The sequence below is a fragment of the Girardinichthys multiradiatus genome, chromosome 10 (assembly GCF_021462225.1).
Source record: "Girardinichthys multiradiatus isolate DD_20200921_A chromosome 10, DD_fGirMul_XY1, whole genome shotgun sequence".
Classification (NCBI taxonomy): Eukaryota; Metazoa; Chordata; class Actinopteri; order Cyprinodontiformes; family Goodeidae; genus Girardinichthys; species Girardinichthys multiradiatus.
The window spans coordinates 2,431,220-2,653,917 of NC_061803.1; the positions used below are offsets into that span (position 1 = coordinate 2,431,220).

The 222,698-nt window shown below is 41.2% G+C and overlaps 13 protein-coding genes and 3 long non-coding RNA genes across 26 annotated transcripts; 8 read left to right on the plus strand and 8 right to left on the minus strand.

The window, feature by feature from the left end:
- Window positions 1-16,936: 16,936 nt before the first annotated feature.
- Window positions 16,937-18,599, minus strand: LOC124875391. The gene is made up of 6 exons (XR_007040025.1): window positions 18,558-18,599; window positions 18,364-18,441; window positions 18,163-18,225; window positions 17,982-18,035; window positions 17,683-17,777; window positions 16,937-17,312 (listed from the first exon to the last, which is right to left on the minus strand). It is a non-coding gene; the product is annotated as an uncharacterized LOC124875391 (long non-coding RNA).
- A 200-nt stretch (window positions 18,600-18,799) lies between these two features.
- On the minus strand, window positions 18,800-22,205 carry LOC124875392. Its single transcript, XR_007040026.1, has 3 exons — window positions 20,622-22,205; window positions 19,404-19,683; window positions 18,800-18,978 (listed from the first exon to the last, which is right to left on the minus strand). It is a non-coding gene; the product is annotated as an uncharacterized LOC124875392 (long non-coding RNA).
- Window positions 22,206-32,340: 10,135 nt separating this feature from the next.
- LOC124875390 (gastrula zinc finger protein XlCGF57.1-like) lies at window positions 32,341-45,557 on the minus strand. The gene is made up of 2 exons (XM_047377527.1): window positions 45,285-45,557; window positions 32,341-34,736 (listed from the first exon to the last, which is right to left on the minus strand). Exons 1-2 carry the CDS (start codon window positions 45,424-45,426, stop codon window positions 33,454-33,456), a joined length of 1,425 nt encoding a protein of 474 aa, XP_047233483.1. The 5' UTR covers window positions 45,427-45,557; the 3' UTR covers window positions 32,341-33,453.
- A 16,063-nt stretch (window positions 45,558-61,620) lies between these two features.
- On the minus strand, window positions 61,621-95,189 carry LOC124874998. Of its 3 annotated transcripts, none has more exons than XR_007039933.1 (3): window positions 94,444-95,189; window positions 86,590-86,679; window positions 61,621-62,008 (listed from the first exon to the last, which is right to left on the minus strand). It is a non-coding gene; the product is annotated as an uncharacterized LOC124874998 (long non-coding RNA). The 3 variants fall into 3 exon arrangements; XR_007039934.1 differs by lacking the exon at window positions 61,621-62,008 and adding an exon at window positions 76,062-76,352; XR_007039935.1 differs by lacking the exon at window positions 61,621-62,008 and adding an exon at window positions 81,692-82,125.
- On the plus strand, window positions 64,640-74,506 carry LOC124874993 (gastrula zinc finger protein XlCGF57.1-like). Its single transcript, XM_047376720.1, has 2 exons — window positions 64,640-64,918; window positions 71,629-74,506. Exons 1-2 carry the CDS (start codon window positions 64,777-64,779, stop codon window positions 73,161-73,163), a joined length of 1,677 nt encoding a protein of 558 aa, XP_047232676.1. The 5' UTR covers window positions 64,640-64,776; the 3' UTR covers window positions 73,164-74,506.
- Window positions 93,716-109,428, plus strand: LOC124874992 (gastrula zinc finger protein XlCGF57.1-like). 3 transcript variants are annotated; one of them, XM_047376718.1, is made up of 2 exons: window positions 93,716-94,344; window positions 105,471-109,428. In XM_047376718.1, exons 1-2 carry the CDS (start codon window positions 94,203-94,205, stop codon window positions 107,165-107,167), a joined length of 1,839 nt encoding a protein of 612 aa, XP_047232674.1. In that variant the 5' UTR covers window positions 93,716-94,202; the 3' UTR covers window positions 107,168-109,428. The 3 variants fall into 3 exon arrangements, 2 of the variants coding, with proteins under 2 accessions (XP_047232674.1, XP_047232675.1); XR_007039932.1 differs by lacking the exon at window positions 105,471-109,428 and adding an exon at window positions 95,199-95,668 and having other exon boundaries at window positions 94,208-94,344; XM_047376719.1 differs by lacking the exon at window positions 93,716-94,344 and adding an exon at window positions 98,567-99,507.
- A 319-nt stretch (window positions 109,429-109,747) lies between these two features.
- Window positions 109,748-123,627, minus strand: LOC124874997 (uncharacterized protein C7orf50 homolog). The gene is made up of 6 exons (XM_047376723.1): window positions 123,485-123,627; window positions 123,258-123,380; window positions 121,858-121,962; window positions 111,998-112,221; window positions 110,430-110,511; window positions 109,748-110,128 (listed from the first exon to the last, which is right to left on the minus strand). The coding sequence occupies exons 2-6, from the start codon at window positions 123,375-123,377 to the stop codon at window positions 109,949-109,951; spliced, it is 711 nt and encodes a 236-aa protein (XP_047232679.1). The 5' UTR covers window positions 123,378-123,380; window positions 123,485-123,627; the 3' UTR covers window positions 109,748-109,948.
- Window positions 113,932-116,802, plus strand: LOC124874996. Its single transcript, XM_047376722.1, has 2 exons — window positions 113,932-114,719; window positions 115,021-116,802. Exons 1-2 carry the CDS (start codon window positions 114,717-114,719, stop codon window positions 116,080-116,082), a joined length of 1,065 nt encoding a protein of 354 aa, XP_047232678.1. The 5' UTR covers window positions 113,932-114,716; the 3' UTR covers window positions 116,083-116,802.
- Window positions 120,232-121,815, plus strand: LOC124874995 (G-protein coupled estrogen receptor 1-like). The gene has a single exon (XM_047376721.1). It carries the CDS (start codon window positions 120,503-120,505, stop codon window positions 121,787-121,789), a length of 1,287 nt encoding a protein of 428 aa, XP_047232677.1. The 5' UTR covers window positions 120,232-120,502; the 3' UTR covers window positions 121,790-121,815.
- Window positions 123,628-124,539: 912 nt separating the features above from the next.
- Window positions 124,540-125,967, plus strand: c10h16orf91 (chromosome 10 C16orf91 homolog). Its single transcript, XM_047377290.1, has 2 exons — window positions 124,540-124,741; window positions 125,504-125,967. The coding sequence occupies exons 1-2, from the start codon at window positions 124,650-124,652 to the stop codon at window positions 125,811-125,813; spliced, it is 402 nt and encodes a 133-aa protein (XP_047233246.1). The 5' UTR covers window positions 124,540-124,649; the 3' UTR covers window positions 125,814-125,967.
- A 536-nt stretch (window positions 125,968-126,503) lies between these two features.
- Window positions 126,504-128,465, minus strand: h3f3d (H3 histone, family 3D). Its single transcript, XM_047377289.1, has 4 exons — window positions 128,311-128,465; window positions 127,472-127,609; window positions 127,021-127,174; window positions 126,504-126,941 (listed from the first exon to the last, which is right to left on the minus strand). The coding sequence occupies exons 2-4, from the start codon at window positions 127,597-127,599 to the stop codon at window positions 126,813-126,815; spliced, it is 411 nt and encodes a 136-aa protein (XP_047233245.1). The 5' UTR covers window positions 127,600-127,609; window positions 128,311-128,465; the 3' UTR covers window positions 126,504-126,812.
- An 826-nt stretch (window positions 128,466-129,291) lies between these two features.
- c10h8orf33 (chromosome 10 C8orf33 homolog) lies at window positions 129,292-134,072 on the plus strand. The gene is made up of 5 exons (XM_047376622.1): window positions 129,292-129,487; window positions 131,518-131,966; window positions 132,426-132,516; window positions 133,484-133,630; window positions 133,706-134,072. The coding sequence occupies exons 1-5, from the start codon at window positions 129,460-129,462 to the stop codon at window positions 133,900-133,902; spliced, it is 912 nt and encodes a 303-aa protein (XP_047232578.1). The 5' UTR covers window positions 129,292-129,459; the 3' UTR covers window positions 133,903-134,072.
- Window positions 134,073-136,120: 2,048 nt separating this feature from the next.
- Window positions 136,121-142,715, plus strand: anks3 (ankyrin repeat and sterile alpha motif domain containing 3). The gene is made up of 16 exons (XM_047376621.1): window positions 136,121-136,227; window positions 136,483-136,664; window positions 136,737-136,935; window positions 137,343-137,464; window positions 137,549-137,630; window positions 137,732-137,849; window positions 137,954-138,103; window positions 139,232-139,357; window positions 139,431-139,546; window positions 139,622-139,786; window positions 139,872-139,996; window positions 140,078-140,219; window positions 141,397-141,646; window positions 141,734-141,799; window positions 141,886-141,982; window positions 142,069-142,715. The coding sequence occupies exons 2-15, from the start codon at window positions 136,498-136,500 to the stop codon at window positions 141,966-141,968; spliced, it is 1,911 nt and encodes a 636-aa protein (XP_047232577.1). The 5' UTR covers window positions 136,121-136,227; window positions 136,483-136,497; the 3' UTR covers window positions 141,969-141,982; window positions 142,069-142,715.
- A 523-nt stretch (window positions 142,716-143,238) lies between these two features.
- Window positions 143,239-152,792, minus strand: wdr24 (WD repeat domain 24). Of its 3 annotated transcripts, none has more exons than XM_047376620.1 (11): window positions 152,656-152,792; window positions 149,779-149,854; window positions 149,109-149,593; window positions 148,001-148,178; window positions 147,142-147,814; window positions 146,813-146,913; window positions 146,620-146,729; window positions 146,399-146,503; window positions 145,278-145,621; window positions 144,958-145,142; window positions 143,239-143,804 (listed from the first exon to the last, which is right to left on the minus strand). In XM_047376620.1, the coding sequence occupies exons 3-11, from the start codon at window positions 149,587-149,589 to the stop codon at window positions 143,636-143,638; spliced, it is 2,346 nt and encodes a 781-aa protein (XP_047232576.1). In that variant the 5' UTR covers window positions 149,590-149,593; window positions 149,779-149,854; window positions 152,656-152,792; the 3' UTR covers window positions 143,239-143,635. The 3 variants fall into 3 exon arrangements, with proteins under 3 accessions (XP_047232576.1, XP_047232574.1, XP_047232575.1); XM_047376618.1 differs by having other exon boundaries at window positions 146,620-146,735; XM_047376619.1 differs by having other exon boundaries at window positions 146,620-146,735; window positions 149,694-149,854.
- On the plus strand, window positions 152,659-155,727 carry zgc:112496 (uncharacterized protein LOC541336 homolog). Of its 3 annotated transcripts, none has more exons than XM_047376625.1 (6): window positions 152,659-152,793; window positions 153,308-153,451; window positions 154,591-154,684; window positions 154,799-154,958; window positions 155,191-155,343; window positions 155,459-155,727. In XM_047376625.1, the coding sequence occupies exons 2-6, from the start codon at window positions 153,330-153,332 to the stop codon at window positions 155,638-155,640; spliced, it is 711 nt and encodes a 236-aa protein (XP_047232581.1). In that variant the 5' UTR covers window positions 152,659-152,793; window positions 153,308-153,329; the 3' UTR covers window positions 155,641-155,727. The 3 variants fall into 3 exon arrangements, with proteins under 3 accessions (XP_047232581.1, XP_047232582.1, XP_047232579.1); XM_047376626.1 differs by having other exon boundaries at window positions 152,704-152,832; XM_047376623.1 differs by lacking the exon at window positions 152,659-152,793 and adding an exon at window positions 153,048-153,187.
- A 3,430-nt stretch (window positions 155,728-159,157) lies between these two features.
- Window positions 159,158-217,023, minus strand: rhbdl1 (rhomboid, veinlet-like 1 (Drosophila)). Of its 3 annotated transcripts, XM_047377886.1 has the most exons (9): window positions 216,546-217,023; window positions 216,412-216,475; window positions 205,260-205,418; window positions 191,981-192,205; window positions 190,999-191,147; window positions 190,788-190,900; window positions 168,873-168,973; window positions 166,620-166,680; window positions 159,158-165,271 (listed from the first exon to the last, which is right to left on the minus strand). In XM_047377886.1, exons 2-9 carry the CDS (start codon window positions 216,415-216,417, stop codon window positions 165,000-165,002), a joined length of 1,086 nt encoding a protein of 361 aa, XP_047233842.1. In that variant the 5' UTR covers window positions 216,418-216,475; window positions 216,546-217,023; the 3' UTR covers window positions 159,158-164,999. The 3 variants fall into 3 exon arrangements, with proteins under 3 accessions (XP_047233842.1, XP_047233841.1, XP_047233843.1); XM_047377885.1 differs by lacking the exon at window positions 216,412-216,475 and having other exon boundaries at window positions 216,546-217,022; XM_047377887.1 differs by lacking the exons at window positions 205,260-205,418; window positions 216,412-216,475; window positions 216,546-217,023 and adding an exon at window positions 196,726-196,834.
- Between the last annotated feature and the right edge of the window lie 5,675 nt (window positions 217,024-222,698).

Sequence of the window (222,698 nt, forward strand, 5' to 3'; positions counted from 1 at the left end):
TCGCTCCTGGTACAAGGCGGAATAAATCCCAGATCCCCTTTGTCCCCAGTAGAAAACTGTTACTTTTAACCTTTTAGTTAAAATATAAGAAGTCATTATTATTTAGCCTTTTATTTTCTCTATTGTTGCAATTTAATTTATAGGCCTTTGGTTATAATTTGTTTTGTTTTCTAATATAACCTAATAATAATAATTATTAATTGTGCTGATTCAAGATCTCACCATCTCTGGGGAAAAAATCAGGTTCTTTCTGGATTCCAGTGCTGAGTCTCCCAGGAACCTCGACGCAGAAGTCCTCTGTCCCTGTAACACTAAGCGGGGTAAAGGCAAGGAATCTCTTCCAAGGCTGGCGCCTGGCACTTCTTCGTCGATGTCCCCGGAGTAAATCAGTCAAGGAATCCTGTTCGTGACGCCAAATTGTTGTAGAACAATTCACATCCAGAGACCGATGATTGTCACTCAGAATCAGCTTTATTTTAATCTTGCAAGAGAGAAGGATTTTACAGCATTGGAGATACGCTCAGTAGTGCTGCCAAATCGTTCTGACCAGACAAAGTTCTCAAAAGTTCTCCTATAAGCTACAACAGTTTTCAAGGTGACTCTCATGAGACCTGTTGTCCTAGACATAATCTTAACAGTGTGGCGTACATATTATCTCACACAGCTGCAAGCAGAAGGCTGAGAAACCATTACTCTAAGACTACAGAAAGAAGAATGGAACAACATAGAGGGGTTCTAATACTTTTGTCAGTTCCTGTAGAGTAACAAGGAGCAAATCAACCAAGGCACTAAAATTTCCATAACAGCATGGACGGCGCGTTATGACCGATCTTTTGTGTTTAAAATTACCCTTTAAATAAAGTTTGGCTAAACTTTAAAAACAAAACACAAAACTGAGCAGATAATCTGCTAGCACTAAGATAGCTGAGTTTTCAACACAAATAAAACCAAACTTCATAAAATGAAACATGTTTAGATTATTTCACTCTAAACTACTTCTCTCTGCCGTAACACAACCTATGACGTGAACCGTGCTGAGGAAAAGTTGTCCGGGGCGACAAAGTTGAGGAAAGCATCAACAGTGAACAAAGGGTTAACTGCAGCTAACCTCCGTAGCTGTGGGGTGGAGTGGCTTGTCCTGCTGGCCGGCTGAACTGCACGTCACTGCTGTAACCATGGTGATGCGGTCCCGTTGTCCTTCCTTCAGACCGGTAAAACTGCTCGACTCGGCATCATAGAGACAGGATCTCTGCTGGGAACTCTCTAGAACAGTTTGCTTCTGTCGACCTCAGAGAGAAAAGTCAAGTAACGCTTGTACCTTAATTACGACCGTTGATGAATGAATACCGGATACACAAACAGCAATTAATTCCTACTTAACTTAGTGCCTATGATCACGTGATCGTATGACACTCTTGGATCAAGTTTAAAGAGTTATGTCTGTTTACCCGCAGAGACATTAGTGCGCCGTTTCCCTCCGTCCAGTTCTTTTGGGAACCTGCGTGAAAGAGGTCAGTCCGTTGCAAAGCGGAGTTTTTATTTGAACAGCAACGTCACGGGAAGTCCGCTGTCATTCCTGTTCCTGGCTGTGCTGGAAGTATGTTAATGCGACTTATTTTTAAAGTTCCAGAAAAGTTCTTACTAGCCTTTCGTTTTTTAACCCATGGCTGTGGTCCCAACAGTGGCATCTTATATTTTTATTTGTGAATGCTCATGATACAGAATCAAATCACATAAACCAGAATTACAATCTGTTGGGGATTAAACCCTGGTGTCCTGTGTGACAGATAGGGACATGCACCACTCTGCTAAGGAGGACAACTTGACTTCAATGACTGTTTGCAGTCGACAACATGGGCACCTCTGCTGTACAGTAACATTCCTGAGAGCACGACAAACAGTTGCCTTAGAAGGATTATCTGCGTCACTTGTTATACAAAAAGCTGTTGTTGACCAAAAAAATTATGTGCAGTGGTTGTGTCATAGAAGTGATCCGTGGGTTCAGAATATCACTGAGATTAATTATTGACCGTGACAAAAAACAGCAACGCTCCAAAATGTATTCATTTGGAAAATTACATCTAATTGCAGTCTGATCACCCTCTCCTGACAGATTTCTGGGGAGTATTTGAGCTCCAAAATCTCCAAACACCTCCACAAATGGACACTATTTCTGACACTTTGCTTGTTCCGGGTCTCAGCTAAGCAGTTGAACAAACCCAGGGTTAGTTCAAAAACCTTGCTACCAAGCAGGGTTGTTTCACAGATTGAGGGCACTGGTGTCATTTTCACTGTTTTTGACCACTCTTCTAGGTAGAATTGGAGTTGATCTAAATTCACTGGTTTCATGTGACAGACCCAACCTCCACAAACTTTTAGATCAGGGATCTGAGAAGGCCATTTCACACTCTTAGTCTTAGCCCGTTTTGTCTATTAATGAGAAAGATTACATAGGGTTCTCCTCATTTCAAACATCTGGCCCAAACTCTCACCTTCAAGTGAAATTAAACTGGAACACCAGTATAACTGCCTTCAGTGAAGAGAGCTAAAAAAAAAAACATCAATTCTGTAAGCTAAAATATTTTAAAACTAAAACATAAAAATTAACCATTAGAAAAATGCTAAAACTAACAAATGAAAACTGTTGTTCTTAATGAAAGAGCAAGGACATTTACAGCCAACTGTAGCTGGCCAGTTTGAGCATTCAGACCTCAGTTATTTTCCCTCCAGTGTGGATTTTCATGTGTCTGTTTAAATGTTGTTTTCGGCTAAATCTTTGTCCACATAGATCACAACAGAAAGGTTTCTGTCCAGTGTGGATTATCATGTGTCTGTTTAAACTTCGTTCTTCAGTAAACCTTTTTCCACAAAGACCACAACAGAAAGCTTTCTGTCCAGTGTGGATTATCATATGTCTGTTTAAACTTCCTTTTAAAGTAAATCTTTTTCCACAAAGATCACAACAGAAAGCTTTCTGTCCAGTGTGGATTATCATGTGTCTGTTTAAACTTCCTTTTAAAGTAAATCTTTTTCCACATAGATCACAACAGAAAGGTTTCTGTCCAGTGTGGATTGTCATGTGTCTGTTTAAACTTCGTTCTTCAGTACATCTTTTCCCACACACCTCACAAAAGAAAGGTTTCTGTCCAGTGTGGATTATCATGTGTTTGTTTAAAGTTCCTTTACCAGTGAATCTTTTTCCACACAGACCACAACAGAAAGGTTTTTGCCCAGTGTGGATCGTCATGTGTCTGTTTAAAGTGCCTTTTTCAGTAAATCTTTTCCCACACAGATCACAACAGAAAGGTTTCTGCCCAGTGTGGATTCTAGTGTGGGCATTTAAATCTCCTTTTCCAGTAAATCTTTTTCCACACACATCACAACTGAAAGGTTTCTGTCCAGAGTGGATTGTCATGTGTCTGTTTAAAGTGCCTTTTTCAGTAAATCTTTTTCCACATAGATCACAAAAGAAAGGTTTCTGTCCAGTGTGGATTCTAGTGTGGGCATTTAAATCTCCTTTTTCAGTAAATCTTTTTCCACACACACCACAACAGAAAGGCTTCAGCCCAGTATGGATTCTAGTGTGTGCATTTAAATTTCCTTTTCTAGTAAATCTTTTTTCACACAGATCACAACAGAAAGGTTTCTGTCCAGTGTGGGTTCTCATGTGATCTTTTAAATGTGCTTTTTGGGTGAATCTTTGTCCACATAGATCACAACAGAAAGGTTTCTGCCCAGTGTGAATTATTTTGTGTGTGTTTAAACTTTGTTTTCTAGCAAATGTTTTACCACAGTCTTCACAGGTAAAATTCACTCCTGTCTGGACTTTCCTTGGTGATTTCACATTTTTCTCATCTACGACACATTTCTCACTATACTGCGAGCCTAAAGACCCTGTTTCTGAATTAATCATTTCTTTTTGAAGAAAGCAACCATGAACAAACTTTTCTGCAAACTCAGACGAGCTAAAAGGTTTGTTGATGTTTCCATCTGATTCAGGATCTCTGCTCTCCTTCCAATGTTTCAGCTCTGAGACAGGGTGCTCTACATCAACGTCATCTTCATCCTTCTTAGTCTCTAAGGAAATGGAACCATGTCTGTGATCTTGTATCATGATGGATTCTTCTCTGTCCATCTCTTCTGGAAGCTCTTCACCTTTAATTTTGTCTTGATAAAGCTGTGAGAGCAGAGGAGACTGTTTATCATCCTCACTCTTTATGGGAGTAGCATTGGCTGAAAACCTGATGGCATCAATCTCCTCCTTCCCATTGAGCTGCCCTCCACCCAGACTGATGTAGACTTCCTCCTGTTCCTTCTTTATGTGGTAGGGCTTTAGGTCATGTAGGTCAGCACAAGGTCTGTGGTTTACAGGAGCTTCTTCTTTAACCATCAGCATCTGCTGAACATCTGCAGGAAACATTGTAGAACGTTAGAAAATTAGAAAGTTTTTTTTTTTTTAAAACCTGAAATGGTACAGAGAATAAGCATTTAAACCAGGAAGAAACAGATGTCTAAAAGTGCATAAAAAGACACACAAACATATAAAATCTGTCAGCATTTGCTCAAAATGTTCTAGTGCTCTTACGAAAAGGGGCTGATTAAGACAAGTATGTCTTGACTTTCGTTCTGAGGCCCACAGAAGCAACCAGAAAGCCCCAGCAGAGACCCTGAAGCGGTTCTCTCCACGACCTGAAGGAAAGGTATCAGAACCGCAGTTCGGCCAAGCTGGCTAAACAGACGACCCCCCAAAGTTACTGAGAGTAGCTGCAATGCAAGTCCCTTTGTTTGCAAAGTGGTCCCAGTCGACCACTTTGCTTCCCAAAACAAGCACTCTTTGGAACCCCTTCTTCCAACAGGATGAAATAATCTAAATAATGTTTATTCCCTGAAGTCTGCTTTGTGTTAAGGAAACCTGGGCATTTAATGTCTACCAAACTAGCTGCTCAGCTTATTTGAACAGGCCTCTCAGCATCGAGGTCAATAATCATATGTTCTGTGTTATGTTTTAAATTTAAGAGAACTTTATTTAAAGGGTGATTTTAAACACAGACCGGCCATAATGCGCCGTCAACGCTTATGCATTTTGATCCTTGTATTAATAGTATTTTAAAGGTACACATTTGACTTTTGAGAAGTTATAGACTTTCCCTTGTTAGCTCAAACTGCTAATGGCTAGCGCTAGTCAAGTCGGGGTTACATGTGACTCGCCGCCACCTTATGAGTCCATAGGTCTCCTCGTCACCAGGTAAGGGCTAGCTAAGAATCATTTATCAAGAAAGATTGTTAGTTTCCAATCTAGGAAATATTTCCTAGATCCCATTCCACATAATATTTCCTTGAATATTATTGTACTAAAAAAAAGACAGTTAAACACCATCTAGAATTAGTAAGAAGGTAGCTTTTATTCAGCAAATCACTCTTTAAAATATTATTTTAATAAATTATAATTTATCTGATCTTGCATTATGATCGGTGGTTTGAAGGAATACCAAGTATTGTTGTCTAAGTTAGTTCAAAGACTAACCTAACCTCATTTCTTTAATTCCCTTGTCCATATTTTATATAGTTCATTGGTATTTCCTATTGTCTCATGTTGCTTGGTAGTTTTAATTGAGTTCTAGTACAGTAAAGCGTTTGTTAACTGAAATATGTTTGACTTTGAGTTGAATTATTTTTGTTAATACATTTTTCCATTTTAAGAAATTGTGTGAATTTATAACATGTGTGCAGAGTTTTGCTGTTCAGTAATGCCAGAGATTGATTCACCCTTTTCTCTATTGTCCTAATACCACCACCTTATTGGGCTGGTAATCACAGGACACCACTTAATCTTTTTAAATCTATGACTTAATTATTAAGCATAATCCTTCATGTTATATTTTTTACCGGAAACATGGTTATAAGAAAGTAATGAGACCCCTCCATTGATGGAAAATTGTAATTGGGAGGTGTTCACTCTAAGTGAGAGCAGGGAGCATAGGAGACGAGGGCAGGTGGCCACTTTGTTTCATGATTTACTAAAGTGTAAAAAGGTGTTCCTGGGGAAATTTGACTCTTGAATATCTGGCTGTCCAGGTAAAGGGCCTTGCTTGAGCTATGTTTATGAATGTTTACAGGCCTTCGAAATCCAAAGCAAATGTCATACACTTTTTTGGTTTGGCTCAACATGTTAAACAGCCAAAAAACAGAAAAAGACATATTTTGGACTTAGTAATCAGTAAGGACATTTCCAAGGTCTTTGTAATCGATGTTGCCCTATTTGACCACTTCTCTGTTACCTTAGAGCGCTAATTCACAACACATGTCTCAAGGGACTTCACAATAGATTTGGAATGGTGCAGGGTTGTTGGGGAGGTTAGATTAAACTGCTGAGTGTTAGAGTTTGACCATTTTAGAATGGGCTATGTGTAAGGATACTAAGTAAAATAATAAACTGACACAGTTTGTCCATCTAGAGCGCACTGGTGGCCACTGTTGTTCTAAAAACCACAAGGATTGGGATACCTCTCTCTGTCAGACTGATTATAACTATTGGAAAAGAGAATGGGTCACACAGGTAGCAGAAATGGAGGGTGTGTTTGCACCTCAACCATAACTGAGCCGGTTTGGGCTAAACCTGACTTGCCCTTACTCCATCCAACAAGGAGGGAGGAAGGCGGACGTAAAAATAATTGGCGAGTGTTGTTTCCTGTTGCATTGTGTGTAAGGTGGGTAACTTTAAAATGAGCTAATTCAATTTAATTTAATCATACAGACTTCAAGTCAGGTACATACATTCCAATTAATCCTAACTATCGAACAGTGCAGTCAGATTCGGTTATTTATTCAAACTGGTTAAAAGGTTTTCCTATCAAAGGAAACCCAGCAGATTGCATCCAGTCAGTGATTTGTAGCAGTCACTCCTAATGGATGAGCATGTAGAGACAGTGGACAGTCGCTGGCGTTGACTTTGCAGCAATCCCTCATACCAGTTGCGGAAGCTGGTCTTTCAAGGAGGGGAAGCTCAATTTCAAGATCACTGATTCGCTCATTTCGCTGTCAATCAAAAAGGGATTCAGCCTCAGACAGATCATCCAATCATCGTGCAAAAGCTGAGCGTCTGGGCCAGCCGAGACCAGCCCACTGCCCCATAGACCCTCAGAGACGCTGAGCATCCGATAGGCGGGACAAAGCCCAGCATTTTTGCTTCGTTATTGAACTCACTGTTTAAAGCACTGTGAAGCTGCGGGAATGAGTGAGAGGAAAGCCGCGTCGTTACCAGAGATAAGAAGCTGATTCTGAACGACAGTTGTGCACGTTGTAGCGCATATTTAGTCAATGACATGTAAACACAACAGTATATATTTGATCACTTATTTTTAGACATTTTAGGGGAAGCTGAGCTTCCCTTGCAGTCTTAGAGCAATCGCCACTTCCTCATACTGAGCATGCATGTAGCGACAGCGGAGAGAAAAACATCCTTTTGACAGGAAGAAACCTCCAGCAGAACCAGAACCAGGCTCAGTGTGAGCGGCCATCTGGCACGGCCGACTAGGGATTTGAGAGAACAGAGTTGAGACACAAAAAGAACAAAGAAGCACTGATCTAGGAGTACTTTCTGTGGGAAGGATAAGTAAGTGTTAATAGATGTAGCTCCTTTAGTGATTTCATCTAGGAAGAAAAAACAGATAAACTCTTGAGCCAGTTTTCAGGGCTAGAGTCTGAAAGAGAGCACATAGAGTTAGTTACAGTAGAAGCTCAGTCAGTAACCATGTCTAGGAGAGAGAAAGGGTTAAACACTAAAAGACAGGGCCATGTGGATCATCGGTAGAAGATGAGCATTAAGTTGTTGCCAGCAGAAGCTTGGATCATCCCCCTTCCATGAAGGTGTCACAGGTAGATACAGAGACAGGCCAAGTGTAGCTTCTAGGAGGAGAAAAGACAGAGAGCATAAAGTTTAAAGCTGAAATAACAGCAAATAATGTAAAATTGGAGAGTAGTAGGAGAATGTAGCAGAGAGTGAAAATGGTCATTATGTCCTCCAGTAGCCCAAGGCTATAGCAGCATGACTACAGAGATAGCTCAGGATAACCTAAGGCACTCTAACTATAAGCTTTATCAAAAAGGAAAGTTTTAAGCCTAGCCTTAAAAGTAGACAGGGTGTCTGCCTCACGGACTAAAACTGGGAGCTGGTTCCACAGGAGAGGAGCCTGATAACTAAAGGATCTGCCTCCCATTCTACTTCTAGAGACTCTAGGAACCACCAGTAAACCTGCAGTCTGAGAACAAAGTGCTCTGTTAGGAACATATGGACCAATCAGATCTCTGATGTATGATGGAGCTAGATCATTAAGGGCTTTATATGTGAGGAGGATAATTTAAAATTATATTCTGGATTTAACAGGGAGCCAATGAAGGGAAGCTAAAATAGGAGAAATATGATCTCTCTTTTTAATTTTCATCAGAACTCTTGCTGCAGCATTTTGAATCAGCTGAAGGCTTTTAACTGCATTTTGTGGACATCCTGATAGTGAAGAATTACAATAGTCCAGCCTTGAAGTAACAAATGCATGGACTAGTTTTTCAGCATCACTCCTGGACAGGATATTTCTAATTTTGGCAATGTTCCGGAGATGAAAGAAGGAAATCCTAGAAACCTGTTTAATATGGGATTTAAATGACATGTCCTGGTCAAAAATAACACCAAGGTTTTTTACTTTATTACCGGAGGTCAATTTAATGCCATCCAGGTTAAGTGATTGACTAAGCAGTTTCTTTTTCAAAGACTCCGGTCCAAAGACGACAACTTCTGTCTTGTCTGAATTTAGAAGCAGAAAATTTAAAGTCATCCAAGTGTTTATATCTTCAAGACATGCTTGTAGTCTATCTAACTGGTTGAGCTCATCAGAATTCATGGATAAGTAAAGCTGAGTATCATCAGCGTAACAGTGAAAATTCTGATAGAGTCGACGCCACCGAACTACAATTTTCGTTGTGAGAGCAGACAGCAAAGAAAAGGTGGAGGGGTGGCCACTTTGTTTAAAGATTCACTAAAGTGTAAAAAAGTATTTCTGGGCAAATTTGACTCTTTTGAATATTTGGCTCTCCAGGTAAGGAGCCCGGTCCAAACCATGTTCTTGAATATTTACAGGCCTCCTATGTCCAAAACAAACATTTTCAGTGATATTAATGAGGTTTTATCTGTGATATGTGTTGATTATGACTGTTTAATTATTGTGGGAGACTTCAACGTTCACATGGACAATCCTGAAGACAGAAGTCCAATAGATCTATGCGACACTCTTAGAAATGTTGGTTTGACTCAACATGTTAAAGAGTAAACGCACAAACAGGGACATAGGTGTCTGTAACTGATGTTGCTCTATCTGACCACTTTTCTGTTATTTTTGAAAGCATCATCTGCAATGACTCAGTTTGCCAAAGAGACATGATAAGAAAACACATCTTTAAGGACGGTGCTGCTGAAACCTTTAACCAGATTTACTCTTCTACCTCCACTTTGCCCTGTAACACTGTAGATGAGCTGATAGATAAATTTCATTCTAAAATCTCAGACATCATTGATTCAATTGATACAATTAGAGTAAAAGTCATTTCTGGGAAGAAAATGTCTCCATGGAGAAGTGCTCCACCAGTCAGAAGTGAAATAAAGGAGTGTCGAAAAGCTGAACGCAGATGGAGAAAGACTGGAATCCAGGTTCACTATATTATCTATAAAGAGAGACTATACAGATATAACCTACAACTGAAAAATGCAAGGGAATCTTTCTTTTCTGAGATCATCAGTAAAAACATTAACAATGCTGGTGCATTATTTGCCACGATCGACAGGTTAACAAACCCTCCTGTAACTATAGCATCTGAACTCCACTCTACCAGGACCTGCAATGAATTTGCTAAATTCTTTACTAAAAAAACCCAAAAGATCAGAGGGGCAGTCAGCACATCTGCATCAAACCTCCCCTTCATCAGTAAGATTATTGAAAAAGCTGTGTTTCAACAGTTAAACAACTTCCTAACAACGACCAACCGCTTCGATGTCTTCCAGTCAGGCTTCCTGCTCACCACAGTACAGAGACTGCTCTTGTCAAGGTGTTCAGTGACATCCGTATAAATGCAGACTGTGAAAGAACCACAGTACTGGTATTATTGGACCTCAGTGCAGCATTCGACACTGTTGATCACTCCATTTTATTAGAGCGCCTGGAAAACTGGGTCGGCCTTTCTGGTACAGCACTCAATTGGTTTAAATCCTACTTGAAGGACAGGGACTTTTTTGTGTCAGTAGGTAACTTTACATCAGAGACACAAAAATCACATGTGGCGTTCCCCAGGGGTCCATCTTAGGGCCCCTCCTATTCAATATCTACATGCTCCCCCTAACTCAGATTTTAATAAACAACAATGTAAGTTATCATAACTATGCAGACGACACACAGCTATACGTTACGATGTCACCAGGTGACCATGAACCCATTCAAGCGCTGGGTAAATGCTTAGAAGAAATCAATGCATGGATGGGCCAAAATTTTCTTCAGCTGAATCGAAACAAAACTGAAGTAATAATCTTTGGACCAAAGGAAGAGCGTTTAAAAGTTAGCACACAGCTTCAGTTAATACAGCTAGAAACCACCAGTCAGGCTGGAAACCTGGGTGTAGTGATGGACTCAGACCTGAACCTTCAGAGGAACATAAAGACAGTAACAAGGTCGTCCTTCTATCACCTAAAGAACATCTCCAGTATTAAAGGACTAATGTCTCAGCAGGACCTTGAAAAACTAATTCATGCGTTCATCTTTAGTAGAATTGATTACTGCAACGGTGTCTTCACAGGTCTGCCTAAAAAGTGGATCAGACAGCTGCAGTTGATCCAGAACGCTGCTGCCCGCATCCTCACTAGAACTAAGAAAGTGGACCACATCGGCCCGGTTCTAAAGTCCCTACACTGGCTCCCTGTAGCTCAGAGAATAGAGTTTAAAATACTTCTGTTAGTCTATAAATCACTGAATGGCTTAGCACCAAAATACATTACAGACTTGTTGTCAGTGTATCAACCACCCAGACCTCTCAGGTCTTCTGGTTCTGCATACCCAGAACCAGAACCAAACATGGAGAAGCAGCTTTTATTTCTTATGCTCCACTAATCTGGAATAAACTTCCAGAAAACTGTAAAAGCGCCAAAATCCTGAGTTGCTTTAAATCCAGATTAAAAACGTATTTGTTTAGAGCGGCCTTTGACTGGGCCATCTAAACATTATTAGTAAAGTTTTCAGTCCAATTTTCCTTTCCATCATTCTATTCTCTTTTTTTAAATTACCTCTGTTTTTTGATTTTCTGCATCATTGTAATGTTTTTCCTTAAGTACAGCGCCTTGAGTGCCTTGTTAATGAAAAGCATTATATAAATAAACATGACTTATCCCATGCTGCCTGATGAATTTATCTATTAGAAGCATATATAAAGAGAATTGGCCCAAGTACTGAACCCTGTGGTACTCCACAATTAACCCTGGAGTTTAAAGATGATTTATCATTTAAATGAACAAACTGGAATCTGTCAGACAGATAAGATTTAAACCAGCCTAGCGCTGTTCCCCTGATCCCTACAGCATATTCCAGCCTTTCTAAGAGAATATTATGGTCGACTGGATCAAATGCATCACTGAGATCTAACAGAACCAGAACAGACACAAGTCCATTATCTGAGGCCATAAGAATATCATTAGTGACATTCAGCAGAGCTGTTTCAGTGCTATGATGAGCTCTGAAACCTGACTGAAACTCTTCAAACAGGTCATTGCTGTATAAATGCTCACACATTTGATTAGCAACTATCAATTTTATTTAAAAAGAATCCCATAAGACAAAATGTGGGTAGGTTTGCTAATGTTTTGATCAAAGCCAATTGAGTCTAATATAGCATTAAACGCTTTATTTAAACTATCACTTTCAGTGTCAACATGAATGTTAACATCCCCCACTATAATAACTTTATCTGTATTTAACACTAAATCAGATAAAAGGTCTGAAAACTGATCTAAAAATTGAGAGTAAGGACCTGGTGGACGGTACAAAACAACAAACAGAAGAGATTTTAGTGCTTTGCAATTTGGATGAGGAAAACTAAGGATTAAATATTCAAAAGAGTTGTAGCTATTGATTGGTCTGGGACTAATCAATAAATTGGACTGAAAGATGGTTGTTACTCCTCCTCCTCGCCCGGTATTTCGAGGAATGTGAAAATTTAAATAATTAGTAGGAGTTGATTCATTTATAGTAACATAATCCTCTTGCTGCAGCCAGGTTTCTGTGAGGCAAAATAAATCAATCTGATTGTCACAAATCAAGTCACTAACTAGCAAAGACTTTGAAGAGAGAGATCTTATGTTCAGTAAGCCACATTTAATTGTTTTCTTTTTCTTTTTTAAGTCTGAGTTTATTTTATGAGAGTTTCATGATTTCCTCGTTTTACATTATGTTTTAATCAACTGAATTTTGGCCGTGGGCGAGGCACTGTCTTAATAGGGTAATGGGTGGGTAGCAGTACAGAAGCTGCAGAGAGGAGTGTTAAACTATGATCCTGCTTCCTGGTCTGAACCCTGGGTTGTCAGAGGTTTGGAGAACTAATAAATTCGGCCAGATTCCTAGAAAGAAGAGCAGCTCCATTCAAAGTGGGATGGATGCCGTCTCTCTAGATCAGACCAGGTTTTCCCCAAAATGTTCGGCAGTTATCAATGTAGCCCACGTTGTTTTCTGGACACCATCTAGACAGCCAGCGGTTGAATGACAGCATGCAGCTAAACATGTCGTCACTGGTCAGATCAGGGAGGGGACCAGAGAAAATGACGGAGTCCGACATTGTTTGGGCAAACTTACACACCGAAGCAACACTAACTTTGGTGACCTCCGATTGACGTAACCGGGTGTCATTACCGCCAGCGTGAATAACTTTCTTACTGTATTTATGCAATTCCGACACCCTCGCCTCCAAAACTACAAAAATACTACATTTATTACACGTACCATTATCATTAAAGGAGGCAGAGGAGTAACTGAACATCTGACACAGAGAGCAGGAGAGAGGAGGAGACTCAGAGAGAGAAACAGCAGAACGGGTAGCCATGACGGAGCTAACGCTAAGCTAACAACCCCTTACCACTACAAGAGAAATCGTGTAAAACACGGAGAGTCCCCAAACGTTAAATGCAACAACAGAGAACATGCGTTTTAACGTCAATCAAGAGAGCCTTCACAGACCAAACAATCCACCGGGTGCAACAATGAAAACAGGAAGTGACGAATACGCCTAGCTAAAGAGATATTTCAAGAAAACACTTTTTTAAGGACAGTGCAACTGAGACCTTTAACCAGGCTTACTCTTCCATTTTTATTTTGTCCTGTAACTCAGTAAATGAGCTGGTAGATAACTCCTATTCTAAGGTGTCAGACATCAGTGATTCCATTGCTCCCATTAAGGAGAAGTTAAAAAAAAGAGTGGCAAAAGACTGGTTCACCCCAGGTTCACTATGAGATTTATAAAGAGATATTTTACAGATATAACTTTAAAAATGCAATTTCTTTTCTGAAATCATCAACAAAAACATTAATAATGCTCGTGCCTTGTTTGCTACAATCGACAGTTAAACAAACCCTCCTGTGTCTCTAGCATCTGAACTCCATTCCAACAAGACCTGTAATGAATTTGCTATCTTCTTTAATGAGAAAATTCAGAATATTAGTGGAGGACTCTATACATTAATATCAAGTCCAGCACCAATGCTGTGTCCAACCAAATCAAATTTTGACAAAATGATACAATTCTACCAAATCAACAACAAAAACTTAAAAGAAATTGTACATCAACTAAGTTGCTCCTCCTGCTGTCTCGATATTTTACCCACAGCTTACTTTAGGAATGTCTTGCCTGTCATGGCGTCTGATTTGATTCAAATAATAAACTCATCCATGTTGTTTCCCCAGCCCATAAAATGGCAACTATATGCCCACTGTTAAAAAAAAAGAATAATCTGGACAAGTTGCTAATGCAAAATTACAGCCCCATCTCAAATCTCCTGTTTATCAATAGGATTGTTGCAAAAGTTGTGTTTCAACATTTAAATACCTTCTTAACAATGACCACTTTGACTTCATTTTATATATATATATATATATATATATACACATACACACTGCTCAAAAAAACTCAAATAACATCCTAGATCTGAATGAATGAAATATTCTCATTGAATACTTTGTTCTGTACAAAGTTGAATCTGCTGACAACAAAATTACACAAAAATAATCAATGGAAATCAAATTTATTAACCAATGAAGGCCTGGATTTGGAGTCACACACAACATTAAAGTGGAAAAACTCACTGCAGGCTGATCCAACTTTGATGTAATGTCCTTAAAACAAGTCAAAATGAGGCTCAGTATTGTGTGTGACCTCCACGTGCCTGTATGACCTCCCTACAACGCCTGGACATGCTCCTGATGAGACGGTGGATGGTCTCCTGAGGGATCTCCTCCCAGACCTGGACTAAAGCATCCGCCAACTCCTGGACAGTCTGTGGAGCAACGTGACGTTGGTGGATGGAGCGAGACATGATGTTCCAGATGTGCTCAATCAGATTCAGGTTTAGGGAACGGGCGGGCCAGTCCATAGCTTCAATGTCTTCATCTTGCAGGAACTGCTGACACACTCCAGCCACATGAGGTCTAGCATTGTCCTGCATTAGGAGGAACCCAGGGCCAACTGGACCAGCATATGGTCTCACAAGGGGTCTGTGGATCTCATCTCGGTACCTAATGGCAGTCAGGCTACCTCTGGTGAGCACATGGAGGACCGTGCAGCCCTCCAAAGAAATGCCACCCCATACCATTACTGACCCACTGCCAAACCGGTCATGCTGAAGGATGTTGCAGGCAGCAGATCTCTCTCCACGGTGTCTCCAGACTCTGTCACGTCTGTCACATGTGCTCAGTGTGAACCTGCTTTCATCTGTGAAGAGCACAGGGCACCAGTGGCGAATTCGCCAATCCTGATGTTCTCTAGCAAATGCCAAGCGTCCTGCACGGTGTTGGGCTGTGAGCACAACCCCCATTTGTGGACGTCGGGCCCTCATACCATCCTCATGGAGTCGGTTTCTAACCGTTTGTGCAGACACATGCACATTTGTGGCCTGCTGGAGGTCATTTTGCAGGGCTCTGGCAGTGCTCCTCCTGTTCCTCCTTGCACAAAGGTGGAGGTAGCGGTCCTGCTGCTGGGTTGTTGCCCTCCTACGGCCTCCTCCACGTCTCCTGGTGTACTGGCCTGTCTCCTGGTAGCACCTCCAGCCTCTGGACACTACGCTGACAGACACAGCAAACCTTCTTGCCACAGCTGGCATTGATGTGCCATCCTGGATGAGCTGCACTACCTGAGCCACTTGTGTGGGTGGTAGAGTCCGTCTCATGCTACCACGAGTGTGAAAGCACCACCAACATTCAAAAGTGACCAAAACATCAGCCAGAAAGCATCGGTACTGAGAAGTGGTCTGTGGTCCCCACCTGCAGAACCACTCCTTTATTGAGTGTCTTGCTAAACACCAAAGATTTCCCCCTGTTGTCTTTTCCATTTGGACAACAGCTATGAAATTAATTGTCAATCAGTGTTGCTTCCTAAGTGGACAGTTTGATTTCACTGAAGTTTGATTCACTTGGAGTTATATTGTGTTGTTCAAGTGTTCCCTTTATTTTTTTGAGCAGTGTATATATAATTAATTAGCATTTTATTGCATGACATAGGCATTTGATCCCCTACCAACCAGTAAGAATCCCGGCTCTCTCAGGTCTGTTAGTTCTTCTCTAAGAAGCCCTCCTGTTCTCCACTCATTACCTGTGTTAACTGCACCTGTTTGAACTTGTTATCTGTATAAAGACACCTGTCCTCACACTCAAACTTCAACCTCTCTACGATGGCCAACACCAGAGAGCTGTGTAAGGACATCAGGGATAAAATAGCAGATCTGCACAAGGCTGGGATGGGCTACAGGAAAATAGCCAAGCAGCTTGCTGAGAAGGCAACAACTGCTGGTGAAATTATAAGAAAGTGGAAGAAGTTAAAGATGACAATCAATCTCCTCAGTCTGGGGCTCCATGGAAGATCTCACCTCGTGGAGCATCAATGATCATGAAGAAGGTGAGGATCAGCCCAGAACTACACAGCAGGATCCCCACAGACCAAAATCCTAGAGGAAACGCTGAAGCATATTTAATATTTTCCCCTTCAAGAAATGTTTTTGGACAAAAATGGCATTAAAATAAAGAAACGATTTTTAAGTCTATATCTATAGATAGGTTTGAAGTTGTTGAAAGCAGTGAAAAGAATGAATTAATGAATACATCAGTATTTAATTGAATGGCTCAGAAATCAAACGATGACGTCACATTATTTATACATTGAGTGACAGCACTTTAGTCCAATGGTGACACGGAGTAAATTAGTAGGCAGTATTGCAAGCTAAAAGGAAACGAGGCAGATTAACTGAAAGTAGCAGGAACGTTATGTTTGAGCTTTCTTATAAGGAATGCGAAGAGACGTCGAAACGACGTAACTTCCAAGTCATTTTTGCACCTCTAATTTGGGTCCCCTGAAGGTGCAGACTGTGACACCAGACGACTAGTTTTTGACGTCCTCAGCACCGCCAATTGTAGTGCAAATGTGGTCGCTGTATACGTCTTTTCTACGTAAAATTTGAACTTATTTCAGGCTGTGCGATGCTGCTTCTATGCTGTTCCTAATCACATTCCACTCATAGCTTTATTTAATTATCCCATCGGCAGATAACTGGAAACACTTACTAAAGGTGTAATGCGTTTCCAGTTCCAACCTGCTGCCGAGCCAAATAAAGCTAGGAAAATAGTACCCGTTTGGTTTACAAATAAATCACTCATTTAAAGTTATAATCTTTATCTTTATTTTTGTAATTGATATAACAGGTAGCTTACTGGCTGCAAAACAAAAATATTTACACACGCACGGGTCTGTACCACACATCAAATAAAAAAAATTAAAAATTAAATAAACACATCCCTTTGCAACTTTTTTTTGATCGGATTCACAGATTAACAAGTTGCATATTAACACCGTTTTTACTACATAAAAAACATACAAATAAAAATATAAAATTCCACAGCCCTACAGCTCTAATCAGTCCTGAGTGATGGCTTTGTGTCCTCCACTTCTTTGTGGTGCATGTTTCAGATGCTCTGCAGCATGTGTCCTTATGAAGTCTTCTGTGGCTACTTCATCACCATTCATGATTCCATCTGCATTTGTAGAAATATTAATTAGTAATATGCAAAAAAGGAATCTGGAAAATGCACAAAAATGTTGCTGTTGCCTCCCCTAGCAATACTGGATAAATACAAAACCATCTCTGCAAATGTTGAGATGACAGTTGAGACAATTGAGAAGACGCTTACAAAATTTAAAGACACATATTAAATAACAAAAACACACTTAGAAAAACTAAATCCCTTCTGAAGGTAAACATTAGCACATTTGAGTAATTTAAAATACTTGTAAAATTTGAACCACTTTTCACACCTTCAGTTTAAAAACACATAAAATTAACCCCTGCACAATTCAAACACTTGCAAAATGTTCACAATTGTCTTTGCAAACACATCAGCTTACCTTTTATTGCTCTATAAAACTTTGACTTCTTCAAAGATCTCTTGCCGTGTTTCCCCTTCATATTGAATTTTGCCATCATTGCATAGGTGAAGAGCCTGAAGAACAATAAATTATAATAATAAATCAGTATGAATATATAAAGGATAGTTTTATACATGCCAGAAAAGTTTTACTACTTTGATGGGAGAAATGGGACTAAAGTGCACAAAATGCTTGCTAATGGTTAGTCGGTCAGAGGGAATTGTGAGGATTGTATGTATGTGGGTAAAAGGTGAGCATTAGTTGTGACAGATACTTACTGGGAGTCGACATTTGAGATCCCTTAGAGCTGGTGAAGGCTTCCAAAAGGTTAACTGAGGTTTGATTTACAGAGCCAAAAACACATGAGACACCATGTAATTATTTTATTGTGGTTCCTTCTTGCCTGAATGGAGTAACGTTAAGTGGGATGGGTGGTGCAAGGAAACTGCAAATACTTACGAAATGTGGATGTCTCTTTGGCCTGAGTACCGTCAGCAACAGACATGGTTTCATCTTCAGAATCTGAAACAAGGACATAAGGTTATTTTATGTTCACATGCATAGCGATCCTGTGTAAAGTGCAGTGAAATTGCATGGAAAATTATGAATCTACAACTATCATGTTGTGCTCTTTTCAGGCCATGTCTCATAAGTACTCACAAACATTGTTTAATATGTCGGTGTTGTGAATGGATTGGAGTTTCTTTGGTGCTGCGGGGTAGTTGGGCAGCTTGATGACTGTACAAAGGTAATTTAAAGTAAAAATAAGCATTTGTATTGTCAAAAATAGAGATCATATAAAGAATCTGATTACTTTTCAAACTGGAACTGTGAAATTGTTGAAAACCTATTACCTCTGATGCTCTCTTCTTCATCCAAAGATGTTAATTCTGCAAAAGAGACAACAAAAGTTCACAAACATTGATGTCTAAGATTTGTCCTGGTCCTCCTCACCGTCCTCCACCTGACCGGTCAGGTTGTAGCTCTCGCATCCATGCTTAGCTGAAATTTTAGATGATTCAGTTTTAAAAACAACATTCCATCAATGTTTTGACTTGGATATCAATTTCATTTTTAAAATAAAACTTGCCTGAAGTCATTTTTATCTTGATCAATGGGAACGTTATCCAGTCATCTTTGGTCTCTTTTGGTTTTTGTGATGCTCATGCTCTGTGGCCACCTAACAGTTCTCTTGCTTCTGTTGATCCAGTCATCAGGAAGTACACCCTCCTCCTCTTGTTCACCCTCCTTCCAAACAGCCCTTGTTTACATGATCTGTAAAGGACAGCTCTTACATGTTTCTTTATGACAACTGCTTAAACAGAAAGTTATATACCTATGGGCAATTGTATAAAAAATGACAAACCATTTATCCTCGCCGTCAGAATAATGAAGAAGTAGACACTTGATCATGCTCCTACAATGTACTTTATGTTTTTTGCAAAGAACTTCGGTTTGTCCTGTTGCTGGAATGTGCTATATAAATAAACTTGCCTTGCCGCGTACTGAAAAAAGCTGTTATCTGCCTTATTAACATTCATCTACCACTATAGATGCAAGAAAATAGAAGAGATGACGTAAACAGACGTTTTAGCTAACGTTAACTGAAGAGGTGCAAGCTAATACAGCCAGCAAGGTTTGGTAGTTTAAGACAACAAAGCTAAAACCTCAAACAGTTAACTAAGCAGAATCACACTTACCTTCAACTTTTGAGTGGATTGTAGTGAGTTGAGCGCAGCCAGTTTCTTCAGCTCCAGCAGATATGAACACCAAATAGCAGAAGTTAGGTTTTAAATGAAGCGTGCTACTTTTTCTTCCTTTGTTTTGCTGGTGGTGAAGCCGAGCTCCTCAGCAAAGCCACCCTTTATAGGTTGGGTCATAATCACGTGCTGCCTGAGCCAATCAGAGTGGCGTTTACTGGTCCAAATCAGAACGCTGTTGCTCCAAAGCTCGCGAATTGAATGCAATTCTTCTTCTTTCCTTTATGGCAGAAAGCAAACAACTTCATCGGTACATATCGCCACCTACTGTACATGAGTGTATAACCGCAGTCAGCCACGGTAAAACGTAGAAATTGATAAATAATGACTGTATCAATTGAATAACAATAAAACAGTTAAGGAAATGCATTACAATGTCATATAAAAATAACAGTCGATAACCAAATAACACCAGCAGCTGCAGCATTGGACGTAGTTCATTCTCGGTGCTTCGTAAGGATTTTTTACGGTAAGTTGATGAAAATACAACATTATATTGATATTGTGAGGCTTTAGTTGACTGTTCTGTATCGCAGTTTAGCAATAATATTTTATATCGCCAGGTTTAGTTAATTAAGCATGTTAACTTGCTTGTTGTATTATAACTGCAGCTCATTGCAAACACGGCGGGTTTAGACGGGTTTATCTCATTGTGTCTGATTCAGCATTTTAAAATGTCCATTACAGCTTACATTTTTAGCGTTGATAATTTTCACATTTTTATTGTAATTCCAACTACTGAACTAGCACCATCTTGACATGGTTAATTTAGTTAAAGTTATAGATTGTTTGTCAACGACGGCCACATTAATGGGGACATTATCATTAAACGTGATTGTGAAGATGAGTCATTTTTTATTATTCTTTTCCAGGTAAACCACACGAGAATGGCTTAAGTGAACTGCTGAACAATGTTGCATACAAAGCACCACAAAGATTTCTTAAAAATAATAAGATTTCTTAAAAATAATAAGAGCTGAATCAAGATGTCTGAACAAAATGATTTTAAGATTTTAAGACTTTCACAAAGTTGGTATTTACAGTCATGGATGAAGTTGAAGTAGATATTAGAATCTATCTCAAGACAGAAAAAGAAATTAAGAATTATTATTGGAACATATCAGCATCAATACACAGTAGAACGGTAACAAAAAATACCTTTAAACAATCAAAGGTCCGTGGTAACAGTCAACGTGTTTGCTTAGTGCTTGTTTGTTGGGGTGCAAGAAAAGGTTTGACGTTGTTTTTTCTTCGTGTTTTTCGCCTGGCTTTTATTTCAAAGATGTCCAGCGGTGGCCAGAATTTTTTTTTCTTTCATTAAAGATGTTTTGCTGCTATTCTTAGTCTCAGCCTGATGAATCTGGTGGTTATTTGTCTTTGCACTTCGTGACATGAAGGAAGCATGCTTTCTAATAGATTTGCTTCTCTCTCTAGAGTATCCATGACATTTGGGAGCTCCATGACAGATTGACTGGACCTCGTTCTGAAAAGTTTTTCAACTTTCTGGACCAGACTGAAGGCTGTAAAGTTCTCCTTCTATTGTTCTTATGTGAATTTTTTTGGTTTTCTAATTCCTCCCTCAGCTTTTTCACCTCAGTTTCCTGATTGTATTCCCTGTTGATGCATACTTCTTGCCCTGTTGACCCTGGCTCATCAGTTCCTGGCATGTCCCTGTCCTCTGAGGCTACAATTTCATCTTCTTTTTCCCCTTCACTTTCCCTCATCTCTGAAATTATAATGGCACTGTTAGCATAAAGATTAGGTAAAAAATTTGAAACATATTATTTAACACAGTTCGTACCAAAGTTTACTTTAGAACTATATGTGTGATCACTGGTCAGTACATATTTTCCTCAATCATTAAAAAATTATTAATTTTTTTAATAAAATTTTAATTCTGCTCATTTTCCATCTGTAATGTTTGGATATTTTTTTGAAATACATAGACAACAGATCTTTCCACGTAGTATAGGACATAGATCCGAAGGTAAGTTTGATCAGAGCTCTTAACTGCTGGCACAGAATACAGTTATAGCATCCCTGCTAGCATGTGCTAGCATGCGGAGATCAGAAAGAGCATTTATATTAGGTATTGTTACTTCTGTTTGGATTTTCAAATTATGATTTAGTAGCCAGTAATCAGTTCATTATTATTTAATTACCAAAAGTCACAGGAAAGAGTGAAAAAAGTCGCTTTTTGCGTTATGTCGCGCCTGAAGCCGTTCAACCTGACTGACACCGCTGACATGTTTGGAACTATTGAGAGCTACATGAACCACGTGACCTAACATGAACCACGTGACCGCCTATCGGTGAGTTCAGAGAGTGTCGTAACTCTCTTTCTATGGCGCTGGTCTGTATGACCTCTAAAAGTCCGACGTTCAAACATTGAACTGCCTATTGACGTACAAGAGGAGTCATCGTTAGACGGCCTTGTCTGCACGTCATGGAGACGTCCAGAATTGGTCTTGGCCCGACGGACTTCATATCCAGTGTTTAGTGGATAACTTCCTTAGTTCTTGTGCTACGCGAGCAACAACTTATTTTTGCAGCCTCTTTCATTAACACAATTAAGCTTAATTAGTTTCTAAGTAAACTTCGATTTATGTCGAAGCTCAACTTACCATTAACAAGATGGCGGACGCGGGTCGTTTCTACCGAGTAACGACGTGTTTACTGTTTTACGTCTACATTACGGGTACATTTGGGCTTTAAGAAGCTAAACCATTAATCACCTAATAATGTTCTGAAGCCATAACTGACCAGAAAACGTACAAACCTAATCTGTGCAGCAGAACTTTGGGGTTAAAATCAGCCTCTAGGATGTTGTTCCGCAGCTGATCTTCTTTGTCCTCTTCAGCCGTTTGGGAAATCTCTCCCACTGCTGCACTCTGCCACCGTTTGAGCTGCTGTCTCCTCATCTTTGTTGTTGTTCTCTTTAAATGATCCTTTAACAGTTACTGAGCGGTTAGAGATCAGCTTCGATCCAAACCCAGCGAAGAATTTCTTCTTCTTCTGGTGTTTTTTTTGGCGGTTGGCAAATAACTTTGAGGTGTGCATTACCGCCACCGCCTGGTATGGAGTGTGGTTCTTCATGGTTTTAAATCTTATTTACTATTACAATAATCAAATTCTATTTATTAATTTAGTTTTTTTTTAAATCTAACTATAATTGAATATGTCTGCTACCTAAACTTATTTGCGATGTATCTATCAAATAAAAAAATTATTTAATACCTACAAATTCCTTAAAATTGTTCTTTCTTGTTCATATTTCTGACACTTCAATATTACATGTTCTATTGTTTCCTCCTTTCCACAATAGTCACATTTTGCTGTATTATGTTTCTTTATCTTAAACAATGTAGAATTAAGTCCTTTATGTCCAAATCTTAATCTTGTAATTAATCTTTCCTCTTTTCTGCTCCTTCTTCCAGTTCTTACTTCTCCTACTATCTTGTTGATTCTATAAAACCATCTTCCTTTCCTTTCTTCATCCCTCCTTTTTGCCACTCTTTCTTGATTTTCTGTGTAATGATATTTCTCGCCTCTGACCTACTAATATTAATTATAAAGCTAATCTGGTTCTTGGTTACCTATTTTGTCATCCTGTCTGCCATCTCAATCCCTCCAACTCCTACATGTGCTGGTACCCATAAAAATACTGATATTAATCCCATTCTTTGTATTCTGATTAAAATATGTTTTATTTTCAATAAAATGTCTGGTCTACCATCTGAATGATTATGTTTTAAACTTAATAATGCTGAGGTTGAGTCTGAACAAATTATTGTTTTTAATGGTTTTATATCCTCCACCCACTGCACTGGTAACAATGTTTCTAATAATTCTCCTGAATATACGGATAATCCATTTGTAATTCTTTTTCCTACTTTTATTTTAAATTCTGGTATCACAAATGCTACTCCTATTTTTTCATCTGTTTTTGATGCGTCTGTGTAAATCTGAACTTATTTCTATATGAAGTATTTGAAATTCTTCTGCTATGTTATTGATAATTCAACCAAAATTCTTGGTTTGTTTTTTGTTCTTTTTCCCAGCATGTTTTTTAAAATATCACGTGTGGGATGATCCAGATTATTGCCTTGTAAGTTTATCCAGTAATTTATTGCTAACTGTTTCCTTCGTAGATCTAATGGCATCTCTCCCATCTCTACCTGAAGTGCTGCTATTGGACTGGTTCTGATTGCTCCTGTACTAATTCTTAAAGCTTGATGTTGTATATTGTTTAATTTTATAAGATGTGTGTTTGCTGCTGATCCATAAATTATTCTTCCATAATCAATATTTGATCTAATTAATCCTGTATAAATTCTTTTTAATGCTGTTCGATCTGCTCCCCAATCAATATATTTAATAATGTTTAATATTTTTTTGCATTTATATGATTTGTTTCTATATGTACTTTCCATATAATTTTTTCATCAAACCATATACCTAAAAAATTTTATATTTTTTACTTGTTCTAAAACTTAATTGTGTAATTTTAGTTTTATAGTTTCTCTTTTCCATTTCTGTGTAAACACTATCACTTTAGGTTTTTCCACTGAGAATTTAAATCCCCATTGATTTGCCCATTGTTCTATTCTAATAATCTCATCTTGTATTTTCTTTTCAAAAAGTTTTCCATATAGCTCAATCTTCTGCAAATAGTGAGCAACCAACTTCTTTACCAATATTTTTAAATACATAATTTATCATTATGGAAAACAATAATGGACTTATAATACTTTCTTCAGGAGTACCATTTTCTATTATATATTTATCTGACAATTCTTGACCAATTCTTACTTGTATTGTTCTATTTGATAATTTTTTTTTTAATCCATTTAAACATTTTTACATTAATACCTATTTTACCTAATTTAATTAATAATCCTTCAAACAACATCATGTCATATGCGTTTTCTATATCAAAAAATACAGGTATTACTTTTTCTTGGTTTATTTATGCTCTCCTTATTTCACGTTCTAAACATTATGCCGCCCCAATGCATGCTGTAGGTCTTGGCTAGAGGGGGCCAGCAGGACCACGTCATCAACAAAATGTTATGGACTAGGAATCCTGTCCATAAAAGTTATGAACAGGACCGGTGACAAAGGGCAGCCCTGCCAAAGTCCAACATGCACCGGGAACAGGTCCGACTTAGTGCCGGCAATGCGGACCAAACTCCTGCTCCGCTTGTACAGAGGCCGGATAGCCCATAATAAAGGGCCCTTGATTCCAGGTCCACAAAACACATGTGGACCGGTTGGGCAAACTCCCATGAACCCTCGAGTACCCTGTAGAGGGTATAGAGCTGGTCCAGTGTTCCACGGCCGGGACGAAAACCACACTGCTCCTCCTGAAGCCGAGGTTCGACGATCAGCCAGACTCTCCTCTCCAATACCCTGGCGTAGGCCTTAGCAGGGAGGCTGAGGAGTGTGATCCCCCTGTAGTTGGAACACACCCTCCTGTCACCCTTCTTATGTAGGGGGACCACCACCCCAGTCTGCCAATCCAGAGGCACTGTCCCCGACCGCCACGCAATGTTGAAGAGGTGTGTCAACCATGACAGCCCAACAACATCCAGAGACTTGAGGTATTCAGGGTGGGTCTCATCCACCCCCAAAGCCTTGCCACCACGGAGCTTTTTAACCACCTCAGTGACTTCAGCCTGGTGATGAAAGAGTCCAGCCCCGAGTCCCCAGCCTCTGTTTCCACCTGGGAATGCGTGATGGCAGGATTGAGGAGATCCTCGAAGTACTCCTTCCACAGCCCGATAATGTCCCCAGTCAAGGTAAGCAGCTGTAAACAGTTTTGGGGAAGCAGTGCTTCCCCCTCCTCAGGCGCCGAACAGTTTGCCAGAATTGCTTTGAGGCCAACCGGTAGTCCTTATCCATGGCCTCACCGAACTCCTCCCAGGCCCGAGTTTTTGCCTCTGCCACAGCCCGGGCCACGGCACGCTTGGCCTCACGGTACCCGTCAGCCGCCTCAGGAGTCCCACAAGCCAGCCACACCCGATAGGACTCCTTCTTCAGCTTGACAGCATCCCTTACTGCCGGTGTCCACCACAGGTTCTGGGATTGCCCCTGCGACAGGCACCGCAGACCTTACTGCCGCAGCTATGGGCACCCGCATCGACAATAGATGTGGAGAACATTGTCCACTCGAACGCTATGTCTCCAACCTCCCCCGGAATCTGGTCAAAGCTCTCCCGGAGGTGGGAGTTGAATACATCCCTGGCTGAGGGCTCCGCCAGACGTTCCCAGCAGACCCTCACAATGCACTTGGGCCTGCCAAGTCTGTCCGGTTTTCTCCTCTTCCAGCGGATCCAACTCAACACCAGGTGAGCCCCTCTCTTCACCCGAGTGTCCAAAACATGTGGCCGAAGGTCTGATGATACGACAACAAAGTCAATCATTGACCTCCTGCCTAGGCTGTCCTGGTGCCAAGTGCACTGATGGACACCCTTATGTTTGAACATGGTGTTCATTATGGACAACACGTGACTAGGTCTAATGATAATCACTGAGGGAGGGAACATCCATTGCATTGGAGTGCCAGATATAAAATCTATATGTAACCTTCTATCGAGGCTCTTCATCATACTTACACAGACGGCGACGATCCGAGACAGGAGCCTCAGCGCTGATCTCTGTAAACATTCCTCTGCCTTAATTTAGATTAAAGAAGCTAAAAGTTAGAAACTGTTTGAGATTCATACGTTTTTAAGAGTCTTTAGATAGAGTGTGTGATTGCTTCATGGGGACCAAGTACTGGAGGAGCTCTGAGGCATCTGACCGCCAACAGGGTGCGGTAGCTCAGACACATTGATGTTTCCGCCCCCGCCCTGGAAGCAAAAACCCCTTTTGGATAGGATAGGGTTGCCACAGAAGGACAATACATCACAGCAGCGGCTGCAAACTAAAAGGTAAGGAGATTCCTATTAAAAATCTCCAGTGTTTTTTCAGTAAAAACACTCTGGCTGTGTTGTTAGTTCTGAGTGAGCTGTTTTTGTAATTCTTGGAGGTGGAGAAATGGTTCAGAATAATTGTTGCGTACGCATTAATAAGTGATAAGACGTGTTAATAAGCAGTGCAATTTTAACGGTGACAGCCCGGGAAGAACGGTCCACTCTTCCAAACTTAGGCTAAAATCTAAGGGTGTTGGTTTGGAGTTCTTTATTGTATGCAAGGGAAGATCGGTTTCCCTCGCACACAATATAAAAGCGACTCCCTGAATGAGGCACGCAAACTCGGTTAGCGTCTGTCGGGTCCAGACCGTTCCATAAGAACGGTCAAAAGATACCACCGAGGGGAAGTATTAGGTTTCGATAGCTCCTTGGACTTCTTAAAGGTCCTTAAAGCGGCTTACTTCCTTGTGAGTAAAACACGCAGAGATAGATGCGCATCCTCGGCATGGTTTAAAGGTCTTGCGGTTCTCTTAAAGAACCCAAAAATGCCGCCGAGAGGGGGTCTTGAATTTAAATAGCGTTCTAATTTTTCCATAAGAAAAATTTAAAAGCGGCTGGCTCCTTTTTCAATAAACAGCTGCATAAATATAAAAATGTAAGATCAAACGGCCAGTATGAGTGTGTGTGAGTCTATAACAGTGAGCAAAAGGAAGTGACGGGGGACATATTACACTAACGGAGTTTGACTGGTACATGCTAAGCTAACAGACCCTAGCTCACTGAATAAACTCTGCTGTGAATAAACTTTGGTGTCTGAGAGATAACGGAATAAGCTCTCATGTGGACCAGGAAACGGTGCTGTACCGCCTGGTTGGCCAGAGTGTGTGAACGAGTGTGAAGTGAGAGAATGACTGAGAGAATCACTAGAAAATGAGCTCCATGCTTGTTCTGGAGGAGCAATGCTTAGAGACAGGGAGGAGAAATATATCAGCAAGTTTCAACCACAGAGACGTTTTAACAAGTTAAAACAACAGTTTTATGGAGCTTGTTTGGGTCCCGGAAATAATTGTCGACTCACCAGAAAATGGTAAGAAATTTTTTTTACCCATTAAGTGACAGAGTGGTTCCACTCTAAAATTTGGTATTTACAGGGTAATCGAACTTTTATGTGGCCAATGTCTGTCCATTTTGTCTTTCTGTTTTTGAGAAATGAATGTCTGTTTCATGTTATATAAAAATAAGTGTATATGTGGCAGGATACATTTAATTGAAATTGTTTTCTGATATGAAACTGGTTGGAATTGTGAGTTATTAAGTCTCGAGAAGCAGTCCTGGCCATGGACCGCCTGCTTGAAAGGTAAAAACATTTTAAACTATCTAATGCTCTGATCCTCAGCAGTAACATAATAATATTAGGTCAGTTTTAAATGTTAACAGAAAAGGAAGCGCCAGAAAGGGACAATCTCTCCCCTCAAAACAGAATTTTAACAGATGGTTTGACTTTTTCCAGTCAGGTTCAGAATGATCAAATTAGACTCAAATTTAACACAAGATGAAATGCACCTTAACAGAATTACTGGACTGGACTAAATGGAGAAAACTTTAGCTAAATGAAACAAACTTTAGTTACATGAAATAAATACAAAGTGTAATTTATAGCTGACTGAAACTGTACGGTTTGTTTAAAAAACTGGGCAAGACAAACTAAGATTATAAGACATAACATGCTCTTCATTTTTGTGTTCATCAATTTCATTAAGCCTTCTAAATGGATGAGGAGTGAGTTTTTTCCACAGACTCAGTTACAGTTAAATGTAATTGAACCAGATTTTAAAAAATGGTATCTATGGTTCACATTTAATACTTACATTAACAATTAAATGAATACAATACTCTGACCCTTTTTGATGCCTACACTACACATAAAAAGAGACCAATCAAGGTATGGAAAGAGATTAAAATAAGCACTAGAACTAATGAAATTAGCACTTCGCATTATTAGAATAATAGCAATTGATAAAAACTAGTGACCCCATTCTTAAATATAATAAGGACTTACTGCATTAGAAAATATAGATAAATCTAAATAAACCTGGATTAGAATAGAACTTTCAGAGCTGTTATAATCTTGCTGATGAATACCACAAACATTGTTATGGAACCAGATGATTACAAGAGAGCAGCTTTATCAGGGCCAAACAGAAATATTTGTAGGGAAGATCCAATGTCCTTCGACCGAATTATGACTTTATTCAACCCTATCATGGCACATATTATGTATGGAAAGAAATAAAAGGTATAATTGGCAGCACTGACAGCTGATTATTTCCAGGGTGACCCCTTGAGATGCACCATCTCATTTTTGACAGGGTCCTTGCAGAACAGAAGATAAACAACAGTAATAAGTACCAAACAAATGTGAAAAAATCACACAGAAATATCCACAACATTCTTAAAAACCCACAAACACACACTCTCACAACCACCAGCATAGCAACTGCATGGCACATAGACTTAACATCAAGACACAAAATAAGACAACACATACAGATGCAGAGTTCATGTGAATATCTCTGTGAGGATTAAGTCCAGAATAAATGAAGCTTTGTTCTTACTGAAAGCAAGAGCAAGATATTTTACAATAAAGTAAGTAAAAGTTTGAGGGGATGAAGATTAGTTTCTGTGGCATGGCCATAAATAACATCTGCGTGTTCTAGGATTGGCAGCACCAGTTGTGTGAAAACTCTTTTATGAGCTGGAAGGAAAAACATTCTCAGAACAATAATGTGACAATTTTAAGGCAACAGGCTTTCAAACAATATTAAATTTAGGATTTTAGCTCGACCAGTTAGACTCAGATTTTATCTGACTCCAAACGATGATTTTTCGAAAACTTTATAACAAATAATTGCAGTGATTAAACTTGGAAAAACTTTCACTCATTTAAGACTTATAGCAGGAGGAAAAATGCTGTTAACTTTATATAATTTGAAAAGAATAAACCTACGATTGCCTTCTGACAAGATTAAAATTAACATCCTATACTAAAACTTGGTTTTCACCAAATGTGGTAGTTGCATTAAATGATAGAGTTGATTTAATTAAAAACAATAAAATCCCTGGCGGATTATACATACCGATATATGTCAAGTCAAATTTATTTATATAGCGCTTTTCAGCAACAAGGCACTCATGACGCTGTGCATAAGAAGGGGCGTTGCAGTGATACAAAATCAAACAACAGAGGTAAGAATAGAAGGATGCATAAGAAAATTAAAGAAAAGTTGGACTGAAAACTTAACTAATAATGTTTAGATGGCACATTCATTATTTATGCATGAATAGGTTTATTGTGGTTGGCAGAAGTACAAATTAATTTCTCAACTTTCACTACTTGATGCTGCAAAAAGGGTGACAAGAGGCCAAGTATCCATAGTTTTTGTGCCAGACCACCAGGTGCTACAAAGGTAGGCTATACTTTCCTTTTTCTGAACGAAATGATTCTGTTTATAACTAATCTATTTGCCTTTTTATCTTCTTTTACTCCTTAATAAGCTGGTACACAGCAAGACTGTAATGTTGTTTATTTTTGTCTTCTCTGTATATAATAATAATGGAAATAACAATGTACAAATATGATTATGTGTTGTGTAATGAAGATGACGAAAGAAAGAAAAATGCTAATTTCACTACCCAAGTTTGTGATTTCTTGTTTGTGTTAAATTGTTGTACTGGGATGGCTGTATGATCAAACAGTTTATTTTCAGGCATTGCCGGTCACAATACTCATGATTTCTCTGGAAAGGTTGATGAAGAGTCGTCCCACTATATTGCCTGATGATGTGAGCGATAACCCTAAACATTTATTTTTCTCCTAGGTGAAGAAGGCCTGAAAAGGTGGCTGAGACCAGCCTGACAAATGGGTCCATTGACACATTATTACTTAGAACATGAGATCTCTGGGGTTCAGGAACAACGGGAATCCAAAGATTGTGTTTGAGGGTTGAGAAGGTGTGACAGGAATGAATGAAGGCCCAAGGTATGAATGATGAATGATGTGGGCCACATGAGTGAAAGGTTCATGGATCAAATGATATGTTTTAGTTTCTGTGAGCTCATTTTTTGTTTTGGGTTTTGATTCATAGTTGTGTTCAGACAACTAATGAATGTTTTAGAGTGCACCAAGTTTTGTTTTTCATTAGTTTTGATGGTAAAAGATTTGGCAGCAAACGTCTTTAAAAGGGGAGGCTGAAGCCGGCATGTGTTGTGTGTCTTGAGTGTTTGTCTAAATTTCTGTTTCAATGTTTGTCTCAAATGTTTGTCTGACTAACCTTTAGACTTCAGAGAAAACAAAAAGAAATAATAATAATAATCATAGGATGAAAACATTGGAAATAGATATATCGGGGGAAAAAATGACTGTTAATAGTGATCACATATTTAACAGGAATGTTGGGATTATGAATCTGAGAATATTATTTAATATTTAGTATTAATAATTTAATATTTAATCAAATAATATTTGGGTCTGTTAAGTGTTGTCCTGTGAATACCAGCCCAGTAAGGCGATGGTATTAGGACAGAATAGAAAGGTGTGAGACGAGCTCTGACATTATTGAACAGCATAAACTCTGTACATACATGGAATAAATTCACACAATTTCTTAAAATACAAGAATTTATTAACAAAAATAAGTCAACTCAAAGTCAAACATATTTCAATCAATAAACTCTTTACTTTGTTAAAACAATCCAACTAAACTACCAAGCAGAATGAAAGAATAATGAAGACTAATGGACTATGTACAATATAAACAAGTTGATTAAAGATGATTAGAAATTATGACCAAAAGAGTGATGCAACATTACCATGAAATGTTAATGTTTGAGAACCAAGGATTATCTTGAAGAATCTGGAAATGAAGTTAAGTTAGTCTTGGAACCAACTTAGACAATAATCAGCAAACGTTTAGACAACCGTTCACAATGCAAGATCAGATAAAATATTATTTTAATAAAATAATGTTTTAAAGAATGATCTGCTGAATAAAACCAATCTTCTGGATGACTAATTCTCAACAGTGTCTAATTAGCTGCCTTCATTTATTAAAATAATATTTGAAGAAATATTATTAAAGGAATATTTTGAAAAGAGCCAAATCTTTCCGGAGAAATGGGGCTTAATGGTGTTTACTTAGTTATCAAATTTAGTAAAATGATGTTAGGGACACATTATTTACTGGATTGAAAACTAAACCTTTCTGGGTAAATATTATTTAGCAGCAGCACGTGTTCTTAGCTGTTAGCAGTTAAGCTAACAAAGAAGCTGCTAGCTTAGCACCAGATTCAAACACACACCTTTAAAAATACCATTAATAAAAGGGTTAAAATGCATAAGCTCATAAGAGGCATGTTATGGCTGATCTTCTGTGTTTAAAATCACCTTTTAAATAAAGTTTCTCTTCACTTTAAAAACAAAACACAAACACAGAACACAAAACTGAGCAGATAATCTGCTAGCACTAAGATAGCTGAGTTTTCAACACAAACAAAACCAAACGTCATAAAATGAAAAATGTTTAATTATTTCACTCTAAACTACTTCTCTCTGCCGTAACACAACCTATGACGTGAACCGTGCTGAGGAAAGGTTGTCCGGGGCGACAAAGTTGAGGAAAGCATCAACAGTGAACAAAGGGTTAACTGCAGCTAACCTCCGTAGCTGTGGGGTGGAGCGGCTTGTCCTGCTGAACTGCACGTCACTGCTGTAACCATGGTGATGCGGTCCCGTTGTCCTTCCTTCAGACCGGTAAAACTGCTCGACTCGGCATCATAGAGACAGGATCTCTGCTGGGAACTCTCTAGAACAGTTTGCTTCTGTCGACCTCAGAGAGAAAAGTCAAGTAACGCTTGTACCTTAATTACGACCGTTGATGAATGAATACCGGATACAAAAACAGCAATTAATTCCTACTTAACTTAGTGCCTATGATCACGTGATCGTATGACACTCTTGGATCGAGTTTAAAGAGTTATGTCTGTTTACCCGCAGAGACATTAGTGCGCCGTTTCCCTCCGTCCAGTTCTTTTGGGAACCTGCTTGAAAGAGGTCAGTCCGTTGCAAAGCGGAGTTTTTATTTGAACAGCAACGTCACGGGAAGTCCGCTGTCATTCCTGTTCCTGGCTGTGCTGGAAGTATGTTAATGCGACTTATTTTTAAAGTTCCAGAAAAGTTCCTTTCGTTTTTTAACCCATGGCTGTGGTTCCAACAGTGGCATCTTATATTTTTATTTGTGAACGCTCATGATACAGAATCAAATCACATAAACCAGAATTACAATCTGTTGGGGATTAAACCCTGGTGTCCTGTGTGACAGATAGGGACAATTATTGACAGTGACAAAAAAACAGCAACGCTCCAAAATGTATTCATTTGGAAAATTACATCTAATTGCAGTCTGATCACCCTCTCCTGACAGATTTCTGGGGAGTATTTGAGCTCCAAAATCTCCAAACACCTCCACAAATGGACACTATTTCTGACACTTTGCTTGTTCCGGGTCTCAGCTAAGCAGTTGAACAAACCCAGGGTTAGTTCAAAAACCTTGCTACCAAGCAGGGTTGTTTCACAGATTGAGGGCACTGGTGTCATTTTCACTGTTTTTGACCACTCTTCTAGGTGGAATTGGTGGAGTTGATCTAAATTCACTGGTTTCATGTGACAGACCCAACCTCCACAAACTTTTAGATCAGGGATCTGAGAAGGCCATTTCACACTCTTAGTCTTAGCCCGTTTTATCTATTAATGAGAAAGATTACATAGGGTTCTCCTCATTTCAAACATCTGGCCCAAACTCTCACCTTCAAGGGAAATTAAACTGGAACACCAGTATAACTGCCTTCAGTGAAGAGAGCTAAAAAAAAAAACATCAATTCTGTAAGCTAAAATATTTTAAAACTAAAACATAAAAATTAACCATTAGAAAAATGCTAAAACTAACAAATGAAAACTGTTGTTCTTAATGAAAGAGCAAGGACATTTACAGCCAACTGTAGCTGGCCAGTTTGAGCATTCAGACCTCAGTTATTTTCCCTCCAGTGTGGATTTTCATGTGTCTGTTTAAATGTTGTTTTCGGCTAAATCTTTGTCCACATAGATCACAACAGAAAGGTTTCTGTCCAGTGTGGATTATCATGTGTCTGTTTAAACTTCGTTCTTCAGTAAACCTTTTTCCACAAAGACCACAACAGAAAGGTTTCTGTCCAGTGTGGATTATCATATGTCTGTTTAAACTTCCTTTTAAAGTAAATCTTTTCCCACACACCTCACAAAAGAAAGGTTTCTGTCCAGTGTGGATTATCATGTGGCTTTTTAAAGTTCCTTTTAAAGTAAATCTTTGTCCACATAGATCACAACAGAAAAGTTTCTGTCCAGTGTGGATTGTCATGTGTCTTTTTAAAGTTGCTTTTAAAGTAAATCTTTGTCCACATAGATCACAACTGAAAGGTTTCTGTCCAGTGTGGATTATCGTGTGTCTTTTTAAACGTCCTTTTAAAGTAAATCTTTTTCCACATAGATCACAACTGAAAGGTTTCTGTCCAGTGTGGATTATCATGTGTCTTTTTAAACGTCCTTTTAAAGTAAATCTTTTTCCACATAGATCACAACAGAAAGGTTTCTGCCCAGTGTGAATTATTTTGTGTGTGTTTAAACTTTGTTTTCTAGCAAATGTTTTACCACAGTCTTCACAGGTAAAATTCACTCCTGTCTGGACTTTCCTTGGTGATTTCACATTTTTCTCATCTACGACACATTTCTCACTATACTGCGAGCCTAAAGACCCTGTTTCTGAATTAATCATTTCTTTTTGAAGAAAGCAACCATGAACAAACTTTTCTGCAAACTCAGACGAGCTAAAAGGTTTGTTGATGTTTCCATCTGATTCAGGATCTCTGCTCTCCTTCCAATGTTTCAGCTCTGAGACAGGGTGCTCTACATCAACGTCATCTTCATCCTTCTTAGTCTCTAAGGAAATGGAACCATGTCTGTGATCTTGTATCCTGATGGATTCTTCTCTGTCCATCTCTTCTGGAAGCTCTTCACCTTTAATTTTGTCTTGATAAAGCTGTGAGAGCAGAGGAGACTGTTTATCATCCTCACTCTTTATGGGAGTAGCATTGGCTGAAAACCTGATGGCATCAATCTCCTCCTTCCCATTGAGCTGCCCTCCACCCAGACTGATGTAGACTTCCTCCTGTTCCTCCTTTATGTGGTAGGGCTTTAGGTCATGTAGGTCAGCACAAGGTCTGTGGTTTACAGGAGCTTCTTCTTTAACCATCGGCATCTGCTGAACATCTGCAGGAAACATTGTAGAACGTTAGATAATTAGAAAGCTTTTTTTCTTAAAAACCTGAAATGGTACAGAGAATAAGCATTTTTAAACCATGAATAAACGGATGTCTGTTGGACCCAGCCATGGATTTCAACATTCAACTCCGGTACGAACTCTTCTGGAACTTTTCAAAATAAAGTGCATTAACCTTCTTCCAGCACAGCCAGAAAACGGGATAACTGCGGACTTCCTGTGATGCCACTACCCAAATAAAAGCACAGCTGTTGCTACATCCGCCCTCTTCCACACGGCCTTCGAAAGGGACTGCATAGGGGAGACAAGCGCGTTGATGTCTCTTTGCTGGCAAACAAGATATAAACTCTTCAACTGGCGAGTGGTGCAGCTGGTGCATGTATCCCTCTTGTGGACTGGTGGGCTGGGGCTGCTGGCGCTGTCTGGGGGGGTTGGGTGGGCTTGGCGGTGTGCTGCTCTGCTGGCTGTCGTGTCTGCGGGGGGGGATCGAGGCGTTGGGTTGGGGGATGGCGTGGTTCAATCTAAAATCTCGGACATCATTGATTCAATTGCTCCAATTAAAGTGAAAGTCGTTTCTGGGAAGAAAATGTCTCCATGGAGAAGTGCTCCACCAGTCAGAAGAGAAAAAAAGAAGTGGCAAAAAACTGAACGCAGATGGAGAAAGACTGGACTCCAGGTTCACTATATTATCTATAAAGAGAGACTATACAGATATAACCTACAACTGAAAAATGCAAGGAAATCTTTCTTTTCTGAGATCATCAGCAAAAACATTACCAATGCTGGTGCATTATTTGCCACGATCGACAGGTTAACAAACCCTCCTGTAACCGTAGCATCTGAACTCCACTCTACCAGGACCTGAAATGAATTTGTTAACTTCTTTACTGAAAAAACCCAAAAGATCAGAGAGGCAGTCAGAAGATCCACATCAACTCCAGGACCAAAGTTGTCTCCAACTAGAACTGATTTTGACAAAATTTCCCAATTTCACTACAAAATAAACTACAAAATCTTAGAAGAAATCGTACAGCAACTAAGTTCTTCTTCCTGCTGTCTCGATGTTTTACCCACAGCTTTCCTTCAGAAAGCTTTGCCTGTAATAACATCTGATTTAACACAAATAATAAACACGTCCCTTTTGTCTGGTGTTTTCCTCCAAGCCCTAAAAACAGCAATTATCAAACCTCTATTGAAAAAGAGCAACTTGGACAAGCTGCTACTACAGAACTACAGGCCTATATCAAACCTCCTCTTCATCAGTAAGATTATTGAAAAAGCTGTGTTTCAACAGTTAAACAACTTCCTAACAACGACCAACCGCTTCAATGTCTTCCAGTCAGGCTTCCTGTTCAACACAGTACAGAGACGGCTCTTGTCAAGGTGTTAAATGACATCCGTATAAATGCAGACTGTGGAAGAACCACAGTGCTGGTATTATTGGACCTTAGTGCAGCATTCGACACTGTTGATCACTCCATTTTATTAGAATGCCTGGAAAACTGGGTCGGCCTTTCTGGTACAGCACTCAACTGGTTTAAATCCTACTTGAAGGACAGGGACTTTTTTGTGTCAGTAGGTAACTTTACATCAGAGACACAAAAATCACATGTGGCATTCCCCAAGGGTCCATCTTAGGGCCCCTCCTATTCAATATCTACATGCTCCCCATAACTCAGATTTTAATAAACAACAATGTAAGTTATCATAACTATGCAGACGACACACAGCTATACGTTACGATGTCACCAGGTGACCATGAACCCATTCAAGCGCTGGGAAATGCTTAGAAGAAATCAATGCATGGATGGGCCTAAATTTTCTTCAGCTGAATCAAAACAAAACTGAAGTAATAATCTTTGGACCAAAGGAAGAGCGTTTAAAAGTTAGCACACAGCTTCAGTTAATACAGCTAGAAACCACCAGTCAGGCTGGAAACTTGGGAGTAGTGATGGACTCAGACCTGAACCTTCAGAGGAACATAAAGACAGTAACAAGGTCGACCTTCTATCACCTAAAGAACATCTCCAGTATTAAAGGACTAATGTCTCAGCAGGACCTTGAAAAACTAATTCATGCGTTCATCTTTAGTAGAATTGATTACTGCAACGGTGTCTTCACAGGTCTGCCTAAAAAGTGGATTAGACAGCTGCAGTTGATCCAGAACGCTGCTGCCCACATTCTCACTAGAACTAAGTGTTGGGACCACAGAGCCATGGGTTTTCAACACTAAAACTCTGGTACATACTTTCCTGGAACCTTTCAAAATAAAGTGCATTAACCTTCTTCCAGCACAGCCAGGAAAGGGGGTAACTGCGGACTTCCTGTGGCGCCAATACCCAAATAAAAGCCCCACCTTTCCACAAGTCTTTCTCTTCCATACGGCCTGCCAGAGGGACCGGTCAGGAGGGAACACAGCGCGCTGAATGTCTTTTGTTCGCAAAAAGACATAAATTCAACTGGATCCAAGGACCGATCACCGATCATTTGCAAAAGTTAAGTAGAATGAAATACTGTCTGTGTATCCGGTATTTTCATTCATGAACGGAAAAATTAAGGTATAAGAGTTGCTTACATTTTCTCTTCGAGGCCCCACAGAAGCAAACGGTGTTCCGAGAGAAGCCGGTGGAGAAGCTGTTTCGACAAGCCAAGTCTGGAGGAAAGACGACGGCCGCAACCGTGTTTACGGTAACGAACAGCTGGTCACCTTCTGATCGGGAGAAACTGAGGAAGTTAGCGGGAAGCTAACCTTTGTTCACAGAACAAACGCACCTTCGGATCGGAAGAAACTGAAGAAGTTAGCGGGAAGCTAACTCTTTGTTCACAGAACAAACGCACCTTCGGATCGGAAGAAACTGAAGAAGTTAGCGGGAAGCTAACTCTTTGTTCACGACGGATATCTTCTTCAAACTTCGCCTTGGGACAACATTCCCTCAACAGGTTCAGAGGTTCGGTTTTGGGCAGATTAACAGATTGGTTTAGGATGAAATGATCTAAACGTTTTCATGTTATGAAGTTTGTTTTGTGGAACTCAGCTATCTTGGTGCTAGCATGCTACCTGTAGCACACAGGCCGGTTCGTGTTCTTTGTATGTTTTGAAGCTAAGATAAACTTTATTAAAAGGGTGGTTTTAACCAGAACATTGCTCATAACGCGCCGTCAGCGCTTATGCATTTTAACCCTGGTATTTTAAAGGTATGTGTTGATTCTGGCGCTAAGCTATCTCTAGCTTAGCACTTTAGCTAGCTTCTTTGTTAGCCCAACGGCCAGCCGGTAAGAACACGTGTGCTAGCATTAAGGCTAGTCAACAGAAAGGTTGTTAGTTTTCAAGCTAGTGAATAATAGTCCCCGAACATCATTTGCTAGAGTTGATAACTAAGTAAACACCATTAAGCCCCATTTCTCCAGAAAGATTTGGCTCTTTTCCAAAATACTCAATAATATTTCTTCAAATATTATTTTAATAAATGAAGGCAGTTAATTAGACACCGTTGAGAATTAGTCATCCAGGAGGTTGGTTTTATTCAGCAGATCATTATTTAAAACATTATTTTATTAAAATAATATTTAATCTGATCTTGCATTGTGAACGGTTGTCTAAACGGTTGCTGATAATTTTCTAAGTTAGTTCCAAAACTAACTTAACTTCACTTCCAGATTCTTCAAGATAATCCTTGGTTCTCAAACATAAACATTGCATGGTAATGTTGCATCACTCTTTTTGGTCATGATTTCTAATCATCTTTAATCAACTTGTTTATATTGTACATAGTCCATTAGTCTTCATTATTCTTTAATTCTGCTTGGTAGTTTAGTTGGATTGTTTTAGCAAAGTAAAGAGTTTGTTGATTGAAATATGTTTGACTTTGAGTTGACTTATTTTTGTTAATAAATTCTTGAATTTTAAGAAATAGTGTGAATTCATTCCATGTGTGCAGAGTTTATGCTGTTCAATAATGCCAGAGCGCGTCTCACACCTTTCTATTCTGTCCTAATACCATCGCCTTACTGGGCTGGTATTCACAGGACAATCCTTAACAGACCGGAATATTATTTAGTAAAATATTAATAATAAAATATTAATATTAAATATTAAATAATATTCTCAGATTCATATTTACAACATAAGAAAGTGGAGCACATCGGCCCGGTTTTAAAGTCCCTACACTGGCTCCCTGTAGCTCAGAGAATAGAGTTTAAAATACTTCTGTTGGTCTATAAATCACTGAATGGCTTAGCACCAAAATACATTACAGACTTGTTGTCAGTGTATCAACCACCCAGACCTCTCAGGTCTTCTGGCTCAAATCTACTCTGCATACCCAGAACCAGAACCAGAACCAAACATGGAGAAGCAGCTTTTATTTCTTATGCTCCACTAATCTGGAATAAACTTCCAGAAAACTGTAAAAGCGCCGAAACCCTAAGTTGCTTTAAATCAAGATTAAAAACGTATTTGTATAGAGCGGCCTTTGACTGGGCCATCTAAACATTATTAGTAAAGTTTTCAGTCCAATTTTCCTTTCCATCATTCTATTCTCTTTTTTTTAATTACCTCTGTTTTTTGATTTTCTGCATCATTGTAATGTTTTTCCTTAAGTACAGCGCCTTGAGTGCCTTGTTAATGAAAAGCACTATATAAATAAACATGACTTATCTCATGCCGCCTGATGAATTTATCTATTAGAAGCATATATATAGTAAAGAGAATTGGCCCAAGTACTGAACCCTGTGGTACTCCACAATTAACCCTGGAGTTTACAGATGATTTATCATTTACATGAACAAACTGGAATCTGTCAGACAGATAAGATTTAAACCAGCCTAGCGCTGTTCCCCTGATCCCTACAGCATATTCCAGCCTTTCTAAGAGAATATTATGGTCGACTGGATCAAATGCATCACTGAGATCTAACAGAACCAGAACAGACACAAGTCCATTATCTGAAGCCATAAGAATATCATTAGTGACATTCAGCAGAGCTGTTTCAGTGCTATGATGAGCTCTGAAACCTGACTGAAACTCTTCAAACAGGTCATTGCTGTATAAATGCTCACACATTTGATTAGCAACTATCAATTTTATTTAAAAAGAATCCCATAAGACAAAATGTGGGTAGGTTTGCTAATGTTTTGATCAAAGCCAATTGAGTCTAAGATAGCATTAAACGCTTTATTTAAACTATCACTTTCAGTGTCAACATGAATGTTAAAATCCCCCACTATAATAACTTTATCTGTATTTAACACTAAATCAGATAAAAGGTCTGAAAACTGATCTAAAAATTGAGAGTAAGGACCTGGTGGACGGTACAAAACAACAAACAGAAGTGGTTTTAGTGCTTTGCAATTTGGATGAGGAAAACTAAGGATTAAATATTCAAAAGAGTTGTAGCTATTGATTGGTCTGGGACTAATCAATAAATTGGACTGAAAGATGGTTGCTACTCCTCCTCCTCGCCCAGTATTTCGAGGAATGTGAAAATTTAAATAATTAGTTGGAGTTGACTCATTTATAGTAACATAATCCTCTTGCTGCAGCCAGGTTTCTGTGAGGCAAAATAAATCAATCTGATTGTCACAAATCAGGTCACTAACTAGCAATGTCTTTGAAGAGAGAGATCTTATGTTCAGTAAGCCACATTTAATTGTTTTATTTTTCTTTTTAGTCTGAGTTGTCTTTATTTTTATGAGATCTTTTAGATTATTTTTTTATTTATTTAATTTTGGCCGTGGGCGAGACACTGTCTTAATAGGGTAATGGGTGGGTAGCAGTACAGAAGCTGCAGAGAGGAGTGTTAAACTACGACCCTGTTCCTGGTCTGAACCCTGGGTTGTCAGAGGTTTGGAGAACTAATAAATTCGGTCAGATTCCTAGAAAGAAGAGCAGCTCCATCCAAAGTGGGATGGATGCCGTCTCTCCGGATCAGACCAAGTTTTCTCCAAAATGTTCGCCAGTTATCAATGTAACCCACATTGTTTTCTGGACACCACCTAGACAGCCAGCGGTTGAATGACAGCATGCAGCTAAACATGTCGTCACTGGTCAGATCAGGAAGGGGACCAGAGAAAATTATGGAGTCCGACATTGTTTTAGCAAACTTACACACCGAAGCAACACTAACTATGGTGACCTCCGATTGACGTAACCGGGTGTCATTACCGCCAGCGTGAATAACAATCTTACTGTATTTAAGCTGATCCTTAGCCAGCAGTTTCAGGTATGATTTGATGTCGCCCGTTCTGGCCCCTGGCAGACATATGACTATGGTCGCTGGTGTCTCTAGGGCCACGTTTCTGACTATGGAGCTGCTAATTACCAGAGTTGGCTTCTCAGCGGGTGTGTTGCTGAGCGGGGAAAATCTGTTAGAAACGCAGACGGGTTGGTGGTGACCTGTGGGCTGGGATCTAGGACTATACTTTCTACGTACCGTCACCCAGCCGGCCTGAGGTGCCAGCTGTGCGGGCTCTGGTGGAGGACTGCTACGGGGAGCTACCCTCGATGTCTCAGCGCTGGCTAAGGGGCCTCGGCTATCTGCTGGTTTTTCAACAACGCGGAGCCGGGCCTCCAATTCCGACACCCTCGCTTCCAAAACTACAAAAATACTACATTTATTACACGTACCATTATCACTAAAGGAGGCAGAGGAGTAACTGAACATCTGACACAGAGAGCAGGAGAGAGGAGGAGACTCAGAGAGAGAAACAGCAGAACGGGTAGCCATGACGGAGCTAACGCTAAGCTAACAACCCCTTACCACTACAAGAGAAATCGTGTAAAACACGGAGAGTCCCCAAACGTTAAATGCAACAACAGAGAACATGCGTTTTAACGTCAATCAAGAGAGCCTTCACAGACCAAACAATCCACCGGGTGCAACAATGAAAACAGGAAGTGACGAATACGCCTAGCTAAAGAGATATTTCAAGAAAACACTTTTTTAAGGACAGTGCAACTGAGACCTTTAACCAGGCTTACTCTTCCATTTTTATTTTGTCCTGTAACTCAGTAAATGAGCTGGTAGATAACTCCTATTCTAAGGTGTCAGACATCAGTGATTCCATTGCTCCCATTAAGGAGAAGTTAAAAAAAAGAGTGGCAAAAGACTGGTTCACCCCAGGTTCACTATGAGATTTATAAAGAGATATTTTACAGATATAACTTTAAAAATGCAATTTCTTTTCTGAAATCATCAACAAAAACATTAATAATGCTCGTGCCTTGTTTGCTACAATCGACAGTTAAACAAACCCTCCTGTGTCTCTAGCATCTGAACTCCATTCCAACAAGACCTGTAATGAATTTGCTATCTTCTTTAATGAGAAAATTCAGAATATTAGTGGAGGACTCTATACATTAATATCAAGTCCAGCACCAATGCTGTGTCCAACCAAATCAAATTTTGACAAAATGATACAATTCTACCAAATCAACAACAAAAACTTAAAAGAAATTGTACATCAACTAAGTTGCTCCTCCTGCTGTCTCGATATTTTACCCACAGCTTACTTTAGGAATGTCTTGCCTGTCATGGAGTCTGATTTGATTCAAATAATAAACTCATCCATGTTGTTTCCCCAGCCCATAAAATGGCAACTATATGCCCACTGTTAAAAAAAGAAGAAGAATCTGGACAAGTTGCTAATGCAAAATTACAGCCCCATCTCAAATCTCCTGTTTATCAATAGGATTGTTGCAAAAGTTGTGTTTCAACATTTAAATACCTTCTTAACAATGACCACTTTGACTTCATTTTATATATATATATATATATATATATATATATATATATATATACACATACACACTGCTCAAAAAAATAAAGGGAACCCTCAAATAACACATCCTAGATCTGAATGAATGAAATATTCTCATTAAATACTTTGTTCTGTACAAAGTTGAATCTGCTGACAACAAAATTACACAAAAACCATCAATGGAAATCAAATTTATTAACCAATGAAGGCCTGGATTTGGAGTCACACACAACATTAAAGTGGAAAAACTCACTGCAGGCTGATCCAACTTTGATATAATGTCCTTAAAACAAGTCAAAATGAGGCTCAGTATTGTGTGTGGCCTCCACGTGTCTGTATGACCTCCCTACAACACCTGGACATGCTCCTGATGATACGGTGGATGGTCTCCTGAGGGATCTCCTCCCAGACCTGGACTAAAGCATCCACCAACTCCTGGACAGTCTGTGGTGCAACATGACGTTGGTGGATGGAGCGAGACATGATGTTCCAGATGTGCTTAATCAGATTCAGGTCTGGGGAACGGGCGGGCCAGTCCATAACTTCAATGTCTTCATCTTGCAGGAACTGCTGACACACTCCAGCCACATGAGGTCTAGCATTGTCCTGCATTAGGAGGAACCCAGGGCCAACCGGACCAGCATATGGTCTCACAAGGGGTCTGAGGATCTCATCTCGGTAACTAATGGCAGTCAGGCTACCTCTAGTGAGCACATGGAGGACCGTGCAGCCCTCCAAAGAAATGCCACCCCACACCATTACTGACCCACTGCCAAACCGGTCATGCTGAAGGATGTTGCAGGCAGCAGATCTCTCTCCACGGTGTCTCCAGACTCTGTCACGTCTGTCACATGTGCTCAGTGTGAACCTGCTTTCATCTGTGAAGAGCACAGGGCGCCAGTGGCGAATTTACCAATCCTGGTGTTCTCTGGCAAATGCCAAGCGTCCTGCACGGTCTTGGGCTGTGAGCACAACCCCCATTTGTGGACGTCGGGCCCTCATACCATCCTCATGGAGTCGGTTTCTAACCGTTTGTGCAGACACATGCACATTTGTGGCCTGCTGGAGGTCATTGTGCAGGACTCTGGCAGTGCTCCTCCTGTTCCTCCTTGCACAAAGACGGAGGTAGTGGTCCTGCTGCTGGGTTGTTGTCCTCCTACGGCCTCCTCCACGTCTCCTGGTGTACTGGCCTGTCTCCTGGTAGCGCCTCCAGGTTCTGGACACTACGCTGACAGACACAGCAAACCTTCTTGCCACAGCTGGCATTGATGTGCCATCCTGGATGAGCTGCACTACCTGAGCCACTTGTGTGGGTGGTAGAGTCCGTCTCATGCTACCACGAGTGTGAAAGCACCACCAACATTCAAAAGTGACCAAAACATCAGCCAGAAAGCATCGGTACTGAGAAGTGGTCTGTGGTCCCCACCTGCAGAACCACTCCTTTATTGAGTGTCTTGCTAAACACCAAAGATTTCCCCCTGTTGTCTTTTCCATTTGGACAACAGCTATGAAATTAATTGTCAATCAGTGTTGCTTCCTAAGTGGACAGTTTGATTTCACTGAAGTTTGATTCACTTGGAGTTATATTGTGTTGTTCAAGTGTTCCCTTTATTTTTTTGAGCAGTGTATATATAATTAATTAGCATTTTATTGCATGACATAGGCATTTGATCCCCTACCAACCAGTAAGAATCCCGGCTTTCACAGGTCTGTTAGTTCTTCTCTAAGAAGCCCTCCTGTTCTCCACTCATTACCTGTGTTAACTGCACCTGTTTGAACATGTTATCTGTATAAAGACACCTGTCCTCACACTCAAACTTCAACCTCTCCATGATGGCCAACACCAGAGAGCTGTGTAAGGACATCAGGGATAAAATAGCAGATCTGCACAAGGCTGGGATGGGCTACAGGAAAATAGCCAAGCAGCTTGCTGAGAAGGCAACAACTGCTGGTGAAATTATAAGAAAGTGGAAGAAGTTAAAGATGACAATCAATCTCCTCAGTCTGGGGCTCCATGGAAGATCTCACCTCGTGGAGCATCAATGATCATGAAGAAGGTGAGGATCAGCCCTTGAACTACACAGCAGGACCCCACAGACCAAAATCCTAGGGGAAACGCTGAAGCATATTTAATATTTTCCCCTTCAAGAAATGTTTTTGGACAAAAATGGCATTAAAATAAAGAAACGATTTTTAAGTCTATATCTATAGATAGGTTTGAAGTTGTTGAAAGCAGTGAAAAGAATGAATTAATGAATACATCAGTATTTAATTGAATGGCTCAGAAATCAAACGATGACGTCACATTATTTATACATTGAGTGACAGCACTTTAGTCCAATGGTGACACGGAGTAAATTAGTAGGCAGTATTGCAAGCTAAAAGGAAACGAGGCAGATTAACTGAAAGTAGCAGGAACGTTATGTTTGAGCTTTCTCAGCTTCCTTAGTTCTTGTGCTGCGCAAGCGCAGAACTACAGAAACAGATATAGTCAAAGACCCAATATGTCTAAACCCCTCATTCTCGTATGAAAACGAGCAACAACTTATTTTTGCAGCCTCTTTCATTAACACAATTAAGCTTAATTAGTTTCTAAGCAAACTTCGATTTATGTCGAAGCTCAACTTACCATTAACAAAATGGCGGACGCGGGTCGTTTCTACCGAGTAACGACGTGTTTACTGTTTTACGTCTATAGGGTACATTTGGGCTTTAAGAAGCTAAACCATTAATCACCTAATAATGTTCTGAAGCCATAACTGACCAGAAAACGTACAAACCTAATCTGTGCAGCAGAACTTTGGGGTTAAAATCAGCCTCCAGGATGTTGTTCCGCAGCTGATCTTCTTTGTCCTCTTCAGCCGTTTGGGAAATCTCTCCCACTGCTGCACTCTGCCACCGTTTGAGCTGCTGTCTCCTCATCTTTGTTGTTGTTCTCTTTAAATGATCCTTTAACAGTTACTGAGCGGTTAGAGATCAGCTTCGATCCAAACCCAGCGAAGAATTTCTTCTTCTTCTCCTTCTTCGCTGTTGGCAAACACCAATTTGGTGCATTACTGCGACCAACCGGTGAGGAGTGTGAATCAGGACGCTTCAAAAGAAATATGACCTGATCAACTCTGGGATGCATATGTGCACTGTCTGTTACTGAATTATAAATGAACGTTTTATCTCTGTGTTTTCTCTCTAATGAAGTTAAATCAACAACAGCATCAGGTAAAATCCAGGGTGGTATTATCATTAGTGGCACTGATATCTAAATTATTTATTTCTAACGCCTTTGCTTTCTGTACGATTGTCCAACCAAATATTTTTTAACTGTTCTTTTTTTCTCCCTGTATGTTTGTAAAGTTGCCTGCATGGGGTGGTTTTAACTTTGGCCCTGCAGATTAAACCAGTAGTTTGACAGCTGATTCTTTCTCCCTTATAAAGGCATTTCACCCATCGGTATGGAGGACCAACTCTGACATATTTAAAAATATATACAGAAAGAAATAAATGCTCAATATTATAAATAAGCATACAATTAAATGCACGAAAAATACATTTAATAAATAAATGTAGGCAGTAATTAAATTATACTCTTTATATTACCCTTTATAATAATTACCTTATTTATTATCCATTATAACTGTCAACTTTATTTATTAATTACGTGTTTTCTATGTATTTATGTGTATGTTTTAATATTTTCTGTCTGTTTATTTCTTTGTATTTTTTTTACTTTATTTCTGCCTCTCAATTTTACATTTCTGAATGCATTTCTCCCTCATTGTGCAAATGAGGAGGAGCTGTGTCTTCAGGGGTCAACCTCTGCCTATTGGTTGGTTACCATTAGCCATCAGTCTGATCATCCTTCTGCTTGAAGCCTGTGATCTTCTTCATCCCTGTCCACACATCTCTGATATTGTTTTTGCTGGAGCTTGCTCTCCAGCTTCTTCTTCTACACCTCCTTGCTGTCTCTTATCTTGACTTTAAGTTGCTTCTGTAAACTCCTCAATAATTCTCTGTCTCCCTCTCTGAAGGCTCTTTTTTTCTTGTTAAGCAGGTCCTTCAGGTCACTGGTGATCCAAGGTTTGTTATTGGGGAAACATCTCACGGTTCTGGTGGGGATGATGTTATCCACACAGAAGTTTATATAGTCGGTTACACACTCAGTCATGGCATTGATGTCCTCTCCATGTGGCTGGCACAGTGCGTCCCAGTCTGTAGCCTCAAAGCAACCTTGCAGAGCTTCTTCAGCTTCCTGTGACCATGTTCTCACAGTCTTCTTTATTACAGGTTGCCTCTGAACAAGGGGCTTATATGTCGAGCAGAGAAAAACAAGATTGTGATCTGATTTGCCTAGAGGAGGACTTGCTGTAGAGATGTATGAGTCCTTGACATTTGCATAAAACAAATCCAATGTTTTGTTTTCTCTGGTAGAGCAGCTGACAAACTGTTGAAACGTTGGAAGTGTAGCAGAGAGTGAAGCATGGTTAAAATCACCAGAAATTGCCACAAAAACATTGGGGTTTTTTGTTTGTAGCTCAGCAACAACTGAGCTGATGGCATCAAATGCAGTGTCAGTAACAGCGGAAGGTGGAACGTAAACTGTTGCCAAACACTGGTGAACTCTCTGGGTAAATAATACGGACAAAAACTTACTGCCAACAGTTCAATATCTGGACTGCAGAGATGACACTTTACAGTTACATGTCCTGGATTACACCATCTGTTGTTCACAAGTACTGCCAGTCCACCTCCTTTACATTTGCCGCTCCTCTTTAAGTCTCTGTCTGCTCGTATGGTTAAAAAGCCCGGCAGAGAGACGCTGGAGTCGGGGATATGATCCTGCAGCCATGTCTCAGTAAAACACATGATACTGCATGCCCGGTACTCTGTCTGGGTCCTTTGTAGGACTTGGAGTTCATCCAACTTGTTTCCCAACGATCTCACATTGCCCATCAAAACCGACGGAAGAGATGGTTTGAACTTCCTCCTTCTCTCTCTTCTCTTAGCTCCTGCTCTGCATCTACGGCGTCTCCTTTTCAACTCATCAGGGATTTGGGGTTGTAGCTGAAGTATTATTTGAGCTTTTGAGATATTAATCAGCTGCTCCCGGTTGTAAGAAACAACCCCGTTGCCATGGCAATGCATCATAATAAATGTCCAAAAATAGAAAGTATTAAGAAAAATCCTCCAAGATGCACAGCATCCGACACTGGAGTGGACAGTCGTCCAAAAAGAATAGTTCCCAAAAAAGAATAAATCAGAATCAAAAGTAACAGAGCTACTCCAACCTGCTGCCACCTTGAGTGGCGCAATTCTAGTAATGTAATGTAAGGGACTCTGAAAAAGACAGACAACATCCACTCCTCTCATTTTACAAACAGGAACAGGAATGTTCACTACATTGTACTCTTGGAGGCTAAAAAATATATACTCATCGGCCATTTTATTAGGTACACCTGTCCAACTGCTCGTTAAAACAAATTTCTAATCAGCCAATCACATGGCAGCAACTCAATGCATTTAGGCATGTAGACATGGTCAAGATGATCTGCTGCAGTTCAAACCGAGCATCAGAATGGGGAAGAAAGGTGATTTAAGTGAATTTGAACGTGGCATGGTTGTTGGTGCCAGACGGGCTGGTCTGAGTATTTCAGAAACTGCTGATCTTCTGGGATTTTCATGCACTACCATCTCTAGGGTTTACAGAGAATGATCCGAAAAAGAGAAAATATCCAGTGAGCGGCAGTTCTGTGGGCCCAAATGCCTTGTTGATGCCAGAGGTCAGAGGAGAATGGCCAGACTGGTTTGAGCTGATAGAAGGGCAACAGTAACTCAAATAACCACTCGTTACAACCAAGGCATGCAGAAGAGCATCTCTGAACACACAACACGTTGAACCTTGAGGCAGATGGGCTACAGCAGCAGAAGACCACACCGGGTGCCATTCCTGTCTGCTAAGAACAGGAAACTTAGGCTACAATTCACACAGACTCACCAAAATTGGACAAGAGAAGACTGGAAAATCGTTGCCTGGTCTGATGAGTCTCGATTTCTGCTGCAACATTCGGATGGTAGGGTCAGAATATGGTGTCAACAACATGAAAGCATGGATCCATCCTGCCTTGTATCAACGGTTCGGGCTGTTGGTGGTGGTGTAAGGGTGTGGGGGATATTTTCTTGGCACACTTTGGGCCCCTTGGTACCAAATGAGCATTGTGTCAACACCACAGCCTACCTGAGTATTGTTGCTGACCATGTCCATCCCTTTATGACCACAGTGGACCCATCTTCTGATGGTTACTTCCAGCAGGATAACGCGCCATGTCATAAAGCACGAATCATCTCAGACTGGTTTCTTGAACATGACAATGAGTTCACTGGACTCACATGGTCTCCACAGTCACCAGATCTCAATCCAATAGAGCACCTTTGGGATGTGGTGGAACGGGAGATTCACATCATGGATGCCGCCGACAAATCTGTATCACATAGATGCTGCAGTTCAGATGTGAAAATGTTTCTATGTTTTGTTTTGTTATTTCTTCATTTCAGGTGATGCTGCTGTTGGTGATGGAGTCATGTGATATTTTATGACAACAATAATGGCCAAACCCCAGTTTGGGTTCAGTCTAGATCTAGGTAAGCCTGTTGTCACTTTAAATGTTATCTGACAAAACCTTTAAGTATATTTAAGAGTGTAATTAACTAACTTTAATCTCTGCTTTGTTGGTACTTTCAGGCGGAACAGGCAAGATTCGGCTGTTTGAGGGTGAACCTGACCACCTTGTTCCAGCAGCATCAGAGGCATTTGTTGAGAGTGACCTCTTCTGGATCGCAGGGAGGATGTTCGCTCCATCCGCAGGATTAAGTCGTGCAATAATTCGTGCACTGCTCAATGGAGACCCTTAAATGGCAACAGTGTCATCAAAATGGTTTGCAACAATTAATGTGAAAAGGTTTTGTAGGCAAACTAATAACTTTTTACTATTCTGGTTGAAGCTTCAACTTGAACTCTCACGAGAACAGCGCTACACTGTCTCAGAGCTTTCCCTGTCTTGGTATCTCCCAGCAGTCACAAAAATAAATAAGAAATGGCTCCAAAACAAGCTTCTAGTTCATGCGGTAAGTTCCTGCTGGCTTCAGTAACTGAGGAAAAAAGTGTGTTTGTTGAGATTCCTAAATGGACAGTGTTGTGTACCCTGGTTTATGCAAAAAAGGTTTCTCAATTCAAAGCTAGTGAATGAGAAGTTCTGAGCTTTTAAGCTGTTTAGGACATGCGATTCTACACATCTAGTCACATTAAGATTAGACTACCCCAACAATTGGTAGTGTCGTTACAGTTAATCTGGATTCTTTGGATTTACCATGGCCTGGATGACAGACTCTTCCCCAGCATGTACCCTGGTGGTTTGTTTTAAAACTGGCAGATAGAAGCAGTCACATTTTAGTGGTTGACAGAATTGCTATAAAACTTGAAATGCAGGAAGAATGTATGGTAGAGTTGTTAACCTGACTGATATCATAATATTCATTAAACACCCCTTCACCTCTTAATTCAAACTTACTTTCTGTCACACAAACTCTAAAAGAAAGTATTTATTATGCTATTAGTTTTATCATCATCATGCTTAATTAGTTTTAATTTAAGAAAAAAAATATTTTTTCCATTTTTGTTTTAAATTGCTATTTAGTAAACATTGCTTTTTTTGGACAAATCTGTATAATGTTTTATTTCTAAAGTCAAATTTTATTATTCAAGACACTGCTAATGTGGGGAAGTATTTTATATCAAGATAATTTACTTGTATTGCCAAGAAAGTATCACATATGTGCAGAAAGAAGCTCTGAATGCAATTAACTAAAAATATATCTGACAGTAAGAACATGTAAGCATCATAAACCAAGCAGGTAATTTCAACTTCAATTTGAACAAGCCCCCAATTTGTTATGGTCTGACTGTAAGACCACAACAAAAAAAGGTAATTAATGCATGAGATAACTTAACTTAACTGCAGCCTGTGGGGTGGAGGGATTGTATCCACTTCTGGGATGTGGGGTCGCCGGCGTTTGGATCGACTGGGCGTGATGGTGGAGATGAGCTGGATAGTGTTTCTCCCTGGGCGGTCGTTGCAGTGGCGGGGATGTAGTGTTTTTTTTTTTTTTTTTGTGGCCGACGGGGTCATTGTGGGGTCATGGTGGGGGACACTGGCCCCGGGTACCGGGTGGGTGAGTTTGTCCCGTCATGCTGCGGGGTCGGGGGTCCTGTTGTGGGTGCGGTGCTTAGTGGGGTCTGCCCTGTAGCGCCGGTGGGCGGGGGTGGTGTTGCGCGAGGCCCTTGCCTTGCTGTTGCGGTGCGCTGTGTGGTGGGGGAGCGGGGTGCGGCAGGGGGGTGCTTAGAGCGGGGCTGAGTGTGGAGCTTGCACTGGGTGGGTGTGGCTTCATCGGCCTCTCCGCTATGGAGTTCACCTGTGGGGGTGTTCCCCTGTGGGGGAGGGGATTCGTGGCGTTTGGGTTCGCTGGCATGTGTTCGATATCGGTGTCCTTGTTGGGGGTGGCCCTGTGGGGAGGTTCATGTTGGGGTTCACTGGGAGTGGGAGGCTCATGGGGTTGGGATCAGAGCTCATTGGGGGGTCGGGACTGCTCCGTCCTGGGGCGGCTCTGGTTGGCGGGCTGGTTTGGGCCATGTGGACCCCTCTTTTGTACATAGCTCCGGAGGTGGATGGGGGTTGTTGGGGACTGAGTTTGGGGCAGGGGCCGGGACGGGGCCGCCCGGGTCTGGGCGGTGCCGGCGATGTCTGCCTGTCTCTGCCCCAGGAGGGAAGGGGACCACCTCCTTGGTCCGAGGGCTGGTTGCCCCTAGGGGGTACCGGCGCCTGGACCTGGGAGTATAGAGTATGCATGGGGAGTGTGAGTGAGTGTATGACGTCCATTGTTGTTTGTCTTCAAGTTGGGTGCGAGTGATTTTGTGTGTATGCATGAGGGTGGGTGATTGTGACTGTGAGTGCCTGTTTTTTTTTTTGTGACAGGTTGGGTCTTGGACTGCTACCTCAGCTTAGGACCCCCATCTTATGGGGGGCCTATTTCCTCCCCACCATGCTACCTGCCGGTGGTTTGAGTCTCTGCCTGCTGGTGTACTTGTGGTTCTCGGTGTCCGGGGCTGGGTGCTTTGGTGTGTGCTAGCTCACGCCCGGTGGCGGCTTGCCGGGGCCTGGCCCCCTGGGTTCTGTCGGGCCTGTGCTTGGGGGGTGGTGTGTCCCAGGGTCTTGGGTCTCTGGGTCCACGGCTGGATTTGCTCGGGCATGGACGGCGGCCAGCGGGGCCTGTGGGCTCGTCGCTGCGGCTCCCTGGGGCTTCTGCATTGTCGCTGCTGGGTGGCTCCCCTGGGACTCTCCACTGCTCTTCTCTGGGGGGGTTGCGGTAGTCCCGGCGGTGGTTCTCCTGGGGTTCCTGTGCTTTGGGGGGCCTTTGGATGTCTGTGGCTCAGATATCCTCAGTGTCCGTCTGGAGACCACGGGGCAGGTCGGTGGGTCCTCACACTCCCTATTGCATATTTTTGTGGAGAAACCTTGTATACAAAGCGCTCATACTCACACTCATACTCACAGGTGTTAAGCTTCAGGTGTTGACAGATACACAGATGTTCTATATTGGGCTGCACCTCTCAATAAGTACATTTTACATCCATAAATACCGTGTACTATTTTGTTAAAAAAAAAAAAACAGCTGCAGGTGTATAAGCAAGCACGGTGTAATCTTTTATTCTCTTCATCCTTCTTTCTCTCCTCCACTCTATCCTTCTTTTCTCCCCTTTTTCCCCATTTCTCTCTTTTTCAAGCTTCTGTTTTCCTTTTCATTTCAGTCTCCGTGTCCGTAACAATTGAAATATTCCCAAAGAAGTTTATAATAAAGTTTCTTTTATAAATATCAAGCAGAGCTTTAAAGCATTAGCTGTGATGCTCTGCTTGTGAAAGTTAATCTGTTGGGCAATTTCTTGGCACTCAAACAACAATTCTGAACGATACTCTGCCGGACAGGACACGGTAAAAAAAAAAAAAAAGAAGAAGTCAGAAAAGTGTGTTGTGGATTTACATTCTGCTGAACTGAACCAATAATTTGTAGAACCGCCTTTTGCTGCAAAAAAAAAACCTTAATCACCGTTTAATCCTACGTATCCATGGATACTGTTCTACCTTGGATATTGACAATGTCGGCAAAATAAAACCATCTTAACTGCATCTTGGATTGCGTTTTTATAAACTGGCGCGTCAACAAGGATTCCCCTATTCAGCTGCTCAGCGACTTTGTTTGACAGTTGCTAACAATACTTTCAGGTGTACTTTTTCATCCTCAATCGAAACAAAGAGTCTAGTTTGGATATGAATCCCTTATGATTCTTGAAAAAACTTGCACCATTTCCAAATATGAGTTGATTGCTGCAGCTAAAGAAATTCCTGAAACAGGCAAAATGGCAACTTCTTCATCTGAGAGCTGACGGGGCAGCTGAATATCTGGGTTGACACTGTTGCTCCATGATGAGTGTGAGGACTGTTCCAGTCAATCCCAGTCTTCATGAACCTACATTAAAGAAAAACATAATTAGTCATGTTGTTAAAGTTGATTAAACACCATTGCTTAAGCTAAAAATCAACATTTCTACCAGAAAATGCTGAGACAAGTGAAAAATGGTTTAAAGACTGGATCTTTAACCTCAGCAGGATCCACCCTGGTGCCTTGCTTTGTATCTAGTCCAGAGTTGCAACAGCGACTGATTCCTTTCAGTTCTAAAGATGGTTGAATTCCAACCATCTTTTAAAAGAGTTGAAATGTTGCTGGATTTGTGAGAAAAAGCTGTGCTGTAGAGCAAAGGTGGACTTCACTATCGAGTGTTTTCTGATTTTCCAAAGTGAAAACCTGACAAAGATCTAAGGCATCTCTCCACATCCTTGCTATTCAGTGATAAAGATTATAAGTTCAGTCCATTTACCATTTACCATTTACCATTACCTTGATGACATTAATTCATGGTATGTATATCCTATAGATTTGAAAACTTGTCCAGTAGGATTTAAACTTATCACTGGTTATGAAAACCGCTGCCAGTGATGTGTTCCTTCAAGCTCCTCTGTTCATGATCAAAATTCTGCTACCTTTAAGTTGTCCCCTCCCTTATCAGACCATACCTTACATGGTAGTCCATACTGTTCAATGGCTGCATCAGCATCCAACCTTGGTAATATTAACAATATAAAATCAAATTAATTCAGCATATTACACTCAAAAAAGATTAGGTACATTTAAAAAAAAGGCATGGTAAGGCGTATTCGTCACTTCCACTTCCTGTTTTCACTGTTGCACTCGGTGGATTTTTTGGTGTGTGAAGCTCTCTCGTTTGATCTGATTTCTCTCTACTGTGATATCTATTACTTGTTGTAATACATAAGCACATTGAAACACATACTTTCTGTTACTGCATTTAACGTTTGGGGACTCTCTGTGTCCTACGCGATTTTTTTAGTAGTGGTAAGGGGTTGCTAGCTTAGCATTAGCTTTAGCTCCACCATGGCTACCCGTTCTGCTGTTCCTCTCTCTGAGTCTCCTCCTCTCCCTGTCAGATGTTCAGTTACTCCTCTGCCTCCTTTAGTGATAATGGGACGTGTAATAAATGTAGTATTTTTGTAGCCTTAGAGGCGAGGGAGACACCAGCGACCATAGTCAAATGTCTGCCAGGGGCCAGAACGGGCGACATCACATCCTACCTGAAACTACTGGCTAAGGATCAGCGTAAATACAGTAAGATTGTTATTCACGCTGGCGGTAATGACACCCAGTTACGCCAATCGGAGGTCACCAAAGTTAGGGTTGCTTCGGTGTGTAAGTTTGCCAGAACAATGTCAGACTCCGTAATTTTCTCTGATCCCCTCCCCGATCTGACCAGTGACGACAAGTTTAGCCGCATGCTGACATTCAACCGCTGGCTGTCTAGATGGTGTCCAGAAAACAATGTGTGTTACATTGATAACTGGCGAACATTTTGGGGAAAACCTGGTCTGATCCGGAGAGACGGCATCCATTCCACTTTGGATGGAGCAGCTCTTCTTTCTAGGAATCTGGCCAAATTTATTAGTTCTCCAAACCTCTGACAACCCAGGGTTCAGACCAGGAAGCAGGGTTGTAGTTTAACACTCCTCTCTGCAGCTTCTGTACTGTACTGAAGGTAAAGCTCTGAACAGTTTATGTGCAGGGTGTGTGGGGTCTGCAGAGATTTTAGCAGCTCTTTTCCTGACCCTAGACCTGTATAAGTCCTGGATGGAGGGAAGGTCAGCCCTGATTATTCTCTCTGCATTCCTGATTATTCGTTGCAGTCTGGACCTGTCCTGTTTTGTGGATGAACCAAACCACACTGAGACGGATGAAGACAAGACAGATTGAATGATGGCAGTGTAGAAGATGACCAACAGCTCCTGTGGAAGGTTGAACTTCTTGAGTTGCCTCAGGAAGTGCAGTCTCTGCTGGACCTTCTTTCGAACAGTGTCTATGTGTGAAGACCATCTCAGGTCCTCAGAGATGGCGGTTCCTAAGAACCTGAAGTGGTCCACGGCCGATACAGTGTTGGTGAGGGGGTGTATGGGGGTGGTGTTCTCCGAAAGTCCACCACCATTTCCACAGTCTTGAGTGGGTTCAGTTCAAGGTAGTTCTGACTACACCAGCGTACCAGCCGATCCACCTGCTGTCTGTATGCAGACTCATCACCATCCTGGATCAGTCCAATGACAGTGGTGTCATCTGCAAACTTCAGGAGTTTCACGGACGAGTCCAATGAGGTGCAGTCATTTGTGTTGAAGGCTGAGCTGAAGTCTACAAACAGGATCCTGGCGTACGTACTTGGGTGGTCGGGGTGTTGCAGTGATTTGTTGAAGATCCTTGTGAGGATCGGAACGAGTTGATTTGCACAGGCTTCCAGGCATGATGGGGAGACGTTATCAGGTCCTCCAGCTTTCTTTGTTTTCATGCACTGAAAGAGCCTGTTTACAACTTCCTCGGAGATCTTTAGTGCAGGCAGAGGATCTGAAGGTAGGGGGTTGGTAGCTTTGTGGGAAGAACTTGTTCCTGAATGGGATGTGGAGGAGATGATTTGAGGTGTGAATGGCTTCTTGTCATGTCTGCAATAGAAGCCATTCAGACGGTTGGCCAGGAGACGACTCTGTTCAGGATGAGTGGGGGGGCTCTTGTAGGCAGTCAGGTTTCTCAGACAAGTCCATACAGCTGAAGTATCACCAGTAGAAAGGTTGTTCTTAAGCATCTCACTGTAGCTTCTCTTAGCTGCTTTGATCTCCTTTGTTAGTTTGTTCCTGGCCTGCCTGTACCGCGCCTAATCTCCACTGCTGTGAGCTTCTACCTTTTCCCTGCGCAGATTCCTGAGGTGTGGAGTAAACCATGGCTTATTGTTCCCAAAGGTGCAGAAGGTCTTGGTCTGCACACACATGTCCTCACAGAAACTGATGTATGATGTCACCACATCAGTTAGTTGGTTTAGGTCAGTTGCTGAAGTTTCAAAAACAGTCCAGTGTGTGCATTCAAAGCAAGCCTGTAGCATCTGCTTTGATTCCTCAGTCCACTTCTTAACAGTGTGAACCTTGGGTTTGGAAGCTCTTAGTTTCTGTCTGTAGGTTGGGATGAGGTGGATAAGAGAATGATCTGAAAAACCCAGAGCAGCCCTGGTAACAGCATGATATGAGTCCTTTAAAGCTGTGTAACAATGGTCCAGTGTGTTTTTGTCTCTGGTGGGACAGTTAATATGCTGTCTGTATTTGGGGGGTTCATTGGAGAGGTTTGCTCTGTTAAAATCTCCCAGTATTATGATGAAAGAGTCCGTGTATTTTTTCTCCACGTCTCTAACTCAGCGAGATGTTTTTCCGCGGCAGAAGTACAGCCATGCGATGGAAAATATGAGCCGATTATTATAAACGAGGAAAACTCTCTTGGTGAATAAAACGGTTTACAGATTATGGAAAATGACTCCAGATCCGGACTACATGTTTTTCCCAGCACTTTTACGTCTCTGCACCAACCTTCATTTATATAAAAGCAGATTCCGCCTCCTCGCTTCTTCCCTGATAGCTCCGCGCTGCGATCCGCTCTGAGCAGCTGAAAGCCCGGCATCAGCAAGAGGATTATGTTACTATAAATAAGTCAACTCCTACTAATTATTTAAAATTTCACATTCCTCGAAATATTAGGCGAGGAGGAGGAGGAGTAGCAACCATCTTTCAGTCCGATTTATTGACTAGTCCCAGACCAATCAATAGCTACAACTCTTTTGAATATTTAATCCTTAGTTTCCCTCATCCAAATTGCAAAGCATTAAAACAACTTCTGTTTGTTGTTTTGTACCGTCCACCAGGTCCTTACTCTCAATTTTTAGATCAGGTTTCAGACCTTTTATCTGATTTAGTGATAAATACAGATAAAGTTATTATAGTGGGGGATTTTAACATTCATGTTGACACTGAAAGTGATAGCCTAAATATAGCCTTTAATGGTATCTTAGACTCAATTGGCTCAAAACATTAACAAACCTACCCACCTTTGTCTTCATTCTCTGGACCTTGTGCTGACATATGGTATTGAGTGTAAAGACATAACCATATTTTCTCATAACCCTGTACTGTCTGACCATTTCTTAATAACCTTTGAGTTTAATTCAATCGGTACTCCGATTGAATTAAACTCAATTATAGTAGATCATTATCAGACAATGCTGTAACAACCTTTAAAGAATCTGTTCCACTTTTAATTTCCTTATCACAGAAAAGCACAGTGGAGGGCAATAATTTTGTTTCTTTCCCTTTACAAATTGATTCTTTTATTCATAGTGTTACCTCATCATTGCGTGATGCATTAGACAATGCAGCCCCCATGAAAAAGAAGGTAATCATTCATAGGAGGCTAGCTCCCTGGTTTAATTCAGAGCTGCGTACTTTAAAGCACAATGTTAGAAAATTGGAGAGAAAATGGCGCTCTACACACCTAGAGGATTCCTACTTAATCTGGAAAAATAGTCTACTGTTGTATAAAAAGACACTTTGCCAAGCCAGAACAGCTTATTTCTCATCATTAATAGAAGAGAACAAGAATAATCCTAGGTTTCTCTTTAGTTGCTAAACTTACACAGAGTCATAGCTCTGTTGAGCCATCCATTCCCTTAGCTCTTAGCAGCCATGACTTTATGGGATTCTTCTTAAATAAAATTGATTCTATTAAAAATAAAATCTTTGACATACTCCTGAAGATGATTACTTCATCCTCAGCAAGTGAGGCAACACTGGAAGTAACTGTAGAACCTGATCTGTGTTTGGACTGTTTTGATCCTGTGGAGCTTCCTGAGTTATCAGAAATATTAGCTTCATCTAAACCTTCAACTTGTATGTTAGACCCAATCTCAACCAAATTATTTAAGAAAGTGTTCCCTCTGATTACCAGCCCCATTTTAGATATGATTAATCTATCCTTAGTAAATGGATCAGAACCACAAGCTTTTAAGGTAGCTGTAATTAAACCTTTACTTAAGAAACCTTCGCTTGATCGAGATGACTTGAAAAATTACAGACCTATATCCAATCTTCCATTCTTATCTAAAATTCTTGAGAAAATAGTTGCTAATCAAATGTGTGAGCATTTACACAGCAATGACCTGTTTGAAGAGTTTCAGTCAGGTTTCAGAGCTCATCATAGCACTGAAACAGCTCTGCTGAAAGTCACTAATGATATTCTTATGGCCTCAGATAATGGACTTGTGTCTGTTCTGGTTCTGTTAGATCTCAGTGCTGCATTTGATCCAGTCGACCATAAAATTCTCTTAAAAAGGCTGGAATATGCTGTAGGGATCAGGGGAACAGCGCTAGGTTCATGTAAATGATAAATCATCTGTAAACTCCAGGGTTAATTGTGGAGTACCACAGGGTTCAGTACTTGGGTCAATTTTCTTTACTATATGACTTTTGTGATTTTTTGCTTCTAAATTCAGACAAGACAGAAGTTGTCGTCTTTGGACCGGAGTCTTTAAAAAAGAAACTGCTTAGTCAATCACTTAACCTGGATGACATTAAATTGACCTCCGATAATAAAGTAAAAAACCGTGGTGTTATTTTTGACCAGAACATGTCATTTAAATCCCATATTAAACAGGTTTCTAGGATTTCCTTCTTTCACCTCCGGACCATTTCCAAAATTAGAAATATCCTGTCCAGGAGTGTGGAGGTTCCTCCAGCTATTTCACAGTGTTAGTATTTTAATGTTTCTTCTACACATTATATTTGTATGATGACACTTTCTTGTAGTATTTTGGATGTTTGCTAAGCTGGGTGCACACAGTTAGTAAACAGCCTATGTTTGTGCAGATTATTAATTGTTTGTTTCTTTTGCTGAGGTGGAAGGAACTAGCTGGTGGGAGCAAATGTGACGTGACACCAGGAAGTGGAGGAAGCCATCAGGCTGGTGAAAAAGGGGGACTTAACTCTGGAGAAGCTGTCAAACTCTAAAAGCTCCATTGTTTAAAAACTGGTGTTAGAATGTCGTAGTTTTTATATTTGTGTTGTAGTTATGATTTGTAAGGGTGAATTAGTTGTTTAGGTTTATTTATTGTTTGTCTTAGTTGTCTTGTCCCTCCCTTCGTTGTTTCATGTAGGCTAGCCTGTATGTTTAAATTCCCTTGTGTTTGGTGTAAGAAGTCAGTCCTGGTTTGTCAGTTTAGGTTAGGTGTTGGTTGATTCTTTCCTATGGGCCCATTTTTCTAGATTTTTTTGTGTGCTTTTGATGGATTTTTGTCAACTTTCATGGAAGAATAAATGGAGGATATTTCTTGTATACTTTTGTCCTTTGTCTAACTGTTTGTTCCCTGACAAGGAGTGATGCTGAAAAACTAGTCCATGCATTTGTTACTTCAAGGCTGGACTATTGTAATTCTTTACTATCAGGATGTCCAAAAAATGCAGTTAAAAGCCTTCAGCTGATTCAAAATGCTGCAGCAAGAGTTCTGATGAAAATTTAAAAGAGAGATCATATTTCTCCTATTTTAGCTTCCCTTCATTGGCTCCCTGTTAAATCCAGAATAGAATTTAAAATTCTCCTCCTCACATATAAAGCCCTTAATGATCTAGCTCCATCATACATCAGAGATCTGATTGGTCCATATGTTCCTAACAGAGCACTTTGTTCTCAGACTGCAGGTTTACTGGTGGTTCCTAGAGTCTCTAGAAGTAGAATGGGAGGCAGATCCTTTAGTTATCAGGCTCCTCTCCTGTGGAACCAGCTCCCAGTTTTAGTCCGTGAGGCAGACACCCTGTCTACTTTTAAGGCTAGGCTTAAAACTTTCCTTTTAGATAAAGCTTATAGTTAGAGTGGCTTAGTTTATCCTGAGCTATCTCAGTAGTTATGCTGTTAATGGCTTAGGCTGCTGGAGGACATGATCACTTTCACTCTCTCTGCTACATTCTCATACTACTCTCCAATTTTGCATTATTTGCTGTTATTTCAGCTTTAAACTTGATGTTCTCTCTCTTTTCTCTTCCTGGAAGCTACACCTGGCCTGACTCTGTGTCTACCTGTGACACCTTTCTGGAGAGAGGCATCGTCCAAGCTTCTGCTGGCAACAACTTAATGCTCACCTTCTACAGATGATCCACATGGCCCTGTCTTTCAGTGTTTAACCCTTTCTCTCTCCTAGACATAACTACTGACTGAGCTTCTACTGTGACTGACTCTATGTGCTTTCTTTCAGACTCTAACCTTCAAAACTGGCTCAGAGTTTATCTGTTCTTTCTTTCTAGATGAAACGACTAAAGGAGCTACATCCATTAACATTTACTTTTCCTTCCCATAGAAAGTACTCCTGGATCAGTGCTTCTGTGTTCTTTTTGTGTCTCTGCTCTGTTCTCTCAAACCCCCAGTTGGTCATGGCAGATGGCCGCTCACACTGAACCTGGTTCTGCTGGAGGTTTCTTCCTGTTAAAAGGGAGTTTTTCCTCTCCACTGTCGCTACATGCATGCTCAGTATGAGGGATTGCTGCAAAGTCAACGCCAGTGACTGTCCACTGTCTCTACATGCTCATCCGGGAGGAGGGAATGCTACAAGTCACTGACTGGATGCAATCTGCTGGGTTTCCTTAGATAGAAAATCCTTTTCTCCAATTTGAATAAATAACTGAGTCTGACTGCACTGTTCAATGATTAGGATTAATTGGAATGTATATACCTGACTTTTGTGAAGTGCCTTGAGATATGTGTTGTGAATTGGCGAATATATAAATAAACTGAATTGAATTGAAAATGTAATGTGAGAAAATTCTACTTAAGTTATAGTGCAGTGAAAACATTCTGGCTAAATGTTGGGAGGACAGTCTTTAGATTTGCTTAGCTGAAATATCCATCACAATGTGAACTCAGCTGTTTGCAATGATGGTTAGCTGAAGGCCAGTAGCTGCTACCGGTGGTAAACACAGCAGTATTTCGGCATATTGAAAAGACCGAGAATGTATCAGGATCTCCAGAGAGTAGTGTTTATCTATGACATTTACGTTTCTGCACCATTTATTGAATTTATTAAATTAGCTTAAACTTATCTTTTAAATAATGCTCAAACCATTTTGTATTAGCTAATGTGGGATTCAGACTGAACGCGATTTAAGCGTCAGCTGCGTCTGGTTTTCATGCAAAGTCTATGGTGGACGCGCGTCTCGGGGCGTCGAGAGGTCCTGCAGCGTGCTTCACGCGTCTGGCGCGGTGCGTTATGATGCGTTTTGTGCATCAAGCGCTGTGTGTTTTCAGATTTCAAGCGTCTGAAGCATGTTTCGAGCTTCCAAAGCGGCAGACGCTAGAGTTCGGAAATCTGAACTTTTGGAGGTTGACGCAGCACGTCAACCAATCAGAGAAGCTCAGTTTTGTGACGTGTGACATATTTTATCATGAGAGGGAAGGGCCACTTTACTATTTAAATATCATAAACCACATCTGAAGGCTGAAATAAAAGAAAAAGGACAAATCAGCTTTCTGAGTTACACAGCGCTGCATTTAATAACATCCTAACCCAGCTGATCACACATAAAATCAGCTGTTCGGACGCACAAAACACACAAAACAACACCACCGTGACCATGAAACAGCGTGTTTGGTTCTGACATTTATTGACGGTCCTTAACCGCACACCAGCGCCTGCTGGAGGAGGGAGCAGGCAGAGAGCAGCTGCCCGTAATCAGACTGTCTGCCTTGAATCAAACAGGAGGAAGTCCGCGGAGCATGAATATCCAACCTAAAACTAACTTTACAGCAGTCAAAAGTCAGCAGTTTTGCGCTTTAAAGTCTGTATCCTTATTATTGCCATGGCTGAGACAAATATGTCCTCATAAAATTGGAACTTCTTCAGGCAATCTCTGGAGCTTCACCAGCCCAAACTGCAGCATCTCTCCTTGCTGCTTCTCCTGCCACCCCCCATCTGAGTGGAGCGGAGCCGCAGCGCCTAAAACCAGTGGAAAAAGGGGCATTATTGTCGCGGTTTGAGCCAGTCCTGTCATTATTTAGCAGATAAAGCCATTTGCCATTGTACACAAGAGATGGCAAAACAAATCACCAATGGTAGCTCCTCTCAACGCTCATCTGTCCACACTTTGCTCAGACGCGCCTCTGGAGCGTTTTTGACGCGTGTCTAGAGCATCTGACTTCAATTATCAGTATATCTGACTGTTTGCAATTAGTTTTTAGTGGGGAAAAGCCATGTACATTGGAGATAGGCAGCTAATTGTAACCAATCAATAGGGAGAGGTTGACCCCTGAAGACACAGCTCCTCCTCATTTGCACAATGAGGGACAAATAGAGTAAAAAAAATACAAAGAAATAAACAGACAGAAAATATTAAATTATACACATAAATAAATACATAAAAAACAAGTAGTTAATAAATAAAGTTTAAATTTATAGTGGATAATAAATAAATAAGGTAATTATAAAGGGGAATAAATAAAGAAGCTAATTAAGAGATATAAATGTATGTCTCATAGTATAATTTAATTACTGCCTACATTTATTTATTAAATGTATTTTTCGTGCATTTAATTGTATGCTTATTTATAATATTGAGCATTTATTTCTTTCTGTATATATTTTTAAATATGTCAGAGTTGGTCCTCCATACCGATGGGTGAAATGCCTTTATAAGGGAGAAAGAATCAGCTGTCAAACTACTGGTTTAATCTGCAGGGCCAAAGTTAAAACCACCCCATGCAGGCAACTTTACAAACATACAGGGAGAAAAAAAGAACAGTTAAAAAATATTTGGTTGGACAATCGTACAGAAAGCAAAGGCGTTAGAAATAAATAATTTAGATATCAGTGCCACTAATGATAATACCACCCTGGATTTTACCTGATGCTGTTGTTGATTTAACTTCATTAGAGAGAAAACACAGAGATAAAACGTTCATTTATAATTCAGTAACAGACAGTGCACATACAGGTCCTTCTCAAAATATTAGCATATTGTGATAAAGTTCATTATTTTCCATAATGTCATGATGAAAATTTAACATTCATATATTTTAGATTCATTGCACACTAACTGAAATATTTCAGGTCTTTTATTGTCTTAATACGGATGATTCTGGCATACAGCTCATGAAAACCCAAAATTCCCATCTCACAAAATTAGCATATCATTAAAAGGGTCTCTAAACGAGCTATGAACCTAATCATCTGAATCAACGAGTTAACTCTAAACACCTGCAAAAGATTCCTGAGGCCTTTAAAACTCCCAGCCTGGTTCATCACTCAAAACCCCAATCATGGGTAAGACTGCCGACCTGACTGCTGTCCAGAAGGCCACTATTGACACCCTCAAGCAAGAGGGTAAGACACAGAAAGAAATTTCTGAACGAATAGGCTGTTCCCAGAGTGCTGTATCAAGGCACCTCAGTGGGAAGTCTGTGGGAAGGAAAAAGTGTGGCAGAAAACGCAGCACAACGAGAAGAGGTGACCGGACCCTGAGGAAGATTGTGGAGAAGGGCCGATTCCAGACCTTGGGGGACCTGCGGAAGCAGTGGACTGAGTCTGGAGTAGAAACATCCAGAGCCACCGTGCACAGGCGTGTGCAGGAAATGGGCTACAGGTGCCACATTCCCCAGACCTGGGCTACAGAGAAGCAGCACTGGACTGTTGCTCAGTGGTCCAAAGTACTTTTTTCGGATGAAAGCAAATTCTGCATGTCATTCGGAAATCAAGGTGCCAGAGTCTGGAGGAAGACTGGGGAGAAGGAAATGCCAAAATGCCAGAAGTCCAGTGTCAAGTACCCACAGTCAGTGATGGTCCGGGGTGCCGTGTCAGCTGCTGGTGTTGGTCCACTGTGTTTTATCAAGGGCAGGGTCAATGCAGCTAGCTATCAGGAGATTTTGGAGCACTTCATGCTTCCATCTGCTGAAAAGCTTTTTGGAGATGACGATTTCATTTTTCAGCACGACCTGGCACCTGCTCACAGTGCCAAAACCACTGGTAAATGGTTTACTGACCATGGTATCACTGTGCTCAATTGGCCTGCCAACTCTCCTGACCTGAACCCCATAGAGAATCTGTGGGATATTGTGAAGAGAACGTTGAGAGACTCAAGACCCAACACTCTGGATGAGCTAAAGGCCACTATCGAAGCATCCTGGGCCTCCATAAGACCTCAGCAGTGCCACAGGCTGATTGCCTCCATGCCACGCCGCATCGAAGCAGTCATTTCTGCAAAAGGATTCCCGACCAAGTATTGAGTGCATAACTGTACATGATTATTTGAAGGTTGACATTTTTTGTATTAAAAACACTTTTCTTTTATTGGTCGGATGAAATATGCTAATTTTGTGAGATAGGAATTTTGGGTTTTCATGAGCTGTATGCCAAAATCATCCGTATTAAGACAATAAAAGACCTGAAATATTTCAGTTAGTGTGCAATGAATCTAAAATATATGAATGTTAAATTTTCATCATGACATTATGGAAAATAATGAACTTTATCACAATATGCTAATATTTTGAGAAGGACCTGTATGCATCTCAGAGTTGATCAGGTCATATTTCTTTTGTAGCGTCCTGATTCACACTCCTCACCGGTTGGTCGCAGTAATGCACCAAATTGGTGTTTGCCAACAGCGAAGAAGGAGAAGAAGAAGAAATTCTTCGCTGGGTTTGGATCGAAGCTGATCTCTAACCGCTCAGTAACTGTTAAAGGATCATTTAAAGAGAACAACAACAAAGATGAGGAGACAGCAGCTCAAACGGTGGCAGAGTGCAGCAGTGGGAGAGATTTCCCAAACGGCTGAAGAGGACAAAGAAGATCAGCTGCGGAACAACATCCTGGAGGCTGATTTTAACCCCAAAGTTCTGCTGCACAGATTAGGTTTGTACGTTTTCTGGTCAGTTATGGCTTCAGAACATTATTAGGTGATTAATGGTTTAGCTTCTTAAAGCCCAAATGTACCCTATAGACGTAAAACAGTAAACACGTCGTTACTCGGTAGAAACGACCCGCGTCCGCCATCTTGTTAATGGTAAGTTGAGCTTCGACATAAATCGAAGTTTGCTTAGAAACTAATTAAGCTTAATTGTGTTAATGAAAGAGGCTGCAAAAATAAGTTGTTGCTCGTTTTCATACGAGAATGAGGGGTTTAGACATATTGGGTCTTTGACTATATCTGTTTCTGTAGTTCTGCGCTTGCGCAGCACAAGAACTAAGGAAGCTGAGAAAGCTCAAACATAACGTTCCTGCTACTTTCAGTTAATCTGCCTCGTTTCCTTTTAGCTTGCAATACTGCCTACTAATTTACTCCGTGTCACCATTGGACTAAAGTGCTGTCACTCAATGTATAAATAATGTGACGTCATCGTTTGATTTCTGAGCCATTCAATTAAATACTGATGTATTCATTAATTCATTCTTTTCACTGCTTTCAACAACTTCAAACCTATCTATAGATATAGACTTAAAAATCGTTTCTTTATTTTAATGCAATTTTTGTCCAAAAACATTTCTTGAAGGGGAAAATATTAAATATGCTTCAGCGTTTCCTCTAGGATTTTGGTCTGTGGGGGTCCTGCTGTGTAGTTCTGGGCTGATCCTCACCTTCTTCATGATCATTGATGCTCCACGAGGTGAGATCTTCCATGGAGCCCCAGACTGAGGAGATTGATTGTCATCTTTAACTTCTTCCACTTTCTTATAATTTCACCAGCAGTTGTTGCCTTCTCAGCAAGCTGCTTGGCTATTTTCCTGTAGCCCATCCCAGCCTTGTGCAGATCTGCTATTTTATCCCTGATGTCCTTACACAGCTCTCTGGTGTTGGCCATCGTGGAGAGGTTGAAGTTTGAGTGTGAGGACAGGTGTCTTTATACAGATAACATGTTCAAACAGGTGCAGTTAACACAGGTAATGAGTGGAGAACAGGAGGGCTTCTTAGAGAAGAACTAACAGACCTGTGAAAGCCGGGATTCTTACTGGTTGGTAGGGGATCAAATGCCTATGTCATGCAATAAAATGCTAATTAATTATATATATTATTTGATGATTTCAGAAAATAAAGATTTCCTTGCATTTTTAAAGTTATATCTGTAAAGTATCTCTTTATAAATCTCGTAGTGAACCTGGGGTGAACCAGTCTTTTGCCACCTCCGTTCGGCTTTTCGGCACTACTTAATGGGAGCAATGGAATCACTGATGTCTGACACCTTAGAATAGGAGTTATCTACCAGCTCATTTACTGAGTTACAGGACAAAATGAAAATGGAAGAGTAAGCCTGGTTAAAGGTCTCAGTTGCACTGTCCTTAAATAAGTGTTTTCTTAAAATATCTCTTTAGCTAATTGAGTCAATAGAGATTACGCTTTAAAAGAAGAGGTGTGGTAAGGTGTATTCGTCACTTCCTGTTTTCACTGTTGCACTTGGTGGATTGTTTGGTCTGTGAAAGCTCTCTTGATTGATCTAATTTCTCTTTACTGTGATATCTGTGACTTGTTCTAATACATAAGCACATTAAAACATATATTCTCTGTTGCTGCATTTAACGTTTGGGGACTCTCCGTGTTTTACACGGTTTTTCTAGTAGTGGTAAGGGGTTGTTAGCTTAGCGTTAGCTTTACCTCCACCATGGCTACCTGTTCTGCTGTTTCTCTCTCTGAGTCTCCTCCTCTCTCCTGCTCTCTGTGTCAGATGTTCAGTTACTCCTCTACCTCCTTTAGTGATAATGGGACGTGTAATAAATGTAGCATTTTTGTAGCTTTGGAGGCGAGGGTGTCTGAATTGGAGGCCCGGCTCCGCGCTGTTGAAAAACCAGCAGATAGTCGAGGCCCCTTAGCCAGCACGGAGCCACCGAGGGTAGCTCACCGTAGCAGTCCTCCAGCAGAGCCCGCACAGCTGGCGCCTCAGGCCGGCTGGGTGACGGTACGTAGAAAGCATAGTCCTAGATCCCAGCCCACAGGTCACCACCAACCCGTCTGCGTTTCTAACAGATTTTCCCCGCTCAGCGACACACCCGCTGAGAAGCCAACTCTGGTAATTGGCAGCTCCATAGTCAGAAACGTGGCCCTAGAGACACCAGCGACCATAGTCAAATGTCTGCCAGGGGCCAGAACGGGCGACATCAAATCATACCTGAAACTGCTGGCTAAGGATCAGCTTAAATACAGTAAGATTGTTATTCACGCTGGCAGTAATGACACCTAGTTACGTCAATCGGAGGTCACCAAAGTTAGTGTTGCTTCGGTGTGTAAGTTTGCTAAAACAATGTCGGACTCCGTAATTTTCTCTGCTCCCCTCCCCGATCTGACCAGCGACAACATGTTTAGCGGCATTACCCTATTACGACACAGTGTCCAAACTGAAGGGATTAAAAAATAATCTAAGAGGAGAAAATCAATAAAATCTCATAAAAATAAAGAACAATCAGATTGATTTATTTTTCCTCACAGAAACCTGGCTGCAGCAAGAGGATTATGTTACTATAAATGAGTTAACTCCTACTAATTATTTAAATATTCACATTCCTCGAAATACCGGGCGAGGAGGAGGAGTAGCAACCATCTTTCAGTCCGATTTATTGATTAGTCCCAGACCAATCAATAGCTACAACTCTTTTGAATATTTAATCCTTAGTTTTCCTCATCCAAATTGCAAAGCATTAAAACCACTTCTGTTTGTTGTTTTGTACCGTCCACCAGGCCCTTACTCTCAATTTATAGATCAGTTTTCAGACCTTTTATCTGATTTAGTGTTAAAAACAGATAAAGTTATTATAGTGGGGGATTTTAACATTCATGTTGACACTGAAAGTGATAGTTTAAATATAGCGTTTAATGCTATCTTAGACTCAATTGGCTTTGATCAAAACATTAGCAAACCTACCCACATTTTGTCTTATGGGATTCTTTTTAAATAAAATTGATAGTTGCTAATCAAATGTGTGAACATTTATACAGCAATGACCTGTTTGAAGAGTTTCAGTCAGGTTTCAGAGCTCATCATAGCACTGAAACAGCTCTGCTGAATGTCACTAATGATATTCTTATGGCCTCAGATAATGGACTTGTGTCTGTTCTGGTTCTGTTAGATCTCAGTGCTGCATTTGATCCAGTCGACCATAATATTCTCTTAGAAAGGCTGGAATATGCTGTAGGGATCAGGGGAACAGCGCTAGGCTGGTTTAAATCTTATCTGTCTGACAGATTCCAGTTTGTTCATGTAAATAATAAATCGTGGAGTACCACAGGGTTCAGTACTTGGGCCAATTCTCTTTACTATACAGGTCCTTCTCAAAATATTAGCATATTGTGATAAAGCTCATTATTTTCCATAATGTCATGATGAAAATTTAACATTCATATATTTTAGATTCATTGCACACTAACTGAAATATTTCAGGTCTTTTATTGTCTTAATACAGATGATTTTGGCATACAGCTCATGAAAACCCAAAATTCCTATCTCACAAAATTAGCATATCATTAAAAGGGTCTCTAAACGAGCTATGAACCTAATCATCTGAATCAACAAGTTAACTCTAAACACCTGCAAAAGATTCCTGAGGCCTTTAAAACTCCCAGCCTGGTTCATCACTCAAAACACCAATCATGGGTAAGACTGCCGACCTGACTGCTGTCCAGAAGGCCACTATTGACACCCTCAAGCAAGAGGGTAAGACACAGAAAGACATTTCTGAACGAATAGGCTGTTCCCAGAGTGCTGTATCAAGGCACCTCAGTGGGAAGTCTGTGGGAAGGAAAAAGTGTGGCAGAAAACGCTGCACAACGAGAAGAGGTGACCGGACCCTGAGGAAGATTGTGGAGAAGGGCCGATTCCAGACCTTGGGGGACCTGCGGAAGCAGTGGACTGAGTCTGGAGTAGAAACATCCAGAGCCACCGTGCACAGGCGTGTGCAGGAAATGGGCTACAGGTGCCGCATTCCCCAGGTCAAGCCACTTTTGAACCAGAAACAGCGGCAGAAGCGCCTGACCTGGGCTACAGAGAAGCAGCACTGGACTGTTGCTCAGTGGTCCAAAGTACTTTTTTCGGATGAAAGCAAATTCTGCATGTCATTCGGAAATCAAGGTGCCAGAGTCTGGAGGAAGACTGGGGAGAAGGAAATGCCAAAATGCCAGAAGTCCAGTGTCAAGTACCCACAGTCAGTGATGGTCTGGGGTGCCGTGTCAGCTGCTGGTGTTGGTCCACTGTGTTTTATCAAGGGCAGGGTCAATGCAGCTAGCTATCAGGAGATTTTGGAGCACTTCATGCTTCCATCCGCTGAAAAGCTTTATGGAGATGAAGATTTCATTTTTCAGCACGACCTGGCACCTGCTCACAGTGCCAAAACCACTGGTAAATGGTTTACTGACCATGGTATCACTGTGCTCAATTGGCCTGCCAACTCTCCTGACCTGAACCCCATAGAGAATCTGTGGGATATTGTGAAGAGAACGTTGAGAGACTCAAGACCCAACACTCTGGATGAGCTAAAGGCCGCTATCGAAGCATCCTGGGCCTCCATAAGACCTCAGCAGTGCCACAGGCTGATTGCCTCCATGCCACGCCGCATTGAAGCAGTTATTTCTGCAAAAGGATTCCCGACCAAGTATTGAGTGCATAACTGTACATGATTATTTGAAGGTTGATGTTTTTTGTATTAAAAACACTTTTCTTTTATTGGTCGGATGAAATATGCTAATTTTGTGAGATAGGAATTTTGGGTTTTTATGAGCTGTATGCCAAAATCATCCGTATTAAGACAATAAAAGACCTGAAATATTTCAGTTAGTGTGCAATGAATCTAAAATATATGAATGTTAAATTTTCATCATGACATTATGGAAAATAATGAACTTTATCACAATATGCTAATTTTTTTAGAAGGACCTGTAGTCATTTTGCCCTGTTGTCTAGAGGGTTGTCAACATGGATACAGACAGAAGAGCATTAGTCAAATTTCCCCAGGAACACCTTTTTACACTTTAGTAAATCATGAAACAAAGTGGCCACCTGCCCTCGTCTCCTATGCTCCCTGCTCTCACTTAGAGTGAACACCTCCCAATTACAATTTTCCATCAGTGGAGGGGTCTCATTACTTTCTTATAACCATGTTTGTGGTAAAAAAAAATATAACATGAAGGATTATGCTTAATAATTAAGTCATAGATTTAAAAAGATTAAGTGGTGTCCTGTGATTACCAGCCCAATAAGGTGGTGGTATTAGGACAATAGAGAAAAGGGTGAATCAATCTCTGGCATTACTGAACAGCAAAACTGCACACATGTTATAAATTCACACAATTTCTTAAAATGGAAAAATGTATTAACAAAAATAATTCAACTCAAAGTCAAACATATTTCAGTTAACAAACGCTTTACTGTACTAGAACTCAATTAAAACTACCAAGCAACATGAGACAATAGGAAATACCAATGAACTATATAAAATATGGACAAGGGAATTAAAGAAATGAGGTTAGGTTAGTCTTTGAACTAACTTAGACAACAATACTTGGTATTCCTTCAAACCACCGATCATAATGCAAGATCAGATAAATTATAATTTATTAAAATAATATTTTAAAGAGCGATTTGCTGAATAAAAGCTACCTTCTTACTAATTCTAAATGGTGTTTAACTGTCTTTTTTTTAGTACAATAATATTCAAGGAAATATTATGTGGAATGGGATCTAGGAAATATTTCCTAGATTGGAAACTAACAATCTTTCTTGATAAATGATTCTTAGCTAGCCCTTACCTGGTGACGAGGAGACCTATGGACTCATAAGGTGGCGGCGAGTCACATGTAACCCCGACTTGACTAGCGCTAGCCATTAGCAGTTTGAGCTAACAAGGGAAAGTCTATAACTTCTCAAAAGTCAAATGTGTACCTTTAAAATACTATTAATACAAGGATCAAAATGCATAAGCGTTGACGGCGCATTATGGCCGGTCTGTGTTTAAAATCACCCTTTAAATAAAGTTCTCTTAAATTTAAAACATAACACAGAACATATGATTATTGACCTCGATGCTGAGAGGCCTGTTCAAATAAGCTGAGCAGCTAGTTTGGTAGACATTAAATGCCCAGGTTTCCTTAACACAAAGCAGACTTCAGGGAATAAACATTATTTAGATTATTTCATCCTGTTGGAAGAAGGGGTTCCAAAGAGTGCTTGTTTTGGGAAGCAAAGTGGTCGACTGGGACCACTTTGCAAACAAAGGGACTTGCATTGCAGCTACTCTCAGTAACTTTGGGGGGTCGTCTGTTTAGCCAGCTTGGCCGAACTGCGGTTCTGATACCTTTCCTTCAGGTCGTGGAGAGAACCGCTTCAGGGTCTCTGCTGGGGCTTTCTGGTTGCTTCTGTGGGCCTCAGAACGAAAGTCAAGACATACTTGTCTTAATCAGCCCCTTTTCGTAAGAGCACTAGAACATTTTGAGCAAATGCTGACAGATTTTATATGTTTGTGTGTCTTTTTATGCACTTTTAGACATCTGTTTCTTCCTGGTTTAAATGCTTATTCTCTGTACCATTTCAGGTTTTAAAAAAAAAAAAACTTTCTAATTTTCTAAGTTTCTACAATGTTTTCTGCAGATGTTCAGCAGATGCTGATGGTTAAAGAAGAAGCTCCTGTAAACCACAGACCTTGTGCTGACCTACATGACCTAAAGCCCTACCACATAAAGAAGGAACAGGAGGAAGTCTACATCAGTCTGGGTGGAGGGCAGCTCAATGGGAAGGAGGAGATTGATGCCATCAGGTTTTCAGCCAATGCTACTCCCATAAAGAGTGAGGATGATAAACAGTCTCCTCTGCTCTCACAGCTTTATCAAGACAAAATTAAAGGTGAAGAGCTTCCAGAAGAGATGGACAGAGAAGAATCCATCATGATACAAGATCACAGACATGGTTCCATTTCCTTAGAGACTAAGAAGGATGAAGATGACGTTGATGTAGAGCACCCTGTCTCAGAGCTGAAACATTGGAAGGAGAGCAGAGATCCTGAATCAGATGGAAACATCAACAAACCTTTTAGCTCGTCTGAGTTTGCAGAAAAGTTTGTTCATGGTCGCTTTCTTCAAAAAGAAATGATTAATTCAGAAAAGGGGTCTTTAGGCTCGCAGTATAGTGAGAAATGTGTCGTAGATGAGAAAAATGTGAAATCACCAAGGAAAGTCCAGACAGGAGTGAATTTTACCTGTGAAGACTGTGGTAAAACATTTGCTAGAAAACAAAGTTTAAACACACATAAAGTAATCCACACTGGACAGAAACCTTTCTGTTGTGATCTATGTGGACAAAGATTCACCCAAAAAGCACATTTAAAAGATCACATGAGAACCCACACTGGACAGAAACCTTTCTGTTGTGATCTGTGTGAAAAAAGATTTACTAGAAAAGGAAATTTAAACTCTCATATGAAAATCCACACTGGGCAGAAACCTTTCTGTTGTAATCTGTGTGGAAATAGATTTACTGGAAAAGGAAATTTAAACTCTCATATGAGAATCCACACTGGACAGAAACCTTTCTGTTGTGATCTATGTGGGAAAAGATTTAGTGTCAAAGAAAGTTTAAACAAACATGTGATAATACACACTGGACAGAAACCTTTCAGTTGTGATCTGTGTGGACAAAGATTTACCCAAAAAGCACATTTAAAAGGTCACATGACAATCCACACTGGGCTGAAACCTTTCTGTTGTGATCTGTGTGGAAAAAGATTTAATGGAAAAGGAAATTTAAAGTCACATATTAGAATCCACACTGGTCTGAAACCTTTCTGTTGTGATCTGTGTGGGAAAAGATTTACTGTAAAAGGAAGTTTAAACAAACATATGATAATCCACACTGGTCAGAAACCTTTCTGTTGTGATCTATGTGGAAAAAGATTTTCTTTTAAAGGAGATTTAAATGCGCACGCTAGAATCCACACTGGGCTAAAACCTTTCTGCTGTGATCTATGTGGAAAATGTTTTACTGAAAAAAGAGGTTTTAACAGACACATGACAATCCACACTGGACAGAAACCTTTCTGTGGTGATCTATGTGGACAAAGATTTAGCCGAAAACAACATTTAAACAGACACATGAAAACCCACACTGGAGGGAAAATAACTGAGGTCTGAATGCTCAAACTGGCCAGCTACAGTTGGCTGTAAATTTCCTTGCTCTTTCATTAAGAACAACAGTTTTCATTTGTCAGTTTTAGCATTTTTCTAAAGGTTAATTTTTATATTTTAGTTTTAAAATATTTTAGCTTACAGAATTGATGTTTTTTATAGCTTTCTTCACTGAAGACCGGTGTTCCAGTTTCATTTCACTTGAAGGTGACAGTTGTTTGTATAATAGGTGACGCAGAAAATCCTTCTAAGGCAACTGTTTGTCGTGCTCTCAGGAATGTTACTGTACAGCAGAGGTGCCCATGTTGTCGACTGCAAACAGTCATTGAAGTCAAGTTGTCCTCCTTAGCAGAGTGGTGCATGTCCCTATCTGTCACACAGGACACCAGGGTTTAATCCCCAACAGATTGTAATTCTGGTTTATGTTATTAGGCATAAATAACTTTGGTTTTGTTAAAATTTACCTGAGCTTTTAAGACAGGTGCTACCAGCTCTCCCAAAGCCCCTCCACCGTTGGACGTTAGTTCTTTGTGACTTGGACATTTATAAGTAAATTTGCAATCAGCAAAGCAGTGGGAACTCTGTACAGTTTTGTGGTGTTCTCTAGTCACAGACCCACAAGACCAATAAAAGAACTATTCCATAGAATTTCAGGTTTCAGTGAAAGCAGTAATTAAGTTCTGACATTTTGCGACTTCAAGCATCATCTATTCATATATTTCTGGGTTTCCTGAAATCGTTGGCAGTTACTTTCACTGCTCCTTTACTAAATAATGGAGATTATGTTTTATTTGTTTTATATTGCATGGCACAGTTTATCATCTGCTCAAAAAGCTTTTATATTGATGCTGTCACCAATGTCACCTGATGATGTCGCACCTCTAATTTAATTAAGCGGTATATGCCTTTTATTCTCCTTTACTATACAGCATCTTTAAACTTTTTGTGACTCCTGTTTTTTCCTGATAAGTTCTTTATAGTGTTTATTCTGGTAATTTTCAATGGTTTTAGTGATGTATGAAGCTGGATGCTTTCATTGCCTTCTGCTTTTTCTGACACACCCCAAGTTTCCCTATTGTGGGACTATAAAGGATTTTCTATCCTATTCTGTATTAAATACATTTATTTAATACCAATGTAGTTGACATACTGTAGCAGCCAATTGCAGTTTTGTACTGTAAAGCGAATATATGTTATAATAATTTCTGATTTACCAATCGCTTATCTAACTAAAGACTATTGTCGTTTTATTTCATTAAGTCATCTTTATTGCCTGCAAGTTAAAATACAGTAGTTTTTGTTCAAATAAATAAAATCATCCATCTCTGTGGGCCCCTCACTCACATTAACTGATGTGTTGTGTTTCAATTTATGTTTTCTGCATCTGCAGTTTTAGGTATGATTCCACATGTTTTTACGTGTTCTTGTAAGTATACCTTGTACAGGTGTTTCACAGGGAACTTTCGGGTCAGAAAAATATCAATTTCAGTTGCATGTTTATTCTTTTTCTTATGAATTCATGAGCCAATCTTTAACTCCTTACACATTAATTGGTATTTAATATAACTTTAATATTTTGAATTTTTCAAAGTTTTATGCAGACAACTCTGCAGGAGAGACCATAGTACCAGGTTTGGATGCAGTCTCCCAGAAGCTCATGTCTTGCCATCCTTTGCTCCACTGTCTAACCAGCTTCTTTTTTAGATAAATATTTTGTTATAATTGTACAGTCAAGATATCCATTCCCTGTAATTCTGGACTGATTATCAGTTTTTTATTCTAATAAATAATTTTTTTTAACTAAAAACATGTTCTGTAGGTATCTGATATGAGATTACCTGATGATGATGATAATAAAAGAAAAATAAGTGTGTTAGTCTGTGTTTAGTAGTTCTTTTGAATTAATCATGCAGCTATACAGCAGCAACTCTGGCCAGATGCAGGTTGATAAAAAGATTTAATGTAAAATAATGATTTAAGTTTTTTCCTGCTTATGGATCCAATGCAATGTAAGGAATAATGGAGGGAATTAATCTTCTGTACAACTCTAAAGCTGCTCATCATCTGTTAATTATCAGTTGAAACAAAAAATAATTTGCTTTTATGCAGAGTAAAGGAGTAATGCCATCTGCTGGAATGAAAGTGTTTTGCAATATTCTTCATAACTTCCGCCATTGCCATTGCCCCCATGGAAAAAGAAAGTACGAGATTCCCTGGGAATCCTACTACCTAAGTAAATCAAATCCTGGGGGTTTAAATGCTGGTAGTTTTTTCAGTAAATTGTAGTAGGACTAACTAGTGTCGTAGGTGTCATGGTTTGTTATTGGCCATGTAGCTCAGCACAATTATCTGATCATTTTGCCACAGCGTTCCAGTAGTTTTCATGATTAACTTATCGTGTATGACCTAGTTGCCAATGCTAAACCCTTGTTGGACCAAGCCTTCCCTGTTTGCTCTTTGATCCTGAACCATAGCCTGCCTTCTCATTCCCCCTTGTCTTGCCTTACGTCTTCTAGTAAGCTTATTGTTCTCAGTCTATGACCCTAGTCTGAAGACCATTGCAGTTGAAAACGTTATACAAATTGGGAAAAAGTGTACCTGCTATTTCAAAGTAGTAGAAATAAGAAATGTTTATATAGACCATCAATTAAGAGAGTTCTTGCCTCAAGTGGAGGATATTAAGAATCTCTGGGTCTTGTTTACAAGTGAGGGGAGAATGAAGCAAGAGATGGGCAAACAGATCGGTGCGGCTGCCACAGTAATCCGGATGCCGTGCCGATCTGTTGTGGCAGAGCTAAGCCCAAAAGTGAAGCTCACAATTTACAAGTCACTCTACGTTCCTTACCTCACCGACGGTCATGAATTCTGGGTCATGACCGAAAGAAGGAAATCCCGGATACAAGTAGCTGAAATGAGCTTCCTGTGCAGGGCGGCCGGACACTCCCTTAGCGATAGGGTGAGAAGGTCAGCCATCCGGGAGGAGCTCAGAGCAGATGCTTCTCCACATCAAGAGAAGTCAGTTGAAGTGGCTTGGGCATTTGTTTCAAATGCCCCCTAGATGCAGGCTCGGCCCACTGGAAGACGCCCAGTTGATGACCCTGGACACATTGGAGGGACTATGTCTCCCTGCTGGGTTGAGATGTCTGCAGAAAGGGAAGTCTGGGTGTTTCTGCTGAGACTGCTCCCACCGCGACCCTGTCCCAATAACCAGAAGACGACAAGTACGAGTACTTTTTTGAGAAGTTATTTCCATTGATTTCTTTTTATTTGAGGATTATTTGATAGTTACCAACATCTGGTGTGAATTTTATTTACGCATTTTTATAAGAAATATTTAAACGGAGAAAATGTTCATTGCTTATTTTACCTGCTTTAAAGCCTAATTATTCAACATAGAAACTGGTTACAGATAAGAATTATGTGGCACAATGGAAACAATCGTATACAAGTGAGATGGAGACAAAAATTGTTTCAGTATATTGCTGTTGAGAAAAGGTGAATAGATCATGACATAAACCAACACATAAAAACAGCAATGCAAAATAAAAGGATAAGAAAAAATAATTAAAACAAATAATTTAATGTAACCAAAGCATCTACATACATCTTTATTAAGAAGTGACTCAGCCAAGGCTGAAGTCAAAATACTTTCTAATATACATGATGTGCTTCAATGTTTCCTGCAGATGTTAAGCAGATGGTTAAAGAAGAAGCTCCTGTAAACCACAGACCTTGTGCTGACCTACATGACCCAAAGCCCCACCACATAAAGGAGGAACAGAAGGGAGTCTGCATCAGTCTGGGAGGAGAGCGGTTCAATGGGAAAAGGAGGGGATTAATGCCCCCAGGTTTGCGGTCACTGTTAGTCCCATAAAGAGTGTGGATAATAAACAATCCCCTCTGCTCTCACAGCTTTATCAAGACCAGATTAAAGGCAGTGAGCTTCCAGTAGAGATCAATGGTGAAGACAAATCCATAAGGATACAAGATCATGGAGATGGTTCCATTTCCTTACAGACTGAGAAGGTTGTACAGGACAATGATGTAAAGCAGAAAAATGTGGAACCACCAAGGAAAGTCCAGACAGGAGTAAAGTTTAGCTGTGAAGACTGTGGTAAAACACTTATTAGGAAACACACTTTAAACATGCATAAAAGAATCCACACTGGGCAGAAACCTTTCAGTTGTGATCTATGTAGACAGAGATTTAGCCAAAAGCACCTTTAAACACACACATGAGAATCCACACTGGAGAGAAACCTTTCTGTTGTGATCTATGTGGACAGAGATTTACAGAAAAATCAACTTTAAACAGACACAGGAATATCCACACTGGACAGAAACCTTTCTGTTGTGATCTGTGTGGATGAAGATATACATAAAATGTTTTTTTAAACAAACATAAAAATCCACTCTGGACAGAAGCCTTTCTGTTGTGATCAATGTGGACAAAGATTTACAGGAAAATCTAATTTAAACACACACAAGAATCCACACTGGAGAGAAACGTTTCTGTTGTGATGTGTGTGGACAAAGATTTAACCAAAAAGGAAATTTAAACACACACATGACAATCCACACTGGAGAGAAACCTTTCTGTTGTGGTCTGTGTGAACAAAGATTTACAGAAGAATCAACTTTAAACAGACACAGGAATATCCACACTGGACAGAAACCTTTCTGTTGTGATCTGTGTGGACAAAGATTTAACCAAAAAGGAAATTTAAACACACACATGACAATCCACACTGGAGAGAAACCTTTCTGTTGTGGTCTGTGTGAACAAAGATTTACAGAAGAATCAACTTTAAACAGACACATGAGAATCCACGCTGGACAAAAACCTTCCTGTTGTGATCTGTGTGGAAAAAGATTTACAGGAAAATCTAATTTAAACACACACAAGAATCCACACTGGAGAGAAACGTTTCTGTTGTGATCAATGTGGACAAAGATTTAGCCAAAAAGAACATTTAAACAGATACATGAGAATCCACAATGAAGGAAAAACTGCTAAGCTATACATACTTACTCAAACTGGACATCTACATTTGGCAACATTCTTTACTCTGTTTCAGTATTTTCCTAGTGGTTAATTTTTGTATTTTAGTCTTAAAACATTTTAAGCCACAGGTTTGATGCTTTTTTTAATCTCGCCTCTACGTAGTCGGTTGCGCTGGTGTTCTCTTTCATGTAAAGGGTCAGATGGTTGAAATGAGGACTCTTGCATTGTGAATGGTTGTTCAAAGATACCAATTATTCTCTAAGTTGATTCCAAGACTAACTTCATTTACAGATTCTTCAAAATAATCCTTGGTTCTCAAACTTAAATAACATTAAATGGTAATGTTGCATCACTTGGTCATGGTTTTAACCATCTTTGATTCACTTGTTCATATTGTACATTGTTGGTCTTCTTTATTCTTCCGTTTTGCTTGGTAGTTTATATGGGTTGTTCTAGTATAGTAAAGAGTTTGTTGAATGAAATATGTTTGACTTTGAGTTGACTTATTTTTGTTAATAAATTCTTGTATTTTATTTGTCCTTTGTGTGTGTTCAGAGTTTTGCTGTTCAGTAATGTCAGAGTTTGGCTCACCCCTTTCACCATTGTCCTAATATCACCGCCTTATTAGGCTGTTATTCACCAGACAACACTTAACAAACCGAATTATTATTTATTAAAATATTAAATAATATATTCATAATAATAATTAAAACAGCTTTCATGACCATAGACATCAGAGCAACAGCCCTGTAGTCATTTAAACTTGTGATGGTGTGTTTCTTAGGGACCAGGATGATGGGGGAGCGTTTAAAGCAGGAGGAAACCACACAGCTCCAGACACTTGGTAAAGATATGAGTAAAGATGGGGGTTAGTTGGTCAGTGCAGATTTTCAGGTAGAGAGGACGACACTATCAGGACCCGGAGCGTTCTTCCTACTCAGACACTGTCAGGCAGGGTGTGAGAGGAGGGCGTTATAGAGTCATTAGACTCTAGAGTCACTGTTACACAGCTTTAAAGGACTCATATCATGCTGTTACCAGGGCTGCTCTGGGTTTTTCGGATCATTATCTAATCCACCTCATCCCAACCTACAGACAGAGACTAAGAGCTTCCAAACCCAAGGTTCACACTGTTAAGAAGTGGACTGAGGAATCAAAGCAGATGCTACAGGCCTGCTTTGAATACACAGACTGGACTGTTTTTGAAACTTCAGCCACTGACCTAAACCAACTAACTGATGTGGTGACATCATACATCAGTTTCTGTGAGGACATGTGTGCAGACCAAGACCTTCTGCACCTTTGGGAACAACAAGCCATGGTTTACTCCACATCTCAGGACTCTGCGAAGAGATAAGGAAGAAGTTCACAGCAGTGGAGATTGGGTGCGGTACAGGCAGGCCAGGAACAAACTAACAAAGGAGATCAAAGCATCTAAGAGAAGCTACAATGAGAAGCTGAAGAACAGCCTTTCTACTGGTGATACTTCAGCTGTATGGACCGGTCTGAGAAACCTGACTGCCTATAGGAGCCCCTCCACCCATCCTGAACAGAGTCGTCTCCTGGCCAACCGTCTGAATGGCTTCTACTGCAGACATGACAAGAAGCCATTCACACCTCAAATCATCCCCTCTACATCCCATTCAGGAACAAATTCTTCCCAGAAAGCAACCAACCCCCTGCCTTCAGATCCTCTGCCTGCACTAAAGATCTCTGAGGAAGATGTAAACAGGCTCTTTCAGTGCATGAAAACAAAGAAAGCTGGAGGACCTGATAACGTCTCCCCATCATGCCTGAAAGCCTGTGCTAATCAACTCGCTCCGATCTTCACCCAGATCTTCAACAAATCACTGGAAAAGTGTGAGGTCCCCTCCTGCCTCAAACAATCCACCATCATCCCGGTTCCCAAGAAACCCACCATCCTAGGATTAAATGACTACAGGCCTGTAGCCCTGACGTCTGTGATCATGAAATCTTTTGAGCGGCTGGTGTTGAAGCACCTGAAAGACATCACAGGCCCCTGATGGACCCCCTGCAGTTTGCTCACCGAGCAAACAGGTCGGCAGATGATGCTGTCAACTTAGGTCTACACTTCATCCTGCAACACCTCGACCACCCAGGGACGTACGCCAGGATCTTGTTTGTAGACTTCAGCTCAGCCTTCAACACCATCATACCAGACATCCTCCACCAGAAGCTCACCCAGCTCAACGTCCCAGCCTCCACCTGTCAGTGGATCAACAGCTTCCTGATGGACCGACAGCAGCAGGTGAGACTGGGGAGCATCTTCTCCCGATCCAGATCAATAAGTACTGGTGCCCCCCAGGGTTGTGTTCTATCCCCACTCCTCTTCTCTCTGTACACAAATGACTGCACCTCATCGGACTCGTCCGTGAAACTCCTGAAGTTTGCAGATGACACCACTGTGATTGGACTGATCCAGGACAGTGATGAGTCTGCATACAGACCGCAGGTGGATCGGCTGGTACACTGGTGTGGTCAGAACTACCTTGAACTCAAACCACTCAAGACCGTGGAAATGGTGGTGGATTTCGGAGAACACCACCCCCATACACCCCCCTCAACAACACTGTATTGGCCGTGGACCACTTCAGGTTTTTAGGAACCACCATCTCTGAGGACCTGAGATGGTCTTCACACATAGACACTGTTCGGAAGAAGGCCCAGCAGAGACTGTACTTCCTGAGGCAACTCAAGAAGTTCAACCTTCCACAGGAGCTGTTGGTCATCTTCTACACTGCCATCATTCAATCTGTCCTGTCTTCATCCATCTCAGTGTGGTTTGGTTCATCCACCAAACAGGACAGGTCCAGACTGCAACGAATAATCAGGACTGCAGAGAGAATCATCAGGGCTGACCTTCCCTCCATCCAGGACTTATACAGGTCTAGGGTCTGCAGACCCCACACACCCTGCACATAAACTGTTTAGAGTTTTACCTTCAGGCTGCCGCTACAGAGCACTGTTCACTAAAACCAGCCGCCACAGAGACAGTTTCTTCCCCCAGGCTGTTTCTCTGCTGTACATTCAGTCAGTCATTTTCTACCGCTTATTCCATAGTGGGTCGCGGGGGAACTGGTACACCCTGGACAAGTCGCCAGTCCATCGCAGGACAACACACAAACAATCAAGCACACACTCATTCATACACCTAAGGGTAATTTAGAGAGACCAATTAACCTAACAGGCATGTCTTTGGACTATGGGAGGAAGCCAGAGTACCCGGTGAGAACCCACGCATACACAGGGAGAACATGCAAACTCCATGCAGAAAGACCCCCGGCCGGGAATCGAACCCAGGACCTTCTTGCTGCAAGGCAACAGTGCTACCAACTGCGCCACCATGCAGCCCTGCTGAACATTCAATAGAGTACAAAACGACAGCATACAGATGTTGCAAATGCACCTTTTTATTATATATGTGTATATTGTACATTGTAAATATGTATATTCTGTTATACAAAAACAAAACCAAAGAGCAAAATGTACCGGAGTCAAATTCCTCGTTTGTATGTACGAACTTGGCAATAAAGCTGATTCTCATTCTGATTAGTGGGAAATGCTGGTCGACCCTTTGTGTGAAGGTGAGGTATGAAAGGCTGATAATCAAACCTACAAAAGACATGGTTCAGATCCTCTGCCAGGTGGGGTGTCATTACAGCATGGGGGTACGACTCCCATAGTTAGTAATAGTCTGCAAACTCCTCCACACAGAGGTGCTGTCGTTAGCTGGGAAGCTGTTTTGTAATTTTTTCTTTGTTACTTCCTCCCACGAAGGCAGTTTGAAGCCTGTTCTGGTTCCTGAAAATGATTTTGAACCGGTAACGCATGTATCCATCAACGAACAGAGTTTCCAGGGCACGAACTCTGGTTCAACTTGGGCACCACAGAATACCTGATTTTTCTACACGAACTGCAAAATCACACGTGGGCTGGTTGAAGCTGCAGACAACAGAAGCAACAAGTACGATTGGGAAGACGAAGAACACAGATGCTGAACATATACAAATGAAAATATTGTACATACCACTGTTCTTGCACAGTCTCCTTTTCTGTATTAACTACTTTATGGATGCTCTCTTTTGCATTACAAGCTCTGCTGTCTCACTACCAAGCTTTCCCTCTTGCATTGTGTAACGCCCACTGTTGTTGATTAATACTTGGTTCCCAAAACTGGTGGAAACATGTCGTTTCATTGCTGTTCCATTGTATAAACTTGTTTCAGTCTGTGTAACCATTGGAGTTGGGGTGAGGGTTTCTTTCAGTTCACAGTTATAGTTTTCCCTGCAATTAACAAATGAATTTGAAATATATACTTCTGGTCTGTGTAAGTTATACTTTCAGGAGGTGTTCCTAGAACAAATACTACAGGGTCCATTGGGATGTCAACGCACAACATTTTTTCTGACTCAGTTTTCATGTCTTCCCAGTATTTCTGCAGAAAAGGGCAGTCCCAAAAAATATGTGAGTGGTCTGCTCTCATACCATAATTTCTCCAGCATAGTGATGATATAGAGACTACCAAAGGGGTCATAAAATATTTTAATTTTGTCTTCCAATCAAATTTCTTCCATTGATTAATGTTAATACCTTTATGGCACGATGCCCATATATCCTTCTATATCTCATCTTTAATAATTACATTTAGCTCAAGTTCCCTTTTTTCTATAACGTCACATGTATTTTCTCCTAGATCTCCCAACATCTTATATATAATAGAAATATGGTTCTTGGTCGGGAGGTGGTTTTCCATTACTGTTCTAAAATATTGCTCAATTCCCGTAGGTTCTGCTTTAAGTTTGCCCCAATCAGTATTACTGTGTAGATGGTGTATTATTTGCAAGTACAGAAAAAAAGTATTTTGAGGCAATGAAAACAGATTTTGTAGCTGAGAGAAAGATTTTAGATTACACCCCTCAAAGAGCTGGTTAATCGAACACAAACCAATTTTCATCCATCTTTTGAATCCACTGTCCCACACAGATGGCCAAAAGTCTACATTAGCAGCAATGGGCAACGTTCCGCCCAGTCTTTTCCTTAGTAAAGCCCAGACCCGCAGCGTGTTCTTTAATTTTAGTCTTTTCCACAGTTTAACAATTCAGAAAAGGTAAGACCGATAAACTAACTATAAACCTGTTTATTATGGGGTTTAAATGACATGTCCTGGTCAAAATTAACACCATGTTTTTTTACTTTATTACCAGAGGTCAGTTTAATGCTGTCCACATTAATTGATTGACTAATCAGTTGCTTTCTCAAAGACTCTGGTCCTAAGACGACAACTTCTGTCTTGTCTGAATATAGAAGCAGAAAATTCTTCTTCTGTAGATATTTTTGGCAGTGTACAATCTCAGTGTATTACCACCATCTGCCAGATTGAGGTATAATCCACTAACTATTAATTCTTCTTTCTAACTTACTAAATATATTCTTTCAGAAAATCGTGTGTCCTTGGAAATACTAGTGCTTTAACTATAGGATGTGACTCAAGCTTGCTTAATACATTGATCATAGTTATTGCTCATTTCCTCCCTTTCTCTTGTGTATTTTCTACATTCTACCAAAACATGCTCAACACTTTCTATTTCTCCACTATAAGTGCAGGCACCTGATACATGTTTCCCTATCATTTTTAACCCACTATTTAGACTTGTGTGCCCAATCCTCAATTATGTTACTCATACCTCCTCTCTCCTCTTCAACACCCCGCCTCTTCTTGCAGCTACCTCCTTTTTAGTTTATATAGATGTCCTACTGTCTCCTCTGTATTGCATCTTTCCTGCCATATTTTATTGTGTTGGGGCCATCCATTTGGTCGCACATTTTGACGCACAGCTCAACAGACGTCGCAGCTCTGACGTCACTGGAAGTATAAACCGGCTGAGATGCAGAGTTTCGGGGCCATTTCCGCCTGTCGCAGGACAGCGAATAGGAGGCGCATTTCTGGAGAGACAAGAGCTCGCAGGCGAACTTTTGCTCCACAAGGCCATTCCTGGAAGAGCTTGAAAGCTGGAAATCTGTCTGATACGAGAAGATCAGAGGATTTATTTGCCGATTGAAGACCGTGCCACAACCGGCGCAGGTTAAAAAAAACCTACAGAGGTTCTGTGTCCAAGGAGATGAGTTTCCTCCTTGTGTATGCAGTCGACTAAAGGTTCTTCGTCTTTTCCCCTCCTGGACGGATGAGAAGTTACCGTTTTTCTTTAATTCGTCTGGTCAGAATGAGGCAGTTAAGGTGATGTAGGATCACCAGTAGTTAATCTAAGGTATAAACTTGTTGCTATACTGATTGAATTATGTTTTGCTGAGCGGTGTTTTGATTTGCTGCTGCATGGTTCATGTTTGTCCAGCTGATCCCAAATCAGCCAGGAGTTAGAAGTTGGACTTTTAAAAGTTTTCATTCAAGGCAACTGTGCGGTCTGGGCCTCACCGACCACTCTTTTTTTTTTCCAGTTTTATTGCTGGAAATTTTCCACTGGGTTCCCGCCTCAAGAGTTTATGACCCTTTGGGGCGTTCAGCTGATAGTGGCTAAAGGGGTGTGGCCCCACCGTTTCATCAGCTGATTGCTGCGATCGAGACATCAACACGACAGGAGGATTTCTTCCCATTTAACCCAAATTACACATTTTGTCCATAAACTGCTGGTTTGATCTTCATAGACACTAAATGCCTATATATTTTTCTTTTATTATTATTGTTAGGTAGTCATTGTTATTCCCTTTGTGTAGAATAGTGCTTGTTAGTTAGGTGAAGGTTTTTGGACCAGAATAATGGTATATCAGGATTATTTGGCTTCAATAAATCTTCATATATATAATTAAGAGAACCGTTTGTGTTTATTTCGTGCAAGAGTGATTTATCTGTCAAAACAAGGTCGAAGTTCCCCCACCTTCGGTGAAGCAGTTGAATAAACAGTGACAGTTGTTTTGGTTAATAATTTGTAATTATTAATGAGCTTTGAACCCATAATCACAACACCAGAGGATATCTTGCCCTGCGATGGACTGGCGACTTGTCCAGGGCGTACCCTGCCTCTCGCCCATAGACTGCTGGAGATAGGCACCAGCTCCCCCGCGACCCACTATGGAATAAGCGGTAGAAAATGACTGACTGACTGACTGACAGACAGAGGATATCTCTGATTTCTATTCGTAAGTGATCATTTTTGGTTAAGAAATAAATATTTTTCAAATTATTATTTTAAATGATGATTCTTGATGAATATTAATTAATCAATAATCATATTCCCTACATTTATTTTCTTTAACAATTACATTAACCACTGTTTTACTTAATCTATCCACCTTTAGATTACTCTCGACCCCTTTATGTGCTGGAACTCATGTAAATTGAATATCTAAGTTATACTTTCTATTAGGTAATTAACTTAATCTCAAAAGGTCTTTGGGACTAGCTAATTTCTTGCTTTGATGCTGGTTAGACAAGACATTGAGTCAGAACAAATAACTACTTTACTACCCACTGCGCCAAGAGACATTGAAACAACGTCCTTTCCAAGTCATTTTGTCTTATTTTGTTCCCCCAAAGGTGCAGACTGTGACGCCATCTTTTTTCCGACGTCTACCAAACGTCTAGTTTTGACGTCCGCAGGATTGCTAATTGTAGTGCAAGTATAGTGCAAATGTGGTCGATGTAGACGTTTTTCTACATTAGCTACGTTTACCTGATTTTAGGCAGTGCGATGCGGTTTCTATGTTGTGCATAACTGCAATCCCATTTCAGAAGGTGCATAGGGTTCCAGGTAATTACTACTAAAGGTGTAATGTGTTTCCAGTTCAAACCTGCTGCTGAGCCATACAAAGAAAAATAGTACCCATTTGGTCATTGTGAAAAATTGTCATCCACCCTCTAGAAACACATGGACTTAAAAGTTTTACAAATAAATCCCCACTTTTTTTCTCTTAATGTTTGTTATTGGTATAACAGTAGCTTAACACTGGCAACAAAACAAAAATATATACAAAATAAATCACACACCTTGAGTCTATACCTCACATCAAATATACAAAAAAATGAACATGCCTTTTCAACTTTGTTTTTTACAGCTGAACAGGTAGCTTTTCAACACTGGTGGTAAAACAAAAAATATATACCAAAAATATATCAAATTACACAGCCCTCATCAGTCCTGAGTGATGGCTTTGTGTCCTCCACCTCTTTGGGGTGCATATTTCAGAAGCAATCTGGAAAATGCACAAAAATATGTTGCTGTGGCCTCCAATAGCAAAACTGGATTATTACAGAACCATCCCTGCAAATGTTAAGATGACTGTTGGCTTTGAATTTTAGTTTTTGCCAATCATTTTCACACTTTTCTCAATACAATGTCTACTATGTGAAAACTCTTCATTTGCTTTAACAACACATCTGATCACACTGCTTACCTTTTATTGCTCATTAAAACTTCTCCAAAGATCTCTTGCCTTCTTTCCTCTTCATATTCAAATTTGGCCATCAATGCATTGGTGAAGAGCCTGAAGAACAAAAAATTTAAATTATAAATCAATATACAGGTCCTTCTCAAAATATTAGCATATTGTGATAAAGTTCATTATTTTCCATAATGTCATGATGAAAATTTAACATTCATATATTTTAGATTCATTGCACACTAACTGAAATATTTCAGGTCTTTTATTGTCTTAATACGGATGATTTTGGCATACAGCTCATGAAAACCCAAAATTCCTATCTCACAAAATTAGCATATCATTAAAAGGGTCTCTAAACGAGCTATGAACCTAATCATCTGAATCAACGAGTTAACTCTAAACACCTGCAAAAGATTCCTGAGGCCTTTAAAACTCCCAGCCTGGTTCATCACTCAAAACCCCAATCATGGGTAAGACTGCCGACCTGACTGCTGTCCAGAAGGCCACTATTGACACCCTCAAGCAAGAGGGTAAGACACAGAAAGAAATTTCTGAACGAATAGGCTGTTCCCAGAGTGCTGTATGAAGGCACCTCAGTGGGAAGTCTGTGGGAAGGAAAAAGTGTGGCAGAAAACGCTGCACAACGAGAAGAGGTGACCGGACCCTGAGGAAGATTGTGGAGAAGGGCCGATTCCAGACCTTGGGGGACCTGCGGAAGCAGTGGACTGAGTCTGGAGTAGAAACATCCAGAGCCACCGTGCACAGGCGTGTGCAGGAAATGAGCTACAGGTGACGCATTCCCCAGGTCAAGCCACTTTTGAACCAGAAACAGCGGCAGAAGCGCCTGACCTGGGCTATAGAGAAGCAGCACTGGACTGTTGCTCAGTGGTCCAAAGTACTTTTTTCGGATGAAAGCAAATTCTGCATGTCATTCGGAAATCAAGGTGCCAGAGTCTGGAGGAAGACTGGGGAGAAGGAAATGCCAAAATGCCAGAAGTCCAGTGTCAAGTACCCACACTCAGTGATGGTCTGGGGTGCCGTGTCAGCTGCTGGTGTTGGTCCACTGTGTTTTATCAAGGGCAGGGTCAATGCAGCTAGCTATCAGGAGATGTTGGAGCACTTCATGCTTCCATCTGCTGAAAAGCTTTATGGAGATGAAGATTTCATTTTTCAGCACGACCTGGCACCTGCTCACAGTGCCAAAACCACTGGTAAATGGCTTACTGACCATGGTATCACTGTGCTCAATTGGCCTGCCAACTCTCCTGACCTGAACCCCATAGAGAATCTGTGGGATATTGTGAAGAGAACGTTGAGAGACTCAAGACCCAACACTCTGGATGAGCTAAAGGCCGCTATCGAAGCATCCTGGGCCTCCATAAGACCTCAGCAGTGCCACAGGCTGATTGCCTCCATGCCACGCCGCATTGAAGCAGTCATTTCTGCAAAAGGATTCCTGACCAAGTATTGAGTGCATAACTGTACATGATTATTTGAAGGTTGACGTTTTTTGTATTAAAAACACTTTTTTTTTATTGGTTGGATGAAATATGCTAATTTTGTGAGATAGGAATTTTGGGTTTTCATGAGCTGTATGCCAAAATCATCCGTATTAAGACAATAAAAGACCTGAAATATTTCAGTTAGTGTGCAATGAATCTAAAATATATGAATGTTAAATTTTCATCATGACATTATGGAAAATAATGAACTTTATCACAATATGCTAATATTTTGAGAAGGAATCCTTTTGCAGAAATGACTGCTTCAATGCGGCGTGGCATGGAGGCAATCAGCCTGTGGCACTGCTGAGGTCTTATGGAGGCCCAGGATGCTTCGATAGCGGCCTTTAGCTCATCCAGAGTGTTGGGTCTTGAGTCTCTCAACGTTCTCTTCACAATATCCCACAGATTCTCTATGGGGTTCAGGTCAGGAGAGTTGGCAGGCCAATTGAGCACAGTGATACCATGGTCAGTAAACCATTTACCAGTGGTTTTGGCACTGTGAGCAGGTGCCAGGTCGTGCTGAAAAATGAAATCTTCATCTCCATAAAGCTTTTCAGCAGATGGAAGCATGAAGTGCTCCAAAATCTCCTGATAGCTAGCTGCATTGACCCTGCCCTTGATAAAACACAGTGGACCAACACCAGCAGCTGACACGGCACCCCAGACCATCACTGACTGTGGGTACTTGACACTGGACTTCTGGCATTTTGGCATTTCCTTCTCCCCAGTCTTCCTCCAGACTCTGGCACCTTGATTTCCGAATGACATGCAGAATTTGCTTTCATCCGAAAAAAGTACTTTGGACCACTGAGCAACAGTCCAGTGCTGCTTCTCTGTAGCCCAGGTCTGGGGAATGCGGCACCTGTAGCCCATTTCCTGCACACGCCTGTGCACGGTGGCTCTGGATGTTTCTACTCCCGACTCAGTCCACTGCTTCTGCAGGTCCCCCAAGGTCTGGAATCGGCCCTTCTCCACAATCTTCCTCAGGGTCCGGTCACCTCTTCTTGTTGTGCAGCGTTTTCTGCCACACTTTTTCCTTCCCACAGACTTCCCACTGAGGTGCCTTGATACAGCACTCTGGGAACAGCCTATTCGTTCAGAAATTTCTTTCTGTGTCTTACCCTCTTGCTTGAGGGTGTCAATAGTGGCCTTCTGGACAGCAGTCAGGTCGGCAGTCTTACCCATGATTGGGGTTTTGAGTGATGAACCAGGCTGGGAGTTTTAAAGGCCTCAGGAATCTTTTGCAGGTGTTTAGAGTTAACTCGTTGATTCAGATGATTAGGTTCATAGCTCGTTTAGAGACCCTTTTAATGATATGCTAATTTTGTGAGATAGGAATTTTGGGTTTTCATGAGCTGTATGCCAAAATCATCCGTATTAAGACAATAAAACACCTGAAATATTTCAGTTAGTGTGCAATGAATCTAAAATATATGAATGTTAAATTTTCATCGTGACATTATGGAAAATAATGAACTTTATCACAATATGCTAATTTTTTGAGAAGGACCTGTATATGTGATTGGTTTTGAAAGATAACTGACTGGAGCAGAGGAGAGGTTTGTCCGAGCTACCGTACCCTGTTGGCGGTCAGACCTCTTGGAGTTTCTCCAGTACTTGGTCCCCAGAAGCAATCACACTATCTAACACTGACTCTTAAAGGAACGACTCTCAAACAGTTTCTAACTTTCAGCTCCTTTAATCTAAATTAAGGCAGAGGAATAATTACAGAGATCAGCGCCGAGGCTCCCGTCTCGGACCGTCGCGTCTGTGAAAGGATGATGAAGAGCCTCGATAGAAGGTCACATGTAGTTTTATATCTGGTACTCCGATGCAATGGATGTTCCCTCCCTCAGTGTTTATCAGTAGACTATGTGTCACCATTGTGGTGTCTATCTGGTAGGTTGTGTAGTAGCGGGTGTCCATCCTTAATCTAATTGTGCTGCTGCTTTCTAATCAAACCAGTTACAGCCTGCTCCACCATCAAACCCAGTGCCCCAGCCACAGGTCATTCATGACAAACCTTGGGCCATTTATCCTTGTAATGTGTGTGGATAAGCATTCTTGTCCTATTCTAACAAAAAGGAAACATTAGAACTTATGCTTTATTTCACTATAGTATAAATGGGAAAAACAGCTATGAGTCAAATAAATAAAGGTTATCCTCAACAGGTTGATATGGCAGTTTAGAGCACAATGGTCCAGAAAAATATCAGCGCCCCAGAAACTGTCGCCTCTTCCATACTTGATGTCGCGCTCGCCCTGCGTCTGTGAAAGGCGGTTATTAAAAACTAAACATTCACAAAATAAGAAATGCCTAAGCCAGCGGTCCACCAGGGATTTCCACGGTTGCCCCGTATGCCAGTTTGCCCCTGGCTGTGAGTCACTTCACTAAATGGAGACCAAACACATTTTAATCAAAAATGCACCAGAAACCGAAACCCGAGTCCAGTCCATGTGAAAACAAGTCCAGACTTAATTATGCAAGGATATTCGGAAAATACCGGCTCGTTTTGCATCTGGTTTCATTCCCGCCGCTTAGTCTGGCGGTTCTTTTGCTTGATGTTGAGAGCATGGGAAATCTCCAACATGGACTTAAAATGCTGTGTAAATCTGTCAAGATCATATTTTCTCCTCTGAGATGTGCGTAGTGTTTTCATGTAAGCTGCTTCTATCTGCCTTCTTCTAAGGCATAACTGTTTATTAAGAGATCTTTCGCTGCCAGATGGTACTCTGCAAACTTAAAAAAAAAAAAAGGCTTATGGCAGTTTTGGACATTTCATCTTAAATCATTATTTTCTCATATGGATCTGGCAAAAATGTTGCTCTATGTGCAATTTCTTTGTTTCATTTGTAAGTAAAGTATTGTGATTTAGATTATGTTCTTCTCCTTAATGCTGTACCCCTGACTTCCATGTGGATATGTTTACACTTTGTTCAACTTGATTTTAAATTATTCTTTATTGCAAATTAAGCTTTCTGAAACACAGAACCGGCGTTGTGAAATCATTTTACACGGTTTCAGAAATGATTGCTTTGTGATGAAATGTGTGGAGAACGCCTGATTGGTCTTCCACAATGGAAATATAGCAATGAGCAAACACCTTGTAGCGTACTTAAAAGTTCAAAGAATAATTCATTTCTATCCTGCATTGTTCTATTTGCCTTGATAGCATTAGTCATGCACAATAAACACAAGAGACGATGTAGACCGAAGTTTTAACTAATATTAGCTGAAGAGCTGCAAGTCAGTAGAACCAGCAGGGTTTGGTAGTTTAAGACAACAAAGCTAAAACATCTGACACATAAAATTAAGTAAACAGAATCGAACTTAGCTTCAACTTTTGAGTGTATTGCAGTGAGTTGAGCACAGCTATATTACTTATATTACATATATTACTTCATTATGGAGAACCCTGAGCATCCTCTTCATGAGACTGTCCTACAACAACAGAGTGTCTTCAATCAGAGGCTTCTTCAGATCTGCTGTAAGACGGAGCGCTACAGGAGATCCTTCCTGCCCACAGCCATCAGCATCTACAACGGATCTTTGAAGAAACCTTCATAATATGAGCTATAACAACATTTAATTTACCTTTGGGATTAATAAAGTATTTTTTAAATTGAATTGAATTGAATCTGCAGGAGAAACGAACTTCTTCTTCTTTTGGTGCTTATTGGCGGTTTGCAAACACCTTGAGGTGTGCATTACCGCCACCACCTGGTAGGGAGTGTAGTTCGTGATGGATGACATCTTTGTAAATAATAAATGCATTTTATTAAACAAATTAGTTCTTTATCAAAAAAATATATAATTCACAATTTGTATATTTTTGCTTCCTAATTTCCTTTGTAATATATCTAATATATTAAACATTTCTTTAATTCTCTCAAATTCTCTCCTAATAAATCTTCTTTCCCTAACTGCATTTCCATCCGAGCCATTCACATACCATTTTATGCCAACGGCCTTTCCGCCACCACCATAGCAGGGCAGCACCAGTCACTTTCCTGTCTAGACCACCACAAACTTCGCTTCGTGCTCAGTATACTGTATTTTCAGGAGAAATGGCAGCAGTTTTATTAGCAGTACACTGGGTGGAGGACATTCGGCCATTAAAAACAACAATTTGTTCAGATGCAAGCTCCGTATTAATGAGTCTAAAACATAATCATTCAGATAGCAGGCCAGATATTTTATTAAAAGTTCAACTTACATTATTCAGAATACAAAGGATTGGTTTAACAAAAGCATTTATATGGATACCAGCATATATTGGATTAAAAGGACATGAAATGGCAGATAGTATGGCTAAGAAGGCAACTAATAACCATATAAATTTCACAGTTCATATTAGTAAATTAGAGGCAAGGAGCATTATCAAACAAAAATGAAAAAAAGAATGCCAGAAAAAGTGGGATAGGGAAAGTAAAGAAGATGGGTTTTATAGGATCAAAAAGTCAGTTGGAGAAATAAGAACTGGAAGAAGGAGCAGAAAGGAGGTAAGTGTAATAACAAGATTAAGATTTGGACATACAGGACTGAACAGTACAATTTTTAATATACAAAAGCGTAATACAGGAAAATGTGACCATTGTGGGGAAATTAAACAGTAGAACACATTATATTCAATTCAATTCAATTCAAAAATACTTTATTAATCCCAAAGGGAAATTAAATGTTGTTATAGCTCATATTATGTAGGTTTCCTCAAAGAGCCGTTGTAGATGCTGATGGCTGTGGGCAGGAAGGATCTCCTGTAGGTCCGTCTTACAGCAGATCTGAAGAAGCCTCTGACTGAAGACACTCTGTTGTTGTAGGACAGTCTCATGAAGAGGATGCTCAGGGTTCTCCATAATGTTCTTCATTTTATGAAGAATCCGTCTTTCCACAATGATCTCCAGAGGTTCCAGAGGAGTCCCCAGAACAGAACCAGCCTTTTTTATCAGCTTGTTGAGCTTTTTTAAGTCTCTGGTTCTGATGCTGCTTCCCCAGCAGATGATGGCAGAAGATAACACACTCTCCACAACAGACTTATAGAAGATCTGCAGCATCTTGCTGCAAACACCAAAGGACCTAAGCTTCCTCAAGAAGTACAGTCTGCTCTGTCCCTTCTTGTAGATGGCTTCAGAGTTGCATCTCCACTCTAGTCTGTTGTCCAGGTGAACATTGAGGTATTTATACTCCTCCACCACCTCCACTTCTTCTCCCATGATAGAAATAGTTTTTGACTTATTCCTGTTTCTCTTGAAATCTACAATCATCTCCTTTGTTTTAGTCACGTTCAAAATGATATGATTGTTTCCACACCATGCCACAAAGCGGTCCACCACCTTCCTGTACTCAGCTTTTTGTCCATCTCTGATCCACCCCACGACTGCAGAATCATCCGAGTATTTCTGCAGATGACAGGAGTCTGTCTTGTACTGGAGGTCTGAGGTGTACAGAGTGAAAAGGAATGGTGAGAGTACCGTCCCCTGTGGTGCTCCTGTGCTGCTGACTACCTGGTTAGACTCACAACCCTTCAGTCTCACAAACTGTGGTCTGTTTGTCAGGTAGTCTTTGATCCAGGAGATTGTTGAGGCCTCCACCTGAGTCTTCTGGAGTTTCTGACAAAGCAAATCAGGTTGGATTGTATTAAATGCACTGGAGAAATCAAAGAACATGATCCTCACAGTGCTGCTGGCTTTGTCCAGATGACAGTGGGTTTGTTGAAGCAGGTGATTATATTAGATTGTCAGAAATATGAAATAGAAAGAAGATTTATGAGGAGAGAATTTGAGAAAATTAAAGAAACGTTTAATTAAAACAGATACAAATTATTATAGTTTTTTTTTAAAAGACCTAAACTATTTAACAGAATTTGATTATATATTATGTAATACAGATATTAATCACAGGAACACACTCCATACCAGTTGGTGGCGGTAATGCGCACCAAGTTTTTTGCCAACCGCCAATAGACACCAGAAGAAGAAGACGAACAAGGAAAGAGACAGAATAAAGAAGAAACTCCGCCGTCTGACGTGTAATGAAGTATTGAGAAGAATTTAGATCGAAGCTGATCTCTAACCGCTCAGTAACTGTTAAAGGATCATTTAAAGAGAACAACAACAAAGATGAGGAGACAGCAGCTCAAACGGTGGCAGAGTGCAGCAGTGGGAGAGATTTCCCAAACGACTGAAGAGGACAAAGAAGATCAGCTGCGGAACAACATCCTGGAGGCTGATTTTAACCCCAAAGTTCTGCCGCACAGATTAGGTTTGTACGTTTTCTGGTCAGTTACAGTTTAGGAACATTTAGGTGATTAATTATTTAGAAAAGTAAAGCCCAAATGTAGAACAGTAAATACTTCGTTACCTGGCAGAAATGACTCAAGTCCGCCATTTTGCTAATGGACAGAGTAAGAGGCTGAAGTTGGCTTCCGATTGTAGGTTCCGATTCGGGAAACAGCTGAAGAGCCGTTCCACCTCATTTGCATCAATTAAAGCATCTTTAATCTGCTCCAACTTCAAAGGTACAATATTTAGACTCTTCAAACCTGGACTAGATTGTTCTACACTAATAGCAGAATCTTTCAAACCCAGTCTGGGATTTGTGAAAGCCTTTTTCCAGGTTATGATCTATCCATCTTATTCCTATCCCCCATGATGCCTTGCGCGATTTATGGGTACGACTTCCGCCGCCAACCGGAACCGGCTTTTGTTTTCATGCTAACAATAGGCACTAATCTTCCTTTTTCGAGCATTTGGGGCAAAAATATGTGGGAACATCAGCTGACACAGCTCAAATGTGGCAGTACTGTTATACTGCTACCTACAGCTATCGAGGGATGGGAGGACGATCTGAAAAAGTGGCCGCAGATAACCTACACTAGCATATTTAGTTACGTCATTAACGCGGTGGCTTCAGATGGCAAAGCGATGAGTAATCTAAAAAGCTCAGAAGCGTATCAGTATCTCCATGGTAATAAAGTTGGTCGCGTTTTGTTAAAAGAGGTGGGACACAATCTTCTTTACCTTAATTAGCAGACATATTACCTTTGATCAATGATCTCATATAATAAGTTACTTGTGAATCTTCATTAAAAGAAACCATGGTATTAATTCTTCCAGGTCCAGCTTACAATGATGTGCCTCAGGCTGGAGAGCTGCAAGCTGGTCATCTGGTCATCAACTGAGCACCTGGAGTTTGACATTTCATTTGACAAAGATTTTACAGATGCACAAATGAAGCATCTTGAAAATTTCTACTTTTCACACATGCTTCCAACATTAGTCGATGAATTTGCTGCAAAGAAAATTCAGCTCTGCCCAAAATACCTCGATCTCTTGAAAATACACTAGGCAAATAACTGGTTTTATGGGTAGTACACTCCCAAAATGCTCCAAACACTAGAACATTAAAAAATAAACAGAAAAATCCTCCAGACATATTAGGACATACAATGTGATTAGACAAAAGTACTTTATTAATCTCCAATTGGAATATTGTATATTACAACAGAGAAAAAAATATTTCTTATATCTATATGTATTTCTTATAAAAATGTAATGTTCAATAAAAGAAGTACATCTAAGTGCAATATTACATTTCTTTTAACTTTTCACTTGAAATAAGCTCAGCTCTTAAATTCACTAAGCCTGCACAAATCCTGAGCATTTTGTCAATTTTAGGCACCAAGTTAATTGGCACCGTTTGAGACAGAATCTTGTACACCTTGAGACGCCTTATTGCTCGTTCAACGTGAATTTGGGCGTGTGCAATGCGGCGTGTGCGAGTGACTTCCTCGTTGGTCAGCTGGCATCCTTTGCGTGTGAATGCTGGAATGATAAGATTCACATCACGCTCCTCCAGCAAGTCCCTAACTGTGAAACCACGGTCACCCATTACCTCATCTCCAGCACATAAATAGTCCAGAAACCCTGAGTTCTGTGTAATGTACCTGTCACTGCATTTGCCACCATAAGCATCTGAAATAAACATGATAAGCCCAGAGGGAGAAACAGCCACTAAATATTTCACTGTGTTGTTGGCATAGTAGTGACTGTATGATTCACTTCTGGAGTCCAGATTTTTAGCTTTCTGCAAAACTGTCTCTGTGCAGTCAATTACACAGGTTGTGTTAGCGAAGTGCTCCCTAAAAGCTTTTGGCAATGTTGCTTTGATAGTTTCACGGGGCAACCAGATAACGAGGTCCTTGGTGTGCTCAGACATTATGTCTATCCAGATTCCAATAGTTTTACTGACCTGACCCTGTGACAGTTTAAACCGCCGCGCTAAATCTGCCATGACAAAGTTTTGTCTTAGCTTCATCAAAGTAATTAGAATTTGGTCCACAACAGGCACTGATGAGGAAGCTGGAGCAAATGGCTGAAGGCAGGACACAAGTGTGAGAAACTCAATGAGTGGAATCCCTGTATATAGGAGAGAGTCCTCATCAGTCGGCAAAACACTTTATGAAACAGAGTTAGGCAATGCTGGGGATGGTGCACTCATTACACATGAGATTGTGGGCCCCTGAGAGTAGCTGTGGTCCTCCATCCCAGGGCATGACTATTGTGTTTGGGCATCACAGGATGGCTTCAGTGTTGTACACAGCTACTCACTCTTGTCAAGCTGATCTGATGATAAAAATACAGCGAAAGATATTGAAGATGTGTCAAATTAGGGTTTTCCCTATTATCTCTCATATATATATATATATATATATACACACACACACACACAAACATTTTAGTTACCGCATTTATGCCTAACCCTGACAGTCTAGTAAACATACCAGAAAATGTCCTAAATAGATAACAAGTACACACATACACACGCGCCTATATACACATTTACACAGCAAATAGTCATATTAAACGACATCATTGCCGGTAAAATGCTACAATCCGTCTCCTTACACAAGAAATCATACCTGATCTCATGTCGCTGCTGTCAATCCTTCTAAGGATCCGGCGTCGCTTCTCCGGTGGTCTGTCGTAGCCCAGCCATAAACTAGGATGCAGGTTTTCCTCCGTTGGCTTTTTGTCCATAAAATGAAACGAGCATACATACAGCGTTTTGGGTGGTCTCTTCAAATTCAGATTTTTCAGCCACATTCTTTTTTTCCCCCTCATCGGTGAGTAGATGATGAAAACTGTACCGCTTTTCACAAGAACACTGACTTTTAGTATTAGGCGCATGTTCAACGCACTGTTGTTGAAGCCACAAATTAAGCTTGGTCTGGTTATTAGTACAGCCACGAACAGCGCAACACGTACCAGAGTTCCGCAAAGACAATTTAGAAAACAAAACTTTTGCTCCTCAGCCTCCCTGGTAAGGCCTACGCCAGGGTATTGGAGAGGAGAGTCCGACCGATAGTCGAACCTCGACTTCAGGAGGACCAGTGTGGTTTTCGTCCCAGCCATGGAACACTGGACCAGCTCTATACCCTCTACAGGGTGCTCGAGGGTTCATGGGAGTTTGCCCAACCGGTTCACATGTGTTTTGTGGACCTGGAGAAGGCATTCGACTGTGTCCCTCGTGATGCCCTGTGGGGGGTGCTCCAGGAGTATGGAATCGGGGGCCCTTTATTAGGGGCCATCCGGTCCCTGTACGAGCGGAGCAGGAGTTTGGTCCGCATTGCCGGCACTAAGTCGGACCTGTTCCCAGTGCATGTTGGACTCCGGCAGGGCTGCCCTTTGTCGCCGGTCCTGTTCATAACTTTTATGGACAGGATTTCTAGACGCAGCCAAGGGCCGGAGGGGGTCTGGTTTGGGGACCAGTGGATTTCGTCTCTTCTTTTTGCGGATGACATGGTCCTGCTGGCCCCCTCTAGCCAAGACCTACAACATGCACTGTGGCGGTTCGCAGCCGAGTGTGAAGCGGCTGGAATGGGGATCAGCTCCTCCAAGTCCGAGGCCATGGTACTCGACCGGAAAAGGGTGGCTTGTCCTCTTCAGGTTGGAGGGGAGTTCCTGCCTCAAGTGGAGGAGTTTAAGTATCTCGGGGTCTTGTTCACGAGTGAGGGAAGAATGGAGCGGGAGATCGACAGACGGATCGGTGCAGCTGCCACAGTAATGGGGGCGCTGTGCCGGTCCGTTGTGGTGAAGAGAGAGCTGAGCCGAAAAGCAAAGCTCTCAATTTACTGGTCGGTCTTCCTACCCTCACCTATGGCCGTGAACTTTGGGTCATGACCGAAAGAACGAGATCACGGATACAAGCGGCTGAAATGAGCTTCCTCCGTAGGGTGGCCGGGCACTCCCTTAGAGATAGGGTGAGGAGCTCGGCCATCCGGGAGGAGCTCGGAGTAGAGCCGCTGCTCCTCCACATTGAGAGGAGCCAGTTGAGGTGGCTCGGGCATCTATACCGGATGCCTCCTGGACGCCTTCCTCGGGAGGTGTTCCAGGCACGTCCCACCGGGAGGAGGCCCAGGGGACGGCCCAGGACACGCTGGAGGGACTATGTCTCTCGGCTGGCCTGGGAACGCCTTGGGCTCCCCCTGGAGGAGCTGGAGGAGGTGTCTGGAGAGAGGGACTTCTGGGCGTCTCTGCTGAGTCTGCTGCCCCCGCGACCCGGTCCTGGATAAGCGGAAGACGACGAACGAACGAATGAACTTTTGCTTGATATCCTCTACAAACCGCAACTGTAACTTTTAAACTATAAGCAGATTAGCAACGAACCACAAGCAACAGCAGTAAGACTAACTTAAAACTACTTCCGGTGTTTCGCCGGAAGTTCTACCCATAATCGCAACTACATAGGCCCTCCCAAGAATAAGGTGGATAACTTTGTGCTTTTAGGACCAGTTTTATTAAGGCATGATATTCGCTTTTCACCACAGCGGTTTATAGCCGTAATGTTTTCCGGTCGAGAACCATGGCCTTGGACTTGGAGGAGCTGATCTTCATCCCAGCCGCTTCACACTCGGCTGCGAACTGCCCCAGTCCATGCTGTAGGTCTTGGTTAGAGGGGGCCTGCATAACCACGTCATCAGCAAAACGAAGAGATGAAATTCACTGGTCCCCAAACCAGACCCCCTCCGGCCCTTGGCTGCGTCTAGAAATCCTGTCCATAAAAGTTATGAACAGGACCGGTGACAAAGGGCGGCCCTGCCGGAGTCCAACATGCACCGGGAAAATGTCAGACTTGGTGCCGGCAATGCGAACCAAACTCCTGCTCTGGTTGTACAGATAAAGGACCCCCCAACTCCGCACTCCTGGAGCAGCCCCTATAGGGCACCACCAGCTGCTCTGTTCTGCATATTTCTGCCATTTTTTTAAGGGGAAATATTTCTGTGAGAGCCAAGAGCAGCGCATTCTACACAGATTTTGCGGCGTTATATGTATACTTTTGGAACGGCGTCGATGAATGTGTGCTACAAGCAAGAGACGGCGTTCTCTCCCAGAACGTGTTGTTAAGCAACACCCAGCTGAACAGGTATGTTTTTATAACTTTATTCACCTTTGATACCAGCAACAATGGCTTGTTAAGTTCGAAGAGACGTTTTGTTCTGTTTAAAGCGGACCAAAAGTAGCAGGAGTGAATCCACCTGCATCTTTATGAACATGCCTTTAGTCAAGCTGCGGCACTTTGTTGTCCCATCGTCTGAGAAAAACACGGTCCCAGTCTTCATTTGCCGTCCTCAGCACAAAACTCAGACGTTATTTGGTCCAATGTTTCATCCACGGTTTAAAACTTTTTTTGGGAAGCCATTGCGCTTAAAAAACCAAATAATTCAACACGAGAAATTATTTTTTTTTAAAACACATACACGCTCAGCTGCATAATCAGTTCTGCCCTGTTTGCCCTGTGGATTTTTCAAGTAAGCTCCGTTACGAATGTCCATTACTAGAGTTTGGATGGGCCGAATTCCACAAATGACCCCTCCTTTTCATCCTTAGAGCCAGTAGAATAAAGTTATCTCCAGGTCATTCACGTCAATCCCACCAATCAGGAAGCAGAGCCCGAGACTTCTGGTTTAATTATTTCTTGGCGGCCCAGTACCAATTGATCCACGGGCCCGTACCGGTCCGCGGTCCGGGGAATGGGGACCACTGCTGTAATGAAACCCAACTCTGATTCAGATCGGGGAGGTGATTCCTCCCAATCATGCCTCTCCAGGTGTTACTGTCGTTTCCCACTTGGGTGTTGAAGTCCCCCAGCAGAATAACTGAGTCTCTGGGAGAGGCAGTATGCAGCACCCCCAACAGGGACGCCATGAATGCCAGGTACTCCACACTCTGCACATGACCCCACTGGGGTAAATCCTAACACGAGACGGCTGAGCAACAAGCAAACCCACCCCAGCTCGCCCCCTCTCCCCACGGGCCACTTCAGAGTATAAGAGACTCCGGCCTCTCTCGAGAACTTGGGCTCCGGACCCCACGGTGTGTGTGGAGGTGAGCCCGACTATTTCTAGTTGATATCTCTCGACCTACCGCACGAGCTAAGGCTCCTTCCCCCCCAGCGAGAAGACATTCCACGCCCATAGAGCCAGCCTAAGCATCCGGAGATCGGGCTGATTTACAGATTTACTGGTCCTCATGATGCCGTCTTGAACTGCTTTTTGTCTGACTCGTCACCCACAGCCTGTTTGCCATGGGAGACCCTACCAGTGGCATTTGGGCCCCAGACAACATACCCTCTTGGGTCTTTCGAGCACTCAAACCCTTCCACCACATTAGGTTGGCGGTTCAAGGAGGGGTTAATTAATATTTAAAGTATTTTTACATTTGCATTTAAACATGTATGGTATGCATACATTGAATATTGTATTTCCTTTACATATAGGCTGTTTAAGACAGATGGTTATTTTATTTTCAATGAAAATTCTGAATGTGTATTTCTGGCCTTTAGGTCTGGGTTTTTGTTTGAACAGGAATCATCCCATGGATCCACAGATGGGGAGCTAAATGAACTAAAATCATGGACTCTGACTGAATTTTTGAAATGAAAATTTTGTCATTTGTGATAAATTATTCTGTTTTTGTTTTGTTTTTTTTGTGCGACCAATATAATATATACACTTAACCTGAAACCGCTGCATCCCGTTTCTACATTCACACCTCAGGCTCCTTTAAAGGAGACTCCTCTGTTACCACTTTTGTAGCTGCAGTCAACCACTTAGCCTATATGCGTTACATAGAGGTTCTGAGGACTTTGAGGAGTTTTGGTTTTAAAAGCTTCTCCTGGTGAATCTTCCTCAGGAAAACAAAACTTGTCATAATCATATGGGTCGGTTTTCTCTGTAAAGTCAGACCTTTGTGATGTTTTTAAGGGTTTGGATTAAATGAATACATCATGTGAAAACAGCACAAAAATAGGTCCTTTTCTAACAGCGCTTATGAGTCCTAGTTCTGTATTACACTCCCCTTTGTTGCATTTAATTGATTGTTCTTTTGTTCTCTTGTTTTAATCCCGCTTATAAATCTGTTTGTTAATTTTCCTCCATGATAAGTGTGGAAATATATGCATAGAAGTTCTGGCTCTACAAAGTATTTGCGCTCAGGGCATCCAAATGGCTAGCACCACCCTGCACAGGTGTATTATCCTTTCATCTGTCCCTCCCTCCAGTTTCTAAGGAACACTATCTCCATCATGTTGGACTTTCAGTAGGATGTTCCAAAAGTCCTGAGGATAACCAGGATGTGTTTTGATCAATTGGAGATGACCCTTGGTGTCCTTTTTGTACAGCAGGATTCTCGCCTTGGAACTTTCCCATTGATGCCATTTCAAACCAGGGACTTTCTTATTGTTCAGTTGTGAACATTGACCTTGAATAGGGAAAGTGAGGCCTGCAGTGGTTTAGATGTTGTCCTGGGATTTTTTGTTACCTCTTAGGTGAGTTTTCTTGGAGTCATTTTGGTAGGCAGGTCACTCCTGGGAAGGTTCATTGTTGTTCCACATCGTCACTTTTTGAAGGAGAATGGCTCTCGCTGTGGTTATCTGGACTCCCAAATCTTTACAAATGTCTTTGTAACCCTTTCCAGGCAGATGGATTTCAATGACTTTCTTATGGACCAGGATCAGCATGGTATTCATATTCCAGGAGTATGTTCTGTTTTCACAGCATTCCATGGGAAACTTATTCTACCACAAGTATAAAGCAGTAGCACAAACATAGCACAGTTTGTACCTCGGGAAGAACAGATAGCTTGAGGGAGTCAGCAGCCAGACCAGAAAGGCAGCCGTTGCTTGTTTTGGTTCTTTCCCGAGCAACAAGTAATGAAGTGCATCGTTTCACAGACGTTGTTGCTTTTTCAAAATCAGAATCAGCTTTATTGCCAAGTTCGTACATACAAACAAGGAATATGACTCCAGTACACTTTGCTCTTTGGGTTTTTTTGTTTTGTTTTTTTGTTTAATGCGTTATAAGATACATTTATGCATATATCTTTATGTCCTTAAATATACATATATACAAAGGTGCATTTGCAACATCTGTATGCTGTTGTTTTGTTCTCTATTAAATGTTCAACAGAGAAACAGCCTGGAGGAAGAAACTGTCTCTGTGGCGGCTGGTTTTAGTGAACAGTGCTCTGTAGCGCCACCTGAAGGTAAAACTCTGAACAGTTTATGTGCAGGGTGTGTGGGGTCTGCAGAGATTTTAGCAGCTCTTTTCTTGACCCTAGACCTGTATAAGTCCTGGATGGAGGGAAGGTCAGCCCTGATTATTCTCTCTGCAGTCCTGATTATTCGTTGCAGTCTGGACCTGTCCTGTTTGGTGGATGATCCAAACCACACTGAGATGGATGAAGACAAGACAGACTGAATGATGGCAGTGTAGAAGATGACCAGCAGCTCCTGTGGAAGGTTGAACTTCTTGAGTTGCCTCAGGAAGTACAGTCTCTGCTGGACCTTCTTCCGAACAGTGTCTATGTGTGAAGACCATCTCAGGTCCTCAGAGATGGTGGTTCCTAAGAACCTGAAGTGGTCCACGGCCGATACAGTGTTGTTGAGGATGGTGAGGGGGGTGTATGGGGGTGGTGTTCTCCGAAAGTCCACCACCATTTCCACAGTCTTGAGTGGGTTCAGTTCAAGGTAGTTCTGACCGCACCAGTGTACCAGCCGATCCACCTGCTGTCTGTATGCAGACTCATCACCATCCTGGATCAGTCCAATGACAGTGGTGTCATCTGCAAACTTAAGGAGTTTCACGGACGAGTCCGATGAGGTGCAGTCATTTGTGTACAGAGAGAAGAGGAGTGGAGATAGAACACATCCCTGGGGGGAACCAGTACTTATTGATCTGGATCGGGAGAAGATGCTCCCCAGTGTCATCTGCTGCTGTTGGTCTGTCAGGAAGCTGTTGATCCACTGACAGGTGGAGGCTGGGACGTTGAGCTGGGTGAGCTTCTGGTGGAGGATGTCTGGTATGATGGTGTTGAAGGTGGAGCTGAAGTCTACAAACAGGATCCTGGCGTACGTCCCTGGGTGGTCGAGGTGTTGCAGGATGAAGTGTAGACCTAAGTTAACGGCATCATCTGCCGACCTGTTTGCTCAGTAAGCAAACTGCAGGAGGTCCAGCAGGGGGCCTGTGATGTCTTTCAGGTGCTTCAACACCAGCTGCTCAAAGGATTTCATGACCACAGACGTCAGGACTACAGGCCTGTAGTCATTTAATCCTAGGATGGTGGGTTTCTTGGGAACCGGGATGATGGTGGATCGTTTGAGGCAGGAGGGGACCTCACATTTCTCCGGTGACTTGTTGAAGATCCTTGTGAAGATCGGAGCGAGTTGATTTGATCAGGCTTTCAGACATGATGGGGAGACGTTATCAGGTCCTCCAGCTTTCTTTGTTTTCATGCGCTGAAAGAGCCTGTTTACATCTTCCTCGGAGATCTTTAGTGCAGGTAGAGGATCTGAAGGCAGGGGGTTGGTTGCTTTCTGGGAAGAACTTGTTCCTGAATGGGATGTGGAGGAGATGATTTGAGGTGTGAATGGCTTCTTGTCATGTCTGCAGTAGAAGCCATTCAGACGGTTGGCCAGGAGACGACTCTGTTCAGGATGGGTGGAGGGGCTCCTATAGGCAGTCAGGTTTCTCAGACCAGTCCATACAGCTGAAGTGTCACCAGTAGAAAGGATGTTCTTCAGCTTCTCACTATAGCTTCTCTTAGCTGCTTTGATCTCCTTAGTTAGTTTGTTCCTGGCCTGCCTGTACCGCGCCCAATCTCCACTGCTGTGAACTTCTTCCTTATCCCTGCGCAGATTCCTGAGGTGTGGAGTAAACCATGGCTTGTTGTTCCCAAAGGTGCAGAAGGTCTTGGTCTGCACACATGTCCTCACAGAAACGGATGTATGATGTCACCACATCAGTTAGTTGGTTTAAGTGTTTTATTTTTTTATTGTTAAAATGAAACATCTGACATCCAAAGGTTTCATTATTAAATTAAAACAATTAGCGTTATGTTTTCACAAAACCGTAGTAGGACTTAATGTCATGGTATGCTCTTTGATCCTGACCCATTGCCTGGCTTCTCGTAGCTCGTCTTGCCTCATGTCTTCTAGTACGCTCGTTCTCTTCCTTCTCCGTGTATGACCCTAGCCTGAAGACCATTACAGTTGAAAACATTACAAATTGGGAAAAAGTACTTGATATTTCTAGGGCTTTCTAAAGCTCTCTTTGAGTGCAACTTAACTCTTGGACAAGTTGTTTGACTTTTCTTTGGACTCCTCTGTCAGAAGTCTTTCTACGGACACCTGACTTTGACGATTCTATGGTGGAATTATGTTCTTTCCAGTTCAGGATTATGGTTCCAGCGACGCTCACTGGAACATTCAGAAGCTCACAAATGCAGCTGTAACCATTGTTTGTATGCTTTGCGATAGTGAGACCTTTTTGTGAAGATGTCTTTGCTTTGACCACTCTGTGCATTCTTTAGTAATAAGAAACATTTATATAGGCCATTAATTAAGAGAATTGAGGTGTCTGGGTGAAACTGCTGCCCCAGCGACCTGGTCCCGGATAAGCAGATGACAACAAGTACGAATACTTTTTTGAATAATTATTTCTTTTGATTTGAGGTGTAAATTGTATTACAGTGCTTTTATAAGAAATGTTTAAACAGAGAAAAGGTTGACGTGTTCATTAATTATTTTACCTGCTTTAAAACCCGATTATTCCACATAGAAACTGGTTACAGATATGTAGTATGAAAAAAGATGCTAGACGGGAAGACTAAAGTAGATTCAATATATGGTTGTTGGAAATAAGCGAATAGATCATGGCATAAATCAACAGATATAAAAAAAAAGCAAAATAAAAGGATAAGAAAACATTATACGTAAATAATTGAATGTAACCAAAGCACCTAAATATATGTTTATTAAAAAATGACCCAGTGCAACCTTAGGTCAAAATACTTTCTAATATACATGATGTGCTTCAATGTTTCCTGCAGATGTTAAGCAGATGGTTAAAGAAGAAGCTCCTGTAAACCACAGACCTTGTGCTGACCTACATGACCCAAAGCCCCACCACATAAAGGAGGAACAGAAGGGAGTCTGCATCAGTCTGGGAGGAGAGCGGTTCAATGGGAAGGAGGAGATTAATGCCCCCGGGTTTGCGGTCACTGTTAGTCCCATAAAGAGTGTGGATAATAAACTATCCCCTCTGCTCTCACAGCTTTATCAAGACCAGATTAAAGCAAGAGAGCTTCCAGAAGACATCAGTGGAGGAAAAGAATCCGTCAGGATACAAGATCATGGAGATGGTTCCATTTCCTTACAGACTGAGAAGGATGAAGAGGATGATGATGTAAAGCACACCGTCTCTGAGCTGAAACACTTGTCAGACTCTGGACTGAAAACTAAGGACATGAACAATGACTGGAAGGAGAGCAGAGCACATAGATTTTTGACAGAGAAGAGAAATGTGGAACGACCAAGAGAAGTCCAGACAGGAGTAAAGTTTAGCTGTGAAGACTGTGGTAAAACACTTATTGGAAAACGCACTTTAAACATGCATAAAAGAATCCACACAGGACAGAAACCTTTCTGTTGTGATCTATGTGGACAACTATTTAGCTGTAAATCATCTTTAAACAGACACATGAGAATCCACACTGGAGAGAAACCTTTCTGTTGTGATCTATGTGGACAACGATTTAGTTGTAAATCATCTTTAAACACACACATGAGAATCCACACTGGAGAGAAACCTTTCAGTTGTGATCTATGTGGACAAAGATTTAACCAAAAAGCACATTTAAACACACACATGAGAATCCACACAGGACAGAAACCTTTCAGTTGTGATCTATGTGGACAACTATTTAGTTGTAAATCATCTTTAAACAGACACATGAGAATCCACACAGGACAGGAACCTTTCTGTTGTGATATGTGTGGACAGAGATTTAGCCGAAAAACACATTTAAACAATCACATGAGAATTCACACTGGAGAGAAGCCTTTTTGTTGTGATCTATGTGGACAAAGATTTAGTTGTAAATCATCTTTAAACACACACATGAGAATCCACACTGGAGAGAAACCTTTCAGTTGTGATCTATGTGGACAAAGATTTAGCCGAAAAACACATTTAAATGATCACATGAGAATCCACACTAGAGAGAAGCCTTTTTGTTGTGATCTATGTGGACAAAGATTTAACTATAAATCATATTTAAATAGACATATGAGAATCCACACTGGACAGAAACCTTTCAGTTGTGATCTATGTGGACAAAGATTTAACCAAAAAGCACCTTTAAACAGACATAGGAGAATCCACACTGGACAGAAGCCTTTCTGTTGTGATGTGTGTGGAGAGAGATTTACCCAAAAAGCAAGTTTAAACACACACATGAGAATCCACATTGGACAGAAACCTTTCTGTTGTGATCTATGTGGACAGAGATTTAACCAAAAAGCACATTTAAACAGACACGTGAGAATTCACACTGGACAGAAACCTTTCTGTTGTGATGTGTGTGGACAAAGATTTAGCCAAAAAGAAAATTTAAACACACACATGAGAATCCACACTGGACAGAAACCTTTCTGTTGTGATGTGTGTGGACAGAGATTTACCCATAAAGCAAGTTTAAACAGACACATGAGAATCCACACTGAAAGGAAAATGGCTAAGCTCTGAATATTCACTCAAACTGGAGAGCTGCTGTCGGGTGTTTCTCTGCGATGTCATTAAAGGCAACAGTCTTCAATTAGTTTTACCTTTTTTTCTAGTGGTTATTTTTTGTTATTTATTTTACTCTTAAAACATTTTAATTTACAGATTTGATGTTTTTGTTTTTTAAGCTCTCTTTACTGTAGATGGATGAAGTGAGGAAAACCATAGCTCCCCCATACTATAGGGAAATTTACTGGCAAAAATCAAGAGCACATATTTTCAATTTGAGAGCAGGATTTCATTCTGCTTGCACTCGAAACTTCTGCTTTCTTTCAAATATACTCTGTTCTCTCTCAAATCTTTGTTTCTGCAGTCTGATTTAATGCTTCTTGCATAGATAATTTTTCCTCCTGCTTGCTTCATCCTCCATGCGCACAAACTTGCTCTCTGCTCGAATCAATACTGCGATCTGAAGTTTCTAACCTGCTCGCAAATTCTTTTTGCTCTCTCTGAGATTAAAGTCTTATCTCCTAGCAACAATATCAGCCAATAGAATGACAGTGTGCAACTGCTAGGTCACAGGCTTAGTTGGGTATCCGCTTGTTTCCTTCTACTGACTGCCTGTGTTGCTACAATTGATGATTGAGAACATATTGCATTTGGCTCAGAAACTGCTCCAGAATTTGATGCCTCAGCAGAGTCTGTAACAATGGTAGAAAGTAGAACATTATAGTTATTTTATTGTAAATTATGGAAGGTGAAGAATAAGCATTTATTTATAAAATGTATGATTCAGATATCATAGCTACCCCAATAAGTAAAAAGAAACTGTTTAATTTAACCCAACAAGGACCAAACCCTTAAAATGTAAGGTTAGCTTCATCACCGTTTTACTGAAAATATTGTTATACAGTGATTTTGTAAGTCATTAACTTCATCTTTGATGTACTAGATGAATTAGCAAATTTACAAAGCAATTTTTAAATTTGTCTTCCACTGAAAAGATGTTTGCTTGTCATATTTTAATGTTTATGTTAATAGAAACAGACATACATATTAAACTATTGAATGTTTAAAATCATTACAGGATAGTTTGAATTATCCATTGTCGTTATACTTTGCTGAGTTGAGTTATCCATTGAAGTTGATTGACCTATTTCACAAAATTGCGATGTGCACCAAATACATAGAAACACTTACTCCCAGATTTTGCTCCGTATGACCTGTCAGGGAAGTAGCAACACAGGTACGCTCAGTAGAAGGAAACGAGCGCACCCCAACTAAGCCTGTGACCTAGCAGTTGCACACTGTCATTCTATTGGCTGGTATTGTTGCTAGGAGATAAGACTCTAATCTCAGAGAGAGCAAAAAGAATTTGCAAGCAGGTTAGAAACTTCAGATTGCAGTTTTGATTCGAGCAGGAGGAAAAACTATCTATGCAAGAAGCATTAAATCAGAGTGCAGAAACAAAGATTTGAGAGAGAACAGAGTATATTCGAAAGAAAGCAGAAGTTTTGAGTGCAAGCAGAATGAAATCCTGCTCTCAAATTGAATTTATGTGCTCTTGATTTTTGCCAGTAAGTTTTCCCCATAGATAATCCTTTTTTTCAATGGATGAAAAAGGCTTAAACTAAGTCTTAAATGGGCTTTCCAAATTCCTGATTCCCGGTCCTTTAGGGACTTAATCACTTTATGTATATTACATATACTTGTACGTACGTATATTCGTATTGATACTCGTAAGAGGGATGTGTCGAAGCATTTTACTTCATTCTGTTCTTGACATAAGAGAATAAGTTCCTGCCCAAAGATTAAGTTTTGTTTTGTCCAGCACTGCAAGTAAGCTGTCCAAGAATGACTCGGACATGGCAGACATGGGAAGATTAATAAAGTTATTGTAAAACGGTCACGTAGGCTGGTTCTGATCTCCTACAGATGTGATATTACATTATTTCAGGAATCTGCTGAGAATCTGTTGTTATGGTTGCCAGTGGATTTGTGCATTAAGCTTCTAAAATAGACAAGAGCTCAACCCTGTTAAAAATTTATGAACAGTGCTCAAAGCTATGGTATACAAAAACTACTAGAAAAGAAACTACAACCTTCTAAATATTAGGTGTGGTTTGTAAATACGCTTCAGTCTGTATGTATAGTTCTGAACCTATGTGGATAAGAGAAAAATTTCAATCAATTCACACTTGATTAAAAAACAAACGTAAAATAAACCAGCAAAGTTGGTGTCCTGGCAAAAAAAAACTAACTAATAAAGCATTAAAAACCCCAAATAATTGTGGTATTCCTGCCCATGATGAGTGTATGTAAACCTCTGACCTGAACTGTAGATCTGCAGCATATACCAGAGGAGACCCCATACCCAGCAGGATGAGAAGTACATAATCATGTATGCTAATGGTTTGGGTTGCATTCATGTGAGTTAATATAACACAGCATGTTTTCCAGTGTCATCGTGTCGGTTTGACTCAACTGGTTGACTTGGACCAACATCTCAACCATAAGCTTTCCTGACAACTTCTCCCTCCACTGTTTTCTGAGCTAATCCTCCTCCTGATGATCATAAAGATATTCAACATGGGAAAACTGTAATCATCTGTTGGGAAAATTATTTATTTGAGATTCGGGATGTGGTAAACATGAGGAAGTGTACTCTATGTGGATTCTAGTAGTAAAGAGAAACATGTGGGCCTTTAAAGAAATTAATCACAGGCAACAGTTCCAAGAAAGAGATGAGGTTTTTCGTTCAGTCTCTTCCTGTATTATTTTATCAAGTCCAGTAGTTCCCATGGGTCAGGAGAAGAGCTGGATCACTTCTCTGGCCCTCTGCGCCCTCTGCTGGACAGCTATGTCCTTTGGTGCCTTTCCAGACTCTTCTACCAGCATTAAGGCCTTTAGGACTGATGTTTCCTTTGCTTTTCCCCACAGCCCCTCCAGATACTGAAGCAGCACCACAAATGTTTCATCTGGGATCTATAGAAAAAGAACAACTTTCCTTTATCTTACTGTCTTGGTTAGTTTACATGCACTTATAATTGATAAAAGTGTTACTTGGCTAAAATATAGAAACATTTTCCAACACTTGGATTAATTATTTTTTTAAAGTTGCATAATCTCTTAATATATAAATTATTCAAATGTTTTCAAGGGGAATTTAGGAATGAGTTCATTTCCTGAGCCAAGCAGGATGCTGAGGTAGACACCTTTGTTAGTCCAAACCTCAGCTGAGAAACTCCAGAGATGATCAACTGAGGATGCAGGTTTATTTGTTTACCTTTTCAGAGTCATACATGTTCTGCAATAACCACGTCTGCCTGCTCTTCTGGAACTTCCATGCTGACCGCTTCTCTGCCCAGCTGCAATGAAAAAAAACAGAGCGGGTTTCTCAGGTTTTTTTCAAGACCGATTTCTGATATTCTAACATATTGTTTATTTATATCGATATATACATGGGCATAACACTGCTCAAAAAAATAAAGGGAACCCTCAAATAACACATCCTAGATCTGAATGAATGAAATATTCTCATTGAATACTTTGTTCTGTACAAAGTTGAATGTACTGACAACAAAATCAGACAAAAATCATCAATGGAAATCAAATTTATGAACCAATGGAGGCCTGGATTTGGAGTCACACACAAAATTAAAGTTGAAAAACACACTAGAGGCTGATCCAACTTTGATGTAATGTCCTTAAAACAAGTCAAAATGAGGCTCAGTTTTGTGTGTGACCTCCATGTGTCTGTATGACCTCCCTACAACACCTGGAGATGCTCCTGATGAGACGGTGGATGGTCTCCTGAGGGATCTCCTCCCGGACCTGGACTAAAGCATCCACCAACTCCTGGACAGTCTGTGGTGCAACGTGACGTTGGTGGATGGAGCGAGACATGATGTCCCAGATGTGCTCAATCGGATTCAGGTCTGGGGAACGGGCGGGCCAGTCCATAGCTTCAATGTCTTCATCTTGCAGGAACTGCTGACACACTCCAGCCACATGAGGTCTAGCATTGTCCTGCATTAGGAGGAACCCAGAGCCAACCGCACCAGCATATGGTCTCACAAGGGGTCTGAGGATCTCATCTCGGTACCTAATGGCAGTCAGGCTACCTCTGATGAGCACGGGCTCGGCAGGGCTCTGGCAGTGCTCCTCCTGTTCCTCCTTGCACAAAGGTGGAGGTAGCGGTCCTGCTGCTGGGTTGTTGCCCTCCTACGGCCTCCTCCACGTCTCCTGGTATACTGGTCTGTCTCCTGGTAGCGCCTCCAGGTTCTGGACACTACGCTGACAGACACAGCAAACCTTCTTGCCACAGCTGGCATTGATGTGCCATCCTGGATGAGCTGCACTACCTGAGCCACTTGTGTGGGTTGTAGAGTCCGTCTCATGCTACCACGAGTCTGAAAGCACCACCAACATTCAAAAGTGACCAAAACATCAGCCAGAAAGCATCGGTACTGAGAAGTGGTCTGAGGTCCCCACCTGCAGAACTACTCCTTTATTGAGTGTCTTGATAATCACCAAAGATTTCCTCCTGTTGTCTTTTCCATTTGAACAACAAGATGTGAAATTGATTGTCAATCAGTGTTGCTTCCTAAGTGGACAGTTTGATTTCACAGAAGTTTGATTTACTTGGAGTTATATTGTGTTGTTTAAGTCTTCCCTTTATTTTTTTGAGCAGAGTATATATATATATATATATATATATATATATATACATTCACATACATACATGCACACACACAAAACTCATCCTAAACAATTCAATTTCATACATATCGACATAATGCATTTGAAGTGTTTTCTTCTGATATCCTTCAGCATTGACTAACATGTCTTTACCAAGTAAGGTACTCCAAGGCCTGATTAGGTGCGCTTGGTCCAGATTCTTGAGTTTTCAGCTTGGTCCGTCCTTCTGTTTTCAGCTGCTTCTTTTTCTCCTTGTTCAGTATCTTCTTCAGCTTCCTTTCCAGGACCCGTTTCTCTTCAGGGGTCAAGGCACTGTCTTGGTCTCCTTCTCCCTCTGGCTTCTGTGTCCCCTCAGGACAGCTGGCTGGATGTGGAAGCTGCCATGGAAGTTATAAATGTGATCCAATGTTAATCATTCTGAGACCTTATATGTTTTACTAATTTCTTTTAAACAATTCAGAATCGTAAAGTTTATAGGGAAATTTGAAACACCTTAACTGTGGATTACCAGTCAGCTGGGTGAAAGATGACAAATAAACTTATGTCACTCACAGAAAAACAAACACGGATCTTTGGAAATATTTTTGGTTGTTAAAAACACAGACAATTATGGTTTGAAATCTAAATTAATCACTCATACTGAGGTAAAACCAAAGTTAGGGCAATATATGGGCAACATGTTTGTAATCCAAGCAGCTTCAGGCTCCACCTGAGCAGGTAGCTCCACTAATTAAGCTACCAATAGCACATTGTTATAGTTGTGTTACATGTTAAGGAGCAGATGGCAAGAAGGTGTCACATTCTGTGCAAAACGACTGAGAAACTATAACATTTTGCTTGAGTCTATGTTTTAAAGTAAAGACAATAGATAAATATTAGATATATAGTACAGACCAAAAGTTTGGACACACCTTCTCATTCAAAGAGTTTTCTTTATTTTCATGACTATGAATATTGTAGCTTCACACTGAAGGCATCAAAACTATGAATGAACACATGTGGAATTATATACTGAACAAAAAAGTGTGAAACAACTGAAAATATGTCTTATATTCTAGGTTCTTCAAAGTAGCCACCTTTTGCTTTGATTACTGCTCCACACACTCTTGGTATTCTGTTGATGAGCTTCAAGAGGTAGTCACCTGAAATGGTTTTCACTTCACAGGTGTGCCCTGTCAGGTTTAATAAGTGGGATTTCAAGTCTTATAAATGGGGTTGTGACCATCAGTTGTGTTATGAAGGAGGTGGATACAGTACACAGCTGATAGTCCTACTGAATAGACTGTTAGAATTTGTATTATGGCAAGAAAATAGCAGCTAAGTTAAGAAAAACAAGTGGCCATCATTACTTTAAGAAATTAAGGTCAGTCAGTCCGAACAATTGGGAAAACTTTGAAAGTGTCCCCAAGTGCAGTCGCAAAAACCATCGAGCGTTACAAAGAAACTGGCTCACATGAAGACCGCCCCAGGAAAGGAAGACCAAGAGTCACCTCTGCTGCGGACAATAAGTTCATCCGAGTCACCAGCCTCAGAAATCGCAGGTTATCAGCAGCTCAGATTAGAGAACAGGTCAATGCCACACAGAGTTCTAGCAGCAGACACATCTCTAGAACAACTGTTAAGAGGAGACTTTAGGTTATATAAAACAAATCAAAACACAAATCTTGTATTAAAGCCCGTTCGAACAAAACTGACCAACAAATATCATCAAGAAGAGAAATTTGGCTTCAGCTTTAACTGATGCCAGTCGGGAGTCCAGGTTTAGTTCTGCAGGAAGGGAGCTCCATGTCCTCTGCCCTTGAACAGTCCCAAAGGTCCAATAGAAACATACATAAATGAACCATTACTAGATGCTCCATGAGTTAATGAACCTGTATACGTAAAATGGGCCAAAACACCACTCAAGTTGACATTTAAAAATAAAGATTAAAAGATGTTATAAAATTTACAAAATTCCTCAAATTCAACTTTTTGAGAACATGGCAGTGATGGGATCTAGCAGGCTGTCCAAGATCTTAATCGCTTGGTTAGAAATCATCTTGATTATAGATGTTGTGGTTGCTTGTGATTAACAGTAATTTAAAACTGTAAAACATTATATCTAAATGCATAAAAAACATATGCATTTATTCAAATATTCATGCTTTTTATTTTTAGAATTTCTCCTGAACATGTTTCTGCTTCCTATTAGGACACTTACTACACAAAAAGGTTGAAATAATGTAATTTAGCCACAGATGAACTATTCACACTGCGGCTGTGAAAACTTTGCATGCTCTGTAACTCACATGGACTCACAAAACTGACAAGTTTCCTAGTTTTCTTTTTTTTCACCCTGGCAAAAATAAATAAATAAAAACTGACATTTTGTCATTCCAAAGCAGAATGGCAAACAACCCTTTCAGGTCTGAATCATTTCCTGTTGTGCTGTAGCTCAGAGGGTTGTTTCCTGCCTGCTGCTCCACAACCTTTAGCACAGCATCTAAACACTTGCTAAAAATAGCCACCCGCTGAACAAAACTTTTTGCACATAAAATCAAACTGCAGGAAACCTGATTCTCTGCAGAAGACTTACTGAAAGCAAAGACTGTTCTGTATCTGAGGGAAAGTTGGACAAGGGAGGCAGTATACTCTCTGATTTTACAGCTTTCCGCTGTGATGATGAAAAAGCAGAAGGGAGGGGGATAATTTTGATCACATGGCCACGGAGTCATTCTAAAAGTATGCTAGCGTGGTACTGCCCACAGAAGTCTAAAAACTGCTCACCAGAAGCTGCTGCTTCCATGACACCATCATTTTCAGAGCCACGAGTTAAACAGGCTTTTCTAGCTACTGGAGACACCAAACGGACGAGAAGACGCGGAGAGCAAACATGGTGAGAGGAAACATGTTGCGGATCAGATAATTCCTGAAAGGGAAGGGGTCAGGGAGGATTCAGTTTGGTTCGAAGTAAGACTCTCATCCAGACAGCAGAATCTGGCTTATAATTTTTAGCAGAATTTTGGAGGTAAATGTGTGGTGAAAGTGTTCCTGTAGAACATTTCTACCATGTCTGATGAATCATGGGCCTAATGATACATTACAGCTTACTTTGTTTTTTTTCCTCTGTACGGTAGGAGGAAGCTCTTGTCAAACAGTAGAAGTTCATGCTAATTTCTGACTTTGTTCACTTCTAGTCTGATTCAACCACAAACTCCTCCCAGACCAGCACGGCTTTTCAATCTCTCTCCAGTCCCACCTTCAGCCCAACCACTGCCCTCACATCTGGCTCAGGAACTTCCTCAAACTTTGTCTTTGACATCACAGCAGCCAATGACTTAACCTCCAGAGCAAACTACGTCTATAGTTTCTTTGCTGCCCTGGGCTTCGGCGCCGGCTGCTTTGTCTTCTACAGCTTCATCCAGACCTACAGAGCTCAGAGACGCCTGGCCTGGCTTGACTGCCTCCTCTGGGTCTTCTGTGGCTTCCAGCTTCTGCTCCTGCTTCTGTCTCTCCATATTGTGGTCTACAGACCTAATTATATGCCGGGCGCGGATTTGGGCTGCGCAGCCCTCTCCTTCACAGTCAATGTGGCCTCTCTGTGCGGCTTGCTGATCCTAGTACTCATGGCATTCGTCCTCACTCTGGATCCGCCATCAAACGCCCCACTAAGGAAGTCGACGGTATGTGCGGCGCTGGTGATTTTGACATCTGCTCTAATATCCCTGCTGCTGGCCGGACTTCGAGGTCAGCAGGAGGAGGAGAAGAACTGTGTTATGGACCCAGTCCAAGCTGGTGTTTCATATGCAGCTGCAAAGATGTCTTTGGCTTTTCTGGGTCCCTACATGCTCCAACTCGGACTTCTGATAAGTGGCTGTGTTCGGCAGTGGAAATCTAAAGGACGCTTCCTGTCCGGCTCTGAGGAAGGCCCCGTCTTTCTGACCGTTACAGTGTTTATGTTTGTCTGCCAGCTGTTCTACAGCGTGGTGTTGGTGAGAGGAACTCTGCTCGACCCAGACAGGAAGGAGAACCGTATGGAACGAGCCTTTCTGACTGTGGCCGAGTGCGTGCTGTTCTCCGGCAGCAGCTTCAGTCTGATGCTCGTGCTCCTGCTGCACAGGCCGAGTCGAGAGAGTCTCCATGGGGTGATGAGGCAGCTGAGGGACTGCTGTCGGAGGCCCAGGCGTGCACAGCCAAACAGAAACATCATATCTCCACACATCGAGATCACAGACACTCTGCAGGACATAGAGTCATAAATGGAAATGTCCTCGGTTCGAGACGACAGAACAAAGCATGGTCCGGCATGAGGTCTGGTCTCTCAGTGTGATATCTGAGTAAAAACACCAGTTTCACTCTACTTACAATAAAATAAAAAAAATAAAAAAAGTAAAGCAACAATTACACCTCCTGCTGCTAAAATACTCAACATATAGATTGTTACATTTGCAATTATTTATTGCTATTTTGATTTTGATATTAAGTTTAGATTTAACAGCCATTAAACTCAGGAGTTTATTACCCCTTTTACCTGCTCTGCTCTAAGGAACAAGCTGATATTAGCTGGTTGATTAGTTGGGCTATCCGCTCCGGTAGCCAGCCTGCAGTCTGCTAGCTTAAGAGATGCAGCTTTACCACAATCAGACTGTTAGGTGGCTTCTGTTTCCAAACAGCTGAATTCATCTCTGTGTAAGCAAAACCAAGGCCTTCTTTCAGCCAGCTGAGTGGCAATGTGCAGTAACATGTGGGGGAGGGGGCAGCCTCTCATTAAAGACTGTGTGTTGTAGGAACGGTGTGACAGAAACCATTTTCTTTAATCCTTAGTAGACCTTGATTCTGCTAACTGGTCCAAGTTGTATATAATATTTCTAAATGTGTATTTCCCCTTTCCATTTAATGGACGTTAAGAAAGCTGTATACAAAGATATTTTTGCTATATAATTTTTATTGAAGTAAATAAATTATGCATTTCCAGGTTATGTTGCTTTGACTCTTGTAATTTTTGTTTTTTAGAGAACAGATAAGTTGGGAGCCTAAATTAAAAGCAGAAGGGAATAGAAGTGACTAGAACTTAGTATCTAAACCTGCTTTAACTTTCTCCACAATGTTCTCCCTGACCTGTCTGTTGTGTTCCTTGGTCTTCCTAGTACTGTTTGTTCTCTGATGTTCTCTAAGAAACCTCTGAGGGCAGAAACAGAACAGCTGAATTTAGACTCGGATTCAATTACATCTGAAGATAACTGGTTGCACTAGATTTAATTTAAGTGTTTTAGATTAAAGGGGTTGGATACAAATGCATGCCACACTTTTCAGATTTTAATTTATGAAATAACCTTAAAACCATTTATCAACTTTTCAAGTATGCACTACTGGTTCATCACATAAAATCTCCCAAAACACATTAAAGATTGTGGTTGTTATTTGACAAAATGTGAAAGAGTTGACGGGTATGAATACTTTACTTATTATCTGATGATTTAAGACTTGCTGTAACCAAAAGATACGGGACGCCTGCAGAAAGGAAAAGTGCGTTACGGACACCGCCATGTAGGGGACAACAGAAGACAACACTTAAATAAGAAGCCTTTGAAAAGTGTTCATTTCTGAGAAACTGGCTCCGTTTGCCAGGAAGAATCTCTGCAGCTCTCCGCCACCTTGGAAACATTTAGTCATTTTGAGTTAAAGGCCGGCAGCCTCAGCGACCATGCTAAGTCCTTATACCTGTTTCTTTTCCAGATCATTTGCAAGCCGCCTGTTTTAGGAATAACTGCCAAGCATGGATGACATATTACCACTATGGTGACAGACTAGTGTAAACTGGAGACCAGTAAAAAGGCTAAAAGCAGACCGGTGATATAAGATGCTGGTAGCACATTGAATAATCATACCTGGACCTAATTTCTGTATCAACAGCTGACTTCAGGGCTTTATCTGGATAAGATATTCTAAAGAAAACATAAAATGTGATGAATTACAGGTTTAATGTAGCACTGGACTCAAAAAAGCAGAAATAACCCACTATGTTAAAAAAAATATGAGGTGAGAGGATCCTCATGTCCTTCATCTTGTTTTCCGTAAATATGCCTCCAGCAGGTCTTTGCTAAAACCCAAACTCCCGTATTTACATTTTCTGACATCCTACAACATTTAAAAGGAAGTTTCACTTCAGAGTGCCACCAGAGAGTTGTCAAACGTCCCAACTGGACACAATATTAGCGAGTTATTAGTAACCACCGACTTGGAGAGACATTTTAGTTTCACGTCGTCTGAAATCATGTGACTGATGTGGTGCCTGCATCGCATGTTGGAGGGTGGCACGTCGACATTTGACTTCATTTTCTCAAACTTCAACTTATACTGTCACCACAACGTGACAGAGATCATCATCATCAGGACCGACTCAAAGGTAGGTTTGGCCTGATTTTTTAAACGCTGATTACTTTCTGTAGCAAAGTCGCATTATATGTGTTAAAAAAAAATATAAAAACCCAGGAAGAAACCGGGATTAGCCGCTGGAAGAATCACAAGTTGGACTCAGGTCATGTAATCTGGAGTTACTGATTTGTCTTTAAAATTCTGGACCATTAGACTCTGTTATACACATGAGATATCTGCCGATCCTTCCAGACGGATCAACATGTAGACATAATCTGTTCGACCCAACGGTGGGAATTGCAGTGCACTTTTCCCACATTTAGTTATGTTACATCCTTATTTCAAATGGTATCATATGAATCTATTTTCTCCATGCAATACCCCATCGTGACAATGTGACAGAAGTTTGTTTGAGATTGAGTATTCACAGCCTTCGCGTGTGTTGAACTAAATACTGTTTCCACTGATCATTCTTGAGATGTTTCTACAGCTTAATTGGAGTCCACATGAGGTCATTTTAGCTAATTGGACAGGATTAGGAAAGGACCCAGCAGTCTATAGAAGATCCCACAGCTGATCCCAGAGCGCAAACACCAAGTCAAAGGAATTGTCTGTAGACCTCCAAGACAGGATTGTCTTCAGGCACAAATCTGGGGAAGGATACAGAAACATTTGTGCTGCTTTGAAGGTCCCGATGAGAACAGTGGCCTCCATTTTTCATACATTGAACAGGTTTGGAACCAGGACTCTTCCTAGAGCTGGCCAACTGTCTAAACCGAGTGATCAGTGGAGAAGGGTGACCAAGAACCCCGTAGTCACTGTGAGAGCTCCAGCGTTCCTCTGTGGAGAAAGGAGAACCTTCCAGAAGGACAACCTTTTCTGCTGCAATCCACCAATCAGGCCTGTATGGTAGAGTAACCAGATGAAAGCCACTTCTTAATAAAAGGCTCATGGCAGCCCGTCTGGAGTTTACCAAAAGGCGCCTGAAGGTCTCTCAGACCATGAGATCAAAGTTCTCTGGTCTGACGAGAAGAACATTGAACTTGTTGGTGTGAATGCCAGGCGTCATTGTTTGGAGGAGCCCAGGGACTACTGTGTGTAGAAGTTTGTGGAATGAGATTAATTGGATTTCATTTGGAATAAAGCTGGAACATAACTAAATGTGGAAAATGTGCAGTGGTGGGAATCGTTCCGGATGCAATGTAGTTTTTCTCATACCGTGCTTTAAAAAAAGCATTCAAACCACAAGAACTTTTCCATATGGAGTCTCCTTACAACAACAAACTCAGCATCTTTGGACCAACACAAAGTAGAACTTAACTGCGAGTAGAAGAAAAAGTAGAGTGGCGTCTGTTTGCATTCTTCTGACAAACAGCTCAGGCTCAGTTGCATTGGATCAGAAGCATCTGTGAACATTAAATGTCCAAGTCTTGCCAAAGATTCAGAACAGGGTTTAAGGCTGGACTTGGACTAGGCCAGGTGAACATGCTTTGATCTAAACCATCCCATTTTATCTGTTGTTGACAGGTTTTTTCAGTATGTTTCTACCAGCTTTGTACAACTAATGGCTGCAATTTATTCGTATTCTTCTTTACAAAATTGTTCAAGCTGAGTCAGTTTGGATGTAGGGCCTCTGTGAACATCTGCATTCAAGCGTCAAAACAGATTCTCAATTAGATTTAGGTCTGGACTTTAACTAGGCCATTTTAACACATGAATCTGCTTAGATCTAAACCATCCCCATTGTATGTCTGGCTGTACGTTTAGGTGTCACGGTTCTCTTGGAAGGAGAACCTCCACCCTAGTCTGGATCTTCTGCTGTCTCTAACATCTTCCCTTCAACTCTGCTGAAGAAAAAAACATCCCCACAGTATGATGCTGCCTCCACCATGTCAGGGAATTTGCCTGATCAGGGTGATGTGCAATGTTAGCCTTCTGTCACACATATAGTTTTTAAACAGCGCATCTGAGCAGAACATCTTCTTCCATGCTGCTGTGTCTCCTTCTTGCCACTCTTCCATAAAGGCCCGATTAGAGGAATGCAGGACTAATACAAAATACATCATAGTTTGTGTTGTAATGTGACAACATGTGGAAATGTTAAATGGGTTTGAATACTTATTCAATGCACTGTATGAATCCTTGTCAAGGTATTAAAGTCCTTCTCCTCTGTTCCACAGCTAAAACCACAATCAGCTGCTCAGACGGGGAGACGGAGCCCCCCTCACACCTCAACATCAATTTAAAACTAAATGAAATGCAAAGGTAGCAGGAAGGTTCTGAAGCTGAAAAGGAAAGTGTGATATGGACACAACCATGTTCAGGGACCAAAGAACCACAGCTGGACAAAACCTCGCAGTGAACTCAAATGACACCCAGGTGACCACCGATGTTCTGCAGACCTCCTCAGAGCTTTATCTTAACATATTCCTCTCTGGATTTTACACCATAGTCCTGTTTCCTGTTGGTCTCCTTGGGAACATCCTGATCATCGTGGTCAACCTGGACCACAAGGGCCGCCTGACGGCCCCAGACCTTTACTTTGTGAACCTGGCAGTTGCGGACCTGATTCTGGTGGCCGACTCTTTGATTGAGGTGTTTAACCTGAAGAAGGGCTACTATGACAACGCCAGCCTCTGCACCTTCATGAACCTTTTCCAGCAGGTCAACCTGTACAGCAGCGTCTTCTTCTTGACCTGGATGAGCTTTGACCGATTCATCGCGCTGACCCGCATCACCGGCACTAGCTTGGTCCACGCACGCCTCAGCTGCTGCCTCATCTGGGTGTTTTCATCCTTGCTCACCCTGCTACCTTTCGCTGTGACTCAAGTGCAGCATTCAGGTGAGCTCAATTTCTGCTTCGCCAACGTGAGCCAGATTCAGTGGCTTGAGGTGATGCTGGGCTTCCTGGTGCCTTTCTGCATCCTGGGTGTGTGTTACTGGAGGATAGCGCAGGTGCTCCGGCGCAGCCAGAGGGAGCAATGCACCCCGCAGCAAAAGCCTCGCAGGCAGAGAGCCCTGCGCATGATATCTGCCGCCGTGTTGGTCTTCTTCATCTGCTGGCTCCCGGTGAACGTTTTTATAAGCGTTCACCTGCTGAGGGCAGACGCAGAGAGTGGCACGCTGTGGGAGATTTACCCTCTGACGGGCCACGCTGTCCGGCTCGCAGCTTTCTCCAACAGCTGCCTGAACCCGCTCATCTACGGCTTTCTTGGGGAGACTTTCCGTAAAAAGCTCAGGCTTTTCCTCCAGGAGAGAAGCCGCAGTTCCAAGCAGCTCAGGTCAGCTTCAGAAAGAGGCATTTATGTACCAGCCGCACCAACATGTCACCATGCAACATGTGACGCATCAAGCCAAGCCACTAATTCAAGCTCAAACAGCCTCCCACAAACTGTCCTGACACAGATCACACAAGAAAACAGCTTGTGCCATGACATTAAGGACACTTTAATGGACAATAGGGCAGCAAGGAGCTTAACTGCTGTAAAAACTATTTGTCTTTTACATGAAACTCAGTTTCCAGGTAAAAATCAGATCACAACAGTTGATGGCATCTTATTGTGTTCTGAACTCACTGAAACCTCCCAGTGATTGAAAATAAACACAAAACATCAAGGAAGCATGTTAAAAAGAACAGTTTTAGCAATTTATGTCCTCACCTCTAAGCAGACTTCTTTTGTCGCCTTGTTCTTTTTGGGCTTCTTGCCCTTTTTACTTGTTTCCTCATCTGGGTTTGTAACACAGGGAATCTGTACTGGGGCTTCCTGAAGAAAATCCATAAACAGAAGAGCTTATACCGAGACCAATATGTATTTGCAAAGGTTTTCATATTCTTTCCACATTTGATCATGTTTCAGCTACAAACAGTAATGTATTTGTCAGGGATTTTACATGAGACCAACAACCAGCATGATGCTGCCACCACCGTGTCTCACTCTGGGGATGTATGGCAAGCAGGGTTAATTTTCCACCCGCACGGGGTTTTGCATGCCGGACAAAATCTGACCAGAGCACGTTCTTCTCGGTGTCCCCTTACAAGGCTTGTGTCAACTACAACCTGTCTTTCAACACGTTTTCCTTTTTGTTGCCTTTTGTTCTTCTATAGAAGCCAGATTTTTAGCTAATAGTTGACCTGCTAACAGTTTCTCCCACCTGAGCTGTGGATTTCTGCAGCTCCTTCAGAGTTACCATGGGGCTGCTTCACTTTGCCTGGGATGTCAGTTTGTCTGCCCCGAGGGCCTAAATCGCCATGTGCAAAGTACTCTGGCGGCAGAATAGTTTTTACAATAAAAGCACTCAATAATCTTATTGTGAATCTTTTCTTTTTACTCTCTCAAGAAATTAAACATGCGATATCTTAATGAAACACAGCAGAAAGGAAAAATTGCAGTAGGTTTGGGGAAGGGTCTGAGCCGTTGGCCTTAATAAAAGAGTTTCCTAGCTGTTTGGGTTGAATGTTTTCTATTTTGTCAGTTTCCAGCAACAAAGACGAGAAGTTCATCCGAAACGCCCCTCTAATGGGTTTGTTTTGAGTAAAAACTAGCTGGATGTTTGACTTTACTTACTATGATATTAAAATGATGACAAAAACATGATTGATAAAATATGCTCTCTCCATTTAAGAAGATATACATTTGTCAGTGAAAAGCTCACCCGTCTGCATCTGCGAAATTTGCTGGAGAGCCAAATTTCTTGACCTGCGGTTGGGGCCTAAACAAAAATTATTCCAAGGGCCGCCATTTGGACACCTCTGGTCTTGCTAAGTTTGCAGTTGTGCTCTTTCCATTTTTGGATAAAGGATTGAACTCTATTTAATAATTAGGTAATTTCAGAAGGCAACCGTTTGCGCTGGATTTTATCTTTAGGTATCAATGTAAAGGGGACTAAACACAAACGAACGCCACAACTGATTTGGGAAAACCTGTTATCATTTGTCGTTTTCAGAGTTTGCACCACTTTGTGTTGATCCATCACAGAAAAATCCCAATAAAACACATTAACGTCTGTGGTTGAAATGTGAAAAAAAGTGGAAACATTTAAGGAATTTACTTCTACCCACCTCTACTTCCACGTGTTTCCTTTTCTTTTTGATTTTAGTTTCCAGGGGTTCTTCTGCTACATTAGCGCTGGATTTCTTCCCCTTGGGGTGATTTGGTTTCAAAGACTTGTCCTTTGCCATCAGCTGATTCGTGCAAACAAAGACTGAATGTTAGCAAACCGACGAACAGGAATTAAAATCTCATGTTTAACTTTTTAAAACACATAACAGAGAAAACTACATTTTACCTCTTTTAATGTAAATGTTACCGCGTTATTAATGGAAGGAAATTAAAGAGCAGCGAGCAGAAAACGTGCGCTCCTAAACCAGGAAGTATTCCTGGGGAGCTTGAGCGTAATAGGGCAAACGTCTCTACGTGCATTGTGATTGGTTGAGGGCTTCAGACAGTGAAACGAAAACATATATATATTTTTAATGCGATATTAAAACCAAAAAATTCGTATCAGTGAAATGTGATTAGGTGCGATTTAATTGAAAAATATATTACTTTATTTTAAAATATATGAATAATAAATAAATAACAAACAACCATGAAAAATGTTAAAATATTATAATAAATATATATATATGAAATGGTCTGTGACCTAAAATGATCCCTTAACCCTTTACTTTGTTTGTTAGTTTGGTAGAGTGGATGGGGAAGATAAACATATCACTAACGGTTAGCATTAGGTGGTGAGGTCCTTTAGTTCTTTTCTGGTCAGGCATTTTCGCCGCCCACCCATATTCAGTGATATCATGTCCTGTTGCTAACTCTCTGCTTTACAAAATAAGTGACAGATTAGATCAAATCTGAAGTCCTTTCCTGACATATTGTGCGAATCTTCAACTCTGTGATGTGTCTGCTGCGCTATAATCTGATCGGTTCCGTACAGGATCGATTCATTTAAAGTTCTTCACAACAGAAACACAGTGGTACTTATCCAGGACCACCTTTACAACAAGTTTATTTTGGTCTATTTTAAAACCCCTGAAAATGACCAATTATAATTTAGACAACAACGCATTTCTTATTACAATTATTTTTTGTTGTTATCACTATTATTTCATTGTTTTATTCTTGTGTTATTGATATCTCTTTCACCTGAAGGTTGTTATATATGGTGTTTTGTTGCATAATTGAAAACAAAAAGCAAGAAAAATGGATGGTGTCTTGGGAGACTCATTACACCTTCAGTAAAGCAAAATCAGTTCAATCAAATTAAATTATTATCTTAAGTTCTTCAAAAATAAAAACCTTTTTCAGAAAAGACGACGTCTACCGGAACGTTTCGAAGCACAGGTCAATGTGCGGCACCGGAAGGGTTTCAGTGCTGCACAAGGCATTGTTACATGACCTAACACAGGTTGTTGGAGAAGCTGGTGGAGTAATAAGATGACCATTAGTCCGAGATGTCTCCATCAGCAGGACGAGCTCTCAGTGGTTTCACCCGAAGGATCCTCAGCAGTGGGGTGTTGATTAAACACGCGTCATCCACCGTGGGGTGAGTGGAAATCTGGCACCGCTGCTCATTTACTTCAATGACACTGAGACTACTGATGTTTAACATTTTGGAAAGAAATTCACAGAATAAATGTTAATAGTAGAAAAAAAAACTACTGATTTTGTTATCAGAGTTTGATCAGATTTGAGCTTTAGGTAACTACATCATTGGGTTCTGTCTCTGCTGGTTCCCCTGCTCCTTCTTTGAGTCTTAGCCATACTCCATGTATGATTTTCATTTCACTTGGCACAAAATTTGTGTTTGGTTAATTTTTTTCTTAGTTGTATTAAAGCTTCTTGGCAATCAAGCCTGTTTATTCCTGCTTAAATGGTTCCCACATAATCAACCCATGAATACATTTTCCTCAAATTGTGGCGCCATTTAGGAAATAAAGAGGCCCACCGAAACACAGGTGAGATGCTTCAGGGGTTTTTCTCTGGTTCAGCTCAACACAAGGAATGCTACAGTTGTAGCTCATGGTCTGGATACTTCTGTGTGTGGTGGATCTCGAAGCTGTGGCCCCAGTGTGTGTTTTGAAACTGTTGAATTGAATTACTGAAATTAATGGACATCAATATTTTTCAAGTTAATATGATCAGATAAAAAGTGTATTGCAGAAAAATGTTTCTAAATTTCAATACTATGTACATGTACCTAAGCTGATGTAATTCTTGGTTTCATGTTTAAAAGGCAAAGTAATTTCTGAAGATGCACTGTAACATTAATGTGATGGGAACTAATACACTTTCTTTCCCTAAACAGTGCCAGGTCTCTAGCACTGACCTCATGGGTATCCTCAAGGTCAAACCCCCCCAAAGAAGATAAAGTGGTCAACAGTGAACCCATCAAGTTTTCCACCAGTAAGGCCAGTCACCGGACCTGGAAAGTGGACCGCTCCATGGGCAGCCAGCACCAGCGGCCTTGGTGGAAAGTGCTTCCCATCAGCCTGACCTTCACCGCGTTTCTGTTGTGGTGCGCTATGAGGAAGGAGACGGACGTTGATGCAAAACTTTCCAAACGTTTACCCAGCTTGGTTTCAGATGAAGACTCAGAACAAGCTGAAGATAACTGAGGTTCAACCAGGGTTTCCAACTCTAGGATATACTTTTATGTCAATTTTTGGACTGATTTTAAGTTTAATGGGCCCATGAAAAGAGAATTATGTTATGAAAGACTATTGGGCCCGTGTTCTTTTTCTGGTAACAAATTAAAATGAATTTGCTTCACTTTTCTGCAATGTGAGCTTTTTCCAGTTTCCCATACTTCTATACAGCCATGACTCAAGCAATTAAAGTTAAAGCCAGTATAAATTTGATTAAACAGATCGATAATTCTAATTCCCAGAAACTGGGCTAGGGACCCATCCCATCGGCTTGGAGCTATGAACTAGTATTTCTGCAGCTTAAACCATGTGATAAATCAAGTTTCTTTAAAGACAAATCATCCCATTAGAAAAATCAAATCTCACCCCTCCTTAGTTAAGCCTGAAAAAGCAGATCTACATTTAAAGACTGCATAAGAGCTAATGGATGTGGCAGCTTGTAATGTAGTTTTAACAGTTCCTGAAGGTAATCGCATTGTCAAATTTACCTCACAAATGGTCAGGTGCATTTCTGCATTCGAGATTAATTTTCTGAAGTATTCCAAGGTAATTTATCAAAAAATAATCCACCCAATGTGAAAAAGCTACTCGCTTCTCATGCAACCGCCAGCCAATCCTGCAACACCAAATATATGGGTGTAGATAGACCAACAGCTTAAATATGAGGTAGCAGAAAGTTTATTTACAGCACAAGAAATCCTATGACATGCACACAGGATTGAAGTACAGACTAATGTTTGCAAACAGAAGAAAAGAATGGAACATCGAGCATTTTACAGAGAAGCGGTGGTCTATATTGAATGAGACTGAAAAGTGAAAAGACAAGTACAAAAACATGCCTAGAACTACAAATAAACCACATGCTGTTAACAGTTTGAAATTTACAAAACATCCCCAATCAAATACCCTGACCTAAACCCCCCTGTACCATCCCTCCTCACAACACCCCACTAAAAGGTTAAAACAGATTTATGCACGCTCTCCTCTAATTCGCCTGGCCAGCTGGATGTCCTTGGGCATGATTGTGACTCTTTTTGCATGGATGGCACACAGGTTGGTGTCCTCAAACAGCCCAACCAAGTAAGCTTCACTGGCCTCCTACAAGGAAAAACAATCAGTTGTTATTCAGCACCACAAAACCCTTTTAATTAGTTTTATTTGAAGAAAAAAGTCCTACCTGCAGGGCACCAATGGCTGCACTCTGAAAACGCAAGTCCGTCTTGAAATCTTGAGCAATTTCCCTGACAAGACGCTGGAAAGGCAGTTTCCTGATGAGCAGCTCAGTTGACTTCTGGTACCGACGGATCTCACGCAGAGCAACAGTGCCTGGCCTACAAGACAGAAAAAAACATGAAGGTTCAATTCCCATTAGCCCAGTTACATGTGTAGCCATGCACCAATCAGCTTGCCATATCTTAATAACGGGCCATTTTTAGAAACGTTGCATCACAATACATTTGTTCTATAAAATTCAACCAGTGCAAACTTTAATGTTTTGGGTAAAATATAATAAAAAAGGCAGTTAGGAGCACAAATTGTGATTGGTTGTAATTAAAACTAATTCGACGTGAGACTCAAAACACGTAAAACTTGCAAGCTTGTGCAACTCAGGGATAAAGCATTTATACCTGTATCTGTGGGGCTTCTTCACGCCACCGGTAGATGGCGCGCTTTTCCTCGCTGCTTTGGTTGCCAGCTGCTTTCTGGGAGCTTTTCCTCCAGTGGATTTACGAGCAGTCTGCTTGGTACGAGCCATTTCTCACAACCTACAGATCGATACGGAAAAAGGACAATGGTTGATAAAACTAAGAAATATCCTGATCTACTTTTTGTCCAAATACAACAACTCAAGATGGGCCACATCAACGGCACCACATACGTGTGACCTCAGAAAAGGTGATAACAGCTGCTGCAACGTTCCCACATATTAAGGAAAGAAGCTCCATAATACAAATAAACAACGCTTCTGATACTGAGGAATTGATGATCCCAGTAAGCGGGGGAAAAAAAAAAATGGCGCCGAATGTTCAAAACTGCACATTTCTGTAAATGTAGTGTAAAAATCTCAGCGCAGCCACCATTAAGCTACAGAGGACTCACACGTTTCTTTGCTCTACAGTCCAATTTAGAAGCTGGCAGAGACGGTGATAAAATGGCGCCAGCTAGCTACCATAGAAGCTAGTAAAATATAAAAACAATATTCTCACCAAACCTTCTTATAATGCAAAAATATTTAAAATTACTACATCTATATTTAGAGTTTCATTGTGTATTGCGCGTTTTAAGAGGGTCTAATCCGCATCACAGTTCAGTTAACTGATCATGGCGCGCGTCGGTTTATTGTTAAAGGCTTCAACGTATATCAACGTCCGGAAACCACATTAAAGGTAGCTAATACCACACGTATGATGAACGTTAACACTTTAGAGTGAAAAGAACAAAACCCAAAGAATATTCAGTCACTTACGGTTCTATTTTGTTCCCCTTGTTTTAAATTTTCGTCGAAGTGGAGACACTTCCCTCCGTATCGTTCGTCTTCTATGCGAGTGGAAGCAGCGAGACGCTGCTTTTATAAGCTAACCGGAGCGAATGTCTAGGTCCCTCCCCCGATTCAACTGGATTGGTCTAAACATTGCTGACAGCCTGATGTCTAGTAAGCGAGCCAATGAGGATCACCGTAGTATTCGCATGAAAGACAGAAGACAGGGAGTCACTTTAATTCAAGCATCGGAAGAGGGATTTTTCATAAAATCAGCCAAAGGAAACGGCTTTTCCTGCTATCCGTAGTTCGCAATTCACCACAGATTAAAGTTTATCAGAAGGCTTCTTTGTTTTTGCTGCATCAAATAAAAAAGAGATCAACGTCGTTCTTATAAACAGTATCCCATATTCTAAATAGTCTTGGATGACTTTTCATAACTAAAATGCTTATGTCTAGACAGGGAAGGTGAAAAGGCAGTGTTTTTACATTCAGTCAGACCCTAAATGTGGTTGGAAAGATCGACAGGATTTCCTTAAATAAAAACTCAGCGCATATGTTCTGGATCCTTTGTGGTTGTGTTGAAAGAGGAGGGAAATGGATGGAGAGCAGCCCGCCACTTTTTCAAATCCTCCGTCAAAGTTACACCCTCTTCTGCATGGAGATTAGTACTTAAACATGTTTTCATAAAAAAAACACATCAACCTAATGTCACACATGTAGTCATAATGATTCAATATCACCATATTTATCTGAAAAGGAAAAACAGAAATATGTTACTGAGTGATTTTTCTCCTTTTCTAAATATTACTTTACTCTCGTAACACAATATTGACAGTTAAACTGTGTGTCATTTTAACTAAAACGGATTAAACAGTTTAAAACAGATCACATGAAGGCGGAACAACCTGACGTTGGGGATTAGTACCAGACGGGCATATTACCGAGTGACACTCGCAGTAGGTTTGTAGATATATTTCTGGAACATTTGATGTTTTAAAGAAGATTACGTAACTGGATTAAGGTGTTTGTGGAAATGTCTTTTTCTGCGGATGTGTGAACCCTGGTTGTTTTGGGGGAAATAAATGCAGAAACGGACTTTCTTGAGCTGAAAACCAACGGGTTCTGGGGGAGAGCATGACCGAGGAAAGGCTGCTGTTCTTAGGTACATTATGGTGCTTCTGCTTTATGCATCTCTGGCTTCTGGTTTAGATTAACGTAGATACTGTGGAAATATAAATGCCTTATCATTAGTAAATTATGTTGAGTTTTTACAAAGTTTTATTTTTTTATCCGTTTGTATTCATACCCGTTGAACTTTTTTTTACGTACTCGTCGTTTTCCGCGTTATCCGGGACCGGGTCGCGGGGGCAGCAGACTCAGCAGAGACGCCCAGACGTCCCTCTCTCCAGACACCTCCTCCAGTTCCTCCAGGGGGAGCCCAAGGCGTTCCCAGACCAGCCGAGAGACATAGTCCCTCCAGCGTGTCCTGGGCCGTCCCCTGGACCTCCTCCCGGTGGGACGTGCCTGGAACACCTCCCAAGGAAGGCGTCCAGGAGGCATCTGGTATAGATGCCCGAGCCACCTCAACTGGCTCCTCTCGATGTGGAGGAGCAGCAGCTCTACTCCGAGCTCCTCACCCTATCTCTAAGGGAGTGCCACCCTACGGAGGAAGCTCATTTCAGCCTCTTGTATCTGGGATCTCGTTCTTTCGGTCATGACCCAAAGTTCATGGCCATAGGTGAGGGTAGGAACGTAGACCGACTGGTAAATCTCCTCTCAACGGACCGGCACAGCGTCCCCATTACTGCGGCAGCCGCACCGATCCGTCTGTCAGTCTCCATTCTTCCTTCACTCGTGAACAAGACCCAGAGATAACTTGAACCTCAAATGTCCATGTGTTTTATTGGGATTTTATGCAACACCACATAACTGTAAAGTGGAGGGAAAGTGATGCATGGTTTTAATTTTTTATTTTACAAAAACAAATGTGAAAAGTTTAGAACCACTTACTGCTGCAATCACAGCCTGTGTTTCTGGGTACCTCTCTACCAGCTACGGAAGGACATTTCTGCAGTTTCTTCCTTACAAATAGCTCTGTCAGTTGGGACGGGTCCATCATTAAACATTCATTTTCAACTCTTTGCACAGATTATGATTTGGACTTAGGTTTAGACTTTAATTAGGCCATTCTAACATATGAATCTGCGTTGATCTAAACCATATCATTGTATCCCTGGCTGTATGTTCAGGGTGGTTGTCCTGCTAAAAATTGAATCTCCACCTCCAGTCTCAGGTCTTGACAAGGTTCAGTCAGATTGGGTGGTGGAGTGCCTGTAAACATCTCCAAACCACCCATTGTATCTCTGGCTGGATGTTCAAGGTGGTTCTCCTGCTGGAAGATGAATTTTCACCCCAGTCTCAGGTCTGCAGCTTCTGGCAGGTTTTCTTCCAGGTTTGTCCTGGATTTAGCTCCATCCATCTTCCCATCAACTCTGACCAGCTTTCATGTCCCTGCTGAAGAAAAGCATTCCCACAGCATGATGCTGCCACCACCATGTTTCACTGTAGGGATGGTGTGTTCAGGGTCATTTGCAATGTCAGACTGCTTTCACACATCATCTTTTCACACATCATCGTTTTTCTCCACACATAGCATTTTGCACATAAGCCAAAATGATCAGTTTTGGTCTCGTCTGACCAGAACACCTTCTTTCATATGTCTATGTGGCCTTTATGGCTTGTGGAAAGCTGAGAACAGGACATTTCCTCCGTAACGGCTAGATGTTTGGATTGCAAAGCTGTTTTGGTGGTCCATCCTCTCTGTTCAGATGATGGATTGATCAGAGCTCTGTGAGAAGTTCAAAGCTCGGGATGTTGTTGTAGAACCTAACCTGCTTTAAACTTCTTCAGAATCTTCTCTCTGACCTGTCTGCTGTGGTCCGTGGTCTTCATGATGCAGTTTGTTCTCTAACAAATCTTTGACACCAGAAACAGAACATGTCCAAATGGACTCGGATGAAATTACTCGCAGTTTAACTTAAGTATATCACAGTTAAAGATGACTGAAAACAAATAGATTCCACACTATTCATATTTGGAAAAGGTTTAAAGAGTATGAATACTTTTGGAAGGCACTGTCGGCTCAAATGAAAGTAAACCCTCACCTTCTCCTTCCATGTGTTTATTCAACAGATATTAGAGAATCAAAGATCTCCACACCTGCTGAAGGAGAGAGAAACAAGCCTTTCTGGGCTGGCAGTGACAACTCCTTCAGGTTTAACTTTTTCACAGACGGCGTCCCTCCATCTCACGAGAAAACATCTCCAGCAGACCGCATCCCATCCCCCACCCCAGCATTATCTTTGACAGGGCAGGGCTCTGCTTTTGCTTTTAACTTTCAAATCCCTCCTGACCCACCTGCCGAAGACATGGACACAACGGAGACTGCACACTTCTCATCTCCAAGCAACCAACAGTGTGACCCGGAGGAAGAGCGTTCCCATTCCCAGGGGGGTGCGTCTGAATGTGAAGCATCAGAGCAGTCCAAAACAAAAAAGAAGAAGAAAACTGGAAAGAAGAAACTGTCTGACACCGAGACACAGCAAAAGCTGACAGAAGGGAGTCAGAAAGAGGAAGAGCTGGTTAGTATATAAAGCTTCACTCAGAAGTTTACATACACTCTTTATAAGCATGCAATTTCCCCCCAGTAATATTTGATTAAATGTCCCATAGCATGTTGCAGAGAAGCCACACAACAAGCTTCTGGTCCTCAGAGCAACTATCCTGTGGCTTCTGGATGCAGGATAGTTGCTCTCCTGGACTGGAAACTCCTAAATTAGCTGTTAATTTTAAGGTGAAGTTGTAAAATCTGGAATTAGTTAACTTCCTTCATTATTCCAATGCACACCCCTGTCAGTAAAACAGACCCCCAGCATGGTGGTACCTCCACCATGCTTGACAATTAGTATGGTGTTCTTAAAAGCCTGAGATTTTTATGCCGTTAATGACCAGGAGAGCTGCATGAAAACTTGTGACTAGAACTAACTATCATCTTATGTTGTTAAATGTTTATTTCATGTCTGAATGGGACTTTCTTTCAGAGCCCAGAGGAGCAGCTGAACAGGCAGCTGGACTGGTGTATCGAACAGCTGGAGCTGGGAATAAGGTCCCAGAAAGGAACTCCAAAACAGAGTTAGTGTTGTTATTTTCGCCTACACATCACCACACTCATTTACAGTCATACATTTTATCCCAGAAATATAATCCTCGGTTCATGAAACAAATTAATTTACTCTGACTTTCACCTGAAACGACCAAGTCAGGATGAAACAGCAAAGAGACGTATGCTGAGAAGAAGAAACTGGACAGGAAGATATAAAAACGACTGCAGACAGGTGTAGAGAGGCCACAAGGTGAGACAAAAACAGGAAACACAGAATAACTGCAGGATAATACAAACCACCAACTAGCACCAGAGAAAGGAACAAAGTTAGCAAATATATGGCAAAAAACTGGAAAAATGCAAAACTGCTGTGAAGACATACAAAATATCTGTCATCAAAGTAGGAAGAATGAGATATTTAAATTATGAATTAATTAATGTGTTCAATTCCAAAATACTTTATCAATCCCAAAGAGAAATTAAATGTTGTTGTAGCCTGTTTAAACTGCATGTTTTTAAAGCCTGTTGTTTTTTTCATATATTTTTTCGGCCTTAATTTTTTATTTTTTCAACAGCAGGTAGACAGGAAAGAGGGGCAGAGAGAGGGGGAGACATTCGCCGGGTCCAGGACTCGAACCCGTGTCGAGGACTATAGCCTCTATGTATGGTTGCTGAACCTCTACACCACCAGCGCCACTCATCTAAAGCCTGTTTTACACCGACATCTCTCACACGCATCTTAAAAAACAGAAAATAATGACCTCACAGCAGGAAGGGTTTTCATATTTTCTTGTTATTGACAAGAATCAAAATTCGATAAAACTAGTTTTGGCAGGAAAAGGTTTTAGAAGAATTGGAGACAGGAAATGGGCCACATCAGCCTGATCGGTACCCCCCTGTTTGGATCCTTGTCGGATAACGAAGGGGGCCGTTTGGTGTCGATGTTCGAGCATTAAAGTTTTGATTTTATGGTCCGTTGTGTTTTCTTCCTCGTAGAAGAGGAGGCCTCTCGAGCCTTGAAGACGCTGCGCAGCTCCAAAGCTCCTCTGGTCAAGAAGCGGCAGGTGATGAGAGCCATGACTGGAGATTACAGGAAGCAAATGGAGGAAGAGAAGAAGAAGCAGTTCAAGCTCATTCAAAGTGGTGAGTGAACTGTTTCAGTCAACAGTGTGTTCTGTTGAATCTTTGTTAATCGACAGGCTCCTCTGCTCCTGATAGAAACTGCATCAGCTCAGGTCAAAGTGGCGTCATATTCCCCAAAGAAGTCTGTTTTCCACCGCAGAGCTGAGGTGAGAACCCATCCAGCAGCTTCAGATGACCAGCAGCAGCAGGCTGGACCCTGGGGGCCTCAGGAGGAGACGACAGCCTTCGCTTTTGTTCCATCAAAAAAAGAGTTTCTCTTCAATTTCTTCTGATATTTCTGTGCTGAAAGATGAAGATCTCTCCATGAACTGAACTGGAAATAAGTGTTACTTACTCTGAACACGTAACGGTTGTTTAAATATTCAAAACACACAAGAAATGTTGCGTCTGAAGATTTGTTGTGAAAAATGATCATAAAAAGGCTGTGATTGCATACACCATCCCCAAATATAATGTGTTTTTCTTGACAGTTTCTAGAATTTAACCAGACATTAAACTGTATCAGACAAACTGTTATTGACTTAATGTTCAGCTACTAAACTGTTTTAATTAACACACTTTAACATGGAAAATAACACAGATTTACAGTTAATCTAATATGTTTTCAGGACCAACTGATTCATTTTGTTTTGGAATATATTATTATTACTGGAAGCTTTTTTATTACAAAAAATGCATGAAAACCTACAAAGAATAACTAAAAAACATACAGAGTTGTTAAAATGTCCTTTTTTTGTTTTTATTTGACACTTAAATATTTCAGACTAATAAACAAGTTTTTTGATCAAATAAAACCAGAATAAATAAAAAAAAGCTGATTTTTAAATAAAGATTTAAAAACAGGATTCAAACCAACCTGGGCCTTTTTATAAAAGTAATCATACCTCCTGTTAGAGCAGAGGTCAGCTGAGAGAGGTCACACCCAGACCTGATTACTGCCTGATCTGTAAATAGAATCTGTCTGGCAACATGAAGTAGGCAGCTGCCAAATCCTACTGAACTGAATGTATCATGAGTTATTTAATTGTTCAGTAGGAGTTTCCACTTAAAAAGATTTCAGATCAAGTCATTTAAAGCTTCAGACTAGTTTTAAATATTTATTAAACTTGGAACCTTCCCAGCTGCCTTTATAAATGCTAGTGTTCCACAGTGGAGAAAAATGTGTTTTAGGAACTGTAATTGTTCTCATTGTGCAACATACAGAATCTGTGGTCTTCAACAGACTATTATATTAGCTGCTCCACTTTTAATGTTTGTTGGAATTTTCATTTTTAAAACGTTTAATAAGTCAAAGTAAAGTTACCATTTAGAACAGACATTCCCAAACGCTTCAGCTTCCACCCCACAAAATAATAGTGGCAGAGAATTCCCAGCAGACTTTAACATTACCAGAATGGTTCTCTTAACCTAGAACATTCTCTAAAGGTTCTAGATAATGTAACCATTAGGAAAAGTTCATGAAGGCTAGTTTTAACACAAGCACTGGGACCTTTTGGGAATGTGTCCTGAACATTAACCATTCTCAATGTAAAAAATACAGAACTGTCATGGGACATTCCTGAGGGTTCACTACAGATGTAACCAATTTAACCTTTACAGAACCTCCAGTTCATCTGAAGGTGAAGTATAACTTTCATAAGGTAACATTTAAAGAACCATCAGAAAACCTTCATGGAACATTCCCTAAAAGTACCTTGAAGGTCAAGTGCCGCTTTTATAATGGATCCTTAGGAATGTATACAACTCCCTAAAGTTTCCCTGAAAGTGAATTGTAAACGTCACAAAGTGACGTTTAGAGAACCTTCATATAACCTTTAGGCAGTGTTTCCTTAAGGACATTTTATAGCCTTAAAAGACCCTCCTAAACTAAAACCTTCCCAGAACCTCTTTAAAGGTTCCATACATGTAAACTATAATCTGAAAAATTTTACCTTTGAAAAAACCTTCGCATATAATTCCATAAAGATTCCCTACAATTTCCACAATGTAACCTAAGGGTTCCATGAAGGTTCAGAACAACCTTACCAGTCAGGTATATGCAACACTTCAACGTAAAAAAGAAAAACCCTGTAGACAGTAAAGGTCTGTGTAAAAATGAACTGTGATCCTGAACATAGCTAAAGTATTCAAATATAACAAAATCTAAATAAAAGCATAATGACAAAATCCCCAAATATGACAATATTTTCAATTATATTATTCATTTAGGACAATTTTTTTTTTTTTTACCTCTTGTGACAAGTATGGCATAAACATGCTATTAATAATAATTTTACATCAAATTTGATTTGTAAATATACCCCCTTCCCACTACAACCCTAAAGCTGGAGGTAAAGACAAATCTTTAATATGAAACTGTACACAGCTAAGGACTCTCCAAACTAATGAGGCGTCTTTATTTAAGTTTGTTACATTTTTTTTCAAGAATGACAGAAAAAAAACACGCATGGGATAATATTAAGCAGATTTGTCTTTGTTAAAAACGTTTCTGTTTCGGAAACCGGAAGAGGCGGGTTGTGTTTCTACACGAGCACAGTTGAGTGAAGCAGACATTAAACAAAGTTTGAGCTGCTGTTGAAATAAATCGCCTGCTGGCTGTAAGTTTGAAGCTTTTATATTTAAACGTCGTTAAATCCTGCCTCACATGTGTGGCTCGTCGGGGGAACCACAGGTGTAGTTTTACGGCGTAGAGATGACGGTTTCCTCCGCTAAGCTAAGCTCGCTAAGAAACTGAGCAGCAGCTTGTTTGGTTCCTCCTGTCCTACAACCTGACTGATTCTGAATCCAGAACTGGTTCTGAGTCCAGAACTGTGTCGTTTCAAGCCTTTTTCTGGCGGTTTGTTTGCTTTCAGGAGCGCGGAGGGGAAATGTCCGAACTAAGTGATGAGGCCAGTGAGTCGGAGCAGCTGGGGGCCAGCCTCTCCCTCTGGCTGGGGGAGTCCCTGCTGCGACCCGAGGAACTGGACGTCCCTCTGGACCTCCACACAGCCTGCTCCATCGGCCAGTATGACGTGGTTGCAGAGAACATTAAAAAGTAAGCATCTTTTGACTAGTAAAACACGATTACCCTGATGCTCCTCCACAGCTGACTAGAATGTGTTTTCAGGCGTGAGGTGGACCTGGATGGGAAGAACATCGGAGGATGGACCCCGCTTATGTATGCCGCTTACATTGGTCATGACAACATTGCAAATCTGCTGCTGGAGGCTGGAGTGAATGTGAATGCAACCACACCCAAAGGTCTCACCCCGCTGATGCTGGCAGCAAGCTGTGGAAATGAAAGTATAGCCTACTTCCTGCTGCAGGTACAACATCTACTCTCTAATGAGGTATAAGAAACTATGAAATATGATCCAAGTACTTTCAAGGTACAAATAGGTATTTCCAGACTCGGTTTTGTCTAAAAGTTGCTTCAATCCATCAATTGAAACACCTGCCATAATTTCATGTTGAGGTTAAACAAGTGTTTAGGAAATATGATTGTAGAAAACTGGAACTTTAAAATGAAAACCATGCAGGAATCCCATGTTCTGTAGTTGTGAGTAAAGGTGCAGCAGGTAGTGGTGTTGGCCACAGCAACATGATGAGTTGCTCCTGGTGTAAAATGGATTTGAAGCAGTTGGAGGCCTTGGTTAAGGGTTTGCATGGTTGTTTTGTTTGATTATAACTATTAAACCGGTTCTCGCGCTGAATGTTTCTTTTTTTACTCAAGCAAGGAGCAGAGCTGGAGCTTAGGGATTCTAGAGGCTGGACCGCTCTGTTTCACTGCACCAGCACAGGCCATCAACAGATGGTTAGGTTCCTGCTTGATAACAACGCCGATGCTAACGTCAGGTTAGTGTGTTTAACATATCTGCATAACCACATCTGCAATAATCTGCCTGAGATATTTTTAAACTTTTTTCCCTCATCTTGCAGGGAGCCTGGGTCCGGTTTCACTCCTCTGATGGAGGCTGCTGCTTCTGGACATGAAATCATTGTTCAGTACCTGCTTGATCATGTGAGTGGTGACCATGAACAAGCTCCTTGCTGCTGTGCTTCAGGTGGGTGAAGTAATTTAAACACTGATGGAAAGATCTTTTCTCCTTGACTCATTTACAGAAGGTAAAGGTCAGCGAGCGCGATGCTAAAGGAGAGACGGCTCGCGCCCTCGCCATGATGTACGGCTACATGAAGATCGTCAGCCTCATTGACGCACGTTCTCCACAAATAAAACCAGGTGTTTACTTACATGCTGTTAGATTTCTTTATCTTAAAGAACTTGTAGATTTTAAGTTTTTTTTGTGTCCTAATTTCTTTATTTTCTGTGTTTGAACTCGTCAGGACACTATGAAGACCTGAGCTCCTCGGAGGACTCGGACAGCTCGCCACCGAGGATCCGGCCCAGTCGAAGCCGAGTTAAAGGCGTCAGCATCCACGATGGGCCTCAGGCCATTGCCAAGTTCCGAGTTGGAGGCAAAAGCAAACAGTGTGGTGGGTCACTGAAACATTTCCACATCTTGTCCTTTAACAACCAGAGACCTGTTTTTATTTGGATTTTATGTGGAGGACCAACACTAAGTAGTGCATCTTTATGGAGAGGAAGGAACACGATGAATGGCTTTCTCTTAGTGTCTACAACAATATCCCAAGCTTTGAACATCTCCCAGGGTCTGTTCAGTCCAACATCTGAACATGGAGAGAGGATGGACCAGCCGCTGACCTACCAAGACATGGAAGTTCGCCTAAATGTACAGCAGGCTGAGTGAGAACGTTAATCAGGTAACCCTGAGCTGCAGGGATCCACGGCTCAGGGGGGAGAATTTGTTGACCTATGTGGACTTTTATGGGATAATGACAAGAAGAAAGCCTGTTGGAGACACAGCAAACATGTGGTCAGATGAGACTGAAGTGAAACATTTTGGCCGCAGGTGAGGGAAAACGAACACTGCACTTCATCCTGAATCGCTACCATAGTGGTGGCAGCATCAGGCTGTGGGAATGCTTTTCTTCAGCAGGGACATGAAAGCTGGTCAGAGTTGATGGGAGGATGGATGGAGCCAAATCCAGGACAATCCTGGAAGAAAACCTGCCAGAGGCTGCAGAAGACCTGAGACTGGGGTGAAAATTCATCTTCCAGCAGGAGAACCACCTTGAACATCCAGCCAGAGATACAATGGGTGGTTTGGAGATGTTTACAGGCACTCCACCACCCAATCTGACTGAACCTTGTCAGTCTGTAGTTGTGCAAAGCATGTAGAGAAATACCCCGAAAGACCTGCACCTCCAACTGAACAAGGTGGTTCCACAAAATGTTTCCTCAGAGGAGCTGAATACTGTGCAGCTCCAGGAACCACTGTTTGAGTGAATCGTGTCCGTTTTCTTCCCCTCCACTATAATCCAATGCTTCCTGCTGGTTTATAAAGCGAATACGTTTGCAAGTTAGTGTATCTGCTCCGCCAACTGTTAGATGGCTCAAGTTTTCAAGTGATCTCGTTGGCACCATTTAATTCCCTAAACGCTGCAGTTCTTCACTCCTGACCGACATCATGTTAGAAAGCGATAAAACTTTGATCAGAGACCATCTTTGTTTCCATCAGCTGTGTTCCTCTGTCCTTGCAGAGTCTCCTGCTGTGCTGCCAGGATACACAACGTATCCTGATGCTGGTGAGCAGAGTGAGAACATCTGCTACCGGGACGTGACGTCACCAATCAACGAGCTGGACGGTCAGAGCCACAGCAGCAGAGGTGAGGAAAGAACTCACTTTCTGGGGATCTTTGATTGGTCTGTTGATGAATTGCTTGTGTGATGTTTTTGAAGATGACAGCCCGTTCTTTGAGAGCGACATGCCCACCATGAGGAGCAGCAGTAGCAGCAGCGAAGGCCTTCCTCATGTGATCGGACTCAACTGGGAAGGATCTGTGGAGAGCAACGAGGTGAACTCATCTTGGTTTGCTTCGACTTGGGTTTACTTTATCTTCTTATGTGCTGATGCACCTTTTCTCCACCAGGACTCCGACCAGTGCCAGAAGAGCAGCTCTCGTCGGCTGAATAAGGGTCATCACTCTAAAGGCAAGACGCGGCATGGAAACAACGAAGCAGCTCTCTCCAGCAGGAAGGGAAACTGTGGCAAACACACACACGGTGGTCCTCCACCTTCATACACGGGTCCAAAGGTCTGGTTTTGGGTTATGCTTCATTTTACAGTTTGAGTCGGGTCAGGTTTTAGTGCCTCGGCCCTCAAGCCTGTTTTCCCAGCAGGATCTGGCAGAATTCCTGGAGCAAATTGGTTTCTCTAAATACCTCCCGTTACTGGAAGAACAAGACATCGACTTGCGGATATTTCTCACACTGACAGAGAATGATCTGAAGGAAATAGGTATCAGGTGAGGACCTTTATCATTCCGATCCCAGTGCCTGCTTTGTCTGCGCCATCAGGCGGTTCTGAACGGCTTCATGTCTTCCAGCTTGTTTGGTCCCAAACGTAAGATGACCTCAGCTATTGCAAGATGGCACAGCAGCGCTCTGCCACCCAGCAATGCTCTGGAACAAGCCTACGCCGACCAGCTGGAAGCTGAGATGCAGGAAATGGCCATCCAGCTCCACAAGGTGCTTGAAGCAGATCCCTGTACTGGTTCAGGTTATATTTATTTCATGGTTCTGGGCCTTCAATTAACCATTTTAACCAGTGTTTTTCACAGTGGAATTATAATAACACACAAATCTTTAATGAATTGTAAAAAAACAAGAACAGTTTTGAAGTATTCTTGGCTTTTCTCTAATCCAGAGTCAGAATTATACATACAAACTTAAATAAATACATACATCCCTACTTAAAGGTGAAACCACATGCTTTTTGTAGCCATCAACAAGCTTCTGGTATAATTTTGGCTGAACATCTGACAGCTTTCAGCAGAACAGGTACAGCTCATGTAATCAGTTTCCTTGCATGAACCCGAGTTATAGTCCTTATATTTCTGAAGTAATTGTGGTGAGAGTTTTCAAAGATCAGTGTTGGTTTCCTGTATTCTTCCTAAAACCCTGTTTGGGATCATTGACCTGCAGGAACAAGTAGTTCTGTCCAGGTGTGAACAATCTAGCTGTTTGCTTGAGATGAAGTTGGAAGGATTTGAAAGTGTTCCTTCTTTATTTTTCCGTCTGCTTTGGGCAGTATATAAGGACCAGATGAGGGGTGCTCCTGGAATCGCAGGATGATGCTGCCACCACCATGCTTGACAGTTGGTACAGTGGTCTTAGGTCTGAAAGCCTCACCTTGACTTTTGGCTATTCTAAAACCAAGCGGAGGTGATGATTCATTCATGCGTCCAACTTTCTCTGACCTTCAGGATCTTTGCCACCATCGTCTGTGTGAGGTGTGGGAATGCAGCAAGACTCCATCCCACCAGACGACAATCCCAAACTCACATCAGAACTGGTTTTGGATCAAACAAAGCGGGCTAACTTTAAACTTCTGGGAAGCCCTGGCCTTAACTGTACCAAACATTTGTGAGCTATGCTTAAAAAGTGGGTTCAGATGAATTCTGCCGAGCAGATCTGTCAAAGATCCAGAATCATTTTGACCCTGTGTGGATGAAAGAAAATCCACAATAAATTCAAACTCTTGTTTAATAAAATAAATTATTTGTTGTGTAATTATTTCTCCCAGAAAGAGCAGCTCCAATAAATCATGAACAGCTTTAAAAACGCGGTGGGATGTAAACCTCTGACCTTCATCTCTGATTCAGCTGAGCTTCTTCTTCATGTCTGTCCAACTCAACCCGTGTAGCGCTGCGAGGAAATAGAGAGCCTGGAGAGTCAGGTGTCTCAGGAGAAGGAGCTGAGGACGGTGATGGAGGGATGCCTGATGGAGGACAAAATGGCTTGGAAGAAGGTCCACTCTGAGCTGGTTGAGAACCACAGGCTGGCCCAGGACATGAGCGCCACACTGACGAAGGAGAGGGGCTGTCGGGCCGAACTGTTGTCCTGCTTCATGACAGATGGGAAAAGCGGTTCTTACCCAGGCCTGGGAGATAAAGGTAAAAAATGATTCTGGTGATAAAGGTGAGTTTTGATGTAGTTTCATTAAAGGGAAGTGACTGTTCTTCTTTTTCTTGTAACTCTAGAGGGGTTCAGATGTTCCACTATGGTGGAGCTTATGAAGAAGCTGGAGTCCTATCAAGATAAAATGGGTACACTAAGTTGAAAGCACAGATTTAAATGTTTTTGATTCCCTCTGACATCTTAATTCAGACGTTTGATTGATCTGTCATCACAGCAGAGACTCTGGAAACCCTGCTTCAGAGTCTGAGGCGGCTGAGTGCTCCTGAAAAAGTCTCAGACAGCTGGGAAAACCCCTAGCCTTTCCTTCAATGGTAAGAACCACTCCTTTGGCATACAGATCTCCTCCCCTTCACCCTAAATTAACTGAACCAAGTTTTTCTCTGCTGTATTTCTCCAGAGGTTACTGCAAATATTTGACGGAGGGTGATCCAACCACCCTGAACAATCTCTCTGAAGCAAGAAGGCCAGAAGGAAAGGTCAGCCCTGCTGGAGGAAAGCGCCACAGCGACTTGAGCAGACTTGTTGCTCTCCTGTGATTGGCTGAAGGACCTGAGCTCGCCAGGTGTGGGCAGGAGCAACACCGCTGCTGCAGAGATGACGAGCAGACATGAAGGGTTCATGACCCTCACACAATGTGTTGGTGTGTGTTGAACTCCTGTGGTTACGAAGAAGAAAAGGAGGAGGACGGGGGAGAGATGATGGGTCAAGGGCTGTAATATTGGGACGTAATCCTACCGGTGTCCTCAGATGGAAACGGAGAACGGAAAATGCGTCCTGGAGAGCTACTCCTAAAATGCAATTTCAAGTGTCTTCATAGTTTGAATGAATTTCCTGCTGATGCTAAATGAATTTTTCAATTAATGTTTATCAAATTAACGCAATTTGAGTTTTTTTCTTTACCTAAAACTCAAATTTCTGATCAGATTCCCAGTGGCGCCCCCTTGTGGTTTGTGAATATTTTAATGTGAACCGTTTCTAGGTTTTTTAAAATGCCGCTCTGCATGTTTATAATTGAAATTAAATCTTTTTCAGTTGAAGCTTCAATGTTCTCACATTTTCCTGTTTTAAATTGATAGAGGATGTTACGTTGTACCCCAGGGCCAAATGTCCCTTAGACTGTCTTTTCATTTCACCATTTTAATGTATTTTATGGATCCACTGTGAAACTTGGTGGTACCATCATGCTACGGGGTGTTCTTCAGCTGGGACAGGGAATATGGATGGAGCTCAATACAATCCTGGAAGGAAACCCGAATCGGGGGTCAGTGGTGGTTCTTGCATCAACGGGGCCCTGGATGAGCCCCTCCTTTTGAACTGGAGATGAATCATAATGAATCAAAGCATGATCATTAATGGAATGGCCTAGTCAAAGGCAGTCTCCATCCAAGCTGACAGAGTGTTTCTATGTGCAAAGCATGAAGATTCTCTTGGTTCTGCGGAGACAGTTGGACCAGACGTTCTGGCAGCTGAGATGTGAAAGGTGGTTTTCCTTGAACTAATACATGGAGTTCGCTTGTAGCAGCATGGAGGTGAAGCTTGTAGGGAACAAACAGGCTTTTGGACCAGAACAACTTAAGTGTTTTAATGCATTGCTCAAACGGAGAGGAGAGCCACATTTCTCGTTTTAATTGAACGTTACATTATCTATCAGAAGTGTTAATACGTAAAATGTTTGTAATTCACTCAGGATAAAACCTTTTATAGAAGGGTTTAAAACCATGGCTGGTTTACATTCTGCTTATATGAAACCACCAGAGTCACATTGAAAATCGAAAGTCATGTGGGATTTAAACCTGGTCCTACATGCTGGTCCAGGACAGAAACCTCTGTAGAACCATGGTCTGATTTGACGTCAGGGTTTGAGGCCACAGAAGGTTGAGGAGATCCTGAGTGTCTGTGAGCGCTCTGAGGCACCAGGATTTTGCCCCTCCTGTGGAGGACTGGATCCGTGATCTGACCTCAGCTCACGTGTACTCGCACAGGTGACCACATCCAGCAGGGCAGTGAGAGTTGTTCTTAAGCCAGGTCATGATGTGCTCCAGGTGTCCACCATGGCTACAGCCTTGACACCACACAAAGAGCCCCTTCACCACATGGTGGCACACTGCACAAGCACTGGCACACTGGCGACACCTGGAGGAGAGAAATGTGTTGCAGGTCAGAGCTCCTTTCACTAGACCAGACCAGGGGTCTGCAACCTTTACATGCAAACAGTCTTTTCTGCCCTCAGGCCAGGTAAATGGTAAATAAAACTCGTTTAGAGCTGCTAATGTTACTTGATTTCTGATAAATATCTGCTGTAGGAAATTTGTTAACATTTTTAAAGAACCAGCAATTTATTTCTAGTTTTAGGGTTAAAGAAAAACTTAAAATATATGAAGTACAAATCTGCAGCATCTTCCCTTCAAGTGGTCGACTGGCTTTAATCCAAATGATTTTATCCAGCATTCCCTTTAAATGTCCTGGTCAACATCCCATAATTTTCCCATACCTGAGTACAAAAAAAATGTACCTAGTTGGGTTTTATTATTGGTATGTTCAATAAATCATGAAATGGTAAATGGACTGAACTTATATGGCGCCTTTCCAGTCATACAGACCAAAGCGATTTACATTCACCCAATCGCACTCACTAACGTTCACACATTCATACACCGATACGCAGATCGGTAGGCAAAATAATTACCAGGATATCGTCGAGCCTGTAAAACCAAACTGATCAGGAAGTTTGACAGAAATACAAGCTTAGATGTTTCAATTTGAAGATTAATGATGTATGAATCAATTTAAGAGGAACTTTTTTCTTAAAGGATTCAGATTATGGGGCGATGGATGGTGTCGAGTTGGAGCAGACACCCATTAGGCAGAAGCTGGTCCTCGATGAAGCCATCCAGGGTTGATGCATGTCTTCCCCCTTCTTTCTCACGCCCAAGTCCTGTATGACTGCTTTGATTCAGACGACTAGCGGCACAAAATGTTAAAGAAGTTCAGATTTTTGGTTACTTGGTATCTCAGCACAGGATTGTGGGTAGTTTAACTGAAGCAGAGAAGCAACGTCAGTGGTGTGGTTGGTGTTTTTTCACCGTCTGATTGCATGTTCTATTTAGTGTATCTGACATCTGTGGCTTCAAATAGTGGAAATAACTTCTCATGAGATGCAAAACAGAAGTGAGTAGTTTAGGAAAAGCAAAACACTTTACGAGGGAAGAAATGAAATTTAACCTGCAGGAGATGAAAATATGCACGTGTTGCTCTGCAACACCAAACGGTGAGTCAGCTTTTGTACCTGTCACAGATCCATCCCTTGTTGCTCATTGGCCGCTTGCAGTTGCTGCAGTTGATGTGCAGAGTTGTGGAGGTCTGGTTTAGGCAGGTGATGGCGGCGCAGGTACTCAGCTTGATGACCTCGTTGGACACGTTCCACAGCTCGAATCGTTGCAGCAGGTCTATGTAGGACATGTACCAGTGCTCCTGTGTTCAAATTTACAGTGACATTTTTTTATTCTTTGATAAAGGACAAAGATTTATTACCAATACAATAAATCACAATTCACTTCACAAAATGTCTCAAATATAAATGCTGCAGATGTCAGAATGTTCTCTGACCTGACTGAGGTCGTCGATCTCCTTGCGAATCCTCTCTCCCAACACGATGAGCACGGACACGGCCATCTGCACATCCCCCTGCTCGGCGTAGTGGTTCAGCATCTCCCGCACGATGGGGCAGAAGAAGCTGCCGTGTAAATGTGGGCTGTACAGCGGCTGAGAGATGGAGATAAGCGAGAACGACTCGATGGGCGTCAAGCAGGTGACCTCCGCCTCGTTGCCGCTGACGTGCGGAGAGTCGGCCTTGTCCTGCTGAAGATGCTCCGGGGCAGACGGGTTGTCTATGATCTCGTGGCGCAGCTGGAAGGCCTCCGGGGGCAGTGTGTACACCTGCTCCTCTGCAACTGTAGAAGAAGCAGACAAGATTACAACCTGAAGTGGCTAAACTGCTGGGCCCTGTCTCAATACTCAGACTTCCACCCTTGTGTCCCTGAATTGCGCGTTCCCGTTGATGGGTTCGAGTGCGTAGTGTGACCCAATTCTCCAGAGTGGTCCTTAGCCCCGCCCTCTTTGCACCCTCAATCCACACTTTGGCGAAGCCCACATCTAAATGGACTTTGCCGAAGTATATTACCCACAATTCACTGCTGCAGATGACGTTCTGAGCAAAAACCAATCACAACAGTCAATGTAATCAACCATCAAATCAGAATAATAAGAACTGCGTAAACTTTAGACAGCAAGCCGACAAATATATATTTTTTACTGGTTTTCCAGACTCAACATTGTTAGATACCAGTGGGTTCAGAGTGAGTCTGGGCAGTCAGTATAACACTGAAGTTACCTTTCAAACAAACACTGGCGCAGCGAGAGTCTGGTGTATAAGCCTCCTTCGCTTCCTGCACTTTCTTCTCCTCATAACAATTTGCTTATTGCAGTTTTAAATAGTTTTTTTTAGCAGCATGACTGTGAAAACAGCGCTGGTTCCCGCCCTTTTTGATGTTGCAGTTACGGTGCAGAGGTGCAAGTTGATGACGTAACTCATACTGTCCCAATTCTCCAATTTTACAGCTTATAACCTGCGCACTTCAACCCCTACATGCACTTGTACAAAGTACATACTTCATAGATGGGTGTAGTGTGGGTATTTGGACAGAACCATTGTTTCCTTGTTGACTGACCGGTTTGGTTGTCATGCTCCATCGTGTAGAGGTCATCGTCATCCAACTCAGCATCACCAAACATGTACTCCGTGGCACCATCACTGCCCTCCGTCTCCTCATTTTCTGGAAATGAAGTGGGATCAAATGAAACGGATTCAAATCAAGACTGGCTGAAGAAAACAAAGACAGAAAGACTGTTTGAATCCCTGGATCGGCCTTTAGAAGTTAGAAACAAGGACCTTCGTTATTATTGCTGATGTGTGAATTCCCCGGCTCCAGGTGGATGTTTTCTTGCCGGCTTTCGCCTTTGCAGCGCTCCAGTCTGCCTTCTGGACCCATTTCTTTCATGCTGAAACTGAAGGCAGATAACACTTAATCATTCAGGTTTACTTTTGAAATGACTTAAAGCGTCGTGATTGGTCACTCGATCACCTGTTCATTAGCGGCAAGCTGCCAAGTTTACTGAGGTTATGGTTTGGACCGGTTGCTGGGTCAGAAAACATGATCCTCAGCATGGTCCATGTTGTAGAAACCTTTCAAGTAAACAAAGTTTCATTTTTCTAAAGGAACTTAAAGTCTTTGGTCAATAAGCAGAAAAAGAAGCATTGTATTTGACCCAAAATGTATTTTTTTACATAAATGTTTATACAATAAACAGAACTGAACCTGAACAGAAACAGCAGGTTTAACTGGATAAAAATAGAGGAAGGGGAAACATGCCCCACTGCATACTTAGGTCAGCTGGTACTGATCCGTCTTACCTGGGGTCTTTTGAGCTCCCGGGCCACCTTGGCATTATGATCACACAGCTCTGTAAACGGCTTTCCACTGAGGAGGTAGAGTTGTGCTGTCTTTACAAACCAGTCCATGCGATTACTGTCCAAGTCCGTCTCAAAGACACTCAGAGCGCTGGACACATGGGCAAACTGCTCTGTCGGGTTGGGCTTCTTAAAGGAAAAGAAGGGGTAGCGGCGGTCCCCTCCAGGGTAGGGCTTCCTGCTGGCGTCGCTGCTGATCAGACTCTCATTGACCGCGAAGGCCAAGTCGCCCATCAGTCCGAAGCACAGACCCTCTGGGTTGGCCTTGTCCACGGGACGTGTGGCGTCTTTAAACATGTGCTGGTAGAGGGTGCTGTCTTTGGAGCCAGAGAGCAGATAGTGAGGGTCATGCTGGTGGCGCCACACAATCCCAGTGGTCACATCTTTGTGTTCCTCAAAGGTGGCAAAGGGGATGAAAGGTCTGCGGATATCCCACACGTAGATGTTGTGGTCCACCATCATGGAGCAGGTGGCCAGGTGAAACTTCCTCTCTGGGCGCCATTTAACGCGAGCCACCGATGCGATGGTCTGGACGCAGTACACCTCCTTGGCTCTGTTTGTGGTCATGTCCCACACCTTCACCATCTTGTCTCTACCTCCTGTGGCCAGCCAACCCCTGAGACGCAAACAAGAAGATACAATGAATGGTTTCCATAACATACAAAAAAAATATTAAAAATCAACAGTAAAAACATAATCCCCCACAATAAAACATGGTGGTGGCAGCATCATGCTGTGGAGTCATGCAGACACAGAGAAACTGGTTCAGGAGGTCTGAATACCCAACGCTGGCTTGTTTTACCTGTCGTCAGGGTGCCAGTCACAGCAGAACACTGGACCAGTATGAGCTGTGAACATCCTCTCGTACCGATCCGGTCGTCTGATGTCCCACAGCTGGACGTTTCCATTTTCAAAGGAAGCAGCAAATGTAAAATAATCCTTCATGCTGAACTGGACGTCCCGAACGCTCTCTGACTGACCTACATGAGAAGGAAATAAAATAAGGAACAGGCTGGTTCAGTGGGTTGAATTTCACAGCTTTGATTTTGTTGCCACTAAAAGTTTTCTCTGAAAACTTCATCTATCGCCGTGGACTTCAAAAGACTGGTTCTGTTCTGGGGACTGCTCTGGAGCCTTTAGCCATGATGATGCAAAGATGGATTCTCCCATAAACTGGAGAACATGATGGAAGCCTCCTCTTCCTCAGACTGTCATTCAACAACAGAACGTCTTCAGATCTGCTACTAACGGCTACAGGAGATCCTTTGTGTCCTCAGCATCACCATCTACAACAACTCTTTGATGAAACATGGATCATTTTAGACAGAACATTTATTTTCCTTTTTTTATTATTTAATTGAACTTAATTTATATTGGAGCACAAAAAATAAATGGATGTTCTTGAGAAAAAGATGGATATTACAGTTTTCTTCGAGACTATTTCCAGTTTCCAGAGCTTAAATTGAAGAAAGATCCGTTATGAGTAGAGATGCACCAATAAATTGGCCAATTTTCTCTTGATCGGCAGAACATTCATTTGTTCATTAAATGCATCAAAACTATAAACCAACAGCATGAATCTTGAGCCACTTTTTAGAGTTTAATTAACCAACAGATTAAGTTTACTGTAAGGGACAGTTAGGCCCAAAATTATTCATAACTCCTGGCAGATTTGGACTGAAAATAATTTCTATTCAAATAAAAAGTATGTTTCTGATAGGAAATGAGACCTAAAATAAAATAAAACTAATTTTTTTACATTATATTTAAAAAATTGCTTGTTAAAAATGTATACCCTTCTCAGTAATTAATAAAAAAATCTTTATTGGTATATTCAACCCTTATTCTACTGTTCCTACTTCGTAATGTAAATATATATATACTGTATATCAATATTCTGATTAGATTACCTGAGAAAGTATTAACAGACTCCTTTTTGCGCAGATCAAAGCACTTCATGAAACCATCCTGTGATCCACTCAGCAGCATGTAGACCTCTGTGGGGTGGAAGCACACTTTATTGACGGTGCGCTTGTGCTCAGTGAACAGCTGGTCCTGCTTGTTGCGCGAAGGCTTGCCCAGATTCCAGGTGACCACGGCCCCATTGGTGGCGGCTGTGGCCAGCAGGTTCTCCTCCATCTGGTGCCACATGACATCGGCGCAGCTGAAGTTTAGGGATGGTTTGCGGCCAACGCGCAGATTCAGCTTCTCCACAAACTGCTCCTCCTCGACGGCGTATATCTTGAAGATGTTGCGTCCAGCAACGACCACCTGCGTGGCGTCCCGACACACGCTGATGGCGTTGGCCGGAGCATCCAGGTGGCAGAACATTGTCCGGCCGGTGATGCTGTTGCTGCCGAGAGCTGTGGTAACCCGTGACATTTTCTCCATGTTCCTATTTCATATTACAGTGTACAAAGAAGGGTTACAGAGGAGAGTAACATATTCCACCCACAGGTGGCGCTTATGATAAGTAATCAACATAAGAGCCTTACCCTTAGGTTGGAGAGGGCAAACAGAAGGGCAGAATGTAACAAAACACTGAATAAACATATCAAGTATATCCACTGGAGTACTGACTTTGTGAAGAACTGATGGCCTCATCAATCGCTGCAGCTGGACAATGTCCTCCTCATGTGCTCCCATGAGAGGCAACCTGTGAATGATGACACCACCTAAGATTCTGGGGCTTTTTCTGTGTTCTAATAAATAAAATAAAGAAGCTCCTAGGAAACAACTGTGGACACTAATGCAGCAAAGTTTAAAAAGACTTCTCTAATTACATATACAGGTCCTTCTCAAAATATTAGCATATTGTGATAAAGTTCATTATTTTCCATAATGTCATGATGAAAATGTAACATTCATATATTTTAGATTCATTGCACACTAACTGAAATATTTCAGGTCTTTTATTGTCTTAATACGGATGATTTTGGCATACAGCTCATGAAAACCCAAAATTCCTATCTCACAAAATTAGCATATCATTAAAAGGGTCTCTAAACGAGCTATGAACCTAATCATCTGAATCAACAAGTTAACTCTAAACACCTGCAAAAGATTCCTGAGGCCTTTAAAACTCCCAGCCTGGTTCATCACTCAAAACCCCAATCATGGGTAAGACTGCCGACCTGACTGCTGTCCAGAAGGCCACTATTGACACCCTCAAGCAAGAGGGTAAGACACAGAAAGACATTTCTGAACGAATAGGCTGTTCCCAGAGTGCTGTATCAAGGCACCTCAGTGGGAAGTCTGTGGGAAGGAAAAAGTGTGGCAGAAAACGCTGCAGAATGAGAAGAGGTGACCAGACACTGAGGAAGATTGTGGAGAAGGGCCGATTCCAGACCTTGGGGGACCTGCGGAAGCAGTGGACTGAGTCTGGAGTAGAAACATCCAGAGCCACCGTGCACAGGCGTGTGCAGGAAATGGTCTACAGGTGCCGCATTCCCCAGGTCAAGCCACTTTTGAACCAGAAACAGCGGCAGAAGCGCCTGACCTGGGCTACAGAGAAGCAGCACTGGACTGTTGCTCAGTGGTCCAAAGTACTTTTTTCGGATGAAAGCAAATTCTGCATGTCATTCGGAAATCAAGGTGCCAGAGTCTGGAGGAAGACTGGGGAGAAGGAAATGCCAAAATGCCAGAAGTCCAGTGTCAAGTACCCACAGTCAGTGATGGTCTGGGGTGCCGTGTCAGCTGCTGGTGTTGGTCCACTGTGTTTTATCAAGGGCAGGGTCAATGCAGCTAGCTATCAGGAGATTTTGGAGCACTTCATGCTTCCATCTGCTGAAAAGCTTTATGGAGATGAAGATTTCATTTTTCAGCACGACCTGGCACCTGCTCACAGTGCCAAAACCACTGGTAAATGGTTTACTGACCATGGTATCACTGTGCTCAATTGGCCTGCCAACTCTCCTGACCTGAACCCCATAGAGAATCTGTGGGATATTGTGAAGAGAACGTTGAGAGACTCAAGACCCAACACTCTGGATGAGCTAAAGGCCGCTATCGAAGCATCCTGGGCCTCCATAAGACCTCAGCAGTGCCACAGGCTGATTGCCTCCATGCCACGCCGCATTGAAGCAGTCATTTCTGCAAAAGGATTCCCGACCAAGTATTGAGTGCATAACTGTACATGATTATTTGAAGGTTGACGTTTTTTGTATTAAAAACACTTTTCTTTTATTGGTCGGATGAAATATGCTAATTTTGTGAGATAGGAATTTTGGGTTTTCATGAGCTGTATGCCAAAATCATCCGTATTAAGACAATAAAAGACCTGAAATATTTCAGTTAGTGTGCAATGAATCTAAAATATATGAATGTTAAATTTTCATCATGACATTATGGAAAATAATGAACTTTATCACAATATGCTAATATTTTGAGAAGGACCTGTATAACATAATGAGACACTAGCCTTTACAGTCCATCAGATACAATCATGAAATTAGACAATTGTCCTAAAGATTTAGATTTGAGTTCATGTCTGAATACTTTAAGTTGAACTTAGAGATCTAACTGTAAATATACGGCTCTTTATGCAAGAAAATGTTTTAGTACATTGCCAAAGGTGAACCATAGACTGACTAGACACAGAATATCACCTTTGACCTTCTGGGAGACCTTTTAGGGATTCTTGAATACAAGAAAACCGCATCCATTTTTAATTAATTGCTGAGCTGTAAATAACTAAACTTTGTATACCTTGCTTTATATTGTTTATATTACTGATTTAAAATGTATTTAAAATTTTTTTTACAAGGTCCAACCATAGACTGGGTTTGCAAATTAGCATGTGGCTAGAAAAACGATTACATTGTTTTATCATGTAACATAACACTGTCTTATGTGCACTCCTTGATTAAATAAACCTAACAACTACTACAAGTTACTGTGCTCACTTTGTCAAAATCTGACTTTAAAGGATCATGTTTCCTCTTCTTTCAAAATGCTCGCAGCACAGCGAGTTCCTGAAAACATTGTATTATATATGGCTTTGAGTTCAAAAAATATTTGTAGAGCAAATATAATCTGTAAAGTTACAACTAGCTCATTTCACATGCCTTCAATACACAAAAATCTGGTGAAAAACTGGACATTTTGATTTGATTCACAATGGATGAATTATTATAAATACAGTTTCGTGTTTTTATATTTTATGATGCAATGATACCTTGAAACCATGATGTTTTTACTCAGTTAATACAAAGTGAGAATCTCATACCAGTCCATAAAGATGCTGTTTCCTTTTGTCTTACACAAATCAATATTATTACAAATAATGTTTAAAAAAAAGCTTGTGGAGTTTCTTGCAATTGTTCAAATTCAAGCAAAATTAACCAAAATGTAAAAGTATAATCCTCACCATGGGTGTGAGGACTGTTATTGGCGCATATTTTACATTAGAAACAGTTTTAAACCCAGCAGGTCAGTGTTCGAACATGTTGCAATCACCTGGTTGATCAGCAGCCTCTCGGTGCTCAGGTGAAGATCATCCCTAGAGCAACATGTGCAAGAAGAAGAACATCCGGGCCGCCAAGCGTCCGTCTCCTAATAAGGTTTTCCTGATCCTCCGCTCCTAAATGTGTGAAGGTAAACCCGTCTGGTTCTTCCCAGCTCCTCGTTCTGCTGGTGAGCTGGAGAGAAAACAGCTCAACTCACTTCCACCATAAACAAGCCCGCAATGGGATGCTAACATTAGCCGGTTAACCCAGAACATTTTCACACGGGAAACACGGAGGGCGGGACGAGACTTTAAGCGTTAACTATCAGACAACTGCGATTAAAAACACACAAAAAGTGCATCAGTAATAAGTAACAGTAAAAAATTATACGATTTCAAACCTTATGTTGTGAAGCTGTTGCTAATTGCTTGCAACACCGGAAGTAGTATTTTGCTATGATCTCGCGGGAATTCCGCAGAGAGGCGCCCTTCCCTGCACCTTCTCGAGAAGACGAGGATAGTTGAAAACCTGCAGAAAATAAAGTAAACATGGTGCTTTCTGCGCTGCTTTGAGATGATTTCAGTTGAAAGACATCACTACATTATTTTTATTGTGTTTTATGTGCAAGTGTGAGCAAATAGCATTTCTCCTGTGCTCTTTAGTTGGTGCTGGGACCTCTCTGCCATGACTGCTCTGTTTGGCTGTGAGGAAGCAGCCGCATGGAGGAGAGTGTATGAGAAGTACTGGGATGTGGTGGAGGTCATGGTCAAAGGCAAGAAACCTAAGCTTCTACATCTGGACAAATGGTAATTTGTGTTGTTTTTGCTCCCTCCACACATGAAGGCCTCACTGTCTGAAAATACATTTTTACAGTACTTCGCAAAAGTATTCACACCCCTTAACTTTTTTTCACATTTTGTCACGTTAGAACCAATAATTTATTGGGTTTTCTTGTAAACTATATTTGAACCATTTTGCTGCAGTTACAACTGCAAGTCTTTTTGGGAATGTCTCTACAAGCTTTCCACATGTAGGGACTGATAGGTCTGGTTCAGTCAGACAGGATCAGTTTTCCAGTCCTGCCACAGATTCCCATTTGGATGTAAGTCGGGGCTTACACTGGGCCGTTTTAAGACGTGAATATTCTTTGGTCCAAACCATTTCCATATATGTAGCTGTTCTGCTAGAAGGCAGAACAGCTACACATATGCCTGCCAGTCTCCTGCAGCCTTTAAGAGGTTTTCTTCCAGGGTTTCCCTTTTTTTTTAAAGCAACAACCGTCCATACATCCGCCCTGACCAGCATCCATGTCCCTGCTCTAAAAAACATCCCCCACAGCATGATGCCGCCACCACCATGTTTCACGGTGTTACTTTTCTGTTGCATAGCGTTTTGTCCTACTGGAGCATCTTCTCTCACGTGTCTCCTTCATGGCTTGTGGCAAGCAGGACTTTTCACAACTTTTTCCCCAACAAAGACCTTTGGATTCTCCCACTTGAGCTGTGGATCTCTGCAGCTCCTCCAGAGTTACTATGGACCTCTTGGCTGCTTCTCTGACTAATGCTCGTTTTGTCCAACCTGTCAGTTTAGGTGGAGGTCCAGGTCTTTGTTGGTCTGCAGTGGGCCAGTCCTCTCTCCATGTTCAGATGATGAATTGAAAGGAGTTCTGGGAGATGTTCAAAGCTTAGGATATTGTTTTAGGACCTAACCAAGCCACTGTACTTGCTGTTCAAGACAGTCACATTTAATTTGGTTATTCTTTGCTACGATGTAGGTATTGTTTTGCTTGTTTCTGGGGCAACTTTGTTGCGTTTCACCAGTTTTAAGTCCCCTCCAGGGCACCTGATTGTTGGTCTTCATGCCTTTATGTGTGTTTTTGAGTTAATGTTGTCTTTAATGTACGAGTTAAACCAGCTGACCCTGAAGTGTACGTGTCTGTGATCAGGTACCAGGAGGAGCTACCTGCGCTGATTTCAAGTCGACCCGACAAACACCTCACCCTGTCAGAGCTGGTGAAACTGATGGAGTGGAAGCTCACTGTAAGGGCTCCCCTGGTGTCTTCTGCAAATGGCAACTCCTACAATAATCACTCTGTTGAGTAGTCCACATATAATCTGTCTTTTAACGGTTCTTTTTTGGGCTTGTCTCTCCAGAGAGGGAAGTTCAGGCCAAGGCTGCAGCAGCTGGTGGCCTCCAACAGTGAGGACACGGTTCAGAAATGCTGCATAAAGGCGTTTAGCCTCCTCCCTGACGTACAGGCTGCCATTGCAGAGCTCAGCAACCTGAAAGGAGTCGGCCCTGCCACAGCCTCAGGTCTCTATTTTTTTTTCTGTGCATGAATATAGCAGCGGTAAATCACATGGTCAAGCTCAATATTTCACAGTGATACCGGGGAGTCTCGTAGAAGACTGATTGATTTTTTAATAATTCACAAAATCTTGCTGAAAAGTCAGACAGCTTTAGCAGGCTTTCTTCTAAACTAGTTTGTATTCTCTTCATGCCGGCATACAGCTTGGTTTGAGGCTGACTGTCCATTTTGTTCCAGCTGTGTTGGCAGCAGGAGCTCCAGAACTGACTGCATTCATGTCTGATGAAGCAATGGAGAGTATACCAGGGCTTAAGCCCATTCAGTACACAGCTAAGCACTATGCTCAGTACCTGGAGAAAATGGCTGCACAGTCTGCAAAACTAAACAAAGGTAAGGTGACGACACCTTCTCATGTGGATCATCAGGCTCCTGAACGTATCTTATCTGAGGGTTTCCTGATCTGTTGGACCAAATGAAGAGCTGTGGCTGTGCCTTTTGTTCTCAGTGGATCCACAGCAGGACTGGACGCCCCACAGGCTGGAGTTGTGTTTGTGGGCGATGAGCACAGCCACTAAGCAACAGCTTCCTCTCCTGAAGAATCTTAGCCTAAAGGGCAGCGGCACACAGCAGCAGACCTCTGACCCCAACTCTGACCAGAGACCTGCCAAGAAGCTTAAAGCTTCCTGAAAACCAAAAAACTTTGACTACCTAAGGTTTCTCATGTTTGTATTTTTTATTTTTACAGGAATAATAAAGTTTTCTTATGAAAAAAAATCTGAATCCTCAAAAAGAATTTGTATCCATATAATCTATTTTTGCTAAAAACAGTCAAATCCTTCATTTGAGCGTTCAGTTACAGTGCCTATCAGAACTTTACATCCACTCCTCATGAATATGTCATTAATTTAGATCTTATAATGATTTACTGACAAATTACATACTTTTTATAGCTTCCCACAAGCTTCCAGTTGGATCTCTGACTTCCATTCTTGGCAGATTTGAAGCATTTATTTAAATTGGTTGATTTGTTCTGTTAAAACATTCAACTGTGTCCCAAACATCAACCCTATGACCCAAAACGTCCCCCCTGAGATGAGAGGAAACAGATCAGGAACAAACCAGGAACCTACGAGGCTCAAGTCTCATTAGTAAATAAGCACATACTTTACTCTAAAATCAATTTACCTTTAAGCACAGACATTTGCAGCTTCCGACATGGGACGAATCAAAACCTGGAGAAATATTTCATGGTCAGAGAAGAAAGAGGTTCAGCTGTTTGGCCACAATGAGAAGAAAAATGTTTGGACAGGTCAAGGTGAAGCTTTCAAAGCTAAGAATTCTTTACCTGCTGTCAAACATGATGGTGGCGGTGGCATGCTGTGGGACTGCCACTACCAGAGGTACTAATTCACACACAAAGTAGGTGGAATAATGAAAACGGAGGACAACCTTTTTAAACTTCACCTCAAACCATCAGATGGTTGTTTCAACAGGATGATCCAAGACATGTGTAACAACTGGTTCTGAACTGGATAAAGCAGACCAACATTAAGGTTCTGGAATGGCCGTCCCAAAGATCCGGCCTCAGTCCGATCAAAAATGAGTTAAATGCCTTAAAGCTTGTCTCAGTAAAAAAACAACAGTGAATTTAAGGACTGCTTGTACACAATACCTGGTAGGATATTATACTTGATGTCATATCGATAATAAATCTCAGCAGTTGGATGGACTCTAACTGGCCTCAATGCCCTCACCTGGGCCCGTATTCACAAAGAATCCTAAGACTAAAAGTAGCTGACATCTAATCCTCATTATACAAGAGGGAGATCATAGTAAAATGCTGAATTTTTAAAAATGTATTTTTGAAAGAATTTTACAGTCTGTAAATATTTATTTTTCTTAGAATGACGCCACTGGGAGCTACTTTTATTCTTAGGATTCTTTGTGAATATGGGCTCTGACCTTCCATGGCTGTGATGTTATAATCAGGACCCGTATTAACAAAGATTGTCAAAGCTCCTAACGTAGCCTAAAAATTCATGGCAAGGACTTCAGAATGATTCAGTTCACTACTGAGAGCGACTCTGAAGACAAAGATTCCTATCTTAGTGAGGAGGTGTGCTTGGTGAGACGCTGTCATCTAAGAGCTGATTGGTTGTCAAAAAAAAAACAAATGTGCTCCCAGTAATCAGTGGAGAGAAATGAACCGATGATAGAGTTTAGACTAGATTCAGAAATGTTTAAATCATTATGATAAAACTTTGCTTTCAGCACCAGCCTGGAATGTGTGCAGCTCTGGTTCCTGCTGCATTCAGAAGCTAGAGAGGAGATAGCAGCACCAGAGAACTTCTCCACAGACGGGGAGCGTTGGAGATGACCATTTAGGCTGAGGCTGCTGACATCATCATGAACAATACAGCAAATACTGGTTCACCTCATTTACAGGGGTTGGACAATGAAACTGAAACACCTGGTTTTAGACCACAATAATTTATTAGTATGGTGTAGGGCCTCCTTTTGCGGCCAATACAGCATCAATTCGTCTTGGGAATGACATATACAAGTCCTGCACAGTGGTCAGAGGGATTTTAAGCCATTCTTCTTGCAGGATAGTGGCCAGGTCACTACGTGATACTGGTGGAGGAAAACGTTTCCTGACTCGCTCCTCCAAAACACCCCAAAGTGGCTCAATAATATTTAGATCTGGTGACTGTGCAGGCCATAGGAGATGTTCAACTTCACTTTCATGTTCATCAAACCAATCTTTCACCAGTCTTGCTGTGTGTATTGGTGCATTGTCATCCTGATACACGGCACCGCCTTCAGGATACAATGTTTGAAACATTGGATCCACATGGTCCTCAAGAATGGTTCGGTAGTCCTTGGCAGTGACGTGCCCATCTAGCACAAGTACTGGGCCATGGGAATGCCATGATATGGCAGCCCAAACCATCACTGATCCACCCCCATGCTTCACTCTGGGCATGCAACAGTCTGGGTGGTACGCTTCTTTGGGGCTTCTCCACACCGTAACTCTCCTGGATGTGGGGAAAACAGTAAAGGTGGACTCATCAGAGAACAATACACGTTTCACATTGTCCACAGCCCAAGATTTGCGCTCCTTGCTCCATTGAAACCAACGTTTGGCATTGGTATGAGTGACCAAAGGTTTGGCTATAGTAGCCCGGCCGTGTATATTGACCCTGTGGAGCTCCTGACGGACAGTTCTGGTGGAAACAGGAGAGTTGAGGTGCACATTTAATTCTGCCGTGATTTGGGCAGTCGTGGTTTTATGTTTTTTGGATACAATCCGGGTTAGCACCCGAACATCCCTTTCAGACAGCTTCCTCTTGCATCCACAGTTAATCCTGTTGGATGTGGTTCGTCCTTCTTGGTGGTATGCTGACATTACCCTGGATACCGTGGCTCTTGATACATCACAAAGACTTGCTGTCTTGGTCACAGATGCGCCAGCAAGACGTGCACCAACAATTTGTCCTCTTTTGAACTCTGGTATGTCACCCATAATGTTGTGTGCATTTCAATATTTTGAGCAAAACTGTGCTCTTACCCTGCTAATTGAACCTTCACACTCTGCTCTTACTGGTGCAATGTGCAATCAATGAAGACTGGTTACCAGACTGGTCCAATTTAGCCATGAAACCTCCCACACTAAAATGACAGGTGTTTCAGTTTCATTGTCCAACCCCTGTACATCTTCCTGCTGTGGATATAGTGCTCAGATTATTGGACTGTTGGATAGAGTTTCTATTTGTATGCATAGATATGTATTTTTCTAGTTTTTCAAATATTCACAGCATTTAGTCTGTAAATACATTAATATTTCTGTACTATATTGTTTGTAATTTTGTTCACTTTTAATTCATGGCTATTTATTATTGTTAAATAATAAAATTCACATCAGTGTTTCTACATACTTTAGCTTCTATAAAACAATTTTGATCAAAAAAATCAACAATTTAAAATTGTGCACCAACTTCTTGTTTTTAAGTCCTTGAAGATCTTTGTTAAATTATCAGTCCACAGTCCACACACAGAAAAGAAGGGTAAAATAAAGAATTAAAAGCCCAAATTTAATGAAAATTCATGCTGATGAGGAGTGTATATGTGTTTCTGACAAGAACTTAATGTTTAAGGTTTGTTTGGTAAAAGCTGTGAAGAAATCCAACGCAGCAGCACGATGTGGCCACAGTATTATTCTTTATTTATATTGTTTCTAAAGTAAAGCAAAAGTACATTGAACAGTACAAAATAAAACAAAATATATTCATATATATACAATATAAAATGGTTCCATTCAGAACATTTAAAAAGTACAATAGTTTGTGAAGTAATTCTTGAGGACCTGGATATAAATTATCCACATGTAAATTTAGTTTTCTGGTACTTTTATCTTGACCCAGAGAAAAATAACTTCTTCTTCTTCTGCTTCTTTTTTTTTTTTGTGTAAACGCTGTTTTGGCACAATCTCTTCTCTGGTCTGAGAGATTGAGCCTCGTAAGCTTGGCACCATTTTATCAATACAAGAAAGCAGCTCATGAAAAACTACCACAGCAGCACTGCCTGTCTAATCTCATTTTAAGAAATCACCTGCAAGGTTTTCTACATGGCCAAGAGTTGCTCAGTTGTTGTGAACGCATGAATAATCTGCAGCAAAGCCAGAAACTGGAAAAAGAAGATGTTGCAAAGCAGAAAACCTTTTCTGATGAACAAGATTTGCTTGTTTTACACTGAAACTGAGTTTAAGATCCAGAATATATCTAAATGAGATTCTGTGGTACATATTTTGGTAATATTATCCAGACCAGAGGTCTCCAACTCCAGTCATCAAGAGCTACAGCCTTGCAACCAGCTCCAACACAGCTGAATCCAATGATGGAATTACCTCTTCGGCATGTAATCAAGGCCTGGTAACGAGAAACTCATTTGATTCAGATGTGCTGTAGTGGGCATGCATCTCAAAGCTGCAGGATAGTACCTCTGGAGGACTGTGGCTGGAGATCCCTGATCCAGACAAATGTGGGAAACGAAGCTAAAATTCAGCATATTTTGGTGCCCTTTGAAAAAAATGTCTCTTGTTTACAAATGCATTTGATTTTAGGAGCTACAGTCCTGCACTGAGAGTTACCTAAATCTAAGAACGAAACACTGAGAAAAGGCAACCTGGCTGAGCTTGTTGGCACAGAGCAGCTACAGATGTTAGCACTACGGCTTGTTCTGTACAGGACCACAGAGAACGTATCACACAGCAAACCACAAAGCAGTCTTGGACTCTGCTTAGTCCTGGGCTTTTATACAACAAGGCATTAGACACATTAGGACAGTGGCTTGGCATCTGGAAATAAAATACAGATATTAACTGTTTACAAACAGCAACAAAAAGTCTGCTTCTAACAATGTAAATCTAGAACAGCCAAGAAATAAAGGTCATGCTGTTAGGTTATTATGCATTCTGAAAGCAGCACAAATGTTTCAGAGTTTTTACAAAACAGTTTAAAAAGATAACAAAAATAGGACAGATCTGCTGAATAACTGTCTATGAACTAATGACTCAGCCCCTTTCACTGTACTTTAGGTAAATATGCCTCCAAACAACAACTAACATGATAACATTTGTCATTAAAGGAACGGTTTCGATGTGTGGACTATTAGCTTCCCTGCAGTAGACCGCAGTCAGTTTGCAGAATCAGGAAATTTTCATCAGTGCGGCAACCACTTAAAGCAAGGTCATTTCTGCCATCTAAAAACCTGAACTTCTATAGTGCATGGTTTGTACATGAGCCAGCGATGAGTCACGAGCGAATCATGTGATCAGTGGGTTGTCCTGTTCCTTTGTCTCAGGACTGCTAAGCTAAAGCAGACAGAAAGGACACAAAGCGTCCTTAGAACGTTTAGCATGAACTGACACCTGTATTTAGCAGTTAGCATCAGATCTGAACCTGGTCAAAGTTCACATTAAATGCTTGTCTACTGCAGGTAGAATACTGACTACAAGTAAGTGCCCCACACAACCCCACTGATACTTAAAACAGAATCTTAACATTTTTGTCTGCTGTTTCAAGCATCTCTCTGTCACAGATCTGTCTCCAATCAGGTTCTCATTTATCCATCTGCAGCTGAAACTCAAGCAGTTCTTAATTTCCAATTTTAAGGGCAACAACTACTAAAAGGCCTTTATTCCAGGAGGGGTTGAATTCACAGTTAATGTGCTCCACCAAAGCAAATCCATTTACTAGCCCTTTTACTGCCCCAAACCTTCTAATTTCCTATGAATCTTAAATTAAAGAGACACATTAACCTCTCTGAGGCCTCCTCTTTCATCTTCATTACAGGCTAACAGGGTATGTATGCATTATTCACCAGCAGACCTGACTATGCTAAGCATTAGTGTAATATTTCCTGATATGCACAAGTTTCCATCAAATATACATGACTGCCAAATATTGGCAGATATCTTCTTGTTAAAATTGATCTGAAAATGGCTTTTTGTAGCTACTTTATAGTCATCCCCCTGTTTTAATGAGAAGCTTCTGTCACTGCTGACCGTTTCAGGCAGAAGCAAATGCTGAGCACTGCTGACTGTCAAGACCAGCCCTCAAAAATCCCCTCAGGCAGCCTTTGGACTCAATTATTGACTGAAAGACTGACAAATAGAAAGTAGCATTGAATACATGTAATTGCTATCCAGAAGCTTGAATCATGACAGAAACCTCGTCCGTAATTTGTTATTAGCGGAGCTGCAGTGAGACATCTGCAGGCCGCAGGGGGAAGGGGCGACCTGGAGGTGTAGACACTTGCAAAAACGCTGCATTGACTATGAAATAAACAGGAAGTCAAAAAAAAGGTACATGATAACATCTGAAACAGTCCAAAGGTTCACAGACAGGAACAAATTAAATTCATCAAACATCCACGCACTCACACATTTCCTCAAAGTCATTTCTGCAGGTTTTAAACCTTCAATAAGCACCTTCCCTCCCTCTGCGTCCGTCGTCATCAGTTATATGAAGGGCGAAAATGTCCCACAATTCAATTAATATGTAGGATAATTTAGATAATTATTTATATTTGTCCAAACTTAAAGAAAACTGATAATAAATATGTTAAATAAACAAATCTATTCATTATTATTTAAATGAGTCAAGAGGTTATTAAATAGTTAAATGTGGGAATCAATAATTGAAACAATTGACTTAAAAAAAAAAAGAATATATATATATATATATATATATATACACACATAAATTTTTCAGTTTTTATTGGATTGTTCTGTGAAATAATATAAACTGTGGTTATTTCCACCCACTGACTGACCTTCAGTGTCTGTAACTAAAAATAAATGAATCATCAAATAATCACCATAACATGTTACAAAAAAATTTTAATATGAGAAAACAAATGATTGTTTGTTTTTAATTTAAACAGGTATCTAATATATTTTTGAAACATTTAAATAACTATGAATAAATTGATTTATTTGTATGCATTTCCAATTTTGTATAACATATTTAACATAAATAAATATTGATTTAAATATTCACATATTACATTGTGGCACCTTTGACCTCCATATAGAGGGGCCCAAAGTGCAACAATCAAATAAATTACAAGTATAAATATTTGTTTATTATAAATACATATAAATCAAACAATTTAAATAAGATAGAATTTAAATAAAATTGGAATAAATAAACAAATAAATAAATCTATCCATAGTTTTTAAACATGTCAATAATAATAAAATATCTAAGTGTTGGCTTTCATAATTAAAAATTTGAACTTATTGTATGTCAAAATAATGCATAATTATATTGTTATTTATTTGTAGTGTGCCACGTAATCATTTGAACTGTCACTCTGGCAGGTTCTGACCCAAACATCAGAACCTGAACATGAATTCAGAGATGAATCACCTTTAACTATAACAGTTAGCCCCGCCCACTGAATTACCGTCCATATCTTTGAAAGAGCCTGTAATTAAAAAAGTAATCATGACCTAACTGTATCAATACAAAGTTAGAATGAGAAACCAAAACAATTATTTGTCTTTAATTAATCTATTATTAACCCATAAAAAATTAAGAATAGATTTATTTAATCTGTTTATTTCTATTTTCATTTAACATCTGACATAAAGAAATAATTATTTAATAATTCACATATGAAATTGTGGCACTTTAACCCTCCATACTGTCAGTCTCTCCTATGGCTTATTATATAAAGCACTGACTAAAGATTTATAAAATCTCATTGGTGGTTGCCTAATAAACCAGCCTCCCAGCGCATACAAGATTTATCAGGACAATCATACCAGATATTTTGCACCATTTGAAATTTTTCCCCCATTCCCCTTCAAAGGGGGAAAATACAAATAAATATGGTCTTGTTTGAGAACGTACAGGAAACACATCCACTATTAAAGAAAAAACAGGGACAACAGATTAACACCTTTGTTGATTTTTTCTTTACAGTTACATTCCTTTACAAATGTATACAGTCCCTAAGAAGAATGAGAAACTGAGGTATTAACTTGGCCCGACACACAGACCCCTGCAGGTCAGAGGTCAGGCAGTGACACGTCTTTGCCTTTTGCAGTTCAGTTTTTGCGGGAGTGAGAGGCGACCGTGTGTTCGGTTCACATGTTGTCGTTGGTTCGCCCACGTTGAGCGACAGAATCAGGCAGCTGTTCCTCGCAAAGACAAATTGGAGAAAAGCATTGGTGTGTCTGTCTGTGTGTGTGTGTGTGTGTGTGTGTGTGTGTGTGTGTGTGTGTGTGTGGGTGTGTGTGTGTTGTCTTGAAAAGCACAGAGCATGACATGGCATATTTTACATGGCTCGCTGAGCAGGTACAAACTTGATGTCTGCGCAGCAATGAGGGGTTCAGTTGTTGGATTTGATGGACTGCCTCTTCTCTCCTGTCTCACAGTCACCTTTCTAACTTTGTCTCTTTACGTCAGGTGTATATGTGTGTGTGTGTGTGTGTGAGTGAGTGAACTATTTTCTGTATCCACAGTGTAGGTGTCATGACAAAGAAGAAAATGAAGAAATATGTTGTCTAGATGAACTGATAAAGTGAAATAAGGGATGTGTTTTGATCTTTAGTGGAGATGCGTCTGATGCTACCGATTTCCAGTTTTCTTTGAGGTCGGACCTCCTGATTAGAAATCTGACTAATTATGATTTTTAATTTATATGAAATATAACCTGTAAATGAGGAATTTAGTGTGCCGCAGTTTTGTTTGATAGAGGTAGTAGCAAATGAAAGAATTATAAAACCTTTGTCTGATGAGAAAAATTGCTCTGACCAATCAGAACCAATCAAGGAAAAATTGTCCCAATTTCAATGTGCAGTCAATTGATTGGTGCATCTCCAAACTTTAGGTTTTAAATAAACTAACAGTTGAAAATTAAAACTTATAACTGCTAACTCTTTTTTTTTCAGTTTGGTGTGCCAGCAACTTTGACAAAGCCATATTGACCCCACACAGCTACAGCAGGGACAACCAACCAGCTGCTATACATCAACGGTGCTGTTGGGTTTAGCTTTAATGTGGCCTTCAGAAACAAACCCGCTTGTCCAGAAATTTTCTCCTGCAGTTTCCAGCTCAGCAGTCTTAAAGTAAAATGTGACTCCTATAATTTTAAGGAGCACTGCAGCTGCCAATTGTGCAGAATAAGATTTTTTTTTCCCACCTGAGGCACATATGATGACTTGAGTATCTTCTTATTTGAGGTCTTTGCATAAATTAAATAAAAGAAAAACAAATGATAGGTTGATGTGGATGAGGTTCTGTATATATTAATATAAAAAAGACAGAATGCTCCTCAAAATGGATCTGAGGTGCTTTCACCTGTACTTGTTGCTACTGTAATCCCTCTTTAATGAAAGAGAAATATTTCTTTGATTTGCAAAGTATCTGTAAAAAAGGATTCTTGTTGGATTTTTAGTTTGAATCATCTCATTTGGGTATAACCTTGGAGGAAATCAAGAGTAAAAGGGAAAGCAGCAGGGAGGGGGCCCATCATCATGGGGGAGGAGGTATCTGTACCCCGAGGAGCTCATAGGCGAAGATGTTCCAGAAGATGGCGAAGAGCAGGAAGGTGATGAAGGAGAAGACGATGACCCACCAGGAGCACTGCTTCTGCAGGCTCTCCTCGTAGCTGCGCAGGATGAGCAGACCCATGCTGATGCCGACCACAGCCCCCGACAGGTGAGCCATGAAGCTAGGCTGGGGGCCCGAGGAGGGCAGCGGCGGCGAGAAACGGAGCCAGACTGCACGGCCTACCTCTGAACTCACTGCAGAACGGAGCAAAGCAAAGCAGAGAAAGATTGATTAATAGCTGTTTATCGGTGCGGCTGAGGGCCAATCACAGACCGAGGTTTCAATGAATAGTTTATGACTCATGATACAAAACCTGAAGGCTAGACGTAGAATCCTATGAGTTCATTTTAACAAAAAGATCCAATTGTTTATCTAATTTTTAAAAATGTATTATTATTATTGTGTTGAAATAAAAAGCAAACCTACAATGACCATCTTTCCCTTGTACCTGCAGAACCATAATGTGAATGTTTACCTACAGAGTTAAAACACCTTCCTCACTTATTGGCACCCTTGCTATGGGTATGCTAACTTGTTGCAGAGCTATGATGTTGAACTGAGAAAAATAACCCTGACCAACAATTATTGTTTAGGATCATTATCTTGTTATAATACCAATCGATGACCCATTTTTAGTTTCCTGGCATGCCATGCAGTCTAACAATGCTTCCATAGCCTTTGGCAAAGAAAGAGACCCACAGCATCACAGATCCGCCACTGTAGTTAACAGTGGGCTTGAGGGGCTCATCCACATCCTGGTTTCTCCCCAAACCCACCTGGAGGGTTCTGCTAAATTTATTTTAAATGAATCATTAGGGCTGCTAATACTAGTGGCAGTGGTCACACTGTTTTTTTTTAACACAGGATGTTTCTTTCTAAGGGCACAAATAAGGTTAAATTAAAGAGTGGGTGTCAGGATGACTGGATGTTTTACAGTGAATTTAATGCTGTGATGTGAATTTGATGTTGTCTTTTTCAGCTCAAGGACAGCTGCTGGAGGATTTTAATGTATCGTTATTCCAAAAACTGAGCTCCAGTTCTGTTCTGTTTGCCTGCTCCTGCTTTACCAACCAACCAACCCTTTGGCTGAACAAACCCTCGGCGCTGATGCAATAAACCCAGAGCAAATAAGATAATGATACAGTTTTGCACTGTAGCGTGCAAGAGAAAGTGTCAGACTTTATTTTGGACTATCTATCGGCTGTTTGTGAAACAGTGAAGAGAAATCTAGCATTCCAGCAGGGTTCGGGGGCGGCAGGCTCCGGCCAGATGGAGGGAACATATTGCTCACTAATGACAGTCGCAGGGAATCAGCCCTCGCGTGGACAAAAGGGACAAGAAGTAAGCCTGATAAACAAAGGAGCACGTCCGGTCGGTTCTGTCTCTCACTATGAGCAACAAACCTTGAAAATGTAGGTTATAGATCTTCTTAACACATGCAAGCTGTTTTTAAAGCACATTTAGATGTTTTCATGCAGACAACAAAAAACTGAACTTAAAGTAAAGGAAAATAAGTTTAGAGAGTAAATGCAGAAAACGTACTGCAAACCAGCGCCAGGATCATGCGGAGCAGCTTGTATGGACAGCGCATCCCAGCCCAGTTCTGCAACACAAAGCAAATTAAAGGGGTCAGTGCAGAAATATGACAACCCAAACTAACATCACACATATGAGAGTAAAAACAACCCTCCAAGCACTTAAAGAAGAGAAAAAGCTGTTTTTATTCTCCTCTTCGCTTCCTGGTTCCAGTCCACTGTTGCTCTATTAATTAGGACTCCAATCATTGAAAGGAAAAGGAGAATGGGGAAATAAATAACCGCTGTGATTCTCTGGAGTGAGAAGAGCAAGCCTCTTTAAAACCTTTATGTCACAGGATGAATAATTGCAGTGATCCAACTCTTCCTGAAGTCCGACACTGAGGGAATCTGACCCGGTGCCAGAGGGTCTCAATTAAAATTTAAAAGAAATGCATAAATTAAACTTGCTGTGACCATAATTAGGGATGTAGCAGAGCAGGTAAGGTCACAGCACTTTTACAAATCATTGTTTTATAGAAAAGGGGATGAATGTAGAAGATGATCTGAGGTGCAAATGATGCTGCTGCAGTCTGACAGGAAGCAGGATGCAAAGATGTGGCTCAGTTACAGGACAGAGGAGAATCCGTTGAGGACACTGAACTGAAGAACCACTGGAGGAACTCGACACGTCTAAATGAGGTGCAGGTCAGGAAAATCCGACAGATTTTTATTTAAAATGTTCTATGATCTCAAAAAGTCATTGAGGCAATGCATTCCTATAGATTTTGGAAAAGGAAGAGGCCCACGGCATTACAGAACCTTCACCATGCTTAACTGTAGGTATAACGTCTGCCTTTCACCCCAGACCCACCTGGAGCTTGTTGTCATTTCATGACTTATGAAGTCACCCAGGTTGATTTGCTGGCGGTCTTCGGGTCATTTGCAACTCTCTGTACTTTGGTTTGGACCAGTCTTCTGCTCATTGTCTCCAGTTGGTCCAAAATACAGCTGTTGGTCTGCTGACTGGTATGAAACAGGACCATATAACCCCAGGGATGGCCTCTCTACCCCAGCTTCTTCTTACTTACAGGATCCAATTTAAAATTGTACTTTTTGTTTTAAAATCACTAAACAGCGGAGTCCCTTATATCTATATGAGCTCCAATTTATTCATGCAGGAAGATCCATAATAAGATCCATTTCAAAACTAATATTATCCATTCCAAGGTGTAAACCTAAATCTGGGCATTCTAATGAAGAATCAATTTAAAGTCACAATTGTTTAATATTAATTATTTAGGGTGCAACATGCATGGGACCTCTGATTTTTGTGGAAAACAATTGTTCCCTAAAATTATTTCTCCCACTGAATAAAGGAGGTCAAATTAAATATTGAGTTTCTGTTTTTTCAGAGACCGAATTTGCTGCTGCAATAAAAGTTTAATACATTTTTAGGCCTTTTGACAGAACTTCATCACAGGTGCCGGAAAGTGTGGTGGGTGCTGTATTATTTAAATGCCAAAAGTTGAATTTGAGCATTGATCAGCTCTGACATGAGAGTCAGACACACAGCAGTTGTTGAAGCCTCGGTGAACCTGAAAATGTGTTCTGACTGGACTGGATGATGGTGCTTGATGACAGCTGGGTTGAAATTTACTGACTGGAGACAAGAAAAAAGGTTCAGCGTTTTCTTTAAGACAAAAAAACCTGAAAAACAAACTGTCATCAGAGCAGAACTAAGAAGCACCTTCCAGGGTTTCCCCAAACAACAAACAGCCATCGTGTGTAACGGACCGAGCAGACCGTTAGCTACTACGATTTGCTACGGGCTCACAGTGATTCGTCAACCAACGGCGCCCTGAGAGCTGAGGAGAACATGGAAGGCATCGCACACAGGACCAGGGTGACAGGAAGCACACAGTCATGAATGTTGAGAAGAAAAAGGCTCGTGGGAAGCTGAATCTGCTTTCTGTGCCAATCATAAGCTTCCTTGCCCTCTGGGACGACTTTTCACTTAAAGGTTTTAACAAGGCAAGTACAGAAAACAATGACAACGACAAGATGTTGTTCTCTATTATCTAATGACCTTCTCACACGAAGCCCTGGGCAGTGAAAAAAAGTAGTTCAGATCCATGTGATCTGATAGGTCGGAAAATCTTCGGTTTCCATCTTCTAAAGAAAACAGGCAGCAGTGAGGACGGAATGTCAGTAGGTGGGCGTTTCTGTTCTGAAATCTGCTTTTAGACCTAACAATGCTGCTGATGATGATGGCAGTTACCATGACAACGTTGGCCAGATGCGCCGAGCACAGAGCGTAGACCCCCCCGGAGCCCCCCACCACTGGAGCACGCATGTCTGTGATGGACACCGTCAGCGAGCCTGCAGGGATAGAAAGACGGGAAAAAAACAAGCATATTAGGAATGTCGACATAACAGAGTGAGAGATGCAGCGATGCTGTGTGGTGCAAAGAAAAGAGAAAGAACAGCATTTTACAGCAGCGAGGGATGAAAACAATGGCAGAGTCAGATAACGCCTTCAGTCACCTTCCTCGAAGTGGTTCTCTTTTTGTCTAAAAGCTCTGCGTTTTCACAGGACTGTGCTACATCAGCTGATCTTCACATGCAATTATAAGGACATCCAGAATATGCACTCACTCTGCAGTGTGCAGATAACTACATTAAAACAGTAACTAAGTGAGTAATAATATTCCCAGCCTGGACTTTCCATGCGAACATGAATAAGACTAGAGGTGCACAGACAAGCCTCAAGAAGGAGATTAAAATCCACTTAGAGAGGACTAAAATGCTTTGGGTTATGTTCTTCCAATTTAGGAAATATGGAAGTAAAACAGAGTGCTTAATTCAAATGTCTACTGATGAGAAAGAGAGACAAAAGGATGAAGATTATTACACACATTTACTTAAGCTTAAATATAAAAGTTCTACGAGATCAGGCTTGTAACAGCAGGAAGTAAAGGCTGTAATTAGAAGAAACACCATTTAGTTGTTGGCTAACCATCCCTCTGTCAGGACAAAGTTGACCATTCACCTCCAGGTCACTTCAAAATGTCCTCACCAGACTTTTACGTCAAAGCAAAATGAAATACCTCTTATTCCTTTTAGGCTGGATTTTCCAAAATACCCGTAAATGCACCTCAAAATGTCTCTAATGAATAATTTTATCTCGCTTATTTAATATTTTTAGAAAATGTTTTAAAAAGTATCCGTAAGTATTAGTCAAAACTATTGAACTTTAGTGAACCAGAGAATAACGTGTTGAACCTTAAAATTTAAACCCGTTTCTTATCTGGTAAGAAGATTTAATGTTAATATTTGAAAACAGCCCCAATGTGATGGTAATATTACTCCAGTAATAAGTTGTTGACATTTTCAATCTCACGGAGTCTAAAAAACATATCTTAAAAAACAAATAACAATAATTTATTATAAATTGGGTGTTGAACATAACATATCTCTTGATTTACCCCGAGTCAGGCTCTGTTTGGTGGATCAGCCCCACATGATGGCTCCTCTCCTGGGACCATGCGCTGCTGAGAGGAGAGTTAACCAGCGTTCATTTAATGAAGAACCAAATAACCTCTCAAGAATATCCTCTTTTCCATCGTAGGGATTTTAAGCCATCACCCAGAAGCCCACTGTGCGTTTTGACATAATGTTACCAGAGTAATTTAAATTTCCCGGGTCCACACTTTCCAGGAGAAAAAGGTCCTGGTCTGGAGATAGGACTTTCAGATTACCCAGGGAATGTTGAGGGATGCGGTTATGTGCTGAATAATGATGATTGGACCCTTTCTTGCAGTGTTTTGACTTCCTCTCACCTGTCATATTTAAGACCTGCATGTTGTTGTTGTTTTCTACTTTATATAAGATTCATATTTAAATGTACTTTTGTGACAGAGAACGATACAAAACTACAAGCACAAAAAGCTGCATGGTGTTTCATGAACAAATACTGTCTTCTAGCTCAGGCTTTGCTTGTTTGGCCTTTGGGTTCTTATTACTGCCACCTGGTGGACCGGAGGTGTAGTGCAGTTTGTTTTTTGACAACGTCCTGTTTGGCATCAGGCTGTTTTAAATAGATTTTATGAGGCCTTTCAGAACAGTGGAATCAGAAAACACACACATTTACCTGTTAAAAAAATCCCAGGTATTTAAATCCTGGGACTTTCAGTAGAAAATGGGCTTTTATTAAAGGTCTTTAGATTTATTGGGTCTTTTTATTTACCTTAACCAGCAGTAAGTAGATCTTATAGTAATTAAGAAATTTAATTCTTGAAAATGTTGATTACCAGTTAATGTTGATTCCTCTTACATTCATTAACTGAAGTGATAATTTCAGTGTTAATCCTGAATCGATATTAATCCTGACAAATATACAGAAATCTTCTCTGCTGTTTTATATGTGGTAAAAATCTCTCAGTGGAAAAGTAAAGAATCTGTTCATCAGAATGATTTTAAGATATGAGACTGATTGATTGTTGTGAGCTGGATTGGTTTTTATAGTCTTAACAAAAATTTAACGTATCTTAACAACTCAATACAGCTGTGTAGCTTTGAAGAGGTTCATTCAATAAAAAGATCTTTTGAAAATCAAGGATTTGATGTAAACAATTTAAAGTTCTGAGTAAATCTTTTTACTGAGTAGATTTTGGTTTCAGGATTTTATACGTTTTTAGACACAAGTTTACAGATCTGTCTGTCAGTTTTTATTAGAGTCTGAACATTTACCTGGGATCTGATTAGCCAGAGAGGTAAAGGGATATTTCACAGATTTTTGGCCTCTCTGAAGACAATTAATGAGCCCTATTTTAAAATCTATAATATTCAGACTTGCTAAATCTTGACAAGCTTATTCTACATTAAATTTAAATTCTTTAAAGCACAGTTTGTGATCTGGGATACCTTTATTTTGATTGTAAAAATAAAAAGTGTTTTAATGCTTTGATCAGCAAGAAGGACAAACTCAGTTTAAAACATTGAGTTAAGACGGTCTGAACGTAAAGCAAAAATTAAATGTCCATTTTATTAGGCCAACAAAATGATCAACGAGTTGAATGCAAGGTTGCTTATTAAATAAAATACATTCAGATTAGAATTAAATCCGATTAAATTAAATATCCATACATTTCCAAATTTTGAGGACTGAATGGAAACACTCTGAAAGTGTTTTCAGGAACAGCGTTTGGAAATAATGGAGCTGTCAAACAGGGACGGTTGCAAAGTCCGTCGGCTTTCAGGCCGTATTTAAATGTGAAGAAGAGAGGAATCTCTAATTGCATAAAACGCAACATGTCATTAGGGTGAAGTATTTGATGCTGCATGAATAGGCTTGACTTACTAATCAGAAGCAGAAGCTACTGAGACTTTAACAACATATGTAAGATATTTGGAAATGTGAATGGACAAGATAATTCAAAGAGCACTGAATGCTTTCATTAATGGAAAATATTGTGCGGTTGACTTCTGTCAGCGAACCAAAAAACACTGAACAAATATAAGGATAAAGGCAAAGCTGCAAAGTTTTACTGTTGATGAGTCTGACACATCAAATCTGATTTGCAGTTTGCTAATGCAAGAAGATGCTGCCAGCTGCTGTTTAGTCTAATCTGGCACAAAGTCATGTTATACAAGCATAAAATGAGGAATAGAAATAATATTGAGATTGAGATTAGATTGAAATCAGTCCTAACTAGAGGTGCACAATATATATAGAATTGCAATCACCTCCCAAATATCACTACAATAACAATGACACAATTTGAAAGGACTGTTTCAATGTAATAGTTGTTAATATATTATATTTCAAGAGTCAAAAAAAATCTTATGCTCACAATCAATGTATATTTGTAGTGGCTGAGATGATGAAGCTAAAGGAGAAGAAAGAGAAAATTGTCAGAAAAATGTGGGTTAATCATAATTGATATTGTCATTTCAATTTCCAGCAGTACTATTTAATTAAAGATCTTCATGATCTAATTCTAACTTTCATTGTTGCAACTAGAACCAGCCTTACTCTTACATGATATTTTTTATAAACAATTCAATTATTAAAAACAAATTAAACTGTATAAAATATGTAGAATAATGTTAACTTTATTTGGCAGTGAGGAAAGTTAATAATGTGTGACTTCAGTGATTGTCCAATTCAGCCAAATCACTAAAATCTACAATTTCACTGTTTGTGTTTAAAGGTTGATTTCATTCCAGCAGTGTGTGATTATAAGCAAAAAGACTCAGCAGGATAATGAATTATAATGTTCCACTGTTGGAAATCCCCAAAATATAAAGTTTTTAATAAACACGCTAAAATAAAATCCTTCTATTATTGCAGAGGGAACATCCAGGTCACCAATTGGGGTAGTTTATTAAATATAGGTGTAAACAAACTGGGTTTGATACAAAGAAGCAACTTTTAAGATGATTTGTTGGCTTTAGAAAACATTGCTGGATGATTCTGAAGCTTTTTCCTCCAGCCTGAAGGACATTTTTCCCTGAGGAATAAAGATCTTAGATGAAGATCTGACAGTTCCTGCTGATGGATTCTGCCTTGCTTGTTTGACTCAGAATATGGCCAAGATGGACGTTGAGGCTGAAGCAAAAGGTAACGAGGATAATGATCGTCTTCGGAATTTAAACTGGTGGGAATTTATTTATATTCCTGTTTTATGTTTTCCTTTTGTTTGATTTGTGCACGTTTGACACTTCTAGATGTCATGTTCTGCTGGTATCTCCTCAGCTGGTTATGGAACATGCAGGAACAACACGGCAGACAAATCCAGTTATTTACATTAAAAACTTTACAAAGAGCATAAACAGAGCAGAAGACCAAATGTTGTGACTTGTGCATAAATGAATTTAGTGCTGCGTTCACTCTCACCGTCTACAACAAATGGCTCTTTTTGATGCCTTGGATCATATTTACTGCTTACACCTCTAATTTCCTACCATTGTGAGCTCACAATAGTCTACTTGTATGGGCACCACTTGGGTCAATTTTTAAACCCATTTCTTACCAATATGTGCCCCATGTATAAATGATGGCTGGGAGAGGCTGTAACCATTAACTGGTTCAACTGGACCCAGCCTCAGAGATCATTCTGGCACGTCTTAGCAGGATTTATAGTTCCAGTTCATCCTGGTCCGCCCTAAGAATCACTTCAATGGGGTTCTTGTTGTGAAATTACCACTTCAGTGTTCTCGCATCAGGAGTTCTATTACAGCCGTAAAGAATCCAAGTATATACCACTGAAGAACAAATCGGGGGCCAAAGTGCGAAGCCTATCTGAAAAATTATGGTTGTAAGATTTTCATCAGGTTTTCTTAATTTCACAGCAAAAGGTAGATATTTCTTGCAGACAGGCTGAATATTAGCAACCTTACTTCTTATCATCCATCAAGTGAAATTGACCAGTCAGAAAATCATGCAGAGAGGAAATTTGGTACTTAAGTCTTTGAAATGTGACTAAAAGCATGGAGAAAGTCACAAATAGTCTTTCTCAGCAATACTCCGTTTTTCTTTTGTTTTAACACCCCTTAGTGACAAACAGAATGTAAAAACTGGTTTGGAGTATGGGATTATAAATAACAATTTGCAATGAAATAGCAAAGCAAATTTAAAAACTGACCGGGGCATTTTATTTTCTAGAGGGCAAACTATTTGTCACGGGACTTTAAAGTCTGATCAGTGAGGATAATACAGTCATGTCACGATGGCCAGAGATGAGGCTAAAAGCTTGAAAATGCATCAAACATGTCAGAGCAAATGTCGCTGTGCAGCCAGGTGGATCTGAAAATTCGATATACGGACTCACCAGATATCTGGAATGCTTAAATGAGTAATTTATCACTCTGTGGGGTCACTGCATCAAACACGTTCCTTATTGGCCCCATATTTTTTGCAGGGTTTCGATTGGATCAACACAGATGAACTAAATTAAACCCTACTCTGCTACAGAATAGGAACTGAAAGTTAGTTTTACTGTATTTTATTAAATAACACGTAATAAATATGCATGAATATAACTTTTACTGCTAAAGTTTCTGTATCTTTCACTTTCAGTTTTCAATATATTATAGATAACATCTAAAATTGACCCTGTTTAAAGTGACAGTGTTGATCTTCTTTTCTGCTGCATGGCCCCATAAGTTTTAAACAGACATTCGGGTTTGGAGGGAAAACTCTGATTGCTGAATTTAACATGTGAAGCACTTTGCTGTGACACTTTTTATGAAGCAGGACATAAACCAGAGCTGGGAAAATCATGATGGCAGCTGCTAGCGAGGATGCCGCCAGCTTCTGTTAATCATGCAAATGAGCTGATAAGAGAAGTGAAGAGGGCTGATAGGACAAAAACAAGACAATTCCTCATCGTGCTTTGGGGTTCTGCTGAAGTTGGGATCTCAGATCCATAATGCATGTTGTAACATTCATATTCTCAGTGAGCGCACACAGTAAACATTGGTCCAAAGAACGCCTTGTCAGGCCGTAGAAATGATCACGGAAAGACAGATGGTAATCAGAGCACCTTCCTCAGTCATTCATCAGTCTATGCTTTGACAACAGCGGGTTATTTTATTTGGATTTATGAGGTTAATGAAGGACGGTGCTTCAGCATAAAATACAAGGAGATTCTTCATGTGTGTTTTCAGTAGATCCAGAAGTGCAGTCACGCGGTGGAGCACACAATATGTGTCTAATCAAAGTAAAGGGGAAACTGAACTGGAGCAGCTTCTAAATCAAAGTTTCTTCTTGAGGATTTTATCAAGTTAATTTATTTATTTTTGCATCTGACTCATTTCTAGCAGTAATAAGTGAGTCAGAGAGGAAAAGTAGACCTATGATTATAAAGACACCCAAATGATTTCTGGGAATTTAGTTTTCAAACTAAAAATACTGATAAATATAAATATATTTTTCAAATCTCTACACAACACCTTAAAAAAATACACATGTGTTATACACAAGAATGACCTCATTGTTGGTTCATATAATCAGTGATCTGGCCACCCTCACTCTATGGTGTTGTATTAGCCGAAGTTTAAGCTAACAGCGAAAATTCTTCCGAAGGCGCATTTTTTGAGGTCAGACACTTATGTTGGACAAGAAGGCCTAGCTCGTAGATTCTGCTCTAATTCATCCTAAATGTGCTTTAGAATGTTGAGGTTCCCATCCATGTCTTTATGGCCATTGCGTTTTGCACTGGTGCACAGCCATGTCCCGAACTATCTTGTATGCAGCAGCATTAGAAGAAAAACAGCCCAACACTGTAATCCTCCATCCACCAAACGTTTTACTAGACACAATGCAGTTTAAACCTATGAATTTAGCTTGTTAGAGAAGGATGCTGCATTCAAGTCATCTTCTTGTTATGTGTTTTGTGCAAACATTTAGAACACTGAGAGTTATGTCAGATTTATAATAAGATTCATAATGATTCATAATGTGTGGTTGATTTTTTGAAAGTAAAAGGTAAAGATGCAGAAAGAACAGAAAAGAAGTAATGAAATGTCCCCCCTTATAATTCATGAAAAGCAGGCGCGAAACAACCAAAACCACAAAGATATGAAATCAGTCAAATGATCCAACAGTAATATCAAATAGCTATTAGAACAGTGATGCAGTCAGTTAGTAGGTCCAGACCACCTAACTGTAAGCGACACTACTGAGGGATCTAACCACACCATCTGAAGCTGAGGAGGAGGACACAACCTGAAAGCTCAGAGGAAGAGACGGGGTCCACAGGGGAGATAAACTACTTCCCCCTTCTGCTCTGTGTGTTTTGGTAACATTCTTCCCACTACAGCGTGCATGCTAAGCAGGGCTGACATACGAGCTCTGCTGCTGGTGGTGATTTAGGATTTAGGATTCTCGCACTCAGCTGGAGCTCAGATATGACACATTTCATCTCAAGCACAAAGTCTTTCTTTTTCTTGCCACATCAAATTCATCACCCAGATCCTCAAATCTTCTTGTTAGCTTGGAAAATCCACATGTGCTCAGTGGTGCTGACGGTAAAAACGATGCACTTCCCTCAAAAAACAGGTCAGCTGCACAGTCAGTTCTGCATTACAGCTGTAGAGTCCCTCCTGAAGCCAAGAAATCACAGTTTCTACACCATTACTGTAACTCCAGACTGCCCTTTAGGTATAGGGCAACTTTATGTTTTCTCTTTCAACGCGACAAGATACAGACGAGGATCCGAAGCCATGTTTGACAGCGCCTGGGGCTGCAATACTCTGGAGCCACTCCCCTGGAGGCTCCCCGAAGGGCTCAGTAAAGGCGGATCTTGCCAACAGGCTTTCCGATGCCTGCTTTTGAAACTTTGTATATGTCGGAAGCTTTTGGCAACTGCAGTTTAGCTTTTAATGGATGTTTTAAAGACATGTTAATGTAAATTAATGAAAAGTAGTGGGATTGATGGTTCAACCAATAAGATATTGTTGGGTTGCTTCTGTGTTAAAACCAGACATCAGATAATCAATCTATTCTTAAAGAACTGCAGTTTTAAACTTTTTAAAAGTCAACAAATTATCTCAGGCTTAGATAAACTCTTATTATATGTTTAAGAAGCCTAATAATGAAGTTTTTCTGTATCCTTCATGTTTATTGGCACCCCTGGTAAAGATTTGTAAAACTCTTAATTATTTTTCTGCTGTAACATAAGCACACAGTGAGCTTTGAATATTTTCTTACTCATCTTACCATCCTGCTCCCTGTGGGGAGATAAACCTGGTTCATTTGACCCACTACCAGATACTTTTTAATTATAAATAAGTAAAGCAAGTATTGCCCCAGCCACTAGGGGGTGCATTCAGTGAGGATATTTAGGAAAGAGAGCAAGATGGGCAGGCTTAGAAATGAGAAGATCAGAGGAACAGCTAAGATTGGAGATAAGGTTAGAGGGCAAGGTTGAGATGGTTGGGACATGTTCTGAGAAGAGATACATTGGAAAGGGAATGTGGGAGATGGAGCGTGCTGTACAGGAGGAAAACCACAGAGAAGACACCTTCACATAGGGAAGGAGAACATGGTTGGTGTGACAGTTGAAGAGGCAAAGCATAGGGCGAGATGGAGGCAGGTGATCTGGCAACCGAAGGACGAAGAAGCGGCTCTGACTATAGACTTCACCAGACCGCTGAAGGTGGCATTTAACACCAAACTGTTGGCAGCAGATCCTTTAAATCCTGTAAGCTGTGAGGTGTGGCCTCCATGGATCTGGGCTGTTTGTCTAGATCCCACAGATGCTCAACCTTTACCCCTTTAGACACATCATCAGGACATTACCACTAGCAGGTGCCATGCTGAAGAGATGATCAGTTTTATTCCCTTCCCCTGTCAGTGGTCACGACCTTATGCGTGATTGGTTTGTCTTCCAGTGGTTATTCTGTTAAGGAGGAGGAAGACATTACTATGCAAGAGGTTCCTTTCTCAGATGTCCAGCCAAGACATTATTAAAAAGAGGACAATTAAAGGACAGTTGTGTTTATTTATTCAGCTGAACTGATCACCAGCTTCATTTCTTTCCTCCCGGGTTCTAAGAAATAAAACTAAACACATCTAAGCTTAATTGAATAAGATATCAAATTTATGAATTAATTGAGACTGTTTATTACCTGTCAAAGAATAAATACATCAAATTATTTCCATAAAGAGAAGAGGTAATTTGCCTCGGCTCACATGACAACATTAGGAGAAGCAGGCTTCAGCTCAACCACTGAAGCTTAGCCTCCTCTGTTTGAACACAACCACTTCAGAAATGCATTAAATCCTGCGGCTCTGCTCAGAGACGCGCTGCCGTCAGCACTTATGCAGTCACAGCTCCGTCTCCGCTGGCTAATAAACTGAGAAAATGCTGGACCAGATGTATTTAGCAAGCACAAATTAGAAGTGGGGTGGGGGTGGGTAGGTGGGCCCATGGGGAGCTGTGACACAGTGTGGCTATAATCATGCTATTAGATCCTGCAGTGGTGTCCAACTGGGCCAGCCTGACTAAGAGACGGAGACGCCTTGTGCCGTTTTTTACCCGTCCACCAACAGGTACATCTCAATAAATTCAAAAATCATTAGAAAGTTGTTTTATTTCTGTAATTCCATTCAAAAAATGAAACTAATATAGGTTAATTACACATAGAGTGGCGTATATCGCTTATTTATTTTAATGAATATTGCTCACTTCTAATGAAAATCCAAATATTGGTTCCTATAAAAAACACAAATAAAAAGGATTTTCCCTTGACTGTTGTCCAGCAGATAGTTATTGACAGGCTCCACAAGGACACTAGAAGCTACTCCTGACCTATCTCTGTGTCTACCTCTGGCACCTTCCTGAAGGTGGAGAATGGCTGAGCTGCTGATGCCAACAACTTAATGCTCACCTTCTACAGATGATCCACTTGACCCTGTCTTTCAGTGTTTAACCCTCTCTCTCCTAGACATAGCTGAGCTTCTACTGTGACTAACTCTATGGGCTCTCTTTCATCATCTAGACTTGAAAACTGGCTCAGTTCATCCACTTAGCTGTCTTTCTCATGTGTTTGGACTGTGGGAGCAATCTAGAGTACCCGGAGAGAACTCATGTATGCACAGAGAGAACATGCAAACTCCATGCAGAAAGACCCCCAGCTGGAAGCCTTGCTGTTGCAGGGCAACCTGCTACAAACTGCAGTGCCATGCAGTCCTATCTGGTTCAGAGTTCATCTGCTTAGCTGTTCTTTCTCTCCTAGATGAAGCCACTAAAGGAGCTACTACCATTATGTCTTACTTTTCCTTCCTATAGAAAGTACTCCTGGACCAGTGCTTCTTTGTTCTCTTTGTGTCTCTGCTCTGTTCTCTCAAACCTCCAGTCGGTCGTGGCAGATGGCCGCTCACACTGAGCCTGGTTCTGGTTCTGCTGGAGGTTTCTTCCTGTTAAAAGGGAGTTTTTCCTCTCCACTGTCGCTACATGCATGCTCAGTATGAGGGATTGCTGCAAAGTCAACACCAGTGACTGTCCACTGTCTCTACATGCTCATCCAGGAGGAGTGAATGCTGCAAGTCACTGACTGGATGCAATCTGCTGGGTTTCCTTAGATAGAAAAACTTTTTATCCAATTTGAATAAATAACTGAATCTGACTGAACTGTTTGACAATTAGGATCTAAGTGGAATAGATTTAAATGACTTGGAATCTATATGATTTAGTTGACTTTTTTTTTGTAAAGTGCTTTGAGACGACGTGTGTTGTGAATTGGTGCCAAATGAATAAACTGAACTGCACCAAAACTGAATTTAGTGCATCCACTCTAAGTGTGCCATTAGACATGTGGGTCCATCCACTGTTCTCATAGTCTGCAGACTCACTGCCTTAGTGACCCAGAATTTATATTTTAACACTTAATCTTATTTTTATTATTGGGAATTTTAACTCCAAAGCAATCATCCTGTCCAACTTGTTCTGCACTCAGTTTAATGTGTCACACAATTTAGTTGTGATCGGCTCTATTTTGAAAAGATAATTCACGCCTTTATTGCCCCACGCCTTGAATATTGTAATATGTTGTATTTCTGGGTCAGACAGGCTGCCCCTCTCTGGCCTTCAGAATGCAGCTGCTCGTCTTCTAACTCGATCACACAGACGAGAACACATCACTCTAGGGCTGGCTTCTCTTCTAATTCTAATTTACTTCTTCTAATTGACTGTTAAATTACTTAATCATCATTGAGCTATCTGGACAACAAGCTTGCATCATTTTGACTCAAGCAAGAAGTACTTTACGCAACAAATAATCAAGAGTTCTTTTTTGTCAGTTTTACCTTGGATAATTGGTTCCTCATATGAATTTAACTTTGTGATCTTAGGCTATAGTTTAGTTTACAATCACCTAAAGGCTGAGACACAACTCTAGACATTTAATTTGCACTTCAATCTGCACGTGAAATTGAAACAAAAGAGGAATAAGCTGCATTTATGGAGCGCTGTCCAAGAGTCTTAAAACTAAATCAAAACAACAAAGACAGAAAAAGAAGCAAAATACAAATGGGAAAAACAGCAATTATTTTTGTAAAGACAAAATAACCAAATAAGTGACTTAAACAATCATAACAACTGTTATTAATTTCTGTAAATAAAGGTTAGATAAAATATATTTGTGTAGCCCAGGAACAGACATGGCCTGCATGGCTCATCTGTCTTTTAATGGTTTGTTTTATTAACCAATTAGTCCAAACAAATAGCTAAAAGCTTTAAAGAACATTTCATAAAGTGGCATCGGTGCATCAGCTGGAATGCCTAATAAAAGTATTCATACCCCTCATTTGAAACTTGACTAATTACAGCAACAACACGTCTAGAACCACCTTTCAATTGAATCATTTTGGGGTGGGTCTCTACCAGCTTTGCACATATTGAGGCTGAAATGTTTATTCCTTCTACTTTGTAAAGAAGAACTGGCCACAGATTCTCAATTGGATTTAGGTCGGGGCTTTGACTGGGCCATTCTAAAACACAAATATGCAACCTAAAACACTTTTCAGGGGGATGCATGGTGTTTTGCTTGTGGGCCAAAAAGTTGAATTTTAGACTCATCTGAGCAGAGCACCTTGCTGTCTCTCCTATATAATTAGTTTCAAACTGCAAACAAGGACGTCTTGTGACTTTCAACAACGGCTTTCTTCCTCTAACTCTTCCATACAGATCAGGGTTATCAGATTCACCTGAGCAAATACAGCTCCTCCAGAGTCACCACAGCTTTCCTGACTGCTTCTTAGGTAGTAGTTATTAAAGGATGATTGAGTGGTTTTCCAAGGAAATTCGAATTTCAATTGGTAGATACATACCAGATACCAAAGAGAAAACGTTAGTCAGAATAATGAGCGCTTTGGCAGCTGAACTTTTCCTACATAGATATGGAGAACTGCTTGATGTGGTCAGTGATGCAAACAACCACTCTGCATCTAGTTAGGTTTGTAGCCTCCACAAACCAAAACTCAGCTTTCATTTATGGCAAGGTAAGATTTCTTTTTCTTTTTTTATTTAACTGTTGGCGAGCACTACCATCCACGAGCTTTTAATTTAAAAACCTACAAGTCAGTAAGCCACACTGTGCTATGCCTAAATTCAACATGTACCCTGTCTGCATAAAACTATAAAATTCAGAGTTACTGTCTAGATTTGTTTGAGAAATTGATGTGCCTGGCTATGAGATTACTTTATTAGTTAACAGAAGATAGAGGCTCAGATCATGCTTGTATTTGATTTGTGCTGATGACCTCTTCCTCTTTGTCTCTTGATGCTACAGTTTGCAGTGGCGCAGAAACGTCCTTTTCTCTAACGATGCTCCAGCAGCAGTGTCTGGTTATAGCTCTGTTCTGTATGTCCTCCAGAGCGGCAAACCGGGGTTAGCCGACGTACATTTGCAAACATCCTACAGACTGAAGTTTGTGGTTGCAACATGACAAAATGTATAAATGATTTTGCAAGGCACTGTATAAAGTCTGGTCATTTGAATAAAAGTGAAACATGTTTTCCATACAAGGAAGTGATCCAGATGGATAATTGTAAATATTCTTAGTCCAGACAAACATCTGCATTGTCTCTGAAGGACGTGATGGAGAGTGGGTGTCAACAATGTAAGGCAGACTGTACATTTTTTTACTTGTCAAGCTGTGCAGCATTCATATTGTTAGTATTATCAAAGTGATAAAACAATGTGCAGCTGCAGCACTTGGTGCAGAATATTAGTTGAACAAATAAAAACCAAGAGCAGAGCTCTAAAATCAGTAAATCTGCATGATGCTTTTCTAAATATCAAAAAGAAATGGAAAACAACTGAGAACTTAGCAGCAGCTTTTTTATGCCTGGAGGTTTAGAAACAATCAATCATGTTTACAGTGAACTACTGTGGTTACTGCATGCAACCCTCACCTTCTGCTTCCTTTGAGATTTTAGAGTTATCAGATCTGTCCAAAATGTCCACATGGGGGGCAACATGATGATATTTATGCAACCCCAGCCCCCCAGGGGCTTCAGGAAAAATCAATAGTTTTCTTACAGCTTCGGAGAGGACCCCACTCAGCACAGCATCCACAATCAGGAAGAAATGCAATGTTTCTTTAGAAAGAAGAAGAACCAGAATAAGTTAATACCAAAATATTTACTGCTGTTTAAAGATAATAGAGCATGTATTTCACGACCGAAAGAGCCCAAACAGCTAACCTTGGTTAGAAATGATTTAATTTCCTCTAACATTTCAGCAAAAAAAGAGCCAGACATTTTTTTTCCCTCCTCCAACGCTCAGGCTTATGACAGCGAGAGAGCGTGACGTGATTCTTCTCCAAAAAACCTTGAAACTAACTGCTGCAGTAAATGGAGTCTGAGCAGAACATTAACAGCTTCAGTAGAGACTCAGACAGACACGGTTCTCCTAGACCGGCTGAGAAGGACACAAGGAATGGAAGGGTTCCCAGATTAAGGAAGGATGGAAGGAAGGAAAGAAAGAAAGAAAGAAAGGAAAGAAGGAAGAGTAAGAAGGATAACAAAAATGGAAGTAAGGAGATACGTAAGGAAAGAAATTGCACAAGGAAGAAAGAAAGGACAGAGTGAAGGAAGTGAAGAAAAGAATGGAAACAAGGACACAAGGAAGAGTGGGCACAAAGAAGAAAGGAAGGAAGAATGAAGGAAAGGAAGGGAGGGCACAAGGAAAGAAAGAAAGAAAAGATGCAAGCAAGAAAGGACACTAAAAAGGACAGAAGGGCACAATGAATCAAGGAAGGGCACACAGAATACAAAAAAGGAAAAGAACGGAAGAAAGAATTCAACGAGGAAGGAAGGAAGGAAGGAAGGAAGGAAGGAAGGACACAGGATAGAGAATAAAGTCTGGAATTACAAATACAGGTCCTTCTCAAAATATTAGCATATTGTGATAAAGTTCATTATTTTCCATAATGTCATGATGAAAATTTAACATTCATATATTTTAGATTCATTGCACACTAACTGAAATATTTCAGGTCTTTTATTGTCTTAATACGGATGATTTTGGCATACAGCTCATGAAAACCCAAAATTCCTATCTCACAAAATTAGCATATCATTAAAAGGGTCTCTAAACGAGCTATGAACCTAATCATCTGAATCAACGAGTTAACTCTAAACACCTGCAAAAGATTCCTGAGGCCTTTAAAACTCCCAGCCTGGTTCATCACTCAAAACCCCAATCATGGGTAAGACTGCCGACCTGACTGCTGTCCAGAAGGCCACTATTGACACCCTCAAGCAAGAGGGTAAGACACAGAAAGAAATTTCTGAACAAATAGGCTGTTCCCAGAGTGCTGTATCAAGGCACCTCAGTGGGAAGTCTGTGGGAAGGAAAAAGTGTGGCAGAAAACGCTGCACAACGAGAAGAGGTGACCGGACCCTGAGGAAGATTGTGGAGAAGGGCCGATTCCAGACCTTGGGGGACCTGCGGAAGCAGTGGACTGAGTCTGGAGTAGAAACATCCAGAGCCACCGTGCACAGGCGTGTGCAGGAAATGGGCTACAGGTGCCGCATTCCCCAGGTCAAGCCACTTTTGAACCAGAAACAGCGGCAGAAGCGCCTGACCTGGGCTACAGAGAAGCAGCACTGGACTGTTGCTCAGTGGTCCAAAGTACTTTTTTCAGATGAAAGCAAATTCTGCATGTCATTCGGAAATCAAGGTGCCAGAGTCTGGAGGAAGACTGGGGAGAAGGAAATGCCAAAATGCCAGAAGTCCAGTGTCAAGTACCCACAGTCAGTGATGGTCTGGGGTGCCGTGTCAGCTGCTGGTGTTGGTCCACTGTGTTTTATCAAGGGCAGGGTCAATGCAGCTAGCTATCAGGAGATTTTGGAGCACTTCATGCTTCCATCTGCTGAAAAGCTTTATGGAGATGAAGATTTCATTTTTTCAACACGACCTGGCACCTGCTCACAGTGCCAAAACCACTGGTAAATGGTTTACTGACCATGGTATCACTGTGCTCAATTGGCCTGCCAACTCTCCTGACCTGAACCCCATAGAGAATCTGTGGGATATTGTGAAGAGAACGTTGAGAGACTCAAGACCCAACACTCTGGATGAGCTAAAGGCCGCTATCGAAGCATCCTGGGCCTCCATAAGACCTCAGTGCCACAGGCTGATTGCCTCCATGCCACGCCGCATTGAAGCAGTCATTTCTGCCAAAGGATTCCCGACCAAGTATTGAGTGCATAACTGTACATGATTATTTGAAGGTTGACGTTTTTTGTATTAAAAACACTTTTCTTTTATTGGTCGGATTAAATATGCTAATTTTGTGAGATAGGAATTTTGGGTTTTCATGAGCTGTATGCCAAAATCATCCGTATTAAGACAATAAAAGACCTGAAATATTTCAGTTAGTGTGCAATGAATCTAAAATATATGAATGTTAAATTTTCATCATGACATCATGGAAAATAATGAACTTTATCACAATATGCTAATATTTTGAGAAGGACCTGTATATTTTCCATATTTTAGTTTCTTATTCCATACAGTGTAGGGTTAAAAGGTCCATAGTTCTGCAGACTGTGTAGGAGCCCTTTATCAATGTGGCAGCAGACGCTTGGAGAGGAAGTGAGCTTGGTGTCACCACCAGGCTGAGGTGGCTGCGGGGTTAAATGGAGGAGGGGGATTGGGAATTATCATAATCACGCTGGCATGCTCTACAACACGGCAAGGTCACACTGCTTCCTCACTCACAGCTCAGTTACACACCCGAGAGTACATCAGAACCAGAACCATCCGCTCCACAGAACTCAAGAGTTTGAGCTCATTCGGTCCTAGGCAGCTGTGTAAACACTGGCTCCAAGCACAGAAAACTGACCTTGTCCGTGAGTCACCACAACACCACAGCCACAAACACTCCAACAGCAGGCTGTCAATGTCACAGCAAGCGAGAAATGATATTCACAAAGCAACACACACACACACACACACACACACACACACACACACACACACACACACACACACACACACACACACACACACACACACACACAAAGGACCCCTCGTGTCTCAAAGTCACCTACGGCTCTCCTTACAGTCTCAGATTCACCTTCAGCCAAACAGATCACCCTGCTTTCAAATATCGCCACAGCAGAGTCAAAAACAAACCACCATCATGTTTCTTCTTTGCTTTTTCAAATTAACTGTCGACCTAGAAAAGCTTGTTTTCTCATGATTACTAGAAATAATTTTAAAACCCCAACAAATCAAAACAATAATCAGAAATCAGGACAGGCATTCTGACAATCTATCAGACCACGAGAGATGACAGCGACGCTGGAGGATAAAACTGAGTCTGATAGAAGAACCATTTTAAGGCACCACAATCATCATGAGATCCTGTGAAAAACAATGAGTTCTAATCTCAAGGAAATGAACATTATTTTCTTGAGATAACAAGATAAAAATACCTCCGCTGTCAGAAGATAATGGAGCATTTAATTCATGATGTTGATGAAATCACATCAAAATAAGCAACAGCAAAAACGACTGTTCTCAGCTTCTGTACAATAAGAGAGGCAAGATGAAAAACAGCAAGGTTTAGCATTTACAACACATTTTCATTCCTAAAAAACAAAAACCACACAGTGCACAAAATCCATCCCAAAGACCCATTTCAAGCCTTAAGACATTACAGAATAATCACAGCATTGCAGACAGTGCAGCTTGTATGTCTCAACTAACCATCAAACATAAGCGAAATACACAATAGACAAAGCCACTTTTGGCGAGGCACCAAGTCCATCTTCTCATTAACAGCAGATATAATCGCCTCACCTCTCCTCAACATTTACTCTGAGCAGTTATCAAACATTCTCCATTTATGTAACAGTAAAACGGACACAGACGATTAGAAATCTGAGGACTAAATTAGGACATTTCAGCAGATCCGTTTGCAGCAACAGAAACCTGACAATGCCGCATTCCCGCTGCCTGATACCTGGGCAACATTACTCAAATGCTGAAGGCTTAAACATAAAATATAACCGGGCATGGTGCTTCTCAGTTAGGTCCCCATTAATTAGCTAGCAACAGAGGACTTATATCAACAAGGAGTCATTTCACAAATATCCATCACCAATCTCAGTCACACCTCATGTATCTTTGTATACACTTGCTTATATTAGATATTTAGGACCATATATTCAACATCATTCTCAAGTCCAATGGACGTCATGGGGACCAAAGCCCAGTTTGTATAATTTGTTGCTAAGGGGCCTTCATGCTTGATTTTTCTCTCTGACTCATTGTGAAATCATGAGCTCTTGTTGAGATGACAGCACTTCCTCTTTCAAGTATAAACTGGGTGACAAAAATCAGATAATTCAAAGTGAAGGTTTTATCCCAGATCTACGCTGTGTCACTTTAAAGACTGCGGAGCAAATGCTGACAAGCAACAAACAGGAGGAAAAAGTAACAAATATCACTCTCATATCCAGCCTGAGCAGAGCATATTTCCAGAAGCCTCTCTTGCTTTTAAGGATGATTTGGCTTGTCAAAAGCATGAGGTGTGAAAGGAGGCAGACACCCTGAGGCTCAAACTGGGATATGAGGAAAAACATTATGTTTTGGCACCTGTTGATGTCCTGAAACACATAGAGACGGCTCAAGGAGTTTATGACCTGAGGGAAGAAATCATACAAAAGGCAGAAAAAAACATGAAGAAGACAGAAAATAACTACTACTGCTACGTTTTTAATGTGCAGCTCAAGATAAGCTGAACACGACTAAACAATCAAGATGGATCTTGTCCACAGAGACAGAAACTGAGTCAAGTTGTTGCCCAACACAAGTGCAGCTCTTCATCCTCTCTGTGCTGCAGAGCTCTGAAGAACCACTCAGTGGATGCGAAATGATCAAGGACAAGGACCAAGGTCCACAACGGCACTGCTGTAAAGTAATTACAGAACTGTTCCTTTTGTCAGCACAGGCTCAAGGACAAACTGTCCAGAGCCCAACTTTATTTTTTATTTTCAGCTAACACAGAACAGTGCAGAACAGGTGTATCAGGCTATAGATTTAAAAAACGGCTTCTGGCCCATCTTTTTTGAAGTTTTTCCCACAGAGATCTGCGTTCATGCTTGTGAACTATATGCAATTAAGAGAACAGTTTTAGACTTTCACATTATTTAAAGAATCTTCTAAAAAAGGATTTCTCTTGGCTTTGAAAACATTTCCTGCTGGAAAGACATTCTAGCAAAGTTACACCAAACATATAGAAGCATAATACCTGCGGCACATTGCTCTATAAATCCACCCATTGAGGGCTGCTATAACTTGAAAGCTGTGCTGACCTACAAAAATAACAAGCAACATGCCTGCACAGTCTACATGATAGAACTCATGAGCAAAAACAAGGCTTAATGAATAAAAACATGAGTGAGCCATAGGCAAAAAAAAGTGGGGGAAGGAAAAATCAAGTGTGATCTAAAGCGATGGGTTATTTATAACATCCATTTGCACAGAAAGGTTTTGACTTATGAAAAACAAAGTCAACCTGGAGAGGTAGGAAAAAAGGCACCACCTATTCAGACACACAGGTGCTTGTGTGTCCGAGAAATGAAAATGCAGATATGATCCTACTTTCCTGCTGCTGTCAAACTCAGCAAAGAACAATTGAAGAGTCTTTTTCAAGCATTTGATCATCTAAGAATATGACAAAAAAGACCTCTTGACATGAAACGAGAAGCCAAGCAGCCTTCTAAATCCTGCAAGAATATCTTAAAAAGACTAATATAAGAGAAACGGCTCTTCTGATCCAATTTTAGGTCACAGCACTTGAGTCTCTGACTAAACGCAACTCCCCATGACTGTTGTTTTGTGTACTCCCTGGGATTTTATGTTGAGCTTGCAGATGTGTAATATGGGCCAAGCATCAAGAATGAAATTATCTGTTTTATATTCTTCATTTATATTGTGACCAGAATTAAAAATTAACTCCTCCTCAACTGAAGGTTGAAAGAAGTAAAATGTTATTTCAAACGGTTAGAAAGTTGAATGTGTAGTCAGGTTGTAAAGAATTTAAAGCAAACATTTTCTGAGGGAATGACTGCAACGACATCTGATCTCTTCAATGCTTTATCCTTCTTTTCAGTTTGAGCTGCAGCTTAAATCTCAGAACAACAACAAGTCAAACTTCGGCAGCTAATTCTGCAGAGAAAAACCCTGCGTCAGTCTCAGATTTTTTTCTTCGAGTTCAAGATGGGCTCGCTTCCTCGCTGTCATCAATGCTGAGAATGAATCAAAGGTCCAATAATTCATGAGCTTTAACGGTGTGTGTTCATGCAAGTGCAGACAGGAGCAGGGCTCTTTTAGCACACAGATTTCTGAGCTGCTTTAACTACATTTTAGTATGAGCAGAGGAGACGCAGGAGAAAATGGAAGAGGGAATTTGGATTTTTAGTCGGATGGAGAGAAAAGCTTGATAATCATGTTACGAGATAAGATAAATATAGCACAATATCACTGTTTTCAACAGTAGTCACATTATGAGCTGAAAAAGATTTATAAAATCCAGGACAGGAACCGTTCCAGTGAGGAAGAATGAAGTAAATGTTGCAACGCTGTCCTCTCAGCGTTGATTTAATGTTTAAAATTTGATTGAGCATACGAATTCGGTTTGAGTTTGCTTGCTATAATTTTCCCTGAGATGCTTTCAGCTTTTTAAATAAAACAGAGCTGAACAGAAACTGAATTTAAAGGTTTGAAAATCTGCTTTTGAATGAGGTTTAAGTTAAAAAGCTTTCTTTCCTACGGGGGCTGAAGCGCTCACTTTGACTTAACCTGTATTCAAATTCAGCACCTACTGTGTGAGGTTCAGACTAAAAACAAGGCAGTCATGGAAGTTTTTGTGCCAAAAGAAAGCAGCTCCTGGGGTTTTACTAGGCCAACACTGCCAGTAATCTAATCCCAACAAACCCAGTACACAGAACATGTCAGACAGACCAGACGGTGTATAAACGATAATGAAAAAATAAAGTAGGTCACTACAGATGCGCTGCATTCTGAGTAAAGAAATACACATACTCCACTGCAATCAGATGATAAAATAATTATTATTTTGTATAAAACAATTACTGGTAGCACAATTATTTATACCGCTACTATCAAAGTTTTATACAACCCTCCTTTTGCAAATCAGAGCACACAAATGGATCTGTGATCCTTGGTCTCTCCAGATCATTTGGACTCCCAGTACCTGTCTTATGTTCTCATCTTTTCAGCTCAATCCACAGGTTTTCTACAGGATTTAGGTCTGGGGACAAAGAGGACCATGGAAGCAGGTGGGTTTTGAGTCTGACGATTTTCCCGTTGATTTAGACATAATGTTTTTGATCCGATTGAAAGAGACAATGATGAGCCATTTTAGGTTTCCAGGCAGAGAACGCCAGACCTTGTATAAAATATGGTAATGTTCAAATTGTTTAAATTAGGAAGTAGGTAAATCTTATTTTATATAGCACATTTCACAGATGAGAATATTTGCTCCCGTAAACAGGAGAGCAAATATTAGACAGTAGTAACCTATCTAAACTAAAGATCTTTTACTGGTTTTTAAAACCATTAACAGAGTCTAGACAGATTTATTTGAGCTCTCACTGTCTGTGGTGCCAAGACCAACTTTTCAAGACATATTTTCACCCCAGGAAAGCAGAAAGTCAAACATTACTAATTAGAAGTTCCTAGAAACTTACAAAGTAAGAATTCATCTAAAATATATTTTAGGGCACATTTATTTTAAAGAGATTTTTAAGGAAAGAAGTAACTTTGCCAGAGATGATTTAGTTAAAAACATTATTCGGTGTACACAGTTGATAGCACCACAGCCTTGAAGCCAGAAGGACCTGGGTTCAAATCCCAGCCTGGGGTCGTTCTGCATGGAGGTTGAATGTTCTCCACCATGCATACGTGGATGTACAACACTGTATTTCGGTAATGTCCGGTGAGACTCTTAACTAAAACTGACACAACAAATACAAACAGCTAACACTGCAGACAAAGTCACCTAAATTAAATAATGTACTGTTTCTAAACACCATAAAATTGTGTTTAGCTAATTCAGCATTACTAATATGATAATGTGTCTTTTATTTTAATATTAAAGCTTGTTTATGTCAGTATGCACTTATCCCAGAATGACACTCACCAGCCAGGACTCCTGCCATGTAAAGTAAACTTATTCGTAAGATGCCATGGACCATTTCAAGAGGAACGCCGATCATCAGCTGCAGCAAAGCATTAAATCCCAGCTGCTCTAAACTGCAGAGAAAATAAGTTTTAAAGATGATTCAAGTTGCTTCCACAGTTTAGTCTATTACAGATAATAAAGATGAGGAAAGAGGAGCATGTCAACATACCCAACATGCATAAACATGTAGCTGAAGAAGCGCCACACTTGTGCACGGTGACCGGGATGGTAGACCAGCGGGCTCTTCATGAAGTCCGGCTGATAGGTCTGCAGAACCCACTTGTTAAGCATGATGCCATAGCACATGAACACGATTATCTGCAACATGGAGGACACGCCAGCCATGTTTAAAAGCTGATTAGATGCAGAAAGTGCTCTGCTAAACAAGAACCTATTGTACTTTCTGAAAGATGTGACATTTTAGTGTTTTTCTGTATTCCTCAGCTGATGTTTATTAGACTTGTGGAGACAATTACAGCCTGCAGGAAAAAAAAGACACAGCTGGTTCAGTTCCATTAATTTCTTTTCATAGAATAATGGCTCATTGTCTCTGTGAATTAAAATGAATGTGAGCAGTTATTATCATATTCTCATTGTCATCATAGTCCATTCAGCACCATTTGGTGGCATTTTAAGATGACTTGCCTTTCCTTCCTAAAACATTCTGATGATTTCAGGGAAAATTAAGAAGTTTTGTTGATTATGTTCCCTGTGGCCTGTGACGGCTTCCAAGTCTTTTTTAAATTTTCCAAATGTACCACAATAGATCAGTTAATGTATCTTTGGTGCCCACGGTGCTTACTGACAGGGTTTCCAAGATCCAAAGTCAGTGTCTACAAAATTCTTGCATCAGGACTGACTGAGGATCTCAGCATTAAGCTGCACATTCTAAGTCTCTGGCTCCCGATTGGGTTACAGGCTCATTTGAAGCTCAAAGTAAAAGCTTGTGATCAAAAGCAGGAAATCTTTTCAAAGGGAACAACTCAGAAAACAGGATTGTTTGTACCATAGACAGCAGGAGTCTCAACTAAAACAAAACGTGCTGTGAGCATGTCTGAACCAGAGGGTGAAAATGATCAGTACTTTAAATGTGCACATCACTGTATCACGTATCCAAGGACCCAAAAAAAACTCATAGTGTGTCCTCCAACCTGGACGATCGTGACAACGGCGATGAAGACGGGCGGAGGACAAAGGCGGTTTTGGTGGAAGTACCAGCGCCGGTCCGTCTCACAAGGCAGGATCTCATAGGCCACATAACGGACAAAGCGTTTGTACAGCCCAAGGCCCGTCTCGTCCAGCAAGATTTCCCTCTGCAGGGTGCGACGGCCGTTGGCGATGGCCCGTCGGAAACTGCTTGAGCGTTTGCTGCTCATCTGGGGGCAAGATGAAGTACAATTACTTGTTTATAACATGCATGACCTGACATAATCTTCAGTTGTCTATGTTGATTTTATTTAATTTTGCAAAATTAAAAATTTTGCTTAAAAAAGAATTCAAACAACTGTAAGATCTACAAGATCTCCAGCAAAAGCAGGCTGCCACAGATTTATTTTGGACATGTCTTAAATAATTTTTTTGTAACAAAGTTGTAAACCAGAGGGGCAACAAATATCATAGATATGCACCACTGCTATGAAACATACATAAGCTATGCAAATATCGTGGCATTGTCCTGATATAATAATATATAATATTAATGTTACTGATGCACTATGCAGCTGCTCTATCTGCACTGATGAAGTTTCTTTCACCTTAGCATTAAGTGGCTAACATGGCAGGGGAGTCGGACCTAATGCTTCATTAAGTTAAGTTAAGTTAAGTTAAGTTAAGTTAAGTTAAGTTAAGTTAAGTTAAGTTAAGTTAAGTTAATAATTATCTAACCACTTGGGGGCACTCATGTATTGTGTATACTGAACTGAACTTCCATCCCAAAATGGTCAGGTGACCATTAAGAAAACGAGACGTGACCGTCACAGTTCTCACGCAGCAACACCTTTTACAGCCTTCATCCCAATAAACATAAAATATACATAATGTTACATTTTATTTCATATATTTCATATATGCTTAGTCCCACATAAACATGTCATGACAGGATAAGAAACTGTTTCCTACCAGCTTATACAAGCACAGTTTGTTTTTACAAGCTTTATGGTGTATCCTGTAAACTGGATGAGGTCTATTATAATTATATAAGAGCTGTTATCGTTGGTTTTTACACATCTTATCATTGTCATAATTGGTTTCTTTGTTCTGTTAAAATTTCAGAGCCTGTGGGGAAGCGAATAATTTAAAAAACAGAGCAAAAACATCCCTTTTAGAAATATATCCAAGGTAGTAAAGTTAGGGGGCTCAAGTTTTGCAGGTTATTTTTTTTCCCCTATTGGAAATCCAAAATACAGAATTTATGAGTCAGTTCCAAAAGCCACAAAAAACTGGGAAAGAGCAAATAAAACCAAAACCATCACTTGAGACACAACGTTGGCAATTCTCAGTGTAGCAAATACCAATATTACTGGACCTATGTATTCAAAAGAGTATTCCTTATTAAAAAGTAAAATCCATACTTTTCAATTAGTTGAAAAAAGGCTCAACAATAAAAGCTAAACATGCTACAAAACCAGTCGAACATGCTTGCTACATTCATCAATTTCAGAACAAAAATCTTTTTTCTCATCTGAAAAGAGTAACTTTGTCCCATATATTAAGAATTTATTTGCTCTATCCAAAATGTCTTTAAAAACTGAACAAGCGAGGCTAACAGCAAGCAGGATACTAGCCAACAAGATAAATACTTCATGTTTTCAGTTTTGGATGAAGTAATTACTTTTATAATTTAGTATTGTTCAGGAGGCTTTCATGAATAATGAAACTTCTGCCTTGCTGGTGTAAAATTGTGAATGTATCACTTTTTATTACCTTCAGGTAGAAATGTTATATGTTACTTTTCAGGTAGGAGTTATTAACACTTGAATCTGTTGGATTTGCTTAAATGTTTTATCCAAATGTAAAATCTAGCTACAAATCACTGAAAAAAAGGAAGATTAATGAGAAAATCAACCAAAATCTTCTGCTCAGCACCACAGTCTGTTTTAAGTCCCATCTGTGTGACTCAGAGTTAAAAAAAGAAATGCTGACTCTGGTATTGAGCAGTTTTTATTTAAAAAAAATAAAGGCAGTTCAACATTTTATTAATTTCAGAGCAAAAACTTGAAGGTCAAACAGAACCTTGTGAATATTCAGTGAGATTTCTGTTCATTGAACCAAAAAAGGAAAAAAATGTAGCTTTTTCCTTCAATTCCAGCACCAACTGAAATATTAATTTTAAAGTTATGATGCATGTTTAAACTTCAGCTGGTTTTATTTCACCACAAGAGAGTCGACAAAACTGCTGTTGAATATTCATGGAGAAAAGAAATGGATTAAAAATACATAAGTGGCTTTTGATTGAGATGAAATGAATGTGAACCTGGCTGCCAGCAGGACTGATTCCTGCTCATTAAAATTAGCTGCTAATGGCTTTCTACACTTACAGAAAGGTGCATTTTGTTTACAGGAACATTTTCCAAGAAGTGTGTAAATATGTGTGTGTGCTCTTATGTTCACAGAGTGCAGGTTTGTTTAGTGAGCAGAGCCTGTCCTGCTGCAGCCAGTCGGACCGGCTCTCGATAAGTTCTTTAATAGAGGCTTAGGATGAAAACTATCCTAATGCTTCTACTTTGACAGCCAAGGCAGAAAGCTGTCGGGTTAAACACACTGCCATTTCTTTTCCACCCGAGTTACAAAAGGAAAATTCTGTCAGTTCAGCTCACCACAGCAAGGATCTTTTAAATGGCTGACATCTTTAGCTGAATGCAGCTCATATACGGCCAGGAAGCTGATGAGGCAAAGATATTTACATCTATCCGTGAAAAACTGACGAGGTAAGAAAACGAGCAGCGAGGAGGAAGATCAGAGACTTCCCAGTAACCTCGGCCAACATAGGAAGAACAACCCACAGTTACAGAACAACATTCATGATTTTTTATTTATATATGTGTATATTTGTATATTGTATATATGTATATTCTGAAATGCAAAAACAAAAACCAGAGAGCAAAGTGTACCGGAGTCAAATTCCTTGTTTGTATGTACGAACTTGGCAATAAAGCTGATTCTGATTCTGGTGATTTATCAGCCAGGCCCTGCTGCTTGGAGAGGTTGGGGGCTTATAGTGAGAGGGAGTATGGGTCGGTATCAGCAAATGTACATGAAAAAGCAAAAATTCAAGAGAGTTGCTGGATTTCTCTATCACTTTGAGGGAGGTGGAGGTTGCTGCTAATCCTTTAGGGAAGTCAGCAGAACAGGAAGAGGAGGCTACCTTAACAATGATTAGGACCCTGGTGGTGGAGAGAGGGTAGAAGGAGCTGGTCCTACCACAAATGGAGGCTTGTATATTTATGGGTGAAGCCAGATATTTAGTTACACTGACTATAAAAATGGTGTGCATGATGGTGTGGTGGTCAGCACCTTTGCCTTGCAGCAAGAAGGTCCTGGATTTGCATCCTGAATCCTGTCATCATGAAGAAAAGACGTTATGTGGAGCAAAATCGCAAGACATCAGGTAGGAAGTAAACGTTTGGACAAATATCTGTCTTCCAAATGAATAATGTTCCTCAGCAGACCACCAGATTAGATACAAAGTGGCTTCAGGCAACAAAGTCTATGCTTTGGAGAGGCCATCACTAAGACCTTATCTCAGTGCCAGAAAATAAAAACTGGACGTAGCTTGAAAGATGTGTGTGAGCAAGTGGCTAACAAACCTGATCCAGTTACACTGGTTCTGTCAGGAAGAATGGGCCACAATTGCAGCCGAGTATCATGAGAAGCTTGTGGAAGGAAATCCAAAAGTCATGTAGATTAAAGGCAATGTTAAAGAAAAATATTGAAAAATAGGAGGTAAACTTCAGGATTCCATTATTTTGTCTTTTAGCAAATTGAAGTAATTTTGGTAATGCTAACTGGCCTGAAACAGGAGATTTTTAGGCAGATTTTATGTCAGGCAGGGAGTAGATAAATGTTATGTCACTTTAATGTGGTTTATGTAAACATCTGGCTTCAGCTGTCGAAGGAAAGTCCTGGAAGTCTTGTATATTTACCACCCTTAAAGCAAAGAGTGAAGGCAAAACTAAAATGGCAGAAAGACAAGTTAAAAGTGATATTTCTTCCTAATGTATGAGAATTCTGGACATCATCATTTGACAATTAAGGCGAGGGAACCCATTTCTATTTCTTAACCTCCTAAAGTCTCAAGATAGTGAAAAAATGCGTATCCAAGCGTTTTCCTCCACCATCTCTCTCCTCCACGTTTGTTCAGTCTACGTTTGGCTGGATGACAGCACCTGCTGCTCTCTCCCATTCATGTTGCCTCTGTGAAGATTTGTTCCCTGCAGACACGGCTTAGCTTAGCTGTCACTCTGCTTCACCTTCTTCGACGTGCGGGACCGCCGCCTCTAAAGTGAGCATTAGCAGCCTTTTGAAGTGACGACAGGAGAGAGACAGCGAACAGAAAACAAGGCATGCAGGAGCAGCCAAAAACCTGAGGAGGCTTGCAGAGCAACAGAGGGAACGAAATAAATAGCATGACATCAATGAAATGTTGGCAGGGAAACACCTTGGAGGAGCGCATCAGTAATGTTAGACATTCCCTGATGAGGAAATAATTAATGTTAAGGCTGTAAGCACTTTGATAAAGAGAGTATCTCCCTGTAGGGGTGCCTGACTGGGTCAAATCTAGAGCCTTTAATGTGCTTCAGACAGTTCTGCCCATCCTTTTCTTGGCAGCTGCAGAATGACTACAATACTTCCTGATTTAGGCTTCAGTCAATGGTCCTAAATGTGTTAAATAGCCTACCAGGGCGCAGCGCTGGTGGTGTAGGGGTTGAATACGCGACCATGTTTAAAAGGTTATAGTCCTTGATGCGGCCGTCCTGGGTTTGAGTCCCGGACCCGGTGACCTTTGCCGAATGCCTCCTTCCTCTCTGCCCCTCTTTCCTGTCTGCCTGCTGTCGGAAAATGAACAATAAAGGCCTCTAGGATGCCACAAAATATCTTTAAATATCCATAACACTGGGTCAATACTTTACAGCTTAATTAAAAAGTATTCACACTCGTCAGACCTTTTCTCATTCTGTCACATATTAACCTCAACATGTTATTGGGTTTTTATGTGACAGACCAACATAGAATTGCATAATTGTAAAGTGGAAGGAGAATGATAGATGGTTTTCAAAATGTTTCTCAAATAAAAGTGTGGCATGGTTATGCTTTCATCCCCCATTAAGAGACTGGACCATTTGTAAATTCTTCTTTGGAAATAGCTTCAGCTCAGTCAGATTGAATGGAGAGCATCTGTGGACATCAAGTTTTTTTTATCTTTGCAGAGATTCGCAATTAAATTTAGACCTGGACTTTGACTAGGCCGGTCTAACACATGAATATACTTTGATCTAAACCAATGGTGTTCAGTCTCTTTGCCACGTGGGCGAAACTTGTAGTTGAAAGTAGTGAGATGATTTTTGGTTGTTGTTTCATAACTATCTGTGTTTTCCATCACATTTCCCATGTCTGCTGTGTTCTTTGGTCTTCGTGATGCTGTTTGTTCACTATGTTCCCTTAAAAAACACTGAAGCTAAGACTAAATTATACACAGGTGCACTCTATTCATTTCTTTAAATAGGTGACACCTGAAGAAAATGGATTTTATTTTGGTGCATTATGGTAATGGGGGCAGAACACAAATGCACGCCACACTTTTCATTTCTCTATTTGTAAAAACTAATGAAAACCATGTTTTTTCCCACTTGATAATTATCCCAATAAAATACACTGAAGTTACATTTGAAGGTACTGTATGTCCTTCTATTCAGCTCATTTTAGGAGGCTCCTCCCAAAATACAAAAGTTAAAAAATACCCTAAATTTCCTGGATTTTGCTAAAAGTTTCTTCCACACAACTTCCTTCACACTTCAAATGGATTTAAAAGGACCATGCAAAAAGTGTTGCTGTTCCGATTACAGCTGAATTTGTGAGTCATCCTGAGGACCAAAGCCCCCTCTCTCTTTTGCCTTAACTCCCTCTCATGCAATCTCACAGCAGAATTTTAAATCACTGGATCTGAGCCTCACTGATTCTATTCTGACCCAGATACTAAGGTTATTTCTTGCCCAAATCCTTTGAAAATGAGAGTCTCCTCTGTATTATTTTTCCCCTTAGCAGTTTGTGGCCACAACCTGCCTTCATGGTTTAATCATGGCCGTGCTGCAGCCCAGAAAAGAAACCTCCACTCTTGGACACTCAGACAAAGTGCATCAGCCCAAGAACAAGAAAGCCTCACTGGAGGTTTCAGCATGATGCTGACAGGTATCAACCATGCTCCTGCACTTAGAGCACTAAATGGGTTTAAAAACACTAAAGCAAAGTTTTCTGCTCTGAAAAGTCACAAAAGAAAACATGAATATGTGCAGCTCTAGCTACACCTTCTGAAAACTGAAGTGTAGTGATTGGAAAAACGGGTAAAAAGAGGCTCCAAGCAATGGATTTAAAATCCACTTGAACATTAGAAAAAGATAGAATCTGCAGGACAAACTCTTAAACTATGTAATTAATCATGGCAGCCAAAGTAAGGCTACAAAGACAAGCTTCTTCATTGATATACCCTGAACACGATAGCATCAGAGGAAGAGTCCAAAATGACCTTTGGTTCATAACAGATAATTGAACTCTGCAGAATCCCGAAAAATGTCTGCAGACAGTTCTTCACAGCTATTTGTAGAACGCTGCATAGGAGATCCTGTTGGTTGATTAACATTCAGAAGCAGAGCATCACTTTGACTGTACATGTGCGGTGTGGTGTGTATCCACAACTCCCCCAGAGCATTTCTTTCTGCCCTCCGGCTACAAAGATCGAGTATTCTACGGGTAAGATGGCCCACGGCATCAGCGGGATTCTCGGCTGCAGGAACTTCAAGCGTCTGACAACAATGAGCACCAAAGCTGTAAGAAGTTTTACCAGCACTGAAAAATAAAAATAAAAAAAAGAGTTCAGATGCACAAACACACATCCTGAACCTCCACACTTCCACCTTCAACAGGGCTGGACATAGATTCCATGAGGCCTCAAAAACTATTCAATATGGGGACCCGCCTCCAGCTGACCCATTTATACAAATATGGAGGACGTTGGGGAAGAGGGGCTAACTTTATTGTTTTGTTCTCAAGCAGCTAGGGCTGATCATTAATGGAGAAAATAATGATCACAATAATTAGTCACATTGGCTCATTGAGTTTGGAAACACACTGCATTTTTTGCACATTTTTCCAGGTTTCATCCGTTCCAGTTGAATTCTTCTTAACTCTATGTTTTACAAGTTTTTTCCACCTAAAATGTCTGATGGACCGATAGATGGATGGATGATGGACGGATGGATGGATGGATGATGGATGGATGGATGGATGGATGATGGACAGATGGATGGATGGATGGATGATGGATGGATGATGGATGGATGGATGGATGGATGGATGGATGATGGATGGATGATGGATGGATGGATGGACGGATGGATGGATGGATGGATGGATGATGGATGATAGATGGATGGATGATGGATGGATGGATGGATGGATGATGGACAGATGGATGGATGGATGGATGATGGATGGATGATGGATGGATGGATGGATGGATGGATGGATGATTGATGGATGGATGATGGACGGATGGATGGATGGATGGATGATGGATTGATGGATGGATGATGGATGGATGGATGGATGGATGGATGGATGATGGACGGCTGGATGGATGATGGATGGATGGATGGATGGATGGATGATGGATTGATGGATGGACGGATGGATGGATGGATGGATGATGGATGGATGATGGATTGATGGATGGATGATGGACGGATGGATGGATGGATGGATGGATGGATGATGGATGGATGGATGGATGGATGATGGACGGATGGATGGATGATGGATGGATGGATGGATGGATGGATGATGGATGGATGGATGATGGATGGATGGATGGATGATGGATGGATGGATGGATGGATGATGGACGGATGGATGGATGATGGATGGATGGATGGATGATGGATGGATGGATGGATGGATGATGGATGATGGATGATGGATGGATGGATGGATGGATGATGGATGGATGATGGATGGATGGATGGATGATGGATGGATGATGGACGGATGGATGGATGGATGGATGATGGATGGATGGATGGATGATGGATGGATGGATGATGGACGGATGGATGGATGGATGGATGATGGATGGATGATGGATGGATGGATGGATGGATGGATGGATGATGGATGGATGGATGGATGGATGATGGATGGATGGATGATGGATGGATGATGGATGGATGGATGGATGATGGATGGATGGATGGATGGATGATGGATGGATGGATGGATGGATGGATGGATGGATGATGGATGGATGGATGGATGATGGATGGATGGATGGATGGATGATGGATGGATGGATGGATGATGGATGGATGATGGATGGATGGATGGATGGATGGATGATGGATGGATGGATGGATGGATGGATGATGGATGGATGATGGATGGATGATGGATGGATGGATGGATGGATGGATGGATGATGGATGGATGGATGGATGGATGATGGATGGATGGATGGATGATGGATGGATGGATGATGGATGGATGATGGATGGATGGATGGATGGATGGATGATGGATGGATGGATGATGGATGGATGATGGATGATGGATGGATGGATGGATGGATGATGGATGGATGGATGGATGATGGATGGATGATGGATGGATGATGGATGGATGATGGATGGATGGATGGATGGATGGATGATGGATGGATGGATGATGGATGGATGATGGACGGATGGATGGATGGATGGATGGATGGATGATGGATGATGGATGGATGATGGATGGATGATGGACGGATGGATGGATGGATGGATGGATGGATGGATGGATGATGGATGGATGGATGATGGATGGATGGATGGATGATGGACGGATGGATGGATGGATGGATGGATGATGGATGGATGGATGATGGATGGATGGATGATGGATGGATGATGGATGGATGGATGGATGGATGGATGGATGATGGATGGATGGATGGATGGATGATGGATGGATGGATGGATGATGGATGGATGATGGATGGATGATGGATGGATGATGGATGGATGATGGATGGATGGATGGATGGATGATGGATGATGGATGGATGATGGATGGATGATGGATGGATGGATGGATGGATGGATGGATGATGGATGGATGATGGATGGATGGATGGATGATGGATGGATGATGGACGGATGGATGGATGGATGGATGATGGATGGATGGATGGATGATGGATGGATGATGGATGGATGGTGGATGGATGGATGATGGATGGATGGATGATGGATGGATGGATGATGGATGGATGATGGATAGATGATGGATGGATGATGGATGGATGGATGGATGGATGATGGATGATGGATGGATGGATGGATGATGGATGGATGGATGATGGATGGATGATGGATGGATGGATGGATGGATGATGGATGGATGGATGATGGATGGATGATGGATGGATGATGGATGATGGATGGATGGATGGATGGATGGATGGATGATGGACGGACGGATGGATGGATGATGGATGGATGGATGGATGGATGATGGATGGATGGATGGATGGATAGATGGATGGATGGATGATGGATGGATGGATGGATGATGGATGGATGGATAGATGGATGGATGGATGATGGATGGATGGATGGATGGATGATGGATGGATGGATAGATGGATGGATGGATAGATGGATGGATGGATGGATGGATGGATGGATAGATGGATGGATGGATGGATGGATGGATGATGGATGGATGGATGATGGATGGATGGATGGATGATGGATGGATGGATAGATGGATGGATGGATAGATGGATGGATGGATGGATGGATGGATGGATAGATGGATGGATGGATGGATGGATGGATGATGGATGGATGGATGGATGATGGATGGATGGATAGATGGATGGATGGATAGATGGATGGATGGATGGATGGATGGATGGATAGATGGATGGATGGATGGATGGATGGATGATGGATGGATGGATGGATGATGGATGGATGGATAGATGGATGGATGGATGGATGGATGGATGGATGGATGGATGATGGATGGATGGATGGATGGATGGATGGATGGATGGATGGATAGATGATGGATGGATGATGGATGGATGGATGGATGGATGGATAGATGGATGGATGGATGGATGGATGGATGATGGATGGATGGATGGATGATGGATGGATGGATGGATGGATAGATGATGGATGGATGATGGATGGATGATGGATGGATGGATGGATGGATGGATAGATGATGGATGGATGATGGATGGATGGATGGATGGATAGATGGATGGATGGATGGATGATGGATGGATGGATGGATGGATGGATGGATGGATGGATGGATGGATGGATGGATGGATGGATGGATGGATGGATAGATGGATGGATGGATGGATGATGGATGGATAGATGGATGGATGGATGGATGATGGATGGATGGATGGATGGATGGATGGATGGATGGATGGATGGAAAAGACATAAGGAAGAAAATAATAACACAAAGAAGGAATAAGGATTAAAGTACAAAAAATACTAGTATTTTTTGTACTTTAATTTTTCCATACTTATCCAGGTGTGAAAAAGGCTGAGACTAAATTGTAGACTTTTCCAGACTGAGTAGGAACCCAGAACCTAAAAACAAATATAAGATTCTTATTTTACCCAAAAAGATGCTAAAATCGCACCTCATGAATGTCAAACTCCTGGACATCTTTCTGTATCAAATTCTTACAACACAAATGACAGCATTACACCTTAACTGTAACATGTTGATAATAAAGAGGAACATGTTTCATTCAATCATGCCTGTTGAAGATTTTTCTTAAAACTAAAAGAATAAGCACATTTTAAGGCTTTGATCAAATACTTCCGACTCTTCCAACTTGAAGCCAAAGACTTGAAGACCTGAGTGAAGAAAAGACATTCTGCTTCTTGTCATCCCAGAGGAGGGAGACCTTGCAGAGCTCACACATCACACGCTGCAGGACGGAGCTCTGAATTCACATCAACATTTGAATATCCTCTAAATTACTCAGCAAATCCACACTTGCGTTGCTCATGTGTATGAATGACAGTCTGTCTGCATTTCATCCAGCCTGTGTGAGATCTGGGAGATAGAGAGACTGTAGGGAACTGGGTGGGTGGCAGCAGTATTAATTACTTATAGACCTCCTGAAAGTGTTTGTGAATATGCAAAGTGCCTGCATGTGCATGAGGACATAAGTACATTCTCTCAAATGCATCTATCAGATAAATCTTTAAAAATCATACCTGGGGGGTCAATATCAGCGTAAGACGAGACGTTCTCAAATTAGCCCAGATTACTCCCTGCTATTACCAATGCAGTGCTAATCGAAAGCAATTTGCATTTTGGCTGATGAGCAATTTTAAAAGTGATTCCCTGATGTTGATGGAGGCAAGGCCAAACAGAGCAGGGAAGAAGCGGCTCTGGATGAACTATTACAAATGGAGGTATGTGATGTTGCATGAAGAATGAAATGGAGGAGAGAGGTGAGGACTGCTGTCACTGTGGGAACAGTTTCGCTACAGTCATTTCTCTACAGTACCTCAAACTTCAGAAATGTGACCAGCTGCAAATTGAGTGACCTTGTGCGGCTTTTATTACAAACACCGGGAGCAAAACACTGACAAGAAAAGAGAGAGAGGCAGACACTACAGGAGAAAAGAAGAAATGAGCTCCAAAAAGTGAAGATATGCAAGGAGAAGCACTGCGGTGAGTTAATTACAGCGCTTCGTCTTTTACACAGCCAGTAGGAGTCACAGGCAGGTGCTCAGCTCTGTGCTTAGAAACAACCACTAGCTCACATGTACATTACTACATGAACTTCTAACAGGAACGTCATGCTAAGCACAGATGAGTGAAGATGCTGGAGAAGAAGAAATGAATGCATCTAAACAGGGGCATACAGTGTCTGAATGCTTGAATGCAAAGCTACCAAGACATGGCGGTCCACCTAAACTCACTGGCCAAGCAAGGAGATCATTAATCAGAGAAGCAGCCAAGAGGCTTGTGGTAACTCTGGAGGAGCTGCAGAGATCCCCAGCTCAGCAGGGAGCGTTTGTCAATAGGACAACTGTTAGTCATGCAGTTAAAAGAAAACCATGGGGATATGGAACAAAGAAAACTTGTAAGAAGGAGCTCTGGTCAGATGAGAAACACTACGCATGGTATAAAACTAATGTTGCAACATAACCCTGAACACACCAGCCCCATGATACATGGCGGTGGCAGGATCAGGCTTATGTTCAGCATTGAAGCTGGTCAGAGTTGGTGGGAAGATGGATGGAGCTAAATCCAGGACAATCCTGGAAGAAAACCTGTTAGAGGCTGCAGAAAACCTGAGACAGGTGGAGGTTCACCTTCCAGCAGGAGAACCACCCTGAACATACTGCCAGAGAAACAAAGGGATGGTTTAGATCAAAACATATTCAGGTGACAGACAGTGGCCTAGTCAAAGTTTCAACCTAAATATATTTGGAGTCTTAAGAGATTCTTGAACTCTGATGTTCAAAGACAATCTCCATCTAATCTGGCTCAGCTTGGGCTATTTTGTAAAGAATAATAAGAATAAATTTCAATCTTAAGGTGTTCAAAGCTGGTAGAGACATGCTCCAAAAAACTGTCAGCTGACCCTGAAGTAAAGACACGCTGAACAGGAATGCATGTCACACTCTTTAAATTTTAACTTAAAAACATGGAAGCCATGGCCTGTCCAAAACTCCTGATAAATACATTAATGTTTGTGGAGCAACATGACAAAAGGAGTACATGCCTAATCCTCCTATACAGCCGTTATTACAAAACACTTTGAATCTAACAGTTACAAACTGTTTGGATCCCTCTAAATAAAATCCATGGCCTCTCAGGCAGGTATGGGTGTTTTTGTGGCTCTTGCTGTGCACCACTTCTAAAGTTAAGCGTCTGGATTTACCGATACTAGAACTGCAGAGATTGATCCTCCTTCGCAGGGACAACTAGCTAAATGATCCCATAAATTTTTTCCACAGCAGAGCTTGCTGGCCCTGACTGAATCAATTTAGCAACCTTTTCTGAAATCAAACACCTCTGGAAGTTGTGCCTGAGCCTCAAGTTGTGAGGTTTTTGTTCCTACACAACCTGACGCCGCATCCGCTTCTGCTCCTGCAAACCCTTTACATGTAAGGTTTCCACTCACCAGCTCGATGAGTTCCTGGTAGCACACTTGTCCTTCCTCATTGCTGTGGACCAGTGCTAACAGCATGTCCAGTTTGGATGGGTCCAGCTGCAGCTCATGGTGTTCCACCAAGCTGGTGAAGTTCTCCACTGGGATGAAACCGGTGTTCTCTGGGTCCAACTGCAAAGAAAAATGTAAAACTGTAGATGCTGGAGGGTAAAAAAATATTTATGCTAGTTATTATCCTGTCTTTCTTTAAGAAACAGCTGCAAATAGTTTCATTTCAGGTTCCCTTTAAGAGAAGGTGATCAGATAAAGACAACTGAGACGTCTAAACAGACAGAACCACAGGGCTTCTGAAAAAACACAGACATAACAAGAGGATTAATTAATCGGTTCTACCTTCATGCTCCCCCAGAAAGAAATAAACAGCAGATCATTCAGGCTGGGTGGCTGAAGTTGGAAGCAGTTAAAACAAGCAAGCAGGCATACTAACACAAAGCAACCTGCAGTTTTCACAGAGAAACAAATCCCTTCGGATTAAACAAGGCGGTCTTTGTTTGGACTGTGTGGTTCCAGCTTGGTTCTTTACACTGAGGACCACAAACACATGAGCTACTCCTGCTGATGCCTGTTCAACTCCTTGGTATTGATCTGAGAAGGAGAGCTTCATAAAAATGAAGAGTTGCTCTCTACATCAGTACTGGGGTAGAGATGGTCTCAGAGATGCACCATTTGTTCAGCCAGTGCATCTAATTTAAAATCTTTTTTTTTTCTCTTTGTTAAATGCATAAAACAGAGAATCTTCCCTTTCTTTTCTGAATGCATCAGCCAGTTTAATAAAAACCAGGTGAAGGTTGGGGATAAAAATGGGGATTATCTTGTTTTTCCTTCATTTTCTGTTAAATTCAGATTCAAGGATTAGTACTTTCAGGAGCTCAAGCTTGAACTAATTTCTAGTGTGGTCAATTATTACATTCCTTAAAATCTATCAGAAGATATTCTGTTAATTATTGTTGATCAAAAACATGAAAAGGCTTTCAAACATTTGGCTTAATAAAAGAAATACCATTTCCCATATTTTTGTGCAAATTTCTTTCTGTTTTCTTCCAGATATTCTCAACATCTAGACCATTGTTTGGGTAACGCTGGTAAAAAACAAACTCACTAATCACAGATGATTTTTAGGTATGGTGTTTCTCTGCAAGACTTTTTCATCCATTTATGGTTTACTTTCTTTACCCTGAGCTGCGCCGTCTTTCAGCTTGTTCTTCTCGACATGGAGAAACTGGTCCTGGATCAGCCAAACAGAAGCAATTTATTTATTCACAAAACTGACTGAAAACAGCTTTTATTGATTAACTTTTTCTAAGCTTTTACAAGCTTTTCATCCATCACAAACGCCCCCTCTGACCCAGACGTGTCAAGTTCCAGGAACCACGGGCCAAATCCGGCCCACAGCAATATTGTATCAGGTCTGCAAGTTATAGCATATTAAATATTAAAAGCTCAACAGTAGGTGACATAGCAGTCACACGACATATTACTTGCAACAGTTGGTTGCGTGGCAAGATAGGAATGCAAATGTAGCACCTGAGGGTTGGATGCAAAAAACAAACTTATGAAACTTTCCAGGGAATAATGACAAATCAAATCAGCTCCATTGTGCCACTAATTTTCCTGATTGAGCACCCTGCCCAGCGAGTTCACTGTTAATAATATAACACGTTATGCATGCAGCAGCTTTGTGTGTTATTGCTTAATTTTCTTCTGCCACTTCCTGTCCTAAATACAATTCAGTCGCTTTTCATCGGAGTTTTAATTTCTCCTGCCAGCTCTGCTTAGTGCAGCATTAGTTAAAATGTGCCTGAGGACAAGCTGAGGATGAAACAAAAGAGACTGAACGGGAGGAGTCATTGCTACCTCTAATTTCAGCAATTCCTGAAAGCAAGTGGGCTCATTAGGTTTTGGTTAGTAACCCGGCATCTCCAGGTTGAATCCAGCTTTCAGCAGTTGCATCAAAGCAACGATGGTCATGTTGGATCACTGTTGCTAATGTCTAGGAGAGAAATCCCATCTGGGCTCACCCTGGTCTCAATGCAGTCTTCTCTGACATGGTCAGACAAAGACGTTACATGAGCTGCATGAGAAGGACGCCGTTAAACTGTGCTGCACCACGTCAGGCTGAGCAGCTTGAGGCCCAGAGCTTGAAGCTCCACTGCTCACAGAAGGAGCAAAGATCAATCCGGAAATCCCTTTGTATGACTGAACGTGTGTGTTCATTTCCAATACATAGGGGGTGTTTTTTTTACTTGCATTTTCTAGAATCTTCCGTGAATAAGGTTTAAACTGCAAACTTTTTTAACAAAGTGAAGTAGAAGAAGAAACTGAGAGCGCGTCTTTACTGTGCATCTATTTTAGGCAGCTGTAGGAAAGATCCCCTGCAGACGGATTACCTGTCACCTCATGTAGCTTTCATCAAACAAAAAGAAATATTTTCTAGTTTCAAGCGTTCCGAGTCACAGATGGAAGTGACTGGGAACGACATAAACATGGACACAATGCGCCAGGCCACATAAAATCAGAGTGAGATCAACAGATGCTGAAGCACATCCCTGAACTTTACATAGAGTCACAAGCTACAGATCTCCACAAATGTGGCCTTCAGATGAGCTCAAGAATGGTCTCTAGAGAGCTTCATGGAAAGTGTTTCCATTACCGAACAGCTGCATCCAAGCCTTACTTCTCAAAGTGAAATGTAAAGGATAAGATGCAATGGTTTAAAGCCCGCCGCCACTGGGCTCCATAGCAGTGGAGACATTTTCTCTGGAGTGATGAATTGCATCTTTAGTTCTGACAAGCTGATGCATCAATCTGCCCCCAACTATGTGGGAACAGTTTGGGGATGGACCTGCTCCTACATGACTGGGCACCAGTTCACAAAGACACGGATGAGCGAGTTTGGTGTGGTGTCCGATGCTCGACCTTAAAGAACACCGCATGGGATGAGTAGCCATGCCATCTCAACCAACACTCACAGACCGACTAAATGCTCTTCTGGACAAAAATTCCCATTGACACTCCGTAAACCTTCTGGAAATCCTTCCCTGGAGAGCTGAAGCTGTTATAGCTACCAGGTTTGGGCCAGCATCATGTTAAAGCCTACGGATGTTGCTTAAGTTCATGTGAAGGCATTAGTGAAGATAAATGGTAAGAAATGGTCGCACTGGGGATTTTGTTTAAATTATTTCTTCAGTTTAGATTTTCTTTTCCCCGAATTAATTATTTATGCTCAAAATGAAGGTTGGTTTTCACCAAATTTTCAGTTTTGGAAAAAAAAAAAAATATGGCAGCAAATTAAAATAAATAGAAAGAAGAAATAGGTCTTCTCAAAAGTTAGTCCCTGCCATGTCTTTGAGCCTTGTTTATGGTGACACATTGCAGTTTTTGACTAATTTTAAAACTTTTTAAATCACCACAGACAACATCCACAACATATTCCCTGACAGTAATCTTAACAGTAATTTTCCATGTTAAAACAGGCTAAAATGCACATAAAGCAAAAGTAGTGGGTAAAACAAACCGAGGTGGCAAAAAGCCCAAGGCTATTTTTAGATAATCCCCTTTTACTCCGAGGTCTGTGGGTATTTGCTGTTTCCCCCTGAGGGGACAGTGCAGATATCTGCGGTGTTTGTAATGTATGGTGCAACAGGATGACAAGTGGGGAACACAAGGGGGGAAAGGAAGCAGAAAATTTGAAAAAAAAAGATAGAGATGCAAGAGAACGGGTTTGGGAGGTTGGTGGGTTGATGAAAGAAATGAAAAAGGATGGCATCAAAGGAGGAAGAGGAGAGGGTTGGGAGCAAGACAGGAGAGGAAGAAGGAAATGCCTTGCCGCTGATTCTTATACAGCTTGAACATACACCAGTGAATCCTCTTCTCCCCGTTTTTATAAGTTGGCTGTGACACACTCCACTGCTCTGCATGCACTTCCCAGAGAGGAGAAATAGATCAGATTGTGATATGCTCCTGGCTCAGTCCGGGCTGACGGGGCGAATAGAGAGCCACGCCGGGGATGTCCGATTACTGTCAGCCTCCATGTGTCAGTGCATTACAACTACTGCACACACACACACACACACACACACCTGAGGGTTGACCCCGAGCTACCACGCCACACAGGTCCTGTTGCTTTATGCTCTGACCTTACTCAGGAGGGACATTACTCAGGGGACATCATCTGCTGGAGAATACAGGGAGGTGAAGGTTTGCTTCATGTAGCCAATTAGGGTTAACAATTACCCAGATCAGAAGCACTGATGAATGAGGGATGGCAGGAGAAGGCTCTTTCTGTTTGACAGGGATGCGAAGCAACAAGAGGCAGAGAAACAGAAAGAGGAATGAGGGGAAAAGCTTTGAGAGGGAAGCAGGTATTAAGCAATCAGACACTGGTGAGGGCGACGCTTTGACAAGCTGCATGCGTTGCTATGGATACTGGTCGCCTGTGTGTCACACCCCCACGATTGCATTTTCCCATTTTGCCCCCCAACATATTGGCATTCCAGAAGTGAAAGCAAAGAAACGGAAGATTTCCTGCATCCAAGAGAAGAAAACAGAGAATCAAGGAAGGTGGAAAAGGAGTGGAGCTGTGGGTTTAGATGTAGATGCAGGCGTGGTGAGTGGATGGATGAAGATAGCAAGGAACGAGATGGACAGGAGCGAGGATTATAATGTATGCGTGAGTCGCAGGAGAGCAGAGACGTGGGGACTGCTGAGAGCAGGGAAAACATTCTCAGTGGTGACCCTCAGGATGTCCGAAATGACCCAGAGTCAACGGCAGACTTATCAGCCTGTTACACAGGCATGGAGCAAGTGGGTCAAAATACAAGGAGGACGCTAACCTCTGTCTGAAGGCATCACACCAGTGTAGCTTGCACTGTGGCCTTCTTATTCAGAGCAGCAAAAATAGTAAAAACACTTCAACATGGTGAATTTCCAGGCATTCTGCTTAATTACTGGCCACTTCTGTTTCAGCATCTCTTGCATTATAAGTTAGTTTATCCTCGCTGTAGCCAAAAATGTCTATAGAACAGAAAAGGCTTGAATGAAAGAAGTGATGTGAATATTCTCAGCTTTTTAACACAGTAAATACAATGACACTACAAACGGCTACACGGTGCAGCAGTTGTTTGCAGTGTCACCTCACAGCAAGAAAGTGCTGGATCCAAATCCCTGCCAAGACTGGATTGTTCTGTATTTAGTTTGCAACCTCTCCTGGTGCTTCTGTGGGTTTTCTCCAGGTGCTCCTCTTTCCTCCCGCAGCCCCAAAGCAAGCATATACAGTAGTAGCAGTTCAACAGGACTCAACAGATCAATCACTGCTTTTGTTAGACATTCCTAATAGATAACATTTTACTAGTAGAGGTGCGGTACACCCTAATAAGGTCACCAGTCTATCACAGGGCAACACAGAAACACTGACCGGACAAACAGCCATGTATGCACAGACTCAGACCTAAAAGCAATTTAGAGAGACCAATTAACCTAACATGCATGTCTTTGTACTGCAGGAGGAAACAAGAGTACCTGGAGAGAACCCCCTCGTTCATAGGGAGAACATGAAAACTGCATCAAAAAGCCATGGCTGAGATTCAACTCAGGACCTTCTGGATAAAAACCAGGATGTTCATGTGTAAAATGTGAAACTGAAGAACTGACTCGGTAGATGGAAAAACAGCTGACAATATGGTAAACATATCCATCATGGAGGTAAGCTTCTAAGATCTAATCTGGTCGGATAGACGCATTCTATGGGAATTTCAGATATGTAATTAGAAGGTTTTAAAACTGTGAAATAAAATTCAATACTTTTCAAGACGGTTTGGTAACCCTGTTAATGACTGATGTCAGGGGCAGAGGTGATGTCACACAGTGTGTATGAGAGAGAATTCAGTTGCAGTAACAGGGTTTTAGTATGATTTTAAAACATAGATGGAAACACAGTTAACATTTTAAATTATTTAGCCTCATATATTAGTGATTAGCACAGTGCCAAGTCCTGCATGCTCCATGACAGACAGAGACTGAAAGCATCAAAGGATAAAACATAGTAGCATTGCTATATTCAGTTCAGCCTTCCGGTTATCTGCTTTAAGTCTTGTTCTCTCTCACAGCCTGAATATAGTGCAGACATGTTTGCATGCTGTGGAAAATTACACTTCCCCTTTTGAACAGTTTCTTACATTTCTGTGCTTCCTCTGACTTCATTTAAAAAAAAAAAAAACCCTCACCCATACAGGAAATAGTGAGCTGATTGTTCATTGCTCAGTCACAGTGTTCACACCGAAGAGTGTTGATGTCAGCATGACCTCGTAGTGCTTAGAATGATGTATTTGTTGGTAAGAGTTGATCAAAAATGACCAGTCCCCAGCAGATAACTCACTCCTCCTCTATTGCAGTACTATGTGGAATATTAATATTTCCCAAAGATGTCTAATATTCAAAGTGTGATGAATTTACCCTTTGAACACCAAGTTTATTTGGCCTGTTGAAGGCAGTCTCATTGTGATAGAAATCTATATTAAATACCACTTGGTCGTATGCATAAAGTACTGCAGCCAGTGAGTTGTTAGGTGAAGCAGAAGAGAAGCCATACCTCAGATCAACGCAGGTTAGTAGCATCATCACAGTCTGGAAAAGATACTTAAGTTAAACGTTTAATGTCTGACTGCTTTCTGGTGAATTTTGAAATTTTGAAATAGGGAGCATTTAAATAGAACTCACACTGGGCCTCAAAACCATAATTACCACCAGTATTTTGGTCTCTGTGAACAGGAATACTAAGCTTGAATAAAGCTCTCTGTGGAGCAGGCTGTGGTATTCAACTGGAATCGTCTCTGCAGCCCTCAGGACTCGCCAACAACAGGGTCACTGACTGTAATAATCATAGAGTATGTTCTGCATGTGGCACTGCAACAGACTGGCCCAAAGATCCAAACAGCTTCCTCACTTCATGTAGGACACAACTGAACAGAGTCATACTTAGTTTCCATAACCCAAACAATCACGGTGCAATGCTCCTATTTTAGGCGCATGCAGACAACCAGAAGGGTTAAAGACAGGAGTGTTCCCACTGCTTAGCATGAATATGTCAAAAACACAGTCAGAACCCTGAGACAGGGTATAAATAAGCCTGATAAGAACCAAACCAGACACAAAGACATGTTGCCACATCTATTTATAGCAAAGTTTAGAGACTGACTGCAGCCAGACGTCATGTTATCAGCAGTGTTGCAAAGCAAAAGGCAAATGTGTGAGCTTACAAAGACCAGAAATACCCTGAGCTCAGCACAGGAAGCTCACAGAGAGAGAACAACAAACCCGGACATGTTTCCACTGCTGCATTCTCCCTGCCTCTTCCCTAACAGCTCTTTCATGTCCTTCACCTTAATAGGTTCACAACGATCTTCCTCCTTCAGGCCTGCAGCGCAGATACCTGCAAGGAATGCCACGTCCCACTTATTTTATCCATATTTGCACTGGGGTTTACTGCCTTTAACATAATATAAGTTTAAACATAAAACAATATCATGATAACACCAGAGGTCTGTCTGCTTCCTAAGTTAAACTGGGAGTGTCAAACTCCAGTCCTCTACGGTTGGAGTCCGGCAACTTTAGATGTATTCCTGGACCAACCATGGCTAAATTGCCTCCTCAGCATGCAGTGAAGTTGTGCTAATAGCCCATTCATTTGTTTCAGGTGTGATGAAGCAGGGAAACATGTAAAGGTTGTAGGACATCCTCCCTCCAGGACTGGAGTTCGACACCTGCGACTTAAACCTTTCAGAGATTGGATGAATCCCATTTCCTGGGGTTACCCCCTTCCCCCTGTGCCTTACCGCCTAATTCAGGTAGGGGTTAAAATATTCCCATGACAAATGGGACATTCTGCTCCATTAAGAAGCTGATGCATCATCATTTTTCATAGACTGCTTTATGTAAAAATACAGGAGATGACCTAATATGTCCAGATGTGTCATAGGGTCACCAGTCCTGCAAAATATGTCAGCAAACAATATGTTTTATGCTTGTGAAGGACAAACAAAAATCAAAGCCAAATGTAAAAACACACAAATACATCAATTAGACAATAAAGTGCTGAGAAAACAGAAACACACTACTTGTTTTTGTTTGGCTTATTCAGAGGAACTGATAATATTGAACAAAATGTGCTGTGATGCACTAAGCTACACATTATAGGTTTTGTGTTTTGCTAAATATTTTAAATTGGGAAATATTTTACTTTTGCATATTTTTCTGCTCATTAATGATATTAAACATAAAATACTGTAACATTAAAATGTTTCTCATTTTATTTGTGCACTGCTGGTCAGCGGGCTTAAACAGGAATACTACACTTTTTCCTCACTCAGAAGTAAAGTCAGATGTTTGGAAGTATTTCTGGTTGTAAAACGTAATTAACCAGCTAATATCAGTTTGTTAGCAGAGCAGCAATATTCCATGCAAAAAGCACTGGCAAAGTATTATTAAATTTAGCAAGGGCTTATTGTCATTTCTGCTGAAGCCTGTGTGTGTGTGTGTGTGTGTGTGTGTGTGTGTATGTGTGTGTGTGTGTGTGTCTCTGACGCTCTTGTCTGGAAAATGTTTTCCTGGGAAAAAGATAAGGAAAAAGTGTCCACGGTTTAGGTAGGCAGCTGAGTTTATCTCCGAAAGCTGTTGGTACGTTTAATTTCCTTTTGATTTAATTAAAGAGACCTTCTTGCAAATTGAATGCCGCCACATGGAGTCCCATAGATGGAAGAAAAAAGTCTGCTGTCGGCCTGGGAGACCGATTCAGTTCAGACCTGCTCAGCTGTCTCTATGAACATCCTGCATAAGCAAAATAACGCCTGCAATCAATAACACAAGTAGCTGTTTACAACCTGGAAATAACGGCTCCACGTTCAGCCCAAATCTCTGATTCTGACACAGATGAGTCACATTCACTGATGCAACATGTTCTGGATCTGGATCTGCTCCGTGTCTAAAGTGACACCAGAAAGCATCTTCTCAAACCGAGCCAAGCCTTATTTCATAAACATACACACAAAAGGAAATAATGCTGCTCATCACATAGAGCTGCAGTCCCTCGGGTCCATTCAGCATGCTGCTGACGGGTCACTCAGAACCTCTAAACCCCTGCAGCCGCCTAATCAATTTCACCCTCCACGACAAAATGACCCACCCAATAAATCTGCTAACCAGCCCACACCCCAACAGGCCAGTTCATTATCCAAACCAAGAGGCACATGACTTAAATAAGAAAACATCAAATCCTGCAGGCTGCAAAAACACACAGTGACTGTCCTCCAGAGACTATACCTAAAAATAAACGGGCTTTGGGTCGAGTCTTTCCCGCAAATCCATCTTGGTTTGTTAATTCTGGACGTGAAAGACCAAAGCTAAATCTGACGGGCAGGTTCAGCAGGACGTTTCCACAGAACCAGATGTCAAGAGCAACCAGCTTAAATGTGGGGGAACAACACTGGGTTTGGACTTCAACAACAGAGTGAAAAAAGACACAGAACATTTTTAAGTTAAAACACAATCATGGGTCAAACTGAACCAGAACTTGAAAACGTTGACATTAAAATGTGATTTTAAATAGATGAGAAAAAAAACCATTAAATCAAGACTTCCTGCACCATCTGTCCATGAGGTGGAAGGTGTGTTGAGATACTCAGCATCACTGTGGTACAGCCCTGCAGAAGATAGCGAGCAGCTCTGAAAAATGTCCCTATCCCTCTGTCCAGGATCTGTTTCAGATCTGCTGCAGCAACAGAGCTCTAAACATGGTCAGAAACCCCTGTTAGTCACTATGAACCTTCTAAACTGCATCTAGTAAATAAGCAGAGCAGATTACTTAGAGCTAGGTTTGTAAACATTATTACCTTTATTCTGTTTGCAGCAAAAATCCCAAAAAGGGCAGTTTTTGGGCTTTTTATGGCATTTTAACCAGATCCCCTCTAAAAACCACAGATCCTTAAACCTGTATCCAAATAGTTCAAAGAAGTAGTGAAATAGACCTTTTACTATTTTTTTGCATCGTGTGCATTCAGTCAGTAAGTCAAAAACAAAAACACAGATAAGTAAAATGTTAAACTCAGATTATGATTTGACAAATCAAAGAGAAACCAGATACTAAAAATATAATTTATTACAAATCTATTTATTTAGATTTTTCTCCTTATAAAATGGCGAAGGTAAAATAGTTCAGAAAATCAAACAGTTTTCCCAAAACAAATTAATTTTGTGTTGGGAATTCTGCACGGTGCCGCAGTTCGTAGCACTGTTGCCTTGCAGTAAGAAGGTCCTGGGTTCAATTCCTGGCCTGGGGTCTTTCTGCATGGAGTTTGCATGTTCTCCCCGTGCATGCGTGGGTTCTCACCAGGTACTCCAGCTTCCTCCCACAGTCCAAAGACATGCCTGTTAGGTTAATTGGTCTCTCTAAATTGCCCTTAGGTGTTTGAATGAGTGTGTGCTTGGTTGTTTGTGTGTTGTCCTGCGATGGACGGGCGACTTGTCCAGGGTATACCCTGCCTCTCGCCCATAGACTGCTGGAGATACGCACCAGCTCCCCCGTGACCCACTATGGAAGAAGTGGTAGAAAATGACTGACTGATGATGACTGACAGACAAATGAATTTGTTCAAGCTCCTTTGGAGAAACCTTTGAAGGATTTAATCTAAATAAAGATCCCAGAAAATGTTTTGCTGCACTGATGACATTTACTGCTTATAACATTTAAATAAAACAGTCCTTCAAAATGCAAGATTGCTGCAGTTTAAATTTTTTTCTACCTGTGTCTATTTGAACCATTTTTTTTTTTTACATCCCATTGAATTTCTATCTTGTTTTTGTTCTTGACTATTTGCTAAATTTACTATTAAATAATTTGAATAATAATAAAATAATAAATGATTTCTATCTGACCAACAATTACAGGCTTCAGCTGAATACTGCAATCACAACATTTCATTTTAAATGCCCATCAGTCGCTGCATCCACCCCTTTCATCACCAGTTAAATAAAATCTGACATGATGGTCCCCTGCTGCTGGGGCTCCTGATCTGACCTTCTGTTCTCAGGGCCAACATGGCTCCACGATGCTCACCTCCATCTCATTCAGCTACGGCAAACAGTTCCTGCCATCATCTCTCACCACATCCTCCACGTCCCTGCGAAGACAGCGAGGTGGCCAGGAGCCTGTGTAACCATAGAAACCTCCGCCGCACGCTGCATGCTTACCTGCTCTTGTATGAGCTGAAACAGGGAGCTTCTATCCATATACTGGCCAGGGAGGTGAGAGGAGCCGCCGAGGACAAGGGCATAGGGAGGAGCGAGAGGAGACGCGAGGTGGTGGCGTTGGTGAGGAAAGGATGAGGTGGAAGGAGATGTGGTTTGGTAGCAGCTGGTGCTTAAATTGTGGCGTCAGGCCGCTTTAGTGCTGCCAGTGAGCTTGATCTCTGGTTTGCTCGGCTGGTGGAGCAATCGGTGTTGCTGAGCGTGTGTGGCTGGTGAGGATGGGCCGCAGGTCTGCTCTGTGTCAGTGCGGCGTGGCGCGGTGGTAAACCCAGCTTCAGGCAGACGACAGGCAGGCACGCAGGCAAAGGCAAGGCAGATCCAGCAGCTCTCGTTCACTCTGCTCCTCCGCCTCCTCGCTCTCCTCTATCCCATTGCACTGCCTGCTACGTCTCTCGCTCTCCTCTCTCCTCATACACACACTGCGCCGCCTGCATACCGATGAGGCAGGGGGAGGGAGGTGGCCTCCTTCTTCCAATTGCAGGAGGGGAAGGAGTGGCTCTTCTCCTCACTACAAGCCAGGCGTCTCAGGGAGAGAGGGCGGGATCCACTGCGGCTTTGCTTTTACTACAGACAGAGACCACCCCATCACCACACACACACACACACACACACACACACACACACACACACACACACTCTTGTTTTGCTACATGTAGTGAGGACCATGTGTTGACTCCCATTGATTTTCAGTCATTTTCAACCCTTTCTATGCCTTAACCCTGACAATAACCCTAAACCTAACCATTACCAGTTCATGTCTAACCCTAACCTTAACCTAAACTCAATTCACACCTTAGTCCTAAACCTAACCGTTAGCAAAATAGGTCGTGAGGACCAGCAAAATGTCCTCACTTTTGATGGTGAAATCGTAAAATTGGTTCTCACTGTGATGCCAAGACAGGAACACACACACACACACACACACACACACACACACAGAAGATTTCTTCTGTTTTCCTTGTTCTATCACATTTCAGACGTGGATAACCTGAGAAAATGAAAAAAAGCTGTTTTTAGATGTGAATTTAATTTCTGACCATTAATGTGAACACTGCTTCTGCCACTCCTGGTGCCATAAATGGCCGTGGAGCACTGTTGGCCCACTCTTCTTTGCAGAATTGTTTCAGTACAGCCACACTGACATTTGAGGGGTTTGCAGCCTGAATGGCCTGTTTAAAGCCATGTCACAGTAGGTGGAGGGGGGGGGGGGGGGGGGGGGGGGGGGGGGATGATATGAACTTTATCACAATATTTTATATTTATATTTTATATTTATATTTTATATTTTGTACTTATTGCAAAGTACAAATAAAACGTATATATATCTTCCTCAGTCTTTTTTTTTTTACCATCTGGTACTTTTCTAGATCTTTTAGCCTACTTCATGTTGTCAGACAGGTTCTGTTAAGGTGATTTAATTAAAGGACTTGCAGTAATCAGGTCTGCATTTGACTAATGGAACTCCACTGTCCAAAAGATGTGGTTAATCACAATTCATGTGTAATTTAAAGTGGGAGAAACTACTTTTTCACATTGGCCAAGATGGGTTGGACATTTTTCCCCTAATAATTGAAATCATTATTTGACATTTTTCTTTGTTTGATATCAAAATTTTATTTGATGATCTGAAAAGGAACAAAAAACCAACTGCAAATGGGTCTGCAAACATCTTATGTGCTCTAATTAGAACTGGACAATTTGCACGCTGTAGGAAGTTTGACACTGAACAAATGTGCTCTAAATTGCTACAGCAAGCACGTTTAATTAAATTAGGCACTTTGGATGGCTCCCCGAACCACTATCGAGCTCAAATTTTACCCACAACAGCAATAAGACATGACCCGAATCCTTAATGTAAAAAGTAATAAGCTTAAAATAATGAGACTGCAGGCAGGGAGCAGAGCAATAACACAAATGATGGGAGAGAGGTGGTCACTCAGTATGTGGGTAGCAGACTTTCTCTGCATTCTGGTTATATAGGGTTTTCTTCCTGCAAACATCCGCAGTGACCTCCTTTCCAAGGGACAATGGCGATAAGAGCGAGGATGGGGACATAAATCTCAACTCATAAAAGAAGCGAAAGTGTTAAGTGTAGCCGACTGTGGACGGGGATGTTGGCAGGGTTGGGATGCAGGAACGACTCCGGACTCATGGAGGCTCGGATGCTTCTTGTCTGCGCAGAGATTTATCAACAACGAACGAGAAAAGAGAAAAAAGAGAAAAAATGTTCTGCTACACAAAGCCCAGGATGGGATTGGATCGTTTTCCACAAAAATAAGTTTATAAAGGAAACGGTAAAAAACATATCTGGTCATCTTATGATTTTTTTTCCTCTACTTACCTAATGTGGTCTCTTTTCTCATCTAACAAGGGCAGCGCCTGTGAGTGGGCAGCAAAGCCTCGGTGACCCGTCCCCCCTTGTCTTGTGTCATGATGTATGTTTGGATGGGTTGTACTGGACTTCTAATTTCCCCTCAGGGATCAATAAAGTATCTTTGAATTGAATTGAATTGAATTATTGGGCCTTACTGGGTCAGATGGAGGCAGGTGATGTGTAACTGCTGTATGTACAGGTTCAGAAGTTTACATATACTCATCAGGGACATCTGTGTTAGAAATGTTGGGCTTTTTCCAGGGTGCTGTGATTAGTCAGCTTCTGGCAAAATTCTGGCTGAATATTTATCCTCTAATCTTACCAGAAGCGGTAGAGTTCATTTATAACTGGTTAGTTTCCGAGCATGGACACAGGTTTTAAGCATAGTTCACACATTTCTAACAGGATGATTGTCCTGCTCAACCACCCAGTTGAGTCTAACCTTTAACCTCCTGAACCAAGCTGCCTCCTCAGATGAAAGAAAGTCTGTTCAAGAACAACTCAGGAACCACAAAGTCTGATCCAGAAAACAGAGAACATGGACCGAGAGCATGCAGACCCAGAAGGAAATGCTTGTTCTAAAACACCAACTGCAACTTCTGGAAAACGTTTTATGGTTTGATGAGACAAAGTTTGAGCTTTCTCACCACTATTCCAACAAGAATGGACGATTTAAAGAGAGGCTTTTAAGCCTAAGAAAACAATACAAACTATCAAGCACGGTGGTGTCAGCATTATGCTGTGGTGCTGTTCTGCTGCCATTGTTACAGGAGCATTTCACAAAGTGGATGGAATAATGAAAACAAAGGTCATGAGCTTCTGCTAGGTAGCTGAAACTTGGACCTAACTGTATGTTGCAACAGGAAAATTGTCCCAAATTCATCAGATTCCAAAACAGTTTTTTCATTAACCTTCTGGATGGCCTGGACCTCAACTCTATTGAAAATGTTTGGACTGTGCTGTAAACCTTTCAAACTTCATGTGGCCTTCAGATTAGCTGAAGCACAGTGCCTACAGAGCTATATGGATTCCATGGCTGAGCAGCTGTATCCAAGACTTACATCACCAACTGCAATGCAAAACTGTTGGATACAGTGGAGTTAAGAACAGCGTTACTGGACTACAGAGCAGGGAGGACGTGGTCCCTGGAGTGAGGAGTGATGAGTCTGTGTGTCTGTCAATCTAGTGGACGAGTCTGGGTTTGGTAGTTACCAGGAGGATAGCACTTGCTTAACTGGACTGTGTCAAGGGTCAAGATTAGTGGAATGAGGATTATGGTGTGGGGCTGTTTTTCCAGGAGTTGGGTTGGCCCTTTAGTTCAACTTCCTTGCAGACAAAGACATATAGACATGTTGTGTGGAAGAACGTGACTAGCTTGCACAGAGTCCTGATCCCCACCTGATAAAGCATCTATGGGTTGAGTTAGAGCAGAGAATTCATGCCAGGTCTTCTCGTCCAACATCAGTGCCTGACCTCATAAATGTTCTCCAGCAAAAATGGTCAGAAATGTCCAAAAAAAAAAAACACTTCTAAACCTTGTAGGCAGCCATCCTGGAAGCGGAAGCTGTTGGAGGCTTAAAACTTTCCTTTTTGATAAAGCTTATAGTTAGAGTGGCTTAGTTTTTCAGGGAGGGAGCCTTCATCCCTCCCTGTTGGATGGAGTAAGGGGGAGTCAGGTTTAGCCTAAACCGGCTCAGTTATGGTTGAGGTGCAAACACACCCTCCATTTCTGCTACCTGTATGACCCCTTCTCTTTTCCAATGGTTATAATCAGTCTGACAGAGAGAGGTATCCCAATCCTTGTGGTTTTTAGTATAACAATGACCATCAGTGGGACCCTTTGTGAGGTTCCTTGAGACAACATTGTTGTAAATAAGCGCCGTTTAACTAAATAATCTGAACTGAAACTTTCTGTGTAGTTATGCTGCTATAGGCTTCTGCTGGCAACAACTTAATGCTCATCCTCTACAGATGATCCACATGGCCCTGTCTTTCAGTGGTTAACCCTTTCTCTCTCCTAGACATGGCTACTGACTGAGCTTCTACTGTAACTAACTCTATGTTCTCTCTTTCAGACTCTAACCTTGAAAACTGGCTCAGAGTTTATCTGTTCTTTCTTTCTAGATGAAACAACTAAAGGAGCTACATCCATTAACATTTACTTTTCCTTCCCATAGAAAGTACTCCTGGATCAGTGCTTCTTTGTTCTTTTTGTGTCTCTGCTCTGTTCTCTCAAACCTCCAGTCGGTCGTGGCAGATGGCCGCTCACACTGAGCCTGGTTCTGGTTCTGCTGGAGGTTTCTTCCTGTTAAAAGGGAGTTTTTCCTCTCCACTGTCGCTACATGCATGCTCAGTATGAGGGATTGCTGCAAAGTCAACACCAGTGACTGTCCACTGTCTCTACATGCTCATCCAGGAGGAGTGAATGCTGCAAGTCACTGACTGGATGCAATCTGCTGGGTTTCCTTAGATAGAAAATCTTTTTATCCAATTTGAATAAATAACTGAATCTGACTGAACTGTTCAATGATTACGATTAATTGGAATGTATGAACCTGACTGTTGTGAAGAACCTTGAGACAACATGTGTTGTGAATTGGTGCTATATAAATAAACTGAATTGAATTGAATTGAACTGGAGCAGCTCAGGGTGGGCCAATGCCACATTAAAGCCTTTGTGTTAAAAATGAGATTTTCATTAAGGTTTGTGTGTGTGTGTGTGTGTGTGTGTGTGTGTGTGTGTGTGTGTAGGCAAGTGACCCAATACGTTTTAGCATGTTATTAACGATGTACAGTATATCTGTATTTGAGCTTTTTTGTATTGATTTTACTTGATGTGGAGAAACATTTCAACAAAGTATTTGAAATAAATAAAAAAAGTATTTAAAAAGATCAATAAAAACATGAATTTAAATGACCTTCAGGTCTAGGATGAATGGATGTGAACTTGTAGCTGGAGTAGTTTTCTAATGGACTGGGCTGAGGCCATCTTGAACATGGCAGACCTCCCAAACATTTTCTTTGTCACCTTCTGTTATGCAAATCTGTTGCAGTCATGTTAAAGCAGTAGCCTCCATATCCTGGTAGCCTACAGCACAAATCAGTCCAATCTGAATGAAAGCTCACATAATGATCTTCAAAGAACTATACAGCAAATAACTCAGGGCTCAAACCAAGGGTCACATCAATATCACTGTTTCTATCACACCTCCAACCAGTGGCGCTAGATGACGATCAGATGACTGCCAGGGCGAGCTAAGCGTGCCATGGAAGCCTCTCTGCTCTGCCTGAAGCACCCCAGCTGAACTGGGTCTCTAGGCAGTGACTAAACCTCTGGTGTCCAGTATGTTTGATGGCTGCAGACGGCTGGACAGGCTCTGGCAGCGCCTGTCTGAGTCTGCCCTTCACCGAGGACTGAGAGCAGCAGACAGTAAACGCTGCTCTAGCTGCTGTGTCAAAGGAGAAACAGAATAGCAAACGGCACACATTAATTAGACTGTACTGATCCTTGACCAGCCTAATGGCCTGCAGATCCATGAAGCAGGTCTTTGTGTTTTCCTTCACAGAGACTCTGGTAGAAAGGTTTAATTAGGTATAATGTGGTACCAGGGTTTAGGTATGTGTGCATTAATTTATAATTTGTCTCCAAAAAGTATTCACACCCTTAATTTGAAACATTTTGACACATTACAACCCCAAACTGCATTGTTTTTACCTTCTAT

Excerpts from the sequence above, each read along its gene's own strand:
- LOC124875390 (XM_047377527.1), bottom strand. The coding sequence starts at position 45,426 with ATGAGGAGACAGCAGCTCAAACGGTGGCAGAGTGCAGCAGTGGGAGAG. Across the intron at positions 34,737-45,284 it reads AGTTCTGCTGCACAGATTAG|ATGTTCAGCAGATGCCGATG; the intron begins GTTTGTACGTTT and ends TGTTTCCTGCAG.
- LOC124874993 (XM_047376720.1), top strand. The coding sequence starts at position 64,777 with ATGAGGAGACAGCAGCTCAAACGGTGGCAGAGTGCAGCAGTGGGAGAG. Across the intron at positions 64,919-71,628 it reads AGTTCTGCTGCACAGATTAG|ATGTTCAGCAGATGCTGATG; the intron begins GTTTGTACGTTT and ends TGTTTTCTGCAG.
- LOC124874992 (XM_047376718.1), top strand. The coding sequence starts at position 94,203 with ATGAGGAGACAGCAGCTCAAACGGTGGCAGAGTGCAGCAGTGGGAGAG. Across the intron at positions 94,345-105,470 it reads AGTTCTGCCGCACAGATTAG|ATGTTAAGCAGATGGTTAAA; the intron begins GTTTGTACGTTT and ends TGTTTCCTGCAG.
- LOC124874995 (XM_047376721.1), top strand. The coding sequence starts at position 120,503 with ATGGACACAACCATGTTCAGGGACCAAAGAACCACAGCTGGACAAAAC.
- LOC124874997 (XM_047376723.1), bottom strand. The coding sequence starts at position 123,377 with ATGGCAAAGGACAAGTCTTTGAAACCAAATCACCCCAAGGGGAAGAAA. Across the intron at positions 121,963-123,257 it reads GGAAACACGTGGAAGTAGAG|GAAGCCCCAGTACAGATTCC; the intron begins GTGGGTAGAAGT and ends GATTTTCTTCAG. Across the intron at positions 110,129-110,429 it reads ACATGTATGACTCTGAAAAG|ATCCCAGATGAAACATTTGT; the intron begins GTAAACAAATAA and ends CTTTTTCTATAG.
- c10h16orf91 (XM_047377290.1), top strand. The coding sequence starts at position 124,650 with ATGTCTCCATCAGCAGGACGAGCTCTCAGTGGTTTCACCCGAAGGATC. Across the intron at positions 124,742-125,503 it reads CACGCGTCATCCACCGTGGG|TGCCAGGTCTCTAGCACTGA; the intron begins GTGAGTGGAAAT and ends TTCCCTAAACAG.
- h3f3d (XM_047377289.1), bottom strand. The coding sequence starts at position 127,599 with ATGGCTCGTACCAAGCAGACTGCTCGTAAATCCACTGGAGGAAAAGCT. Across the intron at positions 127,175-127,471 it reads AAGAAGCCCCACAGATACAG|GCCAGGCACTGTTGCTCTGC; the intron begins GTATAAATGCTT and ends TCTGTCTTGTAG. Across the intron at positions 126,942-127,020 it reads CAGCCATTGGTGCCCTGCAG|GAGGCCAGTGAAGCTTACTT; the intron begins GTAGGACTTTTT and ends TTTTCCTTGTAG.
- c10h8orf33 (XM_047376622.1), top strand. The coding sequence starts at position 129,460 with ATGACCGAGGAAAGGCTGCTGTTCTTAG. Across the intron at positions 129,488-131,517 it reads GGAAAGGCTGCTGTTCTTAG|ATATTAGAGAATCAAAGATC; the intron begins GTACATTATGGT and ends TTTATTCAACAG. Across the intron at positions 133,631-133,705 it reads GTTCAAGCTCATTCAAAGTG|AAACTGCATCAGCTCAGGTC; the intron begins GTGAGTGAACTG and ends TGCTCCTGATAG.
- anks3 (XM_047376621.1), top strand. The coding sequence starts at position 136,498 with ATGTCCGAACTAAGTGATGAGGCCAGTGAGTCGGAGCAGCTGGGGGCC. Across the intron at positions 138,104-139,231 it reads AGGCAAAAGCAAACAGTGTG|AGTCTCCTGCTGTGCTGCCA; the intron begins GTGGGTCACTGA and ends CTGTCCTTGCAG. Across the intron at positions 141,800-141,885 it reads GTCCTATCAAGATAAAATGG|CAGAGACTCTGGAAACCCTG; the intron begins GTACACTAAGTT and ends CTGTCATCACAG.
- wdr24 (XM_047376618.1), bottom strand. The coding sequence starts at position 149,589 with ATGGAGAAAATGTCACGGGTTACCACAGCTCTCGGCAGCAACAGCATC. Across the intron at positions 148,179-149,108 it reads GTCTGTTAATACTTTCTCAG|GTCAGTCAGAGAGCGTTCGG; the intron begins GTAATCTAATCA and ends CTTCTCATGTAG. Across the intron at positions 146,736-146,812 it reads AGCTTGCCGCTAATGAACAG|TTTCAGCATGAAAGAAATGG; the intron begins GTGATCGAGTGA and ends ATCTGCCTTCAG.
- zgc:112496 (XM_047376625.1), top strand. The coding sequence starts at position 153,330 with ATGACTGCTCTGTTTGGCTGTGAGGAAGCAGCCGCATGGAGGAGAGTG. Across the intron at positions 154,959-155,190 it reads CGGCCCTGCCACAGCCTCAG|CTGTGTTGGCAGCAGGAGCT; the intron begins GTCTCTATTTTT and ends ATTTTGTTCCAG. Across the intron at positions 155,344-155,458 it reads GTCTGCAAAACTAAACAAAG|TGGATCCACAGCAGGACTGG; the intron begins GTAAGGTGACGA and ends TTTTGTTCTCAG.
- rhbdl1 (XM_047377885.1), bottom strand. The coding sequence starts at position 216,584 with ATGGATAGAAGCTCCCTGTTTCAGCTCATACAAGAGCAG. Across the intron at positions 205,419-216,545 it reads TTCAGCTCATACAAGAGCAG|TTGGACCCAGAGAACACCGG; the intron begins GTAAGCATGCAG and ends TTTTCTTTGCAG. Across the intron at positions 192,206-205,259 it reads ACCAGGAACTCATCGAGCTG|ATGAGCAGCAAACGCTCAAG; the intron begins GTGAGTGGAAAC and ends TCTTGCCCCCAG.